Source organism: Gorilla gorilla, chromosome 16 (assembly GCF_029281585.2).
Source record: "Gorilla gorilla gorilla isolate KB3781 chromosome 16, NHGRI_mGorGor1-v2.1_pri, whole genome shotgun sequence".
Taxonomy (NCBI): Eukaryota; Metazoa; Chordata; class Mammalia; order Primates; family Hominidae; genus Gorilla; species Gorilla gorilla.
In genome coordinates, this window is record NC_073240.2 from 56581121 (window position 1) to 56869478 (window position 288358).

A 288358-nucleotide genomic window follows, 5' to 3' on the forward strand; every position below is an offset into this window, starting at 1 on the left:
CATCAAGGTGATCTGCCAAAATCATAGAGATAGAGTCAGGACTCAAACCCAAGTCTTACTGACCTAGAACAAGACTCTTAATCACTCTATTACATTGGAAACATCTGGGCTTTAAAGAGGGCTGTGCTCAGTGCCTGCAGTCTGTAGACTGGACTTAATGCAAGGACATACCTACCTAGTTCTCTGGCAAATTAAATCAAAGAATCAACAGTATTCAGCATACTTTTTAGCCCCTTTTTTGAAATCACCCCTCATCCCTGCAACCTGAGGGATTTTCCTCTTAGCATCTTTTAGTCCTATAATGCACTGCTGGCACATAGTTATAATATTACCTAATGAATATTAATTTGAATAGGTGTTTGTTCCTTACATGTTGCTCATGATATTTCTTGCATTTTTTCTCGCATTTTTGAATTGCTGCTTCCTTTTTGCATGCACCCCTGGTTGTCCCAGTTGGACTATAAGTAAGGACTGTGCTCCCAGGGTTAGTCTCTGTTTTATCCTTCCTACTCTATCCAGGCCAGGGCTAGTCCATTGCAGGGCTTTACCAATTTTAACACAAATGAGAGAGGCTGTTCTAAAACTCTCTGTGGGCAGGAACTCCATAACTACTCAAGGTATTTTCTTCTTTCCACTATTAGTTCTTTCAGTTGGTCCATTTGTAAGGCCTTTTGCATGTGCCAGAGGCTGAGCTAGAAGGGGAGGATGAGGAAAAGCCTGCTTCCTGCCCTCAAAGGGCATACACAGGGTGGGTTAGGTGTGACACAGACAGGGTTATAAATAACCATTACTTGAAGTGGGAAGAAATAGTTTCATTAGAGAAGCATAGACAAAGCTTAGTAAAGCATGTCAGAGGAGGGAGAGATTGTTTCCAGCTGTCTAGATCAGGGAAGGTACCTCCCAGCATGTTCACTGTCTTATGCCACTCACCCCCATCAAAGAGAGGTGACCCCGAAAGACTTCAAAGGATACTACTAACTAAGTAGATAACTAAGCAACTGGAGAATCTAACCTTGTCTATATCCCTTTGAGTACATTTGAGTTTACCAAATACTGCACATTGGAATCCTGTTTTAAAGAATTGCATTGACTACATAGAATTCTGAGAGAAGAGAATGGAGAAACAACCTCCAGCTTTGGTGATCAAGTTAGAGGTTGTGTGGGAATGCAATTTTGAAAGAGTGGTAAGAGCAGAAGCCAGACTGCAAGGACAAAAATTGGGAAAGTATGATGAGGAAATGGAGACAGTCATTTATTCAAGAAATAATTGAATGTCAACTGTGATTATGCCAAGCACTAGGCTAGGCACTGGAGATACTGAAATATACAAAACAGACATGGTCCCTACTCTTTGGAATTGGCAGCGTGTGAATCCTCTTTTGAGAGGATTGGAAGTTCCATGAGCAGAACTGGGAGGGTGGCTCCACAAATAGGTTGAGGGGAGTTTTTTGTTTGTTTGTTTTTAAGTAAGACCAGCAGGAGTTAGAGATCAGCCTGGGCTACGTGGTGAAACCTTGTCTCTACTAAAAATACAAAATTAGCCAGGTGTGGTGGCGCATGCCTATAATCCCAGCTGCTTGAGAGGCTGAGGTAAAACTACTTGAACCCAGGAGGCAGAGGTTGCAGTGAGCTAAGATCGTGCCATTGCACTCAAGCCCGGGCAACAAGAGTGAAACTCTGTCTCAAAAAAATGAAAAAATAAAAATAAAGTAAGAGAGACCAGGACATGGTTTCAGGCTGAAGGGAGGAAGTTAGAGATAGTTTGAAAATGCCAGGGGGAATGGATAACTAAGAATGTAAAATCCTAGAGGACATATGTGTATAATGTTTAAATCATGCCAGCATTGTGCTCCACACATCTTGTAAATGATCTTATTCCATCCTTACAATAACCCTATGCAGCAGTTATTGCTAGGTAAGGACACTGAGATGCAAGGTCACATAGCAAGTAGGTGGAAACTGAGATGTGAAGCCAGGTCCCACTGCCAAAGACATGCTCTTGAGAGCTCCACTGCTTGGAGAGAATGTGGCCAAGAAAACATTCACCGGGTGTAAAACTCACTCCAGCTGGTCTACATCGCAATGTTTTGCAATCTTCTCAGCCAATGTTTACCTGAACTTTTCACAAAGTTTTGAGCTGTGCAGCATGAGAGAGGGAGAATTACCTTCCCCTACTTCAGGCTGCTCTGAGTTTCATCTGCAATAATCTTCTGGCATAGATCCAACCCTAGGAACAACACTGCCTGCTCCTTTTTCACCTCAGGCCCCACATTGTGAATCATCCTTGGGTGCCATTGTTGCTTCCTTTGGCACATCCCCAGCACCTGTTTTCCCAATTCATTTCTCTAGGTGCAGGCAGTCACTCTCTCTCTACCCACCCCATTCAGCACCCCCACCCCCAACTTAACACAGTGTCTCGCACACAGCAAATGTTGTAGAAATGATTAACAACATTTTACATTTCTGCAGCACTCAACTGCAACTCACATGGAATTTAGAAACAAAAACAAAAAAAACCAGGGTTTGGATCAGACAGAGCTAGATTTCAGTTATCTTTCCATTACCTAGAAGCAGTGTGACTCAGGACAAGGTACTCTGAACCTGTATCCTCATCTAAGAAATGAGATAACATGGCTGGGCACAGTGGCTCACCCCTGTAATCCCAGCACTTTGGGAGACCGAGGCAGGCAGATCACAAGGTCAGGAGATCGAGACCATCCTGGCTAACACATTGAAACCCTGTCTCTACTAAAAATACAAAAAATTAGCTGGGTGTGGTGATGGGCGCCTGTAGTCCCAGCTACTCGGGAGGCTGAGGCAGGAGAATGGCGAATGGCGTGAACCCGGGAGGCGGAGCTTGCAGTGAGCTGAGATCCCGCCACTGCACTCCAGCCTGGGCGACAGAGGGAGACTCCATCTCAAAAAAAAAAAAAAAAAGAAATGAGATAACAAAACCTATTTCATACAGTGTAGTGAGGATTAAGTGAGGCAATTGATGTCTTTGTTAAATGTCTCCTTCATAGTATATTTCCAGTAAATGGAATCAAATATTGATTTGATTTCTGACCCCTTCAAATGCGCTTTATTTTATGTTATTTATTTATTTATTTTTTGAGATGGAGTCTCGCTCTGTCACCCAGGCTGGAATGCAGTGACGTGATCTTAGCTCACTGCAACTTCTACCTCCCAGGTTCAAACGATTCTCCTGCCTCAGCCTCCTGAGTAGCCGGGACTACAAGTGTGCACCACCACACCTGGCTAGTTTTTGTATTTTTAGTAGAGATGGGGTTTTGTCATGTTGGCCAGGCTGGTCTCAAACTCCTGACCTCAGGTGATCCACCAGCCTCGGCTTCCCAAAGTGCTGGGATTACAGGCATGCGCCACTTTGCCTCACCCAAATGCATTAATAAAACACTATACCCCTTACAAGAGTCTGTTGAATTAGTTTTCTGATCCTCATTCCACTCTGTGGGGAAAATATCAAAGAAAGAAACAGGACCTAAAGCACCTTCCAGTTTCTCGGAAATTCAACTGAGTTTGTTTCTCAAAACTGAAAAGACTCTACCTTTCACATGCTGCCACAAAAGGCATTGCACACCAGAAGGGTGAAGTTAAAATAAGCAAGAGAAAGGAACTGCCTTTTGGAAGGACTGTGCATGGTACTGATAAAATTTTTAAAAAGCTACTACAGAATTCCCTAATAGAGTTCATTTGTTGTTGGTGTCCTGAGATGCTTGGCTGACTTTAGAGTAGAACTTATTCATTAGACCAGGAGAAAGCCAAACCCTCCGCAGGGATGTCCTCTTTGCCTAAGCAACAACAGATGAAACCATGATAATATTCCTGCCCACAGTCATCTGCTCCCATTCTGCAGATGAGGTAGGGGCAAGAGGAGGAGGGAATGTTCTGGGATGTAGCAACCCCTGACCTCCCTACCCAATGAAAAGACAAGCCTCCAGTGAGACTGCACAATGAAGCTGCAGAACTAGCATTTTGACAACCCCCTGGTCCTGTTCCACCTCGTGAACCTTGAAAGACTTAAAAGACATGGGTTTTTAAATGTAAATTTCACAGCCACATACAGAGCACTTGGTTAGTTTGTAATGAAGAAAAATGATTTTACTTAATAAGATTTACACCATCATCAATGGGACTTGACGGTGTGTGACTTAATTTCTCCGGCAATTTAAAATAATCAGGTTAGCTCTAATAGAATGGACCAGAGAGGAAACTGTGTTCTGCCTGCTGTGCCTCCTTCACCATCAGCAAGGAATCACCGTGGCTTTTTTGGACAATTAAAAAAAAAATTTGCATGGTGTCTCACAGTAATATTTTTCCTCTTCAGAAGGGGATGCATTTTAACTATTCTGCTAAGGCTAGCATTAGAGAAGAAAGTTTTCACAACCTAACATTGGAAAGGTCAGAATCAGTCCACAGGATGATTTGATTTAGCCCCTTAATTATCCAGGCTGACAACTAATAAATGTTTAGTGCTTACATGTGTAAAGGAGATAGAGCAAGCTAGAAGCAAACACCAAATAATACATTTATGTTTTATATTTAAATCTTAAAGTATTTTACTTCTTATAAGAGAAAAGGCAAAATAATTGATTTGACTCTTAACTATTTCCAACAAGTAATCTACCTCTCTCTCCTTTCCTCTCCCTCTCCTCTTCCTTTTTTTCTCCTTCCTCTCTCCCTCCCCTTTTCCCTTCCTTTATCTTCCTTCTCTCTCTTTCTTCCTCTCTTCCTCCCTACGTCTTCTGTTTCCTAAACTCTCGAAAAAAGTCGAAGGGTGGGATACAGTTAGGGAATTTTCATCTTAAATTCACTTTTCATCTCCAGGACTGGCTTTGAGCAAAATGAAGAATTTGGCCCTCTTGGCCTTAAGTCCTTTCCCTGCCCTGCACACAGTAACCCGAGAAGACTAGAAAACCACATTTTCTGGGCCTCTCCAGCCTAGCTGCTGCCAGAGATCTGAGGCTGCAAAATTGTATCTGTGACCCTCTGTGTGGCAATTAGGCAATTGCCAGCCTAAGTGGCCATTTGTGCCTTCTGAATAGCATGCAAATGGCTGATTGTAGGTGCAATTCAGCAGCACATGCTCTTGGATATCTGCAGTTTTGCTTCTGAGCAAAGGGAAAGACCACAGTGGTGAAGTGCCCCTCACCACCCGCCGTTTCTCTCTTTACCCCTTCCCTAAATACTGAGCACTAAATATTGAGAACTGAGGAAGACAATTTTGATATTCTTGGAGGAAGCAAAAGAGTGGAAAATTCAGTCACATTCAAGAAACATCAACCCCAGGATTTAAAAAGTTAGTTTAGAGGCAGCTGCTAAGCAGGTGAGTTTTGAGGCTCCTTTTCAAAGCTAAGGGGAAATTAACAAATGGTCAGCCCACCTCCCTGCTGGAAACATGAATCAGTGGTGCCACCTCCTGGCAGAAACGACCTTCGGCCCAAGGCTGGGAAAAACATGGCAGCCATTTTGTTTTGGGTGCCAGAAAGTTCAGCGCTGGGAGAAATCACAGGACTGGTTCCAGTACAACCTCTTCATTTTAGAGGAAATGAGGCCTGGAAAAGGGACATGAAAAAATCTGTGAACTGAGACTGAGGAGCGAAATGATCCAATATCTGTTGAATCTTTACTAAAGGCTGAACACTGTGCAAAGCATAACTACATCCTCACAACAACCCTACGAGGAAGATATATTTTGTACCATTTTCCAGGTAAGAAAAGTAAGGATCAGAGAGTCAAGTGATAGCTAATAAATAACAGAGCTATCTCTACCTTTAAGACACATGATATCACATGCAACAGATATTAAACTCGGGCTGGAATGTGTCTGGAAAAAATGCTGCCATATTGTCCCGCTCTGGAGTCCTTCAAGCCTGAATGAAAACAGGCCCTGTTCTGTGGAATGGGGGTTCCCCAGGGAGCAATGGAATGGCATCCTGAGAAGGCAGGTGGTTCCTGAGAAGTGGATCAGTAAATATCATTTATCCCACACCCTGTTCTCTCCATTAGTTTTTTCATAAATTTCAGACCAGCTTCTTATTTGGAAAATATGGTCCTTATGTGGAACACAGCAGAAACTCAACAGATAGTTTTAGTTAAATGAACTGTTGCAGAAGGGAATTTGGAAATAATTTCTTTGTTCAATGCTGTAACCTTCTCTAACATGCATGCACACGTACACACACACACACTTCCAATTCTTTTTTTTTTTTTTTTTTTGAGACGGAGTCTTGCTCTGTCGCCCAGGCTAGAGTGCAGTGGCCCAATCTTGGCTCGGTGCAAGCTCTGCCTCCTGGGTTCATGCCATTCTCCTGCCTCAGCCTCCCGAGTAGCTGGGACTACAGGCGCCCACCACCACCCCGGCTAATTTTTTTGTATTTTTAGTAGAGACAGGGTTTCACTGTGTTAGCCAGGATGGTCTCGATCTCCTGACCTCGTGATCCACCTGCCTCAGCCTCCCAAAGTGCTGGGATTCCAGACGTGAGCCACTTTGCCCGGCCATACACTTCCAATTCTTGATCAGAAGTCCAACACTCTACCTCTGAGCTATACCCCCTCCTTATACTTCTTTTTTTTTTTTTTTTTAAGATGGAGTCTCGCTCTGTCACCCAGGCTAGAGAGCAGTGGTGCGATCTCTGCTCACTGCAACCTCTGCCTCCCGGGTTCACACCATTCTCCTGCCTCAGCCTCCCGAGTAGCTGGGAATACAGGCACCCGCCACCACACCTGGCTAATTTTTTGTGTTTTTAGTAGAGATGGGGTTTCAATGTGTTAGCCAAGATGGTCTCGATCTCTTGACCTCATGATCTGCCTGTCTCGGCCTCCCAAAGTGCTGGGATTACAGGCGTGAGCCACCGCGCCCGGCCCCACTTCCAGTTCTTTACCCAGCTTGAATACCTCCAGGAAACTAACTAGTTTTAGAGGTGACCTATTTTCAGTAAGTGCCTATTATTAAAATTATTCCTGTTGTTGAGTCAGTTTGTCATGCAACAAATGCGCTCCCTTGTCCTAACTATGACCAATTAGGCAACACAGGACCTATATTGTCTTTTACATCATAGTGGTCAAGTTTTTACTGCGCTTCTCTTCTTTAAGCTGAATCTCCTTGGTTTCTTTCATAGGTCCTCAGCAAGTTTTCCCTTCTCACTGTACAGCCTCTATTTCTGGTGACACTGTGTCCCCAGAACCCTACCCTGCCTTCTGAGAAGCTTGACTGGTGAGGAGCAGGGCTGACTTCTGCTTAGGCCCAGGAACATCCAGACCCAGCACTGCCTACTTCTGGATTATTGGGTAAGACACATGAACCTGTAGAGCCAGCTTTCTGTTACTTACAGCTGAACACTTTCCTAACGGATACAGGTATGTGCTTTGTACCTAGCTCTGTGAAGACTGTTTACTAATGCCATCTTAATCCTGAGGAAAATGGATTAACCGTCCCCCTCTCAGGCTGTCATCTGTAAAACGAAGGATCTGGGCCTGATTACCTCTGTGGTCCTTTCACGTCTCTGATGTAAGCCCCATTGGCATCACCACAATTGTGCTGAGTGCCTACACTGGACTCTATTAACAGTAGTGGCATTTTTCTTCAGTGATTTACAGTCACAACTGTACTTCATTTGCATTTTAATATTTTTCTTCCTGAAAATAGTTTTTATAATTGCTCCAGGTTATTTTGGAGAAGAGAGAAGGGTTTTCGCAGAATCTGTTCCAGCTGACTTGGAGAATCCTTAATATTCCAGGTCATCTCTCTTTTCCTTGCCCTCCTCCCACTTGTCAGCCAGCTCAGGCAAGTCACTGCAAGCAAGTGCCCCCAGATACCAGTTTGCATTGCTTGGTTGCCCAGAGAGAGGAGTGGGAGGTGGGCAAGGGTTGTGGTGTGGGCTCTTGCCCACCGTCCACCAAGCTCAGGCGGAGGGACAACACTGAGAGTACTGTCTGATGAGCCCAATATAGCATAGGCTACTGACTAGTGTCAGGACATCTTAGGCCTGTATGTCTTCACCTGTGTGACGGGTTGGTCATGATATCCCCTGCCCTGCCTAGCCTGCCCTGTGAGGTTGCAATAAGGTTTAACGCTGTGAGGAGGCTATACAAATCAGGATTAATTTTAAGATTATGATAGCCACTGTTTCCATATAATTATAATTTTTATGATCAAGGTTATCATTATTTATTACAATTCCATAAATGTAGAATGTTGTCTTTATCTCCATATCTCCATGTGGTTAGAACATAATTTGTGCAATTACTGCATTTATCGTGATGGAGAATACAGAGAATTTAGAGCATATAATTATTCTGGCAAAAGAAGCATTTACGATTATATCTTCCTAAAGGGGAAATGCACTCCTTTAAAGTAAATTACAGTTGCCTGGTTATGGCCATTCAAAGACCCCATTATTTCTGACTTTTTCTTGTAAATCTCTGAAAAGCAAGGCAAGGATTAAGGCTGAAACTCTTATTCAAGCCCAGCTTCAGGGCTGGAGGCTGCCACTGAGTGTTCTCGGGTTTCCCTGTGGGTAATGGAAGGCAGCAACTCCTCTAGTGGCCACCACTGCATGGGAATAATCATCAAAAGAGAGAAGAGACAAAAATATTTTAATTGTCTTGTAACCTCTCCTTAGCTGTGAAACAAGGTGGCCTTTACAGCTGCCCCCCAGAGAGACTAAACACTGGGCTGGGACTGTTTTGAATGGAAAGCTATAAAGTGCAAGCATCTAAAAGGAGTACTACTCTGTAATCACCGCTGCTATTTATAGAGCTTGCCCAGCTCCTCAGGCTTATGGCTGCACAGGGAACACCTCTCAGCAGCTGCCTTTACCAGCTGACCTTGCTCAGATTGGGGGTGGAGGTCCCCATGGAACCTGCAGTTGGAGGAAACCTGGGCCCTGTGATGCTGCAGTCACTCACACAAGGTGTCCTAGGAAGGGACCAGGGCTTGAGTCCAGGCCAGAGCCTTCCACCATGCCAGGCTGTGTGGGAGGAAGGTGAACAGACTGGTTGATCCCTCATCTCTTCTCTCTCTCTCGTACACTAAACTTGGAAGCCAGGATTTATTCCCTCGGAATAATAAAATACCTAGAAGTTCTCTGCTAACGAAATTGAGCAGCTCTAGAGTTGTCTGGATTCTAGCATTTAGGGTCTGTTCAGTGTACAGCTGGCTTCCTGCTCAATCACCTGCTGGCTGACAGGCTTTTCTCCTACTCACACTCCTTAACTCCTCATTCTTTTTTTTTTTTTTGAGATAGGGTCTCACTATGTTGCCCAGACTGGAATGCAGTGCAATCTTGGCTCACTGCATCCTCGACCTCCCAGGCTCAGGTGATCCTCCCACTTCAGCCTCCCAAGTAGCTGGGACTACAGGCATGCACCACCAGGCTCAGCTAATTTTTGTATTTCTTTTTCTAGAGGTGAGGTTTTGCCATGTTGACCAGATTGGTCTCAAACTCCTGGCCTCAAGTGATCTACCTGCCTCGACCTCCCAAAGTGCTGGGATTACAGGTGTGAGCCAGTGCACTGGCAACTCCTCATTCTTTTTTTTTTTTTTCAGATGGAGTCTCGCTCTGTCACCCCAGCTGGGGTTGAGTGGCGTGATCTCAGCTCATTGCAACCTCGGCCTCCTGGGTTCAAGTGATTCTCCTGCCTCAGCCACCCAAGTAGCTGGGATTACAGGCCTGTGCCATCACACCCAGTCACCATACCTGGCTGCAACTCCTCGTTCTTAAACATGAGCAGAAGTGCAAGGATTACCAGACAGTTGGTTAAAATAAATGAAAAAGTTAAACAAAAACAAAAATTGACCTCTAGAAAACAAAGGTAATTCAGAGAACAGAACAGAACTTAAAACAAAAACACCAATCTGTATATAGTACGCTCAGAAGGTATCATGTCCATAAAACAAGAACAGGATGTTATAAAATAGGAAAAAAAGAATTAGAAATTAAAATATGATTGCTGAAATGGAAACTAAATGGAGATATGAGAAAATAAAGACAAGGAAATCTCTCAGAAAAACGTAAAAAATAAAAAAAAAGACAAAGACATGAAAAAGTAAAGATACAGAAGATATGGGCCAGGTGCAGTGACTCATGCCTGTAATCCCGGCACTTTGGGAGGCTGAGGTGGGCAGATCACTTGAGGTCAGGAGTTCAAGACCAGCCTGGCTAATATGGTGAAACCCTGTCCCTACCAAAAATACAAAAGTTAGCCAGGTGTGGCGGTGCACGCCTGTAATCCCAGCAACTTGGGAGGCTGAGACAGGAGAATGGAAGTTTAGACTCAGCCTTCAGTCTCCTAAGTTTCAGAAACAAAGAACCATGAACATGGAAGAAAGGAAATAATGAAGGAAATAATATAAGAAAAATTTCTAAAGCTGAATGACATTACAATGGCAATGAATGACATTGTAATTAAAATGAGCCACTGAGTGCTTAGCACAATAAATCAAGAAAATAGATGTATACCTATGTATAGCATGAAAGTTCACAATACTGAAATGAGGAAGATCCTAAATATTTCAAAGGAGAATAAAACAGGACATCTACAAAGAGGCAAGAATCAGAATAACAGTAGCAACCGTAAATGCTAGAAGTTAGTGAGAAAGACCTCAAAATTCTGAGGGAGAATGATTATCAACAAGAGATCAATATCCAACAAAACTATCATTTGAACATGAGAGTAAAGCCAAGATATTTTCAGGACTCAAAATGATTTCATGCAAACCCTTTCTTAGGAATTTGCTTTCAGATATGCTGTAGAAACATGAAGAGCAAAATCAGGAAAAAAATAAGATCTAAGCAATAGTGGATCCAGTGTAGGGGAGTAGTCAAGGTGTTCCAGAGATCCCTTCAGCAATTAGTCCAAACTGGAGCAGGAAGACAGGAATCCCAAGAAAGAGATATCCAGGGAAAACAGACACGTAATACTTAAGTTATGAAGAATTTGGAAATAATTGGGAATTAAAAAAGGCAGTTGGTGGAATAAACATAAAGGAAAACAAATGAGAAATTCCAGAAAAAAAACCAGAAAGCTAAACAAAAGGTAAAACTTCAATTAAAGGCCAGGCGTGATGGCTCATGACTGTAATCCCAGCACTTTGGGAGGCTGAGGCGGGTGGATCACCTGAGGTCAGGAGTTCAAGACCAACCTGACCAACATGGTGAATCCCTGTCTCTACTAAAAATACAAAATTAGCCAGGCATGGTAGCTCATACCTGTAATCCCAGCTACTTGGGAGGCTGAGGCAGGAGAATTGCTTGAACCTGGAAGGTGGAGGTTGGAGTGAGCCAAGATCATGCCATTGCACTGCAGCCTGGGCAATAAGAGCGAAACTCCGTCTCAGAAAAAAAAAAAAAAAAAAAAAAAAAAACCCCGAAAACCAGAGAAGAATCAAATAGACGCAATAAAAAATCATAAAGGGGATATCACCACCGATCCCACAAAAATACAAACTACCATCAGAGAATACTATAAACACCTCTACGCAAATAAACTAGAAAATCTAGAAGAAATGGATAAATTCCTCAACACATACACCCTCCCAAGACTAAACCAGGAAGAAGTTGAATCCCTGAATAGACCAATAACAGGTTCTGAAATTCAGGCAATAATTAATAGTCTACCAACCAAAAAAAGTCCAGGACCAGATGGATTCACAGCCGAATTCTACCAGAGGTACAAAGAGGAGCTGGTACCATTCCTTCTGAAACTACTCCAATCAATAGAAAAAGAGGGAATCCTCCCTAATTCATTTTATAAGGCCAACGTCATCCTGATACCGAAGCCTGGCAGAGACACAACAAAAAAAGAGAATTTTAAACCAATATCCCTGATGAACATTGATGCAAAAATCCTCAATAAAATACTGGCAAACCGAATCCAGCAGCACATCAAAAAGCTTATCCACCACGATCAAGTAGGCTTCATCCCTGGGATGCAAAGCTGGTTCAACATACGCAAATCAATAAACGTAATCCAGCATATAAACAGAACCAAAGACAAAAAACACATGATTATATCAATAGATGAAGAAAAGACCTTCACAAAATTCAACAGCCCTTCATGCTGAAATCTCTCAATAAACTAAGTATTGATGGGACGTATGTCAAAATAATAAGAGCTATTTATGACAAACCCACAGCCAATATCATACTGAATGGGCAAAAACTGGAAGCATTCCCTTTGAAAACTGGCACAAGACAGGGATGCCCTCTCTCACCACTCCTATTCAACATAGTGTTGGAAGTTCTGGCCAGGACAACCAGTCAGGAGAAAGAAGTAAAGGGTATTCAATTAGGAAAACAGGAAGTCAAATTGTCCCTGTTTGCAGATGACATGATTGTATATTTAGAAAACCCCACCGTCTCAGCCCAAAATCTCCTTAAGCTGATAAGCAACTTCAGCAAAGTCTCAGGATACAAAATCAACGTGCAAAAATCACAAACATTCCTATACACCAATAACAGACAAACAGAGAACCAAATCATGAGTGAACTCCCATTCACAATTGCTTCAAAGAGAATAAATACCTAGGAATCCAACTTACAAGGGATGTGAAGGACCTCTTCAAGGAAAACTACAAACCATTGCTCAACGAAATAAAAGAGGACACAAACAAATGGAAGACCATTCCATGCTCATGGATAGGAAGAATCAATATCGTGAAAATGGCCATACTGCCCAAGGTAATTTATAGATTTAATGCCATCCTCATCAAGCTACCAATGACTTTCTTCACAGAATTGGAAAAAACTACTTTAAAGTTCATATGGAACCAAAAAAGAGCCCACATAGCCAAGACAATCCTAAGCCAAAAGAACAAAGCTGGAGGCATCACACTACCAGACTTCAAACTGTACTACAAGACTACAGTAACCAAAACAGCATGGTGCTGGTACCAAAACAGAGATATGGACCAATGGAACAGAACAGAGCCCTCGGAAATAACAGCACACATCTACAGCCATCTGACCTTTGACAAACCTGATGAAAACAAGAAATGGGAAAAGGATTCCCTATTTCATAAATGGTGCTGGGAAAACTGGCTAGCCATATGTAGAAAGCTGAAACTGAATCCCTTCCTTACACCTAATACAAAAATTAATTCAAGATGGATTAAAGGCTTAAATGTTAGACCTAAAACCATAAAAACCCTAAAACCTAGGCAATACCATTCAGGACATAGGCATGGGCAAGGACTTCATGACTAAAACACCAAAAGCAATGGCAACAAAAGCCAAAATTGACAAATGGGAGCTAATTAAACTAAAGAGCTTCTGCACAGCAAAAGAAACTACCATCAGAGTGAACAGGCAACCTACAGAATGGGAGAAAATTTTTACAATCTACTCATCTGACAAAGGGCTAATATCCAGAACCTACAAAGAAATTAAACAAATTTACAAGAAGAAAATCAAACAACCCCATCAAAAAGTGGGCAAAGGACATGAACAGACACTTCTCAAAAGAAGACATTTATGCAGCCAAAAAACACATGAAAAAATGCTCATCATCACTGGCCATCAGAGAAATGCAAATCAAAACCACAATGAGATACCATCTCACACCAGTTAGAATGGCGATCATTAAAAAGTCAGGAAACAACAGGTGCTGGAGAGGATGTGGAGAAATAGGAACACTTTTACACTGTTGGTGGGACTGTAAGCTGGTTCAACCATTGTGGAAGACAGTGTGGCGATTCCTCAAGGATCTAGAACTAGAAATACCATTTGACTCAGCCATCCCATTGCTAGGCATATACCCAAAGGATTATAAATCATGCTGCTATAGAGACACATGCACACGTATGTTTATTGCGGCACTATTCACAGTAGCAAAGACTTGAAACCAACCCAAATGTCCATCAATGATAGACTGGATTAAGAAAATGTGGTACATATGCACCATGGAATACTATGCAGCCATAAAAAAGGATGAGTTCATGTCCTTTGTAGGGATATGGATGAAGCTAGAAACCATCATTCTCAGCAAACTATTCCAAGGACAGAAAACCAAACACCCTATGTTCTCACTCACAGGTGGGAATTGAACAATGAAAACACTTGGACACAGGGTGGGGAACATCACATACCGGGGCCTGTCGTGGGGTGGGGGGAGGGGGGAGGGATAGCATTAGGAGATATACCTAATGTAAATGATGAGTTGATGGGTGCAGCACACCAACATGGCACATGTATACATATGTAACAAACCTGCACATTGTGCACATGTACCCTAGAACTTAAAGTAAAATAATTTAAACAACAACAACAACAACAAACTTCAATATAGTGCATACACTGTTTGAATCAGTAGGGAACAATATTTGCCTGGTCATAATAATGATTGTGGCTTACTGATACTCAGCTGTTGGGCTTAACCAATAAGCAACACAAAGAAGACTAAGTTATGTTTTCAGAAGAAAATGTAACCATTATAAATCCTCAAAATACATAAGTAAATTTAGACGAACAGGATTAGGGGAGGAAAGGAGAGGAGACCCGCTGGAGGAGAAAAAAATGGGGGTTCTGATAGGAAACCAAGAAGTATTATCTATAGGAGATGGAAGAAGAGATAAAGGTATTGTCTTTAAAGTGATAAAAATGGTCAACAGAGGCCAGGTACGGTGGCTCATACCTGTAATCCCAGCAGTTTGGGAGGCTGAGGTGAGAGGATCACTTGAGATCAGGAATTCAAGACCAGTTTGGCCAACATGGTGAAACCCCATCTTTACTGAAAATAGAAAAATTTGTTGGGCGTGGTGGTGGGTGCCTGTAGTCCCAGCTACTCAGGAGGCTGAGGCAGGAGAATTGCTTGAACTCAGGTAGCAGAGGCTGCAGTGAGCCAAGATTGTGCCACTGCACTCCAGCCTGGGCAAAAGAGTGTGACTCTGTCTCAAAAACAAACAAACAAACAAACAAACAAACAAACAAACAAAAATAACCCCAAAAATCAGGTCAACTGAGAAATTGAGACTTGAGGGCTTACTCAGGTAAGAAAATGACTGAGCTAAATCATCTATTACAGTAGGAAGTAAATAGTAATGTATAAAATTTATAAATCAAGAAATAGAAGCAGGGTCAGGTGTGGTGGCTCATGCCTGTAACCCCAGTACTTTGGGAGGCCTGGGCAGGCGGATCACCTGAAGTCAGGAGTTCAAGACCAGCCTGGTCAACATGATGAAACCCCGTCTTTACTAAAAATACAAAAATTAGCCAGGTGTGGTGGTGCAGGCTTGTAATCCCAGCTACTCAGGAGGCTGAGGCAGGAGAGTTGCTTGAACCCAGGAGGCAGAGGTTGCAGTGAGTCAAGACTTTGCTGCTGCACTCTAGCCTGGGCGACAGAGTGAGACTCATCTGAAAAGAAAAAAAAAACAAAGAAACAGAGGCAAAAATATTGTTTATAGTTGTGGATCAGGAAAATAAAACTTCGAGGGTAGAATAGCTGTACTGATAAAAATTTCAAACTACATTATTTTCTTTATATTTTGCAATAATCTTAGATTGAAAGAAAAGTTGCAAAAAACAGTACAAAGATTTCCTATATGCCTTTCATCTAGATTTCCTTTATGTTACCATTTTACATAACCATACCTCAATATCGGAAACCAGGACATTAACATCGATACACTACTATTAACAAAACTTTAAGACCCTCTCTGAATTTCGCCAGTTTTTTTTTTTTTTTCCCTGTCATGCTTTTTCTGTTCTAGGATTCAACCCAGGAACCCATAATTCATTTAGCAGTCATATATCTTTATGTCAGCTCCAATCTGGGACAGTTACTCAGGCTTTTCTGGTCTTCCATGATTTTGACACTTTTGAAGAGTAAGTTATTTTGTAGACTGTGTCTCAATTTGGGTTTTTCTGATGTTTTCTCATTATTAGTTTTTGGCAAGAAGGCCACAAATGATGCCGTGGCCTTCTCAGTGCCTCATATTAGGGTCGGGAGGTATATGATGTCAAAATGGCTTATTATTGCTCAAGTTAACCTTGACACTTGGTTAAGATGGTGTCTACAGTGTTTCTCCACTATAAAGTTACTGTTTTTCCTTGGCAATTAATATATTTTGAGAGATGCATAGAGAATATGCTCATGTCCTATTTTCTTCCCACCTTTGGCCACTTTAGCATCCATCAGTGAGTCTTGTTTGCCTAATCATGCTTTTCAATTTCTTGTTCCTCTCACATTAATTGGAATTCTTCTGTAAGGAAGAGTAGTCTACCCTATATATAGTATTTTTAATTGTTAATTTTTTCAGGAACAGAGTCTTGCTCTGTTCCCCAGGCTAGAGTGCAGTGGCACTTTCTTACCTCACTGAAGCATTGAATTCCTGGGCTCAAGGGATCCTCTTGCCTTAGCCTCTCAAAGTGCTGGGATTTCATGTATTTATTTATTCAATTATTTGTTTATATCAATATGGACTCATGCATATTTATTTTATTCTATGGGTCATATCTTAATACTGTCATTTATTTTCTTGCTCAATTTGCTCCAGCTTTCTCTATCAGGAGCTGCTTCAGGTTGGCACCTGTGTCCTTTTGATGTTCCTTTATTAGTTTTTGAGCACTTCCTTGCTTTCTGTAACCACAAGAGGTTCCAGCCTCATCTTTAATTTTTCCTGCCCCAGCCCTGGATTGAACTATTTTTTCCAAAGAGACCTGGTTCCTTTTATTGGAGAATAATAGATGTATGTATATATGTATGTATGTATGTATGTATCTTTATATATATTACAAACCACAGGTTCATCGTTATTCCTGCAAATCTAATCCAACACCATAGAGCTCCTTCCAGGCTTTCCCCTTTTTCTTATTGGTAACTTCCTTCTGGAACCTTGAGAAATGTGGCTTTCAATATCTGTAGTATATTTACTTATTTATTCTATACTGGTATATACCTATAGTCATTTCAGAATTACTTATTAACTAGAGTACAGTATTTATATAGTTTGTCTTTGGCCTTATATTATCCAATCAAAATACTGTTTTGCAAAGTTATTTAAGTTATTTCTTTTCTTCCTTACTCCTTTCAGTGAAGTTATTTGCAATTCAATTAATTTTTTTACTATTTTATGCTACTTTGGATTCCCCCCAATCCTGGTTGATTTTTTTTTTTTTTTTGAGACAGGGTCTTGCTCTGTTGCCCAGGCTGGAGTGGAGCAGCATGGCATGATCATAGCCCATTGCCACTGTAGCCTTGACTTCCCAGGCTTAAGCCATCTTCCTGACTCATCCCCTCAAGGAGCTGGGACTACTACAGGTTTTCACATCACGCCCAGTGAATTTTTTTTTTTTTTTTTTTTTTTTTTTGTAGAGAAGGGGTTTTGCCATGCTGCCCAGGCTGGTCTCAAACTCCTGGGCTTAAGCGATGCACCCACCTTGGCCTCCCAAAGTGCTGTGATATGGCTGTCTTCTTATATGAACCCCAGTCATACTGGATTCAGGGCCTACCCTACTCTAGTATGACCTCATTTTAACTGATTACATTGGCAATCACTCCATTTCCAAATAAGGTCACATTCTGAGGTACTGGGAGTTAGGACTTCAACATATCATTTTGGGAGGGATGCAGTTCAACCCATAACAGTAAGCTTTGTCTTTAGTTTCTGGCTTATCCTCCCTGTATTTCTTCTGAACAAACACAGTAAGTTCTCACTTAAGGTCATTGATAGGCTCTTGGAAACTTCAACTTTAAGTGCAATGAAGTATAACAAAACCAGTTTTACTATAGGCTAATTGATATAAATAAGCAAAATTCTACACAAAATTTCAAATCACAAAAACATCACCAAACTTCTAAATGAAGATCCCAAACACAAGCTGGGTGTGGGGGCTCACACCTGTAATCCCAGCACTTTGGGAGGCCAAGGTGGGTGGATCACCTGAGGTCGAGAGTTCAAGACCAGCCTGACCAACATGGAGAAATCCTGTCTCTACTAAATATACAAAAGCTGGGCGTGGTGGCGCATGCCTGTAATCCCAGCTACTTGGGAAGCTGAGGCAGAAGAATCGCTTTAACCTGAGAGGCGGAGGTTGCGGTGAGCCGAGATTGTGACATTGTACTCCAGCCTGGGCAACAAAAGTGAAACTCTGTCTCAAAACAACAACAACAACAACAAAAACCCAAACACTTCTTTTTTTTTTTTTTTTTTGAGACAGAGTCACACTCTGTCCACCCAGGCTGGAGTGCAGTGGCGTGATCTCGGCTCACTGCAACCTCCGCCTCCCAGGTTCAAGCGATTCTCCTGCCTCAGCCTCCCAAGTAGCTGGGACTAAAGGCGCATGCCACCACTCCTGGCTAATTTATTTTTTTTTTTTTTTGAGACGGAGTCTCGCTGTCGCCCAGGTTGGAGTGCAGTGGCACGATCTCGGCTCACTGCAGGCTCCGCCCCCCCAGGGTTCATGCCATTCTCCTGCCTCAGCCTCCCGAGTAGTAGCTGGGCTACAGGCACCCGCCACCTCGCTCAGCTAATTTTTTGTATTTTTAGTAGAGACGGGGTTTTACCATGTTGGCCAGGCTGGTCTCGAACTCCTGACCTCAGGTGATCGGCCCGCCTCAGCCTCCCAAAGTGCTGGGATTACAGGCATGAGCCACCATGCCTGGCCTCTCAAACACTTCTAATATTAAACATTGAAATAAATGTGAGTTACACTTATATTTAAGAAAGATGAAAACAAGATAATTTTTGGGTACAGTGGCTTATATCTGTAATCCCAGCACTTTGAGAGCGTGAGGCAGGAGGATCGTTTGAGCTCAGGAGTTCGAGACCAGCCTGGGTGACACAAGGAGACCCCATCTCTACAAAAAAGAAAAAGAAAAATATTAGCCAGGCGTGGTGGCACATGCCTGTGGTCCCAGCTACTTGGGAAGCTGAGGTAGGAGGATTGCTTGGGCCCAGGAGGTCAAGGCTGCAGTAAGCTGTGATTGCATCACTGCACTGCAGCCTGAGAAAGACACGGTCTTAAAAAAAAAAGATACAATTTTCCAACTTTTGGTGAATCAGTAAGTGATGGCAGTCATAGTGATGGTGGGTTAAATCAAAGAATAAATGTTTGCAAAGGGAAATTGTAAGGAGCACCCCCTCCCACCACACAATGCAAAAACAATCATAAATATGGTGGGCTCCCTGAGTCCTTTCACACCGCACTGTTTGTCAAGCATGTGTATAATTATCATCTACTTCATGAATTTTTATTTTACAATAACTTGTGTCCATTCATTCACTCATTTTCCAACCTGCTCTTGCCAGCTCAGGATCGGAGGTGGCCCAAGTCTATCCCAACAGCTCAGGGAGCAAGGTGGGAACCAATCCTGGACAGGACACCATCCCAACACAGAGCGCACACACACGCTCACTCATCCTGGCCAACTGAGACATGCCTATTCACCTAAAGGGTACACCTTTGGGATGTGGGAGGAAAGCAGAGTATCCAAAGAAAACCCACACTTACCTGGGAGGGTGTGCAAACTCTGGCACGGTGGCCCCAGCTGGGAATCGACTTATTTTCATCATGAATCTTATAATGAAACAATGTTGAAGAAAAGATGTTATTGGAGGAACTGCTGTACATGTATTTTTTCTTATATTCCTTTTTTATTACATGTAGGATAGCATACTATCAATGCTCTTTTGCATGTTATTTTTTCACTTCACAGTATATCCTAGATTCTACTGATACCAGGTTTATAGACTCTTCTTTTTTTGTTTTTTTTTTTTTTTTTGAGACGGAGTTTCGCTGTTTGTTGCCTAGGCTGGAGTGCAATGGCGTGATCTGGGCTCACTGCAATTTCCGCCTCCCAGGTTCAAGCAATTCTCCTGCCTCAGCCTCCCAAGTAGCTGGGATTACAGGCGTGCACCGTCACGCCCAGCTAATTTTTATTATTTTTAATAGAGACAGGATTTCTCCATGTTGGTCAGACTGGTCTCGAACTCCTGACCTCAGGCGATCCACTTGCCTTGGCCTCCCAAAGTGCTGGGATTATAGGTGTGAGCCATTGCTACCGGCCTCCTCATTGTTTTATAGAGCCACTTAATACTTTACTTTATGGATGAGCCTTAGTTTATTCAATCAATCTCCTATGATTGAGCATTTAAATTTGTAATGACCAGAAATGATACAATGAATAACTTTGTGCATATATATTTTTTCACATTGCTAGAACTATATCTTCAAGATGATTCCTAGAAGTGCTATTGCTGAATTAAATTGCATATGTAGTTTTGTTAGGTATTGCCAAATTCTCTTTGCAGTTTGCATTTCTACCAGCAATGTATGAGAATGCCTGTTTCCTCACAACTCACAGAATGTATCACCATACTTCTTTTTTGCCAATATGACAGGTATCTCACTGTCTAATTTGCATTTTTCTAATTATGAGTGAATCTGAACAGTTTTTCATATATTTGAAAAAGATCTTGCCCATTTTCTGTTGGGTTTTGGTCATTTGTCCCTTCATTATTTTTAAAACATCTTTATCAACTTCATAATATACTTTCACCCCTTTCAAGCGTACAGGTTTTAGTGTATTCACAGAATTCTGCATCCAAACACAATCTGAGTTTAGAACATCTTCGTTACCCAAAAAGAAACCCTAAACTCACTCCCTGTTATCCCTCATCCCTCAGCTTTATGCATTTACTAACCTACTTTCTGTCTCTATGGATTTGTCTATTTTAGACATGTCATATAAATGAGTCACATAACATATGCTCTTTTGTGACTGACTTCTTTCACTTAGCGTAACATTTTCAAGGTTCATCCACGCTGCAGAATGTACCAGTATTTCATTCTTTTTATTGCTGAATATTCCATTGTATGAATGTACCACATTTTGTTTATCCATTCATTAGGCAACAGACATGCAGGCTATTTCCACTTTTTGCCTATTGCTAAAAGCACCATTTAGAAAAATGTCAAGTTTTGCTTTCAGATTTGAGATGCCACCTTTAAAATCTACTAAATTTTTGATATGTACTCTGGTGTATTTTGGGGCTTTCTATCCTGTTTTACTGGTCTATTTGTCTATTTATGTGGTACTACCACACTTTTAATCATAGAGGATTTATAGTACAATACGTTTCAATGTCCTATAGAGCTACTCAGCTCTCATAGCTTTTCTTTGGTGCTTTCCCACCTATTCTTGGATGTGTTTTTCCATGTAAACTTTGATATCAACTCATCTAAAAAAACTTATTAGTAGGCCGGGCGCCGTGGCTCACGCCTGTAATTCCAGCACTTTAGGAGGCCGAGGCGGGTGGATCACCTGAGGTCAGGAGTTTGAGACCAGCCTATTAAGAAGAAACCCCGTCTCTACTAAAAATACAAAATTAGCTGGACATGGTGGCAGATGCCTGTAATTCCAGCTACTTGGGAGGCTGAGGCAGGAGAATTGCTTGAATCCTGGAGGTGGAGGTTGTGGTGAGCCGAAATCACGCCATTGCACTCCAGCCTGGGCAACAAGCGTGAATCTCCGTCTGGGAGAAAAAAAAAAAAAAAAAAAAAGCTTGTTAGTATCACATTAGCTTTTAAATTAAGTTAGGGAAAATGACATCTTTATAATGTTGAGTCATCCTATGCAAGAATAGGACCTATCCTTCAATTTATTCAAGAAAGCTTTTGTGTGTTTCAGAAATGTCAAATTACATTTTAAACTGTACTTGTTTTTTAACTACTTTAGGGACTGTATTGAGTTTTTTGGAATGTGATACCATACAGAATGGAAAAAATATATGTCACATTGTCTGCAGAGAAAAGACCAGGATCTTAAATGCTAATCTGACTCACACAGTAAGTAATGTTTTAAAAGCCTGTAGTCTGATTGACCAGTGCCTCTGATGAAGTTTTTATCAATCTCAGCTGTAGAAGGCTGCTTTGGGCAGTCAGGAAATGCCAGAGATACAGGATTATTTTCTTTTTTGGATCTTCCTCTCAGTGCTCTGCAGGAAGCCAGATCGTTCCCACCTAAACCATAAAACTTCTTAAGATAAACAGTTTCTCTCTTCTTGAAGAGAGGGAAAAGGAGGCTGATATAACCAGTGGTGTCAGTGATCTGAGATAAAAACTGTCAGAATAAAGTAAAGGAGAAAAACTAAGCATGTAAGTGTTTGTAGCCAGGTCAGAAAGCCCTTGTAATAGATCAGGCGTTGGTTATATTGCAGATAATTGACACATACACACCCACCCTTTCTACTCTCATACACAGAGGGGAGAGGATGACAGAAAAAAAACTTATCAAGACACAGAGAACAAAGAACTCAGAGGTATAGAACAAAGGCCCTCATTAAGCCACCCTAGCTGGAGAATCTTTGCCACGGCCTCCTCTGTAAGTCACGTCTGGTGTTCTGAGCCAAAAGCATCTCAATATATTAGATTTCTAATTAGTTGTAATATTTAACTATTTAGGAGATTTTATTTATTGCTGGTATTCAAGTTATTTTGAGAATACCGTTCACTGCGAGTCCTGGTTTAAGAATCTAAGAAGTCTATATGAAAAAATGCAAATCTGGCTAGGTCCTACTGCCCATTAGTCCCTGGATCAGGGATGGACGGTTTGCATTTCGTTTATCAACACCCATTGTGTCTGGAAGAGAGAAAGAAACACTAACTATATGACTGATACTCCAAATAGACAGTTTGCCTCCAGACCTCACCTGCAGGTCAGGCAGAGTGAGATTTAGGTGAGCTCATTCGTCCTAGACACAAGCTATGAAGTTGTAGGGCCAAGATACCACCCAAAGAGGCTGACTGCAACTTCTAGATCGGCTCCTAATTTGCAGTGCACCCAAAGGCAAACCCTTGCTGTGTCTTGTTTTCCCTTTCTGAGCTATCAAATGAGAATGATAAAGTGTGCCCTATCTCCTTTACTGGCATTGAATAAGAGGAGACAATAAATGCGAAAATGCATTAAAGTGAATTAAAAAGTGCGATCTAAATGTAAGAGTGATTCAGTGAATTGTGTTCCAGCATTCTTCAATGTCCTAATGAGGAAGAAATGTTCCTAATGAGGAACAATTAGATAGCTTTCCAGCATATTTATCATGGATTTAAAAAGTATCCACTCACTTAGTGGCTGAGTCACTCTTCCAACCTCTGTTGTATGCATGTTAGATCATTTTAAAAGGGCTGGGAGGCCGGGTGCGGTGGCTCACACCTGTAATCCCAGCACTTTGGGGGGCCGAGGCGGGAGGATCATGAGGTCAGGAGATCGAGACCATCCTGGCTAACACAGTGAAATCCCGTCTCTACGAAAAATACAAAAAATCAGCCGGGCATGGTGGCAGGTGCCTGTAGTCCCAGCTACTCAGGAGGCTGAGGCAGGAGAATGGCGTGAACCCGGGAAGCGGAGCTCGCAGTGAGCCAAGATTGCGCCACTGCACTCCAGCCTGGGCGAGAGTGAGACTCTGTCCCAAAATAAATAAATAAATAAATAAATAAATAAATAAATAAATAAATAAATAAAACAAAAGGGCTGGGAAACCTCTGTTCTACCAGCTGAAAAGACTTCCAAGCCCCCATAACTTGGCAAACAGGCTTCAGATTGTGGCCGTCCCACATTGCTGGCAGAGTGGGCTGAGGTTGAGTCAAAGGAAAAAAGTTATTGGCACTCTGGAAAAGATTTTGTAGACTCAGAGATGTAGTGTCTGTTCTATATAACTAGGGAACCAATATAATTAAGGAAAACCTCACATTTTTGTCTGTCCCTCTTGATGTAAGCATATTTGCCCTCTGAATTCATGCCCATGGGTAGTAAGCATCTTTTGGGTAATTTAATACTTGGAAGTATTTCATGACATAGAGATTTGTGAAATACTTCTCCTACACAAAACCCCAAGTGAAATCTTATGCAGATGAAATAATTCAATGACCTATGCTGTGACAAAGACCATCACTGCCCACACTGGAAACTGTTCCAGCTGTTTCTCTTGGTCTGAATTGGCTTCAGGTAGACAGAGCCTAAGATAAAATGGCAATGCTGAGAATATTGGTCTTTCAGGCTCTTGATCTTCTATTTCAGGGCTCTTTTCCAACCTAGGAGAAGTGTCCCTTTTTCTAACCTCTATCAATACTGGAACAGCTCTTATCTTTTACTATGAATACATTTGGGGTCAGAAGTCTTTTCCTTTGTGTTGTAATTTCAGTCTTCTAAGTATGGAAATGAAAGGCCTTATTTGCTATTAAGTTCAGTCATCAGAAAACAGGCGAGAGCATATTTGGTTTCTCTTGAACCTCACCATTCCTGCTATGGGGGCCAGCCCCGAGAGGGAGCTACGTTTAGTCATTTAAGAGACTTTAGGGTCACTTGTTATTTGGGATAGAAAGGTAGAGAGGAGGGGCTCTCTCTCGCTCCCCTCCAGGGTCTGCTACCTTACCTGGTCGTCCATCCTGGGGCTGCCAGGAGCTTATTCCAGGTAGTGCTTGAGACCACACAGACTCCCTGCCAAGCAACCTGCATCCCATGTCCTTCGTGCTCTTTTAGGCCTTCCTAGCTCATCTCTAATCTCTATTTCTTTTTCTCCAGCACTCTTCCAAGGGCCTCAGAGTCCATTTTCATTGTGCTTCTCCCTACCCAGGGCCACCTGGCCAGTTGCAGCCTCCCCACTCCCCACCCACGCAAACTTCTTTATGGCAGTCATAGGGCTGTTACCCAGCAGTGACGTTATCCACAGGTGCAGGGGCCAGAGCTCCTACAGCTTTTGGCCTTCTAGCACCTAGATGCCAAAGTGAAGAGCAACAAGAGGACCACTTTACAGTGCAAGGCACAGGCAGGGTCTCAGGTGAGAGCAACTGCAGAGAAATTGGGCCTCGCACCAGGGAGATTGGGAATGGGAGCCAGGTCATCAGCAGCCATCAGGCTACGGTTGTGCACACACATGTGCGGGTGTGGGGAGGAATTCCACCCTGAGTGGAACAGGACACCAGAGAAAACTGTTGGCAATAATTCTAGAACTTGGAATACCTAACAGAGACAAAAGAAAAACCTAAAAGCCTCCTTTTGGCTAGGAAAAACTACCAGTTACACTGTTTATAGTCTTCCCCCACTCACCACTTATTCTATTAAGTATAAAATATATTAGAATTTGCTTATCAGAAGTGATGTTTGATAATTCAATCAGCTTTCTTAGTGTGCTGCACGTGTAACAGGGTCTCCTCACGGGCTAATGATTATTTGCTGATAACCTCCATATCTCTACCCACCTTTAGATCCACAGCCGCCTGCCAGCAGCCTCCCTTCTGATGTCTCCATGATCCTATTTCTGTTTCAGTGGCGGCAGCAGCTTTCATCCAGCTGGCCCAGTTAGAGACTTAGGTGTGGGCCTACACTCCTGTCTGTGCCCTTCCTGCCCTTCCCTCTCCAAAAACAAGGGCAGTTCAGCCTCCCCACATCTCTGCATCCCAGCTTCTCCAGGCTGACTTCAGACCGCCACCATCTCTCCCCTGTGTCACTGGAATGCTCTCCAAACTAAGGCCGGCTCCCGGTCTTACTGCCCCTGGAGAGAAAGAATGAGCTTTCTGAAGTGCACATCCCATCATCCCACCCTTTGGCATGTAACTTTTGAATAGTTCCCCTATTGTTGACAGGATACAGATCAGATTCCTTTCACTGTCAAATCCCTACTATTTCTCTCAATACAATCTGCTATTTCACCCATTGAGAGTAACTCATAATGGCCTCTGATGATCCTTTGTTTAATTTCACTCTTTCTTTTTCATGGGCCACACGCACTGCTGAAAATTAGAGGGCTGGTTCCAGTTCAAAGCCTTCAGCTGGGCTGAGCTCCATCTGCAGTCTATTAGCCCTTCTGATCGCATTTTGTTATTCTCCTTGCACCAGAAAAAACAAACAGATGCCTCTCCCACAATCTATGCCTTCCCCTCAGTGTCAGAGGTTGGCTCCCAGGTGACCCCCTGCGACCTCCTCAGCAGTGGCCTTACCCTCCTAGTTGTCCTGTCTCAACACTGCTCGTGATTTCTAGCCGTTTTTTTTTTTCTTTTCTTTTCCTTTTTTAAATTTTTGAGACAAGGTCCCACTACGTTTCCCAGACTGACCTCGAACCTCTGGGCTCAAGCGATCCTCACAGCTTAGCCTCCCAAGTAGCTGAGACTGCTTGACGTGCTCCACCATGCCCAGCTACCGGCTGTTTCTTTCTGATAAACCACCCAGGTGCCAATGTGCCTCCTTTGTTCTGGTGATGATCTTTCAAGGTGCTAGATCCAGCACTTCATACTGGATGCTGCTTCCCAGCTCTTCCCACATGTTTGCTTCTGCCCACAGCTTCCATGATCTTCAGTAGGGAACACCTTCAGTATTGTGGGGACCACCTCAGTACTGGGAGGGCGACTTTCAGCAAAATTCCTGCCTCTATAGGAGCTACAGTGGCACACTCAGGTATGACTTGGGGGCTTAGCCCACCTCTACATAATCCGCATCAGCCTCTCACCCGAGCCCCCCCTAGTAAACATATAACCTAAGTGAAACTCATGTGCTTACAGTGGAAACACAGCTCCTCCTCAAACCAGACCACCATCCTTAAGCTCCTGAGTGGAAATTATAGTTTTTTATTTTTTGTGTAGGCATTTTAATCTGGCGGTGCATATGTATTTTCTAAACATTCTACAATTTGTACTTGTTCTATTTAAAATAAAACAGAATAAGTGATTTTAAAATTTAAAGAGGTGAAAGAAACTGTAAGAAAACAGACGCTTTAAATGAGGTGGTTTCAGCTGGGCGCAGTGGCTCACGGCTGTAATCCCAACACTTTGGGAGATTGAGTTGGGCGGATAACTTGAGGTCAGGAGTCTGAGACCTGCTTGGCAAACATGGTGAAACCCTGTCTCTACTAAAAATAAAAAATTAGCGGGCGTGGTGGCGGGCACCTGTAATCCCAGCTACTCGGGAGGCTGAGACACAAGAATCACTTGAACCCGGTGGGGCAGGGGGCAGAGGTTGCAGTCAGCTAAGATAGCACCACTGCACTCCAGCCTGGGTGACAGAGTGAGACTCCATCTCAAAAAAAAAAAAAAAAAAGGTGGTTTCAAAAGAAGGCATAGTTTTTTTAAAAAAGTTAACAATTAAATACATGCCAGAGTACTGCACAAACTTTTAGAGAACAGAAGACATGCAAAAGTACTTGCAGTCTTCAACATAAAATAAGTCCGAGCATTGCTTTGTATGTTTGTTGGCTATTTGTATATTTTCTTGTTTTTTTGCTTCAGCTTTTAAGTTCCATGGTACATGTGCAGGAAGTGCAGGTTTGTTACATAGGTAAACGTGTGCCATGGTGGTTTGTTACACACATCAACCCATCATCTAGGTATTAAGCCCAGCATCCATTAGCTGTTCTTGATGCTCTCCCTACCCCCCGCCCCCACTGACAGGACCCATATGTGTTTTCCCCTCCACGTGTTCGTGGGTTCTCATCATTTAGCTTCCACTTATAAGTGAGAACATGTGGTGTTTGGTTTTCTGTTCCTCATTAGTTTGCTGAGGATAATGGCTTCCAGCTCCATCCATTGCAAAGGACATGATCTAGTTCCTTTTTATGGCTGCATAGTATTCCATGGTGTATACATACCACATTTTTCTTATCCAGTCTATCACTGATGGGCATTTGGGTTGATTCCATGTCTTTGTTATTGTGAATAGTGCTGCAATGAACATACGCTGGAATGTATCTTTATAACAATGATTTATATTCCTTTTGGTATATATCCAATAATGGGATTGCTGGGTCAAATGGTATTTCTGCTTCTAGGTCTCTGAGGAATCACCACACTGTCTTCCACAATGGATGAAATAATTTCTAAGTGTAAATTTTAAATTTCAAAACGTGACTGTCTAGATTAGAATGTTGTTTGAATTTCAACATTTGGCTTTCCTGGAAGAACTTCTTCCTAGTCTCTGGGGTTCCCTGGAGGAAGCAAAATGATTTAGCAACACTGCTAGGTGAGCCACTTGTAGCTGCCTCCCAATTCCTTTATGTTGTGTGGAAGTTTGTCGTTAGGTCCATGGATTCCAGCACTGTCCAGTATGGCAGCACCAGCCACGTGTGGCTATTTGAAATGTGGCCAGTCTGAATTAAGATGTGCTGTAAGCATAAGGTACATACTGGGTTTCAAAGACTTAGTACCAAAAATGGAAAATATCTCATTAATAATTTTATGTTTATCACATGTTGAAATGATTTTTTTTTAGACGGAGTTTTGCTCTTGTTGCCCAGGCTGGAGTGCAATGGGGCAATCTCGGCTCACTGCAACCTCGGCCTCCTGGGTTCAAGTGATTCTCCTGCCTCAGCCTCCTGAGTAGCTGGGATTACAGGTGCCTGCCACCACACTTGGCTAATTTTTTATATTTTTAGTAGAGATGGGATTTCATCATTTGGCCAGGCTGGTCTTGAACTCCTGACCTCAGGTGATCCACCCACCTCAGCCTCCCACACTGTTGGGATTACAGGTGTGAGCCACTGTGCCTGTTCTGAAATGATGTTTTGGATATACTGAGTGAAATAAAATAGATTATTACAATTAATTTTCTTTTTATATTTTAAAACATGGCTACTAGAAAATTTAAAACTACACATGTTGCCTGCTTTATATGACTATTAAATAGTGCTGGACTAGTCCTAAGATATTGTAGGCTCAACTGTGTCTTAATATACCTTCCAAAGGCTTGCAGTATGTGCTGAGTGTAACTCCCTTCCCCTACCTTGTCAATGCCTATATTAGTAATTAGAGGTCTTGACAATAAATCCCAAATTCCATTTCACAATGTCCCCAGATGGAGATAGGGCAAGTATATAAATTGAGCCCCTGGGGGAACCACAGATATTCCAGAGTCCTAGTAGTGGCTGAGTTAATAGAGCTTTCTTTTTTCTCTTCGTACACTTCTTTTGAAGGGGCAGACAGGGATAAACATTGCACAATTCCTCATAAAACCACACACCATCACCATCTATTCACAAGCATGATCCCATTCCAACAAACAGCAATACTAAAAAAGCGAACCTATTTGGCTGCCATCCATCAATCACTGAGAACTTGGTTATCCCTTCGGAGGGCTAAACATAGAATATTTCACTGTCATCAAGTCTGGAAGAATATTTATGCTACACTTGGACTTATGCCCAGTGACTGGGTATTAACAAAGTCATTAATCTGGATAGTGTTTTCAAGTCCAACATCAGTGAAAATCCTGTTTGTTTAAACTGAGATTATCTTAGTTCACTGTGCTCATTACCTATTAGTTTGAGAAAATACGCTTGAATTTCTCATTTATAAAATATTCTTGTTATGGAAAAACGACTTTTAAGAAGGCATGATGTTTGCCTTTATAATAATTGATTATTTTTCAGAAGAGAACTTAAGTCAGGACCTCAATAATGAATAGAGTATAATTCATGAGCCTATAGTTATGGCTTTAATCTTTGGTTAATTTCACCAGGAGAAAAAACTTTGTTCCAGGGTCATGTGATTGCACAGGAACTTTCATTTACTTGGGCGTTTGGAGGCCCTCCCTTGCACATCTCTCCAGAGATTTAAAGCAGTTCTAAACACATCTGCAGAGAATGTTCAGCAGCTCTGGGCTGTGAACTGCTTTCTATCCATCATGGCTGTAGTCTGATTTGGACCCACCTTATAATCCTGACCATGATTTCACTGGAAAGACACCAACCTTCCCAATAAAAGGAGCAATTATGGCTTTTCATTTCTGCTTGTATAAGAAGCAAGATTGTAAGGATGAGTTGAATATAATTTCAGGCCAATGCAACCTTCTGGTATTGAGAAAAATACGAATTGATGGCTCATCTGAGAGTAGTGACTTGTGAATTTACAGCTGCTGAAGTGGAATCTTACTGGCTGTTGTTAGCATTAGTTTATTTAGCTGGCCTTTCATTGACAAAGAGTGGAAAAATGAACTGCACATTATAAAATTAGATATATATAAGCGTTTTTCAAGGTGAATCTCCATAATCCTTAACTTTTCTATCCTTAGCCTTTACCTTGTGTGGAAGGCAGGATTTTCTAGTAATGATCTAGGAAATATCTCATCCTCCTAATCTATGCTGTTTATGAACGTGATAAGATCTTGGTCCCATGACTGTGTTCTGCGCCTATGGTACAATTTTCTTTTTTTCTCTGAGATGGTTTTTTTTTTTTGAGATGGAGTCTTGTCCTGTCACCCAGGCTGGAGTGCAGTGGCACCATCTTGGCTCATTGCAACTTCCGCCTCCCGGGTTCAAGTGATTCTCCTGCCTCAGCCTCCCAAGTAGCTGGGATTACAGGCACGCGCCACCACGCCCAGCTAATTTTTGTATTTTTATTAGAGACAGGGTTTCGCCATGTTGGTCAGGCTGGTCTCAAACTCCTGACCTCAGGTGATCTGCCTGCCTTGGCCTCCCAAAGTGTTGGGATTACAGGCGTGAGTCACTGCACCTGGCCAGTACAGTCAATTTCCAAAAAGGAAGACTATTCAGGTGGGCCTGATCTATTCAAATAAATCTTGGAACACAGAGAACTTTCTCCGTCTGGTGGCAGAAAAGGGCAGCCGAATGGGAAATCAGAGATTAGAAGCATGAGAAGCATTGTTGGCTTGAAGAGGGAGAGAGGGCCAATCCATGAGGAATGTGGGTGACATCTGAAAGTTAAGAGTGCCCCCCAGCTGCCATCCAGCAAGAAAACAAGGACTTCAGACCTGCAGCTACTAGGAACTGGATTCTGCCAATAATTGGAAAGATCTTGGATGCAGGCAAGAGCCCAAACACCATGATTTTGGCTTTGTGAGACCCTGAGCTGAGAACCCTAAGCTAAGACCATGTGCACATGGGACCTACAGAAATCTGAGATAATAAATGGGTATTGTTTTTAGCTGGTAAGTTTATGGCAATTTGTTGTGCAGCCCAAGAAAACGGATACATCTTGGTAATTTGTTGGATTCCATAGCTTTTCTTTGTTGTGGTTCATAAATCCACTGAGTTTACAAGCTGTGTGGCCTTAGGTGTATTACTTGTCCTTGAGCCTATAAAACCTGTCTCACTGAGTTTTTATGAAGATTAAATGAGATCCACATAAAGTGTTTACTGCAGAATCCAGCACTCAGCAGGATCTCAATCAAGCTCCCTCTCTGCTTGAATATTTACGTAGTCCCCAATGTCCACCTAAATACAGAGCTCCTGCACATTATTGCAGTTCCAGGCACACCATGCTCCTAAATGGATTCTATACACAAACAGTACTTTTAAGCTCAAATTCATCAAATATTTGCATTGGGAAATGAACATATGAAAAAGATGGATACATAATTGTCTTTGTCCTCAAACTGCCCAGAAGTCTGTAGGACAGAATTATGTAAATAAATAATTGTAATACAGTGTCATCCGCACTAGTATATACCAACTGCTGAGGCCACAGCACCGTTCCACTGTGTCCAGAAAGTGGAGTGACTTATCAAGTAGACATGAGAAGCGAAAGCATTCAGGTGGCACTGGAGTCTGCAGTGATTAGGGGCTGGAAGGACTCTGATTTGGAGGGGAACCAAGGGCACCTGAGTGAGGTATGATGGAAGGTGGAATTGAGACCTTAGGCTGAGGATGGACTGCATTCCATGCGAACCTCCATGCTAACGGGTTTGTGCTTCATGCTTTTGGCTCTGGGGAGCTCTCAGGTTTTTTGGCGGTATGGTAACCTGATCAAATCTGTGTGGTAAAAAGGAAACACTGATTGTGATGGAGGGACTGCATAGGATGCATTGCAGGGTAAGAGATGAGTGGAACAGAAAGAGGAGGCTAGTGTGGTGATAGGCTTTAACTTTCAAGGAAAAAGACAAAAATCTACTAAGTTTCTCTTTTCATAGTGAGGTCCTGACATTCTAATACCTTAGTTTAATATCATTTATAAAATAAATGTCTGCCGTGATGGACAGCAAAGCAAGGACTTCTTGTACAGGTGGGGCATGGTGTGGGCTAGCTGCTGCCCGAGTTGGCTAGAACAGGAAAGGTGGAAGCAGAGGGCCATGGCCTAGGTCCCCAAAATTAAAAGCTATGGCCTGGATTATGGCAGAAACGGGGCTGGAACAGCACCTTCCCAGGCTGGCTTGAGTGGGTGGGAGTGGATTCCCTTCTAACTGGGAAACTAATTCACATGCCTGAGAGGAAGGAGGAAAAGACACTTCGTTCTGAATTAACACTCCGAACTCTTTTTCTCATAGAAATGATGTTGTAAATAGTGGTTGGCTACAAGAATGGCTTCTTTGATGAGCAGCAAGGTGCCTGAAATCCAGTCCATTTTTAGCTATTATTTTTATCTTCTGGCTGCTATTTCACTAACAACCAGACTTATGCAATACGACCTTTTTGTAAAGTGGAAATTAATTATCTGTGGTTGAGTGTTTATAATCATGTTAGTTCATCAGGTAATAAGTTTAGGATTGCATTGAAAATTTAACGTGTTGCTGTGAGGAACTAGACCAGAAGACATCACCCAGCATACTGACTTGGAAACACTCCTATTTTATAATGAACCACAGTTTTGTTTTGTTTTTTAAAATCAGAATAGAACTTTATTTGTGGATTCAAGACTTTAAAAAATGATTTTACACTTTAAAGTGTGCAATAAATTTTGATACATCAATCTTGATATATATATTTACTGTGTCAGAAGATTTAAAAAAGTCAAATAGTTTATAATCAAAATGAATTGTGTTTAACTTGATACTTATATGGAATAACTTCAGCATTATAAATAAAAACCCAAAACAAACACCATTTAAATTTGAGTTCTGATGAAATGCATTTGTAATACAATTTTGTTAAAAATTTTTAATAAGAGATTGTAGGCTAAAGTTATATGCTTGTAATTTCTAGAAACATATGATGTCCTTGCTTTATGAAAATGATCCTACTGACTGTCCCGCAGTAGAATGCATTTGAGACACTTTTCTATCTGGGATAAGGGGCTGTGTTGCTTGATACATGTTTCTTCCAGACCACGAGCCCCTAGTGGGAGATGAAGGGGATGAAGGTCTGCAGCTGGGGACTGGTGGCAGTGAGTCTGGTCTCATTTAACATCATGTTCTATGAGTCACAGAATCATCCAAATGAGTATCAGCCAGATACAAAGAAAGCTTTGTATTTTCTCATGCTTAGATAGTTCACAAACATAATATTGAAATAATTGTGGCAAAATCCTGTTTTAACAAAAATAATTTTCACATTCCATTCTACATAATGAGGACATTTCCAAAATGCACTGGCCCACATTACTATTACTTTGCTGATATGAAGAAAATGAATTATGATGGTAAGATCCATATACAGATATACACACGTGTATCCATATTATTTATATATTTAATATCAGTAGGAAATGTTCCTACTTCCTTGTCTCTTAGAAGTCACTTTACTTTTAAATGATTCTTTGGGAGTGTGGTCAATTTGCACACCTGACTTGACACAATCTGACGGTCAGCACAAAGCATCTTCTGATTGTATAACACTTTACAAAGTACTTTTTGCTTTCTCATCTGTCTGGAACTTCTGACAATCTGGCATGACAATGAGGGTGGGCATGATTATTCTCATTTGACAGATGAAGAAATATGAATCCAGAGAGGTTAAGTAAGCTGCTTCAGTTCACATGGCTGGTGAGATATCAAACCAGGACTATACGTGGTGCTCATCCTTGACTGCTGGTTGACAATGGTGAAGACAAAACGCAGGGTACATTAATCTGTGAATTGCTTCCCCTAAACCATGCTGATGCTGTGGTGTTTGGAAAGTAGAAAGTGGTTTTGCTACTGTCACATTTCAGATTTCTATCAGGTGCTAATGAGTACTCATCATGTTATACCCCAACAAACTTAAACCAAGAACCAGAGGTACTTTTTACAGTTCTCACAGGGTGTGTATATATATATATATATATATATATATATTTAAGAAGATTCATAACATATATTTACAATTATTCCTAAATCACCAAGATACCATACTGAGAAATAGGTTTAATCTTTTTAAGAGCATTTTCTATATAATCATTCCAATATAAGGATGAAACAATATAAGTATGAAATATAAATACAGTCTTGGCACACTTTATCTTTGCAGGTGTGCTGGAACCTAGAACACTTTCCCTTTTGCCTTATTCTGCTTACGCCTACTTTTGATTGTTTTACAAATTCATCGACACATTTGCAAGTTCCTTGAGGATCAGGACTCAGCTTCTCTGAAGCTGACAACTCTTACCCCAGAGCATAGCACAGCGCTAGGCACGCAGCATTCAATAAACGTTTGATGAATACATGTACATGGTCTTTATGTACTTCAGTTTGGTTAAAGGAAGATTTGAACTGTAGCATTTTGCCTACAGAATTCTGGATTTGTAATTAAAAACACTGTCTTCATAGTAAACAGTATTTTAAAAGGCATAAGAAATAGTAATAAATTTAATACAAATTATGCATTATAACAACTCTTTGGTTATTTTAAACAAATTATTTGGTTTTTTTTACTAGAGTGATACTAAAAATATAAAAATGCGACTACAGAAATTAGCTTAATCTGTAAACATGATAAACCCTGTAAACATACATTTACTACATAATTGTACAAGTGTAAAGAATATCTAGTAAAGGCAAGTGCTATACACTTCATTTAGTTCTTCAAGGCATATTTAGAAATACTGCTTTGTGGATCTTTAATGTTTGAAGAAGGAATTCTTCTAACTACACTAAAATATGAAAAAGTGATGACTATACCACTGGTCAATAGGATATGCAGGCAAGAGAAAGGCTTTAATACTTTTTACCCATTGCAAATATGAATTTGCTTCACATGTCTTATGAACCATCTGTTTAGTAAAAACTGCATATTAACAAAAGCCAAATACTTCGAAAGTGAAGAAGTAAACAGTTTTTCTGTGAGTTAGTTGGCTAGAAATATAGGTAACACACTTTCCAAAGTTTTTTTCCAAAAATCTAGGCAGTAAGGTGCATAAGGCAGGTCTACAAAATAATAAATAGCTGCGAGTAGCACTAAATATATTGTAGTTTACTCAATAGTAAAGTATTTCTTTTTCCAAATTTCAGTTTTCCATCTCAAAATGCATCAAACTTTTCACACATGACACGTATCACAAATATTTCACAGTTATCATCTCAGTAGTTTAAGAAAAAACTGCCTGGCAGATACTTTATAAGAGGTAAATGTTAAGGACAAAATTCACTATTTAAGTCATACAGGACTTATATCCTATTGTGTGAACTCTAAAGCCAGGTGTGGTGGTGCCTGGCTTTAGGCAGGCACCTAACTCTAAAGACAGAATGAAACAACTGTGTAAATGCAACACATTATTTAAAAGTGATTGAAAATAAGTTGTCATACTATTTCTTCAAATGCTTTTTATATGATTTTCTTCAAGATCTGGGAAGACTCAGTGGCCACATTTTAGTAGTTCCCTGGAAAATTTTAAGTCAAGATTTTGGTTATAAAACTATGGCAGTAAAAACACTATAGACTGTTATTTGTAATCTAATCAACTCCATCAAAGCCCTGAGTGTTTTCAATTGCCATCTGAAGTTTATCCCATAATTCTTCAAATGATTCATAAGGTGGCAAGTCCAGGCGATTAAAACTGAAAGAACAGAGAGGAAGTGGTTATGAAAGACACTGACAAAGCAAGTACCACCACAGCAAATAGAGCAATGCTGCTATTCATGATGAGTATGTTCCAACAACACCAAAATATGTCTTTTCACCAGGGGTAGAAGTAAGACGTAGGACTGGGTTCTGGGCATGGATACTCTGCACAACTCCTTGTGGAGTGCTGCCCCCACCACATCTTCCAAATGTCTGAATTCTCTGCCACTTCAACCTCCAAAATGGAATGTTCTAGCCCGTCTTGGGACAGCCCATCACTCATCACTCAGTTTAGATGGGTCTCTCTGATCTTCAGCTACCTGGACTTCAAGCTTGGGCCAACTTGGTAACAAAACACCTGTTCGTTGGGTGTCACCAACTCCTTCTTACCCATAATCCATACCTGCCACCGACATAACACAGAGGAGACTAGCTCTCCTGTGGCTAGACTAACAGAGGAACCTCACTCTCTGAGGCTTTGTTCTATCAAGGTCCAAACAACTGCTTACCAGGTATGAGCTCTTGGCAGCTTTTCAGGAGTACCCCACTGTTCAACTGTAAATGACTGTGGTCCGTTTGAACCTATAAGGAAGAATTTATTTGGTTTCATTTACTCTCTACAAGGATCTCCAGGCATATCAAAACTTTTTCTAGTGTAGAACCTACACACACACAGGGAACTAATCTGGTTTATTTATTTATATTTTAGAGATGGGGTATCCCTCTGTCACCCAGACTGGAGTGCAGTGGTACGATTCAAGCTCACTGTAGCCTCAAGCTCCTGGGCTCAAGTGATCCTCTTGCTTTAGTCTCCTGAGTAGCCAGGACTACAGGTGTGCACCACCACGCCTGGCTAACTGTTAAAAAAACTCATTTTGTAGAGATGGGGGGTCTCACTATGTTGCCCAGGCTGGTCTTGAACTCCTGGCCACAAGCCATTCACTCTGTCACCCAGGCTGAAGTACAATGGCATGATCTCGGCTTAATGCAACCTCTGCCTCCTGGGTTCAAATGATTCTCATGCCTCAGCCCTCCCAAGAAGCTGAGATTCCAGGAGTGTGCCACCACACCCAGCTATTTTTTGTATTTTTACTAGACATGGGGTTTCACCATGTTGGCCACGCTGGTCTCAAACCCCTGACCTCAGGTGATCTGCCTGCCTCAGTCTCCCAAAGTGTTGAGATTACAGGCGTGAGCTACCGCACCCAGCCGACTTAACATACTTTTTATTGGCTATCTAATATTGTAATTTTAACATTTTGAAATAACTTCTTCCTATAAATACATAAGAATTTGACTTTGTATTCTAACACAAACAACTCTGGCTCTATGTGTGGGATATTTGCCCCAAATTTCAAACAGTGCATGAAATCAGTGGATGGCTATAGGGCTGGGTTACATAGAAGAGAGAAGAGAGGCCAGAGATGGAAAGGGGCATTTGTTTGCCCTGCCTTCATTTTTTGCTACTAACTTGTTAAGGTACAGAAGATGGAGGAAGGGGAGTCAGGTGAAACCATGAAAAAGAAAGAGGCTACGAAGTCCAATTAGGCAAAGAATGACTGAATTGGTTACTGGCAAAGCTAACCACTTTGAGTGGTTACTCTAGGTAGAGAAGTAGCAGCTGCTTGATCAGTTCTGCAAACTCATATTAATGAGGCTTGGCAAGCTGACCAGATTTGCCATGGAGAAGAAAGGTTTAGCTATCCCATCAGATGGTCAGCTTCTATTTGCACAAAAAATTCAGCTTAGCAATTTCCTAGGCAGCAGTGCCGACTTGTAGTCCCCAGGACAATCCTAATCTTACTCATTGTTCTGACTAGGCCTCCCACTTTAGGTACATCCTTTCTAAAAGATTTATTCTTGGATTCTTGGTTTCCTTAAAAGCAAGTAAATATCATTCCAATAAACAGAATATGAATCAATATGAGAAAACTTGCTGTAATCTACATCAGAAATGGCATTTTTAAACAAAACACACTTCCAGTTTTATACATCAACTGGAAAATAATTTGATAGAATACATAGAATCTTACTTTACCGAAAACTGCATTAACTATTCTGAAAATCAAGAGATACGTGCAGTCTTCTTCCCAGTCCTGCTGCCTCCCCCAAGAAATGAAAAATAGTAGCCTAATGAGATTCTCCACCCCTATCTTGAAAGGAAAAAAAAAAAGATTTCATGATCAAATAAGTTTGGGAAACAATGCTTTTGTTTTCTTCTAACAGTAAAGGTTCTACAGAAGTCCTGAAGAAATCCACTTAACTTTGTTTAGTCCAGCATTTCCTCAAAGGTATTCAACCATGACTCTGTTTTTATTTTTTTAAAAATACACTTAGTAACATTCTGTGAAACTTCAAATGCTATCCTGAACTATCACATTAGAAGTAATGCTTTTTCTTTTTTTTGAGACAGGGTCTCAGTCTGTCACCCAGGCTGAACTACAGTGGTGCGATCTTGGCTCACTGCAACGTCCACCTCCCGGGTTCAAGCAGTTCTCCTGCCTCAGCCTCCCAAGTAGCTGGGACTACAGGTGTGCACCACCAAGCCCAGCTAATATTTGTATTTTTGGGTAGAGATGGGGTTTCACTGTGTTGGCTAGGCTCGTCTTGAACTCCTGACCTCAAGTGATCTGCCTGCCTTGGCCTCCTGAAGTGCAGGATTACAGGTGTGAGCCACCCCTCCCGGCCAAGGTAATGCTTTTTCTGTAACTGATGCATACTGGGCATAGAATCTGAAGTTAAAGAACGGTAAGTGACTCAAGTCATTTGATGTTTCCAGTTTTCCCCTTTATTATCTGATTAGAAGGTGTAAATATATTTAGCCTACTCCAGTGTCCCTAATGGTATCACTTTCAAAATCTTAATTCTTTTTAAAATTAAGCTAAGTGTTAGTAAATGATGGAAGCTTGAGGATTTGTCAGCCATGAAAAAGACAATAGGCATTATTCCATTTTTTTAATGATCTATGGAAAATCCTTACCATATAGTTCAGCAAATCCATTCATAGGCACCCGAGATGTGCCAGTGACAAACTGAAGTAATCTTATTCTTTTTTCTGAATCCATCATTAAAACAGCCTGAATAAGATAAAAACATCATTTAGGGAACAGCACTGGGAAAGAGGTAAACAAATTATCCTGAAACATAAGCTATCGGAATTTAGAATATTAATAATCCCTTACTAGATGTGGATGTTTCTTTCAGTTAAATTTTTGTTTATAGATGGTTTATAAAGTTCTTGAAAACTTTATTTCTAAGGCTACATGGCAACTTTTTAGAATGGGATTATAACCTAGTGAAGTAACAAAATTTCTCTTGAGATGTGACTCATGACTTTTAAAAATTATATGCTGGGTGCAGTGGCTCATGCCTATAATCCCGGTACTTTGGGAGGCTGAGGTGGGTGGATCACTTGAGGTCAGGAGTTTGAGACCAGCCTGGCCAACAAGGTGAAACCCCGTCTCTACTAAAAATACAAAAAAAATAACCAGGCATGGTGGTGCATGCTTGTAATCCCAGCTACTCGGGAAGCTGAGGCAAGAGAATTGCTTGAACATGGGAGGTGGAGGTGGCAGTGAGCCGAGATTGCACCATCGCACTCCAGCCTGGGAGACAGAGCGAGACTCCATCTCAAAAAACACATTATATTAATATGATTGAATGGCATACATATTTCTCTATAAGAAATTTTAAAAGAGCCACCCCGGAGTCCCTAGGAATACCTTGCAGGTTATTACAAGTTCTTTCAGTCCCTACTTTAGTAGAAAACTAAGTGCCTGTCTCAGCCTGTCATTCCACTTACTACCTTCTGAACATTTTACTTACCTAGTAATAGTTACAGACCCAGAAGGTGCATGTATACAGTATAAAATCAAAGATAATTTTTGCTGGTCTGTATATTTTTCTGTATCAGTTAAATGTAATCCACCAGTATAGTTAATCAAGAGTTGACTTAAATATGATTCAATCTATCAAAAAGTAAGTTACGAAAATAGAAGTTTCAAATTACCTTCCAAAACCACTGTATAACCTGATGATTTGCACTGTAGCCATTTTTATACTTTGTATGTTCCCTCCAGTCATTCACATCAACATCTCCCAGTCCACACATAAGAAGCTACATAAGAAATGTCAAATTATAAACAAGGAAAATAATGGGTTCAAAATTTCTGTTTCAACATAAAATGTTATGTCTTACCTCTAGTTCATTTTCATCAAAAATTTTGATGAGATCCTGTGGTATTAGTTCAAAGAATCCCTAGAAAAAAGATGTATTTAAAAACTTGATGGGCAGGGCCAAGGGCCTTTCCTATGTCTCAGCTTCTGGATGCTACTGGAGGAATCCCACATTCACACAAGTTTCTACCACTACACACTCATGGGCTCTTCACTGAGATCTCAATATTGGCCAGAAAATGTACATGTGCACAGTCTGTTCTCTCTCATTTATTCCTCAAAGTGGCTATTTTTAAAACTTCCTGTGGCCAGACACAGTGGCTCACGCCTGTAATCCCAGCACTTTGGGAGGCCGGGTGGGCAGACTGCTTGAGCCAAGGAATTTGAGACTAGCCTGGGAAACATGGTGAAACACCGTCTCTACAAAAAAATACAAAAATTAGCCAGGCATGGTGGTGTGAACCTGTGGTCCCAGCTACTGGGGAGGCTGAGGTATTCCAGCCTCGGCAAGAAGTGAGATCCTGTCTCAAAACAACAAGAACAACAACAAAAAACAAATTTCCCATCCTTCTCAAGCCTCCACATCACCCCTTCTTTACAGTAGGTAAGTGTAAGTTCTATTTGAGGGAAAAGAGGCAATTATGCACAATGGAACTCCCTCAAGCTTCTGCATCCCTGCGTCCCAACCATCACCAACACCCATCATGGCCTCCTTCCCACCGCAGTGCCGCCGCCTCTTTCAGGCTAGGCCTGCACCGGTGCTTCACCTGCTCCTCAGGGAGGTCATCTCACTAGATCTCTTTCTCTTTATTGGCTCACTCTGTATGCATTTAAATTTGCTCAACCCATACCTACCTTTAAAACAAAGCAAAACAAACAAACAAACAAACAAAAACGAATGACTCTCTTTTTCCCTTCACAGCCAAGTTCTTGATAGTGTTATGCACTTACCAAATCCATTCACTCACCTCCCATCTAACCCCTCAACCCACTGCAATCGGACTTCTACACTACAGCTTCCTTGAAATTGTTCTGGAAAAAGTCAAAGATGGCTTTGCAGCTATATCTAATAAACATATTTAATTCCTTATCATATTTGACTTCTTTGCAGTATGATATGATTAAAACCATCTTTGCTATTGAAACTCTGTCTACTCTTGATACCTTTTTGTCTGCCTCTGTTAATTTCCTTATTTCCTTTGCAGTCTCCTGTTCTGTTTTTTTTTCCCCATGCCCTAAACTGTCCATTCATAAACCATCCATTCAAAACAACAGTTAAGATGCTGGTGTTCCCAGGTCTCTCTCCACATGTGAGGCCATCCACGTTCACAGCCCTTTCACATTTTCCATTGTACCGAGTTCACAGCTTCACTACACTTAGGCAGATGATCCCCAAATCCATACATCTCTATCCTTTAAGTCTCCCTTTCTGAATGCCATTCAAATGCACATGCAGCTCTGAACACCACCACTATCTTCATTCCCTTACCAATCCTATCTCAACTCCCTCACCATTCCCTTAATTCCTTACCATTTCTCACCAAGATTACTGTAGCACTTTCCCAACTCTGCTGGGAAGTCTCTGCTGCTAGTCTGGCTCTCCTCTAACTTGCTCTACATAGCACTTCCAGAATGATCTAAAACATAAATTGAATCTTGGTGTCTTATTGGTTAATAGCCTTTAATGCTACCTTCCTTCTCCCTCACTGAAATTCAGAGAAAACTCCGAACTCTACCACTTCACACACAGGCCCTGTATAAGCTGGTCTGTTAGCTCCGCAGGCTGATTGTTTCCCTCTTGCATTCTCTCACCCAGCATACTCAACTGCCTGTGGGTACAGCCTACCTTATTGCCAGACTTCACACACGCTGCTCCTGCTGCTTAGAACTGCATTTCCCTCTTCTCCATGGTTGGCCAATCCCTCTAGTCCTTCTTTGTCCCTTCCTTTGCCCCTCCCTGGTTTGTACTTCTCTTCTGTGCTCACCTAGCACTTTATGCTTGCCTCTGTCATTTCACTCTTTACATCATACATCCCTTAATAACAGGACCTATGTCTTTTGGCCTGGTACAGCACCATACACATAGTACTCAATACTGAATTTATGAAAAAGTATGTGACACACACACACACACACACACACTCTTTAGAGACAAGGTTTCACTCTGTAGCCCAGACTGGAGTGCAGTAGTGCCATCATAGCTCATAGCTGACTGTAGCCTCGACTTCCCAGGCTCAAGTGATCCTCCAGCCTCAGCCTCCCAAGTAGCTGTGACCATATGCACATGCCATGACACCAGGCTAATTTTTTTTTTGAGACGGAGTCTCGCTCTGTTGCCCAGGATGGAGTGCAGTGGCGTGATCTTGGCTCACTGCAACCTCTGCCTCTCAGGTTCAAGCAATTCCCCTGCCTCAGCCTCCCGAGTAGCTGGGACTGCACGTGCACGCCACCACGTCCGGCTAATTTTTTTGTATTTTTAGTAGAGACGGGGTTTCACCACATTAGCCAGACTAGTCTCAAACTCCTGACCTCAGGCAATCTGCCCACCTCGGACTCCCAAAGTGCTGGGATCACAGGCATGAGCCACCGTGCCCAAATTTTTAATTTTTTATAGAGATAAGGTCTCCCTATGTTGTCCACGTTGGTCTCGAACTCCTGGGCTCAAGCAATCCTCCCGCCTCAGCCTCCTCAAGTGTTGGGATTTTAGGCGTCAGCCACCATGCCCAGCCAGATACATATTTAACAGAAGATTGTAAGTTAGCTTAAGAAATGAATGCTCTGACAATCTGTCTACCAACTGGAAAAATTTAAGTAACTTTTTAATTTATATTCTGAATAAAATATAGCCACAAAGAAAGGCAGCTATATGTCTTCACATGTAAATATCCCCAATAAATATCTGATAAAAGAAGAAAGTAGGCCGAGCACGGTGGCTCACACTGGTAACCCCAGCACTTTGGGAGGCCAAGGTGGATGGATCACTTGAGGTCTGGAGTTTGAGACCAGCCCGACCAACATGGTGAAACCCTGTCTCTACTAAAAATACAAAAATTAGCCAGGCGTGGTGGCGGGCACCTGTAATCCCAGCTACTCGGGAGGCTGAGGCAGGAGAATTGCTTGAACCCGGGAGGTGCAGGTTGCAGTGAGCCGAGATCACGCCACTGCATTCCAGCCTGGGCGACAAAGTGACTCACTCCGCGCTCAAAAAAAAAAAAAAAGAAGAAAGTCAGTCACAAAACAAAATGGATAAGGTGATCCTATTTAGAAAAACAAACAATATGTTATACTATCCCTAAAGCACTCTTGTTCTTTTGCTGTCCTAAAGTGAAGAGAATGGAATAGGGAAAACGCTTGGGGGAAAGGGGACCTGTCCATGTTTATTGTCTAGACTTCTTGAATGACTGAATGGAATATTTAGTTAATATAAAAATATAATTTAGAATGATTTCACAAAACAAGCCATATACTTATTTTTCTCAGATGTGATGAGGCCTAATATTTGAAACTTATAGGTTATACTGTGACATTATGGAAGAGCAAATAAAAGAAAATGAATACCTCTTTAAAAGCAGCCATTTGCTTCTGGATTCGGTTTACAAATCGCCATTGTATTACAAGACTAAAAAGAAACAACATTTCATTTTCATGTGAACCAAGACAAAATTCTGAGGCACAATTATTCTAGTTAGAAACAAAAACTAAAGGCTAGCTGAGCCCAAGGTAAAAGCTGAATATGAGTGCTTGCTACTGCATTGTGATAGAGAAAAAGAACACTGAGATTCTGGACAAGGGGACAGAGAAAGATGGTAAGAAGAGTCTTTTTGGAATAAAGTACAAAATTATATCCAATAAAATACTAATAAAATACTTACTAAATATATTCCTTTTTGTTCTTATTGGTGACAACTATTTCTGATCCACCATTTTTCAGCTCATGTTGGTGTGTCTAAAATTAAACACAATAACTTGATATGTTATTTTAGCGAGAAAAATTTTAAAAGTATACATATTGTAGTTATACGAGAAACTTGGTGTTTTAAATTAAGTCCAGTCAAAAGTTAAAAGCTAAGAAAACTTAAAATACTAGTTTTACTAAAATAAATATGGAACGAGTCAAATGTTAAAGAAAGTACAAATTCTTGCTCAGAGACAGCTTTTGTTACTGGAAAATGAATGTAAAAACAGAGCCTAGGAATGTATTAAGTGTACGTATTAACATCTAAACATGTGTTTCACAATTTATGTGCCATTTTAACTGATCAAAATTCACAAACCTGTCCAAAAAGTTCTTCATCTATGATAAACCTGAGGTCCAATTCTGTTGGGTCATTTTCAAGAATCCATCTTAGGGAATTGTAATATTCACTATCCTAGATGGGAAAAATTACATATTTAAAATTTGTATCTATAACACACCTGAAATTGCAAAAAACAGTATGTAGAGGGTCTGAATAATTGGGTAAAAGATGAGAGGTCAGATGGGCATCCTTTACTTACTTACACACATATATAAACAAAAATGTATGTGTGTATGTGTGTGTATTACAAAAAGAGATGGATGACAGGTAAGGGCAAGAGTAAAAACGCATCGATCAATCAATCAATCAATCAATTGGTGCCTACTTAAAAGTTCAGAATCTATGTTTATGTGGAAGCAGTGGAGGTACAGATTTTATCATCCAGTTAAAGGAATGAATACAGAAGTTTTCAGATAAAACCTAACTTCTTTGGATATCCAGGAGCACTTAGCACATTCTTCATATGCCTATGTGACTTAGTGTTAAATGTTTTATTTTTATTTTTTAATTTAATTTTTTTTTTTTTTGAGACAGGGTCTCGCTCTGTCCCTTAGGTTGGAGTGCAGTGGGGCGATTGTGGCTCACTGCAGCCTTGACCTCCTTGGCTCAAGTGATCCTCCTACCTCAGCCTCCCAAGTAGCTGGGACTACAGGCACGCACCACCACGCCCGGCTAATTTTTGTATTTTTTGTAGAGACAGAGTATCACCATGTTGGCCAGGCTGGTCTCAAACTCCTGACCTTAAGTGATCCACCTGCCTCAGCTTCCCAAAGTGCTGGGATTACAGTTGCGCACCCCTGTGTCCGGCACTAAGTGTGAAATGTTTAAGTAGCTATGAGGAGGCCACTGTTTATACCCAGCCCGAGTTAAAGAAAAATCTCTAAATAAATATAGAGGCTCAATGAACCAACTCAAATAACTGTGCAATCTTATGATTTATAAAGAATCACACTGTTTGTGCTGTTAATATGTAATAAGAAAAGAATAAAAAATGAACTTGGTACTAAGGAAGATGTCCTCGAATTCATGTGTACACACATTGTGTGAGGCTGTTCAGCAGCACAGGAAACAACACGGCTACAGTCCGGGGTTTAATCCTTGGGCTTCTGTTTTTTTCTAGGAGCCTAACCGTAATGCTTTGCCTTTCGACTGCCATTTAAGAAATATACACCATTTGGCCAGGTGCGGTGGCTCATGCCTGTAATCCCAGCACTTTGGGACGCTGAGGCAGGCGGATAACGAGGTCAAAAGACTGAGACCATCCTGGTGAACACGGTGAAACCCCGTCTCTACTAAAAATACAAAAATTAGCTGAGTGTGGTGGCGCGCGTCTGTAGTCCCAGCTACACAGGAGGCTGAGGCAGAGAATTGCTTGAACCTGGAAAGCGGAGGATGCAGTGAGCCGAGATCATGCCACTGCACTCCAGCTTGGCAACAGAGTGACACTCTGTCTCAAAAAAAAAAAAAAAAAAAAAATATATATATATATATAACATTCATCATAAAAGATCATAATGCAAATACTGATTCAAAAGACACATAACTTGGTATAACCTATTGAAGTATTTAGTGGGATGTTTAATGTTATCTATAACTTACTCTGAAATGCATGAAGAAACTAAGATAGACTGATGGATAGACAGATAGGTATGTGATAAAGTAAATCTAGAAAAAAGCAATTGTGAGTAGTAGATATACAACTGTCCAATGTAAAATTCTTCCAACTTTATTATATGTTAGAAAATTTTCATAATAAAACGTTGAGGAAAAAGTTCATTTGTATTTTGAAACATGATAATATATTAACTTCCATGTCATTAAAAGCAAATTCTTCAAAATGTTCAAATTGCTTGTTAAATTATACTTCATCTATACTATAAGTGAAAAAGACATACCACAGATTCCATATCATGAAGGGTTATTGGTTTGTGAAGCATCATCTTGTAAAATGGGCGGATGAAAAAACCTTGCAAAAAAACCACATACATTTAGGATGATTACCAAGTGAAAGAAAACAGGTAATTACATTGTAAAAAGTTTATACTTAATACTAACCATCCAACAGTTTGCCATGATAAACTGCCATTCCAGCTACCCGACCAATAAACTTGAAGTAAGAGAGGTGATCTTCGTTACACAATCCAGAGTTTGGATTTATCTGTAGGGTATAATTGTCCCTGTAAAGACAACCCCATTTAAATACTTCATTTGAAAAACTTTAATATGACAAATAATTACAAATAATCTTCCTCCTTTAAGAGTTGTTTACCACTGTTAGAACCACATTCCTCCACTGGATTTAATGGTTTTAAAAATAGTAATTTCTGTCAAAAAGTGGAAATAACCCAAATGTCCTCTGGCAGATGAATGTATAAACAAAGTTTTGTTTGTTCGTTTGTTTTTGAGATGCAGTCTTGCTCTCGCCCAGGCTGGAGTGCAATGGCATGGTCTCAGCTCACTGCAACCTCTGCCTCCCAGGTTCAAGTGATTCTCCTGTCTCAGCCTCCCAAGTAGCTGGGATTACAGGCGCCCGCCACCATGCCTGGTTAATTTTTGTATTTTTAGTAGAGACAGGGTTTCACTATGTTGGTCAGGCTGGTCTTGAACTCCCGGCATTGTGATCCACCTGCCTCGGGCTCCCAAAGTGATGGGATTACAGGCATGAGCCACCACGCCCAGCCTAAACAAAGCATTATATGCAAAAATAATGGAATATTATTCTGCCTTAAAAAGGAAGGACATTCTGATACATACTACAACATGGATGAACCCTGAAGACATCATGTTAAGTGAAATGAGCTGGTCACAAAAAGACAAATATTGAATGATTCCACTTATGTGAGGTACCCAGAGGAGTCAAATTCATAGGGACAGAAAGCAGAATGGTGGCTGCCAGGGAATGGGGAGCGAGTGCTTACTGGGTATAGGGTTTCATTTTGGGAAGATGAAAAAGTTCTAGAGTTGGATAGTGGTGATGGCAGCACAACAATGTGAATGTACGTAATGACTCTAAATTGTATATCTAAAATGGCTAAAATGGTAATTTTTTTTTTTAGAGGAGTCTCACTCTGTTGCCCAGGCTGGAGTGCAGTGGCGTGATCTCGGCTCCGCCTCCCGGGTTCACGCCATTCTCCTGCCTCAGCCTCCCGAGTAGCTGGGACTACAGGTGCCTGCCACCACGCCTGGGTAAGTTTTTGTATTTTTAGTAGAGATGGGGTTTCACCATGTTAGCTAGGATGGTCTCGATCTCCTGACCTTGCGATCCGCCCGCCTCGGCCTCCCAAAGTGCTGGGATTACAGGCATGAGCCACTGCGCCCGGCCGACTCTTACTTTTAAAACAGTGATTTTTCTTTTTCTGCCGATAATCATTGTAAAGGTACTTACGTAGCAGAATATTCAAACAACCCATAATAAGGGTTAAACATTTCCTTTGAGATCAGGAAGAACCATTCTCTGGCAACTCCTCCATAATCCAATCCCTTTTCACCATCAAACTCGATCCACAGTCGAGCCTTCAGGAAGTCTGCTCTCTTGACACCCATAATTCTCCGGTAAGAGTCTTCAAGAACAGTTGCTCGGCGAAGTTTCATTTCAAATTTGTTTGGAATGTCATTCTGAAAATCCAGAGGAGAGACGTACTGTTTAAATCAGTTCAACATAATAACAAACCTATCTCTCATAAAGTTATAACATTCCCTCTACACCCTGTGTCCAAGTCTCTTTTTCCTTACGTAATATACTCAGGGAAAACACAACTAGGTATATTGTCTTGGTTTCCTCTATGGTATGAGACAGTTCCTGCATTTTCTTTAATCACTTAGTAATACAGACTTCTTTACATCTGAAGAAGCTTTTGTTTTTGGAGACAGCTCTGTAGTCCAGGCTGGAGTGCAGTGGCATGAACATGGCTTACTGCAGCCTCGACCTCATGGGCTCAAGTGATCCTCTTGCTTCCGATTCCTAAGTAACTGGACCACAGGTGCATGCCATCATGTCTGACTAATTTTTTAAGTTTTTGAGGTCTTGCCATCTTGCCCAGGCTGGTCTCAAAATCCTAAGCTCTAGCAATCCTCCCGCCTTGGCCTCCCAAAGTGCTGAGATTACAGGCATAAGCCATGGCACCGGCCTAAAGAAGCAATTGATGGTGATGGTAATGCCCCCATGAAGGCATTTCGTTAACAGTCCTTTTCATATTAAGTTCCAATGAACACCGTTCTGTGACCTGTAGGATAGCCACTGCCTGCTAGCTGTTGTGCCTGTCTGTTCAGGCTTTTCCCTACCTCTCCTTTCCTCCCTGGAGTCTATCTTGCTTCACTCATTAACAGATGGTGACATTTACAGACTGTGCCAGTGATATATTTTGGCTGTGTCCCTACCCAAATCTAATCTTGAATTGTAACTCCCACAATCTCCATGTGTCATGGGAAGAACCTGGTGGGAGGTGATTGAATTATGGGGGCAGATCTTTCCCGCATTGTTCTCATGATAGTGAATGGGTCTCACGAAATCTAATGGTTTCTATGCACAAGCTCTCTCTTTGCCTGCTGCCATCCATGTAAGATGTGACTTGCTCCTCCTTGCCTTCTGCCATAATTGTGAGGCCTCCCTAGCCATGTGGAACTGTAGGTCCAATAAACCTCTTCCTTTTGTAAATTGCCCGGTCTCAGGTATGTCTTTATCAGCAGCGTGAAAACGGACTAATACAGCCAGGCATGGGTCCCCTGGAATGGCAGGTTAACGTGTTTAACCTTATAACAACACTATGCGAAAGCTACTATTATTGTCTTCATTTTACACATAAAACTGAAGAAGACGACTTAAGAAAGTCTTAGCTCCTGAGTCTGTGCTCTTAATTAATGGAGCTACATTGCCTCACTAATCTTTTGTACATTCTTTGCTTATGTGACAAATGTACACAACTATGCTTTAGGCAGAACTTATTGTAAATTTTACAAAAGATATATCTAAATATTTTATTCCTCAGTACTTCATGGGCAAATTTCCAGGGGAAACCGGTAAGAGAAAACATGCCATCAATATTCTGTCACCCCCAAAAAAGAAGGTTAGCTCTAAGGAAAAAAAATCAATTTCATTCTCAATTTATTTAGGGAAAATGGAAAGCCCTATAGAAACATAATAATGTAAGCAGTTGATATAAGCAATATAAGCATGATATGAGCAGCTTCCTATACTGCTTATGTCATTAAAAAAATGGTAAGCTTGCAGAAAAGCAACTTTAGACTGGATACTAGGCAGCTGGTGCAGGTAAGCATTTATCAAAGGCCTACTCTGGGCCAGGTGGTATTGTAGTAGGGCCAACGTTGGGGAAAAAAGGGAATAAAGGGAATAAAAACATAGGGTAAGATGTCCTTGCTTCCTCAAGGAGTTTCTCTTCTGGAGTATATGTGAAAAACAAGTGTAAATGCTGCTAATTCTGAGACTTAAAATAGGAGGACAATTGCTGATGATAGAGATGGAAGCAATGTTCTGCAGGGCATAAAAGACTGAGCCATTGACTTCAAATGAGGCAATCAAGAAGGCTTTGAGAGGAAGTCTTTAGAGAAAGGAAGGGAAGGACGGAGGAACAGCATACATGAGAGGTCTGATATATTTAATACCTAGAGGGCACAGAAGGAGAAGAAGGGAGAGGAAGGGAAAGAAAGCAGGGATTATAGGGGAAAAATGCAAAAAAGTAGTCTGGGGCCAGAGGGTGGACAGTGTGAATGCAGTTATGAAGAGAGTTTCTGGGTTGGGGAGCCACACGGTCAGATTGCTGGGTTCTCAGAAGCTGACGGGACAGGGTGTAAAGGGTGGTTTTAAAGAGGAGAAACAAGAGGCACACTGGTCAGTTAAAGACCCCTGGAATAGCTGAGTGAGAGAAGACAGAGGGACCTGTGAAGGAGCAATGGTAGTGGAAGAAGAGAGGGGTACAAGAGAACTTCAGTGTTTGAACTGAGTAGTAGACAAGTGCATGCATTCTGGAATCTGGTCCTGGGTTCAAATCTTGACTCCACCATTCACTAGGAGTGACACTTTGGGCAGGTTACATGTCTTTTCTAAGGATTAGTTTCCTCATCTATAAAATAGGGATAATAATAATGATAGCGACCCACATGGAGTTGTTTCAACTCCATGCATTAAAAATGCTTACACAGTATCTGGCATATGGTAATTATTAGCCATCATTATTCCTAACTACAAGATGTTGAGGATAAGGAAGAGGAAAAGGTTAAAGACAGTGCACGGCTTTCAAGCACCGGTTTTCAATTTTTTTTTTTTTTTTTTTTTTTTTTTTTGAGACAGAGTACTGCTCTGTCATCCAGGCTGGAGTGCAGTGGCATGATTATAGCTCAGTGCAGCTTTGAACTCCTGAGCTCAAGTAATCCTCCTGCCTCAGCCTCCCAAAGTGCTGGGATTACAGGCATGAGCCACTGCACCTGGTGTTTTTAATATTCTTTATTTCTGTTTTGGTGTTACACGTTCTTACATTCTAAGTACTCTGCTCTTTTGCTATGATGTGTCTAGATACGGATTTTATTTTTAAAGTCCTGCTTGGGCCTTTTTATTAATGTGAGAATTCATATTCTTAGCCTTCTCCTCTTCATGATCTTGGTCCCCTCCTTCTGGGGTGACTTCATGTCTTTTAACCTTTCTTTTATATGTTTATCCCCTTACATACCTTTGTTGCACTCTGGGTAATTTCCATACAAATTAATTAATTTCTCTCTTAATTCTCTTAGTCACCAATATGATATGTTGCTTAGGAACATGGGATCTGGAGCTAGACCACTTAGCTTTTCTACTTAATAACCATAGGACTTGATCACATTACCTATTCTCTCTGTGCCTCAGTTTCCTCATCTGTGAAAGGTAATAGTAGTCCCTTCCTTACAGAGTTATTGTAGACATTAAATGAATAACATATGTAAACTTCTAAGAAGAATGCCTGGTATGCAATGAGAGATCAACAAATATAATTGCTTTTATCATGTTTTTTTTTTTTTGTATTTTGAGGCCTGTAATGGCATTGTCTCCCATCTCCTGCTGCCTGGAAGACATTAATAATTAGATACTACAACATGTTTCAGCCACTCAGAGTGGCAAATGGAGAAGCTAGTGCTTCTATTCCTCCAGCGTATTCTCATTAACAATGAAAATATTTAGCAGAACAATAAATCAGCAAACATTTAAAATCCCAAAGTCTAGAAGTAGAAAACAAATTTCCAGGGAAATTTTGACACAAAGTTATTCTTTTTTTCTTTTTTCTTTTTTTTTTTTTTGAGACAGGGTCTCACTCTGTTGCCCAGGCTGGAGTGCAGTGGCGCGATCTTGGCTCACTGCAACCTCTGCCTCCTGGGTTCAAGCGGTTCTCCTGCCTCAGCCTCCCGAGTAGCCGGGATTACAGGTGTGCGCCATCACACCTAACTAATTTTTGTATTTTTAGTAGAGACGGGGGTTTCACCACGTTGGCCAGGCTGGTCTTGAACTCCTGACCTCAAGTGATCCACCCACCTCGACCTCCCAAAGTGCTGGTATTACAGGCATGAGCTACTGCACCTGGCCCACAAAATTATCCTTAAAAATGAGTTTAGAAAGTTTATGATATTTAAGGATTTTATTAGGGCATAAAATGTTTACACTAAAAAAACTATCATGTTTTATTTTTGCTAAAAATTTGGGTGAAACTCCGAGGTAGCCCACCCACCATCTTGAATCTTTGTGAAAGCCAGCTTCTGGCTTAGAATGCAAGAAAGTATAACCCAATATGGCCACCTAGTGGTAGTATTCCTAAACTGCAGGCAAAGGAGGACAGGATGAGCAAGTAAGAGAGGCGTTAAAACTAGCAGACACCAACAGGAATGAAATAGATGGCCAGATGATGAGTTTAGTTCCAAACATATTGCATTTGTGGCGATGGGAAAAAGTGTAGTGAACATAACTGATAAGCATAAGGAGACAAGTCACAAGAGCACAGTTCCACTCATGATTGTATTTTTAAATTATGTAGAGACATTACATTTGAAGCCGTAGAGAATGAATGACTTTCGCTGGAAAACAACAAAGTCATAAAAAAATCCAGACAGTCCTCCAACACAGTCAAAGACTAGGCCAGAAGATAATTTCCTGACCCACTCTTGCTCAGATTCTACAAAGATCAAGCCCCATAAACCCCACAAGGATACACCAGGTTAGAGCTCTGGGAAGCAAACTTTAAATGCCATTTTTCTATATTATAAAATATACTGAAAAATAAAGACATAAACTAATTATGTCTGTAGTGATATATCACAGCTACTCAAAAAATGAGCATCCTTTCTCTAGGAAAAACTGTTCACTCAAAGTTGTTACAAATATAGAACAAATTATTACTGTAAAAAAACATTTCCCATTACTTTCCATCTATATATTGATGACTCTTAAGTATTTATTACAAACATCACTAACCTGCTTCTTCAACTTTCTTCGGAAGAACTCATACTTTCTTTTGTAATCCCTGGAGTAGGGCACTGCCTTTAGTTGGAAATTTTGGAAAAATAAAGAAGTTTAGGTTGTTTTTATTCTGGAACAATTTTTATTTGTTGTATTTTATGAACATAAGGGCGTTAAAAGAAAAATATTTGGAAAGAAAAGTTTAATTAGAAGAAAAACAAATATAAAACTTTAAACTTTAAAATATTTAATTTCTCTGTTTAAGATAAAATTGTATTCAGCAATTCCTATGGCTGTAATTTTCATTATGCAATATTCTTAAAATGCAGCATGCCAGAAATAGGAAATTTCTTCCAGGTAGAGAAATATTAGAAACAAAAATTTCCATTTCTAAAGAGACTTTCAAAGTGATTTCTCCATTAAAGGGACAATGTGAAAAGCGTACTTTTTCCTTGAACTCCAAGGAGTTGCCTTTTTGAGCCATTAAAGGACTACATGTTGAGACAGTAAATAGTAATAAAAAATGGTATCTTCAGTTTTATTTATTTTTATGAATTAGAAAACAAAATCTGAATAAAATGGAAAAAGCAGCTATAAAAAAGGATAATTTTCCTATCAATCTGACTCAAGAGTAGTACAATTATCATACGTGGTAATATTTATACTTAAGTGTGGATGTGTCTTACATACTGGGCATTTACAATGATTTCTTTTTCTTTTTCTTTTTTTTTTTTTTTTTTGAGATGGAGTCTTGCTCTGTTGTCCAGGCTGGAGTGTGGTGGTACAACCTCAGCTCACCACAACCTCCACCTCCTGGGTTCAAGTGATTCTCCTGCCTCAGCCTCCCAAGTAGCTGGGACTACAGGTACCTGCCACCATGCCCAACTAATTTTTTTTGCATTTTTAGTAGAGACAGGGTTTCACCACGTTGGCCGGGCCGGTCTCGAACTCCTGACCTCAGGTGATCCACCTGCCTTGGCCTCCCAAAGTGCTGGGATTACAGGTGTGAGCCTGGCTTGATTTCTATAAAAAAATTTAAGAATGACCCTGGAGTGGATAGGGTGCTGCTGCTTCCTCATCCGCATACACTCTTTGCTCCTCTCTGATTTGTGGAGGACTGTCATCATTCTTGTTCAGACAGTGGGAGGCACCAGCCTGAGCTCAGCAGCCCACACTGCCTTAGCATTCTGACTGTCTGGCTCACTTGTCCCCCCACTGCTATTGCGTAGGGTAAGGATAATGACATTATAGAATCTTTTCAAATAACTGAGACTTGGAGAATGGGAAATGGGGGAGAAGAGAGAATGGCCAATGTGCTTTCCTCTCAATGCCTGTAGGGTTATGCCCGTGACTATCTGCTCTTGAAGAGACAGGTGAGTGGACAGTCCCATCAGAGCACACTGGCACAGAGAGACTTACTGGTCCAGTTATTGCTACATTCTCCAACCGAGGATCTTCCCATTGTGTTCTTTTTATATCTGAAGGGAAGAAAAAGAAAAAAGATGTACTTTCTCACACATAAAATTTATTACAAAAAATAACATAATGAAAAATCGCACTGCACATACTGTGATTTATGTAGAAGATTCTTCCATCTGTGTGAGTTCTCTCTTCCCATCCTGGCTATAATTAAAAATGTATTTCAATTATTTTAGAATAGGGTCGTAGATGAATGGGTAGAAAAATAGCACTGGTTGTATGGTTAATTTAACTTGCATATTCCATTCCATTCTTAGAAGGTATCAACATTTTAATAATAATATTAATTATAGATGATAAAGAAATACTATACCCAAAAATGCAAAATATTTGAGATAGCCAAGTTAGATGGGTTAGCATTTCTATACACTTACAGGTAAAGGCCCTAGATCATTGGAAGTATCAAGTGATGTCTTTCCTCTCAGATGGGCTGGAATTTTCAATCTTGGATCTTCCTTTTTTGGTAGAGTAAATAAAGAACAATACACACAAATTTTAAAATAATCAAAGTCAGTCTGTTACCATGTTTTCTAACATCAATGGATATTTAAAATATTCTCTTGTAAAAGTCAATTTATACTTTATTTCCTAAATATGTGACACAATATTTTCTCCTTCTAAAATCTATCACTGTCAGGCTATAATATCAAAAGGAATAATGATCAGTTCTCAGGGATCACCACTAACTGGTCATTTCTTTTGCCCCGCTCTTTAGGAAATGTGTCACTATATAGGGCTTTTCTCTATGTAAAAACTGGTGAAAGAGTAGGACATTAAATTGGACCACATGATATTTCTTTCTTTTTTTCTGAGACGGAGTGTCGCTCTTGTCGCCCAGGCTGGAGTACAATGGCACCATCTCAGCTCAATGCAACCTCTTTCTCCTAGGTTCAAGGGATTCTCCTGCCGCAGCCTCCTGAGTAGCTGGGATTACAGGCATGCACCACCATGCCTAGCTAATTTTTGTATATTTAATAGAGACGGGGTTTCTCCATGTTGGCCAGGCTAGTCTCGAACTCCTGACCTCAGGTGATCCACCCGCCTTGGCCTCCCAAAGTGCTGGGATTACAGGTGGGAGCCACTGTGCCTGGCCCTGGACCACATGATATTTCTAAGCCCCAGAACATGCATTTTGCCAGCTCTCTGTTCAAGGGTCGATTAATATTTTTGAATAAGAGGAAGGTAAGCCCAAAAAGGTTATCAAAGGCCAATTCAGAATGTTAAAAAAGAGAACAAAATTAAATTTATTTGGTTTAATTTATATATATTATTTTAATATTATTAATTTATTAAATAATTTTAGTATTATTTAAGCTATGTTGGTCTTTTAATAATTAATTAAAATCTATTCATCTGCTGCTAATTTTAAGTAATTTTTCTTTTTTTTTTTTTTTGAGACGGAGTCTCGCTCTGTTGCCCAGGCTGGAGTGCAGTGGTGCGATCTTGGCTCACTGCAAGCTCCGCCTCGTGGGTTCATGCCATTCCCTAGCCTCAGCCTCCTGAACAGCTGGGACTACAGGCACCCACCACGATGCCTGACTAATTATTTTGTATTTTTAGTAGAAACGGGGTTTCACCGTGTTAGCCAAGATGGTCTCGATCTCCATCTCCTGACCTCGTGATCTCCCCCCTCGGCCTCCCAAAGTGCTGGGATTACAGGCATGAGCCACTGCACCCGGCCTTTAGGTAATTTTTCTATTAGTAGTAAGCCGAGCACTAAACAATTTTAAGCCTTATCTTAAAATAAAAATACTTGTTCTACCTAGCCTCACAAGGTTTTTTTGATATTAAATGAGATATGGATTCAAAAGTGCTTTGGAGCTATAAAGCCTCATATAAAAGCAAAGGATTATTCCTATGTATCTTCTTAAGCATTTATGGCTAGTGAGCTAAAAACTGGAAATAGGAAGTAAACATGAATATCTCCATCATAATCCAAAACAATATTAAAAAGATGCATAAGCATTCTCCTGAATACAAATAATATTATTAAGAATTCAATATATCTTTCAATGAATATTAGGAAACATAGGTTATACTAATATATACTTAAAGATTTTAAGGAACTATACATAAGAGATGATTACTGTTGTTATAAATTTAAATGGAAAAGTATCAAAGTTACCCAGGTGGTGGTTTTAGTGTTGTGGTCAATAAAGAAAGGCCTCCCATTTGGTGCATGCCGGACTTCCCAGCCTTTAGGAAGGAATCCTTGCTCAATTTCAGATGGCTGGGTCACCTGCTGGCCTGAATCACTGGTGGAGGCTTGTGATTGAGGGCCTGCAGAACTCTGGCTTGAGGTCAGCTGACTGGTCTCCACTGTGGCCTAGCACATTAATGAAATCATATTGTAATATTTTATAGAGAGAACTCACAAATAGATGCAGTTAAAAAGGTAACTTAACCTGCAAATAGAATACACACCCTCCATTAAAGAGACTCTAAATATTTGAGGCTCATTTTCAAATGTAGTTATGGCATGTTAATATTTTCCCAACATTTCAATAATGCATTACATTTAATAACATTTTTCCAATAAATTATTTTGTAAAACTTTATTTTTACAGTAATTTATAATTTTTCAACTAATTCTCAAGCAGTAAGATGTTAGTTAACAGTATGCTGTGGGTGCATCTGACTGAAGGAGCGAGGTCTGCAAGCTCAAGCCCTAGCTGCAAGGGGAGCTCTGGTGCCTATAGGAGGAGGTCATCTTTGTTTTCCCAAAACTCGCAGGATGGGGAATTCCTCATACACAGAAGTAGATTCAAATGTTGGGCAGACAAAATGAATGGCAAATATCTACCACAGAAATGGATAATTGAAATGCAATATATTCATGATGGAATATTAGTAGTTAAGAGAAATACACTGGATCTATAACAACATGGACAGAGCTTTAAAACAATGTTAAGCAAAAAGGTGTAGACTTACAGGGCCACAACATCAATGCAAAGTTTTTTTTTATCAAGCAGCACCTCATTCTATAAAATAAAATGAGTGTTCTCTCGTTGCAAAATTAGAAACACAGGCATATAAACAATATTTTACATTTTCTTTTCCTTTTTTTTTTTTTTTCAGATGGAGTTTTGATCTGTTGCCCAGGCTGGAGTACAGGAGCGCAATCTCTGCTCACTGTAACCTCTGCCTGCCGGGTTCCAGCAATTCTCCTGCCTCAGCCTCCCAAGTAGCTGGGATTACAGGCATGCACCACCACGCCCAGCTAATTTTATTTTACATTTTTAAGCTCTTTATCTAAGTATATAAAAAAGGCTAGAAAACACAACAAATTCAAGATGGTGGTTCCCCCTGGGGAATGGGACCAAGAGCTTGGCTAAAAGGAATTTAATCTATAAGACTTTATTTTTAAAAATAAAATGTCTAGAAATATGGTAACTTGTTAATGATGGTAATTCTGAGTGTAAACAATATGTGCACTTGCTATATTATTCTCTGCGCTTTTCAATGTTAAAACATTTCTCAACAAGAGACATGGTGATAAGAGAAAATAAATATTTTGCTAAACACTTACAAGGAAATATTATAGATGACACTGTTGCCAAGGGTGAGGTGTCATCAGCATAAACTTCTTTTTTTTTTTTTTTTTGAGATGGAGTTTCGCTCTTGTTGCCCAGGCTGGAGCGCAATGGCATAATCTCGGCTCACCGCAACCTCCGCCTCCCGGGTTCAAGCGATTCTCCTGCCTCAGCCTCCTGAGTAGATGGGATTACAGGCATGCGCCACCACGCCTGGCTAATTTTTGTATTTTTGGTAGAGATGGGGTTTCTCCATGTTGGTCAGGCTGATCTTGAACTCCCGACCTCAGGTGATCCTCCCACCTTAGCCTCCCAAAGTGCTGGGATTACAGGCGTGAGCCACCTTGCCCGGCCCAGCATAAACTTCTTTAATAGATCCCAATCGCCAAGATTATCTTTTAGTTAAAATAATGATCCTAACTATTCAAATTACAAAAATACCCAAAGACGAGATCATTTGCTTTTTCCTCTTATTCTCATTTGTACTTGTTTTATATAATAACTAGTGGTAATTCGTGTATATTAGAGATTCATAGGAAAAGGTAGACACTTAACATCAGTGTCAGAATATAAATAATTAGAAGATGCTATGGCCAGGCACGGTGGCTCATGCCTGTAATCCCAGCACTTTAGGAGACCGAGGTGGGTGGATCACCTGAGGTCAGGAGTTTCAGATCAGCCTGGCCAACATGGTGAAACCCTGTCTCTACTAAAAATACAAAAATTAGCCAGGTGTGGTGGTGGGCACCTGTAATCCCACCTACTCAGGAGGGTGAGGCAGGAGAATCGCTTGAACCCAGGAGGCAGAGGTGCAGTGAGCTACGATCGCGCCATTGCACTCCAGCCTGGGCGACAAGACTGAGACTCCATCTCAAAAAAAAAAAAAAAAAAAAAAAAAGAAGGTGCTAGAAGTATCCAGTGTATCCTACAAAGTGATGTAATAGTTTACATAGGGATGTGACAGTTTAAATCCTGTAAGAAAGCAAGTTAATAGATTACAGGATACCTGTACAGTGGGCTTTGTCCAAGTAGTCGTTCTGGAATTGTGATCTACATAATATGATCTTCCTCTTTCATCTTGTTTTTCTTCCCAACCTGGTGGCAATCCAGATGAAGTAGGCAAAAGCTAAAGTGAAGAATAACAGAAGAATTAAATACATCAAGTTTAAGAATCCTTCTATCACCCCCAAAAGTTCCCTCTGTCCCTATGTCTACTCTCAGCCCCAAGCAACCACTCATCTGCTCTGTTACTACAGTTTTGCCTTTTCTAGAAATATATATATATATATTTGCCTTTTCTGAGAGAGTGAGAGAGAGAGAGAGAGAGAGAGAGAGAGAGAGAGAGACAGACAGACAGAGAGAGACAGGGTCTTGCTCTGTTGCCCAGGCTGGAGTGCAGTGGTATGATCTCGGCTCACTGCAACCTCTGCCTCCCGGGTTCAAGCTATTCTTGTGCCTCAGCCTCCCGAGTAGCTGGGATTACAGGCATGTGCTAACACACCCAGCTAATTTTTTTATTTTTAGCATCAACAGGGTTTCACCGTATTAGCCAGGCTGATCTCGAACTCCTGATCTCAAGTGATCCACCTGCCTTGGCCTCCCCAAAGTGCTGGGATTACAGGCATGAGCCACTGTGCCTGGCCAGAAGAATTAAATATTAATAAGAAAGAATCCTTTAAAAAACACCACATCCCTTCTTCACTACTTGTTTGCTTTAAAACAAATTATATTTTATTTTGAACTAAAACCATGTATTATAATAAAATGGGTAAATTATACATTTTAGTGAAATAAACCACATTTTAAATATCTTAAAATGTGCAAAATAAAGTGTACAGTACTTCACTTGGGAAAAAAAAACACTAGAACAATAATAATGAGAGTGATAACAACCCTAATAAAACATACCAACAATAACAAGCACATGTCCTGTTTAACACAGATAACGTCATTTACTTCCCACCTGAATTTCAATGAGATAATTACTAATACTGGCTCATTTTACTGGTGAGTAAACAGAAGCTTAAAATATGGAAGTAACTTGTTACTATACTTGATCTTAGCCAAAAGGCCAAGAGTAATGGAAGTAACTTGTTAAGCGACATGGCTTCTAAGGAATGGAGCTGAGATTTGAACCCAGGTAATCTAACAACAGAAATCATGCTTATCTGCTGAATCAACAGTTACTCCTCCCTTGTTTCTCTAAAAGCTAGGAGATGCTATTTATCATAGTTTGTTACAAATGAATAAAGAGAGGTCTGGTTATTTCCAGGCTTACTTAAAATAGTCCTAAATCCAGGCTGGGCATGATGGCTTACCCCCGTAATCCCAGCACTTTTGGGGGCTGAGGTGGGCGGATCACCTGAGTTCAGGAAGTCGAGGCCAGCCTGGCCAACATGGTGAAAACTCGTCTCTACTAAAAATACAAAAAAATTAGCTAGGCATGGTGGTGGGCACCTGTAATCCCAGCTACTCAGGAGGCTGAGACAGAAGAACTGCTTGAACTGGGAGGCAGAGGTTACAGTGAGCTGAGATTGCACCATTGCACTCTAGCCTGGGCAACTGAGCAAAACTCCGACTCAAAAAAAACAAAAATTAGCTGGGCATGGTGGTGCACGTCTGTAGTCCAGCTACTCGGGAAGCTGAAGCAGGAGAATCACTTGAACCCAGGAGGCAGAGATTGCAGTGAGCCGAGATAGCCTGGGCACTCCAGCCTGGGCAACAGAGCGAGACTCCATCCCCCCCGCCCCAAAAAAAAAGTCCTAAATCTGGCCTTCCTGTTGTCATTTTGAACCAGATAAGCCCTGGTTTGGTGTGGCTCCCTAAGGTGGCTTACAACATAAAAACCATCACCACCAGTCTCTACAGTGAAGACACCACTTACTAAATAGATGGGAGTCCTACATACTTTGGGGACAGTTGTGATGAGCTGTTAGATTACAAAATGATGGATTTAAATGCTGCCCAGTTCTACAAGTGTCCATCAGCTGGTGAACAGATAAATGTAGTGGATATATCTCTATAGTGGAATACTGTGCACTAATAGAGGCATGCAGTAACATGGGTCTATGTGAAAAACAGCATGCTAAGTGAAAAAGGTCAGACACGTAAGCCTACACCCTATGACTCCCTTTACATGAGATTTCTAGAAAAGGCAAAAACTGTAGCAATAGAGAGCAGATGAGCGGTTGCTTGCAACTGAGAGTAGGCATAGGGATTGAGGGAACTTTTGGGGGTGACAGAAGTTTCTTAAACTTGATTGTGGTGATGTCTCCATAACTGTATAAATTTACAAAAACTCTTTAATTGTATGATCAAACATGGGTGGATTTTATGGTATGTAAATTATACTCCAAGAAAGCTCTTAAAAAAAAAACCCCAATCAATGTATTGAGGGAAAAAAAAGGCATGGAAACAACTTTTCTGGTACTAAAATATAAATCATCTCGAGATTCTGCTGCTCATCCGGTCCACCTAAAATTGTGTCTTGGGTGAATGTCTGTCAGTCAATGAGAACTTCCACATATTCATTGTATAGAGGACATTATAATGTGCAGAGGGAAAAATACCATGGAACTCAGCTTGAGTGGGCTCTGATCTAATGGAGGAGGCTGGACAGATGACAGTGAGTGAGAGTAAGGCTGGCGATGATAGTCTTTCAATGGCATCTGTCCTCTTGTTGATGGTCAATACTGACCAGAGCAATGATGCATAGGTGGGCGACCTCTCATTCCTCAGCACAGGATCTGTGTCCCTTTCTTAGTGCAGGGTGTTATTTAGACAGATAACCCACTCATGGGATGAGGATTTTGGAGACTCTGCATTCCTGTGCTAGAACATACCCTACTTTTCAAGGCTGATATCTAGACTGCCATTCAAAGTTCCAGATGGTTGGGGAAGAAAATGAGAAAGCCATTCCAAGTGGGGAAATGGAATGCACACAGACTCAGAAGTGGGAGAGAATCAGGACATGGGAACAGTCTGCTTGGAAGAAAAAGCATAGACAGGAATGAAGGCAGCAAGAGGCTTCTGTTGGGGGATAAGAAGGGTAGGCTGAAGAGGCTGAGAGCCTGGGAGTTTTACTTTGGTTTCAAAAACAAGTAGGGCTTCTGGAAAACAGAGACAAACTCAGTAGTGAGGCTTGTGTTAGGAAGAGGATGGAGGCAGGGTTAAGGTCCAAGCTGCCATCCAGGCTGTGGCTGGGACAGCACTGAGCAGGAAGCAGAAGGCCTTAGTAGACTGGTGGATGTGATACTGCAGGGAAGAAACAGACCAAGGACTGATAAACTCCAGCCTGGCTGCCGGGCATGTGAATGCCAGTGCACGCCTGAGTGATGAAACCCTGGCTATGCTTCATGTACAGGGCAGACATGGCTGCTGGATGCCATGTGCATGTGCAGAACATCAGCAAATGGACACAGTGATCCTGAATTGTACGCCGTATGCAGCGGATCACCTCTAGCCAGCACAGCACTTCAACTGACAAGCCCAGATACCACCCACAGTCACCAGCATGCAGAGACTTTGCTTTTAACATGGGAGAGACGGTTCTCCATGTTTTGTCTTTAAGCCCCTTCCCTGAACATCACCACCTGGAGCCTACATGCTGTGCTGTAATGGCTCCCTGTAAGGCAAATGTTCACACTCATTCTTCCAAAAAATAAAAAGAGATGCTGAGTTTTATATTTTTATTGATTGATGGGAGAGGGTAAAACTCACCACAGGAAGTGTAGGTTGTTCCTCAAAAGTATAGGCTTGTAAGCTGTCTCTTCTGCTGGAATGATTCTTGTAAAAAAACAAGACAACAGAAGAATACCTTGATATTTGTGATTTGCCTTTGAGTGACAGCTAAGGTACTGAGGGTAAATATGACAGGGCAGAAGAGAGAAGGCTGGCTAGGATGCAAATGTTGAGAGTGCAGGCTGAGTCACGTGGTCGCTCTCAGCCCCCTACGTGGACACCTTCACACATCCAGCTCCCATGCCCCCGGTGCTGGACTGCCTCCTGGACACCTCTTGAATGTTTCACAGAAACCATTCTCAAATACACTCCCTCTCCACTTTAGTTACTAGTTTTATTGTTGTTTTAACTTCAAGTTTCATCTTTTGTCACTTTGATTACAATGGCAGCAATATCCTAATAGGTTTCCCCGTTGCAAGTCTTACTTCCTTAAGTCCATTCTCCATGCTGCACGCTGCAGGCTCAGAGCATCCTGCAATGCACGGCCAGTCCTGTCCTTCTGGAGCTGAAGCCAATGACGACACAGAAAACAATGCTTCCTGAACACCACGACCTGCCTCTTGCTGACTTCTTCAGCCACTTCCCACTTCGCAATCTACCCCCTGGACATTCCAGACTACTTGTTTCCTGGAAATCTCATGTTCTTTCTTTCCTTAAGTTTTTCTATACATGCTATTATCACTATCTGAAATATCTTAGTTTTGTTATTTAATGACATCAAAATTTACAATGCACATACAAATTAAATCAGAATATCCACTGTAGTACTGTTTATAATAGTACTGTAAACAATCTAAAGTCTTTCAATAGGAGACTGGTGAAATGCCTTAAAGGTTACTTGTACAATGGAATATGTCAGAGTTTAATGATTGTTTTAGTTGGTTTTTAAAGTAGTACATCTATATGTACTGAAATGGTTCAATGTCTAAGAGACAGCAAGTGAAAAAAGCAAGTTACCAAAAAGTATGTTTAAGATGATCTCAGGTTAAAAAATCATCTACAAATATACGTGTATGCATGCATGTTTATGAATATACAGAAAAAGTTTCTATATATGTATGCATGTGATTTATCACCAGCAAATCAGTATCATTTATTCTTTAGGTCTTTGACCACTAATAGTAACTGAGGGAGCATATATTAGTGGTAAGATGGAAGGTTTAATTTTTATTTATTATTTATTTATTTTTTTGAAACAGAGTCTTGCTCTGATGCCCAGGCTGGAGTATGGTGGTGCGATCTTGTCTCACTGCAACCTCCACCTCCCAGGTTCAAGCAATTCTCTTGCCTCAGCCTACCGAGTAGCTGGGATTACAGACACGCGCCACTGCACCCGGCTAATTTTTGTATTAGAGACGGGGTTTCGCCATGTTGGCCAGCCTAGTCTCGAACTCCTAACCTCATGTGATCTGCCTGCCTTGACCTCTCAAAGTGCTGGGATTACAGGTGTGAGCCAAGATGCCCAGTCTTAAGTTTTATTTTATATACCTAAATACAATCTCAATTTGTAACCATAACCGTACAGTGCTTTAAAAATATTTTTTAAAATAGGTAACACTCATACATGTTATAAAATTCAAAAGGAGCCTGGGAAACAATACTATACCAAGTCTTTACAAAAAATTTTTAAAAAAATTAGCAGGGGTACAATGGCATGTGCCTGTAGTACCAGCTACTCCAGAGGCTGAGGTGGGAGAATCCCTTGAGCCCAGAAGTTTGAGGTTGCAGTGAGCTATGATCATGCTACTGCACTCCAGCCTGGGTGACAGAGTGAGACCCTATCTCAAAAAAACAAAAGGTACAAACAATATATATCCTGCTCATTCTTTGCCTCTCTTCAGAGGCAAGCAAAGTTATTAGTTTCCTGTTTAGTCCTCGAGTAAATTATACACATATTTATGCTCTGCATTTAAATAATTTACATAAATTCTGGTGTAACAAACACACTGTTCTGTACCTTGCTGTTTTTCATTTACCAGCATCTCTTAGGGATTGCTCCATCCAACATATACACTCGAGCCCACCTTGTTCTCTTCAGTGGCTGCATAGTATTACACTATATGGTTGCCATGTATTACTTTAAGTAAAAAAAATACCAGGAAGAAGGGGAATGGGATCGTATGTGATTTATCATCAGCAAATCAATATGGTTTATTCTTTTTTTTTCTTGAGACGGAGTTTCACTCTGTCACCCAAGCTGAAGTGCAATGGTGCCATCTCAGCTCACTGCAACCTCTGCCTCCTGGGTTCAAGCAATTCTTCCAGTCTCAGCCTCCCAAGTAGCTGGGATTACAGGTGTGCACCACCACACCGAGCTAATTTTTGTATTTTTAGTAGTGACAAGGTTTCGCCATGTTGCCCAGGCTGGTCTTGAACTCCTGACTTCAACCCATCTGTAATCCCAGCCTCCCAAAGTGCTGGGATTATAGGCGTGAGCCACCACGCCCGGCCTAATGTAGTTTAGGTCTTTGACTGACCTGTCCCACTCCCCTGTGAAAAAATGAAATGAATGGAAGACAGAACAGACAAATGGAAGAAAGGAAGGGCAGGAGGCAGGCAGGCGGATTTACTGGCAGATATTCATATTCACGTACAACTATCTACTGTGAAGCTTCTTGAAGAAGATGCTAGAGCAGAGGTTAGCACACATTTCCTGTTAAGATCCAGACAGTAAATACTGGCTGTGGGCCATATGGTTGCTGCTGTAACTACTTTATTCAGATGATGTCGTGTGAAAGCAGAGATGGGCAATACCAAAACAAATGATGTGGCTGTATTCCAATGGTAATTATTCATAACAGGCAGCTGCCGATTTGGCCCACTGGTTGTAGTTTGCTTTCCTCTGCACTAGAATATAAGTCCCATGAAGGCAGGAGATATTGTTAATTTTATTGACTAATGTATCCTCAGTAACTAGCATATAGTACTTTGCATATATGTGATCAGCTCTCAATAAATATTTACTAACTAAATGAAAGGCAGGGAAACCTCAACTGGAAATGACAAATAGCATCCTCAGAGAATAATCTTTGTCTTCTACTCAATCTCCCTTGATGATACATATTAGACAGCTAGCTATGAAGTTCTCATCATGGAAGCATATGCTGGGATACTTTATTCTGAACCCTATGGACACAGTTTTACAGTGGTGGCTGAAGTGAAAATGTCATCTATCTCCTTGTTTAGTCAAAGTATATCAGTTCTTATTCATATATACCTGTTGGTGACATCTGTGATATAATGTTAAAACTTCAGGCCAGAAGCAGTGGCTCATGCTTGTAATCCCAGCACTTTGGGAGTCTGAGGCAGGTGGATCACTTGAGGCCAGGAGTTCAAGACTAGCCTGGCCAACAGGGTGAAACTCCTCCATCTCTACTAAAAATACAAAAATTAGTTGGGCATGGTGGTGTGTGCCTGTAATCTCAGCTATTCAGGAGGCTGAGGCATGAGAATCGCCTGAAGCTGGGAGGCGGAGTTTGCAGTAAGCCGAGATAGCACCACTGCACTCCAGTCTAGGTGATGGAGTGAGATGTCTCAAAACAAACAAACAAAGAAACAAAAAAAACAACTTCAGCATAACTGGGAGAGAGAAAAGCAGTCCCTAACATCCAAGAGCTGGCCTGGCACTCATAGGTAAGATCAAGACAAAATCAAGACCACTCTGTAATCATGGCTGAATATAGACAAAACATGAACATTGTCCAAGCCACAAAATACCAAACATTTCCCCATCCTGGCAAATGTGACTGTTTTACTTTGCTAATCATAGCTTTAGCCTCACTACAGATAAGATTTGAGATACAAAATCATAGAATTATCCCTGCTTCCCAACAGCATCTCATGTAGAGCAAAGTCCTGCTTCCTAAAACCCTCTTCAAAATCACCTAACAGGAGCCCAAATCCTTGAAGTCTTTTCTAACATTCTGCTACCAAAACACCAATGGTGCGTGTTCTCCCTTGCTGAAATGAATAATAAACCCAACTTGTTCAATGACAAATGTGTCCCTAGTGATTTTTGACTGGAGGGCACTGACATAATGGAAATTTGGATGCCATGACTCTGGTCCATACTACTAATGAGGATATTTGAAAAATGACCATGTTGTAAAGTCCCAAGGTCCCTAACGTATTATTACATATTATTGCATTTAAGACAAAATTTTACATAAAAGTTGTTGAATAGTATAATATGCATAATATAAACTACTGAAGCTGTAACAAAATCTAAGAGTGTCTTACTGAGCTGGATGCTGGCTGGCTCATGCCTGAATTTCCAAAAATGGTGAGTCTGGCATTCAATTCTTCTGCAAGATGAGTTGGAACATCCAAGTTACTTGATGGTGGAGGTGATGGGAAGGCCTGGCTGCTATACATGGTGGCTTCATCTTCTCTTATAATTTCCCAGTTCTAAAATGAACAGAATAAGCTTGAGCCACACATACTTTATTGCTATAGCATGTGTCTTTCAAGGAGAACTAGGAAACTACTTATACCTCGGAAGACTCTCGGTTGTCAACACTTTCTGTTTCCTCGGATATCTGCCGCCTGGTGGTAAATGCACGTTGTGCTTGCAGTTGAACGTTGCCATTCTCAGCATCTGTTAGGTTGTCCCTATATTGGAAGTATAAAAAGCCATCATCCATGTCTTAAGTAGTTAAAATGATTGTCAAAGATTCTGTGATCATTGGGAAAAAAAATCTACATTACATCAATAAAAAAAATTATTGTCTTTGACCAAAGGCTATTTCAACATGCAAAGATTCAATCATGGGTAGGTAGACTGGTATATTTAGAGTACCTTACGGAGTTTAAGGTTTTGTGAAAAGGTATAACATGTCTGATTTGATATTTTAGTTTGTCACTATGTCTAGGATAATGTCCAACACATATAGGTACTCAAAAATATTTGTTGAATGAATAAATATCAGAGCGCTTCATAGATTATTTCATTGTATTATTTTGCCATGTTATTATAAGAGCAATAGAGTTACACATACATACATCTTTGTGAATCAGATAGTACATTCTCTAGAATTGGTCTTAAGCCAGGAGTAGAGTACTCCATGCATGAATGTGAAGGGCAGAATGAAAGATGGTGTAAGAACTTTATAATGAAAAGCTTAATGGTTTAGGAATTACGTATCTATTAGGAATGGTATCTGTTTTTCGTAATATACAGTCATGAGCCTGTCCTGAAAAAGGTAATAGTAAAGATTTGTCTGAGCTTAGGAGAGGTACAATAAATCAGATTGGATGGTTAATGAGTATTAAGAAAAATACAAAGAATGAATAAGACCTAGTATTTAATAGCTTAACATGTGACTACAGTCAATAATAATTGTACATTTGAAAATAACCAGAAGACTATAATTGGATTGTTTGTAATAAAAAGGATAAAGGCTTGTGAGGATGGATACTGCATTTTACATGATGTGATTATTATGCCTTGCATGCCTGTATCAAAACCTCTCATGTACCCCACAAACATATATACCTACTAGGGACCCACAGAAATTAAAATTAAGAAAAATCAGATTGAACACCCTTACCCCAGTCATTTATATTATTCTAATTATTTGCATTTAATATAACCATTCTATCAGATCAAGAATTTTGTTCAAATATTTAATAATAAAATTATTGTTAATTTATTTAATGTGACATGAGCTCAGGCTAGTCAGAAGACCAGTTCTTACTGTACCGTAGCTAAAGAAAACATAATTTTGATACATGGATCTAAGGGAATGCTTCAGTTTTTGTCCCCCTAAATATTTGATTTTGGCTACCTGAAAATGACATCAGCCACAGTGAAAGAAATGTGATTTTGCTCATGTAAGGCTTGCCATAATACTGAGGTATGCAACAGCGCAATTCTGCAGAATTTTATAGTGTCTTCAGCTTTGCAGTCTGTACGTCACTCTATGAAGACTGAAGCTTCTGTGCCATGAAGTACTTGAATTGCTGATTTGTTTTGGAAGGATTTGAGAACAGAAAATATCTATGAAAGTGCTTGGCATATATCAGCCACAAAATATCAAAGCCAAAAATTCGGAGGCTAATGAACACATTAAAAAATTACGAGTATGTTTCAAACAGAAGACTAAAGGAAGACTTTATAAGACTATATGGAAGGAAAAATGGAAGGGGATTTGAGAATAAATATGAATAATGGGAGATTTTATAAATGTATATACAGTCTAATAATAAAAAAAATCACTGAGGAGACATAAGTTAGAATATGTTGAAAGTCATTCCGTCCTTGATCTGTGCATGCTGGAAGTTATGTGGACATTGACCAGACTGTCAAATGCGCGTTTAACCTAATACCCTTATTACTGAGTCCTTTATATTTTACAAATAATTTATATTTTAAAAATAGAGTACTATAGAAATTAACATTTATTATATTTTAATAACAAACTACAAAAATTCTCCAAGACTTCTAATTCAGCCTAAAAATAAAAATGTACCATTTGTGGCTACATAAAATTAAAAACCTATTAAAATTAAGACGCAATTAAAAGGGTAGTATCTAGAGTCAAGTAATTTTGAATATTATCAAGTCATTTAAAAAATGAAACAGCAGAGTTAGGATTTTTAAAGTCCTGGGCAATAAAAATCCTAGTATTCTTATAGTTTATGGATCACTATACTGTTATGAATCCATCTGAGACATGACTTCAAAATGAAAATTCGTAGTTAAAAGTGTTTCCAGATTAAAATTGTGAAAGCCATCAGCACATACTGAGGGGTTGGTCTTTTCCACTGTGTTCTTCTAGATTCATGGTTTACATAATAGGTCCTTCCAAGGATATCCTGCCTCTCTTCCCACCCTGGAGGTAGAGGAGAAGGTTCTTGTTGTTGCTGCAAATGGCAAGCAGCATCTGGTTGGTCCAAAACAACCCAGCCAGGCTGAAAAACAGGATGGCAGCAATTAAGTTTACGCATGATTTTTTTAACTTTCTAAATTATATGCTAAAGGAAATTTAAAAAGAGATTTATTACATCAAGTTTTAGAAATTATGCATAGACAGAATAAACAATCCTCAACTTTTAAGACCATAATGTAAATACTTTATGATAATGAAGACTCTTTTTGCAAAAATGATAACCATTTAAATTTTGTTTAAAATTGTCCAAAAATTTTTCAAAAAAAACTTTAAAGGCACAAGCCTGTAAAGTTTCCACCAGGTTCTTCCTGGGTGACAGAACCAGATCCCATCTCAAAACAACAATAAAACAGAACTTTAAAACAAATCTATTTAAAATTTTCATAACAAAGAAGTAATAAAAGTATGTGAGGTGACAGATTTAATTAGCCTGATTTAATCATTTTGCATTATAAGTATATGTCAAAACATCACATTGTCCTCCATAAATATATACAATTATTGTCAATCAAAAATAAAATTTTAAAAAATCTAATAGAAAAAAAGGACAAAAAATCTTTTAAATAAACAACCACGGAAAGTTGGAAAGTACTGAGAAATTGAGAAGTATAGTTTAAACTACTAGTGTAATCTTAGGCTGTTCTCTAAATTATCAGCTGAATGAAGGGCAAGGATTATTTCTTATTGGTCATTGTCTTTCCTACAGAGAAAGAGCACCTTGCTTACGGTAGAAGTCAATAACTATCTGACACATGGAAAAAATCATTTGATAAAGGTCAAATATACAGAGGGGCAAGATGGGGAAGGCAAATGATTTAGAAATAACTGCTACAGTGAACTCTCTAGTGATGGAAAAGTCATTCTGATTCCCTTGTCTGATTTCTCTCTTTCTCCCCTGGACCAAGGCAAGGCATTTTATCAAGTCATAAAACAGCCAAAGAAAGATTTTTTAAAAATGCACTGAGAAGTTTGGTTTCTCAGAGATTAACAAGGGGCAAAATTCACATAAAGCCTTAGTTAGGGCAGTTAAAGTAAGGAATTGATAGAAAAGAGTAGCAAGAGTTAATGCTTTTATATGAGAAACCTCACAAAAGAAGAGGCAGTAGGTCAAAGATTCTATTAAATACTGATTGGTTAGGAAAGCATTAGAAACTGAAATAAACTGGTGAAGAAAACTTTAAAATGCTCTCAAAAGGACACAAAAGAAGACCTAAATAAGGGAAAGACATAGTCTGTTCTTGGCTGGGAAGACTCCGTCTCACAAAGGTGTCAATTCTTCCCAAGTTAATCTATAAATTTGCCAAGATTCCAACAAAACTGTATTATGATTAAAAAAAAAATAGGCCAGGTGCGGTGGCTCAGGCCTATAATTCCAGCACTTTGGGAGGCCGAGGCGGGCAGATCACTTGAAGTAGGGAGTTTGAGACCAGCCTGACCAACATGGAGAAACCCCATCTCTACTAAAAATACAAAATTAGCCAGGTGTGGTGGCGCATGCCTGTAAATCCCAGTTACTCGGGAGGCTGAGGCAGGAGAATCACTTGAACCCGAGAGGCGGAGGTGATGGTGAGCCAAAATCACGCCATTGCACTCCAGCCTGGACAACAAGAGTGAAACTCTGTCTCATAAGAAAAAAAAAAAAAAGATACGAGGCAACTCTCAAGTTCAACAGAAACATAAACAAGCAGGAATAAGCAGCACAATTTTTAAAAAGAAAAGCAAGAAGTGAAGATCAACCCTACCAGATAAAAACACATTATAAATGACAACAATTAAAGCTGTGTGGTTCTGGTGCATGCATCGACAGGCAGCTCAATAGATTTGCCCAGAAAGAAACTCAACTTTATAGGAATTCCGGCCAGGCACAGTGGTTCACGCCTGCAATCTCAGCACTTTGGGAAGCTGAGGTGAGGGGGTCACTTGAGGTCAGGAGTTTGAGACCAGCCTGGCCAACATGGTGAAACCCCATCTCTAAAAATACAAAAACCCCATCTCTAAAAATACAAAAATTAGCCGGGCATGGTGGCGGGCGCCTGTAATCCCAGCTACTCGAGAGGCTGGGGCAGAAGAATTGCTTGAGCCCAGGAGGCAGAGGTTGCAGTGAGCTGAGATCACACCACTGCATACCAGCCTGGGCGATAGAGCAAGACTCTGTCTCAAAAAAAAAAAAAAAACTTTATAGGAATTTAGAATATGATAAAGACATTTGAAATCTGTGGCAAAATAGGCAGATTACTTAGAAAATGGGCACCCATTTGGAAAAAACTTCACTTGAATCCCTACCTCATGCCTTATATCAGGATAAGTTACAGACTGAATAATATCTAAATGTTTAAAAGTGAAACCAAGAAGTAGTAGTAACAAACTTTTGAAAATTTTAGAAATATATTTTAAAAGTGGGACACTGTTAAGTATGACACCAAACCTTGAAGGCATGAAAGAGAAGATCCATAAATTTGATAACAAAACACCCACATTTGTATATGGCCAAAACTACTAAATAACATTAAAAAAAAAAAAAAAGAGCAAATGACAAAGTGGCAAACATTTTTGGTGCTTTGATAACTGACACAGAATAATTTCCTTAGATACACAGAGCTTCTGTTCTAGGCCTGGAGATCAGCAGTAAATGACTGCTGTGTGACAGGCAGTGGACTGCTTCCAAGATGGAAGAGAATTCTTCCACGTTGGAAGGCTAGACCTGAAAACGAGGCCTCAGGGAAAAGAGCTGGGAAGGAAAGGAATGTTTTTTGGTAGCAGGGAGAAATGGATAGGGGTTTCTGCAGCAAGGTTGATCTAGCTTGGCTAGCTCTGTATAGAAGGTGACGAGTAGTGGGGGAGGAAGAAGACAGAATAAATTATTTTGGGAGAAAAGGTCTGGAGGGGAATTTCTCTCTTTCTTCTCTCTCTCGACAGGGTCTCATTCTGACACCCAGGTTGGAGTGCAGTGGTGCCATCACAGCTCACTGCAGCCTTGACCTCTTGAGCTCAAGCAATCTTCCACCTCAGGCTTTAGGTGTGTACTACCATCCCAAGCTAATTTTTAATTTTTTTTAGAGATGGGGTCTCGTTATGTTGCCCAGGCTGGTCTCAAACTCCTGGGCTCAAGCAGTCCTCCTGCCTTGGTCTCCCAAAGTGCTGGGATTACCAGCGTGAGCCACTGTGCCCAACCTTTCTTCTTTTTTTTTTTTAATTTTTACCTTTTATAAGAATTGTTATCTCTATTTTTTCTTTTTATTGCCCAAATTTCATTCTCTTCTTTCCTTATATCCTCCTACTTTGTCTGCCCATCCATGTTTATCTTCCTTCTTTCTTTCTTTTCCTTTCTCTTAAATTATGATAATACAGGATCTAGCATACCCAAAATTTAGTCTTGCATATATTGAATCAGATTGTATTTTTCTGGTTTCAATCCCAAAACATGTAAGTTTTTATATTTTACTCTTTTGAGAAAATATAAATTTAACATTTTTTGGTTGAATATAACCATTGATTACTTTTCCTTTAAGATTAATACAATTTATTAATAAAACAGTTCTCACTACTGCTGTAAAGGATTATAAAAATACTCAGTGCTAGAAAAATGGTACCAAAAGAATATTTCTTTTAAAGCTTCTTAGAGATTTCTCTCTTAAATGTCTGCTTAATGTATTTATATTATCTGAGTAAATTCAGGAAGAGAAAGAACAAAAATTAATTTAATTAAGGGCTTAAAAAAGACCTGTCCCAAATTTGTGGAAGTAGAGTTGTACAATCAAACACGGCTTAGAAAGACTGGATACAATGCCTCTATACAGTCAATTTTTTGGATAGAAGGCCTTCCTATTAAATATGTATCAGCTGCTATTCTTTATAAAATAACTTTCTAAGTATCAATGAACCTTATTTAATTTCTAACCGCAAAGCCAATATGTAATTGCTCACAATTTAATCAAGTCAAAGAGGGTCAGAAAGAAAGCATTCAGAGGTACAACCAATATTTTATGTTAATTTTGTAAAATACATACAACTAACCCTAAAGTTGCAAATGGTACAAAAATCAAACATTACATAATTATCTATTATAGCCATACTTTACTACAGAATACAAACTACCTAAGAGTGAGCTTCATTTCAAAATTACAATTGTTTTCCTTAAACAGTAGAATTTTATATATACAGTCACAAACTAGCTGTCAAAGGACTAGGCAAGACTCCTCTAGTCATTACCTACACAGAAGGTAAATAAGCACAGATTCATGTGTTTGAATTCCTAGCGCCTTTCATAAATAAACTCCTACAAGCTTACATCTCCTGAAATTATAAGGTGCATTCTGAGGGAATTCAAACACTGAGACATGAGACCGCAAAATGAAGTGAAGCAGTTCTCTCCACAGAAACTCAACTGTGAATAGGGTCCTATGATGCGTGCATGTGGGCAAAACTTGGAGCAGGTTACTAAATAATGAAATGCTGTTAAATTTTTTCAAGTTACTAAATAAATAATTTTCTTTCTTTACACAGCAGATATCCTTCATTTCAAACAGAATTCCATTATTCAAGATACTCTGGTACACCAAAAAGCCAGGTAGAGAGACTTCTACTGAATGAATACTTGAAAACTTTAAAAACGATTATTATACGAAAATCAGAGAAAAATACCTAACAAAAAGTTAATCAAATAAGTGAAGAGAGTTCTTTGATCACCAAACCAGGGGTTATCTATACTCTGTGATTTGAAGAAAAAAGGTTCTTTCCTGGCTGGGTGCCGTGGCTCACGCCTGTAGTCCCAGCACTTTGGGAAGCTGAGGCAGATGGACGGCTTGAGGCCAGGAGTTCAAGACCAGCCTGGCCAACATAGTAAAACTCTGTCTCTACTAAAAATACAAAAATTAGCCAGGCATGGTAGCACATGCCTGTAATCTCAGCTACTTGGGAGGCTGAGGCATGAGAATTACTTGAACCCAGGAGGCAGAGGCTGCAGCGAGCTGAGATTGCACCACTGCACTCCAGCATGGGCCACAGAGCAAGACTCTGACTCCAGAAAAAAAAAAAAGGTCTTTCCTTCTATTATTATAGATTCTCCTGCAAAGCAAAATCTCATTAGTGCATTTAAAATTTTCCCAGAAAGCTCTGCTGCAAATTCACTACCTGTTCTAGAGCTTTTCTTTCTCAAGGTACATGGGCATGTGAGGTAGAGCCTAGCCCCTGGGGAAGGCCCTCAGCTTCACTGTTCTTATGGAGACCTAAGCAGGCCCTCAGTCAGAGGAGAAAGTGTTAAGCAAGGCAACAAATAAGAACCCTCCAGAGCAATTTGGTGCCATACGCTGTGTGCTTTGCTTTCAGTAACTGCTGTTAATATGGTTTGGCTGTGTCCCCACTCAAATCTCATCTTGAACTGTAGCTTCTATAATCCCCTTGTGTCGTGGTAGGCACTCAGTGAGAGGTAACTGAATCATGAGAGTGAGTTTTTCCGGTGCTGTTCTCATGATAGTGAATAAGTCTCATGAGATCTGATAGTTTTATAAAGGGCAGTTCCCTGGCACACACTCTCTTGCCTGCCACCATATAAGCTGTGCCTTTGCTCCTCTTTCACCTTCCACCATGATTGTGAGACCTCCCTAGCCATGTGGAACTATGAGTCCATTAAACCTGTTTTTAAAGCTTTATAAATTACCCAGTCTCTGGTATTTCTTCACAGCAGTATGAAAATGGACTAACACAGCTACTGAATAAATGATACTTCTTTTTGATGATAATGTGCTTTCAAAGGGAACCTCAAGGAGCAGGTGTTTTTTTGACCCCTTTCCAAATCATAAATTTTTTTGCTGGAAGAAACCCTCGAGGTCATCTGATGCCATCCTGTCACTCTGCAAACAAGATCCTGAGGTTCAGAAAAGTTCAATGACTCACACAGGTCTGGCTAGACAGAGTGTGCAACTAGGATTCCAGTCTCCAAACCCTATCCAATTCTATTCCAAATACATACTTTCTGCCTCCTACTTGCTTACTCCAGATGCATGTAACTCTACACAAATCTTGACTTGGACTTTCCTCTCATCCTGTCATCCATGAAAATTGTTAAATTCTACTTGCCCCACATACAGAAAGCTCTTTATTAGATCACTTAAATTTTCCTTGCTCCCTAATTCCCCTCCTTTCCTATGAGCCCTCCCACCATAATAAGAATATTAACAGGACTTAAATTTCATAAAAGAGTTCCTAATCAGTGGAGTCTCCTCAAAATGTCCATATATTTAACTTCAAAATACTAAATTGTGTTCTTACTTTAATGGAGAATATACAGTTTTAGAAAACTTTGAAAAACTAGATTTATATTCTATTCTCTACTCCTTAACCTTTAAGAAGGCCATCAATAATGGCCATTCCTTCTACAGAAATATCCTTAGAGGAAAAGCTATTAATGCTTGGGTGAAATAAACATCCAAGTAAATAATCTTCATTGCACATGTTAACTTCATTCAATAGTTATTGTTCTTCAGAGTACAGTAAAATAAGAAATTAAATTTTTTTTAGTTTAACCAAATATTTATAAAATCTCACCTCTAATTCCTCAGCCTGTTCTGCATTATCATCTTCTGAGCCACTGGTTTTAGGTAAATAAGTCATTTTTAGTCTCAGATAACCTTTAACTCTTGATTTGTGACTGTAGAAAAGAAAATAAATATTCATAAAACTTTAACACCAGGGAGAAAAGTATTCAATTAATAAGAGTTTAATGAACACCCACTAGGTACCAGGGGGTCTACAAAGGGAGGTTCAAAGACAAGTTCCAGGGCAGAAGATATCTAGGGAAAGGAATAGAAGGTAGAGAAAAGGCAAACATATATAAATAAATAAATAAATAATTGTTATGACACAAAGAAGATGCTAAGGAAGTTTAAGTGAACGATCAGAGACAATGTCAAAGAGAAGCTGACCTTTGAGTTGGGGTTAGAAGATTGGGGAGGATTCTTACCTGTGACAGTAGAGGAAAAGGCATATGAGTGGAGAAGAAGGCAAGATCCAGGAAATTTGGGGTGCAATTAAGGAAACTGCAGTAGTTGAGTTTGGCTAGATTATGGGACATGTAAAGGGGACTACAGGAGATTGGGATGGTCCAGAGGTCATGCAAAATCAGACAACTTCAGACTTTATTTTGCATATTTTGGTAAATCACTGAGAATTTGGGGGATAGAGAAAGGTATCCTCAGAGATGTGCTTTAGGGATACTAATCTGGCCATATTTTTTTGGATGACAGAGGAGTAGAGGGCAAGGCCTGATCAGTGTCTGAAACCTGCTACATCTCTTTGGCAGCTGTTTGAATCTGTCACACATTAATTTACCTAATCTATTTTTATATTGTATCACCTCTTTGAATAATTAGTTGTCTAAGCTAAAGGCTGCTGCCTGCTGTAGTAATATTTTAAATCTTTTGAAAACCTGTCTTTCATAAGCTGCTGCTGCTTTTTTTTTCTTCTTCTTCTTCTTTTTTTTTTTTTTTTTGAGACAGCATCTCCCTCTGTCGCCCAGGCTGGAGCACAGTGGCTCAATTACGGTTCACTGCAGCCTTGACCTCCCAGGCTCAGGTGATCTTCGCACCTTAGTCTCCTAAATAACTGGGACTACAGGCACACACTGCCATGCCCGGTTAATTTTTGTATTTTTTTGTAGAGACAGGGTTTTGCCATGTTGCCCAGGCTTGTCTGGAATTCCTGGGCTCAAGCAATCCACCCACCTAAGCCTCCCAAAGTGCTACGATTACAATGCTTTCATAAGGTTCTAATTTAAGGCTTAATTCTATTGTCCTCATCAATTCTAGTATCCTATGATTTACTTAAGAAATCCTTACTTGTCTCAGCTCTCTATATAGATTTTTTGGGGATGATTTTTTACAGATATCAGATATGTAGCAATTACCCTTTGTCTTTCTAGACAAGAGTCCTAATCCTTTTATTCTGTCTTCAAGAGATTACCTACCCCCACTCCCAAGCCTCCCCTAATCTTTTTAGCTCTTCTCTGTATGGTTCTCATGGATTTGGCAAATTTAGTGTATCCCTTCACGAGTAGTCAGTGAAATCCTGATGCTTATTTCCAAGGCCGCTAATGTGGCTTGTGTCTCCATAGTGAAGGAGATGTGAACATTCTGACTTGTGGCTATAAAAGATGGATATAGAAAATGTGCTCAGACAATGTTTTGTTGAAAAGTTTCTCTACAATTGTATGTTTCATGTCTTTTCAACTGGAAAAGAAGCCTCAAGGTTTTGGCTTAATGGGGCTCAAACAAATTTAGGAATGTAGTACATTTTGTATCTGAATAAAGTTCTTTCTACACTTGCAATAATATTCATTGCAGACAGAAGAAGCAAATTGTATTTTTTAAAGATAAAGACGCTAGAAAGCATGTGACAAATTGAAAAGCAGGCTGCTAGGACAATCAAATAAGAAAAAACAATTTAGTTATTCTTGATATGCAGATGTCACAATCAGTCTAAAATTAAAAGACTAAAAGAGATTTACATTCCAGACATCTACAGAAATTAAATGTGACTTCCTTTATAGAGAGTAAATATTAACAGTCAGTGAGCACTCCTTTTCATTTTTTTAATATTTATATTACAAACAGTAATTTAAAAAATCATTTTTAAGTGAAAAATTTTACTAAGTTCCAATAGTATATTTTCAAATGCATTTTATAGTTTAAGAAACAAGACAAATACTGTTGCTTTCACAGATGTCCTTTCTCTGCTTTAGTTTGACCTTTTTGACAGTAAATCCACACATATGTTTTCACTAGATTTTACTTGTCAATGAGGTATAGAAGATCAAAAGGAGTTTTAGTTACAGCTTAAATTTAAATTTTTTTGATAAACATCAAGTAACTTTGGGAAAATGGAATTATAAGCATGCTATTTGGGTTTTAAATTCCAGTCTTATGTTATTTTCTCTAAATATTTGAGTCTTCTGAAATACTAAGTATGCAAAATATAGTTAGGTTTTTCTGAAATTGGCTTTGTGCACGTCGAGTTAGGTAATGATTTTAGATGAATTCATGTTTGTGATTTTTTAAGCACAGTATGACAATATGACATAAATAGCCTTCTAGTCTGATAAGTATTAGGAGAACGAATCTTTCCCAAAGGGCTGTGATCACTTTCTGTATTTTCAGAATGTTTTGCAATGTGCATACAGTACTTTTAATCAGAAATAGCAATGAAGCTTTTAAAATAATAATAATAATAATATTTAGAAGTAGCTTATTTACAGAGGTTTAAACCCTGAATTTCTAATAAGGCTACTGTAAGGTGTAATGAAGAGATAAAAAATTTAATATGCTATTATTTTATATTTACTGACCTTCTTGGATGAAGAACAAAATCCTTAAATGTATATGGTCTCTCCAATCTTGGATTTTCTGTCTAGAATAAAATAGTGGGTTTTCAAAATATATCTATAACACCAAAAGCATGTACTTTTCAAGAATACTCATGAACTATCACCTAAGGCATAATTTAAGTTGGAAGTGAGAAAAAAAAGTAGCTTTAGTTTATCAAATGCTAACTTGACAGTGCTTTCACTTTCCTGCCCAAGAGGAATTGCAGCCGACATCACAACTCAAATGAAAACTAGCTGAGCAGGTGGGTTGTGGAGCCAAAGGGAGGGCAGAAGAGAATAAGCAGAAAAACAGTACAGAGTGGTTAGTATGTTGACATCCCAAAAGAACATGGACTATGCACATGTCTGCAGGCTGGCTTGGTTAGAGCATAGAGATAATTCTAGGAGATCAAAAAAGTCAACAGCCTGGAAAGTAAGACTGAATTAAATATATTACTGAAAGCTTATGGTCCTGCACCCTGTTTAAAAAAAAAAAAATTATGCTCTGGAAAGACTGTGGAAAGCCAATTAATATAACTCACAAGACTGAAAAAGAAGTATTTTTTCTCTTACTTTAAAATTCAGCAGTTGTTAGTTTTTATTATCCTTCTCTGATGTTTTGCATTGTTAACTACCCAGTCTGCCTTGAAACTCTTTTCTTAAATTCTCATGACATTATTTTACTTGGTTCTTTTCCTGTTTCCCCTTGTCTGTCTTCTCTTTCTTTTCTGATCCACTCACGTTGACTGAGGGTCAATGGCTGGCCCTCCGTTCTTATCTCTTTCATCAGGAGAGCCCATTATTCTCAGAGATTCTGCTGTTATCTGGACAGTGATAACACTCAATCCTTCCAGTCCCTTTTCCCTGCCTAGCTGATTTTTATCTCTCTGTCAGCAGTCTACTTTAAACTTTCATTTTCTTTGTTTCCTATCAAAACTCTGTTTGTCCAAAAATAAATTTTTTGCTTTTCAAAACAAAATGGCTTTTCTTCCTCACTTTTCTACGTGAGATGCCACTCTTATCTTCCAAGTTCAACTTGTATTATCTTTACTTCTTGCTTATTTTCTTAAGCCTCCATGTCAGACATGTGATTCAATAATGTTCTATTTTGCAATGTTTCCTGAATCTGTTTTTCTCCTTGCTATATTCTTAGTCCTGATTCTCGGTGTTTTATGTTTCCATTGTTGTAAACTATCTTAGTTTTCTTCTGTGAGCTTAGGCACTCCTCATTCTAGTTATTCAGCAGAATATTTTCAAACTAATCTTTTTTACACAATGTTTTCACAATGCCAACAAACATCAGAAATTCTCTATTTCTCACTGGGGTTCATGTATGGAAATCTTAAAGAGAAAATGGAAACGGAAAATTGAAATGAGTTTTTAGAAAACAGTATGCTCAATAAATAAAAGTAGTATACATTTGATAAATCAATTATTTACATTAGCTATATTATATATGTAAGTATTTATTAAATTAAAAAAATAAGCACAAAAGGAAAATCATGGACACCTATACCAACCGGTAATGGATAAAGTGGAACATCCACTTGACCTAGGAAATCATCTCTTGTCTATAAGAGAAAGAAGAAAAAACATAATTAGTAATACGCTCAATTCCTTTAGAAGAGTTTGATGAGATAGTGCCACCATTCACAGAAAATGTAGAATTTTTTTTTATTCAGTCATATACAGCATCAATGGAAAATAAAAAGTAATGTGGTACAACGTCTGGTAATGGCAGAGTAGCATATATTAGATTAATCCTTCTGCAGATAACAATTATATTCTGTGACAAAATACTAAAAGAGCTATTTGAAAGTACAACAGAATGACCCCAAACAAGCAGAAACTGGAGGGACGTCAATCCTTCAAAGAAGGAACTACACTAGGTAAGATTCAGTATTTATATGGCTTTTCCTCTAGTAGTATTCTACAGTCCACATAATGCAGAGAGCCTAGAACTTAAGCTGAAATCTGCACTATTACTGGCTTGAGGAGTCAGAAGGCCTAGTTTGGGGTTGACAGCATATCTAGAAAAAGAGGAGAAAAATCCCAGAAAAAAAGAAGCCACCAGAGTTCTTCCAAATCTATATATAAACTCTTACCTAAATCCCTAGTTTTACTCTGAACTGAACAAGTGAAAGTCAACAGATGTAAGACTGAGAGGGCTCAGCACTGATTTCAGCTGATGTTCACCAAAAGGGAAGCAGAATTTGGAGTTCAGCTATGTTAACTTGCTAGAACAAAAATCAACACTGGGCATGGAGGCTTACACCTGTAATCCCAGCACTTTGGGAGGCCGAGGTGGGCAGATCACCTGAGGTCAGGAGTTAGAGACCAGCCTGACCAACATGGTGAAACCTCATCTCTATGAAAAATACAAAAATTAGCCAGGTGTGGTGGCACATGCCTGTAATCCCAGCTACTTGGGAGGCTGAGGCAGGAGAGTGGCTTAAATCCAGGAGGCAGAGGTTGCAGTGAGCCAGGACCATGCCACTGCACTCCAGCTTGGGTGACAGAGTAAGACTCCATCTCAAAAAGAAAAAAAAAAAGAAAATCAACACTCCTCAGGGAAATATAATAAAATTCACTGTCTCTATTAGTTACTATATTCATTGTCCAGCCCACAATAAAAAAATTACTAGACATGCAAAGAAATAAAAAAAAACCCCAGTATGAAGAGAAAAAGTAATTAACAAAAACCAGCCACAAGATGACGCAGATCATGGAATAAGCAGACAAGGAAAATAAAGCAGCTATTATAAAGATGTTCAAAGGACTTAAAAGAAAAATAAGGTCATAATGAATGAAAAGATGGGGAACCTCAGCAGCGAAGGGGAAACTAAAAATGAATCAAATGCACATTTTATTTTATTTAATTTTATTTTTGAGACAGAGTCTTGCTCTGTCACCCTAGCTGGAGTGCAGTGGTGCAATCACAGCTAACTGCAACCTCTACCTCCTGGGTTCAAGTGATTCTCTTGTCTTAGCCACACAGGTAGCTGGGATTACAGGCATGCACCATGCACCGCCATGCCTGGCTGATTTTTGTATTTTTAGTAGAGACAGGGTTTCACCATGTTGACCAGTCTGGTCTCAAACTCCTGACCTCAGGTGATCCGCCTGCCTCAGCCTCCCAAAGTGCTGGGATTACAGGTGTTAGCCACCACGCCCGGCCAGATGTACATTTTAGAACTGAAAAATATAATACGTGAAATAAAAAAATTCAATAGATGGGTTTAAAAGACAATTGAAGATGACTGGAGAAAAGTATCATGAACTTGAAGATATAGAGACAGAATTTATCTAATATGAAAAATAAAGGGAACTTGTGGAAAAATTTCAAGCAGTCTGACATATGTGTAACTGGAGTTCCATAAAAGGGGATAGGTAATAGGGCAGAAAAATATTTGGGGAAAAAAACAGCCAAAATATTCACACATTTAGAAAAACACAAGCTGAGACAGTCAATAAAGTCAGTGAACTGAAGCAGGATAAATATAAAGAAAACATGGGTAGGCACACCATTATTAAACGCTGAAAACAAAAGATAAACAGAAAATCTTGAAAGCAGCCTAATAAAAATAATACATTACACACAGGAGAATAAGAATACAAATAATGGTTGACTTCTCGTCAAAAACAATGGAAGCCAGAAGACAACTGAATGATATCTATAAGTGCTGAAATGGAAAATGTACCAAGAATTCTGTATCTAGCAAAAACTATCCATAAAAAAGGGAAGGAAAATAAAGATACTTTCGGATAAAGTAGAGATAACTTGTCATCAGCAGACAAACTGTTGGCACTACAGAATATGCTATAGGAAGTTCTTCAGGCTGAGGATAAGTGGCACCAGATAGAAATTCAGATCTAAAGAGAGTAATAAAGAGCACCAGAAAATGGTAAATATGTGGGTAAAGTTTTTTTTTTTTTAGGTACCTTCTCAATCTTTTAAAGAACAAATTGTTGTATACAAAAAAAAAAATTGTATCGCTATGCTATGGGTTTAAAATATATGTAGATGTAATAAAAATGACAACATTCCCCTTCCTGTGTCCATGGTATACATATGTAACTAACCTGCACAATGTGCACATGTACCCTAAAACTTAAAGTATAATAAAAAAATAAATTAAAAAAAAAATGACAACATTGTGCACAAGATAGGTGGAATAATCAAATCTATATTGTTGCAAGACTTATATTTTATATAAAGTGGTATGATTGATATAAGTTAATCATTAATTGCCTGCAGACCTAAAAAGCACAGAGAAGAGTTAAAATGGAATATTGGAAATATCTGACTAACCCAAAATAAGGCAGGAAAAGAGAAACAAAGAAACAGATGAGAGGAACAGAAATAAACTGCACATTCTGAGAGCAAAATCCAGCCATATAAATTATGACAAACTAGTCCAATTAAAGACAGAGATTGTCAAGCTGAATAAAAATGCAAAATCTAACCATATGTTGCCTATAAAAGACATCTATCATTATTGTTTAAAAATATTTTATTAAATGTTTTTCTTTTTTTTCACTTTTTTTTTTCTTTTTTTTTAAAGAGATGGAGTCTTGCCATCTTATGCAGGATGGTCTCAAACTCCTGGGCTCGAGCGAGTCTCCTGCCTTGGTGTTTCAAAGTGCTGGGATTACAGGTGTGAGCCACTGTGCCCAGTCAACTTCTCATTTTAAAAGAATTTCAGATTTTAAAAAATTGCAAAAATACTGCGAGAGAATCCTCATATACTTTTCACCCAGATCCACCAAATGTTAACATCTTAAATAACCATATTATGATGATCAAAACCAGAAATATTATTAACTACTCTACAGACTTGACTCAAAATTCACCAACTGTCTGTCTAATTTTAGTCCAGGGTCCAATTCAGACTCATATATTGCATTTAGCAGTCCTGTCTATTTAATTTCTTTAAATTTGAAAAGTACCTTAGTCTTTCTTTGTCTTTCATAATCTTGACATTTTTGAGCAGTACTGACTAGTTATAGAACATCCTTCTAATATTTCTTCATGGTTGAATTTAGATTATGCATTTTTTGCAAGAATACCATAAAGGTGATGCTTGTGCCCTTCTCAGTGCATCATATCAGGAGGCACATGATACTGATTTGTTGCATTACTAATGGTATTAACTTCAATCATTTGGTTAAGGTGCTGTCTTCCATGTTTCTCAATATTTTCCCCTTTGTAATTAACAGTATCTTGTGGGAAAAGCCTTTGAGGTTATGTAAATAGCCCATTTCTCATCAAACTTTTTCTCACGAACTTTAGCATCCATTGATGATTCTTGCCTGCAACAATTATTACTGTGGTGCTTGCCAAATGTTGACTTTCTATTTCTACCATTTCCATTATTCTTTTTATGTTAATTAATTATTATTCTGCTTAAGTAAAGAATTTTCCCCTTCCTCCCATTTATACATTCTGATTTATATCATCATAGACTCATTGATATTTATTTTATATTATCTTATAAGATATAATCCATTATTGTTACTTATTTTTTTACTCAAATTGTCCCAGATATGGTCATTGAGAGTCACTTCAGGTTAGTTTTTGTGCATTTCTGATATCTTCTCAATTTTTTTGTGTACTTCCTTACTTTTTGGCACCAAAAAATGCTTCAGGTTCAGCATATACTCTTCTTATCCCTGCTCTACAATCAATCAGCCACTTCTCCAGAGAACCCTGATAAATTTTACTGGAGAATCATATTTAGATATAAAGATCTGGGTTCAAGGTGCTTATTACTTTCAGACTCAAGAGATGAACTTTGAATTCAAATATACAGATAAACTGAAGATAAAGGTATGGAAAAAATAATCAGGTATACAGTAAGTATAAGTGGCTATAATAATATCAGACAAATTAGATTTCATGATGATGAGTATTGCCACAAATAAAAAGAAACATTTCAGAATAATAAAGAGATCAATTCATAAAATATTACTATAAGTCAATAATATGAATCAATAATAAACAGAAAAACTATCCAATTAAAATGGGCATAAGACTTGAACAGATATTTCAAACAAGAAGATAAATAAATGGTAAATATTATATGAAAATATGCTTATCACTATTAATCATCAGGGAAATGCAAATTAAAATCACAATGCAGTACCACTTCAAATCCCCTGGAATAGCTAAAATAAAAAAAGTCTGACAAAAACAAATATTGGTCAGGGTGTGGTGCAATCAAAACTCTCTTATAAAGTTAAACATATACCAGTATATGACCAAGAAATTCTGCTCTTTGTATTTTCTTAAGAGAATAAAAACAAATATCCTCTAAAATACTTCTTCAAGAATGTTCACAGAATTTCATTCATAATAGCCTAAACTGGAAATAAATGTCCTTTGAAAAATCAAACTGTGGGATATACAATTAGTAGAATTACTCAGCAATGAAATGAAATGAACGGATATACAAAATAACGTATATAAATCTCAAAGAAAAGTGGTTATTTTGTTTGTTTGTTTTGTTTTTTTGAGACGGAGTTTCGCTCTTGTCGCCCAGGCTGGAGTGCAATGGCGCGATCTCGGCTCACTGCAACCTCCGCCTCCCTGGTTCAAGCGATTCTTCTGCCTCAGCCTCGCAAGTAGCTGAGATTACAGGCATGTGCCACCACAACCAGCTAATTTTTTTTGTATTATTAGTAAAGACAAGTTTTACCATGTTGGCCAGGCTAGTCTTGAACTACTGACCCCAGGTGATCCACCTGCCTTGGCCTCCCAAAGTGCTGGGATTATAGGCATGAGCCACAGCGCCTGGCCAGAAAAGTTTAATTATAAAAAGAAGATACAAAAGAGTACATGCTGTCCGATTTAATTTACATGAACAGTAAAAGAAAGAAAAAAGGGAAACTGGAAGAGTAGATGACAGCAGAGAGAGAAGTGAGAGAATGAGTGAAAGCCCTAATACCAAACAGTAAGGACCTCTCCAACTCCTTTGTTTCACTTGGCTTCTAGAATACTGGCAGACAAATATATACTTCCCAGGAAAGAAAATTCCTCTCTGGAACAACTAAGCAGCCCAATGAGACAGACTTATAGATATTAAATCCAGCAAGTCTTCCAATAAAATGACTAATTCTCTCTGCTCACCCCAAAGTGAAGTCCACTAGTCAGTAGATGCCCATGAACAAAACCCTTCCAATAAATATTGGAATATTATACATTATGGGCAGTTAAGGACTACTAAATATTTGGGGAAAGTTTATAACATGAAACACACAGACCTAAATGAAAGACGGGAGTCTGATGAATAAGAATCAAGTCAAATTGCAAGAAAAATACCTCAGAAAAACCGTAATATTCCCAGAGATAAGAGGAGATGAACCACCTGTCAAACAAGATAGGAGGCTGCAAAAAAGAAGCAATTAGAGGACAAGAAATATCTCTCAGAAATAAAAAATATAACTCAAAAACTTCAAGATAGAGTTAGAAGATAAGAGTTAAAAAAATTCTCAGAAAGTAGAACTAAAAGACAATAGACTATAGGATTCTTCAAATAAGGAAATTACAGGAGAAATTCAAAAGTCAACATCGAAATAATAGGCATTCCAGTAAGAAAAGAGGAAAGGGAGGACATTATCAAAAAAGCATTTTAAGTAACTTTGCTTGAACTCAAGGAAGAGAATATTAAAAATAAAAGGGCTGGCTGGGCACGGTGGCTCATGCCTATAATCAATCCCAGCACTTTGGGAGGCCGAGGATGGCGGATCATGAGGTCAGGAGTTCGAGACCAGCCTGACCTACATGGTGAAACCCCATCTCTACTAAAAATACAAAAATCAGCAGGGCATGGTGGTACATGCCTTTAATCCCAGCTACTCAGGAGGCTGAGGCAGGAGAATTGCTTGAACCCAGGAAGTGGAGGTTGCAGTGAGCCAAGATCGCACCATTGCACGCTAGTCTGGGTGACGGAGTAAGACCCCGTCTCCAAAAAAAAAAAAAGAATAAAAAGGCCCACTGAATATTAGGCAAAGTGCATGAAAGGGGAAAAAGACTTGCTGCAAGGCACATCACCGTGACATTTCAGAGCACCAGAGATAAAGAAATTCTAAAAGCTTGGAGAGTAACAAAGTAGCTAATACACAAACCTGAAAGATAAGAGAGTACTTCCTGCAAAATAGAGAAAGATATTTCTTATGTAGAATTCTACATTCAGAAAAACTATCTTTTTCAATTATGATGGTAGAATAAAGACATTTTCAGATACTGATATTTTCAGGGAGGTAATGGAGGATATACTTCAACAAAATGAGGGAGTGTGCCGTGATATGGAAGATGCAGGGGATTCAAGATAGGAGAGCATAGAGGAATCTCAGAAAGACAGGGAAAGGAAGTCTCAGAGTAACAGTTATGTAACACCTAGAGAGCAACCAGTGCATACTGGAGCAGGAAGACAGCTATGAGAGAGATGTTTCCTAGAAGAGTAGGGATAATCGTATCGACTAGTAGGGTTTGGTGAAAATTAAATAAGAGAATACAAAGTGCCCTGCATAATACCCAGCACACAGTAAGTATTCAAAACATGTTAGCTAATATATATTTAAAATACTGGCGTATATAATGAAACCCCTGCTCCCCTTTCCCTGGACCAGTGTGTGGACATTTCAAACAGGTATATCCAAGAAAAGGAGTACAGTTGGAGTCTAGGCCTAACAAATTAGCTTAGTTTAACGCCATATTCCTATTCTAGAACATGAGTTGATGATAATTTTTGAAATGGGTAAGTTAGCTTTTAATGATGTTTTCAAGGCTATATTGTAGTAAGTTTCTTTTCTTTTCTTTTCCTTTTGAGATGGAGTTTTACTCTTTTTGCCCAGGCTGGAGTGCAATGGCATGATCTCGGCTCACTGCAACCTCCACCTCCCGGGTTCCAGCGATTCTCCTGCCTCAGCCTCCTGAGTAGCTGGGATTACAGGCACACGCCACCACTCCCGCCTAATTTTGTATTTTTAGTAGAGACAGCGTTTCACCATGTTAGCCAGGCTGGTCTTGAACTCCTGACCTCCAGTAATCTACCCACCTCGGCCTTCCAAAGTGCTGGGATTACAGGCATGAGCCACAGTGCCCAGCCAGTATGTTTCTTTATTCCTGTTTTTATCACAAGTAGATATTATGCTTCATTAAGTCTGATCTTTAAGAAGCTCTACGTGAATAAGTAAAATATAACAAAAAATAGTAAAATCTCAACCAGGATGACTGAGGAATAAAATATTTTGGGTAACTGAATTATCTAGTTAACTTAGGTTTAGGCTTAACCAGATTAAAAAAAACACCTTTTTTTTTTGGTTTAGTCTTATTAAATAGCCTTGTCCTGAGTAAACAGAATACACTGAACATCTGTATGTTTGATGATTTGTGACCCTGCAGTGCTTAAAAAACATAGCTGTGATCAACTGTCACTAGAGTAATACAGGCACAGAACAGGGTTTCTCAGCTTGGGCACTACTGACAATTCGAGCCAGATAATTTTTTGTTGTTGTTGTGGGGGCTGTCTTGTGCATTGAAGGATATTTACCAACATTCCTGGCCTCTACCCACTTGTGTCAGTAGTACCCGCCCTCCAGTTATAACAACCAAAAACATTTTCTGGCTTTGTCAAATATCCCCTGGGTGGCAAGATCATTCCTTATTAAGAACCACTGCTACAGAAGGTATAAGACCAAATGTTCCAACAAACGTGCAGAAGTCTCTTCCTAATTTTGGTTTTTAAAAGTAACAGCTTTTAGGCAGGAAGTGGAGCAAGAAAACCAAATAGAAGCCTCCAGTGATCATCCTACCTGCAGAAACACAAAATTTAAAAATCACACAAAAAGCACCTTGATAAGAACCAAAAATCAGGTGAGCAATCACAGTATCTAGTTTTAACTTCACATCACTGAAAGAGGCACTGAAGAGGGTAGGAAAGACAGTCTTCAGTTGCTGACACCCACCCCCTCCATCCCCTGGCAGTGGCTGTATGGCATGGAGAATCCGTGCACTTAGGGTTGGGAGAGCTCAGTGACAGTGGGACTTTGCATTGGAACTCAGTGCTGCATTGTCACAGTGGAAAGCAACACCAGGCAGAACTCAGCCATGGTCCATGAAGGTGGCATTTAGATCAGCCAGAGCCGGCGGAGAATTGTCCATCCTAGTGGTTGGAGCTTGAGTTCTGGCAAGCCTCACCACTGTGGGCTAAAGCACTCTGGGGTTCTAAATAAACTTGAAAGGCAGTTTAGGCCACAAAGACTGCAATTCCTAGTTAAGTCCTACTTTGTGCTGGGCTTGGATTGGAACCAGTGGACTTGGGGGGCAGGTGATCTAGTGAGACACCAGTTTGAGTGGCCAAGGCAGTGCGTGTGCCAGCCCTACACCAACCCCAGGCAGTGCAGCATGCAGCTCTGAAAGAAACTCCTTCCTTTTGCTTGAGAAGAGTAAAGAGGACTTCGTCTTACAACCTGGATACCAGCTCAGCCATAGTAGGCTAGGACACTTGCTGACTAAAGAGCCTTAGGTCCTGAATAATCAGCAGCAGTAACCAGATAGTATACATCATGGGCCTTAGGTGAGACTCAGACATACAGGTTTCAGGTGAAATCCAGCACATTCTCAGCTGTGTTGGCTATAGAGACTCCTGCGTGGGAAGAGTAGAAGGAAGAGTAAAGAGGACTTTGTATTACAGTTTAGGTACCAGCTTGGCCACAGTGGGGTAGAGCACCAAGCCTCTTGGGGTCCTTGATGCCAAGGCTCAGTTCTTGGATGGCATTTCTGGACCTTCCCTGGGACACAGGGGAGCCCACTTCCCAGTAGAGTGAATTCCAGGCCTGGCAGCATTCACCACCAGCAGACTGAAGAGCCCTGGGGCCTTGAGTGAACACTGGTGGTAGTCTGGCAGTACTCCCCACAGCCCTGTGGCAGGAGTGGCCACGGGGAGACTCTGCCTGTGGAAAGAGAAGGGAAGAGTGGGAAGAACTTTGTCTTATGGTTTGTGTGTCCACTCAGCTGCAGCAAAATAGTGTACAAGGTAGATTCCTAAGCTTTCTGACTCCAGGCCCTGACTTCTAGACGGCATCTCTGAATGCACTCTGGGCCCAGGGTAACTTGCTGCCCTGAAGAGAAGGTCAGAAGCCTGGCTGACTTTATCTGCTGATTGTAGAGCCCTAGGGCCTTGGAGCAAACAGAGGCGGCAGCTAGCGAGTGGTTACAGCAGGCCTTGGGCGAGACTCAGTGCTGTGCTGGCTTTAGGTTTGACCCAGTGCATTCCCAGTGGTGGTGGCCACAGGGATGCTTGTGTCATCCCTCCCCTAGTTCCAGGCAGCTCAATACACACACACACACACAAACACACACACAGAGAGAGAGAGAGAGAGAGAAAGAGAGAGAGAGAGAGAAAGAGAGAGAGAGAGAGACTCTATTTGTGTGTGAGAGAGAGAGACACTCTATTTGTCTGGGAGAAAGTAAGGGAGAAGAACAAGAGTCTCTGCCTGGTAATCCAAAGAATTCTTCCAGATGTTATCCAAGACCACCAAAGTGGTACTTTTTCCTTTTTTTTTTGAGACGGAGTCTCACCCTGTTGCCCAGGCTGGAGTACAGTGGCATGATCTTGGCTCACTGCAATCTCCACCTCCCAGGTTCAAGCAATTCTCCTGCCTCAGCCTCCCAAGTAGCTGGGATTGCAGGCACCTGCCACCATGTCTGGCTAATGTTTGTATTTTCAGCAGATATTGGGTTTCACCATGTTGGCCAGGCTGGTCTTGAACTCCTGACCTCAAGTGATCCACCAACCTTGGCCTCCCAAAGTGCTGGGATTACAGGCATGAGCCACCATGCCTGGTCCCAAGGTGGTACTTCTACAAGTGCAAGAGCCACAGCATTACTGGGCTTGGAATGTCCCCTAACACACATATGGCTGCAGCAACCAAAACTCAGGTCACAACACCCAGGTCCCTTTGAATACCTGGAAAGCCTCCCCAAGAAGGATGGGTAAAAATAAGCATAGACTGTGAAGACTATAATAAATACCTAACTTTTCAATGTCCAGACATTGGCAAACATCCACAAGCATCTAGACCATCCAGGAAAATATGACCTCACAGAATGTGCTAAATAAAGCACCAGGGACCTATCCCAGAAACAGAGATATATGTGACCTTTCAGACAGAGAATTCAAAAGAGCTGTTTTGAGGAAACTCAATGAAATTCAAGATACACAGAAAAAGAATTCAGAATCCTGTCAGATAAATTTAACAAAAGAGATTAAAATAATTAAAAAGAATCAAGCAGAAATTCTGGAGCTGAAAAAAGCAACTGATATATTGAGTAATGCATCAGAGTCTGTTAATATCAGAATTTATCAAGCAGAAGAAAGAATAGTGAATTTTAAGACAGGCTATTTTAAAATACACAGTAAGAGGAGACAAAATAAAAAGAATAAAAAACAATGAAGCACACCTACAAGATCTAGAAAATAGCCTCAAATGGGCAAATCGAAGAGGTATTGTCCTTAAAGAAGTAGAGACAGAGATTGAAGTAGAAAGTTTACTCAAAGGGATAATAACAGAGAACTGTCCAAACCTAGAGAAAGAGATCAATATTCAAGTACAAGAAGGTTATAGAACACCAAGCACATATTACCTAAATAAGACTCCTCAAGATATTTATTAACAAAACTCCCACAGGTCAGGGGTAAAGAACGGATCCTAAAAGCAGCAAAAGAAACAAATAACACACAATGGAGTTCCAATACATCAGGAAGCAGACTTTTCAGTGGAAACCTTATTACCTTGGAGATAGTGGCATGACGTTTTACAAGTGCTGAAGGAAAAAAAGTTTTACCCTACAATAGTATATCTGGCGAAAATGTCCTTCAAACATGAAGGAGAAATAAAGACTTTCACAGACAAACAAAAGCTGAGGGATTTCATCAATACCAGACCTGTCCTACAAGAAATGCTAAAGGGAGTTCTTCAATCTGAAAGAAAAGGATATTAATGAGCAATAGGAAATCATCTGAAGGTACAAATTTCACTGGTAACAGTAAGAACACAGAAAAGCACAGAATATGATAATACTGTAATTGTGGTGTGTTAACTACTCATATGTTAAGTAGAAAGACTAAAAGATGAACTGATCAAAAATAGTACCTATAACAACTTTTTAAGACATAGTACAAGAAGATATAAATAGAAATAAAAAAAAAGCAAGAGGACAAAGTTAGAGTTTTTATTGGTTTTCTCTTGGCTTGTTACTTTGTTTATGCAATCAGTGTTAAGTTGTCATCAGTTTAAAACAATAACTTATAAAATATTTGCAAGCCTCTTGGTAACCTTAGATAAAAAGACATACAAAGGATACACAAAAAAGTAAAAGACAGAAATTAAAACATACCACCAGATAAAATCACCTTCACTAAAAGGAAGACAGGAAGGAAGAAAAGACTATAAAACAACCAGAAAACAAATAACAAAATGGCAGGAGTAAGTCTTTACTGAACAATAATAACACTGAATATAAACAGACTAAACTCTCCAATCAAAAGACATACAGTGGCTGAATAGATTTAAAAAAAAAAACAAGACCCAACAATCTGTTGTCTACAAGAAACACATTTCACCTATAAAGACATAAAGACTAAAAACAAAGGGATGAAAAAAGGTACTTCATTAAAACGGAAATCAAAAAAGGGCATGAGTAGCTGTATCAGATAAAATAGACTTCAAGACAAAAACTATAAAAAAAGACAAAGAAGGTCATTATATAATAACAAATGGGTCAATTCAATAACAGGATATAACAATTATAAGTCTATATGCACCCAACACTGGAGCACTCAGATATAAAAAGAAAATATTATTAGTGATAAAGAGAGAGACAGACCCCAATACAATAATAGCTTGAGAATTCAACATCACACTTTCAGCATTGGACAGATATCCAGACAGAAAATCAACAAAGAAACATCAGACTTAATCTGCACTACAGACCAAATGGACCTAATAAATATTTAGAGAACACTTCATTCAACTGCTTCAGATTACACATTATTCTCAGTGCATGGATCCTTCTCAAGGATAGACCATTTATTAGGCCACAAAATAAGCCTTAAAACATTTTAAAAAATTGAAATGGGCCAGGCGTGGTTGCTCACGCCTCTAATCCCAACACTTTGGGAGGCCGAGGTGGGTGGATCACGAGGTCAGAGATCGAGACCATCCTGCCAACATGGTGAAACCCCATCTCTACTAAAAATACAAAAAATTAGCAGAGTGTGCTGGTCTGTAGTCCCAGCTACTCGGGAGGCTGAGGCAGGAGAACTGCTTGAACCCAGGAGGCAGAGGTTGCAGTGTGCCAAGGTCACACCACTGCACTCCAGCCTGGGCAACAGAGCAAGACTCCGTCTCAAAAAAAAAAAAAAAAAAATTGAAATAATATCAAGTATCTTCTCTGACCACAAAGGAATAAAACTAGAAATAAATAACAAAAGGAATTTTGGAAATGATACAAAAACATCGAAATTAAATAGTATGCTCCTGAATGAATGAACAGTGGGTTAATGAAGAAATTAAGAAGGATATTGAAAATTTTCTTGAAACAAATAATGGAAGCATAACATACCAAAACCTCTGGGATACAGCAAAAGCAGTACTCAGGGGGAAGTTTATAGCTAACAGTGCCTACATCAAAAAAGAAAAAAAAAAACTTCAAATAAACAGCGTAAAAAGTGCATCTTAAAGAACTAGAAAAGCAAGAGCAAACCAAACCCAAAATTAGTAGAATAAAAGAGATAATAATGATCAGAGCAAAAATAAATGAAATTGAAATGAAGAAAATGACACAAAAGACCAACAAAAAGAAGTTGGTTTTTAAAAAAAGATAAACAAAATTAACAAACCTTTAGCCAGACTAAGAAAAAAAGAGAGAAAACCCAAATAAATAAAATCAGAGATGAAAATGGAGACATTACAACTGATAGCACAGAAATCAAAGGATCATTAGAGATTATGACCAAGTATATGCAATAAATTGGAAAATCTAGAAGTGGATAAATTCCTAGACACATACAACCTATTAAGATTGAGCCATGAAGAAATCCAAAACAGGAACAGACCAATAACAAGTAATGAGATTGAAGCTGTAATAAAATGTCTATCACCAAGGAAAAGCCCAGCATCCAATGGCTTCACTGATGAATTTTACCAAATATTTAAAGAACTAATACCAATCCTACTCAAACAATTCTGAAAAACAGAGGAGGAGGGAATACTTCCAAACTTATCATATGAAGCCAGTATTACTCTGAGACCAAAACCAAACAGATGCAACCAAAAAAGAAAACTACAGGGCCAAATTTCTGACAAGCATTGATACAAAAATCCTTAACAAAATACTAGCAAACCGAATTCAACAACCTATTAAAAAGATCATTCATCATGACCAAGGGGGATTCATTACAGGGATGCAAGGATGGTTCAAGATATGCAAATTAACGAATGTGATACAACACATCAACAGAATGAAGTATTGATTATAAACAGAATGATCATTTCAATTGTTCCTGAAAAAGTATTTGATAAATTTCAACATCATTTCATGATAAAACCCTACAAAAAATGGTATTGAAGAAATATAGCTCAACATAACAAAAGTCATACATGACAGACCCATAGTGAATATCATACTGAATGGGGAAAAACTAAAAGCCTTTTCTCTAACATCTGGAACATGACAGGAACGCCACTTTCACCACTGTTATTCAATGTAGTAAGGGAAGTCCTAGCTAGAGCAATCAGGCAAGAAAAAGAAATAAGGGGCATCCAAATTGGAAAGGAAGAAGTCACATTATCCTTGTTTGTAGATGATATGATCTTATATTTGAAAAAACCTAAAGACTGCACCAAAAAACCATTAGAACTGATACATTCAGTAAAGTTGCATGATACATAATTAACATACAAATATCAGTAGCATTTCTCAATGCCAAGAGTAAACAATTTGTAAAAGAAATCAAGAAGGCAATCCTATTTACAATAACTACAAATAAATTACCTAGGAATTAACCAAACATGTGAAATATCTCTATCAAACACTGATGAAAGAAATCAAAGAGGACACAAAAAATGGAAAGGTATGTTCATGGATCAGAAGAATCAATATTGTTAAAATGCCCATACTACCCAAAGCAATCTACAGATTTGATGCAATCCCTATAAAAATGCCAATGACATTCTTCACAGAAATAGAAAACAGAATCCTGAAATTTATGTGGAACCACAAAATACCCAGAATAGCCAGAGGCATCCTAAGCAAAAGGAACAAAACTGGAGAAATCACATTACCTGACATCAAATTACATTACAAAGCTATTGTAACCAAAATGGCATGGTACTGGCATAAAAACAGACAGACCAACGGAACAGAATAGAGAACCCAGAAACAAATCCATACATCTACAGTGAATTCACATTGGGTAAAGGTGCCGAGAACATACGCTGGGGAAAGGACAGTTTCTTTAATAACTGGTGCTGAGAAAACTGGATATCCACATGCAAAAGAAACAAACTAGACTCCTATTTCTCACCTTATACAAAAATCAAATAAAAATGGATTAAACACTTACATCTAAGACCTTGAACTATGAAAGTAATAAAAGAAAACTGAAGAAACTCTGCAGACATTGGAGAAGGCAAAGATTTCTTCAGTAATACTCCATAAGCACAGACAACCAAATCAAAATGGACAAATGGGATCACATCAAGGTAGAAAGCTTTTGCACAGCCCACAATAAACAATCAACAAAGTGGGGAGACAGCCCATAGATTGGAAGAAAATAGAACGACCATATAATCCAGCAATCTCACTACTAGGTATATGCCCAAAAGAAAGGAAATAAGTGTATTGAAGGGATATGTGCACTTCAGTGCTGAAGAGATATTTCAGCACTGTTCACAATAGCCAAGATTTGAAAACAACCAAAGTATCCATCAACAGACATATAAAGAAAATATGGTACATATACACAATGGAGTACTATCCAGCCATAAAAGGAATGAGATCCGGTCATTTGCAACAACTGGATAAAACTGAAGGTCATTATGTTAAGTGAAATAAGCCAGGCACAGAAAGACAAACTTCACATGTTCTCACTTATTTGTGGGAGCTAAAAATTAAAACAATTGAACTGAGATAGAGAGTACAATGACGGTTACCAGAGGCTAACAAGGGTAGTGGGGTAGGGGGAAGTAGAGATAAGTAATGGCTACACAAAAAAGAATAAATAAGATCTAGTATTTGATAGCAGAATAGGGTAACTTTAGTCAAAAATAATTTAATTTAGTGTTTGTTTGTTTGTTTTTTTTTTTTTTTGGAGACAGAGTCTTGCTTTGTCACCCAGGCTGGAGTACAGTGGTGTGATCTTGGCTCACCGAAACCTCCACCTTCCAGGTTCAAGCAATTCTTGTGCCTCAGCCTCTTGAGTAGCTAGAATTACAGGCATGTGCCACCATGCCCAGCTAATTTCTTGTATTTTTTAGTAGAGATGGGGTTTCACTGTGTTGCCCAGGCTGGTCTCAAACTCCTGAGCTCAGGCAATCTGCCGACATCGGCCTCCCAAAGCGCTAGGATTACAGGCATGAGCCACCACACCAAGACTAACTGTACATTTAAAAATAACTAAAAGAGCATAATTCTACTGTTTGTAACAGAAAGGATAAAGCTTGAGGGGATGGATACCCCATTTACTCTGATGCAATTATTATGCACTGTATGCCTGTTTCAAAATATCTCATGTACCTCATAAATATATATACCTACTATGTACCCACAAAAATTAAAAATAAAAAAAGCTTTATTAAGATATAATTCACATACCATACAATTAACCCACTTAGAGTGTACAATTCAATGTTTTTTAGTATTTTCACAGAGTTGTTCAACCATTAGACAATCAATTTTAGAACATTTTCATCACCCAAAAAGAACACCCTTACCAATCAGCATTCACTCCCCATTTCCCCACCCCTCCTTCAGTCCTAGGCAACCACCAACCACTTTCTGTCTGTATGGATTTGCCTATTCTGGATATTTCATATAAGTGGAATTATATAATACGAGGTCCTTTATGACTGACTTATTTTACTTAGTATGTTTCCAAGATTCATCCATACTGTAGCATTCCATTTTTATTGTTATTACATTATATGGATATACCACATTTATCCATTTTTTAGTTGATTGACATTTGGGTTGTTTCAACTGTTTGGCTATTATAAATAATGCCACTATGAATATTTGAGTAAAAGCTTTTGTACGAACATATGTTTTCATTTCTCTTGGGTATATACTCAGGAACACAATTTGCTAAAAATCTGCCAGACTATTTTCCAAAGTTGCTGCATCATTTTACATTTCTATCAGCACTGTAAGAAGATTTCAATTCCTCCCCTTTCTTACCAACAATGACCTGTCTTTATGACAATACCCTTCTTAGTGGGTGTGAAGTAGTATACCATCGTGGCTTTTTGCATTTCCCTGGCAGCCAATGAGGTTGAGCATCTTTTCATGTGCTTATTGTGCTTATTTCCTAAAATCTCTTACAATCTTCCCTACAGCTTTCATCTCCATTGGAGAGGCAGTGCCTGGTCACTGAGGGACAGAAAGAAAACTCATCCCATCCCATCGCCCTAAAAAAATCACCTGTTTTTATTGCTCTATATTTGTTGTTCATTGGTTGTCTTTGGGAACAAAAGAACAAAAATCCCACATGGTGAGAATTTTCTTGTCTCAAGTAGCTACGTTTTAAATATTTCTTGCAACAGTGTCTTATTTAAAGCCAATGATCTGAAATGAGTTTCACTTCTACATAAAACGAAATGATCCCAAATAGCTGTATTTCCAGTATTTGAAAAATGAAAAAATTTTCCAAACTAAAAGTCAATATGCATAGTCTCCGAAGAAGATGGAGAATATGAAATTGGGAACTATCCTGGAAAGTCTGGGAAAACATATGGTTGCTATAAATACAGGACAATTAGAGGTTCTTTTTCCATTTACAAAGGAAAAGTAATCGTTTTAAATTCATTCCTATGAAGGCAAGTCAGTCTGTGATGTTCATTAATATTTCCCTAGCCAACCAATTGTTCCAAATTCTGAGTATCAAGCATTTCTTTGCAAGAGTTATTTCCTATATATGAACTGCATGCAGCCTACTTCATAAAACAAATTTGCATTTGGTATAATATAAGTAATTTAAGAATGACTGAAAGTCTGAAAAAGAATTTAGAACACCAGGTGATTTTAAACAGGACTATCTGCAATGGGCACAGTTTAGTCAGTAAATAATACCTTTTCTAGTATTATAATGACATGAATTTCAGTTTCTTAAAACAATTTTTAGAACATAAAAAGAAAATCCAAATTGCTGTTTTTGTAAAAACTTTAATTAGAACTAAAGATGCTCTAATTTTAGGAGGTCAAATGTTGTTAACTTTAATAAGAATGAATAGTAGCTAAATGTTATGCTTTAAGAGAATCCAAAGTAATAAAAAATCAGAATTTAAAAAACAGTTAAGTTAAAGTGTCACAACTTTGAAGAATACTTTGCCTTAAAAAGAGTTTATATTAAATATGAATTATAGGCTGGGCACGGTGGCTCATGCCTGTAATCCTAACACTCTGGGAGGCCGAGGCAGGTGGATCACCTGAGGTCAGGAGTTTGAGACCAGCCTGGTCAAAACGGCCAAACCCCGTCTCTACTAAAAATACAAAAATTAGCCAGGCGTGGTGGTGGCCACCTAGAATCCCAGCTACTCGTGAGGCAGAGGCAGGAGAATCACTTGAACCTGGAGGGGCAGAGGCTGCAGTGAGCTGAGATCGCACCACTTCACTCCAGCCTAGGCAAAAGAGCAAAACTCCAACTCAATAAATAAATAAATAAATACATAAGTAAATAAGAATTATAAATAATTTTCCAGGGCAAATCTACTGTAAAAGGCAAAGGATTATAGAAAGCATAATTTCTTCACAGCCAGAGGCCAACAAGATAGCCAAGGTTTTCTGCTGTAATATCAAACTTTTTGTTTCAATCATGCTTTTTAAAGAGTAAAAATAAATTTTATACCTGAATATTAGATGTAGTATAATTTGTTTTTTCAGTTTTCAGATTTGGCTATCAGCACTTTTCTTTCAAGAACATTTTTTAAAAAGTAATTTAAAAATATAAGTAACACATACACCGAGTACAAAATCAAAAAGAAAATGAAACAGTTTCTACCCTCCAGCTATCCATTTTTACCCTCTGTCCTTGGAAAAGGTGATAGCTGTTTTATTTTTGTGCCTATCCATCCCTTTAGAGTTTTCTCTGACATAGTGTTATGCAGCTTGCTTTCCCCCCTTCAACATTATCTTTCATACTTTGTTCACATATCAATATATATAGAGATGCTTTACCTTTTTGGTGGTTGTATGGTATGCTATTATATGGTACAGCAAAATTTCCTTAACTAGTTCCCTATTGACAGACAATTAGATTGTCAATCTAAATTCAGACTGACAATCTAAATGGTTTCAAATCTTCTGCTATCACAAACAATGCCTCAACCAAGCTGGTATTTATCATTTTGCATATATATCTAAAATAAGTTTTATTTTGTGTAACAATAAAGATTACAGTAAACTAACCTGAAATAGAAACAGATCTTAGTGATTAATTGGATGCTACAGAAGGAAATACTTTTCTGAGTGAGCCAAGAAGCGCAGATAAGTTTAAATACCTTTCTTCAAAGGTAAGATCAAGATCAAAGATTCAAGATCAAGAGGCTTACATTTGTATTAATATCTTAATCATTGCTAATAACAACTGTCTTCACAGAGCTGTATTAAAATCCTCCATGTGCAAATGTCATGATTCCTCTGTATAGATCATATAATTCTAAAAACAAGAATTGGGGCAGGCAGTAAAAAAAAGAAATTGAAAGAATTTACAGCCATAAAAATGTTCAAGCCGTTATTAATCATATTATTTAAATTAAGCTAACAGATCAAGAAATACTTCAGAGATCACAAAAGACCAGAATACAATTAAAAACTTAAAGTTTTTAATTAAAACTTTAATTGTAAGTTTTACAATTAAAAACTTGAATTGAAATTATCTAAGAACCTCTTTGCTTAAAGTGGAGTTTAAATTTCCATTCTATTTATAAGACATTTAATTTTTTTTATTTGAACACATGAAAAGTGGGTATTTGGACACAGATGATATTCGCACATGCGTGTCTCAGAAAAATAAGCAGAACTTATATGAATAGACCTTTTATAGTATTTTAAAAATAAGAAACCATATTTTTCTGCTTGCTGAATATAATAAAAACTATTATTTTAAATGAACATCCTTCCTCTCAAAATCCATACTATATGGATTCATACTACATACTAGATATAGGTAGAAAAAAGGCTCATAAAAATCACTGTAAATTTAACTTAACTGTTTTCTAAGGTAAACCAATCTTATTAATAAACAAAATTGCATTTGTATAGCTGCTTCTTTCCTACTTCCTTACTGACTGTGCTTTATACTATAATGGGCTTATTTAAAACATTTTCCTAGAAGTTCAAAATTTACTGAGTCAATCTTTTTAATATGTCAATGAGGAAATGGAGTTAAACAATTTAATCTGTGCTATAAAATCATAGTGCTTTGGAAACTGGATATCTTTGCATAAAGCAAGCATTCCATGTCTTAAGTTGGTGATTTGCTCGGCCTCTAGCCTTTCTGGTAGATCTGACTATAAGACATAAACTGTATAGTCAGCTCTCTGTATCTGTGGATTCAATCAATCTGGGATCAAAAATATTTGAAAAGAAAAAATAACACAACAATAAAAAAATACAAATTAAAAAACAATACAGCACAAGTATTTACATAGTGTTTACACTGTATTAGGTATTATAAGTAATCTAGAGATGACAAAATTTATGGGAGGATGTGTGTAGGTTACATGCAAATTTTATACCACTTTATTTAAGGAACTTGAGTATCTGCTCATTTTGGTGTCTGTGGGGTCCTGGAACCAATCCCCCTGCAAATACCAAGAGACACCTGTACTTGGTTCTTTGATAGTAGCTTCACACTACTTGAAATTCTATGGCCCTTAGAAACCCTCACATCTTTAAAGGGGCTTTTACCTCACAGATTGGGGTGAGGTGGAAATCAGGAGAAACCACTTTCTAAATCAGTTTCGGTTTGAGTTATTGTCCTTTGAATTTCAATTTCTTTGGAGTTCTTACTTTCTAATTATCACAGACTTGTGAAAACAGATGATTTACCTTGTCAAGTTTATCTTTACATGCTCTAAAGTTTCATTCATGATTTATTGTGAGGATTTAAAAATACAAACCATTTTTTAATATGCTACAGGAAAGAAGGAATCTGAAGCAGGCAAGACATAACAGGAATCAGAGGTTGTGTCCGTATCAAATATAAATAGGATTTTATAATTATTTCCAAAGTCAAAATTTAATATATCCAACATTTTTAGGAGCAATTTATATTGTATGCTCCTAAACTAGATGACTACTAAATATGAGAAAAAGGTTTTGCATTTGTTTCAACTTTCTTTCCACCTCTAAAAAAGGGAGGGGCTCATCCCATTGTTTCAAACTTATATTTCTGAACAAAGGAAAATAACAAGAGAACTAAGTGTATAAAGTTATAATTTAGCCAGGAAATACTCACAGCTACGTAACTGCTAAAATGGATAAAGCTCTTCCTTTCCAAAAGAAAAGTATTCACTCTCGACTGAAAATAGAGATTCACACTTCTGAGCACTAATTATGATATTAATTTTTTTCTTTTTAGAAATGTCTGCCAAGCTACTAGGGAAAGGAAAAGATAACTTTCGAAGAGGTCTCATTAAACTTTCTGCAGTTGAAATGAGAAATGAAATCAGCAGACGACTGCTACTGTTGCAAATATAGAGTGCCTTCAATTCTAAGAAACCAAGGAGCTGAACTGTGTAAAATCTTGGATGTTCAATTTAAAAACAAGTAAGTGTGAGAAGGTGAACTTTAAAACAGATAAACAGGAAACTACTTTAAAATGGATAAAAGGAAGCTGTGGTAGCTGAGGAAAGCTGGAGGCTCTGTGCCCAACCTAATCTAGAGTTTCAAGATTCAGGCTGAAATTCAGTGTGTGTTAAAATCACCTGATAGGCTATTTAAAGACAGATTGCTGGGCTCTACCCCCAGAATTTCTGATTCTGCTGATCTGGGATGATGTGTGAGAATTTGCAGTTCTTGGGTGATACTAATGCATCTGGCCAGCAATACACCTTGAGAAACATGTCTCTATTCAATGTTTGGAGAAACCAGGAGGAGTGAGCAATGACTGTTAACAGCTGAAGATAAATGAGCAGGCCATCTAACGCTGGTCATATAATTGGGATACATTTGGTTAAACCAAGCTCAAAAGTTTATTTCCTACAGAACTTTAGGAACTTAGATTTACTAATGTGCACTGCGGTATTCCAAGATACAGCATGTGGCATTATACAAACTTATCTGTCAATGGGGTAGGTTTTATACGAGGCATCTTACAGACTGGTGAGGACCACATTTCAAAAATACTGGTCCAGAGGAAAAACTAAATTCCTTGGCATGGGATTCTAGTTTGTTTTTTCCAATCTACCTTGCAGCCTTCTATTAACAAAAGCCCCCCAATAGCTGCAATGATCCTATATTTTGCCCTCTCAAGCTCACTCAGCACACCCTCTTGCTGGAAAGTTTCTTTTTCATCTCTACCTGTGTAAATCCTTAACTACTTATAAGACCCAGCTCAATGCCATTTTATTTACTTTTGTCTTTATTTATTTTGAGACAGAGTCTCACTCTGTTGCCCAGGCTGGAGTGCAATGGCACGATTTTGGCTCACTGCAACCTCCACCTCCTGGGTTCATGCAATTCTCCTGCCTCAGCCTCCCCAAGTACCTGGGATTAGAGACGTGCACCAGTATGCCTGGCTAATTTTTGTATTTTTTTGTAGAAATGGGGTTTTGCCACGTTGGTTAGGCTGGTCTCGAACTCCTGGCCTCAAGGGATGCACCTGCCTTGGCCTCCCAAAATGCTGGGATTACAGGGTGAGGCACCATACCTGGCCACAACGCCATTTTAATAAAAATTTACCTGATGATACTAAATTGCTAATTTCCTCCTCTGTAATTCTACTTCACTTTGTATCTGTTTTTAGTATCTGTATTATAGTTCTCTTGCACTCCAACCAGACGGTAAATTCCTTGAGGTCAACAAATACTAGTGACTAGCTTCTAGAGTCAGGCTCCAGGTTAAGTTCAGGAGGGTATTTCTGGTATCATGGAGCCTCCAGTCATGCATGGTTGACAAACATGCATATATAATTAAAATCTGTGTAAAAACTGCAAAGGAAAAGGATAAAATTCTATTCATGTATATAGAAATGTTAAGGAAAACTTTTATTCTTTGTTATAGCCCAATGTGCCTTGCCTTTATAGTTTTAACATAATTTATCTATTTAAGACCTAAAGATAAATTCTAAATTATTAAACATGATAATTTATAGATATATTTGTATATATTTATGAATATACAATTTATAAAATATTAAATATGATTATTGATATGGCTTTTTTTTTTTGAGATGGAGTCTCACTCTGTTGCCCAGACCGGAGTGCAGTGGCACAATCTTGGCTCACTGCAAGCTCCACCTCCCAGGTTCACGCCATTCTCCTGCCTCAGCCTCCCGAGTAGCTGGGACTACAGGTGCCCACCACCATGCCTGGCTAATTTTTTTGTATTTTTGTAGAGATGGGGTTTCACTGTGTTACCCAGGATGGTCTCGATCTCCTGACCTCGTGATCCGCCCGCCTCGGCCTCCCAAAGTGCTGGGATTACAGGCGTGAGCCACTGCGCCCGGCCAATATGGCATGTCTTAATGGAAAACTGTGCTGTGTCATCTTCGTCTTACTTAATCCTTCCTTTGTAAACATTAGCTATTTAGACCTGAGGAAGTACTCTAGGACGTGGAGGGAATTTTCCAAGAAAGAAATAGGAATAGTTCTAGCATTACAAAACTAAATCAGGAGTTGTGACAGGAAATGCTGCAATATCAAAAGAAGATGGTATCAGATTTCCTTTGACTTTTCAATCACTAGATTCTTAAAGTCCCACTTTGCCCATTTCAAAAGGGTATGTTCAACTTGGAGCAATAATCGTGAGGGTCGAATGACCTACTCAACTCCCTGCAATCTGACTGCCTTCTTCAACCTGGCCTTACATTTAGCTTTCTGCCAGCAGTTTGACAGCCTGGTAAGGTTTGGGCTCCAGACTGGTTTATTAATTCCCTGCCCAGTTTATTAATTCCCTGCCCATGTGTCCTCCTGGCTTTGACTGTGGCTTATGTTCCTGCATCGTTTACTGTCTTTCCTGCCTCAGGGACTGAATTGTGTTTGCTTCAAGTTGTGGGAAGTTGTCTTCCTTACGAAGGGGTGATCCAAGCTTTCCCCTATACTTTTCCCCAGGCTTCCACATCTGGTTCCTGACCTTTCCTGCCCTCTAGTGGCCCTGAGCCACACTCCCATCCTTGGCTGTGGAATCTACACACAGTTGGTAAAGTTTGACAGATTAGAATATTTTACGTGAATTTCTATTATTCAAATGCCATGATATTATAACCCTGATCTTCCATTGACATTACCCCACAATTAAAACACACATCCATGAGAGGTGAAATCCACAACTCAAGTGGACTTAGATTCAGATAAAACTACCCCACTTAATAGTTTAAGTATAATCTAAGAATGTTTACACAATGTTCCAAAAGGAAGGTTAAAAATAATTCCTAAGTTTTTCCATATAGTGTAAGGCCTACCAACACACTGCACATAGTTGGAAGTCACTATTTAGCTCATCATTTGGTTGTTAGATTTATTGCTCCAGATTCCAGTTTTAATCATTTTCAAAGGTAAATGAATCTAAAAGTTATAAACTACTGAACTTCATATTCAATTTTTTCTATGTATTAAACAACACTAGCATTAGTGGGCCTGAAAACACTGTTAACAACTCAGGATTTATGAAAGTTTTCAGTCTATAGACTTTACTGAGATTATCCTCCTGCAAACTTCCTTAATTCACGGGCAAGCAGCCTTGATGCTTACAATAATTTCAACACTCTGATCCTTCTTTAATAATTTCAAAACATCTGATATATGTTCTTTGTCTTCCTTGCCTAGACTGCCCTATCAGAAGTTGGGATAATATCTTCTGCTCTTTTGTATTTCACAAAAAGAACTTTTTTTTTTTTTTTTTTTTTTTTTGAGACAAGGTCTTACTTTGTTGCCCAGGCTAAATACAGTGGCACAATCGTAGCTCAATGCAGCTCGGACTCCTGGGCTCAAGTGATTCTCCTGCTTCAGTCCCTGAGTAGCTGGGACTATAGGCAAGCGCCACCACACCTGGCTAATTAAAAACAATTTTTTTTAAAATAGAGACAGGGGTCTCACTCTGTTGCCCAGGCTGGTCTTGAACTCCCGGGCTAAAGTGATCCTCCAATCTTGGTCTCCTAAGTGCTGGGCTTACAGGCGTGAGCCACTGTACCTGGCCAAGAAAAGACCTTTAAAAAGCAAAATCTGTTTGTTAGATTTTTAGTAGTCTTTTTCCAATTCATTAACAAATAGTAGTAAGCACAAATGATGCACAGTGATCAGTGAAAACAAAGATTTCTTCTCAGTACAATAAACACACTGCAAGAAGTATGTGTAAAGATTGCACATATGGCCAGAGAATATTTCTAAACAACAAACAAAATAATTATCAAATAATTCCCAAAGTAGTTTTTCTTCTTCTTTTTAATTCTCTCTCTCTCTTTTTCAAACCTTGGCACAAGACTACATTATGTAGTGGCAGAATAAAATGTTTTCTATAAAAAGTTTTACTTTTTGAAATGAATAGTCTTTTATTAGTTTTTAAAAATGTATTTCAGAAGTAGAAACTGATTATTCTTACAATTTGATAACCTGGTTATCTGATCAAATGTAAGTTTAGCTGATCTATAAACAGTTTTTAAGATTTTTTCCAGGGTTGAAAACTCATATGATTTTTACTGAAGACTATAACATATCAATGAAAACAGGAAAAACGGGGATGTGGGTTACTGTTGCTTAAGAAAATAACTCAACGAACCCCTTTAAAACCAGTATTTTCTTGCTTAAACATTAGGGCAGGTACCAGTAGAGAAAAATAAAGCCATTGGGATGGGGCTCCACTCCTTCAGCCATAACCACCTAGTACAGCAGCTTTAGGCGTTTTCCTCAATACACTGGAACATTGTGAAAGCACAGGGGTATCAATGTCTTGCAGCTTGAGACCTAATGTTCTAGGGGAACCCTGTCCAACAGAACTTTCTGTACTGATGGAAATGTTCTGTACTACTGCTGTCCAATGCAGAAGCCAGTGATCACATGTAGCTATGGAGCACAGGAAATGTGTCTAGTGCAAATGAGGTTCTGAATTTTAAATCCAATTTAATGTAAGCTAATTTAAATCTCAATAGCCACATGTGGCTACTGGCTACTAAACTGGACAGTGGTGCTGTAGGAAATTTTTTTTAGTAAAACAGTACTTTCTGGTTTTAAGATCTTAGTTTTAGTTCTTGCTGTCTCTGAGATTCAGACATGTCCTCAAAGCTGAATGATGCCCCACACCACACTGTGTTCAGAATCATGACTCCACTTTTTTTTTTTTAAACTAGTTTGGCTCATCATACCTAAGAAAAGGTTGAGATAAGCTTTTTAAGGATGCTTCTGGACAAGAACTCATCGTAAGGAAAGGAGGAGGAACCAGAGCCCAGTGGGACACAGCATGACTCCAAGGTGACAACAGGTGTGCTGCATATGCCTGGAAATACTGCTCCACAGGACTGGATTCGTTTTAGAGCGCATGGGAGCCATGCCTGGGAATCCCAGAAATACTGACGAGCACTTTATAGCTGCTTCGGATCTTTTATGAGTAGAAGAGAAGAGCTAAGTCAGTGAAATTTGGGTTATAATTGTTATTTTGTATCTACTGGTCCCTGCAGGCTGGTGAAGCTTAGGAAACTTAGATTAAATGGAGTAAACAGATTTGACTAGCTTGCTCCAAAATTATGGTATCAGTATAATATATTTCGGCAGTTTTACCACCTGTTGCTAATATTTATAAATAACATGCCAGGGTCATACCCAAATTAACTTTAGAAGGTTAAAAAATATCCTAAGAGCCAAATACATAATTACTTTCAGTAAAGGGAGAGATAGCTATAAGAGGGCTTTACAAAAGCCCTATCAGACTGACAAAATTGAGTTGCTTATATGAATCATACAAAATTGAGCTTTTATGTATGTCTCAAAGAGTAACTATATAAATGTAAAATTATAATAGCTGAATTACTTTGCTTTTACCCTGTCAACAACTGCCAACTAAACATTTTAATATGAAGATAAATTGGCACACTAGGATATATTTCCCATTGCAAATGTATTAATAATATTTTGTTAAAAATATGAGGCAAAAACATTGATGACAGCTAGAAGATGAACTGATTCTTAAAGATCAAGAGTAAGATAAAAACCAAGTTATAATAGTGGTTGTTACAAAATAAGATGTTTATTTTAATGTTTTCACATATAATAAACTCATTTAAATAAAAAGAATGCTATTAGCGAAAACTGGTATCTAAACTTTTTTTAATTTTTAATTTTTGTGGGTACATGGTAGGTGTATGCATTTATGGGGTACATGAGATGTTTTGATACGCTATGAAATGCATAATAATCACATCATGGATGATGGAGTACCTATCCCCTCAAGCATTTATCCTTTGTGATATCTTAACTATTGAGAGCTCTGGGAATTCTTTAGTTTAAAAACTGAAGAGAAAAAAGTCTACAATTTTATGTTTTACATTTATGAAATCGTCTCCATAAGTCAAAATTTTCAATGGGGGATCAAAGAAACAAGAGTTCGCATTAGAACTACCAATTATTGGATATTCAACGTGGGGCTTGTGGCCCACATATAGGACTTTCTGGCTGCTAATTATTTACTCCTGTTAATTTGCTGTATAATTCTTATTTTTGTTCTCCTTCACTACATCCAGCGTTGACACTGTCCCTAAGAATACATCCATTCAAAATTCGTGAGTATATGTAAAAAGAATTGTGGCTTAATTGTTAATAAGGCTTTAGAAATCCTGTATTCCTTTGAAAACAGACTTTGATCTTTGCTTTGGTTTCTTATGAAGAAGTGCTTCCCCAGATTCGTGGTCTGTGTATTTTTACTTGACTTTTTAATGTGTTCTTTTCATGCATTTCCCATTACTTAACTGTTCATCTGGATTCATAATTACATACATGATTCCGTTTGTACATATAAAAAACAATTATTACGTGTTATATATCATGGCACTTTACAGTTTACAGTGCCTTCAGACACTCTCACAACAATATAAGGTAGATAATGAGAGCTACTCTTTATTGAGCATCAAGTATTTGCCAAACATATAAAATTTCCAGTACTTGAAACACCGTTGCGATGTTTCATAAATTTTATATTATATAAATATAAAAACCAGGATTTGGAAAAGCTATAATAGGAACTAATAGAGTTACTTCAACATAGAATACATTTTCACCTCTGCCTAGGAATGAGTAAGGTAGCTATCCCAGATGTTTGAACCCTAAATACAGTGCGGCAATTAAGGCTTAGATAAGATGTGGTTAGATGATAAATTCCAAATCTGAACTCTAATCTCTTGGTTTTAGGTTCCAAAGGAAGGCCTCAATTATATTGGTAACCCATGTATTATCAAAAGTTTTCTGATTAAAGAAAGAGAAAATCCTGTGGTAAATAACTGACATGCTCCATCCCAAAGAGATGTGAATATCAGAAAACAGATGAATTAGACAGACACAAGTCAAAAGAGATGTATCCATCTTGAATTTTGTCAATACTAAAATGACATAGTGACTTAGAGATTTATCTAGCCAAAACAGTTTAGAATTAATGTTGCTTTTACCATTAATTTTGTCACGACTGCATGGTGGCTTTATATATGTAAAAGGCTCCTAACCATCACAGATGCATTTCAACGTGTTCATGGGTACAATATGTATTTTTTAAAAAAGATCTAGAAAAAAGAAGCGAGGAGGAGATGGATGATATAATCAACAAAATGTTGATATATTTTAGAACTGGATGAGGCATACGTAGGGGTTCACTGCATATTCTTTCTACTTTTGTGTATGTTTGAAATTTTTCCTAACGAAAAGTTTTAAAATATTTGGGAAAAAACTATCTTATAATAATATAGGTAGTTTATAACATTTATTAAATAAAAAGAACTTAAGGATGAAATTCATAAACAATGTTATAGGAGGCAGAAAACAAAGTATGTGTTAATCAATAAAAGTAATCAGAAAAAAACAAAGTAATTATAAATCACAAGTTGGAAGACAAGGAAGGAAATATTTGAGAGAAATTAGGTCAGCATGGTGGCAGGTGCCTGTAATCCCAGCTAGTCAGGAGGCTGAGGCAGCAGAATCACTTGAACCCAGGAGGTGGAGGATGCAGTGAGCTGAGATCGTGCCATTGCATTCCAGCCTGGGTGACAGAGCGAGACTCCATCTCAAATAAAAAATAAATAAATAAATAAAAAGAAATATTTGCGAGAGAAACTGGTTCTCTGGTAATGTTTAATAATAATCCCTAAACTTTTTTTTCGCTCAACAATGGCCATAAGAAAGCACTTGATCTGGACTATACATTTTTCAGAGTGTAAACATTATTCATTAGATTGTAGTCAGCCCAAATGGAATTTTTCCTTTAGACAACTCTTTTTTTTCTTTCTGATGCTATTTTTACCAAAGTAATCTTTTCCAAGCAGCTTTATCCTGTAGGATTCTCCCAGTGCCCGATGAGAGTCCTCTTGGCTAGTGGTAGTAGAAAGGTGCTTTAAAATACATAATGGAGTTGAGTTTTGGTTGAAGTATGACATTTGCCAGATTTGTGATTTTCAGCAAGTCATTTAAAAATTTCTGGGCCTTTCTACTTATTTCTAATATGGAGATATAATCACTATCTCAGACAGTTTCCTAAAATGTGGCACATGAAGTATGCTGTTTTAAACTTTTACAAATATAAGGCTAAGGGTTTAAAAAAGAATATACTGGGGCCGGGCGAGGTGGCTCACGCCTGTAATCCCAGCACTTTGGGAGGCCGAGGCGGGCGGATCACGAGGTCAGGAGATCGAGACCATCCTAGCTAAACACGGTGAAACCTCAGCTCTACTAAAAATACAAAAAATTAGCTGGGCGTGGTGGCAGGTGCCTGTAGTCCCAGCTACTCGGGAGGCTGAGGCAGGAGAATGGCGTGAACCCGGGAGGCGGAGGTTGCAATGAGCCGAGATCGCGCCACTGCACTCCAGCCTGGGCGACAGAGTGAGACTCCATCTCAAAAAAAAGAAAAAAATACATATATATATATATACATATATATATATATACACACATATATATATATATACACACACATATACATATATATACATATATATATATACATACACATTGGCTGGGCACAGTGGCTCATGCCTGTGAATCCCAGCACTTTGGGAGGGCGAGGTGGGAGGATCACCTGAGGTCAGGAGTTTGAGACCAGCCTGGCCAACATGGTGAAACCCCATCTCTACTAAAAACACAAAAAAATTAGTCAGATGTGGTGGCGGGCACCAGTAATCCCAGCTACTTCGGAGGCTGGGGCAGGAGAATCGTTTGAACTCTGGAGGCGGAGGTCACAGAGAGCCGAGATTGCACAACTGCACTCCAGGGACAAGAGCAAGACTGCATCTCAAAAGAAAAGAATATATCAAGGTTTTCTCCAAGTTAAAAATCATACTTGAGGCTTCAAGTCCTAGTGACAGTGAACATCCAATATTAAACTCTACTAGAAGGCTGTTAGTGTCTCTTCCTCCTTGTTCTATTTCCATACACCTTTTATTTTATTTCATTTTTTTGAGACAGAGTCTCACTCTGTCACCCAGACTGGAGTGCAGTGGCTCGATCTCGGCTCACTGCAACCTCCGCCTCCCAGGTTAAAGAGATTCTCCTGTCATAGCCTCCTGAGTAGCTGGGATTACAGGCATGCACCACCACGCCTGGCTAATTTTTCTGTTTTCAGTAGAGACGAGGTTTTACCATGCTGGCCAAGCCTGTCTCAAAGTCCTGACCTCAAGTGATCTGCCCACTTCAGGCTCCCAAAGTGCTGGGATTACAGGTGTGAGCCACCACACTCGGCGTATTTCCATACACATTTTAAACAGGTTGATTCTCTTCTTCTGAGTGACAGGTATGCATATTTGCACTTCAGTGTATTACCAAGAATGCAAAAAGTTGAGAAATACGTTAAGGAAACCACATTTTCTACTTGAGAGTGTTTACTTCAGTCTTTCTAGGAGTGTATATGCTTCTAGAATATACACAAGGTATGTCAGACCAGAGGTATGAAAATGAGGCATTTCGGCCAGGCATGTAATCCCAGCACTTTGGGAGGCCGAGGTGGGTGGATCACCTGAAGTTGGGAGTTTGAGACCAGCCTGACCAACATGGAGAAACCCCATCTCTACTAAAAATACAAAATTAGCTGGGCGTGGTGGCACATGCCTGTAATCCCAGCTACTCAGGAGGCTGAGGAAGGAGAATTGCTTGAACCCAGGAGGCAGAGGCTGCAGTGAGCCAAGATCGTGCCATTGCACTCCAGCCTGGGCAACGAGAGCGAAATTCCATCTCAAAAAAAAAAAAAAGAAAATAAAATAAAAGAAAATCAGGCATTTCATTTACTGCAAATGAATTAAATTATCATCAGCACGTTAAGAATTCTGTAAGTAAATATCACTTTTAAGACATATTTTACCTGGAATTCACTCAGTTGCAGAACTTATATAAAGGAATCACCTTCACTCCTGATTTGTCACTAACCATGGCTGTAAAACATAACTGGCAATCATTAGAAGTTTCTTCTCTGGAGAAACAAATTGACCTCAGAGATAAGACACTAACAATTGGGGGGTTTCCCAACAGTGAAACCCACCAGTTGAAAAGCCCAACATAATTATAGAACCTCCAGGCAACTTCATAGCGACTTACTCTCAAATATCAACAGCAGATATCTGGAGGAAAATGTCCAGTATTAAAGAGAAATAACAATAACAACAGTAAAGGGACCAAAGGCAACCAGAGACAACATAGGACCTGAAACAAAACTTAAGAAAGAAAATAGACCAAACCCGAAGTAAAATATTCTCAGAGAAATAAGAGATTGTATTCATAAAAACAAGTAGGACATTAGGATTAGGAAATCATCAGAAACAAGAAAGAACTTTAAAAATAAAATTTTATATCCTTCGCCCACTTGTTGATGGGGTTGTTTTTTTCTTGTAAATTTGTTTGAGTTCTTTGTAGATTCTGGATATTAGCTCTTTGTCAGATAAGTAGATTGCAAAAATTTTCTCCCATTCTGTAGGTTGCCTGTTCACTCTGATGGTAGCTTCTTTTGCTGTGCAGAAGCTCTTTAGTTTAATTAGATCCCATTTGTCAATTTTGGCTTTTGTTGCCATTGCTTTTGGTGTTTTAGACATGAAGTCCTTGCCCATGCCATCAACAAGTGAGCAAAGGATATGAACAGACACTTCTCAAAAGAAGACATTTATGCAGCCAACAGACACATGAAAAAATGCTCACCATCACTGGCCATCAGAGAAATGCAAATTAAAACCACAATGAGATACCATCTCACACCAGTTAGAATGGCGATCATTAAAAAGTCAGGAAACAACAGGTGCTGGAGAGGATGTGGAGAAATAGGAACACTTTTACACTGTTGGTGGGACTGTAAACTAGTTCAACCATTGTGGAAGACAGTGTGGCAATTCCTCAAGGATCTAGAACTAGAAATACCATTTGACCCAGCCATCCCATTACTGGGTATATACCCAAAGGATTATAAATCATGCTGCTATAAAGACACATGCACACGTATGTTTATTGCAGCACTATTCACAATAGCAAAGACTTGGAACCAACCCAAATGTCCATCAATGATAGACTGGATTAAGAAAGTGTGGCACATATACACCATGGAATACTATGCAGCCATAAAAAATGATGAGTTTATGTCCTTTGTAGGGACATGGATGAAGCTGGAAACCATCATTCTCAGCAAACTATTGCAGGGAGAAAAAACCAAACACCGCATGTTCTCACTCATAGGTGGGAACTGAACAATGAGAACACTTGGACACAGGAAGGGGAACATCACACACCGGGGCCTGTTGTGGGGTGGGGGGCTGGGGGAGGGATAGCATTAGGTGATATACTTAATGTAAATGACGAGTTAATGGGTGCAGCATACCAACATGGCACATGTATACATATGTAACAAATCTGCACATTGTGCACATGTACCCTATAACTTGAAGTATAATTAAAAAATAAATAAATAAAAAATAAAATTTTAGGCTGGGCGCAGTGGCTCACGCCCATAATCCCAATGCTTTGGGAGGCTGAGGCAGGTGGATCACTTGAGGTCAGAGGTTCAAGACCAGCCTGGCCAACATGGTGAAACCCCATCTCTACTAAAAATAAAAAAATTAGCCAGACAGGTGGCACGTACCTGTAATCCCAGCTGCTCGGGAGGCCAAGGCACCAGAATTGCTTCAACCTGGGAGGCAGAGGTTGCAGTGAGCCAAGATCACGGCACTGCACTCCAGCCTGGGCGACAGAGCCAGACTGTCTCAAAAATAAAAAAATAAAAAATAAACAAAATTTTAAAATTAAAGAAAGGGGGAAACTTGGAAGAAATCTTCCAAGAAGTAGATTAACGAGGCAAAGAAACAGAAAACAGGAGAGAAAAGAAAATTTTAAGGTCAATCCAGGAAGTGCAAACTTTGGCTAACAGGAATTCTAGGAAGAGAAAACATGGAGAAAAAGACAGAAAATCTTCAAAGAAATAATATCTGACTTTTAAAATGGGCACATGTGTTACCTTGATAAAAGTAATTAAATCATATGGGCAATCATATATCTCAATGTTTAGGTGTTTACCTGCATGAAGTAGGTATATAAACATTATTATATATTATACTATATTGTTCTCTGGTTGTTTTCTATGGATTATGCCATTGTCTCATTTCAATTATAACCTCTTCAAATCCAGGAAGAATATTTGCCACTTATGGCAGGCACATATTCTATTTCTGATAAATACTTGTTAAACTCATTTGCTTTGAAGACGACTTGAGTTTCCAGTAAGCTCTGTGACTGTTTAAGAGGGTTCAGTCTTTCAGCCTTGTTACAAAAGTAAAGGTCATTCTTAGCTGAAACAGTTACTTAAAACTCCAGGAACTAGTCTGAGAATCCCAGCTCTTACATAAAGTCTAGAGGGAAGTCATTTTATAAAACAACGATAAACTGAAAGAGAGCTAGTCAAATGGCCTTTGTCTGAATACCCTTAAAGATCTTTGTCCATTCAATCTTCTTTTCAGAAAACTTGATCTGAGCCTCTATCCAGACACCCAGTTATACGGTACCAGTTAGTGGAATATGTAGGCTATGAATCAGACTCCACTGTGGAAACTAATCCTCGAGTCACGATCATAATATTCCATTGGCATTCACCCCAGGGACAAGGTATTCATTTAAGAGTGCCACTCTTCCACGCAAAGGATGAAGCATCACGTAGCTCCCACTCATCATCACAGTCATCACTCAAATATCCTAGTTTGGTTATCTGTTTCTGCAAGGCTGTGTGTAGTCATCCTCACCTATCAGGATTCTGCAGTCATCTCTACCCCATTCCAAAGGGTCCCTGGCTTTATTCATTAATTTAATAAATATCTATTAAGTGTCTATTTTGAGCTAGTCATTGTTCTCTATAGTAGGGAACTGTATTCTAGCAAATCTGAGCCCAGAAAAGATTTGCTTAATCCATTCTCCAGAATACTTCTCTAATCAATTCTAGTGAATTTACATTTGCCTACCTATTGCCATATCTCCATCTTTAACTTTTTTTCTGCTGCATGTACACTTAGTATCTGAAGTATTATTGATATGTTTTTAATGAATTACTCGTGATAATGGCCACAATAATGGCATTGCAGGGACTCAATGGATACTTCGACTTTGAACTGTATTACTGTTCTCATCAAAGAATGGCCTTAAGACTTACTTCTCAAAGTGTGTCTGGGGAATTACCAGCATTGGTACGATCTGTTATAAATACAGAAATCTCAGGCCCCCATTCTGAGACCTACTGAACCAGAACCAGAATCTGCATTTTAATAAGATCGCCATGTTATTTACATGCACATGAGAATTTAAAAATCACTGGCCCGGCTGACATCTTAATAAGCCATTCTCTAATTCCTTAATAAAGCATTAGAGGGTAGCCTGTGAGTCGGACACAGCAGTGCACCTGTAGTCCCAGCTACACAGGAAGCTGAGGCAAGAGGATTGCTTTAGCCCAGGAGTTCAAATCCAGCTTGTGTAACATAATGAGACCTCATCATAAAAAAACAATTGAGATAAAAAGTAAATAAAAGGAAGCAATCCTGGATAATATTATTTTAGGTATATCTGTACTTAACTTCAGGTATAACTATACTTAACTAAGTTTAGTTATAACTGAATTTAAAGACATTGTCTACTATATCATCAATATCTTGCTTGGGTAATGTATTTTTCTACTAAGGTAATCAAAATGTTTCCTAGTGTTATGGTTTTATAATACCTCTAAGTCAAGAGAAGGCCTACGCTCTTTCTTCACCAACAGACATCCTCGAGCCTAACTAGAAATGCCATGAATTTACTCACTTGTTCAAGGTGTTCTTTGTTGTGACTCACCCATGAATCGAGCTACAAGGTGCACATACACACTAGCTGGTTGCTCGTCTAAGCCCTCAGGTCTGCTGCTCTTGTTCTATCCCAACAGTTCGCTTCAATCTTAGTGTGGGTAAAATTGCTTTTCAACAATTGCTCCCATGTTGAGTCCTTCCCAAAACATCTCATTGAACTGGGACAGATCTGCTCATCTCTTGTTTTGAAATTATTGTATCTCTAAGTATCTGTCTTCATCTGACCATGGTCTTCCAATTTTACACAAGGAACAGAGGATACCGAACCAGACGTGTGAGCAATACTTTGGATTATTTCCAGGGTATGCTGACAAGACAACTGGTTCCCTTTCTCAGCATTCATTTGCTCCTTCTGCTAACCACCTTCCTGACCTCAACACATCGCCTGGCCTCACCCAGAGACTCTGCCAAGCCCCTTCAGCCTACAAAGGCTCTTGTCCTGGCTTCTCCTGGTCTGTCTTGTTTCCCTGTCACCTGTGATGTAAAGGGAGAGTGGATACAAACAGGTGAGGCCTCACAAGAGCTAGCACATGGTAGGCTCCATAGCCTGTAAGAAGCTGGCAACATAGACAGAATTGCCTATTATCCAAGTAGTTTCTGGGAATAGGCCTTAAAACCTTGACTTGTTTTCTACATGGAAGCTCTATTTTGTTTCGTCTTATTTTTGGTGGTAGAGAGGGGACTGAGAAAGTTAGACTAACGCTGTCCAAAATGAGGTGTGAATATTCATAAGCGATTTCAAGTTTTCCCTTGTAATTTTCTGTTTCCTTCATTTGATATTGCTGAATTTCCATTTCAGTTTTCACTGATCATACTTGCTTATTCTATAGTTCCAAGGTGAAAGAACGTAAGACTGTAACCTTTATTTTTTTCTCCAGGAAAAACAGACTGTACTCTCCCTGTAGAGAGGGAGTTTGTCTTATACATCTTATATCCACTTCACATATGCCTTCTGTATAACAATCACTACATATATACCTTGCCTATGCTATCTCATGCTTATTTTATGACATCGAGCAAGCAACCTATGCTGGCTGTTTCTGCTTCCTTACCTGTTTGATTCTTTCTTCAGTCTGGCTTTTAACCTCGCATTCTCCTGAGCCTACTCTTGCTAACGGACCTCCTAACTGACACATCCAGTGGATACTTATGTTCTCTGTGGTACTGTCTGCTTTCCTCCTTCCGTCACCTTTCACCCATGCCTCTATGCCTCCACGCCTCCATGCTCTCCACGCCTCCATGCTCTCTTGGCCTCTGTGTGGTTCCTCCTTAGTCTCTTCTTTATCCCCTCTTCTACCACCTCACCAAAGTTGGTGGTCCCCAGAATTATAATTTATCTTCCCTTCCCATCTCACTGTATACCTTCCCTAACGTGTTCATCCTTATCTGAGGCTTTGACTATACTCCTGACTCCCAATCTACATTTCCAACTCTCACTTCTCTCCTGAGCCTTGATCCTGTATGTCCAGCTGCCCTACTTGAAAGCAGCACTACCAGGGCAGCCCCTGATGCACATAAACTTCATACATGATTTCTTCTTCACCCTCCCAATCTGGCCCCTCTCCTGAATTCTCCATCTTAGTTCATAACATCACTGTTAACCCAGTCATCCAAGTTAGGAAAACTTTAATTCATTTATAATCCATGAAACCATGAAAAATTATCTCCTAAAACCTTAAAGAGAGCACTTCACACTCTCAAATAAAGACCTCCATTGCCCAACTACTGACTATCAGCAGAAGACCCCCTTCTTTGTCTTCAGCATGAAGCACCAGGCCTAATCGGACTCTGACCCACTTCTGGCAGATCACCTCCTCCCACATCCCCAGGCTACCCTATGCTTGAGCCCCACTGGACTATTTACAGTGTGAGATTCTTTCACATTTCTAGCCTTGCATATGCTGCTGCTGCCACCTACAGCAGTGACTCTCAACAGGGGACAATTTTGCCCCTAGGGGACATCTGGCAATGTCTGGGGACACTTTTTGATTGTCACACTGGGAGAAAGGGGTGTTACTAGCATTTAGTGGGTGGAGGCCAGGGATGCTGTTAAATATCCTACAGTGCACAGGATAGCCCCCACTACAAAAGTGTCCAGCCCTATATAATAATGCTGAGATGGGGAATCCCTGCCCTAGAATCTCTTTGATTTCTCTGCCTGATGAACTCCAGTTTACCTATCAAGACTCGGTTCAAATGTCACCTCCTCTGGGAAACCTTCCTCTACCAACCAGGTCCTCTCTCCAGATAAATAATGTCACATCTTTCTACTTTTTCATACACACCTCTATTTAGCACATCACATATTAGACTGAAAATTTTTATGTTTACAAGCATACTAGAATGGGAGCTCCCCTAAATAGAGACTGTATTTTACTCATCTTTTATTCTCAGTGCTTGGGACAGTGCCTGGCACTCAAATGTGTACTGGATGAATTAAACAAGACACATCTACAGAGAATACAAAATATTTTCAAGCAAACAATTCAGCACTCTAAATCTGTCTGAAATTAACGATTCCTCAGTTCTAAGAAATATACATGTACAAATATACATTTTTCACCAACTTTCTAAAACTAGTCATTAACATTGTGGCATCACATTTTAGAATATTTATAAATTACATTGGTTTATATAAGTGCTGCTCAAAATAAATTTAACCAAATCTCTCTAAATATTCTGCTAAATTTAGTAAAATAGGGACTGGAAAATAATGGAACATTAAAGTAAGTATATATTTAAAACATCTATTTTAGGAAGAACAATAAAATAAGAAAATATTGAAATGTAAAATCTTGAGATTAGTGTTAAAGGCTTTGAAATAATTAAGACATAAGTTTATTACAGTTCTACTATACTAGGCTTAAGCAATTTACCTATTTAGGATTAAGTTACATATAATGAACAAAAACTTTTATAACAAAAAGAAAAAATGTAAAAAATAATTCTAATAAAAATATGAATATAAGTAAAGAATGGAAGACATTCAAGCTTGGGAAAAATGCTAATGCACATTAAATAATAGGGTACTGAAATCTCTAAGCATCCTAACAACATAACATAGGAGATTTAGAAAACAACAGATGGGGGAAATAAAATAACAGTAGAGAAAACTAACTACTATACAGATTTAGAAATCTGAATAGCAATCATTGTTGTAACTGTATACATAGTACCTTAGCTCCTTAACCTGCTTCTCGATTGAACTGACAAAATATTACACATACTGTTAAAATATCAAGTATTTATTTTCAGATCAAAAGTCATTATATAGCCTTTACAAAAGTAATACTGTATTTCAAAAGGCATATGTAATAAACATATGCCAGTCACTGTTATGTTGTTTGCTATGCCTGAAATCAACATTACTATGCAGACAGACTACAAAGTCTCATCTTCACTCTTAAGTTGTAAACACAGAACACAGACAGTGTCCCAGATACAGGTAAAAGTTCTCATTAGATTTAAAAAATCAGTCATGAATAAGCTGTTGATTACAGAAAGCTAGAAACTCAATTTTATACTGCTAGAGACTGGTAGCTAAACATATAAGAAAAGAAGTTGTAGACTCTCAGTGCTTTAGAAACCAGGTTCTCTGACCAAAGCAGTGATTTAATTTCATGGCTGCTCAGTACAGATAGCTGACATTACTAAATGCTACTCTAATATCAACTTGTTAAATGTGAATCCAGACTCAGCATATCAGAATACTAACCCAGACTAACTGGAGTCATGGGAAATATTTTGGGAGCTGTTTATTTATAAGTAAGTTACAATATACCACTATAATTAGATTAATATATAATTATTGATAAACACAAGATTATTTCTAAAACCCATTATTGTTGCCACTGCTATATTTAGAAAAAACAACACTAGAATCTTCCCCATAAAACAGGCCTTTGATTTATCAATTAGATCTATTTAGATATAGCATAAATTAAATTTAACTGTCACTATATGGTTTACAATGCTTTTATAAAGAGAAGTCTAATAAACATTAAAAGGGGGGACAATTTAAGTCTCCAGCAAACTGCACACTTCTGAATTATTTTATAACCCAATAATCTACCAAAAGATAGAATCTGCACAAAGTTATAAATTTGATTGTCACAAAAAATATTTAAGTTAGCTTACCTAAGCATAAATAAAACCAGTAACAATGGATATTTTTAACAATGCAAAAGGCATTTGATCCACATTTCATTAAAAAACACATTTAAAATACTCTTCTCAAAAGCATCCACAACAAACTATAATTATTACCACAAAATAAACTATTTTAAGGTGTTTCTACAAATATTTCTACATGAATTATTCCTTTCAGATTATTTCATTAAGTGTAAAATAAATTTATAAGTAACATTAATTCAATTAGCATACTATTAATGTTTCTTCTCAGTGCCACTTCATTTCTTTCTTTCAGGAAGAAAAACAGTTGATTAGATTATAATCTCCTAAAAGCTGGTTTTAGAAAAGTTTCCTAAATGGAATTTAAAATTCTAAATTATAGATCAGAATTTGAAATCTGATCTTTTTTTATCCTTAGTAAAGTAGTGGCTTATATTAACATCTGGGCATTGGTAACAATTATTATATTTACCAGATTTCAGAAGAGAGAAAATAAACTAGCAAATACTATTTTATTCACCTAAAGTTACTTATCCAGAAGTTTTTTTTTTTAAAAACAATCTTTAATAAACATATTGGATGTTACAAAAACACAGATAAGGTTTTTTCCCCCCAAAACTATGATGTACTGTCATGTAAAATTGCTTTAGTTAGAAAATTTTTTAAATTTCCTGGAATCTGGTAAAACATTCCAAATACAGAAATTTTAAAAATCTATTTCAGTTCAAACCATTTTAAATACTTTGGAACGGCCAAATTACATAAAGAACTTTTGGCTAAGATTCATAAGAGTTAAATTACTAATATAATAAAGCTGAATTGTCAAAAAAATGAAAAGGTAAATAGAAAATTGTGGGAAATGCCTAGCAATTTAAACCAAATTCAAAAATATTAAAACTTAGAATTCAATATTGTTGAAAGAGTGAGTTACATTTTAGAAGGCAGTATTAACTCGTGGCTAAAGAAAAATAGGGTGGAAACAAAATTCCTGTGGTTAAGGGTATATACAAATACAAATGCCATTTATTTTTCCTCTGCTTTAAACATGCAGCATAATAGTTTTTATGAATGATCTTATAAACACATGTATTTGAGATATAGTTTCTCTATGATAATTTATAACAAGATCTTCACACTTTGATATGGGTTTTTGTTTAATATTTTAAATAAGCATTCTAAATTTTACTCTATTTCATAATGATTAAGAAGGGGAGAAAACAAAATGATCATTTGAAAATAGGAATAAAGTACTGAGCTACACAATAGAATACTATATCATTTAAAGGAAAAATATACCAAGATAAAATGTTATGAAATAGACTGCTATTCAAAGTTTTTTTTGCTGTAGAAAGTTTTTTATGTTGCAGAAAAGTTTTATAGCTTAAATCACTTAGGAAGATTTTTAAAAATATACATTTTGTACACTGGTAAAATAACAAATAGAGTAAAAAACTATACGTAGAGTTCTTCAGAATTACAAATATAAAATTTATGACTACAAAATACTGCTAGCTAAGGACCAGGAAAATATATAAAACTGCTTGGTTATAATAAATGTTCTCCAAATATTTCATTAAGTTATTCTCATATAAATTAACATTTACCAAGACCAAAGGAAACTTACCTTGCAAGAATTAGACAGTTCATTTGTGCAATCTCTGTTGCTGTCTCTTGATAAATTATCCACTTTACCTTCATTTCCAGATGCAAACTTTATGAGTAACTGAGATGGTCCCCCTTTAGAACAATTGTGCTTAAGGCTGGATAGACAGGAAATATTTGGATAAGCTCCTCCCAATGAAATACTTCTTTGTAAAATACCATGGTTTTTGTTCATCTGTGGATGTGGTCTTTGCAATTCTCCATTGATATTTATTTGACAATCTACATTTTGGGAGGATGGCAAACATGCAGATGTCCTATGCATGAGCTTAATATACTCTGAATCAGAATTAAGCTTAATTTCTGACATTTCTGGTTTACAATCACCATTTGTTGTTTCACAATCTAATGTAGTTGCTTTTCGTTGGGTGAAATGCACTGAAACACAAGAATATCCTTCAGATGACTTTTCACAGACAGTCTGTCTGGGAGTATTATTCGAAAGAACAATTTTCTTCTGTAACGAGCCCTTCCTGTGAAGCGGCTGTATGTCTCTTACTTCTCCGGGGGTACAAATTGTTTTAGATAACCGAAGTCCATTGACAGCTGTTGAAAGAAATCCTTTAGCACTAGTGCCATCCTCATTATGTGCAATTTCACTAGGAGAAATAATAAACTGGTGTGAAGTTTGATAGGATCCTTTGCTCAGAAGAGTACATGGACTTGTTGGAGAAGTCGGTGGGGTAGCTGAAGGACTCCTAGGAAAAATGACTAAGGAGGAGCAACGTTTTAGTGGAATTTTTGTGTTCCTACTCACTGGCAATTTCATAATCTCTAATCCATGTTCTAAGTCATCCTGGACAAAAGGATCTGTACTTGTACTTCTTGAAAAAATTTCACAAGGAGTAGTATTCCTGTTTGGCACACTTCTATTGGAGGTGCTGTCAGAAGGTAAATTTCCACCCAAAAAAGTATCATCACTTGGTGGAAAAGTATAACTACTACTGTCACTGATGACACTGTTAGTATATGAACCTCCACTTGTGATACTTGCACATGACCCAAAATCACTACCGTTGCTGCTGTAAGACCCATTATCACTGGTTGAAAAGTTACTAAGGCTACCACTACAAATGGCTGGACTGCTTACAAGGTGACCATCATTCACAGCATTCAATTCATTATCGACCACAGCACTGCTGTAAATACCATCCTTCAAGATACAAGTAAATGAAGCATCATCACTATCAGCTAAGACATTGCTAGGCTGAAGATATCCACTGTACCTTGTTGGCTGTAGTGAAATCTGTAGACAGCTGCTCTTTTTATTAACATTTTCAGATGAGGGAACAGATGATCTTTCTTGAGACTGAATGTTTTCCTTTATTAACGGAGCTAGTGCAGTCTGTCTGGGAGTCAGCTTCATTTGAACAACGTTAGACGTTGAAATCCGTGTTGGTCTTTTGAAGCACATGTGAACATGGCTATCCAAGTCATCTCCGGAAGTTTCTGACAAAGGGTAAGTATTGCTTCTTCTGGCTGCAAAGTGCAATCGTAAGCTTTGTGCCATTTGTTCTCATTTCCAAACATGTTAAGGGCTGAAAGTCATAACAAAGATCTCTGTCCGTAGACAGGCTAGAAGCAGCTGCACTGCATCAAAAGAAAAAATCATTTGTGGTGCCTAAAAGAGCTATTAAGTAGTAGTCTTTATCCTAAGTAAAACATTAGATACCAGATATCATAGAAAGAAAAAGACGACCCATTCCAGAGACTGACGTTTCCAAAATGTCTTGAATCGCTTGTAGTCAAAATGCCTTCACTTACAAAGCACTTGATTTCCAGCGACCTTTAAGCTGAGCTCAGCTGCAGCACACTGACTCAAACACAGCCAACCTTGTTTCAATTATACCTTCTCCAATTTGCATGAATGAGTAACACAAGAACAACAATCTTCTAACATTTCAAGTTGAAACAGTATTTTTTCACCCCAGCTCTACTAAATGAACATTTAACTATGTGAATCGCAGTGCCTATACTTTCTCCAGCCGACTTTGCCCACTAATATTTTTACCCATAGGTATAGAATTACAGGAAGTTGGTAGGAACAAAACCCCATGTAATTAAGCATCAAATCAAAGATTGAATTTCCAAATAGTAGCCATACTAGGAATCTAGTCAAGTTAGTTAATATAGGGACTGTTAATTTTTTTTTTAATGTGTGAATTCAAACAGTTAGGTAAATTTGGAAATACCAAAACTTTACAATGAATTAAAACTTTAGCACTGCATCAAATAGATACATATTTTAGCTTCCAAAGTGCTAGTTACATAAAAAGTGAAAGCTTAAGGACAGAACTACAAAATTAACCTAGTAATACCATTGCAAAACTGAAGCATAGGTTCAAGAAAAAAAGTTTAAGAGAAGCTGTCACTAAGCATTTTCTCCTGTAATTTTAAGGCCTTTTCCAGCCAAGTAGAACAGTCTTTAAATGATGCCATTTATATTTTGACTATTAAAACTGCCAAGAAATAGCCTAAGCAAACATTCCAATAAAAATATATGCAGATTAGAAAAAAAAACTATACCCCAAGATAATTTGAACACACAGGATATTTTATTCCACTGTCTCTGCAATTCATTCACTTAAGAGAGTGTTGTGGTAAGTAAAGAAGTCTAAAAAGGATTTAACACATCAAATAAACATATCTCAATGCCAATTCTGTTCTGAAAAACTCTAAGAGCTCTTTGCTGGCCCCTGCTGGTACTTTGAAACAATCCATTTAGCTGTTTGATATCTATAAAGAAATACAAACCAAGCTGCACATTTCTTTATATAAACAAAGTACATACTTGTTTACATTTTTGAGAGCTAGCCCTACCCTAGAGGTGGAATTACTCACCAGTGCTGATAAAGCTCCCACAGTAGAGAACAGTGGACTGTTTGTCCTTTTAGAGGTTGTGATTTTGTATATATATTTTTTCTGCGTTGTATTTATTTAACCTTTATTTTCAGTTTACTAGGCAATAAAAATTTAATATTTTAATTTCTCTCTCAAATGCCATAGACCAAGGTTGGTATTCTATTTGAAAGAAACAAATTTATTTTTAAATAATACTCTAGGGTATATTTAAATCCCTTACCTAAATTTTATAGCTGGAACTCCAGTAATAAATATATACTGGCTCATTCATAGGAAAGTAAAAGGTAAAATAGTTCCGTTGTTTATACCACATGCTACTACACCCAAGTTGTATTTTTCTAAGTAAGTTTTTTTTCCTAAGTAAAAGCAAATATGTAAAACATATACTCATACTTTGTTAAAAAAAAACTGCTTAAGATAGATCTGTTTTTGATCAGAATTTTCTAAACAGATTTTTAATCAATTAAGACACAAAACAGAATTATGGGAATTTATTGCATTTCATTTGACTAGAATGAAACAGCCCTGTTTTTGAATGCATACAATAGTTGGAAACTTAGTAATACAATTATTATGTTATTTTTGCTTTTGTATAAACTACCTCCTTTATGATTTTACAGACTTCAGTCAATATTCTCTTAACATCTTTTTCTTTTAAATAAGGAGGAGTCCTGTTTTACTCTGCCTTCAAATGACTTCAGCGTTCTTTCTGGGATTAAGTGTGGGGTCTAATAACTCAAAGAATGAATCCCTTCTAATAGGCTAATCAATGAGATCTAATTGTTCATGCCTGTGGCCTAAAACTTCCAGGAAATAAGAAAAGCTCCTCTGATTATTAACATATAAAATAATGAACTCCAAGTGTTTGGTCAGATAAATGTCTTCTCTTTGGTAAGCTTCACTATAAGCATCAGTTCCATATCCCCTAACTAGATTTTAACTTTCCAGAGAGCATGGGCCATAACTACACATTTCTTCTGATGCTCCTGAGCTCGTCCTGGGCACAAAGTAAGTACCAAAAGACACCAGACAGAAGCCTGGATGGATAGATGGATGGTGTCATCACAGTCACTCTGAATGCCTAATGCCTTCTTTCAGGATTTTTCTTGTTGTTGTTGAAGTTGATCCAGCTGCCACTTTTAAAGAAATATCAAAAAGCACTGCGGGTGGACAAGAAAGAATGACGTTCGAAAAATTTACAGAGAGGGTTTCAGCCAAGGAAAAGTAAGGTAAGAGAATCACATGCACTTCCTAGCACTCTAGTCTGAGTTTAAATTCTAGGGAGGCTGAACAATTTGCATTGCTGGCTGAGGTCTGAAATTGCATAGGATCTATACTGCTATTACAGCAGTTACATGGGAAATCGGGGAACTTGCTATAAAATGTAGTCCCTCAGTCCAGCAAATACCAAAACAGGAGTGTTAATCCTAACCTTAAGTGTAGAAGAACTGGAGGGACATGGCAGCCCTCATCTGGAAAGAATCCATGCAAGTCCTACATAGAATTTCATATTCTGGAATGAAACAGATAATGTCTTAGGATTGAAGCTAAGAACCTCACATTCAGAGCTGTTGGTTACTGATCATCTACATGGAAAATAATGCGATTATCTACATGGTATGGATAGGCTCTGGGTAATCTTAATCATTGACTGAACTTTGAAGGCCAAAGTCCGCTGTGGTGGTTAATTGTATGTATCAACTTCGATGGGTTATGGTACCCACTTGTTTGGTCAAACATCAGTATAGACATTGCTATGAAGACATTTAGACATGATTAGCATTTAAATCAGTAGTCTCTGAGTAGAGCACATTACCCTCCACAATGTGTGTGGGTCTCATCCAATCAGTTGAGGGCTTTGAAAGCAAACACAGGTTGTGTAAGAAGCAGCAATTCTGCCTCAAGACTACAATGTAGAATCCCTGCCTAAGTTCTCAGCTTCCTGGCCTGCCCTGCAGATTTCAGATTGAAGTCTTCACTATATATATATTGTATGGAAATATATATATTCATATATTATACATAATTTCATATATAAAATATATGAAAAATAAATAATACATAAAATATATACACAATCTATTGTTTCTGTTTCTCTGGAGAACCTTCACTAATACAACTGCTAAACGTGAGAAGCACAGGGTCTCCACCCAGAATATAGGTGGCTCCTAAAACTGGTGGCTGAATGCGTACAGGTGTACGTCTTAGACTGGTGACACAGTGCTAACTTTTGCATTGGTGGGTAGAGTTTTTTTAAGACACATCATTCTGAAATGTTCTGTCATTATTGCCACCACTACCACCACCATCACCATAATGAAACGACAATATTTTATAACCCTCAAGTCTTAAAATTGGCTGGAAAAAAGTGATATAAGCCTACTCTTTCTTGAAAGCAAGTATCACTTATATTACAAACGTTTTCCAGATGACTAAAGTTGTTTCTGCTTAATATTATACTTGTGTTCTTCACCCTCCATTTTCCAAGAGAATTTGCTAGGAAAATGGTACATTTTAAATTTACTTGTGAGTGCCTCAGCAGAATAAAGACGGAATGACATTTATAATGACACAGGTCACTTGTTGCTATACAATCAGGTCCGTTACTCCACCAATGGCTATAGTTTCTATAACATCTCAGGTCATCTCTATACCTCCCTTACCTGCAAAGACTAGCAACAAATCAGAGGACTAGAATGACACACACCACCATGTTCTAATTATCTTTGGCTCTTTGTTTTGCTGGTAAACCGAGTTTCTCAAGAAAAGCTGTATTTCCCACGCATAGAAGAGCATCTAACACAGTAGATATACTAAATGGTATATCTTAGCTAACACAAGATATATCATATCAGAGAGCTACAAACGCATTAAGTCTATGAATGTTAAATGACACTTTATATTTGTATCATGATAAAGAATTTTCCAAGTATTTTCATCGTCATTGTCTCATTTTATCCTCACAATATGCTTGAGACAGGCAGGGCAAATATTGTTGTCCTCATTTTTTAAATGTGAGAAGGTATTTTTAGAAGGATTGAATAATTTGTTTAGGGTTACAAGCTAATGCCCCAAAAGAAAGGCAGGATTATAATAGAATTTCTTAGTCCTTAGTGTGGGGATCTATAATAACTTTTTTTTTCCCCCGAGATGGAGTCTCACTCCCCGAGATGGAGTCTCACTCTGTTGCCTAGGCTGGAATGCAATGGTGTGATCTCAGCTCACTGCAACCTCCACCTCCTGGCTCAAGCAATTCTCATGCCTCAGTCTCTAGAGTAGCCGGGACTACAGGTGCGCACCATCAGGCCTGGCTAATTTTTGTATTTTTAGTAGAGACGCAGTTTCACCATGCTGGCCAGGCTGGTGTCGAACTCCTGACCTCAGGTGTTCATCTAACCTCAGGAACACCTCCTGATTCACCCGCCTCAGCCTCCCAAAGTGCTGGGATTACAGGCGTTACAATATCTTGATTAATGTGTTATTTGTTTTTTCATATGGTTAAAAGTTTTAAAAATTTTGTCATATTTATCCATCTATAAATATCCAACTGTTAATATCAAAGGCAATACTTTTTTCTTCCAACCTATCATAACACACTTTATAGTATTATATACACAGTAAATGCTTAAGGAATGTTAATTCACTGATTAGTGTTTGACAAACAGCCATTCTAGCCATTAAGAAAGAGTCACGCCAATACTAAAGTTGCTGGCAAAATGGACCAGACAATTAAGCATGGTGGAAAGCACAAACGTGAGCTGTCCCTCTTTGTGGACAACATGCAAATAACGCAAATAAAATAGTTCACCAATAATACACTCAATGATCAGGCAAAATTCACATCAGTATCAGTGGCAACAGGAAAAATAACAGTAATACCATGATCTAGCAATTCAACTCTAAAACATATCTCTTAGAGATAGACTCAGACACGTATATAGGTAGACACAAAAATGTTTATCAATTTGTAAGAGCAAAATACTGGAAATAACACTAATATCTATTAAGGAAGTTAAATACATAAATTATAGCATTATGATTTTTCAGAATATAGAAAATTATGCATCATTGAAATGTGTATCACAGATCTCACAAATATGTTAAGCAAAAAAGCATAACAGAGGAATGTCTATAGAGATATACTATTTTTACAAATTAAAAAATATGCAAAATAAACAATGTGGGTTTTTGTTTTTTGGAGACAGAGTTTCGCTCTTGTCACCTAGGCTGAAGTGCAATGGTGTAATCTTGGCTCACTGCAACCTCCACCTCCTGGGTTCGAGCAAGTCTCCCACCTCAGCCTCCCAAGTAGCTGGGACTACAGGTGCCCAGCATCACGCCTAACTAATTTTTGTATTTTTATTACAGACAGAGTTTCACCATGTTGGCCAGCCTGGTCTTGAACTCCTGACCTCAGGTGATCCACCTGCCTCGGCCTCCCAAAGTGCTGGGATTACAGGCATAAGCAACCATGCCTGGCCAACAATGTGTTTTTTGGGGATATATATACATGTGATAAAAGTATTTTAAAAAGCAAAGAATGATAAATACAAAATTGAGGACAGTGGCTACTACTTGTGGAGGAAGAAAAGAAGATGCTACTAAGGAGGGATCTAGGGAGGGTTTCAAAGATTTTGATAATGTTCTAGTTCTTAAGCTGAGTAACGTGTATACATATTTGTCTTATTATTTAAAATATTTATATTATGTGGGCTTTTTTGTATGTATATTTCATGAGTTAAAAACAAAACACACACAAAAACTCCACCAATACAAAGTTTAATTTGTTTCCATCTAGAAGGGACCAGCCTGGCCAACATGGTGAAACCCTGCCTCTACTAAAAATACAAAAATAAGCTGGGCAAGGAGGCGGGTGCCTGTAATCCCAGCTACTTGGAAGGCTGAGGCAGGAGAATAGCTTGAACCTGGGAGGCAGAGGTTGCAGTGAGCTGAGACTGCGCCACTGCACTCCAGCCTAGGCAACAGAGTGAGATTCTGCCAAAAAATAATAATAATAAATAAAGGAAAACAGGTCTATAGATTCAGAGGGGAAAAAAAGGAAAACACTTTATATTCTTTTAAAAAAGCAAAAACACAGACAGAAAACAAATAGCTCTGTAACTAACCATATCTGATAATCAAATCAGCAACATCTGTCACTTAGCCTTAAAAATTAGATGGCCAGGCTGGGCATGGCAGCTCATGCCTGTAATCCCAGCACTCTGGGAGTCAGAGGCAGGCAGATCACAAGATCAGGAGATCAGGACCATCCTGGCCAACATGGTGAAACCCCATCTCTACTAAAATTCACAAAAATTAGCCAGGTGTGGTGGTGAGCGCCTGTGGTCCCAGCTACTAGGGAGGCTGAGGCAGGGGAACTGCTTGAACCCTGGAGGCGGAGGTTGCAGTGAGTTGAGACTGCGCCACTGTGCTCCCACCTGGCGACAAAGTGAGACTCCATCTCAAAAAAAAAAAAAAAAAAAAAAAAATATATATATATATATATATATATATATATATATATATATATATATGTATGTATATATTGCCAGTCAGTGATAGTCTTCTTTGGCAGCAATAATGTACTTTTGCTTAGTATGATGTTTATTAAAGATTTCAGTGGCAATATCTTTAGTTGATAGTATAATTACCATTTCTTGAGGGCAAAAAAAACATGAATGTAGTTTAACACTAAAAACAGACTTTTTTTTTAAAAAAAGCTAGTTTCTCTGTTAGCTAAAAAATGAACAAAACTGTTTAATTTTTCTGGTGCTTGTAACTGATAAGCTTTGCACACATAACACTGTTTCTATACTTACCTGTTCAAATCTTACAGGTTTAAAATATAGATGTAAGATGCTAAGAAGAGGGTTTGAGATTGGATCCTCAGAGACAAAATTAGGAAAAGGATAGGACTTTAAGAGAGTCTTTAGGAATTCAGAAATCAGAACAATCATTTTATAAAAAGAACATCAGGTTTAACTTTGCTTTTTGCTTCTGTAAGAGCTGGTCATCTTTGAGAAGACTTTATTTGCTCATTCCTTATCAGTGTAAAAAGGACAGATTTCCTCTGTAGAAGAGTGGGGATGAGAGAGTGGATAGGATGTCCATTGGATACAGGTAACCCTAAGAAAGGCCACTGTAGTGAGGAGGCGCAACTGAAGGATACCCTGGGAAGATTCCCAGAGCCATGGAGTAGGAACCAGGGGTCACGGGCGAGTGAGAGGGAAGGCAGGACAAAGAGGTTGGTTTTCTGTCCTCTCCTGCCACAGGAGGTCTTGAGTAAGACCTTATAATATGTTGGCAATCAGAAGAGGTGCTTGGGAGGAGAATGGAAAGGGAGCGAGTAGGACCAGGAGGAAGAAAACAAATTCTATCTCCCTCACCATTTTGCCCAGAGTCTCCATAACCACCCCCAAGCCATCTCTCAAATCCCAGACTGCTTACCCACTTCCCCTGGCTGCTCTACTGAAACGTACCCTTACTTCATATTTCATATAAGCACAATATAACTTACCAATCGGTTTTCGTCAAACACTTCAAAAAGAAGCCGGTGCTGCTGAGGATGAACCTAAGTAAGAAAAACACAATCTTTATTTAAAAACAAGTAAACATCAACCCACAGATACTCAGAAATAAATGCTTAAAGATGCTGCCATTTGGTCAGGCGTGGTGGCTCATGCCTGTAATCCCAGCACTTTGGGAGGCCGAGGTGGGTGGATCGCCTGACGTCAGGAGTTCGAGACCAGCCTGGCCAACATGGTGAAACCTCGTCTCTACTAAAAATACAAAAATGAGCCAGGTATGGTGGCATGTGCCTGTAGTCCCAGCTACTTGGGATGCTGAGGCAGGAAAATCTCTTCAACCTGGGAGGTGGTGATTGCAGTGAGCCAAGACTGTGCCATTGCACTCCAGCCTGGGCGACATACAGAGACTCCATCTCAAGAAAAACAAAACAAAACAAACAAACAAAAAGATGTTGCCATTTGCTAATTCCGATTATTTGGAATGCATTTTAAAATTACATGAAATAAGAGCAGACTAGTCATGTGTCACTCATTTTCTAGTAGTTTCACAACAACAACAAAGTGAATCTGGTTGTTTATTTTTCAGATTTTTCTAACAGAACGAAAGGAAGTAAAAGAAAATTTCAAAAGATTACTTAAATGTTTGCAAACGCTTATAAATACAGACTAGATTTTGACATCTTATGATCAGTTTTATTTATCAGTTTAGAGCCACCCAAAGTGGACATTTATTTTTCAGAAACTAGTGTTGTGAATCCTTTTATTATTGACTTAATAAAATTACATGTTGCTTTTACTAAATAAAGTACATAGCAGTCAAAAGTATACACTGCGTTTTCACTTAAGGTTTAAGCTTTGTAGCACATGAATAAAAATTACGAGCAATATTTTGTTTTTCAAAGCCAATGCTTTCATTCTGGTGGGAATGTTTCGATATCAAAATAAAAATCGCCTACAATATATATATTATATTGAACACTGTGATATCTTAAAACATTGGTGTACATGTCAAAACTATTAATAGAAAAAAGTCCTATGCTTGTGACAAAGATATCTAGATACCTAACTCAGTGTCTACTTTTCCCTCTGAGAACATAATCCTAGTTTTACCTACAGCCACGTTCCCAGGCTCATCACACTGCACACCTCTTGAGGAAACCATTAATTTTTGAAAACTGAAGTACAACACATATTCAATGAAGTATAAAGTATACTAATGTTGGGATGAGGAAGAAAAAAGTATACTAATCTTAACTATACAGCTTGATAACTTTTAACATATACATACTGTATCATACAGTATGTATATGTAAAAATACATATACATATGTATCATATACATATACAGTATGTAAAAATACATATACAGTATGTAAAAATACATATACAGTATGTAAAAATACATATACATACTGTACATGTATATGATACATATGTATACGTATCAAACCCAGATAAAGATATTGAATACTCTGTTCTATTCTATATATTGTTTTTTTGTGAATGGTGTCCTATGGAATTGTTTAACATGGAGATCCTGAATATGTCTATCTAGAAATGTATCCCTTGTACCTACGGGCAACTAATGAAGCCAACCTAGTGCCAGTCACTCCTCAGGAGAGCTTTTCAGAGGTGGCTGACTCAGCTGGGAGAGATGTCCCTTTTGCCCCTTGCATTTATCTTTCCTTTCTGAAATGTGCTTAGGATAGCTGGCACTCCTGCAGCCATATTGTGACCATGGAGTAACTGAGGATAGACATGCCAAACATAAGGCTAGACAACATGGGGATGGAAAAATAGTGTTAAGACAGCCGGATGTGCTGGTTCACACCTGTCATCCCAGCACTCCTAGGCTGAGGCGGTAGGATCACTTGAGCCCAGGAGTTGGAGACCAGCCTGGGCATCATAGGGAGACCATCTCTACAAAAATAACAAAAATTAGCTGGGCGTCATGGCACATGCCTATAGTCCCAGCTACTCAGGAGACTGAGGCACGAGAATCGTTTGAACCTGGGAGGCGGAGGTTGCAGTGAGCCGAGATCGTGCCACTGCACTCCAGCCTAGATAACAGAGTGCAAACCTGTCCCCTCCCCTCCACCACACCCCCCAAAAAAAGGGTGGGCATGGTGGCTCACGCCTGTAATCCCAGCACTTAAGGAGGTCAAGGCAGGCAGATCACTTGAGTTCAGGAGTCTGAAACCAGCCTGGCCAACAGGGTGAAACCCTGTCTCTACTAAAAATACAAAAGTTAGCTGGGTGTGGCAGCAGGCACCTGTAATCCCAGCTAGTTGGGAGGCTGAGGCAGGAGAATCGCTTGAACCCGGGGGACAGAGGTTGCAGTGAACCAAGATCGTGCCGCCGCACTGTCCAGCCTGGGCAACAGAGTGAGACTACGTCTCAAAAAAAAAAAAAAAAAAAAAGAAAGAAAAAGAAAAAGAAAAACAGTGTAAGACGATTTTTTTTCAAAGAAGATGTAGAAGAACTTTTGAGGAGATGTAACTGAGCTAAGACTTGAAAGTTGGGAAGAATTTAAATGAGAAGGTATAGAGAACATGCACAGCAAGGTCACATGAGAAAAGAAGGCATGGGGGCAGAATGAGCGTGCTCTAAGGAAATGAGACAGACAAAGAAGACAAGATCCTTTTTTTTTTGAGATAGAGTCTCACTCTGTCACCCAGGCTGGAATGCAGTGGTGTGATCACAGCTCAGTGCAACCAGGCTCAAGCAATCCTCCTACCTCAGCCTCCTGAGGGTCTACAGGCATGCATTACCATGCTCGGCTAATTTTTAAAAAATTTTTGCAGAGACAAGGTCTCACTGTGTTGCCTAGGCTGATCTTGAACTCCTGGGCTCAAGTGTTCCTCCCGTCATGGCCTCACAAGAATATTTTTGCATTAGACACTGGCAAGAAAAGTTTGGTTAGTTAGGGTAGAGCCAGGATGGGGACACTGACATCCAGAAGAAGAGTTAAGACTTGATTGGTAGGGGGACCAAAGCAGTTTTAAAAGCAGAAATGACATAATTTAGGTGACATCTGAAGATTATTTTGTCAGTGGTGCACAAAATGAATTGGACTGGAGACAGACCCTGGTGTCTACAGGAGCTGGAGCCCTAGTAACTCAGGCAGGGCGTCAGCAGAGCTTTGCTTAGGATGGCCCCAGTGGGCGTAGGGAGGGAGACAGGGCTATAGAAACCATTTTGAGGAAAAACCTCCAAAGTAGCAATGTCTATCAAAATATCTAGCAGACACTGCAGATGTTTAATGAATATTGCTAAGAAACTAATCTGCTGTCCTGGTTCGGACTGTAATTAATAGCTTGTAACAGGATTCACTACCTCAACTATCTTTTTTTTTTCCCTTCTCACTCTGTCACCCTGGCTGGAGTACAGTGGTTCAATCCCAACTCACTGCAACCTCCGTCTCCTGGGTTCAAGCAATTCTCCTGCCTCGACCTCCCAAGTAGCTGGGACTACAGGGGCGTGCCACCAGGCCTGGCTAATTTTTGCATTTTTTTAGTAGAGACAGGGTTTCACCATGTTGGCCAGGCTGGTCTCGAACCCCTGACCTCAGGTGATCCACCCACCTCGGCCTCCCAAAGTGCTGGAATTACAGGCGTGAGCCATCACGCCTGGCCTATCTTATCTTTTTAATCTATCTTTCCTACTGTAATCGGAGTGACTTACCTAGAAGACACTTAAGCCATCTTTACACCCTACTTAAAAGTTGTCCCCAGTGGTCTAAATAACAAAATGCAAAAGCCTGAGTATGGAATGATCCTTCATGATCTGAGTCCAATTTCACTTTCTGGCCTTGTGTCCTACAAATGTCCCCCTGCCCAACCAAATATGCATCTACCCTATACTGTAATCACACTGGAAACTCACTACTAACTGCTTCTTGCATTTTCTGATTTGTACTTCTGAGCATGTTAAGGTCTATCCACTTGCAACACCTTCTCCACTCTACATGTCTACACTGTGCTCATCATTCAAGCCCAGCTCAAATGCCAACCTCTCCCTAGAGCCTGACCTCCCCATTCACTACTACTCCTCTATTTTCAAAGTAGTTGATCAGATTTACTACATTTTTTCCTTTTATTAAAGTTAATTTGGCATATGTGTGATATCTCCCTACTGAGTTATAAACATCACAAATGACTTATTCATGTTGCTTTTTGTATTTCAGAAGCATATAATAAATGCAAAAATATATTTTAAAATGTGTAGTGAGAATACTAATTAAAAATTAAAAATACTAATTAAAACATGAACATAAACAGCTATCTTCTCTCTTGGGAGATTCTATTTAAATCATAGGTAATAGTTTGTAAAAGATATAAAACCATTACAGCAAAGAAGATGAGAGGGCCATCAGCAGCTGAGCAATTTCAACAGTTACCTAGCAGACAGATGAAGCAGGGATGGAAGTGATGATGGAGGGCAGAGGAAGCTGAAAACCACCGAAAGAACAGAGTGTCAAAGCAACAGGGGCAACTGCCCTAATGACAGAATGTCTCAAATACCACCTTAGCCTCCAGATGGTACATGTACACACACGCACAAGCACGCACGCACACACACCCTCTTATTAGAGATTCTCTCTTTATGTCTGATTTCAGGAGGAGATTTAATGAAAATATAAGCATCAGATTTTTTTCCTTTTTTAAAAAAATTTATTTTAGTTTTGGGAGTACATGTACAAGTTGGTTCTATAGATAAACTGTGTGTTATGGGGTTTTTTTTGTACATATTATTTCATCCCAGGTAATAAGCATAGTACCCAACAGGCAGCTTTTCTATCCTCACCCTCCTCCTCTCCTCTACCCTCAAGCAGGCCACGGTGTCTATTGTTCCCGTCTTTGTATCCATGTGTACTCACGTTTAACTTCCACTTATAAGTGAGAACATGTGGTGGTTGGTTTTCTGTTCCTGTAAGCATCAGTTTTAATATATAAAATATAAATGGTAATTAAAAATGTAACATATAATTGTTAAATGTTTATGCATTTTACCTAGAGAAACAACAGATGATTTTTCATTTTATCACTGTTAAGTATGATAGATTACCAGAGATCACGAACGTACAAATTAGAAAAACTGTCCTCAAAGGAAAAAGATAATTTAGGAAACAAAAGAAAAGAGTTTTAAAAACCATAAGGAGTATCCTTAGAAACATTTAGGAATGTCTTGCATCCATAAAACAAAAACAAGATACTAAAAAAGGGAACTGGAAAACAAAAAAGAAGTGCTGGAATGAAAAATGACTGTTGAATTAAAATAGAAGTACTTTAAGAAAAAATTGTGGAAATCTCCCCAAAGGTAAAATAAAAAACTAAGTTGAAGAGAAATGAGTGAAAATAAAAAGGGGGATTTTCTGAACAGATTCAGTGAAAGAATTAACCCCTAATGCCCTAAAAAAAGAGGCTGGGCAAATTATGCCTTGTGTGCTAAATCCAGCCAGCCATCTACTTTTTAATTTAATGGCTCACAAGATAAGAATACTTTTTATATTTTTAAATGGTTACATTTCAGATAGGTATATAAATACCTACACCATAGCCTTGATTTTGCCTCCCAACCTACAACACCGAAAATATTTACTATCTGTCCCTTTAAGAAAAAGTTCACTGACCCTCGTCCTAGACAATCACTGTATGTTATCTATTAATTTCTCTCATGTATCTAGAATGGTACTGGTTAAGACTAGCCTTGGAAGATGTGAGAAAAGTTACTCAAACCATTTTCTGAGTCTGTGGTTCACATGAGGAATTCTGATTGAGAAGAACAGAAAATCACTCTAGGTGACCTTCCATTCAACTAGTTGGAATCCCCAAATGATAATACAAACAGAGGCAAGAAAATTATTAAAGAAATTATTCACACAATTTCCAGAGTTGAAGAGAAACAGTATTCATTAGACTGAAATGCTTACTGATATGGTTTGACTGTGTCCCTACCCAAATTTCACCTGCATTGTAATAATCCGAATGTATCAACGGCAGGGCCAGGTGGAGATAATTGAATCATGGGGGTAGTTTCCCCCATACTGTTCTCCTGGTAATGAATAAGTCTCAGGAGATCTGATGGTTTTAAAAATGGGAGTTTCCCTGCACACACTCTCTTGCCTGCTACCATGTATGATATGCCTTTGCTTCTCCTTTGCCTTCCGCCATGATTGTTAGGCCTCCCCAGCCATGTGGAACTGTGAGTCCATTAAACCTCTTTCCTTTATAAATTATCCAGTCTTGGGTACATCTTTACTAGCAGCATCAGAATGGACTAATTCACTTACCAAAGGCCAAACACAATGGATTTTAAAAACTGTACATACAAGGCATATCACTGTGAAATTTTAAAACACTGGCATAAAGATAATTATTAAAATTTTTCAGAGAAAGAGAAGGAAAGAGGGAGAAAAAAGGAACAAGTATATCTTTCAACAGGAATACAAAATACAATTGTAAAAGATGATAAAGCAATGTCTTCAAATTTATGTTCACCCAAGAATCCTATGAACAGCCAAACATAAGTTGGCTATTTATTCATCTATCACAGTTGGAAATCAACTTGGAACATGCATGCATGAGCTTTTTAATAATATGGGAAATATGATCAGAGTAACAAACAGAAACAGTTAAAAAGTGGGTAGCAGGAATAGGAGGGAGGACAGAACACCAAAATTTGTTGTTTTTCATTATAAGCCCTTTTATACTATCTCATTTTAAAACTATGTGCAAATTCTTTCACAAGATTTTTTAAATTTATTGAAGACAGAAGTAAAACTATGCTCACAAAAAATAGAGTTTATAAGATGATATTTTAAGGAAAGGCAAAAGCAGAAAAAAATAAAAATATCAGTGACAGACTTATTGAAAAAAGACTATATTAGTCTATAAATGCATAAAACAACAGAGGAAAAACGTTGCCAAAAAAAATCCAGTTTTCCAAAAAGAACAAAGGTGTTGGTAAGTATATGATTCTATTGTGTTCATAAAGAAACTGAAGCAATATTCTTGAAAATTCTGCCAGTGGTTGTGGGAACAAACAATACAGATACATCTTTAAAATAGCTTTACTAGCTATAATTCACATAGCATACATTCATCCCTTTGAAGTATACAATTCAACGGTTTTTAATATATTCAGAGAATGTGCAACCATCACCACAATTTTAGAACATTTTTACCATTACAAAATGAAACCTTATGTCTTTTAACAGATACTCCCCATTTTCCCTCAACCTTCCCAGGAAACCACTAATCTACTTTCTGTCTCCATAGATTTGCCTATTCTGGACATTTCATGTAAGTGGAATCATAAAATATATGGTCTTTTGTAATTGGCTTCTGATATGGTTTGACTGTGTCCCCACCCAAATCTCACCTTGAATTGTAGTTCGCATAATCCCTATGTGTAGTGGGAGGGACCTAGTGGGAGGTAATTGAATCATGGGGGCGGTTACCTGCATGATGTTTTCGTGATAGTGAGTGAGTTGTAATCAGATCTGATGGCTTTACCTGCATTGCCAAGACAATCCTAAGCCAAAAGAACAAAGCTGGAGGCATCATGCTACCTGACTTCAAACTATACTACAAGTATACAGTAACCAAAACAGCATGGTACTGGTACCAAAACAGAGATGTAGACCAATGGAACAGAATAGAGCCCTCGGAAATATTACCACACATCTGCAACCATGTGATCTTTGACAAACCTGACAAAAACAAGAAACGGGGAAAGGATTCCCTATTTAATAAATGGTGCTGGGAAAACTGGCTAGCCATAGGCAGAAAGCTGAAACTGGATCCCTTCCTTACACCTTATACGAAAATTAATTCAAGATGGATTAAAGACTTAAATGTTAGACCTAAAACCATAAAAACCCTAGAAGAAAACCTAGGCAATACCATTCAGGCCATAGGCATGGGCAAGGACTTCATGACTAAAACACCAAAAGCAGTGGCAACAAAAGCCAAAATTGACAAATGGGAGCTAATTAAACTAAAGAGCTTCTGTATAGCAAAAGAAAATACCATCAGAGTGAACAGGCAACCTACAGAATGGGAGAAAATTTTAACAATCTACCCATCTGACAAAGGGCTAATATCCAAAATCTACAAAGAACTTAAACAAATTTACAAGAAAAAAAAATCAAACAACTCCATCAAAAAGTGGGCAAAGGATATGCACAGACACTTCTCAAAAGAAGACATATGCAGCCAAAAGACACATGAAAAAATGCTCATCATCACTGGCCATCAGAGAATTTGCATAAATGCAAATCAAAACCACAATGAGATACCATCTCACACCAGTTAGAATGGCGATCATTAAAAAGTCAGGAAACAACAGGTGCTGGAGAGGATATGGAGAAATAGGAACACTTTTACACTATTGGTGGGACTGTAAACTAGTTCAACCATTGTGGAAGACAGTGTGGCGATTCCTCAAGGATCTAGAACTAGAAATACCATTTGACCCAGCCATCCCATTACTGGCTATATACCCAAAGGATTATAAATCATGCTGCTATAAAGACACATGCACACGTATGTTTATTGCAGCACTATTCACGATAGTAAAGACTTGGAACGAACCCAAATGTCCATCAGTGATAGACTGGATTAAGAAAATGTGGCAGATATACACCATGGAATACTACACATCCATAAAAAAGGATGAGTTAATGTCCTTGTAGGGACATGGATGAAGCTAGAAACCATCATTCTGAGCAAACTATCGCAGGGACAGAAAACCAAACACCGCATGTTCTCACTCACAGGTGGGAATTGAATAATGAGAACACTTGGACACGGGAAGGGGAACATCACACACTGGGGCCTGTCATGGGGTGGGGGGAGGGGGAGGGGGGACGGATAGCATTAGATGTACCTAATGTAAATGACGAGTTAATGGGTGCAGCACACCAACATGGCACATGTATACATATGTAACAAACCTGCACGTTGTGTACATGTACCCTAGAACTTAAAAGTATATAAAAAAAAAATCTGATGGCTTTATAAGGGGTTTTCCACCTTTTTCTTGACACTTCTACTTGCTGCTGCCATGTGAAGAGAGATGTGTTTGCTTCCCCTTCTACCATGATTGTAAGTTTTCTGAGGCCTTCTCAGCCATGCTAAACTGTGAGTCAATTAAAACTTTTTCCTTTATAAATTACACAGTCTTGGCTGGAGGCAGTGGGTCACACCTGTAATCCCAGCACTTTGGGAGGCCGAGGCAGGCAGATCACCTGAGGTCAGGAGTTCGAGACCATTCTGGCCAACAGGGTGAAACCCCGTCTCTACTAAAAATACAAAATTAGCTGGGTGTGGTGGCACACGCCTGTAATCCCAGCTACTTGGGAGGCTGAGACAGGAGAACAGCTTGAACCCAGGAGGCGGAGGTTGCAGTGAGCCGAAATTGCGCCACTGCACTCCAGCCTGGGCAACAAGAGTGAAACTCTGTCTCAAAATAATAATAATGATAATTTAAAAAAATTACCCAGTCTCAGGCATATCTTATGAGCAGTGTGAGAATGGACTAACACAGCTTCTTTCACTTAGTATAATGATTTCAAGGTTCATCCAAGTTGTAACTTGTATCAATACTTCATTCCTTCTTATTGATGAATGATATTTCATTATATGTGTATATCTCATTTTGTTATCAGTTGATGGACATTTGTGCTGTTTCTAATTTTTGACTATTATGAATAATGCTGCTACGAACATTGGTGCGCAAGTTTTCTGTGCATATATTTTAAGAACACTGTAAAAAGTGTAAAAAGTTAAGTGAATTAGATGAGTATTTTCATAAGCATAAAACAATATATGAATATAAAGTATTCTGGCATTTTAATTTAAATGTTTTATGTCTTTCCACTTTATTTCTTTATGCAAATAGTTTAATCAATAAATATAAAAATAAACTGTAGATATATGGCCATGGAGAAAAAACCCAAACAGTAAAAAAGGATATATAGTAAATTATAAATCTCTGTCTTACCTTTGTCCCACCCCCAGAGCAAATACAGTAAACAGTTTCTTAGGTCCTTCCAGAATTATTTTCTAAAAATACCAGCATATAAGAAATTTTATTTTATTAAAAATTTTTCTGGTTTTACACAAATAATATATTCTTATATACAATGTTCTGCTTTTTTGCTTTTTTTTTATTACACTTTAAGTTTTAGGGTACATGTGCACATTGTGCAGGTTAGTTACATATGTATACATGTGCCATGCTGGTGCGCTGCACCCACTAACTCGTCATCTAGCATTAGGTATATCTCCCAATGCTATCCCTCCCCCCTCCCCCCACCCCACCACAGTCCCCAGAGTGTGATATTCCCCTTCCTGTGTCCATGTGATCTCATTGTTCAATTCCCACCTATGAGTGAGAATATGCGGTGTTTGGTTTTTTGTTCTTGCGATAGTTTACTGAGAATGATGATTTCCAATTTCATCCATGTCCCTACAAAGGACATGAACTCATCATTTTTTATGGCTGCATAGTATTCCATGGTGTATATGTGCCACATTTTCTTAATCCAGTCTATCATTGTTGGACATTTGGGTTGGTTCCAAGTCTTTGCTATAGTGAATAATGCCGCAATAAACATACGTGTGCATGTGTCTTTATAGCAGCATGATTTATAGTCCTTTGGGTATATACCCAGTAATGGGATGGCTGGGTCAAATGGTATTTCTAGGTCTAGATCCTTGAGGAATCGCCACACTGACTTCCACAATGGTTGAACTAGTTTACAGTCCCACCAACAGTGTAAAAGTGTTCCTATTTCTCCACATCCTCTCCAGCACCTGTTATTTCCTGACTTTTTAATGATTGCCATTCTAACTGGTGTGAGATGGTATCTCATAGTGGTTTTGATTTGCATTTCTCTGATGGCTAGTCATGATGAGCATTTTTTCATGTGTTTTTTGGCTGCATAAATGTCTTCTTTTGAGAAGTGTCTGTTCATGTCCTTCGCCCACTTTTTGATGGGGTTGTTTGTTTTTTTCTTGTAAATTTGTTTGAGTTCATTGTAGATTCTGGATATTAGCCCTTTGTCAGATGAGTAGGTTGCAAAAATTTTCTCCCATTTTGTAGGTTGCCTGTTCACTCTGATGGTAGTTTCTTTTGCTGTGCAGAAGCTCTTTAATTAGATCCCATTTGTCAATTTTGTCTTTTGTTGCCATTGCTTTTGGTGTTTTAGACATGAAGTCCTTGCCCATGCCTATGTCCTGAATGGTAATGCTTAGGTTTTCTTCTAGGGTTTTTATGGTTTTAGGTCTAACGTTTAAATCTTTAATCCATCTTGAATTGATTTTTGTATAAGGTGTAAGGAAGGGATCCAGTTTCAGCTTTCTACATATGGCTAGCCAGTTTTCCCAGCACCATTTATGAAATAGGGAATCCTTTCCCCATTGCTTGTTTTTCTCAGGCTTGTCAAAGATCAGATACTTGTAGGTATGCGGCATTATTTCTGAGGGCTCTGTTCTGTTCCATTGATCTATATCTCTGTTTTGATACCAGTACCATGCTGTTTTGGTTACTGTAGCCTTGTAGTATAGTTTGAAGTCAGGTAGTGTGATGCCTCCAGCTTTGTTCTTTTGGCTTAGGATTGACTTGGCGATGCGGGCTCTTTTTTGGTTCCATATGAACTTTAAAGTAGTTTTTTCCAATTCTGTGAAGAAAGATATTGGTAGCTTGATGGGGATGGCATTGAATCTGTAAATTACCTTGGGCAGTATGGCCATTTTCATGATATTGATTCTTCCTACCCATGAGCATGGAATGTTCTTCCATTTGTTTGTATCCTCTTTTATTTCCTTGAGCAGTGGTTTGTAGTTCTCCTTGAAGAGGTCCTTCACATCCCTTGTAAGTTGGATTCCTAGGTATTTTATTCTCTTTGAAGCAATTGTGAATGGGAGTTCACTCATGATTTGGCTCTCTGTTTGTCTGTTGTTGGTGTATAAGAATGCTTGTGATTTTTGTACATTGATTTTGTATCCTGAGACTTTGCTGAAGTTGCTTATCAGCTTAAGGAGATTTTGGGCTGAGACAATGGGGTTTTCTAGATATACAATCATGTCATCTGCAAACAGGGAGAATTTGACTTCCTCTTTTCCTAATTGAATACCCTTTATTTCCTTCTCCTGCCTAATTGCCCTGGCCAGAACTTCCAACACTATGTTGAATAGGAGCGGTGAGAGAGGGCATCCCTGTCTTGTGCCAGTTTTCAAAGGGAATGCTTCCAGTTTTTGCCCATTCAGTATGATATTGGCTGTGGGTTTGTCATAGATAGCTCTTATTATTTTGAAATACGTCTCATCAATACCTAATTTATTGAGAGTTTTTAGCATGAAGGGTTGTTGAATTTTGTCAAAGGCTTTTTCTGCATCTATTGAGATAATCATGTGGTTTTTGTCTTTGGCTCTGTTTATATGCTGGATTACATTTATTGATTTGCGTATATTGAACCAGCCTTGCATCCCAGGGATGAAGCCCACTTGATCATGGTGGATAAGCTTTTTGATGTGCTGCTGGATTCGGTTTGCCAGTATTTTATTGAGGATTTTTGCATCAATGTTCATCAAGGATATTGGTCTAAAATTCTCTTTTTTGGTTGTGTCTCTGCCTGGCTTTGGTATCAGAATGATGCTGGCCTCATAAAATGAGTTAGGGAGGATTCCCTCTTTTTCTATTGATTGGAATAGTTTCAGAAGGAATGGTACCAGTTCCTCCTTGTACCTCTGGTAGAATTCGGCTGTGAATCCACCTGGTCCTGGACTCTTTTTGGTTGGTAAACTATTGATTATTGCCACAATTTCAGCTCCTGTTATTGGTCTATTCAGAGATTCAACTTCTTCCTGGTTTAGTCTTGGGAGAGTGTATGTGTCGAGGAATGTATCCATTTCTTCTAGATTTTCTAGTTTATTTGCGTAGAGGTGTTTGTAGTATTCTCTGATGGTAGTTTGTATTTCTATGGGATCAGTGGTGATATCCCCTTTATCATTTTTTATTGCGTCTATTTGATTCTTCTCTCTTTCTTTATTAGTCTTGCTAGCGGTCTATCAATTTTGTTGATCCTTTCAAAAAACCAGCTCCTGGATTCACTGATTTTTTGAAGGGTTTTTTGTGTCTCTATTTCCTTCAGTTCTGCTCTGATTTTAGTTATTTCTTGCCTTCTGCTAGCTTTTAAATGTGTTTGCTCTTGCTTTTCTAGTTCTTTTAATTGTGATGTTAGGGTGTCAATTTTGGATCTTTCCTGCTTTCTCTTGTGGGCATTTAGTGCTATAAATTTCCCTCTACACACTGCTTTGAATGCGTCCCAGAGATTCTGGTATGTTGTGTCTTTGTTCTCGTTGGTTTCAAAGAACATCTTTATTTCTGCCTTCATTTCGTTATGTACCCAGTAGTCATTCACGAGCAGGTTGTTCAGTTTCCATGTAGTTGAGCGGCTTTGAGTGAGATTCTTAATCCTGAGTTCTAGTTTGATTGCACTGTGGTCTGAGAGATAGTTTGTTATAATTTCTGTTCTTTTACATTTGCTGAGGAGAGCTTTACTTCCAACTATGTGGTCAATTTTGGAATAGGTGTGGTGTGGTGCTGAAAAAAATGTATATTCTGTTGATTTGGGGTGGAGAGTTCTGTAGATGTCTATTAGGTCCGCTTGGTGCAGAGCTGAGTTCAATTCCTGAGTATCCTTGTTGACTTTCTGTCTCGTTGATCTGTCCAATGTTGACAGTGGGGTGTTAAAGTCTCCCATTATTAATGTGTGGGAGTCTAAGTCTCTTTATAGGTCACTCAGGACTTGCTTTATGAATCTGGGTGCTCCTGTATTGGGTGCATATATATTTAGGATAGTTAGCTCTTCTTGTTGAATTGATCCCTTTACCATTATGTAATGGCCTTCTTTGTCTCTTTTGATCTTTGTTGGTTTAAAGTCTGTTTTATCAGAGACTAGGATTGCAACCCCTGCCTTTTTTTGTTTTCCATTTGCTTGGTAGATCTTCCTCCATCCTTTTATTTTGAGCCTATGTGTGTCTCTGCATGTGAGATGGGTTTCCTGAATACAGCACACTGATGGGTCTTGACTCTTTATCCAATTTGCCAGTCTGTGTCTTTTAATTGGAGCATTTTGTCCATTTACATTTAAAGTTAATATTGTTATGTGTGAATTTGATCCTGTCATTATGATGTTAGCTGGTGATTTTGCTCGTTAGTTGATGCAGTTTCTTCCTAGTCTCGATGGTCTTTACATTTTGGCATGATTTTGCAGCGGCTGGTACCGGTTGTTCCTTTCCATGTTTAGCGCTTCCTTCAGGAGCTCTTTTAGGGCAGGCCTGGTGGTGACAAAATCTCTCAGCATTTGCTTGTCTGTAAAGTATTTTATTTCTCCTTCACTTATGAAGCTTAGTTTGGCTGGATATGAAATTCTGGGCTGAAAATTCTTTTCCTTAAGAATGTTGAATATTGGCCCCCACTCTCTTCTGGCTTGTAGGGTTTCTGCCGAGAGATCCGCTGTTAGTCTGATGGGCTTCCCTTTGAGGGTAACCCGACCTTTCTCTCTGGCTGCCCTTAACATTTTTTCCTTCATTTCAACTTTGGTGAATCTGACAATTATGTGTCTTGGAGTTGCTCTTCTCGAGGAGTATCTTTGTGGCGTTCTCTGTATTTCCTGAATCTGAACGTTGGCCTGCCTTGCTAGATTGGGGAAGTTCTCCTGGATAATATCCTGCAGAGTGTTTTCCAACTTGGTTCCATTCTCCCCATCACTTTCAGGTACACCAATCAGACGTAGATTTGGTCTTTTCACATAGTCCCATATTTCTTGGAGGCTTTGCTCATTTCTTTTTATTCTTTTTTCTCTAAACTTCCCTTCTCGCTTCATTTCATTCATTTCATCTTCCATTGCTGATACCCTTTCTTCCAGTTGATCGCATCGGCTCCTGAGGCTTCTGCATTCTTCACGTAGTTCTCGAGCCTTGGTTTTCAGCTCCATCAGCTCCTTTAAGCACTTCTCTGTATTGGTTATTCTAGTTATACATTCTTCTAAATTTTTTTCAAAGTTTTCAACTTCTTTGCCTTTGGTTTGAATGTCCTCCCGTAGCTCTGAGTAATTTGATCGTCTGAAGCCTTCTTCTCTCAGCTTGTCAAAGTCATTCTCCATCCAGCTTTGTTCCGTTGCTGGTGAGGAACTGCGTTCCTTTGGAGGAGGAGAGGTGCTCTGCGTTTTAGGGTTTCCAGTTTTTCTGTTCTGTTTTTTTCCCCATCTTTGTGGTTTTGGTCTTTGATGATGGTGATGTACAGATGGGTTTTCGGTGTGGATGTCCTTTCTGTTTGTTAGTTTTCCTTCTAACAGACAGGACCCTCAGCTGCAGGTCTGTTGGAATACCCTGCCGTGTGAGGTGTCAGTGTGCCCCTGCTGGGGGGGTGCCTCCCAGTTAGGCTGCTCGGGGGTCACGGGTCAGGGACCCACTTGAGGAGGCAGTCTGCCGGTTCTCAGATCTCCAGCTGCGTGCTGGGAGAACCACTGCTCTCTTCAAAGCTGTCAGACAGGGACATTTAAGTCTGCAGAGGTTACTGCTGTCTTTTTGTTTGTCTGTGCCCTGCCCCCAGAGGTGGAGCCTACAGAGGCAGGCAGGCCTCCTTGAGCTGTGGTGGGCTCCACCCAGTTCGAGCTTCCCGGCTGCTCTGTTTACCTAAGCAAGCCTGGGCAATGGCGGGTGCCCCTCCCCCAGCCTCGCTGCCGCCTTGCAGTTTGATCTCAGACTGCCGTGCTAGCAATCAGCGAGATTCCGTGGGCGTAGGGCCCTCCGAGCCAGATGTGGGATATAGTCTCGTGGTGCGCCGTTTTTTAAGCAGGTCTGAAACGTGCAATATTCGGGTGGGAGTGACCCGATTTTCCAGGTGCGTCCGTCACCCCTTTCTTTGACTCGGAAAGGGAACTCCCTGACCCCTTGCGCTTCCCAGGTGAGGCAATGCCTCGCCCTGCTTTGGCTCGTGCACGGTGCGCGCACCCACTGGCCTGCGCCCACTGTCTGGCACTCCCTAGTGAGATGAACCCGGTACCTCAGATGGAAATGCAGAAATCACCCGTCTTCTGCGTCGCTCACGCTGGGAGCTGTAGACCGGAGCTGTTCCTATTCGGCCATCTTGGCTCCTCCCCCACACCTTTTTTTTTTTTTTTGAAATGGAGTCTCACTCTATTGCCCAGGCTGGAGTGCAGTAGCACAATATCGGCTCACTGCAACCTCTGCCTCCCAGACTCAAGTGATTCTCCTGCCCCAGCCTCCCAAGTAGCTGTAATTAGAGGCACCCACCACCATGCCTGGCTAATTTTGCATTTTTAGTAGACATGGGGTTTCACCATGTTGGCCAGACTGGTTTTGAACTCCTGGCCTCAGGTGATCCACCCGCCTCGGCCTCCCAAAGTAGTGGGATTACAAGCATGAGCCACCATGCCTGGCCTTGTTCTGCATTTTTCTTGCTTCATTTAATATAATCTGAAATGAATTATCTATAACAACATATAAACCTGCCTCTTTTTAAACAGCAGATTAGGATTTCGTTGTATGAATGTATCATAATTTACTTACTGCTCCACTGATGGGGTGTCCTGCCTTCTTCCTAGCTAAAAGAATTATAATTTTATTCAAATATTGGGTGACTATGTATGTCAGGGATAGACAGCAACTCCTCTCTCCCAGGGGCTGAATTTTGATTCCTTTAAGCCTTAGGGTAACACCATTTTCCTCACCAACAATGGGGTAGGAAATATGCACATTACACAATTCTGGCCCAAGAGAAAAAGATCCAAAGTCTTCTGGAGGGTCTTCTGGAAAAAGGTTTTTTACTTTTTTAAAGGGATACTCAGCAAAGGCTGGGCGCGGTGGCTCACGCCTGTAATCCTAGCACTTTGGGAGGCCGAGGCAGACGGATCATGAGGTCAGGAGATCGAGACCATCCTGGCTAACACAGTGAAACCCTGTCTCTACTAAAACTACAAAAAATTAGCCAAGTGTGGTGGCATGCACCTGTAGTCCCAGCTACTCGGGACGCTGAGGCAGGGGAATCGTTTGAATCCAGGAGGCAGAGGTTGCAGTGAGTTGAGATCGTGCCACTACACTCCAGCCTGGCGACAGAGTGAGACTCTGTTTCAAAAAAAAAAAAAAAAAGATACTCAGCAAAAAGCTCTCCCTTTTCAGCCTCTGGACATCATCATGTCTTTGGAACTGCTATAAGTATCTGTGACCACAGAGAGAAAGCCAAGAGAATCCCAGAGAAGCTGGGTCAAGCATGACTTCTTTCACCTGCTGCAATGACCAACCTTCTTCTATGCTTCTTATGATTAAAGCTAACCAGTGTGCTTACTGTGAAGGCAGTTTTCACTGCTACTTCAAGTCTATAACTTGAAGCTGAAAGCATCCTAAATGATACACTTTGTCAGAGGGGTCCCTCCTAAACCTCCTAGACTAAGTGATCCCCCAACCCTGTATTTACTCTCCGGTACCATTGTTTTCCCTTCCATAAAGCTCAGCACACTGGTAATAATTTTGAGTTACCTGTTCACACTGGTCCATACTAGACAGTAAGTTTCATTGAGGGTAGGGACTGTGGCCATCTCATTAACAATCATAGCAAAGTGCCTGAGAAATAGGTATAGAAAAATATCACGCCAAATTTGTGTGCGTATGTAGGTAAGTTTCTTCCCCCATCCATAAAAATACAAAAGAAAAAAAAACCACATAGGAAATCCCAGAAAAGCATATTATCAGTGGTGGTTTATCGAGATGAAATTATGGCTGATTTTCATTTCTCTTTATTAAAAAAACTATCTTGCATAAGTTACATTACTTCTATAACATAATATAAACATACACTTGCATATATATACATTACATAAATCTAATATATTGAGTATGAATGCTAAAAATATACACAGAGCACCTGCAGAATGTAGGAAATGGGATGAGGCTTTTTCAGATGCCCATGCACAATTCTTATGCACAGAGTAAATAACATGTGCATTGCACCTAATGTGTTGCACTTTTTTCCCTCTAAGCATGTGAAGTGTAGATTTTAATTATAATTTGCTATTTCTTTTCTTTTTTTTTTTTGAGACAGAGTTTCACTCTTGTCGCCCAGGCTGGAGCACAATGGTGTGAACTCGGCTCACTGCAACCTCTGCCTCCCAGGTTCAAGTGATTCTCCTGCCTCACCCTCTTGAGTAGTTGGGATTACAGGCATGCGCCATGATGCCCAGCTAATTTTTGTATTTTTAGCAGAGATGAGGTTTCACCATATTGGCCAGGCTGGTCTTGAACTCCTGACCTCAGGCAATCCACCCTCCTCGGCCTCCCAAAGCACTGGGAAAACAGGCATGAGCCACCATGCCTGGCCATAATTTGCTATTGAGCACTAACTTCAACTTGGAGTTTCCCGTTTGTGTTGTCAATAACAGTTTTTCACAAAAACTTTTTTTGAACTTCATGTTTTCTCAAAGATATAAAGCTGCCTTCAACTTCTGACCACAATTTCCATTTGGCCGAATGCCCAAGAACCAAGTTTTTGCTGTAATATGTTATCTCAACAGACATTTTTATGGCAAATACATTCAGCTGAAAACATTCTGGGCTATATAAAAATGATGATAATAAATGACAAAGAGGAAAATAGAGGACCACACATAATAATGTCCTTTGCACAGAAGATATTTCACCGTATGTTTTCAGTTTTTTTCTAAGCATAATGAATTAGCATTGATCCACACAAATTTATTTAGTTATCCTTATAATAAAATAGCAGAATTTCTAATTGAAACAAATGTGTAGCCTGTGATCCCAAAAATGAAGTAAATATTTGGTAAATGTTACTAGCTAAAACATTTGGTAATAGGGAAGTTATAGAAAATAAAATAAAAAATAAGGAAATGGCAGTAGAGTCCTAATCCTGATTTGTCAATTACAAATAGCCTTCTTTCAAGACAAAAATAAATGGAAAGACATCCTGTGTTCATGGATTGGAAGAACTTAATATTGTTAAAATGTCCATACTATCCGAAGTAATCTACAAATTCAATGCTACACCCACCAAAATCCCAATGGTACTTTTTAAAGAAATAGAACACATAATCCTAAAATTCATACAGAACTACAAAAGACCCTGCATTTTGAGAAAGAAGAACAAAGCTAGAGGTATAATAGTTCCTGATTTCCAAATATATCACAAAGCTACAGTAATTAAAACAGTATGACACAGGAATTAAGACAGACAGAGACCGCTGAAATAGATAGCTCAAAAATAAACCCAAGAAATATAGTCCACTGATCTTTGACTCAGGTGCCAAGCATACACGAAGGGGAAAGGACAGTCTCTTCAACAAATGGTGGCCAGGCACAGTGGCTCACACCTGTAATCCTAGCACTTTGGGAGGCCGAGGTGGGCAGATCATGAAGTCAAGAGATGGAGATCATCCTGGCCAACGTAGCGAAACCCTGTCTCTACTAAAAATACAAAAATTAGCTGGGCATGGTGGCGTGTGCCTGTAGTCCCAGCTACTCAGGAAGGTGAGGCAGGAGAATCATTTGAACCTGGGAGGTGGTGGTTGCGGTGAGCCGAGATCGTGCCACTGCATTCCAGCGAGACTCTGTCTGAAAACAAAACAAAACAAAAAACAAAACAAAAAAACAACAAATGGCTTGGGAAAACTTGATATCCATACGCAAAAGAAAGAAATTGACCCTTATCTTAAAACAAACACAAAAATCAACTCAAAATGAATTAAAGACATAAACAAGACCCGACACTGTAAAACCCATAGAAGAAAACAGAGAAGAAGCTTCTTGACTTTGGTCTTGACAATGACAATGATTTTTTGGGTGACACCAAAAACAAAGGCAATAAAAGCAAAAATTGACAAGTGTGGCTACATTTAACTAAAAAGCTATATGACAAAAGAAACAATCAACAAAGTGAAAAGGCACCCTACAAAATGGGAAAAATATTTGCAGACCATGTATAAGATAAAGAGTTGATCTCCAAACTTCAAAATTACATACAAAAGGAACTCCCATAACCCAATAGTAAAAAAAAAAAAAGCATCAACAACAACAACAATAACAAAATAAAATAAACTCCCAGGCACAGTGGCTCATGCCTGTGATTTCAGCACTTTGGGAGGGCAAGGCAGGAGGATCACTTGAATCCAGGAGTCTGAGACCAGCCTGTGCAAAACAGTGTGTCATTACAAAAAATAAAATAAAATAAAAATGGTGGTGCGTGATGGTGTGCACCTGTGTTTGCAGCTACTAGGGAGGCTGAGGTGGGGGGTCATTTCAGCCTAGAAGGTTGAGGCTGCAATAAGCCATGATTGTGCCACTGCACTCCAACCTGGGTAATAGAGTGAGACCCCGTCTCAAAAACAACAACAACAACAAACAAACAAACAAACAAACCCACCACCAACAATAATATGGTTTGGCTCTGTTCCCCACTCAAATCTCATCTCGATCCGTAATCCCCACGTGTCAAGGGAGGGAACTGGTGGGAGGTGATTGGATCACGGGGGCAGTTGCCCCCATGCTGTTCTCATGACAGTGAGTTTGTTCTCTGGAGATCTGACAGTTTTATCAAGGGTTCCTCCCCCTTCACTTTCTCTTCTGTCTCCTACCATCTTGTGGAGAAGGTGCCTGCTTCCTGTTCATCTTCTGCCATGACTGAGGCCTCCCCAGCCATGTGGAACTGTGAGTCAGTTAAACCTCCTTTGTTTATAAATTACCCAGTCTCAGGTAGTATCTTCATCATAGTGTGAAAATGGACTAATACAAACAACAAAGAACCTAATTTAAAAAATGAACCAAGGACTTCAACAGACATTTCTCCAAAGAAGACAAACAAATGGCCCACTCTTTATGTAAAAAGGTGCTCAAAAATCACTAATCATCAGGGAAATGCAAATCAAAACCACACCTGTTAGGATGATTATTACAAAAATTTTTAGATTTTTTTAGGTAACAAGTTTTGGTAAAGATGTGGAGAAATTGGAATCCCTGCACATGTTGGTAGCAATGTAAAATGCTCCAGCCTCTACAGAAAACAGTACAGCCTCTATAGAAAACAGTATAAAGGTTCCCCAAAAAATTAAAAAGTAGAACTACTGGGTCATCCAGCAATCCCACTTCTAGGTATGTAGCCAGAGGAAATAAAATCACTGCAATTAAAGTTATCTGCCCTCCCACGTTCATTACAGCATTATTCACAGTAGCCAAGATATGGAAATAATCTAAATACCCATTGAAGGATACATTAAGAAAATGTGACATATACATACAATAGAATATTATTCAGCCTTCAAAAAGGAAACCCTGCCATTTCCAACAAAATGGATGAACCTTGAGGACACTACCCTAGGTGAAACAAGCTAGTCCCAGAAGAACAAATACTGACTATCTTACTCACAAAAAGTATCTAAAACAGTCAAATTCATAGAAGCAGAGAATAGAATGGTGGTTTAATACTATATTATACACCAAAACCTTTGTGAAGAGGGTACATATCAAGTGTTCTTACCACAAAAAAGGGGGTGATAGGAGGAAACTTTTCGAGGTGATGGATATGTTTATGACTTTGATTGTGGTGATGGTTTCACAGCTGTATGCATATGTTTAAACCTATCAAACTGTATGAATTAAATATGTGCAGGCTTTTTCTATATGAACTATACCCCCAGTAAATCAGTTAAAATTTTGTTTAAATGGCCTATTTTTCTCATTAACATCTCTAATTCCAAAGTAGTCCTTCCTCCCTCTCTCCCTCCTTCCTCCTTCCCTCCTCCCCCTTCTCTCTCTCTCTCTCTCTGTCTCTCTGCCTCTCTCTGTCTCTTTCTTTTGGGACTGTCTCACTATGTTGCCCACGGTATCCTCGAATCCCTTGGCTCAAAGTATTGTCTCCCATGTCAGCCTCCCAAGTAGCTGGGTCTATAGGTGTGTGCCACCATGCCTTGTGAAGAGGGTCGTTTTTTTGGTAGAGATGGGGTCCCACTATGTTGCTCAGGATGACCTTAAACTTTTAGGGGGCCCACCCTGGCCTCTCAAAGTGCTGGTGTTATAGGCATGAGCCACCATGCCAGGCCAAACATTCTTTCTAATAAAAGAATAAGATCATCAAAAAGAATGGCAATATTTTTAAATTATAAACACCTTAAATTTTTTAAAATAAAAAATAAATTATAACATTAATTCCTCTAACAGATATCCATATTTTCTGTTTCTACTTATATTGGTTTTAGTATATTTTGGCTTATAAGAATTTATCCATTTAAACTAAGTTGTTAAAATTACAGGCATAAAATTAGTTACAATATTACCTTTTAAAAAGTATCTGTAGGTTCCCTCCTCTAATTCCTAATATTGGTCATCTAAGTACTCTCTCTGTCTCTCTCATATAAGGCCAGCTGTTGTATATCAATTTCATTAATTTTTTTGAAGATCCATCCTTGGTTTTATTTATTTTCTCTACTTTTTGTCCATTTTCTTGTCCATTGATTTCCACTCTTATTTCCTTCCTTCTTTTTCTTTAAAGAACTTAAGGTGGAAGCTTAGATCATTGATTTTGAATATTTCTTCATTTATATACAAGTATTTAAAGGTATAAATTAATCTCTAAGCACTGAATTAGCTTCATCCCACATTTGGTATGTTATGCTTTAACAATCAATCAGTAAAAATGCTTGTTAATTTCCCTTTTATTTTCTTTTTTGATCCATGGATTATTCAAAAGAAACTTGTTTAATTTCTAAACATTTGTGATATACATACGTGTGTTACTGAATTGTAACTTAAATCTGTTGTGATCAGAGAACATACCCTGTTAAATTTCTTTTTTTTTTTTTTTTTTTGAGACAGAGTCTCACTCTGTCACCCAGGCTGGAGTCCAGCAGCACAATTTCAGCTCACTGCAACCTCCGCCTCCCAGGTTCAAGCAATTCTCGTGCCCAGTCTCCCAAGTAGCTGGTATTACAGGTGCGCACCATCACACCCAGCTAATTTTTGTATACTTTTTTTCTTTAGTAGAGGCGGGGTTTCATCATGTTGGTCAGGCTTGTCTCAAATTCCTGACCTCAAGTGATCTGCCTGCATCGGCTTCCCAAAGTGCGAGGATTATAGGCGTGAGCCATTGCGCCCAGCCAATCCTGTTGAATTTCAATCCTTTTAACTGTACTGAAACTCGGTTTGTGGCCCAATATGTGGTCTAACTCGGTAAATGTTCCATGAGCATATAAAAAGAATATACACTTGGGTATTAGCTGTAGTGTACTACACATGTCAAACAGGTTAACATGACTGGTAGTGTTGTTCAAATCATCTATATATTTACTAATTTTTTTTTTGTCTAGTTGTTATATCAATTACTAGAAATGGTAAAATCAACTATTGTGGATTTGTTTATTTATTTAGTTCTGTCAATTTTGACTTCGTAATTTTAAAGATTTATTACTAGGTCCATACACATTTCAGATTGTATGTCTTCTTGTTGAATTCACTCTTTATAATCATGAAATGCCCTCTTTATCTCTGGCAATACTGTCCTGAAGTCTAATTTGGCTAATGTTAATACAACCATTAGCATATTTTTTCTGGTATTTGTATGGTATCTCATATGGTTTGGAATTATGTCTCTGCCAAAATCTCATGTCAAATTGTAATCCCTAATGTTGGAGGAGGGGCCAGATGGGAGGTGACCGGATCACGGAGGCAGACTTCCCCCTTGCTGCTCTGGTGATAGTAAGCAACTTCTCATGAGATTTGGTTGCTTAAAAGTGTGTAGTACTTCCCCCTTCATTCTCCTCCTCCTTCTCTGGCCATGTTAGATGAGCCTGCTTCCCCTTCACCTTCTGTCATAATTGTTAAGTTTCCTGAGGCCCCCTCAGCCAGGCTTCCTGTACAGCCTGTGGAACTGTGAGTCAATTACACCCGTTTTCTTTATAAACTGCTCAGTCTCAGGGAGTTCTTTATAAAAATGCAAGAACAAACTAATACAGAAAATTGGTAATGGGAAGTCAGGCATTGCTATACAGATACCTGAAAATGTGGAATCAAGTTTAGAAGTGGGAAATGGACAGAGGTTGAAACAGTTTGGAGAGATCAGAAGAAGAAAGGAGGATGATGGAAAGATAGAATTTCCTAGAGACTTGTTGAATGGTTGTGACCAAAATGCTGATAGTGATATGAACAGGAAAGTCCAGGCTGAGGTGGTCTCGAAGACAAGGAATCTTTTGGGAACTGAAATAAAGGTCCCTCTTGCTATGCTTCTGCTAAGAGACTGGCAGCATTGTGCCCCTGCTCTAGAAATCTGTGGAACTTTGAACTTGAAAGAGATGATTTACGGTATCTGGCAGAAGAAATTTCTAAGCAGCAAAGTGTTCAAGAAGTGGCCTGGCTGCTTCTAACCATATGCTTATATGCATTCACAGAAATGATCTGAAACTGGAACTTATATTTAAAAGGAAAGCAGAGCATAAAAGTTTGGAATATATGCAGCCTGATCATGTGGTAGAAAAGAAAGCCCCATTTTGTGGGGAGGAATTCAAGCCAGCTGCTGGAGCTGAATGTTCATAGGCAAGACAATGGGGAAGATGCCTTGAATGCATTTTAGAGCTCTTTGTGGCAGCTCCTCCTATCACAGCCCCAGAGGACTAGAAGGGAAGAATGATTTCATAGACCAGGCCCAGGGCCCTGCTGCCCTACACAACCTTGGGACACTGCTCTCTGAGTCCCAGCCACTCCAGCTCCAGCTGTGGGTAAAAGGGCCCAGATATGTCTCAGGGCACTGCTCTAGAAGGTTCAAACCGTAAGTCTTGGTGGCTTTCACATGGTTTTAAGCCTGCAGGTGTGCAGAGGGCAAGAGCTGAGGCTTAGGAGCTCTTCCTAGATTTCAGAGGATGTATGGAAATGTGTCGATATCCACACAGAAGTCTGGATATCGCAGGGGCAGAGCCCTCATGAAGAACTTCTACTAGGGCAATGTGGATGGGAAACGTGGGACTGGAGTCCCCACACAGGGTGCCCACTGGGACACTGCCTAGTGGAGCTGTGAGAAGTGGGCCACTATCGTCCAGACCCCAGAATGGGAGATTGACTAACCGCTTGCACTGTTTGCCTGCAAAACCCTCAGGCACTCAACAGTAGCCTGTGAAAGCAGCTGAAGGGATTGTACCTTGCAGAGACACAGGGGTGGAGACACCCAAGGCCTTTCGGAACCCACCCCTTGCATCAATGTGGCCTGGATGTGAGACACAGAGTCAAAGGAGATTATTTTGGAGCTTTAAGATGTAATGATTGGAAGATGGCCGAATACGAACAGCTCCTGTCTGCAGCTCCCAGTGTGATTGACGCAGAAGACGGGTGATTTCTACATTTCCACCGGAGGTGCCTGGCTCATCTCATTTGGACTGGCTGGACAGTGGGTGCAGCCCACAGAGGGCAAGCCAAAGCAGGATGGGGCATTGCCTCACCTCGGAAGTGCAAGGGGTCAGGGGATTTCCCTTTCCTAGCCAAAAGAAGCTGTGACAAACTGTACCTGGAAAAACAGGACACTTCTGGCCAAATACTGTGCTTTTCCCATGGTCTTATCAACTGGCAGACCAGGAGATTCTCTCCCATGCCTGGATCGGCGGGTACCACGCCCACAGAGCCTTGCTCACTGCTAGCACAGCAGTCTGAGATCGACCTGCCAGTCTGCAGACTGGTGGGGTAAGGGGCGTCCACCATTGCTGAGGCGTGAGTAGGTAAACAAAGCAGCCGGGAAGCTCAAACTAGGCAGAGCCCACCTCAGCTCATCAAGGCCTACTGCCTATATAGACTCAACCTCTGTGAGCAGGGCATAGCTGAACAAAATGCAGCAGAAACTTCTGCAGACTTAAATGTCTCTATCTGACAGCTCTGAAGAGAGCAGTGGTTCTCCCAGCATGGCATTTGAGCTCTGATAACAAGAGACTGCCTCCTCAAGTGGGTCCCTGACCCCCGTGTAGCCTAACTGGGAGACACTTCCCAGTAGGGGCCAACAGACACCTCATACAGGCAGGTGCCCCTCTGGGACAAAGCTTCCAGAGGAAGGATGAGTTAGCAATATTTGCTGTTCTGCAATATTTGCTGTTCTGCAGCCTCCACTGGTGATACCCAAGCAAACAGGGTCTGGAGTGGACCTCCAGCAAAATCCAACAGATGTGCAGCTGAGGGAACTGAGTGTTAGACGGAAAACTAACAAACACAAAGGAATAGCATCAACATCAACAAAAAGGACATACACACCAAAACCCCATCTGTATGTCACGAACATCAAAGATGAAAGGTAGATAAAACCACCAAGATGGGGAGAAACCAGAGCAGAAAAGCTGAAAATTCTAAAAACCAGAGCGCATCTTCTCCTCCAAAGGATCGCAGCTCCTCGCCAGCAACAGAACAAAGCTGGAAGGAGAATGACTTTGATGAGTTGACAGAAGTAGGCTTCGGAAGGTCGGTAAAAACAAACTTCTCCAAGCTAAAGAAGCATGTTCTAACCCATTGCGAGGAACCTAAAAACCTTGAAAAAAGGTTAGCCCAATGACTAACTAGAATAAATAGTGTAGAGAAGACCTTAAATGACCTGATGGAGCTGAAAACCATGGCACGAGAACTTTGTGATGCATGCACGAGCTTCAGTAGCTGATTCAATCAAGTGGAAGAAAGGCTATCACTGATTGAAGATGAAATTAATGAAATAAAGTGAGAAGACAAGTTTAGAGAAAAAAGAACAAAAAGAAGCAAAGAAAGCCTCCAAGAAATATGGGACTATGTGAAAAGACCAACTCTATGTTTGGTGTAGCTGAAAGTGACAGGGAGAATGGAACCAAGGTGGAAAACACTCTTCAGGATAACATCAAGGAGAACTTCCCCAACCTAGCAAGGCATGACAACATTCAAATTCAGGAAATACAGATAACACCACAAAGATATTCCTCGAGAAGAGCAACCCCAAGACACATAATTGTCAGATTCACCAACATTGAAATGAAGGAAAAAATGTTAAGGGCGGCCAGAGAGAAAGGTCAGGTTACCTACAAAGAGAAACCCATCAGACTAACAGCAAATCTCTCAGCAGAAACCTTACAAGCCAGTAGACAGTGGGGGCCAATATTCAACATTCTTAAAGAAAATAATTTTGAATGCAGAATTTCATATCCAGCCAAACTAAGCTTCATAAGAAAAGGAGAAATAAAATCCTTTATAGACAAGCTGAGAGACTTTGTCACCACCAGGCCTGCCTTACAAGAGCTCATGAAGGAAGCACTAAACATGGAAGGGAACAACCAGTACCAGCCACTGCAAAACCATGACAAATCATGAAGATCATCGATGCTATGAAGAAACTGCATCAATTAACGAGCAAAATAACCAGTGAACATCATAATTACAGGATCAAATTCACACATAACAATATTAACCTTAAATGTAAATGGGCTAAATGCCCCAATTAAAAGACACAGACTGGCGAATAAGATAAAGAGTCAAGACCCATCAGTGTGCTGTATTCAGGAGACCCACCTCATGTGCAGAGACACACATAGGCTCATGAGAATAAAGGGATGGAGGAAGATCTATCAAGCAAATGGAAAACAAAAAAAGCAGGGGTTGCAATCCTAGTGTCTGATAAAACAGACTTTCAACCAACAAAGATCAAAAGAGACAAAGAAAGCCATTACATAATGGTAAAGGGATCAATTCAACAAGAAGAGCTAACTATCCTAAATACATATGCACCCAATACAGGAGCACCCAGATTCATAAAGCAAGTCCTTAGAGACCTACAAAGAGACTTAGACTCCCACACAATAATAACGGGAGACTTTAACACCCCACTGTCAACATTAGACAGATCAACGAGACAGAAAGTTAACAAGGATATCCAGGAATTGAACTCAGCTCTGCACCAAGTGGACCAAACAGACATCTACAGAACTCTCCACCCCAAATCAACAGAATATACATCCTTCTCAGCACCACACCACACTTATTCCAAAATTGACCACATAATTGGAAGTAAAGCACTCCTCAGCAAATGTAAAAGAACAGAAACTATAACAAACTGTCTCTCAGACCACAGTGCAATCAAACTAGAACTCAGGATTAAGAAACTCACTCAAAATTGCTCAACTACATGGAAACTGAACAACCTGCTCCTGAATGACTACTGGGTACATAACGAAATTAAGGCAGAAACAAAGATGTTCTTTGAAACCAATGAGAACAAAGACACAACATACCAGAATCTCTGGGACACATTCAAAGCAGTGTGTAGAGGGAAATTTATAGCACTAAATGCCCACAAGAGATAGCAGGAAAGATCTAAAATTGACACCCTAACATCACAATTAAAAGAACTAGAGAAGCAAGAGCAAACACATTCAAAAGCTAGCAGAAGACAAGAAATAACTAAGGTAAGAGCAGAACTCAAGGAGAGAGAGACATAAAAAACCCTTCAAAAAATCAATGAATCCAGGAGGTAGTTTTTTGAAAAGATCAACAAAACTGATAGACCGCTACCAAGACTAGTAAAGAAGAAAAGAGAGAAGAATCAAATAGACGCAATAAAAAATGATAAAGGGGATATCACCACCAATCCCACAGAAATACAAACTACCATCAAAGAATACTATAAACACCTCTATGCAAATAAACTAGAAAAGCTAGAAGAAATGGATAAATTCCTCGACACATACACCCTCCCAAGACTAAACCAGGAAGAAGGTGAATCTCTGAATAGACCAATAACAGGCTCTGAAATTGAGACAATAATTAATAGCCTACCAACCAAAAAAAGTCCAGGACCAGACGTATTCACAGCTGAATTCTACCAAAGGTACAAGGAGCTTATCCACCATGATCAAGTGGGCTTCATCCCTGGGAGGCAAGGCTGGTTCAACATACGCAATCAATAAACGTAATCCAGCATATAAACAGAACCAAAGACAAAAACCATATGATTATCTCAATAGATGCAGAAAAGGCCTTTGACAAAATTCAACAGCCCTTCATGCTAAAAACTCTCAATAAATTAGGTATTGATGGGACGTATCTCAAAATAAAAAGAGCTATTTATGACAAACCCACAGCCAATATCATACTGAATGGGCAAAAACTGGAAGCATTCCCTTTGAAAACTGGCACAAGACAGGGATGCCCTCTCTCACCACTCCTATTCAACATAGTGTTAGAAGTTCTGGCCAGGGCAATCAGGCAGGAAAAAGAAATAAAGGGTATTCAATTAGGAAAAGAGGAAGTCAAATTGTCCCTGTTTGCAGATGACATGATTGTATACTTAGAAAACCCCACCAACTCAGCCCAAAATCTCCTTAAGCTGATAAGCAACTTCAGCAAAGTCTCAGGATACAAAATCAATGTGCAAAAATCACAAGCATTCTTATACACCAATTACAGACAAACAGAGAGCCAAATCATGAGTGAACTCCCATTCACAATTGCTTCAAAGAGAATAAAATACCTAGGAATCCAACTTACAAGGGACGTGAAGGACCTCTTCAAGGAGAACTACAAACTACTGCTCAATGAAATAAAAGAGGACACAAACAAATGGAAGAACATTCCATACTCATGGATAGGAAGAATCAATATCGTGAAAATGGCCATACTGCCCAAGATAATTTATAGATTTAATGCCATCCCCATCAAGCTACCAATGACTTTCTTCACAGAATTGGAAAAAACTACTTTAAAGTTCATATGGAACCAAAAAAGAGCCCACATAGCCAAGACAATCCTAAGCAAAAAGAACAAAGCTGGAGGCATCATGCTACCTGACTTCAAACTATACTACAAGGCTACAGTAACCAAAACAGCATGGTACTGGTACCAAAACAGAGATATAGATCAATGGAACAGAACAGAGCCCTCAGAAATAACACCACACATCTACAACCATCTGATCTTTGACAAACCTGACAAAAACAAGAAATGGGGAAAGGATTCCCTATTTAATAAATGGTGCTGGGAAAACTGGCCAGCCATATGTAGAAAGCTGAAACTAGATCCCTTCCTTACACCTTATACAAAAATTAATTCAAGATGGATTAAAGGCTTAAACGTTAGACCTAAAACTGTAAGAACCGTAGAAGAAAACCCAGGCAGTACCATTCAGGACATAGGCATGGGCAAGGACTTCATGTCTAAAACGCTAAAAGCAATGGCAACAAAAGCCAGAATTGACAAATGGGATCTAATTAAACTAAAGAGCTTCTGCACAACAAAAGAAACTACCATCAGCATGAACAGGCAACCTACAGAATGGGAGAAAATTTTTGCAGTCTACTCATCTGACAAAGGGCTAATATCCACAATCTACAAAGAACTCAAACAAATTTACAAGAAAAAAACAACCCCATCAAGAAGTGGGCAAAGGATATGAACAGACACTTCTCAAAAGAAGACATTTATGCAGCCAAAAAACACATGAAAAAATGCTCATCATCACTGGCCATCAGAGAAATGCAAATCAAAACCACAATGAGATACCATCTCACACCAGTTAGAATGGCGATCATTAAAGTCAGGAAACAACAGGTGCTAGAGGGGATATGGAGAAATAGGAACACTTTTACACTGTTGGTGGGACTGTAAACTGGTTCAACCATTGTGGAAGACAGTGTGGCGATTCCTCAAGGATCTAGAACTAGAAATACCATTCGACCCAGCCATCCCATTACTGGGTATATACCCAAAGGATTATAAATCATGCTGCTATAAAGACACATGCACACGTTATGTTTATTGCAGCACTATTCACAATAGCAAAGACTTGGAACCAACCCAAATGTCCATCAATAATAGACTGGATTAAGAAAATGTGGCACATATACACCATGGAATACTATGCAGCCATGAAAAAGGATGAGTTCATGTCTTTTGTAGGGACATGGATGAAGCTGGAAACCATCATTCTCAGCAAACTATCGCAGGGACAAAAAACCAAACACCGCATGTTCTCACTCATAGGTGGGAATTGAACAATGAGAACACTTGGACACAGGAAGGGGAACGTCACACACTGGGGCCTGTCATGGGGTGGGGGAAGCGGGGAGGGATAGTATTAGGAGATATATCTAATGTAAATGACAAGTTAATGGGTGCAGCACACCAGTATGGCACGTGTATACATATGTAACAAACCTGCACGTTGTGCACAGGTACCCTAGAACTTAAAGTATAATTAAAAAAAAAAAAAGAAAATACATATGTTTCTAAGAAAAATGTAACAAAATAAGTAAAATACAACAAAAGTATAAATAAATAAATAACTCAACAACTTGGGAATTTAAAAACACTCTCCTAACCAACACTTGTGCCAAAAAAGCAATCAAAACCAGACATTATCAAGTCTGGAATTTACTCTGGTTAAATAGTAAAAACAGAAATTTAGCTTCATTTTTCTTCATTTGACGATCCAATTGATTCAATACCATTTCCTCAAGAACCCAAAATTTCCAAACCGATTTAAAAGGTTGTTTTTATGTCATACTACATAGAGTGGGGAAAATCTTACTCCAAACCAAAAAAACAGAAGCAACTTAATTGATGCCGTTGGCTGCATCTTCAGCAACAAGCTTCCTTGCCCTTAGTGTCAGCAATTTCTTCCCTTCAAATTCACTTTATTAAAATTGAACAAAAGAAAACAAACAAAAAATCTTTAAACATGAAGTACAGAAGAACGGCTTCTGTTTTCCTTACTGAAATCAAGTATGGTACCACAGAAGCCTCCAGAGAGGCTGGTGTTTCAGGAATGATCTGCCATGTCAAATGCTGCAAAGAGCATGAGTAAGATGAGATAAGATGAACTTGGCAGCAGGGAAGTCACTGGTGACCTGAATAACAGCAGTTTCATTTGAGTGATGGGGATTTAGAGTACAGTGGGTTAACGAGCATCCCGGAGAAGCAGAAATGATGAGGGCAGACAACTCTCCCATGAATGTTCCTTATTCAGGTGAACAGAGAAACGACTCAACAGCTAAAGGGGAATATGGGGTCAAGGAAGAACATTTTAAGGATGATACAAGTGGGAATAATCCAGAGAGGGGAAATTCCTAAAACGCATCTCTACCACTGCTCTGGTAGGGTTTCGATTCTGGCAACAGTAAGTACTCTGATAGTAAATAGGTACAAGGAGACACTGTCAGTTTGAGGGCCTTGCTGAGGAACTGGAAATAACTGCTGATTGGAATTTGCTTTTATGGTAAACGAGGCAGATGGGGTGGAAAGGCAGCATTGTGAATGACGTGTGGATAAAAAGAAATGTATTCACTTGATAGGCCCTAATCTGTTTAATAATAAATGACTGGGGAGACATAAATATAATTTGCATCATCTTTATGAGAAAACACTGAATCTGCTCAACTGGAGTAAGACTACTGTACAGTCTCTAAATCAGTTTTACTAGAATGAGATAATTCTAGTCTTTTACCTCTCCACTATCTTACATTTATGTTTTTCATAAGACAAAATTTCAATTCCTTTTGTATTTTCACAACTTTAGGCAAATTCTGAGATACATCTTCAAATATTAAAAATGAGAATTTATCATTCTAACCTCCTGAGAAAAAAACTTACTTTTTCCACTTTGGTAAAATAAAATATATACTTACTCTGAATAATATTTCTTCATTCCACTTTGGATTCAAACTCTAAAAAATAATAAACATAGTATAACTAAATAAGGTTTTGTCTTATAAAAATAAAACAAAGTACATTAAAAACTTTTGAATATTGCTAAGTCTAACCTTTTTAATGGTTTTTGTTTGCACACTTGTAAGAACTCCATTCATTGGGTCATATAACGTCACTCTCACGTAAGGATCACTGTTAAAAAAAAAAAAAAAAAAGAAAAATTTTAATTATTGCTTACCCCAAGCTCAGATTACCCAGACTATAAAATTCACAGTTTTCCTTGTTAGTTATATCTACAATTATTTCCTGAATTTAAAAGTCAGGATTCTTAGGCAGGTAAGCAATTAAAGTAATTTTTGCATCTCGTAAAAACCTGAAGTACCATGTTAGTGAAAGACACAAAGAATTAGAAAGAAAACCTTTTAATCACAGGCCTAATAATTATAACCTTCCTAGATTTTTAAAATTTTGTTTGATTTTTATTACATTCTTTCTTCTTTTGAGTTAAGATGGTTAATTCAATGATTCTAAGACTGGTTTTGTAAGACCTCAGGTTGTCTCAAGTTATCTCATGGGTGTAAACTCTTCTTATAAAGTAAAGGCAAACTGCTTTCACTTAAAAAAAAAACAACAAAAACTAGGTGTGGCCGGGCACGGTGGCTCATGCCTGTAATCCCAGTACTTTGGGAGGCCGAGGCGGGCGGATCATGAGGTCAGGAGATCAAGACCGTCCTGGCTAACATGGTGAAACCCCGTCTCTACTAAAAATACAAAAAAAAAAAATTAGCCAGGCATGGTGGCAGGCACTTTTAGTCACAACTACTCGGGAGGCTGAGGCAGGAGAATGGCGTGAACCTGGAAGGTGGAGCTTGCAGTGAGCCAAGATCACGCCACTGCACTCGAGCCTGGGCAACAGAGCAAGACTCCGTCTCAAAAAATAAAATAAAATAAAATAACTAGGTGTTATGTAACCACTTCTACAAGGAGACATGGAGAAGGAAATTCTTGTGATATATAGGGTTGTAAACCACAAGACTTTGGACACTTTACTTGTCCATGGTTAAATTTCTCCTGTTTTCCTCGGGTATCCAAAGTACTCACCATTCTCCACGAAGTACCCTCCAAACTAATCCAAACTATCCTTCCCCCAACTCCATTTCCTCATACCACGTTACCTCTTAATTGGCCAAAATCGAAGGCACCAGAACACTCGCAACATACTGGTATTTATCAGAATCCATCCTTACCCCTAACCTAGTGAGTCAGGAGTCCTCTTGTTTTGAGTCTCATCCCTCTTGTTCAGTTCTCTGAACTTTGGAGCCTTGCATCACCTGTTCTCACTGCTCTCTTTTAGACCTTTGGCTTTTTCTTTGATCTAGGTTTCTCCAGGCATATAAATGTTTTTAAACTCCTCCTCCCCTTGACTTTCCCTCCCTTCTCCAGCAAAGCAAAATACATCTTTTTCTTCCATTCCCAGTCAAACCTTTTCAGAGGCAGTTTTTAATAATAAAAACAAGAACACTTATATAGCAATTACTCAGTGCCAGACACCACTGTAATCACGTTTCCTGTATTAATTCTTTTTTTTTTTTCTATTTTTTTTGAGACAGAGTCTTGGTCTGTTGTCCAGGCTGGAGTGCAGTGGTACAGTCTTGGCTCACTGCAACCTCTGCCTCCTAGGTTCATGCCATTCTCCTGCCTCAGCCTCCCAAGTAGCTGGGACTGCAGGCGCACACCACCACGCCTGGCTAATTTTTGTATTTTTAGTACAGACAGGGCTTCACCATGTTGGCCAGGATGGTCTTGAACTCCTGACCTCAGGTGATCCACCCACCTTGGCTCCCAAAGTGCTGGGATTACCCACGTGAGCCATAGCGCTGATCCCGTATATTAATTCTTTGAATCTCTATAACCACCTGTGAGGTAGGTACTATTCCTTTCTTTATTTCATACAGATCACACAGCTAGAAAGCGGACAGCCAGGATTGAAACTCCAGCACCTGGCTCCAGAGGCCATACTCTTCTTTTTTTTATCTTTTTTTTGTTTTTTTTTGAGATGAAGTCTCACTCTGTAACCCAGGCTGGAGTGCAGTGGCGCGATCTTGGCTCACTGCAGCTTCTGCCTCCTGGGTTCAAGCTATTCTCCTGCCACAGCCTCTCAAGTAGCTGGGATTATAGGCACACGCCACCGCACCCAGCTAATTTTTGTATTTTTAGTAGAGACGGGGTTTTGCCATCTTGGCCAGGTTGGTCTCAAACTCTTGACCTCAGGTGATCTGCCCGCCTTGGCCTCACAAAGTGCTGGGATTACAGGCATGAGCCAACATGCCCGGCTTAAACTCTCTTGCTGTGTCGCCAGGCTGGACTGCAATGGCACGATCTCCGCTCACTGCAACCTCCTCCTCCTAGGTTCAAGCAATTCTCCTGCCTCAGCCTCCTGAGTAGTAGCTGGGACTACAGGCGCCTGCCACCACGCTCAGCTAATGTTTTGTATTTTAAGTAGAGACGGGATTTCACCAAGTTGGCCAGGATGGTCTCAATCTCTTGACCTCGTGACCCCCCTGCCTCGGCCTCCCAGCCTATACTCTTAACCACTATAGCATACCACCTCCTTTTCTTCATTTCCTTAATTCCTGTTACACTTCAAAACCCTACAGTCTGGTTTCTGTCTCTTCCCTTTAGATCCACTCCTATGAAAAGGCTGTTGTAAAGTCATCAATCTTGTTAAAGTAATCAACATTTTCCAGATACTTCTTTTTTTGGCCCTCTTTATGTTTTTAGATACTACTGACCATTTTCTCTTTGAAACACTCATCTCATTTTGCTTCTACAACACATCTCTTCCAGTGCTCCTCACACCACTCGAACTGTTCCTTTGGTAGCTTACTTAGGCACCTCTTCTACTATCTGCCAGTTAAATACTGATATTCCCTAAGTATTGCGCCAGCCCTCTGTTCTCTCTACATTTTCCCTTTCCAATCTTATCCATGGTTTTTTACAACTAGCTATATACTATTAAATATAAATAAAAAATGTAAATGTAATTATGTATCTGTCCCTAATCTCACCATCCAGCTAGACAAATACGCTTGAACAATACACAGACACTGTGTTCAAGAGTTTTGCCTTTTTTTTTGAGATGGAGTTTCACTCTTATTGCCTAGGCTGGAATGCAATGGCGCGATCTCGGCTTACCGCAACCTCCGCCTCCCGGGTTCAAGCGATTCTTTTGCCTCAGCCTCCCAAGTAGCTGGGATTACAGGCATGCATCACCACACCTGGCTAATTTTGTATTTTTAGTAGAGATGGCATTTCTCTGTGTTGGTCAGGCTGGTCTTAAACTCCCAGTCTCAGGTGATCCACCTGCCTTGGCCTCCCAAAGTGCTGGGAATACAGGCGTGAGCCACCGTGCCTAGCCGAGTTTTGCCATTTTTAATTGGCTTTTTAATTATATTATTACTGAGTTGTAAGAGGTTTCATATATATAGGGGGTTAATGGCCTTCTTCAGATGTCTTTGTTTAATTGTTTCTCTTGTGTTAAGAATATTTAACATGACCTCTGTCCTATTTTGCACTGCATTGCATTGTATTGCATTGCACTGCACTGCACTGCACTGCATTCCAGCATTTTCTGAGACAGAGTCTTGCAATGTTGCCCAGGCTGGAGTGCAGTGCTGCAATCTCAGCTCACTCGAAACCTCTGCCTCCCGGGCTCAAGCAATCCTCCCACCTCAGCCTCCCAAGTAGCAGGGACTACAGGCGCACACCACCATGCATGACTAATTGTTCTGTTTTTTTGTAGAAACAGGGTTTCACCATGCTGCCCGAGATGGTCTCAAATTTGCGGGCTCAAGTGATCCACCTGCCTCAGCCTCCCAAAGTGGTGGGATTATAGGTTATAGGCGTCAGCCACCATGCCTGGCAGCTCTACCCTCTTAAATTTTTAATTGCGCATACATTAATGTTAACTTTAGGCACAACATTGTACAGCAGATCTCTAGAGCTTATTCTTCATGCTTGACTCAAGTTTAATGCCTGTTAATTATTAACTTCCATTTCTACTTACCCCTCACCCCTCACCCCAACACAGCAACCAGCATTCCACTCTGATTCTATGAATTTGACTATTTTAGATATATAAATGTAAACATGCAGTATCTGTCTTTCTGTGACTGTCTTATTTCAGTTAGCGTAATATCCTAATGATTAATCCATATTGTCACATGAATTTCCTTCTTTTTAAAGGCTGAATAAATACTGTATGTATATACATTTCTTTTTTTTTTTCTTTTCATGTGAGATTGGTAATCTGCCCACGTTGTAACAAGCTTCAAGAGTGGCACATCTTACACACGTGCATGGACGCCCCATCATGACACTTAAAAACTGCAAAAGGATCTATACTACATTTTTTTTTTTTTTTTTGAGGCAGGGTCTCGCTCTGTCATCCAGGCTGGAGTGAGGTAGCACAAACACAGCTCACTGTAGCCTCAACTTCCTGGGCTCAAGTGATCTTCCCACCTCAGCCTCCTGAGTAGCTGGGACCACAGGTGTGCATCACCACACCTGGCTAATTTTTAAAAAATTTTTTTGTAGAGACGGGGTCTTATCACCAGGCTGGTCTCGAACTCCAGGGCTCAAGTGATCCTCCCACCTTGGCCTCCCAAAGTGCTGAGATTACAGGTGTGAGCCACCATGCCCAGCCCCCATTTCTTTTTTTTATGTTTTTAATTTTTGTGGGTACATAGTAGGTGTATGTATTTATGGGGTACATGAGATTACCCATTCATTTGACAATGGACATTTACGTTGTTTCCAGATATATGTCTAAAGATACTTTTTCCCAATCTATGGCTTGCATTTTCCATAACCTTGTTTCTTAAAGAAGAAAAGTTTTAATTGTGTTGAAGTTCCTTTCAACATTTTTCTTTTATGGCTCATCCTTTTTGGTACTGTTCATGAAAACTTTGTGTAACCCAATAGAGCAAAGATTTTTTTCCTATGTGTTCCTATAGAAGTTTTATCATTTTAGCTCATACTAATTTTCTGTATGATGTGTGGTAAGGACCAAAATTCATTTCATTCTATACAGACCAGTTGTTCTAGTACTGTGTACTGAAAGACTACCCTTTCCCTTGAATTACCTCAGCATTTTTTGTTAAACAGTAGCTGATCACATATATGTGTATATATTCTCTCTCTCACTCTCTCACACACACATGCGCACGTATTTTTACACTCTCCATTCCATTGAACAATATATCTATTCTCATGCCATTGCCACTCTGTCTTATTATAACTGTGTAGCAAGTCTTGAAATGGGGTAATGTAAGTCTTCCAATTTTGTTCTTTTTTGAAATTGTTTTGGCTACTCTATGTGCCTTGACTTTCATACAAATATTGAAATCAGCTTATCAATTTCTCTGAAAAAACTTGCTGAGATTTTTATTGGGATTGTGCCAAATCTAATCAATTTGGAGAAAAATGCCACCCTAACACTATTGAGTCTTCTAATGAAAACAGCATATGTATCCATTGATTTATGTGGTCTTTGACTTCTCTCAGCACTGTTTTATAGTTTTCAGTGTCCATTTCTTGCAAATCTTTTGTTGTATTTATTTCTAAATATTTAACTTTTATACAATTGTAAACATGTTTTTAAATTGTATTTTCCAATGGCTCAATGATAGAATACAGAAATATAACTGATTTTGGGTTATATAAACACTGACTTTGCATTTTGTGGTGGTGTTAAATTCATTTATTAGTTCTTCCAGTAGTTTTTTTTGTAGATTCCTTGGGGCTTTCTACATACAAACCATGTTGTCTGCAAATAAAGACAGTTTTACTTCTTCCTTTTTGACTGCATGATTTTTTTTTCTTTGCCATACTACATGGCTAAAATATATAGTACAATGTTGGATAGAACATGAAAGCAGACAACTTTGCCTTATTCCTGAGTTAAGTAGAGGGCCTTCAAACTGCCACCATTAAGTAGGTGGTTAGCTACTGGGTTTTTTCATAGATTCCCCTGATGAGGTTTAGGACATTTCCATCTATTCCTAGTTTGCAGAGAGTGTCTATTATGAATGGGTATTGAATTGTGTCAGTTGTGTTTTCTGCTTTTATTAAGATGACTGTCTTCTCAGTGTGGCGATTCCTCAAGGATCTAGAACTAGAAATACCATTTGATCCAGCCATCCCATTACTGGGTATATACCCAAAGGATTATAAATCATGCTGCTATAAAGACACATGCACATGTATGTTTATTACGGCACTATTCACAATAGCAAAGACTTGGAACCAACCCAAATGTCCATCAATGATAGACTGGATTAAGAAAATGTGGCACGTATACACCATGGAATACTATGCAGCCATAAAAAAGGGTGAGTTCATGTCCTTTGCAGGGACATGGGTGAAGCTGGAAACCATCATTCTAAGCAAACTATCACAAGGACAGAAAACCAAACACCGCATGTTCTCACTCATAGGTGGGAACTGAACAACAACACCTGGACACAGGGTGGGGAACATCACACACCAGGGCCTGTCGTGGAGTGGGGGAAGGGGTGAGGGATAGCATTACGAGATATACCTAATGTAAATGACGAGTTGATGGGTGCAGCACACCAACATGGCATATGTATACATATGTAACAAACCTGCACATTATGCACATGTACCCTAGAACTTAAAGTATAATAAAAAAAAGATGACTGTCTTCTTTTATTCTATTAATACAGTGTATTACATCAGTTAATTTTCAGATGTTAAGCCACCTTTGTATTTTATGTTAGTTTGCTGAGAGATTTTATCATGACTGGGTGTTAAATTTTGTCAAAGGCACATTCCATGCCAAGTGAAATGACCATGTGTTTTTTCTACTTTACTGTATTAATACGATGAATTGCATTGATTAATTTTTTTGATGCTGAACAAACAAACCTTGCATTCCTAGGAAAAATCCTACCTGGTGATATATTGCTACATAATGTTCAATTTCATTTTTGCATCTATGTTGAGGGATATTGGTTTTAAGTTTTCTTGTGATGTCTGTGTCTGGTTTGGGGATCAAGATAATATTAGCCTAATAAAATGAGTTGGGAAATGCCCTCCATTTTCTGAACGTGTTTGTGTAGAATTTGTATTTTTTTTTCCTTAAATGTCTGATAGCTGTATCCAGTGATACCATGTGGGCCTGGAGTTTTCTTTGTGGGAAGGACAAATTCAATTTAATTAACAACAAATTCAATTTCTTTTAACAACAAATTCAATTTCTTTCAATAATAAACATCTATTAAAGTTTTGTATTTGTTCTGTGGCTAGTTCTGTAATCTGTGTCTTTCAAGAATATTATCTACTTCACCTAAATTGTGTGTACTTCTTTATTGATACAAAATTGTACAAAATGTTTTCTTTTTATCTTTTTCATTTCCACAGGGTCTATAGCAATGCCCCAGTTTTCATTCTCATTACCAGTAATTAGTGCCTTCTCTCTAACTCTTGATCATTCTAGCTAGAGGTTTAAAACTTTAATTGATGTCTTCAAATAACAAGCTTTTGATTACAATAATTTTTTTCCTACCATTGTCCACTTCCTCTTTTACTGATTTTGGCCCTTGTCTTTATTATTTCTTCCCTCTACTTATTTTAGAATTCATTCGCTCTTCTTTTTCTAATTTATTAAGGTCAGAACTCAAAACATTCATTTATATCTTGCTCCTTTTCTAAGTTAAGCATTTTAAAGACATAAACTTCCCTCTGAATATAACTTTAGCTGCATTCCACAATTGTGATATTACTGTATTTTCATTTTCATTCAGTTCAAAATGTTTTCTTCTTTGACATATAGATTATTTAGAAGTATACTAATTAAATTCCAAATATCTGCAGTTTTTCTAGATCTTAATATTATTGGTTTCCAATTGAATTCCACTGTTTTCAAAGAACATCCTCTATATGATTTCAATCTTTTGAAAATCTCTGAAACTTGTCCTATGGACCCCAACATGGTCTATGTTGATTAATGTACCATGTGCATTTCAAAAGAATGTGGTTTATTGTTTTAAGGCCCAGAATATTGTGGCATCCAGACACTAGGGCAGCTCCTATTATCCCCACCTCCTAATATTCATGCTCTTTGTGTTCCTCTCCTCTTAAGCATGAGACAGATCTATATATTCTAACCAACAGATTATGGCAAATGTGACAAAAAGTATGTGATTACATTACATAAGATTGTAATCCATCTTGCTAGGAGACTCTTGCTAGCTTTGAAGAAGCAAAATGCCATCTTGTGAGCTGCTGAATAGCAAGAAGCTGAGACGGCCTCCAGCTGACAGCTAGTAAGAAATGGAAACGCTCAGACTGGCAGCATGCAAGGAACTGAATGCCACCAGCAACCACATTAGCTTGGAAATGAATCCTTCCCTAAGCAAGCCTCAGCTAAGACCACAGCCCTACCAATACCTTAACGACAGCTGAAGTGAATTCCTATAATTTTATGTTGCCTCAGCATCCATATTGAATGTTGAGTTGGACATTTTTATACCAGAAGCAGGTCTTAGTCACCCTTAGCACAGTTTCCAGTTCTCTACCTCCTCTCAGCTCCTCAATGTGGTCAATCCAGATAACTACCTTACACAACTGCCTCCTGGTAACCACCTCCCTAAGGAACAACTAGATTCAACCTACTTGACTTGCTCCACTGACCCCATACCCCCAAAGGACTGCAGAAATAAGCCACAGTAACCACCTCTCTGTGATGGTTAATATTGAGTGCCAACTTCATTAGACTGAAGGATGCAAAGTATTGTTCCTAGGTGTGTCTGTGAGGGTGTTGCCAAAGGAGATTAACATTTGAATCAGTGGACTGGGAGAGGCAGACACACCCTCAATCTGGGTGGGCACCATCTAATCAGCTGCCAGGGCAGCTAGAATAAAGCAGGCAGAACGTGGAAGGACTTGACTTGCTGAGTCTTCTGGCCTTCATCTTTCTCTCGTGCTGGATGCTTCCTGCCCTCGAACATCAGACTCCAAGTTCTTCAGCTTTTGGACTCTTGGACTTACACCAGTGATATGCTAGGGGCTCTTGTACCTTCGGCCACAGACTGAAGGCTGCATTGTTGGCTTTCCTATTTTTGAGGTTTTGGGACTCGGACTGGCTTCCTTGCTCCGCAGCTTGCAGATGGCCTATAGTGGGACTTCACTTTGTGATCATGTGAGTCAATTCTCCTACTAAATTCCCCTTCATATATACATCTATCCTATTAGTTCTGTCCCCCTAGAGAACCCTAATACTGATTTCTCAGACACAGCATGACTCCATGAAATTTATGCCTACTTGCTCTAAACCCACCAATTACAACTCCCTGAGGGAAACCTGCTTGGAAAATGCCCTGGACCCCAATAAAAGCCTCAGCCCACAGGTCACTTGTACTCTTTGCCCTGTTCCCCACCCACCAGTTGACTGTGCATGTCCTAGATGGCTCCCCACTTCCTGTTGGCCCTGGGAGGCATTCTGCCCTCCTCTCTCTGGCATCTGTAAGTAATAAACTGCTGTTATTTCATGTGTTTTGTTGAGTTGCCTCCCGTGTCTCACCTGACTGATACACTCGACCCTAACTTCTTTGTCAGGATTCTCCTAGAGAGTGGCTATCTGCTATTTTGGTAGGAATAAACTGGACACAGACAAGAGCTATAAGAGCATCTGCCAGGATATGCAAGTTTGCTGTGAGAGGGACATCTGGTCATAGGTCAGACACTTAGGCATGAGGGCACTTGCCTAAGAATACCCATGAAAGGCACACTGTAAACATCTATGTCCAAATTCCTAGAGTCTCATCAGGGCAGGGCTAGAGTTTACAGCCACTTTCATGTGAGAGACTTCAAGACTGCAAAATTAGAAAAAATTAGAAAAAAAGTAGAAAAAAAATACAACAACAGCTTTGCAAGACCCTGTAGCAGAGGACCCAGCTAAACAATGCAGGAACTTCTGAACCACAGAAACTGTGAGACAATAAATGTACGTTCTTTTAAGCAACTAAGTTTGTGGTATTATTATTATTATTATTATTATTTGAGACGGAGTCTCACTCTGTCACCCAGGCTGGAGTGCAGTGGCCCCATCTTGGCTCACTGCAACCTCCGCCTCCCAGGTTCATATAGTTCTCCTGCCTCAGCCTCCCGAGCAGCTGGGACTACAGGTGCCCACCACCACACCCGGATAATTTTTTGTATTTTTAGTAGAGACAGGTTTCAGAGTGTTAGCCAGGATGGTCTCGATCTCCTGACCTTGTGATCCGCCCGCCTCAGCCTCCCAAAGTGCTGGGATTACAGGTGTGAGCCACCGCGCCTGGCCAGTTTGTGGTAATATTATTATGAAGCAATAAACTAATACAGCCCATGTGTGGTCTGTGCTGGTGAATGTACCATGTACACTTGAAAAGAATGTACATTTGAAAAGAAAGTTGTTAGAAATAGTGTTCTTTAGGTCAAAGTTGTTCATAATATTGTTTAAATTTATGTTTTTGATTTTTTTATTTAGTTGTTTTATCAACTGCTGAAAGTGTTAATGCCTCCAACTATGATGGTGGGAGTTTTAAAAATTTCCCCTTTAATTCCATCAAATTTTGATTCATATTTTTCTAAGTTCTTTTAGCAGGCACACACACATTTATGATTGTTATATATTCCTGATTGACTTTATTCTTTATCATCATGAAATATTTGAAAATTTTTGTGTTGAAATCTATTTTACCAGATACGAATATATCCACTTCAGTCTTTTTATGCTTACTGTTTGCATGGCATATCTTTTTGCGTCTGCTTTCTTTCAACTTAGCTATGTCTTTATACTTTAAGTGCATCAGGTAAGACAGTATATAGTTGGGTCTTGTTTTTTAATTTATCCTAACAACGTCTGTCTCATATTTGTTTTAATCCATTAATGTTCCTTGTAATTATTGATATGATTGGATTTAGTCTACCAGGTTTATTGTTTGTTTTCCATTGTCACTGCCCTTTACGTTGTTTTTTTGTTTGTTTTTGAGATGGAGTTTCACTCTTGTCATCCAGGCTGAAGTGCAGTGGCATAATCTTGGCTCACTGCAACCTCCATCTCCCAGGTTCAAGCAATTCTCCTGCCTCAGCCTCCTGAGTAGCTGGGATTACAGATGCCTACCACCACACCCAGCTAATATTTGTATTTTTAGTAGAGACAGGGTTTCACCATGTTGCCAGGCTACTCTCGAACTCCTGACCTCAGGTGATCCACCCGCCTTAGCCTCCCAAAGTGTTGGGATTATAAGGGTGAGCCACCGCAACCAGCCTCTTTTACTTTTTTTGTTCATTTGTTCCTCCTTTTCTGGCTTTTATTTATTTTATTTTATTTTTTTGATGTTTAGCTCTTTTGCCCAGGCTGGAGTGCAATGGTGTGATCACAGCTCACTGTGAACCTCTGCCTCTTGGGTTCAACTGATTCTCCTGCCTCAGCCTCCTGAGTAGCTGGGATTACAGACACGCGCCACCATACCCAGCTAATTTTGTATCTTAGTAGAGATGGGATTTCACCATGTTGGCCAGGCTGGTCTCAAATTCCTGTCCTCAGGTGATCCACCGGCCTCAGCCTCCCTAAGTGCTAGGATTACAGGCATGAGCTACCACAACTGGCCTCCGTTACTTTTTTTAATCATTTGTTTCTCCTTTTCTGGCACTCTTTTTTTTTTTTTTTTTGAGACAGGATCTCACTCTGTCGCCTAGGCTGGAGTGCAGTGGCATAATCATGGCTCATTGGAGCCTTGACCTCCTGGGCTCCAGCGATCCTCCAACCTCAGCCTCCTTTGTAGCTGGGACCACAGATGCATACAACCACACCTGGCTAATTTTTTGACTTTTTGTAGTGACAGGGTCCCACTTTGTTGCCCAGGCTGGTCTTGAACCTCTGGGCTCAAGTTCCTGGTTTTTTTATTTAGTTTTTCAACAACTTCATTTTAAAATTTCTACTGTTTTTTATCTATAATTCTTTGCATTATTTTTTATTGGTTTCTCTGGATATTACAATATACATCATTAATCTTTTATTCAACTTATACTTAGTATTGTACCATTCTACCAAATAGGTCTATAACTTATACCTGCTCCATCCTTTATGTTATAGTTGTTTTATGTATTCCATTCACAAACAATATAAATCCTACAAAACAATGTTTTAAGTTGTGATTTCAACAGGCATATGTTTTATTTTAAAAAGGTATGATGATAAAAGCAAAACATGTTTTGTATATTCCCAGATATTTACTATTTTTGATACTCTTTATTCCTTTCTAAGGACCTGAGTGTCTATCTGGTTTCAATTTTCTTCAGCTGAAAGGACTTTCTTTAAGATATCTTACAGCACAAGTCTGCCAATGATGAATTCTCTAGGTGTCTTTTTTTGGAAAATGTTATTTTGTCATCTTCCTTAAAGGATATTTTCACTGAATATAAAATTATGGATTGATGGTTGTTATTTTATTGTTCCATTTTCTCCTGGTCTCTGTAGTTTTGGGTAGGAAGTCAGTAATTAATTGAACTGTAGTTCCCCCATATATAAAGTGTCATATTTTTCTCTTTTTGTCAAGATTTTTCTTGACTTGGCTTTCAACAGTTTGACTATTATGCACTTCACTGTGTTCTTAATGTTTATTATCCTGCTTGGTGTTTTTTAATGCTACATAAATTTAATCAAATTGGAAAAAAACTTGGCCAATATTTATTCAAAAAATATTGTGCCTTCTTCTTTTCCCTCCCCTTTCTGTGTTAGACTGTAAGATATTATATAATGATATCCATGTTAGACTTTTATATATTAGCTAACAAATCCTCAAGGCTCTGTTGTGGTTGTTGTTGTTTTTCTCCAATCTTTGTCTCTCTCATCTCTCTCATCTTCCAACTGGGTAACAATTTCTACTGATCTATCTTTAAGTTCAGTTAATCTTTCCTCTTCTCCATTTGGCTGACAAATCTACCCAACAATTTTAATTTCAAATGCTGTATTTTTCACTCCTGGAATTTTCATTTTTTTATGGTTTCCATTTCATTTCATATTTTTAAAATTTATTGTGGCCATATTTTCTTTTCTCTACTAAAAATGCCTTCCATTTTCCTGGTTCTTTTTAGATAAGTAATTTTGCATTATATCCTGGACATATATTATAAATGTTAAGTTTTGGAGACTGAATTTTGCTGCTGGTGTGTGTGTGTGTGTGTGTCTGTGTGTGTGTGTGTGTATGTGTCTGCTTATCATTCTATGGTTTGGATATTTGTATCCTCCAAACCGCATGTTGAAATTTGATTTCCAATGTGGGAATATTGAAAGATGGGTCTCGGTTGCAGGTATTAGGGTCATGGGAGCAAATCCCTCCTGAATAGATTAATGCCCTCCCTCGGAAGTGAGTGAGTTCTCATTCTATTTGTTCCTCTCGATTTGTCAAAAAGAGGCTGGCACACCTCCCCCTTGCTTCCACTCTTGCTATGTGATTTCTTTGTGTACGCTAGGTCCCCTTCCCGTTTCTGTCATGACTTGAAGCAGCCTGAGGCCCTCACTAGATGCAAAGGCCCGGTCTTGTACTTTCCACTCACCAAATCAACCTCTTTTCTTTACAAAATACACAGTCTTAGGTATTCTGTTATAGCAACACTAAACATAATAAGACTATCATGCAACTAATCATCCTGTTTGGACAAGAGCCACAAATCCTGTTTTTGTTTGTTTGTTTTTTGAGACACGGTCTCACTTTGTCACCCAGGCTGGAGTGCATTGGCACAATCTTGGCTCACTGCAGCCTCAACCACCCAGACTCAAGCAATCCTCCTGACTCAGTCACCCATGTAGCCGGGAGTACAGGCATGAGCCACCATGCCCAGCTGATTTTTTGTACTTTTTGTAGAGACAGGTTTCACCACATTGCCCAGGCTGGTCTCAAACTCCTGAGCTCAAGCAATCTGTCTGCCTCAGTCTCCCAAACCCCGTTTCTTAGGCAGTGACTGTGATCTCTGTTCAGATCTTTTGTCTTCAGATGAGTTGCTGAGCTCTTCAGCTCTCTCTCTTCCAGAATCCTTACCACTGCCATGTTTTCTTCAGATTCAGAGATTCAGTAAATCAACAATTGGAAATATTATTCTACTTTCCACAACAACTTACTAATACTATTTGGTATGTATGTATGTATGTATGTATGCATGTTTGTATGTATTTTTGTTTTTGAGACAGAGGCTCACTCTGTTGCCCAGGCTGGAGTGCAGTGGCACAATCTTGGCTCGCTGCAACCTCCACCTCACGGGTTCAAGCGATTTCTGGATAATTTTTGTATTTTTAGTAGAGACAGGGTTTCACCATGTTGGTCAGGCTGGTCTCAAACTCCTGACCCTCCACTGATCCGCCTGCCTCGGCCTCCCAAAGTACTAAGATTACAGGCATGAGCCACCATGCCTGGCCTTATCTGATTTTTAATTGAACCAAAGTTTGGATTCTGCTATTTTCCCAGGCCATGAAGACTACAATTTTTCCAGGTTCTGATTCTACCTGCCCTCAGACCAATTCATAATATCAGGAACTCACTCAGTACAATTCCCTTCTTCCAAACATGAACTCCCCACCAGAATCTGCCTGCTCTGTTCACTCTCCACTGCCTTCAGGTTGCTGCTTTTTGTATTAAGTCCAGAGTTTATGGTTGTTATCTGCTAAAGGATTAGTCTGTTAGAATTTTGCAAATTTCCAGAAGCAGAGCTCAATAATGTATCTTGTGACTATTGCTATCATTTGTACTTCTGCCTAATTTCACAAATTTAGTAATTCAGATACCAAGAGATTTAGTAAACCACCAACTGGTAATATTATTATTATACTTTCCACAACAATTTGCTAATACTATTTGATTTTTAATTTAACCAAAGTTTGGAAAAAACTAATTAACAAATGCAAAGTTTTAAAATTATAATCCAAATTGATATACTTACCTAGCTCCCAATATATCCTTCTTGGCAAGGCCTATTCCGGCTATAACTCTTACTCTCACAATTCGTGAATTTTCCTAAAATACAAAAATTTAGATTTCATTTTCATATACTTATAAGTTAACTAAGACACAATCTTTTAAAAAATATATCAAATAAAGTAATTAGGATATTAAAATTAATTGAAGAATCTTTTTCAATAATTAATTTTATTAAAAGTTACACAGGAAAAAAAGAAAATTATTTGTAGATGACCTGATTATTTACAAAGATAAGCAAAAACCTGAGTCAACTTATTACACTGAATAAGAATTTATCGCTGCGCTCAAGAAAATCTAAAGCCAAAGTATTGCAACTAATAGGAATTTCCAATTATTGCTATATATGTACACAAAATCGAAAGTTCATAACCATTTGGCTTTTGGTTTTTTTTTGAGACAGAGTCTCACTCTGTTGCCCAGGCTGGAGTGCCGTGTTGTGATCCTGGCTCACTGTAACCTCTGCCTCCCGGGTTCAAGTGATTCTCATGCCTCAACCTCCTGAGTAGCTGAGATTACAGGCATGCGCCACCATGCCCAGATGATTTTTCTATTTTTAGTAGAGACAGGGTTTCACCGTTGGCTGGGCTGTCTCGAACTCCTGAGCTCAGGTGATCTGCCTGCCTCAGCCTCCTAAAATGTTGAGATTACAGGTGTGAGACACTGCACCCAGCCCATAATAATTTGTAGTAACTACTTAGAAAAGGTTATTTTTTAAATCCCATTCAACAGACAACAGAGTATATAATAATGTGTGGATATTGTAATGTATCAAATATTAAATATCTTTGATATGATGGCATGGAGGTTTTATAAAGAGTGTCTTAGATTTAAGAGACACATATTGAAATGCTTAGGGATAAAGTATCATAAAGCTTGCAACTTATTTTCAAATAACTTAGCAAATAAAAAATTGAACATAACTATGCTGTGTGTGTGTGTGTGTGTGTGTGTGTATGTGTGTGTATACAAATAAAGGGGAATAAGCAAAATGTTACCAATTTGTGGATCTAGTTCTTGGGTATACAGGTGTATACTGTACTACTTATATTACTCTTTTAACGGTTCTGTAGGTTTGAAATTATTCAAAATAAAAAGGTAAGAAAATATTATAAAACATTATGCATATTTTTTTAAAAATTCACAAGTTACAAAACTATTAGAACAGAAATAAAATTAATAAGAAATATAAAAAACCTTCATAGATAACATTATAAAATACTGCTAGTTATGCCGGCACACACCTATAGTCATAGCACTTTGGGTGGCCAACGTGAGAAAACTGCTTGAGCCCAGGAGTTCAAGACCAGCTTAGGCAATATAACAAGACCCCATCCCTCCAAAAAATAAGCCAGGCATGATAACTTGTGTCTGTAATCCCAGCTACTAGAGAGGTTGAGGCAGGAGGATTGCCTGAATTTGAGGTAACAGTGAGCTATGAACACCACTGCACTCCAGCCTGGGTGACAGAGCAAGACCTTATTTTAAAAAATGTATAAAATATTGAAGAATGTAAAGAAGCCTTCAATAAATGGAGAAATCCACTATGTTTATGTGTGAAAATATTTAATATTATCTTTTTTCTCCAAAGTAATCTATAAATTTAATACTATTCCCACTCTCCCTTCAAATTTTTTCATGGATCTTTACAAATAATTCCAAAATTCATAGAGAGGAGTAAAAATGAGTAAAGAAGTAAACAATAACATTCAATCACTATCTTATACTACAATATAAAACCAAATTCCAGATAAAGTATAAAAGTGAAAAGAAAGTTTTAAAAGTTCATTTACAATTTTAGAATAGTTCTGTAGCATTTGGAAAGATTTAAAAAATAAAATCTTAATGGCAAAAATTATTAAATTCCACAATAATAAAATTATATACCTTTAGTATGAGAAAAAATATCATGTGCAAAATGAAAAAAACAAGGGGATATTTTAGATACTTCTTCCTGTAGACATATCTAAAATATCTACAGAAGTATCTAAAATATACATCATTGAGACAAATGATAATTATCCAGAATATGTGAATAACTCCTAAAAATCAATATGTAAGATATAATTAACCTAGTACAAGATACCATATAGAATGGCTAAGAAATACATGAAAAGATAATCTCACCAGTCAGCAGAAAGAGCTCTAATGCACTGTTGGTGGGAGTGTAAATTGATGGATCATTCTAAAGAGATGTTTGACATACTTACTAAAGTTCTAAAACAAAAACCCAGGAACTGTATTTTTAGATGTTTCCCTAGATAAATGTACATCTATGTACACAAGGACTTAAGTACAACAGTATTTACAGGAGCATTTTTTAAGATCAACAAATATGGAGGAGGAAGCGGAGCAAGATGGCTCATTAGAACCCTCCAGTGAGAGTCCCCACCAAGGAACATCAAATTAAACAATTATTCTAATAAGAAAGCACCTACGTAAGAACCAAAAATCAGGTGACTGATCACAGTACCTAGTTTCAACATCATATCAAGGAAAGAGGCACTGAAGAGGGTAGGAAAGACAGTCTTGAATTGCCCACACCACCCCTCCCACATGCCCTGGCAGTGCAGTGTGGTGGCTGAGAGAGAATCTATGCCTTTGCGGGACGAAGGGCAAAGTGATTGTGGGACTTTGCATTGGAACTCAGTGCTGCCCTGTCGCAGTGGAAGGCAACAGAGGGCAGAAGTCAGCTGGCACCCATGGAGGGAGTATTTAGACCAGCCTCAGCCAGAGGGGAATCATCCATCCCAGCAGTTTAAGGCTAAGTTTGGGCAAGCCTTGCCCCTGTAGGCTAAAGCACTCCGAGATCCTAAATAAACTTAAAAGGCAGTCTAGACCATAAGGACTGCAGTCCCTGAGCAAGTCCTGGTACTGTGCTGGGCTTGGAGCCAGTAGATTTGGGATGCACATGAACCAGTGAGACATCAGATGGGGCGGCCAAGGGTGTGCTTGTGTCACCCCTCCTCCAACTTCAGACAGCACAGTTCATAGCTCCAGGAGGAGAGGTAAGAGTAGAGGAGACTATGTTCTCCAACTTGGATACCAGCACACCCACAATAAAATAAAGCAGAAACCAGAGTCCTGAAGCCCCCATTCTAGGTCATAACTCCCAGACATTTCTAGACCCATCCTGGGCCAGAGGGGAACCCGCCACCCTGAAGGAAAAGACCCAGTCCTGCCAGATTTCACTACCTGCTGACTAAAGATCTCTTGGGCCTTGAATACACATCAGGGGTAGCCAGGCAGCAGTTGCCACAGGCCTTGGGCAAGACTCAGTATTATGCTGACTTCGGGTGTGATCCAACACATTCCCAGCTGTGGCGGCCACAGGGAGACTCCTGCTTAAGGAAAGGAGAGGGAAAAGTAAAAAAAAAAAATTGTCTGCAACTTGGGTACCAGCTCAGTCACAGTAAAATAAAGCACCAATCAGACTCCTAAAGTCACTGATTCCTGGCCTTAGCTCCGAGAGGGCATTTCTAGACCCACTCTGGGCCAGAAGGAAACCCACTGCCCTAAAGGGAGAGACCCAGGCCTGGCAGGACTCACCATCTACTGATTAAAGAGACCTTGGGCCCTTAATAAATATCAGCAGTAGCCAGACTATAGTAGCCACAGGTCTGGGGCAGTGGTGGCCATGGGCAGAGACTCTGTCTGCTTGAGAAAATCAAAGGGAAGAATAAAAAGGACTTTGTCTTATAACCTGGATACCATGACAGCCCCAATGAAATAAAGCACCAAGCAGATTCCTAAAGTCCCTAATCCCAGGCCCCAACTCCTGGACAGCATTTCTAGACCCACCGTGGGCCAGAAGGGAACCTACTGCACTGAAGAGAAAGACCCAGTCCTGGCAAATTCATCTCCTGCTGACTGAAGAGCCATTGGGTCTTAAATAAACACAAGCGGTAGCCAGGAAATAGTCACCACAAGCCTTAGGCAAAATCCAGTACTGTGTTGGCTTCAGGTGTGACCCAACACAGTCCCAGTGATGGTGGCCACAGGACTGTGTCACCCTTCTGCCAACTCCAGGCAGCTCAGAACAGAGAGAGAGACAGAGAGAGGGAGAGACTCCAATTGGTTGGGGGAAAACAAGAGAAGAGAACAAGAGTCTCTGCCTGGTAATCCAGGGAATTCTCCCAGATCTTACCCAAGACCAGCAAGTTGGTGCCTCTATGAGACTACAAGAGTCACATCATTACTGGCCTTGGGGTATCTCCTAATATGCTCACATATGGCTTCAGTGACCAAAGACTTAAGATTCCCTCTGAATACTTGGAAAGCCTTCTCAAGAAGGATGGGTACAAACCAGCCCAGACTGTGAAGATTAGAATAAATACCTAACTCTTTAATGTTCAGACATTAGTGAACATCCACAAGCATCAACATCATCCAGGACAACATGATCTCACCAAACAAACTAAATAGGGCACCAGTGACCAATTCCAGAGGGACAGAGATACGTGAACTCTCAGATAAATCAAAAGAGCTGTTTTGAGGAAGCTCAATGAAATACAAGAAAACTCAAAGAAGGATCTCAGGATCCTATCAAATAAATTTAACAAAGAGATTAAAAACCTCTTTGATTCTTATAAAGAATCAAGCAGAATTCTGGAGTTGAAAAAATTAATTGGCAAACTAAAGAATGCCTCAGAATCTCTCAATGGCAGAATTGATCACGCAGAAGAAAGAATTAGCGAGCTTGAAGACAGGTTATTTGAAAATATACCGTCAGAGGTGTAAAAATAAAAAAAGAATAAAAGTAACAAAGCATGCCTACAGGATCTAGAAAATAGCCTCAAAAGGGCAAAGTTAAGAGTTATTGGGCTGGGCATGGTGGCTCATGCCTGTAATCCCAGCACTTTGGGAGGCCGAGGCGAGTGGATCTCTTGAGGTCAGGAGTTCGAGACTAGTCTGTCCAACATGGTTAAACCCCATCTCCACCAAAAATACAAAAATTAGCCAAGCGTGGCAGCATGCATCTGTAATCCCAGCTACTCAGGAGGCTGAGGCAGGAGAAATGCTTGAATCTGGGAGGCAGAGGCTGCAGTCAGCAGAGACTGCGCCACTGCACTCCAGCCTGGGCAACACGGTGAGACTCCGTCTCAAAAAAAAAAGACTTATTAGCTTTAAAGAGGAGGTAGCAAGACAGATTGGGGTAGAAAGTTTATTCAGAGAAATAATAACAAAGAACTTTCTAAGCCTAGAGAAAGATATCAATATTCAGGCACAGGAAGGTTATAGAATATCAAGCAGATTTAACCCAAAGAAGACTACCTTAAGACATTTAGTAACCAAACTCCCAAAGGCCAGAGATAAAGAATGGATCTTAGAAGCAGCAAGAGAAAATTAAAAACAAAACAAAACAAAACAAAAAACAAAGCAGCTCCAATACATCTGGCAGCAGGTTTCTGAGTGGACACCTAATAGGCAGGAGACAGTGGCATGATTTATTTAAAGTGCTGAAGGAAAACATTTTTATTGTAGAATAGTATATCCGGTGAAAATACCCTTCAAGCATAAAGGAGAAATAAAGACTTTCCTGGACAAACAAAAGCTGAGGGATTTAATCAACATCAGACCTAGCCTTCAAGAAATGCTAAAGGGTGTCCCACAGTCTAAAAGAAAAGAATATTAATAAGCGATAAGAAATCATCTGAAGGTACAAAATTCACAGGTAACAGTAAATACACAGACAAATACAGAATATTATATCACTGTAATTGTGGTGTGTAAACTCATATCTTGAGCAGAAAGACTAAAAGATGAACCTATCAAAAATAATAACTACAACAATTTCTAAAGACATAGACAATATAATAAGACAAAAATAGAAACAATAAAAAGTTAAAAAGCAAGGAGGATAAAGTGTAGAGTTTTTATTAGTTTTCTCCTTTCCTGTTTGTTTTTGCAATCAGAGTTAAACTGTCATCAGTTTAAAATAATGCATTGTAAGATGTTAATTACAACCCTCATGTAACATCAAGTTAAAAAATCTACAACAGACATACAATAGATCAACCAAGAAATTAAAGCATACCACTAAAGAAAACACTTTCACAAAAAGGACCACAAAACAACCAGAAAACAAATTAAAAATGGCAGAAGTCCTTACTTATCAATAATAACAATGAATGTAAGTGAACTAAACTCTCCAATCAAAAGACATAGAGTGGTTGATGGATTAACAAAACAGTACCCAACAATCTGTTGCATACAAGAAACACACTTCACCTATAAAGACACACACAGACTGAAAATAAAGGGACACAGAAAATATTCCATGCCAATGAAAACCAAAAAGAGCAGGAATAGCTATATCAGATCAAATAGATTTCAATACAAAAACTAAAAAAAGAGACAAAAAAGGTTATTACACAATGATAAAGGGATCATTTCAACAAGATACAACAATTGTAAATACATATGCATCCAACACTGAAATACCCAGTTATATAAAGCAAATATTGTTAAAGTCAAAGAGTCAGCTAGACTTCAATATAGTAATAGTTGGAAATTTCAACATCCCACTTTCAGCATTGGATAGATCATTCAGACAGAAAACCAACAAAGAAATGTTGGACTTAATCTGCACTGTAAACCAAATGGACCTAATAGATAGTTACAGAACATTTCATCCAATGGCTGCATAATACATATTCTTCTCCTTGGCATATGGATCACTCTCAAGGATAAACCATATGTCAGCCACAAAAGAAGTCTTTAAAAATTCAGCTAGGCACAATCGTTCATGCCTGTAATTCCAACACTTTGGGACGCCAAGATGGGAGGACTTCTTGGGCCCAGGAGTTTGAAACCAACCTGGGCAACACAGTCAGACCCTATCTCTTAAAAACAAACAAAAAAACAACAACAACAAAACAGGCAGAGTGGTACTCCCAGCTCATCAGGAGGCTGAGGTGGGAGGATCACTTGAGCCCAAGAGTTGAGGCTGCAGGGAGCCATGACTGTGCCACTGCAATCCAGCCTGGTGAACAGAGTAGCCCTGTCTTGAAAAAGAAAAAAATTTAAAAAATTAAAATCTTAAAAGTATCTTCTCTGACTACAATGGAATAACACTAGAAATCAATAACAAGAGGAACTTGGAAATAATACAAACAAATGGAAATTAAACAGTATGCTCCTGAATGATCGGCAGATCAATGAAAAAACTAAGAAGGATATTAAATAATTTCTTGAAACAAATAATAATGGAAACACAACATAGCAAACCTATGGAATAGAGCAAAAGCAGTATAAAAGAGAAGCTTATAGCTATAAGTACCTACATGAAAAAGTAGAAAAACTTCAAAAAAAAAAAAACCTAGCTATGCATCTTAAAGAATTAGAAAAGCAAGAGCAAACCAACTCCAAAATTAGTAGAAGAAAAGAAATAATAAAGATCAGAGCAGAAATAAATGAAATTGAAACAAAGAATATAATACAAAGAATCAACAAAATGAAATGTTGGTGTTTTGAAAAGATAAACAAAATAGACAAAACTTTAACTAGACTAAGGAGAGAAGGCCCAAATAAATAAAATCACAGATGAAAAAGGAGACATTACAAGTGACACCACAGAAACTCAAAGGATCATTAGAGACTACTGGGAACAACTATATGCCAATAAATTATAAAACCTAAAGGAAATGGATAAATTCCTATACACATACAACCTTCCAAGATTGAACCATGAAGAAATCCAAAACATAAAAAGACCAGTAACAAATAATGAGGTTGAAGCTGTAGCAAAGTCTCCCAGCAAAGAGAAGCCTAGGACCTGATGGCTTCACTGCCAAATTCTACCAAATATTTAAAGAAGAATTAATACCAATCCTACTCAAACTATTTCAAAAAATAGAGGAGGAGGAATACTTTCCATACTGATTCTATAAGGCCAGTATTACTCTGATATCAAAACCAGACAAAGATCCATTGAAAAAAGAAAACTAAAGGCCAATATCTCTGATAAACATTGATGCAAAAATCCGTAATAAAATACTAGCAAACCAAATTTGACAACACATTGAAAAAAAATCATTCATCGTGACCAAGTGGGATTCATATCAGGGATGAAAGGATGGTTCAACATACACAAATGAAAGTCAAACGTCATATCAACAGAATGGAGGACAAAACCCATATGATCATTTCAACTGATACTGAAAAAGTATTTGATAAATTTCAACATCTCTTCCTGATAAAAAAAAAACCCCTCAAAAACCTGACTATAGATGGAACATAGCTCAACACAATAAAAGCCATATATGACAGACCCACAGCTAGTGCCATGGTAAATGGGGAGAAACTGAAAGCCTTTCCTCTATGATCTGGAACAAGATAAGGATGTCCATTTCTTTTTCTTTTTCTTTTTTTTTTTTTTTTTTTTTTGAGATGGAGTCTTGCTGTCACCCAGGCTGGAGTGCAGTGGCACGATCTCAGCTCACTGCAACCTCTGCCTCCCAGGTTCAAACAATTCTCCTGCCTCAGCCTCCCGACTAGCTGGGACTACAGGTGTGCGCTACCACACCCGGGTAATTTTTGTATTTTTAGTAGAGACAGGGTTTCACCACGTTAGCCAGGCTGGTCTCGAACTCCTGACCTCAGGCAATCCACCCACCTCGGCCTCTCAAAGTGCTGGGATTACAGGCGTGTGCCACTGTGCCCGGCCGCCCACTTTTACCACTATTATTGAATATAGTACTGGAAGTCCTAGCTAGAGAAATCAGATAAGAAAAAGAAAGGGAAGCTAAATTAGAAAGGAAGACATCAAATTGTTCTTATTTGAGAATGATATGAACTTATATTTGGAAAACCTAAAGACTCCACCCAAAAGCTATTAGAACTGATAAGCACATTCAGTAAAGTTGCAGGATACAAAATCAATACACAAAAAATCAGTAGCATTTATTTTAATTTAAGAAACAAGGTATTAAATCAGTAGCATTTCTATATGCCAACAGTGAACAATCTGAAAAAGAAATCAAGAATGTAACTCCCAGTTACAATCCCTACAAATAAAATTAAACAACTAGGATTAAACTTAACCAAAGAAGTGAGAGCGCTCTACAATGAAAACTATAGATGAAAGAGATAGAAGACGACACCAAAAAAAAAACAAAAGGGAAAAATATTCCATGTTCATGGATTGGAACAATCAATATTGTTAAAATGTCCATACTACCCAAAGCAAGCTACAGATTCAATGCAACTCCTATCACAATACCAATGACATACTTCACAGAAACAGAAAAAACAATCCTAAAATATATGGAATCACAAAAGACCCAGACTAGCCAAAGTCATCTTGAGCAAAAAGAACAAAATGGAGTCAAATTAATTACTGGACTTCAAATTATACTACAGAGTTATAGTATCCAACACAACATGGTATTGGCATAAAAACAGATATACAAACCAATGGAACAGAGTAGAGAACCCAGAAGTAAATCTATATATCTATAGTGAACTCCTTTTTGACAAAGGTGCCATGAACACACAATGGGGAAAGGACAGTCTATTCAATAAATGGTGCTGGGAAAACTGGATATCCATATGTAGAAGAATCAAACTAGACCCCTATCTCTTGTCATATACAAAAATCAAAACATTGAGGAAACTCTCCAAAACACTGGTCTAGGCAAAACTTTCTTGCGTAATACCCAAAAGCACAGGCAACCAAAGCATAACTGGACAAACTGGATCACATCAACTTAAAAAGCTCCTGTATAGCAAAGGAAACAATCAACAAAGTTAGGAGACAGAACACAGAATGGGAGAAAATATTTGCAAACTATCCAACAAGAGACTAATCACTAGAAAATATATGAAGCTCAAACAACTCAATAGGAAAAACTCCAATAATCTGATATTAAAATGGGCAAAAGATCTGAATAGGTATTTCTCAAAAGAAGACATACAAATGGAAAACAAGTATTTGAAAAGGTGCTCAAATCACTGATCATCAGGGAAGTGCAAATCAAAACTACAATGAGATATCATCTCACCCCAGTTAAAATGGCTCTTATCCAAAAGATGGGCAATAACAAATGCTGGCAAGAATGTGGCAAAAGGGGTACCCTTATCCAATCTGGGCGAAATTTTTTTTTTTTTTTTTTGAGACGGAGGCTCGCTCTGTAGCCCAGGCTGGAGTGCAGTGGTGCAATCTCACTTCACTGCAAGCTCTGCCTCCCAGGCTCATGCCGTTCTCCTGCCTCGCCTCCCCAAGAGCTGGGACTACAGGCGCCCGCCACCACGCCCGGCTAATTTTTTTTTTGTATTTTTAGTACAGACGGGGTTTCACCGTGTTAGCAAGGATGGTCTCGATCTCCTGACCTCCTGATCCACCCGCCTCGGCCTCCCGAAGTGCTGGGATTACAGGTGTGAGCCACCGCGCCTAGTCAACATTTTTAAAATTTTAAAAGATAAACAAATATGAAATATTATAGCACAAGAGATAGCAAATTAACTGATTCTATTCTAAAATGATTCCACTGGCAAGCAGTAGCTTGTATGCCTTTCTCAGAAGAAGTCTGAGTGGGAGAAAATATGCATATCATAGATTATTTATTTTAACCTTCTTTCTTCTAAAGACTTACAAACATCCCTGTTCCAGGAGGCCTTGCTAAATAAGATAGTCATGGCTGCAGAATGATATTTTGGCCAATGATGGACAGCATATATGATGGTGGTCCCATAAAATACCACATTTTTACTTTACCTTTTCTATGTTTTGGTACACAATATTTACATTGTATTACTAATGCATACAGTATTCAGTACAGTATCATGCTGTAAAGGTTTGTAGACTAGGAAGAATAGGCTATATCACACAGCCTAGGTGTGTAGTAGGCTATACTTTCTAGGTTTGTGTAACTACACTCTATGACATTTGCACAATGATGAAATTGCCTAATGACAACATTTCTCAGAATGTATCCGTTGTTAAGCAATGCATGACTGTAAATATTCTACTAATTCTAAAATCCATATGGTAAATTAACACAACAAAAAAAACTCTGACTGGAGATGCTAGATAAAAACAACTTTCTCCCATCACCAAATAAAATTAAATATATAGCTGATCTTTCAAGAAAGAAGGGAAATCCTCAGGTATCAGAAATAAAGATGGAATTGAAAACCAGAGAGGAAATTTCAGTTTTCTGACGGGAGGGATTCACAAAAATGGGAGATTTTATTTAATCTTGTTTTTTTTTAATTTAAAAAGATTATCCTTTTTTTCTGGAAGGTCACTGAATAAATAGGCCAACTGAAATATTCCATGGGCCCTGATGGTCAAATTCTCACTATACCAGTTTACTGGAAAGTAGCCATACTACGTTACATAGGTAGGAATCTCCAAAACTGAATTCTGCCAATTAAAAATCTCTTCTGTGATGACTTAATTAACAAGTACAATTTCTCTCAAGTGGTAAAGTATAATTGAAAGTGACAACAGCAAATAATGTTACTTATCTTATTTTTTCTAAGTTCAGGTAGCAGTTGTAATTTATATGATCTTAACTGAGAAAAGAGATTACCATATATCTCTAAAAAGTTAATCCATATTTGTAGAGCTCCTGATATTAAAAACCATCCATGTTAGCCTTGACTGAAACACTCCCCAGCCTCATGGGGAAAATGTAACAAGCATTAATCAAAAACAATTCCAGGGGAATTATAAATAACACAGCTACCCCAGATACATTTAACTTTTAACCTTTCTCCTTGCATTTCCCAACACAAAAATCAGAACTAGTTATTTTAAATGCTAAGATTAATTGATAAGCTATACTGATTAAAAACTTCTTTCAAAATTAGGTGCCATTTATTTTAATATTTGCATTGGTTTTAACTTCATTTTATGATTTTATTCTAGAGAATTGTCAAATTAGTCTTTTCCATCACTTTCATGTGTTGAGATTGTAATCTCTCACATTTGAAAAGGAGGGAAAGCAGCATAAATGCTACAACTATAGAAAAATCTCTTCAATAATTTTAGAATTCTGATCCTGAGTACTATTAACAGAAATCTGGATAGTGCTTAAATAAGTAAAAAAGTAACAAAAGTTAAACACCTTTTCCGTAATCAAAACAGGGACAAAATTATACCAGACCAGGGCTCTTCACTAAAGCTTGAAACTTCCCTCTTCCAAACTCATGAGTAAAGAGAGCTTTATTGTTTTTTGAAAATAAAATAGAAACTTGCAAATTACAGGCAAAGAGATGTGGCTTTTTTGAATGACAAGGAGAAACAAATTGGTAATGTGATGTAATGTGTTATCTATGCGGGCAGCGTCAATAATTAAAAGGTAGCTTCTTAAGGCTGAGATTTTCTCCACAATTCATGAAGACATCTACTAACTGCTCTTCAATTTCTTGACAATGCAAAAAAAAAAAAAAAAAACAAGAACAGAAAACGCAGGGCTGTATGTCTTTCCATTTCTCACAAGTCTTGAGAGATTTTATCTTTTGTTATTCTTCATCCTTCTCCCATTCCTCTGTTGTCCCCCACCCTCATAAGTCTATTTAAAAATATATATATATACCCCATTTTTATTTATCTCTGAGTTTTTATACAAGCTGGATTCCCTTACTAGTTCACTATTAAAATCCTATATCATCTGGGCAGAATCCTTTGAAGCCATTCAAAAAGTAATTATTATTATAACAGAATATTTATATTAATTGAAAAAATAAGAATGCTGAAATCTACGACAACTGTAAAAACACACACAGAAAGATTAGAAGGAAATATGCAAAAATAAAAATAGTTATTAAAGTAATAAGATCATGAAAGTTTTTACTTCTTAAACATTTTGTAAATTTTACATTCTATTTTTTCTTTAAAGAAAGTTCTGTCCTTTCTTCAAAGCCCAAATGCCATCTTTTCTAAAAGCCTTAGATGAAATTAATCTTCTCATTGTCAGAGGCTCATTTATGTAGCATTTATCACATACTATCTTGTATCTGAGGCAATAAGCTTTATGCCTTTCTCCACTTTTAAAACTGAGATTTTGGAAACTTTCTTTTCATTAACTTTTATAATTATAATTATTACTTTTTTTTTTTTGAGATGGAGTCTCGCTTTGTTGCCCAGATTGGAGTGCAGTGGCGCAATCTCGGCTCACTGCAACCTCTGCCTCCTAGGCTCAAGCGATTCTCCTACCTCAGCCTCCCGAGTAGCTGGGATTACAGGCGCGTGCCATTATGCCCAGCTAATTTTTGTATTTTTAGCTTTGCCACGTTGGCCAGGCTGATCTTGAACGCCTGACCTCAGGTGATCTGCCTGCCTTTGGCCTCCCACAGTGCTGGGATTACAGGCGTGAGCCACTGCACCTGGCCATCTTTTCATTAACTTTATACCCCTCTGTAGAAACAAACAGAATACCTGGCGCACAGTAGGGGCTGATAAATTCTGAATTAACAAGAAACCTTTCTAAAGTAGCTGAAAATAGGAGCCTCATCCCCCAACTTGGGTCTGAGAACAGCGGCTGCTGTACCCACCAAACAGAAGATTGAGCGAACTGGGTGATCCAAGGGAAAAAAAATGCTATAAATCCTGACATGTGAGAATCCCACAGTGAAATGGTAGGTTCAGATCATTCTACTGTGAGAGGCTCCAGTCAACAGTACCCGCCCCTCGTACAGAGGATGTAAGCCACCAAACAAAGGAATAAATTTGGAAAGAAGAAAACAAGAAATTAAAGAAACAGTAGATTCAACACAGAAAAGAGATCAAGTGAATTCTCACAATGATGGCAAATGGAAGCCCACAGATGATGGCTACACAACAGGTGTAGAGAACAAACAGTCCAGATGGAATGCAACATAGCAAGAGGCTGTCTTCAACAAGAACAAGGAAAAGGAAATGGCTAGCATTCATTTTTAGTGTGTGTGTAGGGGTGTGTGTGTGTGTGTGTGTGTGTGTTACATTTTTACCGCACTGAATGGTTTTAAAGCTCTGTCCAACAGCTTGCAATTAAATTTGTGACAGACATACAGAAAACTAAACCAAACAAAAAATGTGAAATAATTATAAACATAATACAGTGATTCAGATGTGAATAATACTGTATTTATATAGGGTAATAAGGTAAAAACAAAATATTCAACAAAAAAAATTGCTAGGGAGGGACGCATATTTTTTCCTTTTTTTTTTTTTTTTTGAGACGGAGTCTCACTCTGTCCCCCAGGCTGGAGTGCAGTGGTATGATCTCGGCTCACTGCTTGCAATGTCTGCCTCCCAGGTTCAAGCGATTCTCCTGCCTCAGCCTCCTGAGTAGCTGAGACTACAGGTGTCCACCACCACACACAGCTAATTCTTGTATTTTTAGTAGAGATTCTCATATATCACCACCATGTTGGCCAGGCTGGTCTGGAACTCCTGACCTCAGGTGATCCACCCGCATCAGCCTCCCAAAGTGCTGGGATTACAGGTGTGAGCCACCATGCCCGGCCTCCTTTTTTATTCTTTTGAGCAACATGCTACATCACTTACGGCGACCGTATTTTCCAAACTAAAAACTGGAACCTATGGATCGACAGCAGTTTTCTTCCTCTGGTATGTAAATTTATTTGAAACGGTCTATAAAAATATAAGTGGAAGATCACCCATAACTGAGAAATAAAATCAATTAGAAGTGTCCTCGCATGCATGAGTCAGAATTCTTCAAGAGTTTTTGACAGTAATAACCATAATAAAGAAGAAATATCCAGAATCCTTGGATTTAGGAGCAAGCAGTAGTTCTCAAAGTGGATTCCATGGACTAGCAGTATGAACATCACATGGAAATTTGTTACATATGCAAATGTTGAGGCCCGCACCTACTGAATCACACACTGTCGGGTAGTCTGTATTTTAACAAACTCTTCAGATGATTCAGATGGACACTAACGTTGACAACCACAGGTACAGAACATGGGGGTAGGAAAGGAAACTGCTGCAGTTAATGTGGTTATAGAAATATTTCTCATTTAAAATACTAGACTTTATTCAATCAATACTATATAATTTCTAAGAAAGAACAACTCATCATTACTTTACATCTTATCACTACTTTTAAGTGTGATAACACCATATCCATTTTTTATACACAAAGTATCACTGGAAGGATACAGATGGAGCTGATAACCTAGGTTACTAGAGAAGGCTGGGAGACAGGAGTAGGAGGAGGGCTTTGGCTGAAACTTCAGATGTTGCTGAAAGAATGTGCAGCAACTAGAACTTTCACATATTACCAACGGGAGATTAAAATGGTACAATCGCGTTGGGAGACTGTTGGGCAGTCTCTTATAAAGTTAAACACATATAACCCTATGACCCAGAAATTCCATTCCTAGGTATTTACACAAGAGAAATAAAAATATACTTTTATGAAAAGATTTATAGATGAATGTTCACCGTAGGTTTATTCATAATAGCCCAAAGTTGGAAACAATCAATGTGTCCATCAAAGGAGAATGGATATATTCATACAATGAAATACTATTCACCAAGAAAAAGAATGAGCTATTGATACAAACAACCCCATGGATGACTCTCAAAAAAAGAATCAAGACACAAAAGAGTACATAATGTACATTCCATTTACATGAAGCTCTAGAACAGACAAAAGTAATCCATGGTGACAAAAGGTTGCCTATAGAGAGTAGACGGGCAGAATTGACTGGAAGAGGGCCCAAGGGAGCATTCTGGAATGATGGGAATATTCTGTATCATAATTGGGTCATTGGCTTTACATGTTGAAAATCATCAAATTACACATTTATAATCTGTGCATTTCACTCTTTGTAAATTTCACTCTTCCCCACCCCCATTCCATAAAAGAAGGCAAAATCAATACATTTTCAGACAAAAACAAAAACTGAGAAAGTTCAATTCCAACAAACAGTCAGTAAAATAAATTCTAGGGCTGGGGGCGGTGGCTCACACCTGTAATCCCAGCACTTTGGGAGGCCAAGGTAGGTGGATCACCTGAGGTCAGGAGTTCGAGACCAGCCTGGCCAACATGGTGAAACCCCGTCTCTACTAAAAATACAAAAATTAGCAAGGCATGGTGACTGGCGCCTGTAATCCCAGCTACTCGGGAGGCTGAGGGAGGAGAATCACTTGAACCCAGAAGGCAGAGGTTGCAGTGAACCGAGATTGCGCCATTGCACTTCAGCCTGGGCAACAAGAGTGAAATTCCATCTCTTAAAAAAAAAAAAAAAAAAAAAAAATTCTAGATGATATACTTTAGGCAGAAAAAGTGATCCCAGATGGAAAGGTGAAGAAGCAAGAAGAAATAAAGAAATAACTAGCAAACAAATGTTAAGCATATGAGGAACAAATATTAACTATGAAAAATAATGTTGATGATGATGACAATGGTGTGTGTGTGTGTGTGTGTGTGCGCGCGCGCGAGTGCATTTGATTTCCATGCTACTTGGTATCCAATTCCAAATCCTTAACATGGCATGCCAGCCTTGCCTGATCAGGCTGTCCTCTCCAGCCTCATCTGCTGAAGTTGTGCCTCTTGTTTTAGCACTCCAACCTTCCTGTTCGTCTCCATCCCATCTTTTGCACATGTGGTTCTATTTACTCGGAAGGCTTTTTGCCCCACTCTTCACCTGCTAACTCCTATTCATCCTTAGTTTCAATTTCCTTGATATTTTCTCCCTTCTCCACACCATATAAAATTAATTGATTTTTAGATATACTTTTTTTTTTTTTGAGACAGAGTCTTCTTCTGTTGCCCAGACTGGAGTGCAGTGGCGCAGTCTCGGTTCACTGCAACCCCCACCTCCCGATTCAAACAATTTTCCTGCCTCAGCCTCTCAAGTACCTTAGACTACAGGTATAGGCTACCATGCCTGGCTAATTTTTGTATTTTTGGTAGAGACAGGGTTTCACCATGTTGGCCAGGCTGGTCTCGAACTCCTGACCTCAAGTGATCCACCCATCTCAGCCTCCGAAAGTGCTGGGATTACAGGCGTGAGCCACTGCGCCCAGCCTGTTATAAATACTTTCATCTTACACTGTTTTCCTTAATAACACTTATAAAATATTGATGTGTGATAATTTATTTAATGTTTCTCTCTCCCTCTTGGGTATAAAGTCGGTAAAGTATATTCTGTATCATTATACCTCATGCCCTGACCCACGTGTCTGATACATAGTGTTCATCAAATATTTGTTAAGCAAATACAGAAATCAAGTACTTCAGAGGTCCACCTAAAAGCTTTATCAAGAAAAGACAGAAGATGTGGAAATAAGAGCATAACAATTACAAGTTAATTTTGAACACATTCCATTCACATTCATCATATTCCTGAGAAAAAGTCTCTTCTGTTAAATTATTTTATTTGTGTATTAGTAGCAGGAAAGTGGAAGGACCAAGTGTTTGTTATGAATATAACACTTCTCCCTACTGGGAGAATGTTCTTGAAAAAATCAGAATCTCATATTCCTTATCTCTAAAATGGGGGTAATACTTCCTACTTCTGCAATAATGTTGTGATGATTACAGCTAAGGTATGAAAAAATCTAACCTGGTGCCTGGCACATAGTGGGTATTCAGTTAAAGGCAGTTGTTATTTATTTAGGTTGACTCTTTTTCCCAAAGGAGAATACTTTCACTAAAGCATCTTTATTGACGGCCATGATTGTTTGTTCATATTACTCTCTTCATTGCCCCAACATGTCTCGCATCAGTTGAAGCCAGACATTTGAGTCCAGCCATGAGTTATAATAATGGGCTACAGACATATCTACTCAACTTTCAGAAAAGCCTTATCAAAATGCTTTTTGTTTGTGCTGTGCCTTTCTCCCTGCATTTATCTCCAGACTTCTCCTATCCCCTCCCCATTCATTTATCCTCTTAAACTTTGATACTATTGGCAAGGAGGCCAGAAGAAATAGAAGTCGTAAAGAAGAAGTAACATCAACTGCCACAGAATTCAGCAGAACAATGAGTTTAGCAATTCAAATCAGCTATCTGACTTAAAGATTCAGCTCTGGAGTAGATAACCATGATAGATTGAGAAGCAATTGTGTTCAATTGGTTCCTGCATGTCTCCAAATGCTATAGAATATTTCTGAGACAGCAAGGGGATGGGAGAATCAGCAGACTTAAATATCCTGCTCTGACTGATGTTTAATTATGCAAGATTCACCAAGTAAGTGACAGGGCCAGAATTCCAACACAAAAGAATCCCATTTTCTATACCCCTGCTCACCCTAAATGATTTATTTACAAGGTCTCTTCCAGCTCAAAGATTCTACTCCTATGTGATACATGAATTCCTAATTACCTGTAAAAGAAATTATAGTTCCTTCTCCTTTTCTGTTCCTGGCGCAGAGCAGTCAATCACAGGCCACTACAGAAAATGTCTGTGGAGTGAGGGAGAATTTCACAGAGGTGCATGGTTGGCATGCTCGCCAGCATGGGGCACTGAGGGGAGGAGGGAGGTACCATACAGAGATGCATCAGAAGGGTGCCCACCGGCAAGGGTACCGAGGAGGGGAGGACGGCGTTGCATAGGGATGCTGCATAGAGAATAGCAATATTCCCACTGGCATCCAAGGATGTGAAGAGCTGAAGTGGCAGAGGAGACGTCTGCATCGTTAGGAAGTTAGTTACACTGAACACATAAGTAAATGAACAAATATATTAAGGATAACAAATGTCAAATTTTTTCACTGTTAGAAAAGGTACTTATGGCTATAAAGGAACTCAGGTATTAGGTTTGAATTGGAAAAAATCAGTATGAATTCATGATTTTTAAATTTATGTATTTACAGATTGATATAGAAATAGCTATAGATCTTTGTGTATACTTATATGTGTGTGTATAGTACACATACACACACACACACACACACATACGCTTCTTAACTGTTCAGAGATGGTCCAAGAGTATATCCCAGTAACAATGAGCACACCAAGTACCCAAATTGTAGCATGTAAAAAACCACTTTATACTAAATAGGACCAGTGCTCCTAGGGAAAATGGCTGATTGTAGATAGCTGAGCCAAGCAAAATACAAGAGAAGCCTGGAACAACTTCTGCCAGAAAGTGTTCAAAGAATGATGGGGACTTGTTACGAAGACCTAGGAACCTCCTTGAAAGGGCTCCCACTGGATAAACTGGGACAGTATGAGCAATAAAATATTTAATGACAGTAACTGATTACAACCTGCTGAATAAAGTGGGATTTTACAAGTCTATGCTGATATAAATAAATGACAGGAAAAGGAAAGCTCTTCTTACATAGAATGCCAACTAACAGAGATGGAAATAAAACAAAATAGTGGTGTTTGGTTCAGACAGAATTCATCAATGGATGCTAAAACTGAGGATGAAGACTTGATGAGAAATAGGATATTGGCATAATCTTACAATATGTCCCCTGAAAATACTATCAATTATAAAGAGAAAAAAGGTGACATTACAGAGAAGAAACCTGGCAGACACCAAGGTGACCAAGTGATTAAGGTCACTGACAGTGTTGGGACAAGTCAGCATCATGTGTCCCCTGGTGTGATGCATGTGAAGAACACAGCATCATTTCTGTGATTCCTGCCAAGAGAGCGTGACCTGAACATGGTCATCAAGAAACACTAAACAGACCCAAAATGAGAAACATCGTAGGATGTAAGGCCTGTCCTTGTTTTTTGTTTTTTTTTTTTGTGAGACGGAGTCTCGCTCCATCGCCAAGGCTGGAGTGCAGTGGCATGATCTTGACTCATTGCAAGCTCTGCCTCCCGGGTTCACACCATTCTCCGGCCTCAGCCTCCTGAGTAGCTGGGACTACAGGCACCCACCACCACGCCCGGCTAATTTTTTTTTTTTTTTGTATTTTTAGTGGAGATGGGGTTTCACCATGTTAGCCAGGATAGTCTCAATCTCCTCACCTCGTGATCCACCCGTCTCGGCCTCCCAAAGTGCTGGGATTACAGGCATGAGTCACCGCGCCCGGCCAAGGCCTTCTTAAAACTGTCTAGGATAAGAAAAACTGAGGAAATGTTACAGATTAGAAGAGACTGCAAAGACATGCCACGTAAAAGCAATATATGTTCCCAGATAGGTTCTTAGACCAGAAAAGGAAAAAGAGAAATTATTAGTAACATTTATCAAAATTTGGATGGTATCTGTGGATTGAATGGCATTGTTGTATCAGTGTCCATTTCCTAGCTTGGAAGGGTGTATGGTTGTTATGCAGGAAAGTATTCTTGTTTTAGAAAAATACACACTAGAGTATTTAAAGATGATGGGGCATTGTGTCTGCAGCTTGCTCTCAAGTGGTTCAGAAAAAGATTAATGAAAATGGCAAAAAAAGGTGATGGAACAATTGCAGCGAAAAGGTTAACAGTTGCAGAATCTGTATGAGAAGAATACTGGAGCTCTTTGTGTTGTACTTTCAACTTTTCTGATGGTTTAAAATAATTTTAAAATAGGACGGGCGCGGTGCCTCACGCCTATAATCCCAGCACTTTGGAAGGCTGAGGCAGGCGGATCATCTGAGGTCAGGAGTTCGAGACCAGCCTGGCCAACATGGTAAAACCCCATCTCTACTAAAAATACAAAAATTAGCCGGGCGTGGTGGTGCGTGCCTATAATCCCAGCTACCCTGGAGGGTGATGCAGGAAAATCGCTGGAACCTGGTAGGCAGAGGGTGCAGTGAGCTGAGATCGCGCCATTGCACTCCAGCCTGTGTGACACAGCAAGACTCCGTTTCAAAAGTAAATACATAATTTAAAAATAAATTATTTTAAAAATACACTATATTTATTCACTTCTTTAGTCCCTGCGTCCATGAAAAATACTTTATAATGATCCTGGAATTAAAGAGTTGCAAAAAAGCACTAATGGCAAAAACAATACATGAAAGATTGGGAGAAATTACTAATACAGCTGCTACTTAACCTATGCTTCTCCTCCTTTGTGTGTAGTACATAAAGGTTTGGGAAGTTTGTTCCCAGACTGAGTAAGGGTCAGTTTCTGCTCAGCCTTAGTGGGTCCAGAAGTATCAGAATATGCCCTTCTTACCCTGTTACTTATGCATTGTTGTGGCTGCTGCCACCAGGGGCATCTATTATTCTGTATGTGCAAACTGCACTCTCCATACCGATAGCGGAGACTCTAAACTCTTTCCTCTTTATTTCCTTCCTTCTTTTCCTTGCTTCAGTCAGCCTTTCTTATAGGAAACAGAAATCATTCTCGATGCTTTAAGAAGAAAGAAGCTAATACAGGGGATTAGGTGCTTACAAAATTTTTGGAAGAGCTGGAAGAGTAGGTGCTAGGCTGGACTTCTAGAGCAGGGGTCCCCAACCTTAGGAACCAGCCACACAGCAGGAGGTGAGTGGCAGGCCACTGAGCAAAGCTTCATCTGTATTTACAGCCACTCCTCACTGATCACATTACCTCCTGAGCTCCGCTGCCTGTCAGATCAGCAGCGGCATTAGATTCTCATAAGAGCATGAACCCTATTGTGAACTGTCCATGCAAGGGATCCAGGTTGTGTACCCCTTATAAGAATCTAATGCCTGATGATTTGTCACTGTCTCCCTGTCTCCCATTACCGTCACCCACACTTGGGATCATCTAGTTGCAGGAAAACAAGCTCAGGGCTCCCACTAATTCTACATTACGGTGAGCTGTATAATTATTTCATTACATATCACAATGTAATAATAATAGAAGTAGAGTGCACCATACATGTAATGGGCTTGAATCACCCTGAAACCACTAGACCGCATCCCCGGTCCATGGAAAAACTATCTTCCATGAAACCGGTCCCTGGTGCCAAAACAGTTGGGGACCGCAGTTCTAGAAGATCAGAAACATGGCAGAACTGACCCATCCAAGAAGCTACTACCTCTCCCAGTCAGAAAGGTAGATGATCAGGAGTCATCACCAGAACTGATGACTTCAAGAATATAATCAATCTTGACGTCTGGAAGCCACCACCACCACTACTTCCGTGACTTCTATCAATATGTACAAAGCAAGTTACCAGATACTGGAAGACTTTCGCAGAAAAATTAGATGTTTACATGACTGTGCTTATCAGCAGAAAAAGCCAAAGAAACAAAACAATATGCTCCACCTCATTTCCACTCCGCAAATCTCAAGTAAGTGCACTTAACTGGGGAGCCTATTTTGGATCCAGTCCATTAATTTCAATGGAGTGTGGGAAACAGCGTTTAGTTTTCCCACCTCCATATCACAGGGAGGTGCATGGGAAGGAGGTGGGAAGTGATGCTGAATTCCAGTCCCCGCATCCACCACACTGCTCCCCAATAAAGATCAGTGCGTGTTATTCTCTACTGTTAATCTCAAGTGACCAGAGCAAATCTGGTATAAATTATACTACACTTCCTCCTTTGTTTGTTAACACTTTAATGGTAAAATCCTGCACATGCAGCCAGGGTGATCTCTTACTGTAAGTCACTTATATGTGGAAGAAGAGCCAAAACTCACTGAAAAGTGAGAGAAAGGTATTATGATCTACATTTTAGCATACTTCAGTGCTAATATGCTCAGACACTGACTCAGCGACTATTCACTATATACTGATTAAATTACAATTCTTTCACTATCTTCTATCCCATTTCAAATTATTTTTCTCCCTGTTTTAGTTTCAAATTTAAAATAAGAATCCTCTCCTTTTGTTGTAATGAAAAAGCACTGTACTTTTAATCAACAGCAGAGGGCTGCCTATTTCCAGACTAGTCTGTGAGTTTTAGAAGTGACATAGCTGCAATGCTTTCTTCCTTTAACAAAAGGGGTGTTTGGGGGTGGGGAGGAGGGGGGAGTGTGGTTCCAATCCTTCTTTTACTTTTGTGATAGACCAGAAAATAAATGGCAAATGATAGTGGAGAGGGCAACCTCCACAAGAAAAAAAGTGACTTTTATCTTTGCCTCAGTCCGAGGCTGAGACTGTCTTTTTTCCCTCTCTATCCCTGGTGCCTAGCACAATGCATGGTACAGAGCAAACAGTAAATGAATGTCTGTTGAATGAATAATCCAATCACAATGGAAGAAGTGGAAGACTCTTCATCATCACGTCTCTTATCTTCCTATCTCACTCCCTTCCTCAATGTGGACAAAATAGAGGGGGGATAGAAGCAAATTAGAGTCATGCAACTGACAGCCAGAACTCCCAGAATGTGAATGGGATAGGACACATTCCATGAAACTTCCTAGAAGTACAAATCCTTCAGCAAGTTCAGGAAATCCACATTTCAAAGGTTGGAGTTTCTGGCCTTTGGCCCCAGTTCCTTACCGACCACCCATTAACTGCCACAATTAGTTTTATTTCAGCTGGGCAGAGGGGTGATGATTGAAAACAGAGAAATTACTAAAGTAGATAATTAAAAACAGTGATCATGTACCAAGAGGGAGAAAACAGATGGTGAATGATACCTTTGGCACTATTTTCTTTAAGATCAACTGGCTCTGCTGGAAGGCGGTGAGATGAGAAATCTGCAATTAGCAGGGCCTACCTGTGAATACAGCAGGGAAATAAAGTCCAAGGCCAGCCTGATTGGGTTGGACACCAGCTTGAAGTTAACTGCACTGGGCAGTCTACGTAGCAAGCAGGGAAATCTGACTGATAAGAAAGCGACCACAGGTGAAGTGCTGTATTATCTTCTGATCTCGTCTACAGAATAAAGGTGCCATTAGCTAGAATGATATCTTTAGCTGTAACACATTGACTATTGTTTCTGAGGGACTATGAGCCGCCACCATTTGTCCATCATCACTTTGTTTCTCTTCTGGCAGCAATAACTAGGAAATTAAATTCTAATCGCATCACGTAAGCATTCTCAAAATATCCTGAAATAACTTAACTGCATTAACAAATTGCCCACCCTTTATAAACAAAGAACTCTCAAGAGAAGTGTAAAATGTTTGACGACACCAAGGTACTAAGAGAAGGAACTATACAACTTAAATATTACAATACTTAAGCAAGCAGTATAAATTAGGTTGATGGATTTTCAGTTAACTGGGTTTAATCTTGATAAAACGTACATGTGGCAGCTTAGTCAGCCAACAAGAAGGCAAAAAATTTGATTTTTTTCACTCGGAACCAGTCACTGTTAGACTATATGCAGCCTTTTCATCTCCCACCCATTTGCATTTTTGAGACAATCTCCAAGAATACACAGAAGCCACATATCATTTACGACGGAACAACTTTTCCAAATGGTCTTACAATATTTTTAATAAGCATAGGCATAATCAGCATTAGTTATTTAGCTGAAAAGAAACAGCTTTGCCTTCTTCAAATCCCAGAGCTTAATCTAGTTTTCAAAGGGAACAGATGTGGTAACTTCTTTATAAAGTATTTATACTTTTTTGGCTTTACTTTTTAACATCAACGACGACCGGTGAAATAAAGCATGAACTTCTCACACTAGACACTTGTTGCTAAAGAGGAGGAGGAAAATTTATGTTCCTGCTCTCCCATCCCTGTCTCTAGTTAGGGGATTAAAAAGGATTTCAGATAAAGAAGAAAAAAACAAACCAGCGAATGACAATTCACTTGGAACTCTCCAGACCGAAGTCCGTAAAGTTAAGTCGGCCCGGCCTCCGCCAGAGCAAGCAAATCAACAGCGGGGATGCTGCGACCGTCTCCCAAAGCCTGGGAGCTCCGCACACGCGGCGGGGGTGGCAGGAAGGGGCTGGCGCGGTGATGTGGGTCCCCCGCCGGCCGCCTAGCCCCCTCCTCAACACTTCCTGAAGGAAACTGACAAGTGAGGCGGCGGCCTCTCCGGGAAGGGGCGGGTGTGGACCCAACAAGCTTGCTCCCTCCAGCGAGCCCCCAGCGCCCGCGCGCCGAGCCGCCCCCACAGTCCCCGCGGCGCCTCGCGCACTCCCCGGGCTCGCGCCGAGGGAGGAGGGGCTGACAGCAGAGCCTCCGGTCGTGGCCGCCGCCGCTACCTCCCCGGGTCCGGCTGCTGAATAACCCGAAGGGAAGCCCGTCCCGCAGCCCCGCGGTCCCCGCACCTCGTCCTCCAGGAGCCCGAACACCTCCACCGCGCAAGTTGCCATTTCCGAACGCTTCCAGCAAACCGGACGCGCTCGCCCCCGCCCAGGGCAGGCAACTGTGGAGGAGGAGGAGGAGAAGCGGGAGGAGGCGGAGAAGAGTTGGAGGAAGAGGAGGAGGCGCTCCCTCAGCGACAGCAGCGCCTCCCCCGGCGAGCGGGCACTAACGGCACCCGGCAGCGCGGCGGGAAAAGGCCGGCGGCGCGCGCTCCTGGGGCTGGGCGGGGGCGCGCGTGGCGGGGCTCGGGGAGTGGGGAGGGCGCGCGCGGCGGGGACCGTGGCGTGGGGAGCGCGCGCGGCGGGGACCGTGGCGTGGGGAGCGCGCGTGGCGGGGCGCGCCCTCGGTCCCTTCCCCGGGAGGTAGGTGGTTGACGGGCCCGCCGGGGAGCCAGGGAGCGCCGGGAAGCGCCGGGAAGCCAAGCTGCAGTGCTCCTCAGCAACAAGTCTCGCTGAGATCCGACCCAGAGTTCGGCCTCTGACTAGATGCCTGGGAATCCGTGAGCTTAATCCCCACTTAAATCCCAAACTGAAAATCATAGCGCTTTCTTGTCGGTTAAGGGTGTCATTCCAATAAGAAGCTGGACCTGGGGACCGCCAGGGAAAACCTGAGCGTGGCAGCAAATGGGGAGGCCTGGAGGGATCGCAGCAGTCTTGGACTCGGGATCTGAAATTCTCTCCCTAGGATTTGTAAACAGTGTCAGTTCCTAAGCTATTTGCTGTCCTATGGTCTGTTCATCTTTAAATCCCACCAGTAACAATCCAATCTCCAGGCTGACCCTCTAAACCTGCTTTAGCTGGGCGTTGATCCGCAGCACCACCAGAAGGCAGTGACGAAGAGGGAAAAATAAAGTGAACTAGGACCTCCTGTAGAATAACTCCTCCTGTGGAATAACTCCTCCTGTGGAATAAGGTTATGGAATAATCATGCTTTTTAATATTCCTGTCTGATGGGCTTTATAATTCCATAATTACAGGAAGACCTCCACCAAATAAGGCATCCTTAAAAGAGTCTGGGGAGAATTATGAACACCCAGGCCACAATTTATATCATGTTGTTTTTATACATTTGCAGAAATTTGCACAATTCTGCAATCTCAAAATCTAATTTTTATTTTCCTCAATGATTTCAGAATAACTCTGATTTATTTTTAACAGTTTAAGATGCTACGTGGGAACAAGGCTATAGCCCATATTACTGGTTTGTTACATAAGATTTTTCTCGTACTTGGCCGGGCGCGGTGGCTCACGCCTGTAATCCCAGCACTTTGGGAAACCTAAGGCGGTGAATCACCTTAGGTCAGGAGTTCGAGCCCAACCTGGCCAACATAGTAAAACCCTGTCTCTACTAAAAACACAAAAATTAGCTGGGCGTGGTGGCGGGCGCCTGGAGTCCCAGCTGCTTGGGTGGCTGAGGCAAGGGAATCGCTTGAGCTTGGGAGGAGGAGGTTACAGTGAGCCAAGATTGCGCCGTTGCATTCCAGCCTGGGCGACAGAACAAGAGTCCACCTCAATTGTCGTACTTTATGATTGGTAGGATCCATTTCATTCATATAATATGTATCAAAATTCTGTTAATACACAATTCAGATTTCATCCGTATTAGGGGGAAAGAGATGGCACTTAATCAAACATGACTGCAAAATTACAGAATGGTCAGGAATTGTTGGCTTACCTAAATCGAAAAAGCCATGAGAGCATTAATTTGTTTTTTAAGTTGTCACATATCTGTGGGATTTGTGGGTTAAGAATAAAATAATCTGAAAATATTGTATGCCCTTCTGTTTTGCGAATATTTCCCTCATCTCTCATGATACACATTTTTATGTTTAATTTTAAGTTAGCTAAGTCATTTGAATTTAAATTAATTCAGTGTCATTTCAGGGCACAATTACAAACGTGTAAAAACAGCTTCCGTTACTGCTACTAAAATTTAATGAATATATGAGAAGTATACACAGCCTAAAACTGGTAATTAAAAAAAAAAAAAAAAATCAATAAATCCCCAAGGGATTATAAAGTAAAGCAAATTGGCCATTTGATGTACCCAATAGGTATTAGTGATGATACTTCTAAAGACCACTGATTTGACTCATGATTTCTTATTCTGTCTTTCTGAATATGAAATCATGAAGAATTAAACAGCTACCAATACAAGATGAACTAGAGTAATTATTGTATCCCGGTCAACAGCTAGGAGGGGCACCTGAAATTAAAGGAAGCTCAAATCGAGATGGTGATATCAGCTGGTGGTCCAATAACCAACCACCACTGAGAAACCTGTTTAGAATGAAGAACTCCTCTACATATCACTCAACTGCGTAGAACTCTCATGAAGGCGTTTTGTCCACCTAGGCTGCCTTCAATTAGGTTCATGTTGATTTGGTTTGAGTGTGTGTATAACCATGTGAGGCACGTGTGAAGAATGTGACATGGTGCATAACAGTTTATTCTGTGCCTCATACCTGTGCTAGGGATCATCCCAAGCCAAAACCCAGGCAATTCTAGCAACCTCCAATAGCATCACCCCTTCTATCTCTTGTTCTTGAGTCTTTTCTCCCTTCAAATCGGCCTTTACATGAGCCTCCAAACTGATTAAGAAGCAAGAAATGAATGAAAACCAGTAAACCTGGTCTAGACTTTCTAGTAGTCTGTGTACCTAAACCTCTTTAACTCTGTAGATTTAAATCTATAGATTTCACTGTGATGCAGAAATTGTTTCTAGTTTTTAAAATATCACCCCCTGGGATCAAAATTGGATGTGGAATGTAACAATGTGAAAGGTAATGATACGAAATGCACTTTAATGTTGGTAATTAATTCCCTAAGGGATATAAAAAAGTCTTGTTCAGAAGTTCTCCTTTAATTCTCTCTTACTCTTAATATCTGCTGGCTGCTTCCTTTCTAATAGTTAATGTTTGAGATTTTTAAGGTTCATTTTTTCTTCCACTGGAAACTCCCTGGACCTCATCCATTGCCATTGCCATTACCATAGTTTCAGCTACTCTCTTCATAGAGCCCATCTCAGATCCAGAGCTCAGTAGTGCAAGAAATGTTTATTTGATTTTCTGAAATGAACTAAGTTTCTACCTCCAGTGGTAGAATACATAGTCCCAATCAATTCATTGGTCTTCCCTGAGCCTCTTTTTGCTAAGCTGGATTCTGACTTCTAACAGGCTGTTGTGCTCCCTCATCTTGGTGATAAAGGTTCTCATCACTCCCTCCTGGAATTAGTAGATGTATCTGTGTTCCCGCTGGCCTCTAGCTGTGGACATCTTTATCAAGTAGAATTACATTTGGCTGTTACCTAAACTAATAAGATTTAAAGATTCATGTTATATGGCTGTCATGTAAAAGTCTAGACAGTGGGCAGGGCAGGGTTAATATGGCTAGTTTGCTCTGCCAAAGGGTCAGAAATTCAGGCACTTCACAGCTCACTGCTCTGATGTTTGTAAGTGTGACCCTTATCCTCATAGTCTGGAGAGTGGCTCAAGCTTCAATCATTACCTCTATGTTCCAGGTTACAAGGCAGAGGAAGGAGTAAAGAAGAGAGTTCAGGTATCATGGTCATCTTTTAAAATGCCCTTCTCACCCCACAAGGGGTGGGAGGTAGTGAGAATGATGGCCAGGTGCAAGGCAGTGGGACCCAGGTGTGTTCAAGGAAGGGTTTGCTTGGTGGACTGGTGATGGCAGAAATGGGAAATTAGTTACTTGTAGAGACAAGTGATCCAATAAGTGAATATATGAATGATAATGAGAACCACATTCGTCACTGTTGAAGAAGTTACAAGAATGGAAAGAGAAAACTTGAATGAGTCTTGTGTTGTTATAATGAAATTGGTGGTGTTGATATGAACTCAAAAGTTTTTAACATATATATATATAGTATGTAAATAAATGTAGATGTAAACCTCTGCTGCATACACACACACACACACACACACAAATATTTTCTACATTTGTACTCTAAGAGGGCCTGGGAACAATGACACCCCAAAAGCAATGAGCATATCTTGCATCCATATTTTAACTTTTTACTAAAAGAAACCAGGGCTCCTTGGAAAAATGGCTGATTCCAGGACTAGGACAAGGCAAATAGAAGTTGAGCCTGAAACATCTTGTTATCTCAGAAAATAATGAAAGTAATGATGGAGACAGAATAAAAGGACACAGGAACCAACCTGGAAAAAGCTCCCACTAGCCAAAGATGGCCTAACTTGAGCACTAAAATAAATTATGATAGCAACAGATTATAATCCAATGAATAATTCTGGTACCATGAGTTCATTACAGATATAAATTATAATAAATGAGTACATTCAAAGTTCAATGACAAATGAGATTTTTACAGGGTTCAACGTATATTTCCACAAAGTACTTAGTTACATAGATTAAAAGGCTGAAATATACCACCTTAATCAAATGATCAAAGTGAACATTTGACAAATCAAAATCTTGCAACCCATTGCTTTTCCTCCATAACTTGGATCTAATCATGAGAAAACAAATCCAATTTAAGGAACGTACTACAAAATATCTGCCCTGTAATCTTCAAAAGTGTCAAGGACATAGAAGTCAAGAAAGTTGGAGGAACTGTTCCAGACTGACAGATTAAAGACCCTGTATTATGGTTCCCTAGAGAAACAGAACCAATAGGATGCAGATATATAAAGAGATTTGTTATGGCCGGGCACGGTGGCTTACGCCTATGATCCCAGGGTTGGAGTGCAGTGGTGCTATCTTGGCTCACTGTAACCTCTGCCTCCTGGGTTCAGGTGATTCTCTTGCCTCAGTCTCCTGAGTAGCTGGGATTACTGGTATGCACCACCATGCCTGGCTAATTTTTCTATTTTTAGTAGAGATAGCGTTTCACCATGTTGGCTAGGCTGGTTTTGAACACCTGGCCTCAAGTAATCTGCCTGCCTTGGCCTCCTAAAGTTCTGGGATTACAGGCATGTGCCATCATACCCAGTGTCAACATATTTTTTTCTACCAGGAGTTTCAAAGCTCTATTTTAAAACTTATAAGCTGAGCATTGACTCATCTTTCTCTTTTCATTTCTGTAGTAACAGTTCTAGCCTGAGGGCAGTAATCAGAAAACCTCACTGCTGTCTGACTGGAGCCAGAGGAAGGGCAGCAGGATATTCCAGGAATATAAGTAGTTATCAACAATAAAATTTCACAATACCTTGCTATAGCTTCCACACCCTTATCTCTTACCTAAGCTTCAGACCTGTATTTCCCACTAACTGTCTCTGTCTTGGTATCATGAAAAAAGTCTCAAACTAAATAGATCCCAAAATGAACTTATTATAATCCTGTATTCTGTGTCTCTGGAAATAGCATTATTGTCTATCTAGTTGCAAAGGCTAGAGACTTCTGAGTATTCTAAAATTCATACCCCCTGCCCATTCCTACAACTTCTTCCTATCACCAATTTGTTATACAATTGAAATTCTTTCCTCTTCTACCTAAGATGTTTTTTCTCTTCTTATTGGTATCCATGGCTAATGTCAGTACACCCATCATTGTCTGGTAATTGGCCCATACTGGTAGCTTTTTGTCTTTTTTTGTTTTGCTGTATATCTTCTGAGACAAATGTTTGCATGCAGTAATTTTTTTTGAGACACACTCCCAAGCAGTAGTGTGCTGGACTCAACTCATACTGGCATCCAAGGTACATTTGTGTACACCTCTATCCAACTGCAGATTTGGTGATGTCATGTTGGTAGCTTGAAATTATGGTGTATTTATATCACAGAAATAGGCAAATGCTACAAACCAAGATAACTTTTTTTTCCTGGAGAGGCAGTTATTAAACATTTATCGGAACACGACTGAGCCTAGGAAACATGAGTGAGGGACTGAAAAGAGTAAAACAAGGAATGGCATAAGACTCATGCAGTGATTTTGTAAATTTTTTAGTTTCCTTTACATGATTAACCTGATTTGGGCTCGATATCACTAAGGACCCCTCAGGAGTCATATAGAATGTACCTCAGAATTGTTCTACCAAGAAGGGAGTATTTATTCATTAGTTTCCATTCCCTATTGGACAGGGGTTATTTCATAGGATGTTAATATTTGTAGATTTCCTTGTGTATAGAATGGCTGAATTGGCTCCTACAGGTATGTCCAACAGCAGTGGCAGTGAGGCACAGGGGCAGAAAGTGAAATATACATTAAACAACTAAAATGAGTTGCTGTCTGGTTACATCTCTACATCTTTGGTTGCTGCAGCAAGGACTGGAGTAAAGGTTAGTTGAGAGGGTATGAGTCAGAGTGCAAGAGGAATCTAATACATGTGCAGATCTGCCCCACACTTAGTCCATTCTGCCATAGAGTCTTTAAGGTGTGTCCAGTATTTACCTCTCCAAAAGACTTGATAGACAAGGGTTTCTAGGATAAGCTGCAGCATCTACTGTGTAACTGGTCTCAGGGTCATAAATGATATGCATTATCTCTGTCCTATACCACCCGCTCTCAATTTTCCCATTCTTGGACAGTACTTCAGCAAATCTAGGTTATTGCCTGGTGGGGACTCAGATTTTCCTCCCCAAGAGGTATGATTTGTCAGTTGTGTTTAACTTATTGGGTCATGGTTCTAGTAATTGCCCATTTAGAATTGTCATTGGACATGCAAGTACTAAAATATGCAGTGGATCCCCTCAGTTCCAAACATACGCTTTCTTGTCTTTCTTGTGTAACTCAACCATAGCTCCTATACCTCCCTGCCAATACGGTAATTACTGTGTTTGTCTATTGGTCCACTAACATGAGAAGCTCAAAAATGACCAAGTGGTGGTCATAGCTTCCAGTACAGTGGGACCCTTGCTGTGTCTCCTGGAAGAAGCATCCCTTCTACCCCATAGTAGGAACTAGGATTCCTAATGCAGCAGTACCTAAATTGTCTTGCAGCTCTCCCTGAATTAGTCTGGGAGTTCTTTGAATATAAGAACTGTATTTATCTTCCCATTGGACACATAGAAGCCAGTCAACAGTTATATGAATGAAAGATTATATTTGCCAGAAACGGGGAAAAACGTATATGTAACACTGATTTTTTCCCTCATAAAATCTTATTTATGGATTTTATGCTGTTTCTTATTGCATATGACTCAATTCTGCAATAGATAAACCATATCTGTACCATTAATATGCCATAGTTCAAAACCTTTAAGCAAATGCTGTTGTTTATTTTAGCTCCCAAATATAAAATAAACTTACAAAGAACATTCCATTTCAATTATTAGCAATTTTTGAGTGGTAAAATGAAAAAGAGGTTAAAATATCAATATTACAAAAGGGTTGCCTTTCTACAATAACTTGAGCTTTTAGCTAAAATGAGTAGCATTTAGAATTTCTCCGATTATATTTGCCTGAATTATTAAAAAAAGAAAGATAATAATTTGAAATGCAAAATGCTTTATATGGTTCCTAGGAGAAGAAAAGACATTATTTGTGGGTTCTTTTACCCCAGCTATTTTTTTTTTTTTTTTTTTGAGAGTCAGTCTTACTCTGTCACCCAGGCTGGAGTGCAGTGGCGCGATCTCAGCTCACTGCAACCTCTACCTCCAAGATTCAAGTGATTTTCCTGCCTCAACCTCCTGAGTATACACTAGCTATTCTTAATTCTGAATAAGAGAATTGCCTATAAAAGTGATTTTTAGTTAAACATTTAAGATATTTCTTCCATTCTATTTTAACATGTAGAGTAAAAGCATTATAAATAAGGATTCCTATTAAAGGTCTGGTGTTTCTACACTATTATTTAAAATGACTCAAATGTGTGAATGAAAATAAGATTATCTTCTTATAAGATCAAGAAGAGAAGTTGGCAAGCAATTAGAAGTGCTCAATATTATTCTATAGGTAATGTAATGTGTGTGTGTAGTTTTGTCTTCTTTATATGTAATATTTCTGAGGCAAATAAGTAGTTTTAAGTTACATACAGCTTCATATGTCTAAACCATTTGATAACATGGTCTCCAACTTTTTCTACCAAAAATAGATTAACATTCCAGTTTTGTTTTTAAGAGATGATGAGTGATAAAATGGCTTGAGGGCTTTGCAGGAAGCCGTTTATAAATTAAGCTAAAGGTCTTGTCTACCTGTACAAACTTGTTTAGCTTTTGGTTGAAGAAACTGAAGAGCAGATAAATACTTTGTAAGCAACTTTCACTATAAATTTGTAGCATGTGAATTCTTCCTTTTTCTTTTGACTCATTTCTGAGGCCAAAACTAAAGTAACTTCTGCTATGGTTTGAATATGTCTCCCAAAGTTTACGTGTTGGAAATTTAAACCCCAGTGCAACAGTGTTGAGAGGTGGGATCTTTAAGAGGTAATTATCAGCTGGGCGTAGTGACTCATGCCTGTAATCCCAGCACTTTGGGAGGTTGAAGCAGGAGGACTGCTTGAGGCCAGGAGTTTGAGACCAGCTTGGACAATATAGCAAAACCCTGTCTGTAAAAAAAAAAAAAAAAAAAAAAAAATTAATAAAATTAATTAGCCAGGCATGGTGGTGCGTGCCTATAGTCTTAGCTACTTGGGAGGCTGAGGTAGATAACTTGAGCCCAGGAGTTCAAATCTCTGTCCATTTAAAATTACCCAACAGATATTCTGTTATAGCAGCACAAAGTTTGAGGCAGATATTTTTGAGGTTAAAACACTATCTGTCACTGGGCACAGTGCTCACGCAGTGCTCACGCACTGCTCACGCCTGTAATCCCAGCACTTTGGGAAGCCAAGGTGGGTGAATCACTTGAGGTCAGGAGTTCGAGACCACCCTGTCCAACGTGGTGAAACCCCATCTCTACTAAAAATACAAAATTAGCCAGGCATGGTGGCACATGCCTGTAATCCCAGCTACTCGGGAGGGTGAGGGAGGAGAATCGCTTGAACCCAGGAGGTGGAGGTTGCAGTGAGTCAAGATCACGCCATTGCCTTCCAGCCTGGGCAACAGCTGGGACTATAGGCGCATGCCACCACACCCAGCTAATTTTTTGTATTTTTAGTTGAAATGGGGTTTCACCATGTTGGCCAGAATGGTCTTGATCTCTTGACCTTGTGATCCACCTGCCTCAGCCTCCCAAAGTGCTGGGATTACAGGCGTGAGCTACCACGCCCAGCCAACACCCTTATTCTTAAAGGGGTGTACAACCAGGGTTTCTTTGTTATTTTTTTTCTGCCCATTTCTCCCTAAGTAATCCCTAGCTTCCTGTCATCCTTTTCCTTTCTTTTCTCTACCCTCCATTCCCTCACTGAATATACCAGGAACTCCAATATCTTCTTTCCTTAAACTGCAGAACAATTCAACTCTTCAATCCCAAATTTAGCTGTAGGCTCATTTTGCATACCTAAACCTATCAAGGTATTCAGCAGAACAAAAGGGCCTTTCTTATAACAGAATGCACCCTCTTTAGAAGAGAACTGTCCTTATAAGTTAGCAATTTTAAACATTCTTCATTTTTTTAAATTTTTTTATTTTTTTACAATGTTTCCCTTTTTTTAATTTTTTCCCTCTACATTTAACTATTTAAAAAGTTTGTTATTAATAAATGGGCTCCTCTGTGGTTCATATACAATCATAAGTGAACTTTAAATTCCATTTTATACAAACATCTCCAAAAATATTGGGAGTGAAGTATGGTAGGAAATATTGCTCACATTGCTAATTAACATGCGTATATGAAAGGAGGAAAATGTTTTGTTAATGCATATACCTCCAGAGCAGAAAACCCACCCAAAACAAAAGATCTAAAATAAAACATACAGTAGCTGATTACAAAAGAAGGTAATGTCCACAAAATTAAGTTTTTCATGCTATTCTACTTTCTATTACTATGCTTCAGGTAATCAATTTGCATGGCTAGATGTTGGATACTTGAGGTATATAAGAAGGGAAACCTGCATGTTGAGGAAAATCTGTCATCTTAAGGGTTGTTTCTTTTTGTTTGTTTATTCTGGTACTTTAACATTTTTAAAAGATATTTTATTTACATCAAAATTCACTGAACTACAAGGACATTCCCATTATAATAGATGACAAACAACGCCTCTATCACTAGGCACTTTTAAAAGGGAGTTCAGGCTTTACAGAACCCTTCTGATGCAATCCCATGTATGATATGACATCATCCCACCACCCTCGTCCCACTAAAATTACCCTCTGGGGAAATATTACCTTATATAGCCTGATTAATTTACTATGGAAGAAATTAGCATAAAATGACCAAAATAAATGCATCATTTAAGACTAATAAAACAGTTTTAAGATGTCAGGTTTGAAAGAGGAGACAAATTGTATATATTTAAAACTAATTAAATAATTTAAATTTGACCTGTACTTTATATATTAGTGAGACACAAATATGGGCTATTGTCTTTTAAAATTTCATTCACATAATGGAAAATTTCTTGTTTATTAAAAATATCACATTTTGAGACTAGAAACAGTAAAGTGCATGAAAAGTTTAAAATATAAATTTCAGAAAACTCTTATAGCAGCAAAAAAGCAGAATAAAGAAAAACTGAAAAACACAGACACAACATTTTCCTGTTACTGTGCCATAATTAACATCAAGTAGCCAACAAATTTTTCCCCAGAAAACAGTATTCTGTTCACTGCCTCTTGAGTCACAGATTTTCAACTGGCCCCTCCTAGGCAAAAAAAATATTCCAACATACCTAAAGGCATCAACAATTGGGAATAAACCAGTAGCTTCTTAATTCAACCCTGACAGACAACTGAAACAAAGATTAAAAGCATATGATGGCCATTTGGCAGCTAGAGTCAGGAAAATGACCCAACGTTTTCAACTACTGCCCCAAATTTGTTCTGTCTCCCAAATCCTTTGCACTGTCATCTCAAAAAACCAACAGCCACATAATCTATGTTGGAAACACATAAAATATCTGTATGATTTTCTCCATCTGAAACTCTGATCAAGTCCTTTTTATTCAGCAGATTTTTTTCTTCTTTTAACATTTGACTATAATGGCAAAAATGATATAGGTCATATAACATCTGTTTTCCTGGCACAACCAGACAGAAGGTTGAATTGGAATAAGGAAAAATTCATTCTGTGGGCATCCTAAATGTACCGCATTCTATTTTCAAGGTATGTGGCAATACAGATTACTTACTCTTTCTCTATAAATAAACTTGAGAGACAGGCTTAGAATTAATACTTCCAATAAGGTTATATAGAGAGGACAAAAAAACCAAAGTGATTCCTCAAACTGCAAACTAGCATTTGGCCAACAAATTGTCATGTGGTGTTACATGCTTGATTATGAAAGCATACTGTGCAACCATCTTTAACTTTTCAAATTTTCTTACCATGTATAGAGGCTATATCATAGTTTATGTACTGAACAAGTAAATTTAAGTACTCTGTTAATGTGCAAATGACTTGGGAATCCAAAAGTCAGTTATAAAGGAAAAATTCAAGGTTTTCCCTGGAAGGCATATCATCATTCAGTTTAAAATACTGTATTTATAGTTTTTAAAAATTGCCTTTTATAAAATGGTTGGCTCACTGAAACCATTCAAAAGAAAGTATTTGTTTTGGAAAAACAAATACACTGTTGTTGGGCCTCAAATTGGTAATTTATCAATTTTGAATGCTGGCTGTTAATACAATATAAAGAAGGTCCAATTTAAAAACATGTTAAATTAAAATTTTGGAAAGAGAGTAATACTTTGGTTCCAGCCCTACTGCCAAATGATACCAATATGCACAAAAATGTACAAAGTCTTACAGCAAACACATAATGAAAGAAACCTGAAGAAGCAGCTTAAGGATGGCCATACTTCACTCCTACATACTTTGATTTACAACTGTACAGGTCCATAGCAACAGATCCCTGTCTTGGTGGGGCAGTACTCCACTACCTCCGATTAGGCAAGTGAACACCATTGACAAGAGGCAGGAGTGGAGGGTGGATTTCAAGTTGTGTTAACATTAAGAAGTGGTCTGAAGGGATGTGAGGGTGTGGACACCCAGTAATGTTGTTCTCAACCAGCCATTGAGGATCTAAAGGCCCCAGGACACCAAGCACGTTCATATGAGTCTTGGAATAGAAAATGTAGTCAATCACGCCTTTGAAATCAAAGGTGTAATTGGTGTAAGGCATCAAGTTATTTTCATAGGCGTTCTTAAGTTGGAAGCCATGTGTGATTCTCCCTTCTGAGCTTCCATTCTTTCCATTGCAGCTGAAGTTCATAAGACACTCATTGTACCTTAGTTCCTTGAAGTCTTTATGGTTGTCAGCTATTCCTCCATTGCTTAAGTGTTCCACAACACCTGAATCTGGCAATGAGTTAAGATCTGCACATAGCACCAGCGGGATGGAATTAGGATCTGCAGCTGGGCTGCCAGACCTACTAGAGGCTTTCTCCAGAATGGTTTTAACCTCTGAGACAAACATCATGGTCTGGATGAGCTTCACATCAGAATACTCTGGGTCCCAATGCATGTGGGCATTTGCCACTATAAGCAGCTGTTTGTCTGCAGCATGAATAGGCTTCATACCTGCTCCAAATAGTTCTTTGTGGACCTCTAATACCACAGTGACACCAATGTTATCTTTTGTCATCACTCTATTCAGCATAGCTTCGGATCCATCTGAATTAGCCATTGCCACTTGGTTAAATTCCACTGTATGCTTCTGCACCAATGTAAATTTTTCTGTTTTGAAGAATATTGCACAACCATCTACATGCTTTCTCTCCTGCTCAGACATGATTTTGGCACGTGACTTTGGAGAAAAAAATCCATCATATTCATGCTCCTTCAATGCTGGCAGAAAGAGAGTGAAGTATTGCTCTGTTTCCACTTCCTGAAGACTAATGATTTCTGCGTCACAGTTAACAATTTCTTCCATAATTCCCTTTTTCCTGTATTCCCAGTTTAATGCCCAGGATGGGCAATAACCATATAGCTGCCGGGTAGCGTATTTATCACATAACACATTGTAACACATAACCGTGAATGATGCTGATGGCAGAATTTGGTCTAGTTCTTTAAATGTAATCCATGGCCTCGGAGGAAGCTGCTCTGGATGAACTGCGAGATTGTCAAGCACGAAGTTCAGTAGCTTTCGGGTTCCATCTGGGCCCTGGTATAAGTTGAGAATATCCTGTGATAAAGGATTGCCTTTCAAACCTAGAGTTTGTAGCTGGAAGAGCCGACCAAGTTCATAAGGCAAAACCCGTAACAGATTGTTATTTAAAAGCAATTCCCCGAGATTTCTAATTCTGCCCAGTGAGATTTTTTCCCATTGGCTACCTCCTCTGCTGACATGATGGTATAAATTCTGCGAGGATCTGGAGGATCATATTTTTCCTTTGGCATCCCTATTAGTCTGCATTCAGCGCGCCGGGGTCCGGGCGGCGGCGGCGGCGGCGGCGGGGCGGCTGGTGCTGCGGCGGCGGGGGAGGCGGCGGCGGCGGTGGCGGCGGGGCTGAGGGCAGCAAAGACATCAACATTCTTCTTTAAACATTCTAGCGTTCTTGGTTGCACTAAGGATATTAAGGATCATGTTTGATCAGTGTGCCCTAGAGGAGTAATTGGCAAGAGACCCCCAGTCTGGATGCTCTTGCCACTGTGGATATGATTCTTTTAATTCTGATCTTAGACCTGGATTTTATTGCTATTAAGTCTGAAGGCATTCCCTTGTAGTACAGATGCCAGTTATATTAATTTCTTGCTTACAGTCAAACATTCCCTTGTACTCAACTAGGGTTCTATCATGTATAAGGGAAACACATTTTTTTTCTGCCACTTTACATATAAGGTATTTGTCTTTTTTATAAAAGGCAGTACTGGTGGCTCATGCCTGTAATCCCAGCACTTTGGGAGGCTGAGGAGAGCGAATCATGAGGTCAAGAGTTCAAGACCAGCCTGACCAACATGGTGAAACCCTGTCTCTACTAAAAAAACAAAAAATTAGCTGGGTGTAGTGACAGGCGCCTGTAATCCCAGCTACTCAGGAGGCTGAGGCAGGAGAATCACTTGAACCTGGGAGGCGGAGGTTGCAGTGAGCCAAGATCGCGCCACTGCACTCCAGCCTGGGCAACAGAATGAGATTCTGTCTCAAAAAAAAAAAAAAAAAGCAGTGCTGTTTACCTCAAGAATAATGTCAATTTCTTCCTGAAACTCAAGTGGATCTCAGTAAGAAACTAATTATTATTATTTTGGGGGAGATTTTTATTGTAAGGATCAAGAGAATTAAAAAAAATGAACCAGTTCTCAGGAAGGAGAGAAACTGGAAAAGCTCTCGGGGCCTCAGAAGGGGGAACTCACAGACAATCTTAGGGGCCACCCTTGGTATAACTTGGCACTAACTGCCTTGTCTCCATGTGACTCTGCTAGAGATTTTATTTTATAAACATTTTATTTTACTTTATTTATTTGAGACAGGATCTCACTCTGTAGCCCAGGCTGGAGTGCAGTGGCACGATCTTGGCTCACTGCAATCTCTGCCTCCCAGGCTCAGGCAATTCTCCTACCTCAGCCTCCCAAGTAGCTGGGATTACAGGCAGATGCCAACACACCTGTCTAATTTTTGTATTTTTAGTAGAGATGGGGTTTCACCATGTTGCCCAGGCTGGCCTCAAACTCCTCTGAGCTCAGGGGATCCTCTGTCTCAGCCTCCCAAAGTGGTGGGATTACAGGTGTGAGCCACTGCGCCCGCCATTAAAAACATTTCAAATTGAAGTACAACACACAAAAACTGAACAGGTCTTAAGTATACAGCTGAAGGAACTTTTGCCAAGTGAACGCACATACTAACTGGCACCCAGATTAGGACTCAGAACATTGTCCATGCCCCAGAGTCTTCAAGTCATCTACTAGTCATTGCTTCCCACAAGTATTCACTATTCTGACTTCTATCACAAATGCATTTTGCTTATTTTTGAACTTTATTGAAATGAAACCATACAGTATGCTTTAATGTCTGCCTTCCTTTGCTCAACATTATGCCTGTGCATTTGTCATGCCAGACTCCCATTGACCCCAATAGGGATGGCATCCTGTCTGAGAGGCTGAAGAAGAGACATGGAGACAGCAACTGAGACATAGGGTTTATTGGAAGAAATTATATACAGGGATGGTCCAGTGGCAGCGGCTGGACAGGAGAACCACTCCCGTTTGTAAAAAGCATGCAGTTTTTATAGCATTTTTGCTTAGCACCCTCCATCTAGCAACCTCTACCTAGCAGTTTTCATTTAACCCAAAACAAAGGGCCTCAATCCCATGTACAGCCTGCATTCCGAGGGATGGACTAGGGGTTCAGATGTCCTTCATAGATAAGGAGGGAAACTCTGGGTTGACCACTCCCAGGTTCTTTAGCTCAGAACTCTGAACACACATTCCTCTTAGACCATAGGTTCATTCTTAAGGGTATACTTAAATTATTGCTGTCAGGTGCATCTGTCATACAGCAATGTATCCTACTGTTGCATACAACAGTAACTTGTTCTGATTGTTATACAGTATTTCACTCTATGAATACTATACCCTTGATATACATTTGGGTTGTTGCCAATTTGGAGATATTATAAACAAAGCTACAAATGAACGTTCTTGCACATGTCTTTTGGGTCACCCATGTTTTCATTCACCAAGAGTGGAATTGCTGGGGGATAAGGTAAACACATATTCAGATTTAGTAGACTGTTGCCAAATGGCTTTCCAAAGTGGCTATGCCAATGTACATTCCCAACAGCAGATGATTACTTTCAGTTGTTCCAGATCCTTGCTAACATGTGGTATTGTCATTTTAAAATTTTGTATCCTTTCTGATACGTGAGTAGTGCTATCTCATTGTGTGCATTTCCCTGATGACTAATGATAGAGCACCTTCTCCTCATATGTTCATTGAACAATTAAATATCCTCCTTTGTGAAGTGCCTGTTTAAGTATTTTGCCTGTCTTCTTATTGGGTTGTCTGTTTGTACATTATTTAGTCCTTTATTAGAATTCACACCTAAAATTTAAATTTCCAGAAAAGCCTGGGCATGGTGGCTCATGCCTGTAATCCCAGCACTTTGTGAGGCAGAGGTGGGCAGATCACTTGAGTCGTGGAGTTTGAGACCAGCCTGGGCAACATGGCAAAACTCTGTCTCTACAAAAAATACAAAAATTAGCCAGGCGTGGTGGTGTGTACCTGTAGTCCCAGCTACCTAAGAGGCTGAGGTGGGAGGATCACCTGAGCCCAGTAGCCATGATCACACCACTGCACTCCAGCCTGAGTGACAGAATGAGAGCCTGGCTCAAAAAAAAAATGAAAAAAGAAATGTTAAGGTATCCTAAAAAGCTCTCTGGTCCTTAATAATTCTAAAATTGTTTCCCTGCAATATTATTATCAAATAAGAATCAGGAGTAATTTTGGTTAAATTACTCCTGATAAATATGTAACATAAAACATATAAATATGTTATATAACAGATAAATATGTTTGGTAGAATATATCATATTTATATTCCAACAAATATAATCTAGTATTCTATGTGTTTTATTAAAATCTTATATTAATGTAGTAACAGTATTTTTCATTAATTGATATGGTTAGGCTGCATCCCCACCCAAATCTCATCTTGAATTGTAGTTCCCATAATCCCCACATGTTGTGGGAGGGACCCGGTGGGAGGTAATTTAATCATGGGGGCAGTTACCCTCATGCTGTTCTCGTGATGGTGAGTGAGTTCTCATGAGATCTGATGGTTTTATAAGGGGATTTTCCCCCTTTTGCTTGGCATTTCTCCTTGCTGTTGCCATGTGAAGAAGGACACGTTTGCTTCCTCTTCTGCCGTGATTATGTTTCCTGAGGCCTCCCCAGTCCTGTGAAACATTGAATCAATTAAACCTCTTTCCTTTATAAATTACCCAGGCCAGGTGTGGTGGCTCATGCCTGTAATCCCAGCACTTTGGGACGCCGAGGTCAGGGAACACCTGAGGTCAGGAGTTTGAGAACAGCCTGGTCAACATGGTGAAACCCCATCTCTACTAAAAATACAAAATTAGCCGCTCGCGGTGGTGGGTGCCTGTGATCCCAGCTACTCGGGAGGCTGAGGCAGGAGAATCGCTTGAACCCGGGAGGCAGAGGTTGCAGTGAGCCGAGATCACGCCATTGCACTCCAGCCTGGGCAACAACAGCAAAACTCTGTATCAAAAAAAAAAAATTTACCCAGTCTCAATATGCATTCTCTGCCTCCCAGGTTCAAGCGATTCTCCTGCCTCAGCCTCCCAAGTAGCTGGGATTACAGGCGCCTGCCACCATGCCTGGCTAATTTTTTGTAGTTTTAGCAGAGACAGGGTTTCACCATGTTGGCCAGGATGGTCTTGATCTCTTGACCTCATGATCCACCCGCCTCAGCCTCCCAAAGTGCTGGGATTACAGGCGTGAACCACTGTGCCCGGCCAGCACTATTCTTTTAAAAATTAATATATTATAAATAAGGCTAAAGTCATTTTTTATTTGAATTCCCCAAATCCTAGTACCCTCCCCTGTGCCAGAAGTAGCCGTTGTTTTAAGTTTGATGTGCACAATTCACTACAGTAAACAGTATATACATTGTTCTACAACTTGCTTTTTCCCTTCCACACTTTGTCTTGTTATGCTGTGTTGCATACTCATCTAATTAATACATTTCAGCAGCTTTAAGGAAAAATACAATATCAATATACCACAATTTATTTAAGCTATTCCCCTATGGATGTCAATTGGGTTGTATAGAGTTTACATTGTTTCATGTGACTTTTTCACATAATAGGGAAGACATTTCTATACACAAAATTGATCAAAAAAGCTCAATGTTTAACACAGAGAAAAAAATTACTTTTGCAGTCAATACTTTTGTATCTATTCTGCAATAAAAACTTTTATATCCTTTGGCATCACCTAAAACATACGGTGAGGGAATGCCCTCTTATTCTATAATTCTGTGATTCTGTAAGTATTCCCAATAGGCTATGCCAAGTTGTTTTTTGTTTTCTTATCATACACTGGATAGGTAGTGGGTTTTGTTTATTTGTTTGAGATAGGCTGGGCGTGGTGGCTCATGCCTGTAATCCCAGCACTTTGGGAGGCCAAGGCGGGCAGATCATGAGGTCAGGAGATCGAGACCATCCTGGCTAACACGGTGAAACCCCGTCTCTACTAAAAATACAGAAAATTTGCTGGGCATGGTGGCGGGCGCCTGTAGTCCCAGCTACTCGTGAGGCTGAGGCAGGAAGGAGAATGGTGTGAACCCGGGAGGTGGAGCTTGCAGTGAGGTGAGACTGCGCCACTGCACTCCAGCCTGGGTGACAGTGAGACTCCACCTCAAAAAAAAAAAAAAAAAAAAAAAAAAAAAGAATAAGGGTGTTTAACATTAAAGTTGTTGGCATTTTTACAATATAAGTCCCTTATCTGTCCCCAAAATATTTGATCACGTTTATTAAACATAAATATCTCTTTCATGTATGCGTGGATCTTGAATAGAAGGGTATGTTTCATGTAAAGGTTGGTATGATGTTCAACAGACAGCATAGAGTTCAATATACACTAGAGAGTGAGATGACCCATAAACTGAACCAGAGCTAGTAGTAATGAACATATAAACATGAGCACATGTAGAGTTCAAAGAAATCTGAGGGATTGCATTGAATTTTTCTAGAGCCTGGAATAATCATTAAAGTCACTCTCAGTATAATCTCATGGGCAAGGAAAACTTCAATTGCTCATGGTGTACACAAGTCTTTACTGGGTTAGGTGCAGTGGTTCAAACCTGTAATCCCAGCATTTTGGGAGGCCAAGACAGGAGGATCACTTGAGCCCAGGAATTTGAGACCAGCCTGGGCAACATAGTAAGACCTCATCTCTACAAATAATTTTTTTAAGATTATCTGTAGTCCCAGCTACTCAGGTGAGGTGAGAGGAGTGGTTGAGCTTAGAGGTCGAGGCTGCAGTGAGCTGTGACGGCACCACTATACCGCAGCCTGGGCAACAGGGTAAGACCCTGTCTCCAAAAAAAAAAAAAGACTTTACTAAAGCCTAGGCAATAACGAATAACCAAAGGGAAATAAACACAACATGTAACACCAAACTAGATTGTCTGGTTATTACATGACTGTAATAGGTCCGTTGCCTGATGTGCATGGTAAGCCAATATGCCAAGACACCAGGTTGCAGCAAAGAAAGAGTTTTAATTGTAGGGCTGCCGTATGAGGAGATGGGAGGAAACTTCAAACTCCCTGAGGAGTTTGGGGCTAGAGTTTATAAGAGTTTTGGAGTAAACCAAGGAGTGACGATTGTTGCTTAGTTGAAGAGTACAAGATGAAGTCATGGTACAGAGAGATGAAGAAATGATATTCTCATGTTGATGCTGACTGAGTTACCCTATGAGGGTCTTGAACTGCTTGGCATCAGCTGTTCTGCTGGAATTCAGGATCTGCTTAAGCAATTCTTAAAGTGTTAGGACTCTAATGTCAGAAATCATATCTATCTTAAACAAAGCTGTATGATTCTAGGGCCAGGAATCCTATTTTTAGGTATAACGGGGGTGCAGATGGCCAGTATCTAGTGTGATATGACTCAGTAACAAGGAAGTGGGTCAACATGCAGACTGATTACCGCTTGATTATAATTATTTCCGTTCAGATTTCTTGTAAAGCCCCTGAGGGTGGTATATTAGTCTGTTTTCATGCTGCTGATAAAGACATGCCCGAGACTGGGAAGAAAAAGAGGTTTAATTGGACTTACACTTCCACATGGCTGGGGAGGCCTCAGAATCATGGCAGGAGGTGAAAGGCACTTCTTACATGGTGGGAGTAAGACAAAAAATGAGGAAGAAGCAAAAGCGGAAACCCTGATAAACCCATTAGATCTCATGAGACTTATTCACTATCATGAGAATAGCACTGGAAAGACCAGCCCCCATGATTCAATTACCTCCTCCCACTGGGTCCCTCCCACAATATGTGGGAATTCTGGGAAATAAAATTCAAGTTGAGATTTGGGTGGGGACACAGCCAAACCATATCATTCCACTCCTGGCCCCTCCATATCTCATGTCCTCACATTTCAAAACCAATCATGCCTTCCCAACAGTCCCCCAAACTTAACTTATTTTGGCATTAACCCAAAAGTCCACAGTCCAAAGTCTCATCTGAGACAAGGCAAGTAAGTCCCTTCCGCTTATGAGCCTGGAAAATCAAAAGCAAGCTAGTTACTTTCTGAATACAATGGGGGTACAGGTATTGGGTAAATACAGCCATTCCAAATGGAAGAAATTGGCCAAAACAAAGGGGTTACAGGGCCCATGCAAGTCTGAAATCCAGTGGGGCAGTCAAATTTTAAAGCTCCAAAATGATCTCCTTTGACTCCAGGTCTCACATTGAGGTCATGCTGATGCAAGAGGTGGGCTCCCATGGTCTTGGGCAGCTCTGCCCCTGTAGCTTTTCAGGGTACAGCCTCCCTCCTGGCTGCTTTCACAGGCTAGCATTGAGTGTCTGCAGCTTTTCCAGGTGCACGGTGCAATGTGTCAGTGGATCTACCATTCTGGGGTCTGGAGGATGGTGGCCCTCTTCTCACAGCTCCACTAGGCAGTGCCCCAGTAGGGACTCTGTGTGGGGGCTTCAACCCCACATTTTCCTTCTGCACTGCCCTAGTAGAGGTTCTCCATGAGAGCCCCACCCCTGCAGCAAACTTCTGCCTGGGCATCCAGGCATTTCCATACATCTTCTGAAATCTAGGCAGAGGTTCTCAAACCTCAATTCTTGACTTCTGTGAACCCGCACGCTCAAAACCATGTGGAAGCTGCCAAGGCTTGAGGCTTTCACCCTCTGAAGCCACAGACCAAGCTCTGTGTTGGCCCCTTTCAGCAATGTCTGGAGCAGCTGGGACACAGAGCACCAAGTCCCTAGGCTGCACACAGCACAGAGACCCTGGGTCTGGCCCACTAAACCATTTTTCCCTCCTGGGCCTCCGGGCCTGTGATGGGAGGGGCTGCTGTGAAGTCTCTGACATCAACCGAGAGACATTTTCCTCATGATCTTGGGGATTAACATGAACCTCTGTGCTACTTATGCAAATTTCTGCAGCTGGCTTGAATTTCTCCTCAAAAAAATGGATTTTTCTTTTCTGCATCCTCAGGCTGCAAATTTCCTGAACTTCTATGCTCTGTTTCTGTTTTAAAACAGAATGCTTTTAACAGCACCCAAGTCACATTTTGAATGCTTTGCTGCTTATAAATTTCTTCCATCAGGTACCCTAAATCATCTCTCTCAATTTCAAAGTTCCACAAATCTCTAGGGCAGGGGCAAAATGCCACCAGTCTCTGCTAAAACATAACAAGAGTCACCTTTGCTCCAGTTCCCAACAAGTTCCTCATCTCCATCTGAGACCACCTCAGCCTGGACCTTATTGTTCATATCAGTATCAGCGTTTTTGTCAAAGCCATTCAACAAGTCTCTAGGAGGTTCCAAACTTTCCCACATTTTCCTGTCTTCTTCTGAGCCCTCCAAACTGTTCCAACCTCTTTGTGTTACCCAGTTCCAAAGTCGCTTCCACATTTTTAGGTATCTTTTCAGCAATGCCACACACTACCTGTCCCAATTTACTGTATTAGTCCACTTTCATGCTGCTTATAAGACATACCCTAGACTGGAAAGAAAAAGATGTTTAATTGGACTTACAATTCCAAATGGCTGGGGAGGCCTCAGAATCATGGTGGGAGGTGAAAGGCACTTCTTACATGGCGGTGAAAAGAGAAAAAACGATGAAAAAGCAAAAGCGGAAGCCCCTGATAAACCCATCATATCTCATGAGACTTATTCACTATCATGAGAATAGCATGGGAAAGACCAGCCCCCATGATTAAGTTACCTTCCCCTGGGTCCCTCCCACAACATATGGGAATTCTGGGAGATACAATTCAAGTTGAGACTTGGGTGGGGACACAGCCAAGCCATATCAGGTGGCTTCAATAACTTGCTCACCAGAGCTCCCAATCCGCCATCCAGTTGCATTCATCTTAGACGTATCACTTAGGGGACTGAGCCTGGACACCTATTGTTTTAGTTAAGAGGCTTTCCACCTCAATTAACAGAAAACCAACTCCACCCCTTAAACAGTGAAGTTGGCTTATATAACCAAATGTCTTGATATATGCAGACTTCCGGTACCATATAGTCATTGCCCGACAGGTTCTTCCTCTCCACCGCACAGACAAAATCAATCCACTGAGATGGCAGCACTGCAGTAGAGAAAGAGTTTAATTGACATGAGGCAAGCCCATGAGGGAGAACTGGGCTCAAATCAGTCTCTGAAGATTTGGAGGTTAGGAGTTTTTAGGGAGTAGGTGCTGCTGATTGGTTGGGGATGAAATTGTAGGGGTGTGGAAAATAGTCCTCATGGGCTGAGTCTGCCTCTGGGTGGGGCCACAGGATTCATTGAGTCATGAGTTCAGGTGGGGTCCATCTGAAAAACATCTCAAACTAATTATAGGTTCTGTAATAGTGATGTTATATAGGAGCAATTGGGAAGGTCACAAATCTTGTGACCTCTGGTCACATGACTCCTGAGCAGTAAGGGATTAGAAACTATGCCTACATTTTAGCAGAGTTCAGCACCCTCTCATAATCAGAAGCTTGTGGCTTTTTATTCATTTTACAAATGCAGTTTAGTTTTGGGAAGGGCTGTTATCACCCCTGCTTTAAGGTTAAACTATAAACTAAATTCTCCCCATGGTTAGCTTGGCCCACACCCAGGAAAGACCGAGGATAGCTTGGAGGTCAGAAGCAAGATGGAATCAACTATGTCAGATTTCTCTTACTGTCATAATTTTGCAAAGGCAGTTTCAACATAATCAAAGTTCTAGCCTGATTTTCTTGCAGTGTTTGCAAGTCCATTCTCCACGTGTAGGTTTTGTTCTCAGGCTGGCTTCCCTCAAGGACACAAATTAAGCAACAGGTTTCTTTGCTTACATTCAATATGGAACAGTGAGATCTACTTTCCATTATTATCACTCAAATATAAAGAAATTTCCCAAAAGCTATTAGTAGCTCAAATTTTATTGGCCAACACTGAGGTACATTCCCATTCCTAAACCATTTGCTGGCCAGGGATGAGATTACATGGTTAGTTTACCTTAACCAGTCCTTACTTTGTGAGCTGAGGATTGTGTTAGCTTTCCCTAATCCCAAAGGTTGGATAAGGATGGATACCAGAACAAAATTGGGGATCTATGAGAAGGAAGGTGTGGGAAATTGATTATAGGTAGGCACCAAGAATATCCACTATATATATATTTTTTCTACCTTCTTTAAATTCTCACACTATTATTCCCTTGATTTTTGTGGTCCAACTGCACTGGCTTTCTTTTGGATCATCAAACATGCCTTGCTCCTTGTCACCCTAAGATCTTTGTTCAGACTATTTTCTTAGCCTGGAATTCTCTTCTCCCACTCTCTTTCCTGGTAAAATGCTACTCACTTAAAAGTCATTTCTTTCATAAAGCCTTCCCTCAGCCCCTTACTACATTATGTGCCTCTTCTTCCAACTCAAACTAACTTAAGCAAAAGGAGAATACAGTCAGTTCTCATTATGTGCAGTAGTTATGTTCTATCAAGTTGCCATAAACACTGCATTAGTGAATACTGAACCATTACTCCCAGAAGACTTAAAAGGTTAGGTTCCAGGGAGCCTCCAGTCACAATATTCTCATCAATGGATCAATACATAGCCTTGTTTTATGTGTGTTTTGGCTTAAAGATATCTCATTTAATACGTATTGTTGATTCATTAACACTGAACTACCAACATGCTAACTCATGCCTGAACAAAGCTTATCTAACCCATATATTTTCTCTGTAAGGCACATCTCAGCCTTGTATTCAGGAACGCTAACCAAAACAGCACTTTAGCACTAAGCTCCAGGGCCATTTTAAATAGTGAAAACAACAAAAAGCACAAAATGTGAAAAACGTGGCACTAAATAGATTGCAAAAAAGACATTTGTTTACAGTGTGAGAGGTGAAGCAAGACAGCAGACGTCTTGTTGAACCTCAGCTGGAAACATGCACATCAGGTGATTCAAATTTTTCACTACTCTGTACATACATGTCAGTGAATGATTGTGAAAGCACTGTTGGGGCTCAGAAAACAATACCCCATAGTATGGCACTGTGGCATGCTGAGTGCTTTGAACTGAAGTTGAACCAAGGTCTCACTGACTTTCTCCTGTGCTCTTGTCTCTTGCCCTTCTCTCCTGAAGAGCAAGAGGGAGCTCTCTCTGAATTTCCCTTACTTGCCTAAAAATAGATCCTCCAAAAGGGACTCATTTGTCGCCTCTCTGCAATCTCATTAGCTAGGGAATATTAATTATATCACAGGAGAGGAGACTAAAGGTTGGTACCTTGCCCAGATAGACTTTGTCAAAAGTTGCCACCTATTCTTCTTCCTGTTTTTTTTTTTTTTTTTTTTTTTTTTTTGAGATAGGGTCTCATTCCTATCGCCCAGGCTGGAGTGCAGTGGCACTATTGTGGCTTACTGCAGCCTTGAGCTCCCACGCTGAAGGGGTCCTCCTGCCTCAGCCTCTTGAGTAGCTGGGACCATGGCATGTGCCTCCACACCCAGCTATTTTTTTTTCTTTTTTTGTAGGTATGTGGGGTTTTTCCATATTGCCCAAGCTGATCTCAAACTTCTGACCTCAAGCGATCTGGCTGCCTCAGCCCCAAATGCTGGGATTACAGACATGAGCCACTGCCCCCAGCCCAACTGTTCTGAGGGTTGCTACTTGAGATATTTTCTCAGTATAACAAGACAACTTTGTTCACTATAAATTTCCTCCTCTCACCCTCTCATAACCTGTCACCACCTCCCCACAGAAGCCTCAAGCCCCTATTTCCTTCTATATATAGCTCAGGATGCTGTAAAAAGTTTGACCATCTACCCCTTCTTTGAATCTTATAATTTGTGAGGCACCCACGTGCATGCACATAATAAAACTGTATGCCTTTTCTCTTGTTAATCTGTATGCTGTCAGTTTATTCCAGAGACTCAAATTATCAAACCTTCAGAAAGTAGGGGGAAGGTTTAAAACTCCCTTATAGTTTCAAGAGTATTAATCGGGGGGTTACAAATACACTTTAGTAGGTAAGCAAATTTGCAAATACAGAATCCACGAATAATGAGTGTGGTGGTTAATATTAGGGGTCAACTTGATTGAAAGATGCCTACATAACTGGTAAAGTATTGTTTCTGGGTGTGTCTGTGAGGGTGTTGCCAGAGGAGATTAACATTTGAGTCAGTGGACTGGGAGAGGAAGACCCACCCTCCATGTGGGTGGGCACCATCCAATTGGCTGCCAGAGAGGCTAGAACAAAGCAAGCAGAGGAAGGTGGGATAAGCTGGCTTGCTGAGTTTTCTAACTTTCATCTTTTTCCCATGCTGGATGCTTCCTGCCGTTGGACATCAGACTCCAGGTTCTTCAGGGACTTTTGGACTTACACCAGCGTTTTGCCGGGGGCTCTGTCGGCTGCACTGTCAGCTTCCCTACTTTTGAGACTTTTGGACTCGGACTGAGCCACTACTGGCTTCCTTCTTTCTCAGCTTGGAGACAGCCTATCGTGGACTTCGCCTTGTGATCGTGTGAGTCAATTCTCCTTCTCCTTAAGAAACTCCCTTTCATGTATACATCTACATCCATCCTATTAGTTCTGTCCCCCTGGAGAACCCTGACTAATACAATAAGAATCAATTGTATGTTGCTGGATATGCCTGGAAAGTCCAAGGAGGTAAATCTGATTCCAGGAATGACTAGATCTGAGAGTTTCAGGTCTCTCTTTTTTCCATCCCTCTGTTGTCTCTTCATGGCTTTGTTCTTGAAGAGGTTCTCTCTACTCAGCAGCACAACAGCTAGCAGTAGTCCCAAGCCTACGTAATTCTTAGTTTACCCCCAAGCCCAGAAGATAAACCCTTTATCTCCCAAGCTCTATGTATTTAATTTAAAAGAATAGTCTGATTGGGCTTTCTTGTACCCATTCCCTCATCTAGGGCAGGTGCAAGCGTGTTAGCCCCACCTGAACTGAATGCAGTTCAGGTGGGGTTAACACGCTTGCACCTGCCCTAGATGAGGCGCTGTAATCAAAAGAAAGGAAAAGGAGTACAGTTGAATCTAATTAACAGCTGTTAATTATACCTGGCACATTTTTAGAATTCCGTGAAATGAAAAATGAACATTCTTTAAAAAATAATTTAGTTAGTTTTTCAACCATTGTCCACTCCCACCCCAAGTAGTCCTGTTTGTATTGTTGCCATCTGTATGTCCATGAGTACCCAATATTTGGCTCACACTTATAAGTGAGAGCGTGGTATTTGGCTTTCTGTTCCTGCGTTAATTCACTTAGGATAATGGCTACATCCATGCTGCTGCAAAGGACATGATTTCATTGTTTTTTTTTATGACTCCGTAATGTTTCTGTTGTGTATGTACCACATTTTCTTTATCCCGTCCACCACTGATGGGCACCTAGGTTGATCCCATGTCTTTGTTATTGTGAATAGTGCTGCGATGAACATATAGATGCATATGTCTTTTGGTAGAATGATTTAGTTTCTTTTAGATAGATACCCAGTAATGGGATTGCTGGGTCAAATGGTACTTTTGTTTTCAGTTTTTTGAGAAATCTCCAAACTGCTTTGCATACTGGCTGAACTAACTTACATTCTCATCAACAGTGTATACATGCTCCCTTTTCTCTGCAGCCTTGTCAGCATCTGTTATTTTTTGACTTTTTTAACAATAGCTATTCTGACTGGCATGATATGGTATTTTCTTGTGATTTGATTTGCCTTTCTCTAATGATTAGTGATATGGAGCATTTTTTTCATATATTTGTTGGCTGCTTGTGGGTTTTTTTTTTTTTGGAGAAGTGTCTGTTCATGTCTTTTCTCCATTTTTAATGGGGTTATTTGTTTTTGCTTGTTCAATTGTTTAAGTTACTTATAGATTCTGGATATTAGATCTTTGTCAGATGTGTAGTTTGCAAATGTTTTCTTCCATTCTGTACGTTGTCCATATAATTTGTTAATAACTTATCTTGCTGTGTGGAAGCTCTTTAGTTTAATTAGGTCCCACTTGACAATTTTTGTTTTCATTGCAATTGCTTTTGAGGACTTAGTCATAAATTATTTCCCAAGGCCAATGTCCCTAATGGTGTTTCCTAGGTTTTCTTCTAGTAGTCTTATAGTTTGAGGTCTTAAATTTAAATCTTTAATCTATCTTGTAATAAGATAGGTGAAATGTAGGGGTTGAATTTCATTCTTCTGCATATTGCTAGGCAGTTATCCCAGCACCATTTATTGAATAGGAAGTCCTTTTTCCATTGCTTATTTTTGTCACCTTTGTCAAGATCGGATGGCTGTAGGTGTGCAGCTTCACTTCTGGATTCTCTATTCTGTTCCATTTATCTATGTGTCTGTTTTTGTTGTAGCCTTGTAGTATAGCTTGAAGTCAGGTAATGTGATGCCTCTGGCTTTGTTGTTTTTGCTTGGAATTGCTTTGGCTATTCAGACTCTTTTTTGGGTCCATATGAATTTTAGAATAGTTTTTTTCTAGTTCTGTTAAAGATGACATTGGTAGTTTGATAGAAATAGTGTTGAATATGTAGATTCCTTTGGCAGCATGGCCATTTTAACAATATTGATTCTTTTTCCATGTTTTGTTTTGTTTTTTCTTTTTTTTGAGACGGAATCTCCCTCTGTTGCTCAGGCTGGAGTGCAACCTCTGCCTCCCAGGTTCTAGTGATTCTCTTGCCTCAGCCTACCGAGTAGCTGGGATTACAGTCATGTGCCACCATACCTGGCTGACTTTTGTATTTTTAGCAGAGATGGGGTTTTACCATATTGACTATGCTGGTCTCAAACTCCTGACCTCAACTGATCTACCCGCCTTGGCCTCCCAAAGTGCTGGAATTACAGGCATGAGCCACCATGCCAAGTGATATTTATTCTTCTGATCCATGAGCATGGAGTGCATTTGTGTCATCTATGATTTCTTTGAGCAGTGTTTTGTAGACTTCCTTGTAATGATCTTTCATCTCCCTGTTTAGATGTATTCCTAGGTATTTTGCGTGCGTGTGGCTATTGTAAATGGGATTGTATTCTTGGTCTGCCTCTCAGCTTGAATGTTGGTATATAGAAATGCTACTGATACTTGTACACTGATTTTGTATCCTGAAATTTTACTGAAGTCATCTATCAGTTCCCTGAGCCTTTTTGTAGTGTCTTTAGGGTTTTCTAGGTATAGAATCATATTGTCCGTGAAGACTGATATTTGGACTTATTTTCTGATTTGAATGCCTTTTATTTCTTTCCTTTGCCTGATTGCTCTGGCTAGCAATGTACTATGTTGAATAGGAGTGGTGAGAGTGGGCATCCTTGTGTTGTTCCAGTTCTTGAGGGAAATGCTTCCAGTATTTTTCCCATTCAGTATGATGTTGGCTGTGGGTTTTACATAGATGGCTCTTATTTTTGGAGGTATGCTCCTTAGATGCCTAGTTTCTTGAGGATTTTTATCAAGAAGCAATGTTGGGTTTTACTGAAAGCTTTTTCTGTGTTTATTGAGATGATCATATGGTTTTTGTTTTTAATTCTGTTTCTGTGGTCAATCATATTTCTTGAATTGTATATGTTGAACCAACCTTGCATCCTAGGAATGAAGCCTACTTGATTGTGGTGAATTAACTTTTTGATGTGCTGTTGGATTTGGTTTGCTGGTATTTTGTTGAGGATTTTTGCATCTATGTTCTTGAGGTATATTGGCCTGGAGTTTTTTTTTTTTTCTATTGTGTCTTTGGTAGGTTTTGGTATCAGGGTGATGCTGGTTTTGTAGAATTAGTTAGGGAGGAGTCCTTCCTCCTTGATTTTTTAAAAAATAGTTTCAGTAGAATTGGTATAAGCACTTTGTACATCTTGTAGAATTTGACTGAATCAATCTGGTCTAGGCATTTTTTGGTTGGTAGGTTTTTTGATACTGATTGAATTTCAGAACTTGATATTGGTCTGTTCTGAGTTTCAATTTCTACCTGATTTGATCTTGGGAGATTGTATGTTTCCAGGAATTCATCCATTTCCTCTAGATTTTATCCTTTGTGTGCATAGAGGTAGTCATAATAAGTCTCTGAGCATCTTTTGTATTTCTGTGGGATCGTTTGTAATAACCATTGTCATTTCTGATTGTGCTTATTTGGATCTTCTCCTTTTTTTCTTCACTAATCTAGCTAATGGTTTATCAATTTTGTTTATCTTTCAAAAAACCAGCTTTTCGTTTTGTTGATTCCTTTTTTTTCTTTTTTTCCCACACGGAGTCTCTCTCTGTTGCCCAGATTGAAGTGCAGTGGTGCAATCTCAGCTCACTGCAACCTCCGCCTCCCAGGTTCAAACAATTACTCTGCCTCAGCCTCCTGAGTAGCTCGGATTACAGGCATGCACTACCATGCCCAGCTAATTTTTGCATTTTTAGTAGAGATGGGGGGCGTGGCGCTTCACCACATTGACCAGGCTGATCTTGAACTCCTGACCTCAAGTGATCCATCAGCCTTGACCTCCCAAAGTGCTGGGATTACAGGCATGAGCCACTGGTCTCAATTTCACTTAGTTTTGCTCTGATTTTAGTTTTTTTTCTGCTAGCTTGGGGATTAATTTGTTTTTGTTTTTCTAGTTCCTCTAGGTGTGATATTAGGTTGTCAATTTAAGATTTTTTCAAGCTTTTTGATGTAGGCATTTATTGCTAAAAATACTACTCTTACCACTGTTTTTGCTACATCCCAGAGATTTGTTATATTGTGTCTCTAGTTTCATTTATTTCAAAGAATTTTTTGATTTCTGCTTTAATTTTATTGTTTATCCAAAAGTCATTCAGGAGCAAGTTATTTAATTTCCATGTAATTTTGTGGTTTTGAGAGATTTGGGTATTAATTTCTATTTCTATTCCACTGTGGTCTGAGAGTAAGGTTCCTATCTTTTTGAATTTACTGAGGCTCGCATAAGTATATCTTGATATTTTGCTACTGTCATTTGAAAGCACACTCTAAAAAATATTATAAATATGGCAAAGCATATTGCTGCTCTGGCCCCGTTTCGTCCTCTTCTCCTCTTCTAGAGGCAACCACAGCTTTTTTTTAAATACAAATATATAACTTTTAGTGTATATGCATGTATCCATAAAGAATATATGAATTATTGTTTGTATTTCTAAATTAAACATAAATAGCATCATAGTTTATAGGTTCGTTTTCAACTTGCCTTTTAAAAGCATTTTTTGAACTATACAATCTGATACATGGAAATCGAGTTTTTTCATTTTATCTGTTTATTATTCTATTGTATCATTGTGGGAAGTCAGGGACCCTGAATGGAGGGACCAGCTGAAGCCATGGCAGAAGAACATAAACTGTGAAGATTTCATGGACATTTATTAGTTCCCCAAATTAATACTTCTATAATTTTTTATGCCTGTGTTTACTGCAATCTCTGAACATAAATTGTGAATATTTCATGGACATTTATCACTTCCCCAATCAATACTCTTGTGATTTCCTATGCCTGTCTTTACTTTAATCTCTTAATCCTGTCATCTTCGTAAGCTGAGGATGAATGTCGCCTCAGGACCCTGTGATGATTGCATTAACTGCACAGATTGTTTAAACAATATGAAATCTGGGCACCTTGAAAAAAGAACAGGATAACAGCGATGTTCAGGGAACAAGGGAGATAACCATTAGGTCTGGCTGCCTGAGAACTGGGAGGAACAGAGCCATATTTCTCTTCTTTCAAAAGCAAATAGGAGAAATATCGCTGAATTCTTTTTCTCAGCAAGGAACATCCCTGAGAAGGAGAATGCATTCCCAAGGGGAGTTCTCTAAAATGGCCGCTTTGGGAACATCTGTCTTTTATGGTTCTAGATAAGGGATGAAATAAGCCCCAGTCTCACTTAGCGCTCCCAGGCTTATTAGGACGAGGAAATTCCCGCCTAATAAATTTTGGTCACTGCTCTCAAACCCTGTCTGCTGATAAGATATTATCAATGACAATGCGTACCCAAAACTTCATTAGCAATTTTAATTTTGCCCTGGTTCTGTGATCTCGCCCTGCCTCCATTTGCCTTGCGATATTTTATTACCTTGTGAAGTATGTGATCTCTGTGACCCACACCCTATTCATACACTCCCTCCCCTTTTGAAAATCACTAATAAAAACTTGCTGGTTTTGTGGCTTGGGGGGCATCATGGACCTGCCGACATGTGGTGTCTTCCCCGACACCCAGCTTTAAAATTTCTCTCTTTTGTATTCTTTCCCTTTATTTCTCAGACCAGACGACACTTAGGGAAAATAGAAAAGAAACTACATGAAATATCGGGGCCTGGTTTTCCCCGATATTGTATGAATAAAAGAGAATTTATCCATTCCTCTACTAAGGGAGAGTTAGAATGATTTTGATTTTTTTTAAAATTTTTACTAAACTACTTAATTGCTGTAGTTTTATAGTGCATGTTGACATCTGGATGTCTGGGTAGTGCAAGTCCCCTTCAATTCCCTTTCAAAATGTCTCTATTCTTAGGCCTTTACTATGTGAATCTTAGGATTACCTTTTCAGATTACATAAAACCCAGCCATGAGTTTGATTTTGATTGGAATTGTATTGCATATGCAGGTTAATTAGTGATGAACATGTTGATGAGGTTAAGTATTCCTACATAAGAACATGGCTGCCAAGTGTGGTGGCTCACACCTGCTATCCCAACACTTTGGAAGGTGGAGGCAGATGTATCACTTGAGGTCAAGAGTTCAAGACCAGCCTGGCCAACATAGTGAAACCCCCGTCTCTACTAAAAATACAAAAAATTAGCCAGGCGTGGTGGCATGCACCTGTAATCCCAGCTACTCGAGAGGCTGAGGCAGGAGAATCACTTGAACTCAGGAGGTGGAGGTTGCGGTGAACCAAGATCACACCACTGCACTCCAGCCTGGGCAATAGAGTGAGACTGTCTCAAAAAAAAAAAAAAAAGAAACATGACAAACCTTTCCATTTACTTAGGGTTTCTTTAAACTTCAATCAATATCAGTAATAGAGTTTTTGCATATCTTTTGTTGGATTTATTCATAGCTATCTAACCAGCTTGGTTGCTTCTATGAGTGGGATCATTTCTCTTTAATATCATTTTCAGATTGTTTGCTGCTACACTATGGAAATGTTTGCTGCTATTTTGTGGAAATGCAATGAATTTTGTATATTGTGCTTAAACCCACATTGCAGGACTCTTTTGTTAGTTATCATAGTTGTATTATCTTGGATTTTCTGTGTAGATAACCCTGTCATCCATGAATAGTTACCTTTTGCTCTTTCCTTCCAATCCTTATATTTTTTTCTTGTCTTACTATATTGAGTAGGTCTTTCATGACAATATTGAATAAGAATAGTGATGGTGGGCATCACTGTTTTCTTCTTGAGTTTGAAGGTATTATTTCTACTATTTTGCCATTAAATATGGTGTTTGCTATACATTTTTTATAACTATGTTTTACAAAGGCAAGCAATTTTCCTTCTATCCCAAGTTTGCCTAAGCTTTTTTTTAAAACTTTGTCTAACTTGCCATCTTTAAATTTAGTAATTGGATTTAAATTTTTTTTTTTTTTTTTTTTGAGATGGAGTCTTGCTCTGTCGCCCAGGCTGGAGTGCAGTGGCGTGATCTCGGCTCATTGCAAGCTCTGCCTTCCAGGTTCACACCATTCTCCTGCCTCAGCCTCCTGAGTAGCTGGTACTACAGGTGCCCGCCACCATGCCCGGCTAATTTTTTTTGTATTTTTAGTAGAGACAGGGTTTCACTGGGTTAGCCAGAATGGTCTCGATCTCCTGACCTCATGATCCACCCGCCTTGGCCTCCCAAAGTGCTGGGATTACAGCTGTGAGCCACCGCACCTGGCCTAAAAAATATATTTTAAATACCCTTGAGAAATATCCCCCCCATCATTTGCTCATTTCCTATCAACCAAATCACAGACTGTTCAGTTGGCTAATAAGCATAGTACATCATTTCACTTGAGTCAATTAGTATTTTTTTTCTGCGTCTGTAAGAGGATTATATTGTGCTTCTCCTTTAATCTGCTAATTTGGTGAACAACATTATTAGGTTCTCCTTGCATTCCTGATACAAACCCTATTTGATCTAGGGTAACTTATATTCATTTGTAATCACTCTCATAACACACATCTATTCTATTAAATCTCTTAGCAGATCCTATTGGCTCTTCCTTCCTTCAAAATATACTCTGCATCTGACAACTTCTAACCATCTCTGCTACCTGAATTTAAGTCATCATCCTCTGTTGCCTGGATTGAGTCACTGATCCCTTCCCAGTCTCTCTGCCTCCACACTTGCCTCTCTATAATTGATTCTCAAATTGCAACTGTAATGATCCTTTAAAAATGTAAGTCTGATTATGCCCCTTCTCTACCTAAAACCTTCAGAAAACTTCCCATCTTCCTCCAAGTAAACACTACAGTCCTTTCAAGGGCCCACATCTCCTATAGCTCTTCCTGCTCCTGCTCACTCCAGGCACACTCCCACCTCAGGGCCTTTGCACTTGCTCATTCCTCTGCCTCTGCCTGGGTAGTTCTTTCTCAAGGATGTGGACGTATATCCCTATGTTGACATAGTTTTGTCTACATATGTACTAATAGATCTCCACATATATACATGTCTACATGTAGATTTTACGAATATACGTATCTACATATAAACACATCTATATATGTAAACCTACACGCATATGTCTACATATATCCCTCAATTCCCAGGTCTTTGCTCAAACATCACTTTCTGCATATTTCTGATAACACTATGTAAAACTACAGTCATGTTCCTCTGTTCCTTTACCTCCTTCCCTGCCTTATTTTTCTCCATAGCAGTGATTGCCATCTGACATACTGTGTATTTTGCTTATTTGTTTGTTGTGTTGATCCCTAGTTTGAATATTATCAGTAACTTTAAGGTGGCAGAGATGTTTGCCTGTTTTCTCCATTATATCCCTGGTATTTGTAACAGTGCCTGGCACAACCCAGTTACTCAGTAAATAATGAATGAATGAAGCGATTATTGTTTGATGCTCTGTCGACCTCAAAATCTGCCTCCATCCCTCCTCATTGCTGGGTTCGGTTTATTAATATTTTATTTAGGATGTGGGGAGCTGTGTTTCTTACTGTGACTGGCTTATTGATTCAACATATTTTGTTTTGTTTTTTTTTCTTCATTTCCCCTCAACTGTTTAGGAAGTTATACATCTTATTTTTGTTTTTGTTTTTGAGACAGAGTCTCACTCTGTTGCACAAACTGGAGTGCAGTGATGTGATGTTAGCCCACTGCAGCCTCGACCTCCCAGGCCCAAGTGATCCTCCCACCTCAGCCTTCTGAGTAGCTGGGACTATAGGCACATGCCACCATGCCCAGCTAATTATAAATCTTATTTTTATTCCTTTGATAGTTACCTTTAATACATTAACATGTGTTATATACTTAAAATACAAAAGTAACCATATTTCTACTCTCATTCAGAATAACACAAGGACCCTGATATCAGGCCCTCCCACTTCACATGTTCTGGTTGCTGGTAACGTTGGTTCTACCTTGTAGATTGCTGATGTGACTCACATCCAAGGAGTGTCCTAGAAATATTATAACGTAGACACATTCCTTGACTCTTTCTCTCCTTTCTGCATTCTTGCATACTTTCTCCACCTGAGTAGAGTTTCATCTGAATCTGTACAATCTGGTTTTAATGCCTGTAAACACTTTGCTATCAATACCTACTGTCTATCACTTACTGTCTTGAAAAAATCTTACTAGCCTAGTCACAATAACCAGTATGACTTACAGTGTTACACCACCCAGGAGTATTTACATTTCACACATATCATAAATATATCATAAATGAGGAAGCTTTAATAGAATACTTATTTATCTTGTCAAGGGCTCTCTTGCCACTCCTAAAAATATGTGATATGAAGCCTGGACAACATAGACACCATATTGACAAAATAAAAAATAAAAAACAACTGGACATGGTGGCACTTGCCTGTAGTCATAACTATTTGGGAGGCTGAGGCAAGAGGATTGCTTGAGCCCAAGCATTTGAGGCTGCAGTGAGCTATGATCATGCCACTGTACTCCAGCCAAGGCAACAGAGTAAAATCCTGTAGAAAAAAAAAGACAGGTGTTGCTAACTTCTTTTACACAGTGTTTTTGTTCCATCAATAAGAATCATGAAAAACTGATTTGACCTTCTCAAATTATTTTTCCCCTTTACTATTCTTACCCTTCACTGCTTTTCTCAGTAATATTCTTTCTGACATTTGCCAGCATTCAAAATATTCTCTATTATCTCTGCATTTGTAATACAATATGAAACCAATATATCTTGCCTTCTTAATTAATGTTGATATGAATTGTGTCAAACCTGCAAATATTTAATTCCAAACAGCTGAGCAGCAGCAGATGCTTCATTTTTGTACAATAATGTTTAAATATCTAATGTCCTAATTTTTTAAAACATTGCTTAAATATTTTGAGAAAACTGACACAATCTTAAAACTGCCTAAGCTAATTAAAAATGACACAGTGCTTAAAACTAAAAATGACACAGTGCTTAAAACTACCTAAGTTAATGATTAAAATTTAGTATTATTTTACTTATACTTTTTCATGTAGCATAATCTATCTATTGATCGTGTAAAGAGCACCCTAATATATATTTATTTGTTTCTTGCTTTGTTTTTTGAGAAAGGATCTTGCTATGTTGCTCAGGCTGGATTGCAGGGGCTATTTATTCACAGGCATAATCCCACTACTGATCAGCACAGGAGTTTTGACTTGCTTCATTTCTGACTTTGACTGGTTCACCCCTCCTTAGACAACCTGGTGATTTCCCTATACCCGGGAGGTCACCATATGATACCAAACTTAGTGTAGACCTCCGGTTGGTGTAGCCTCCTATAGCCTGGAACTCCTGGGCTCAGGTGATTCACCTCAGCCTCCAAGTAGCTGTGACTATAGGTGCATGCCACTGCACCCAGCAAGCTTCCTAATATTAATCTAGAATAGTTCATTTGATATTTTTCAGATTTTTTCATCCTTGTATTGTTTCCATATTTTCTCCATTATGAATCAGTATCTCTGTGTGGTTAACTTTTTGTTCTGTATTGAATTATTCCCCTTGAACATGTTTTTGAAAGTGAGATTGTGAGAATAAAAAAGTTCTGAATGGTTTTATGACTTTTGGGGTGACCACATTGATGCCCAGTTCCAGGAGGCATGCTTCATATAGGATGCAGCATAAATGGTGCTCCCTGGAATTCTGCAACAGAGCTGCCTTGTTGCTCCTGTGTCTGCTTTTCTCAGTGCCAGAAAAGTCTCATCATTTACTGTTAATGATGCCTATCTCCCCATACACTTCAAAACAGTTCAGTTTTAGCATTTTGTTTACCTTTGCCAAATTATAAAGTGTAAAGAAGTATGCAATATTTTAATTTGCATTATTTAATTAGTAAGTATTGGAATGTCTTTTGGTTTACTTTTTATGTTTTGAGCTGTTAAGACCCTTTAACAAATGTCTGCACATGACAGCACAAACACTGTGAGTATTGATTTTGGGGTTACAAATAAATCTGCCAGATTCTCAAATACAGAATTCATAAGTAACGAGGCTCAACTGTGCCTCATTGGAGTAAAAAATATGTTTATAAGCTTAACACAAAAAATATAAAACAAAAAGATTAGTTATTCTCTAAGCTCCTGTGGCCTTCTCTGCGTATTTGTGCCTGTGCTCCTTATTTTGCTTTTTCTTCCTGTTGCTGTGGGTGAACCATCCTTGCACCTAGTCAAGGGAACCACTCCATCCAGGATCCAGATTCCATCCCTTCACCTGCAGTAGCATGTTTCAGCAAATCCTACCTTTATTTCTTGCATTATTAGATTTTCCCTGTCTACTGGGTATTTTCTTCCATCAGCACACAAAATACCATTAATGTCTCTCAAGAAACAACCACACAACAAAAAAGTGTCCTCACTTCAGTCTCCTCACTTCTCCTTTACAGTGAAACAAAAATAAAAAACAAAAACAAAAAATGAAAAAACCCAAAACAAAACAGTCTACGCTCCTCTCCAAATGCTTTCCTCTCATCTTCTTTCTTTCCAAATCTCTTTTTAAGCTAATTGTGAATTTATTTCAAATGGTAAATATTTATGGAACAAACTTTTTTTTAGAATTTTAATTTTTTTTAAATGTGGGGTAATAGTGAAATAAGATTTAACAAAAACGTGTATTGTTGCTGAAGCTGCCTGTATTCTTTTTATTTTTATATGTATTTGAAAGTTTTCCACAATACAATGTTACAGGAGTATGCTTTGAAGTCTCTCTAACACTCTTGCCCCATTCACCTCATCTCCCCTGTCTTCTACATGGAATCACTTTAGTTTCTTATGTATCCTTTCAGTGCAGATACAAGTAAAAATGAATGTGCCTTCTTTTCCTTCCTATTTGACACACGAGGCCTCACTCCACATGCAGGCTTCTGCAATTTGCTTTCATCATGTTACAATGTATGTTAATATGCTACATTGTTTGAGCTGTGTGTGTGTGTGTGTGTGTGTGTGTGTGTGTGTGTGTGTGTGTAGTACAAAGGGTCATGCACAATGTTTCTTTGCTTTTCACTGAGACAAAGTACCAGCTATAAGAAGTCATGTTTGCTCATTTATCCTTGCCAGCGTAATTTCACAGAGCCCCTGACTCTGTGACTATGTGTAGCTCTCCAAAGGGATGCTTTATTTTTATTTTCATTTTTTTTTGAGACCGAGTCTTGCTGTGTCATCCAGGTTGGAGTGGAGTGGCATGATCTCGGCTCACTGCAACCTCCGCCTCCCAGGTTCAAGTGATTCTCCTGCCTCAGCCTCCCTAGTAATTGGGATTACAGGTGCCTGCCACAACACCCAGCTAATTTTTGTGTTTTTAGTAGAGATGGAGTTTCACCATGTTGCCCAGGCTGGTCTCAAATTCCTGGGCTCAACCGATCCACCCGACTCGGCCTCCCAAAGTGCTGGGGTTACAGGCGTGAGCAACTGCCCCCAGCTAATGCTTTGAAGACTAAACGGGATATGGCACATGGCTCCGAAGTCTCTTGCCTGAGTCAACATATTCCTTAAAAGATGAATGACCCTATTCTTTGCCTTTTCCTACACATAAGATAACATCTGTAGGGTTAATGGTATGCCTTTGTCATCTATAGCCACATGTACTCTTACCCTCAGACTCGGATGTGATTTTGTCTTAATGTAACTTTGGAGCACATGCTGAATCTTACTACCTGTAGGTAAGCTGTCAACTGGAACACTGCTTCAGCTGTCCTGCAGACCCTCTCTGACTCTCTCTGGGCTGTGGTCCTCAGTAAGACTTCTGAATAAAATGAACTTTAATTCTTCAAAAGCTTGATTTTTTTTTTCTTTACTTGACAATGTTGAATCATCTTTTAGTCCGGAGTCTACCTTGGATGAACATCTAGAACTTTGCTTCTTTGCCCTCTGGCCTCCTCTTCCTCCACCAGGAACCCTGGTTTTTTCCCTCTCATGCTTCTCCCTCAGGCCCAGGCATTGTCCTGGAATGCTGGAGTTTGATCTCTGAAGTCCCTGGTGCCCCTGCAGCAGCAGTGGCCACTGTGGTAGAGTTTTTGCATCTCAGGAAGGTTTCATTTCTGCAGGTCCTGAGGAGTGAAGCTTCTGTGAGACGAAGCTTTCCTTTGCTGAGAGTGACCACTTCTCACAGCAATCTTTGGTGCAAAGTCTCACCAAGGAATTCTTTCCATTTGAAGGGCAGTGGGGGCAGGGAGGGGTGAAAAGGAAATGAGGATATAAAGAACACAGGAGGACAGAAAGTCAAATCCAGCCGCCCATTTTAACCTTTGAAATGTTTGGATCAATTTTTGCATTCTATCATTAACTTCTGTTTATAGGAAATTTTATAAATATGTAATTGTTTTGTAACTAAAAGGCTACTTTTTCACTAAAACCAGAGTCTGGAATTACTTTTTTCTTTTCTTTTTTTTTTGAGACAGGGTCTCACTCTGTCGCCCAGGCTGGAGTGCAGTGGTGTGATCACGCTTCATTCAGCCTCAACTTCTTAGGCACAGGTCACCCTCCCACCTCAGTCTCCCAGGTAGCTGGGACTACAGGCATGCACCACCACACCTGGCTAATTTTTGTATTTTTTGTAGAGATGGGGTTTCGCCATGTTGCCCAGGATGGTCTTCAATTCCTGGGTTCAAGCAATCCTCCTGCCTTGGCCTCCCAAATGATGGAATTACAGGCATGAACCAGTGCACCTGAACACTTTTTTTTTTGTAAATGGTTTGCTATTTTCTGTAGGAATTTCTATTGGTATTTTAATTGCACTACCTTAAATCTATGACTAAATTTGAAAAGATGCCATCTTTCTCACTATGTTAATTGTTTTCAACCCGAATGTGATACGTTACTGCTTCTGCTCAACTCTGTCTTTACTGTAATATTGTTTTATTATATCTAGTTGGCACTTTGTTAGGTTAATTGTATAAATGCCTTAGCATCTTAGCATGGCTAACATATACTGGATTGTTTAAAATAAATTTGATAAGCAAAGGAAAAAAATGAGAATCAGAATAATGTATGGATAGAAAGCTTGGAAAGCATCAAGAGAGTTTGAATAATGATGCTAACAATCCTGACCAGCTTTACTGGGTTGAAGATTCCCATGTCCTCAGAGAACACCATTCTGTTAATAGATGACTGGCATGCACAGGCTCCATTAGGACCCCTTATCTTGTGGTCAGGTATCTTGGTGCACATGTAACTTGTTTCACTGGCCTAAGACTATCTCTCCTCTAGGCTCAATTATTTTGTGTTTCAAACCTACTTAGGTTAGGGCTTGGCTGGGCACGGTGGCTCACGCCTGTAATCCCAGCACTTTGGGAGGCTGAGGCAGGCAGATCACCTTAGGTCGGGAGTTCAAGACCAGCCTGGCCAACATGGTGAAACCCCATCTCTACTAAAAATACAAAAATTAGCTGGGCATGGTGGTGGGCACCTGTAATCCAGCTACTCGGGAGGCTGAGGCAGGAGAATCACTTGAACGTGGGAGGCGGAGGTTGCAGTGGGCCGAGATCCCACCACTGCCTGGGTAACAGAGTGAGACCTTGTCTCAAAAAAATAAATAAATAAATAAATACATCCATAGAAATTTAAAAATACCTACTTATATTAGGGCTGCCACATAAAATATAGAACAGTTAAATTTGAATTTCAGATAAATAGTTTATTTTAATAATAAGTATTCTCAAGTATTACATATTTGAAGTTTATCTGAAATTCAGAGTAAACTAGAGATCTCCAATAATTTTCCTAAATTTGCCAACCCTACCCTAGGTACTACCATTCAGTTTTATTTTCTGGTCTGAGGGTTACACCTACTTGAGAATTAATGTGCTGGTCAGTGAAGAACATTTTGTGGCTGGTCAAGTAATAAAAATTGTATCTTTGAAGCATTCAGTGGCTTTCAGTCTTCACCTTCTTGGATGTGACAGATCAGGAAAGAGACACGAGTCCCATCTTCACATCAATGGTACAAACATATTGAACTGATTGCCTCCATTCTGCTATACTAAGCAGCCTGGTTTCTAGTAGTATCTCTGCCTAAGAACTCATCCTTTCCTGTTTCCACCTGATTTTCTCAGTAGCTGTCCCTCACCAGTGCTCTCCTGGTTTGTGTGAGACCTCAGAGCTCTGGTTTGTGTGAGACCTCAGACCAGCTTACTGTCTGTGGCTTTCTGCCATCCTCCCCCACTGCTGGGCTCTCTTACACTCCTTCCAGCCAAAGTCTTGTTCTCATTTGCCCCTTGTGATCTTTAAGAGCTCTGTTCCTCACCCAAATTTGACTATGAGAAAGAGATAAGAAGTCCCTGACACTCAGGAGCTGCCCTGGCACCCACAGTCAGGCCTAGGCATTTTCCTGCTGAACATAAATCATTTCACAGAACGCCAGCAAGGCCATCCGAGAACCAGGATGAATCAAGAGAGAAACGAGACCACTTTGTGATCAGGTTTGAACATGGACAAAACATGAATGTTTTCCTAGCCACAAAAATGACCAAACAAGCCCCTAACCTGGCTAATATGAGTGCCTACTGCTGCTTTACCAATGATCAGTTTAGATTTACTCTAGTCTTCCCTCCTTCTAGATGAGATTCATTAAGATGCCCAATCATAGAATTACCTCTGTCTCCTGACAGCCTCCAGTCCAGAGCAAACTCCTACTCCCCTAAACTCTACAATTGCCTAGCAAGAGCCCAAATCCTATAGAAAGTCTTTTAAACACCCCACGGTGACAGAGGCGTACCCCAGGGTGTGTGGTCTCCCCTGTTGCTTGGAGCACTAAACCCAACTGTTCAGCTGCAGGGGTGTTCCTGGGGGTCCTTGGCTGCAGAGCGTTGACAACACCCAGCAACCCATGATTCAGCCTCCATAGTTGTTGTGCCAAACCCCTATTAACCTCAGTAGGGAAGGCACCAGGTTCCAGAGACCAAAGAAGAGACCCAGAACCAGCATGGGGTTTCTATTAGGGGCTTCCATAGAGGGGAAAGAGCCCGGTGGTGGCGGGATAGTCCAGATAACTGCACAGCCCAGTGGCAGCAGGCTGAGCAGGAAAACCACAACTGCCTGCAAACACCATGCAGTTTATATAGCATTTTCATTTAATACCCTCCCCTTAACAATCTCCACCTGGCAATCTTCATTTAACCCAAAACTTGGGTTCTTAATCCACTGCATGGCCTGTGCTCCTTGGGATGGGATGGAGGCCTAGATGTTCCTCCTAGACAATGAATGAATCTCCGGGTTGGCCACTCCTGGATTCCCTAGCTGGGAGCACACAGGCAGGTGTATGTGCCATGCAGGGTCGGTCTCAGGGTATGCTCAAGTTATTGCTGTCAGGTGTGTTTACCCTAAAATAGTATTCAAAGCCACTCCCAGGATTGAGCAAATGCTGAAGGCATTTTGTGAAGATGTAGGCTGTGTGGTGGTCCCCGCAGTTACCTTAGCTCCTGCTCCTGCCTCACCAGTAGGGGTTTGTAGCTGGCTTAGAGGTGAGCTTCATGTCTGCCCACCTATCAGAGGTCAGCATGGAAGATGGCATCACCATCCCTCTCACCCAGCACCACCTGGCTACTGGGGGCTGCTCCCCACTCTCAACACTGCTGGTTTCACTATGATTGGGTGGGGCAAATAATTCTAGAAGAACTAAGTGCACTGTGGGCATTAACCATGTCGTTTAAGAACAGTGGTTTTATACCTCTGTCCTCATACTCTAGAGTAACAGACTTTTCCTTGGTGGAAGCATCCACTTCTCTATCAGTGATCAAATAAGAGTAAGAAGATGATTAGGCTCAGTATACAATCAACTCAAAGTGGGCACAGGAGCATCTATATTATTAAAGTTCAGGAGGGAGGAGTCCATGTCTAGGTTATAAAACTGAAATGGACAGCTTCAAATACCCACCAAAGTCCAGAATTTCACCATGGAGATATGATAGTCCTTAAAAAAGAGGAGATGCCAGACTGTCCTGAGAATCAGTTCTGATTAATATATCTATGAGGCGACTCCTCTCTCTGGCTCCAAACATACACCTACCAGAAATCGTCACCCTACACCTAGCAGTACTGGTTGGATTTCATTTTTAAAAAATTACTGTTGGCTGCTGTCTTGTGCCTCCCCTATCTGAGAACTTGAGCCCTCAGCCTGTGTTGGGGGATGTGCTCGCATGGCTTCTCCTCAGTACACCAACATGGGTCTGTCTGTCTGGAAACAGCTTCCAGATGGTTTGTTGCTGGCAGCAGTATCCAGCTGCCCTGATCTAGAGAAGCCGCTCTCCTATCCATGGTTTTGTCCCCGTGGCCCTTGCCCTTGTCTACACGGACCTGGCTCACCTGCTTTCTTGGCAGGACCTACCCAATAGTCACCCACAGGATAGTACTCACCTTTTCTCTCTATTTTCTGTGTACCAGCCTCTCCTTTGCTCTCATCTTCTTTCCTACCCAGTTTAGGTTTTCTCCCCCCTTGCCATATCTTTTCCTCACCTCACTATTGTTTCATCTGAATTTTCTAGTGTTAGTAACATTCACCTTTGGATGGGAAAATAATCAAGTCACGACATTACTCAGAATTAAACTAGATATCTCTAAGTTTTCTTTCAACACTATAATTTCATGATTCTTTGGAGCTACTGTTCTCCCCAACTTCTACCTGCTAAATAAATAATCCAGTTAGAACTTTCACTTTAGTCTGTACTTGACTCTATTTAGAGTTAATTTAGGAGACAGAATAATGGCTCATAAGTTTCTCAACCTCACTAATAAGCAAAGAAATTCAAATGAAAGAGGATAGTTTTCAATCCACCAAACTGACAAAAATGAAAAATATCAGTTCCCAGGGTAGGAAAGTTGGTTGGCTGGTACTTTGGAATATATCATTCTGGAAAAGAATCTGGTAACATGTATTGATATTTTAAATATGCATATTCCACATTTGGGAATTTATCCTATGGCCAAATAAGCAAAGATGTATATAAAATAATGTTAATTGCAGCACTACATGTAGTAGAAAAATTCAAAACCACTTAAGTGTCCATCAGTAGGAGAGGGTTAATATGATATATGCATAATACTATGCAAATTAAAAAATAATCAGATCGATAAGTGATTCTCAACCCTGACTGCACTTGTGAATCCAGAAGCACTTAAAAAACTCATAATTCCAGGATCCACCCTCAGAGGTTCTGATTATCTGTTTGAGAATGAGGCCCAGTATTTGCACTGTTTTAAAGTGCACCAGGTAATTCTAATGTGCAGTCAAGTTTGAGAACCACTCAACCCTTAACATGCGAGATGTTTCTATCAACTCTAACAAGAAAGATGCCCATGATACACTGCAAGTGAAAAAATTAGGTTACTTAATTTGTTGATTATGATTTGTTAAATTGAACTAAAAATGGCCTGAGAAGGACTCTGTACTTCTATATTTGGGTCCTTGTGGACAAACTGTAATCTAACTTAATAGGTAGACAAGATTGAAAACCTAACTTAGGAGTATATGCCTGTAACAAGAGCTGAGTCTTGGCCAATCCCAACAGCCATACTTCAACCACTCATACACTGCTGAGTGTTCAAACTGTGTTCACGTAAGGCAAATGTCGAGCTGTAACCAATCCAGCTGTTTCTGTACCTCACTTCCAATTTCTGTACATTACTTCCTGTTTTTTAATCTATAAATCTTCCACCACGTGGCTGTACTGGAAACTCTATGAATCTGCTGTGATTCTGGGGGCTGCCTGATTCATGAATCATTTATTGCTCAAACTCCTTTAAATTTAATTTGCCTGAAGTTTTTATTTTATCAGATTACATTTATTAACAAATTATACATGTGCATTAAAATATAAAAGTTTACACAGTTATTTCTGAAGAGTGAATTACATATTTTCAGTCTGTTTTCAACCATTATCATATATTTCTCTTTTTTGAAAAAATAAAAAGGCAGTACAGGCTGAAAATGCAGAGAAAAAATGAAAACTGGCCTTCAGATGGCTTCTGAGTGCCAATAGGGACTTCCATCCTAAACCTGGTTTTATTTCTGTGGCTGACAACAGCAAAATGTGTACTTAGAGACAATATGGTCATTGTATTAGTTTGTTCTCACACTGCTAAAAAGAACTAGTTGAGGCTGGGTAATTTACGAAGAAAAGAGAGTGACTTGACTCACCATTCCACAGGCTATACAGGAAGCATGGCTAGGGAGGCCTCAGGAAACTTACAGTCATGGCGGAAGCAGGCACATCTTCACGTGGTGGAACAGAGAGAGAAAGTGCTAAGGTGGAAGTGCTACACACTTTTAAACATCCAGATCTTGTGAGAACTCACTGACTGTCATGAGAACAGTAAGGGGGAAATCCACCTCCATGATCCAGTCACCTCCCACCTTCCCCCAACACTGGGGATTACAATTCATCATGAGATTTTGGTGGTGACATAGAGCCAAACCATATCAGTCATCTTAGCTCAAGTCAAAAATACTGGCTTGGCTAAATAATTCATTATGGTTCCCTTCACCATGAATTTATGTTCTGCAGAAAGAAATAATGAAATGGAATATGTGCATTCATAAAGCACGTATCATCTTGTATTTTAGAAACAAAATGTTTAGGCAATCATTTCTAAATTCATACATTAAAAAAGTGTGTGCATACTTGAAGAGTTAAACTTTGTAGAAAGTATCTCGTAGGTGAACTGGCTTCAGTGGGCTTTACTGAAAATCATGATTTAGAGTTTTACCACATAGTAGAGTTCACTAAAAAATATTACAGCTCTCCAGGCATGGTGGCTCATGCCTATAAATCCAGCACTTTGCAGGCTGAGGCAGGAGGATTGCTTAAGAACAGGAGTTCAAGGCTGCAGTGAGCTGTAATCATGCCACTGCACTCCAGCCCTGTCTCAAAAAGTAATTACAACTCAGTAAAACTGGTGTGTGTGTGTATGTGTGTGTATCATTGATTGTAAGTCTGATATTTCTCTCTCCCTTCCTTCCTTGCTGTCGCCACCCTTGTAAACAAAACAAAACAAAAAAACTCCAACCAGTTTTCCCAGGGTCAGTCTACTGAAGAGCTGATTTCTACATATTGCATAAACTATACTATTCATGAATTTAAAAAAATAAACTCTCAGGTGATATCATCATTTTCTTTGTTATTTCTTTCTATTGCATACCACCTTCAGAATGATAAAGAGACTGAGGCTCTAGTCACAATTATATTCAGCTGTCAGGAATGATTAACTGTCTTCCTTCTCCCCATGAAGTGCATGAGAATGCAACCATGCAAGTTAGGCTGACAATGTCCTCCATCAGATGCTATGGCTCCTCCTGCCTCAGAAGAGAAAAACAGCATGGTTTTGTACTAGGTTATGGAATGAAGTCTGGGATGAATTTTCTGGTTTGTCTGGGGTCAGTCTTCTAGCAAAACTTACTTTAATTTTAAATTTTTTTAATTTAATTTTTTTTTGAGACAGTCTCAGTCTGTTGGCCAGGCTGGAGTGCAGTGGCACTATCATGGCTCACTGCAGTCCTGACCTCCCAAGCTCAAGTGATCCTCCCACCTCAGCCTCCTGAATAGCCGAGACCACGGGCATGTGCCACCACACCTAGCTAATTTTTTAAAAAATCTCTTTTGTAGAGATGGGGTTTCACCATGTTGCCCAGTATGGTCTCGAACTCCTGGGCTCAGGCCATCCACCTGCCTCATCATCCCAAAGTGCTGGGATTACAGGCATGAGTCACCGTGCCTGGCGAGCAAGACTTACTTTGCTTCAAGTTTTGTTTCCAGAACATTTAGGTACCAATTCTCAATATAGAATTCTAACTACAAAAGTCACAAGTTACAAGGCATTTTTGAAGCAGTCATTGTTCATGTCCATCTGTGTCTTTCCCTCCACTAGCATGGATAATTTGGAGTTAACTGTAGAGCAAATATTTAGGAAATTAATCCCACATGATTTTCAGGATCAAGGTGAGAAAAAAAGGAGAAAGTACAGTTCTTGTACCTTGACACACTTTATTCCATCTGCAGAAGTGGCTGCAGCTCACATGTGTGACTCACGTTGGAACAGCGGGCTCACATAATAGCATCACGTGCTGGCAAAGTGTTCAGATGACAAGCCAGTTACCTCATTCGGCTGATGCAATCCTGGAATTTCCTGAATTGAGATACAATTTAGGACCAGAAGGGAGAGATCCTGGGCTGTTTGATTAGGGCATCACCTTTAGCTAATTCTAACCACCCCCACCTTTTTTTTTCCATTTGTCTATTTCCTTCTTTCCTTAGGTGTGAGGTAATAATACTAATTGGTAACAGTTAAACTGTGCCGTGCACTCATTTAAGAGTTTTACTCTTAATTGTCACAACAGTCCTAGGAGGCAGGCATCCCATTTTTTTCAGATAAGGCAACTGAGGTGCAAAAATCCCATGTCATTGCTTTAGGTCACACAGGAGAAAATGTAAGGCTCTTCTCTTTGAGATGTATACCTGAGGATCTTTGCTTTTAGTGATCAGATTGTGTGTAAGTTTTCCAGGGAGTCCCACTCGTGGAAAGCCCATGACTGCTGTGAGCTGTGACTGAAGATGTTGCCACCTCAGTGTGGTCAATGGCTCTGTCATCCAGTTTTAACCTCCATATCAGAACTTTCTTTAAATTATATGTAGAATTTTTTATTTTTCTACTATTGTTTCAGATTTTTCTTAGTATTTTAAGATGGTTTTTAGTGTTTTACCAGAAAAGGGTCACCACTTAAGATTCCCCTACCCCTGCTTTTTAGGATTTAAGGAGTGGGATATAGTTATTTATTATTTAGTGTGTTAAGATTATTTTCAGATAATAGCAAATGGTCAAGTCTTAATCATTTTTATACCCCATTATTTTGTTCTGGATATAATACCAATATTTATATAAATAGACCAAGGTAGAAGGATTGCTTGAGGCCAGGAGTTCAAGATCAGCTTAGGCAACAACATAGCAAGACCCCATCTCTACAAAAAATTAAAAAAAATTAGCTGGGTGTGGTGATGCATGCCTATAGTCCCAGCTACTCGAGAGGCTGAGGTGGCAGGATCTCTTGAGCCAGGAGTTTGAGGCTGCAGTGAGCTATGATTGTACTACTGCACTCCATCCTGGGCAGCAGATCGAGACCCTTTCTTTAAAGAAAAAAGAAACAGGCAAGGAATATATTAGCTTGATAATTATCTTTAGCTGTGACACAAAAAGTGAATACATCCTTCACATTCTGTCATCATATAGGAATGGAGAAAACTATAAATATGTAAAAATCTTTGAGACCATATTAATGATGGATTCCATTAAGCCCTGGACATTTTGGTGTAACAGTTCCACCTGACAGCTACACCAATCCCAACCACACCATGAAGGGAAGAAACACAGATCCAGTACAGATTGATGGTTCAAACTTACTGCCTGGATGCAAGGTGCCCAGAACAGGCATTTCTAACTCCTTCTGGCCAGGGATGAAATGTGAGACCTTTTGTTACTTTTGAGACACAGAGTTCAACTCTTGCTCTCACATGTTCCTGCAATTGTAGAATATTTTAAAGATTAAAGTCATGGTTCTTTAACATCACCTGTAGTTCAGGGGCCCAGACCTGTCCTGTTAAATCCCCTGACACAAGGTAAGTGCTGCTTCAAGATTCCTTTCTTATCTGTCAAGGTAAACAAAACAAAACAAAACCAGACTTGTCACGCCAAGCTCATGGAGGATAGACAGAACTCTATAGACAAATTAAAAGTCTATTTATAATCACAGATATGCAATGAACCCAACACAATTGATGCTTTATTGCTTATTTGAAGATAAATTCCTATTTCTCCCACCTCTCCCTCTACCCAGTATATTTTAAATGTAATCAGTAGACTTAACAATTTAAGAGTACCCATAAATGAGGATACTAATAGGAATTAGCTGATTCATCCCACAGAATCCTGAAAATGCTCATGAATTGGAAGTGCCAAGTATCTCAGAAGGTAGGGTTGTGTGTGTCAATGTGAGTGTGTGTGTGTGTCTCTGTGTTTGTGTGTATGTGTGTTAAATGCACCTGATAGCAATAATTTACGCATACCCTGAGAATGACCCTGTATAGCAGGTGCACCTGAATGCGGTTCAGAGTTCCAAGCTAAGGAATGTGGGAGAGGACAACACAGAGATTCATTCCTTATCTATAAGGAACACCTAGGCCCCATCCTGTCCTGTGGAATGTGGGCTGTACAGAGGATTGAGGCCATTTGTTTTGGGTTAAATGCAAGTTTCCAGGTGGAGCTTATTAGGGGGCAGGGGCTAAGTGAAAATGCTGTAAAAACTGCATGCTTTTTGCAAGTGGTTGTGATTCTTCTGCTCAGCCTACTGCCCCTGGGTCGTGGGGTTCTCCTGTTCTGCCCACCACCACTGGGCTCTCCCCTGTGTTTAGCCCCCAGTACAACCCCATGTCTTGTTTGCTGGCTCTGGGTCTCTTCTTTGGCCTCTTGAACCTGGTGTCATCCCCATTGGAGTCTATAAAGGTTTGGCGCAACAGTGTGTAAAAAGCAAAGTTGAGGGACAGTTTGAAAGCCTGCATAAGCAACAGTTAGATTCCCAGGTTACCATCCACACTGTAAGTAGTCAGGTCCTACCTCTTCCCAGTACTGGTAGTGGAGGAGATACTTTGAAACTGAACTAAGAATAGAGAAGAGTGAAGATGAGATGACCCATTTGAAACAAAGTCAGTGATCTGCATTTGAAATTGTAAAGCCTTTTTCAAGTTCCCCTACTGAATTTCAGAATAACAATAACCAATCATACAACCACAAGCAGGATGTGGGGAGATGAACCACCTCAGAAAAAATACAGCGTCTCTCTAGAGACATTTGACGCAAGAAAATAGGGTCTGGAGGTAGGGAACCTAAGGCCAATTCCCACTGACTTCCTAGAACTGTATCAAAAGGAAAACCCCGACTTTCCACATCTAAGTAACAAAGAGACCACAGGCTACTCCCTTTGCAAACCACCCCCTCTTTCCTGCATGGCAGATGGAAAATTGAAAATACCTCTGATTGGTTGCTTTCCACAATCAGACTGATTGCTAGCCAAGTCTTCATTTGCATAGAAGTATAACTTTGTAACTTCACTTTAGCCTGTGATTGGTTGTTTTCCACAACCAATCAGATGTTTGCATAGAGTGTAACCATTTAACTTCACTTCAGCCTTTGATTGATTGCTTTCTGCAACCAATCAGACTGATGTGGGCCACTACTTCATTTGCATGAGGTATACACCAAGTGGCCAATGGAAAACCTCTAGAGAATATTTAAACCCAGAAAATTATGTAACTAGGCTCTTCAGCTCCTGTGCTTGGGACGCTCCATCTCTGTGGAGTGTACTTTCGTTTTCAGTAAATCTCTGGTTTTGCTGCTTCATTCTTTTCTTGCTTTGTTTGTGCATTGTGTCCAATTCTTTGTGGAAGATGCCAAGAACCTGGACACCCTCGACCAGTAACACATTGACCTTTGGGGCTACATGAAGAAAAAGCCAGCTGGCCACCTGATTTCCCTGGAGTGTACTATTCATTCACACTTCTTGCTTTAGATGTAAATATATATACAGTCATAGCAATGAAAAACACTGAAAATGAATTTACCAAAATTTATGAAAAAACTGCATTGGAAGGATGGATTGGGGAAGCTAAGGGAGTGTAACTCCTCCTCTACCATGATAATAGATAACTTGGATAATTTCTAAAATTGGTGAATAAATAGCAAAGTTGCATATTTAGAAATATGAGGGTAAATGCTAGAACATGACAAAATTGAAAATAGTTACCTCTAAGGAGCAGAACAAGAAGATGAAGAAAGCAGAGGAATACTGTGTTTTATTACATACTTTTGATGGTTATATGAGTTTTTAAAACATTATGGACGAGTTATTACTTTGAAAGTGACGTGATAGTAGTACGTTAGATTATTGACTTTTCAATTAATACTTTAGAGGTTGCATACTTTAAACATGTCATAAATAACTCTGTTCCCTTCCAAAAGGAACCATATTGTTTTCTTTCAGGATGCTTCCTGAAAGTTAACTCTTTCAGGGAAAACAAAGAGATTTCCAGGGAGGAAATTCTAGGAAGACATTAGAACCTCAGAAGGGAAGTGGGAAGGCTGTCTTTCTGTAGACGCATCAGTCTCTGTATATGAGCTGGGATACCTTTGCAGTAAATGGCTATTACCTTTCTAGAAATTGAAAAGCAAGTGCTTCGTTATTTAAGAATGTTGTTGAGATGTATTCTGAGGAGATAAACTGTGGAATACCCCACAAACAAAAAATAACTTCCTCATTAATTATGCACGGTGAAAAGACTCTTTAAACCTATTTTTAAAACAAATTATCTGTTCATCAATATTAGTTAATGCCCCTGGCAGAAATCAAGACCAGTTACAGATATTAAATAGAGAAAATCTGCCTGGTCAGGAGATATAGGTCAGGCTTAATTATCTGATTATTCAGTAGAAAGAGTAATATGGATTATTTAAAGACTCCTTTGAGGCAACACGGAGTTCTCTCTAGAGTCTTCTTCTAAAGAAGTAACTAAATATTATGACCAAAGTGGAGATCTGAAGAAACAAGCTGCTAAGCAAAGAAAGTCTTAAAGGTATTCCACTTCCTCATAAATTTACCAAAACAAGTTTTAGTTCAATGACTAATACATTCTTGTCTTTCCCTATAAAAGTGATCTCCCAGTTCAAGTAGTGATTCTCTTTAATGAGATCCAGACTATAAATGATCTTAAACCAGAAGAAATAACTAAATGTCATGAGGAATTCTCCAAGTCTAGCAATTTTGATAAAGTCTTGAAACCGTGACTTTGTCTAACATCCATCTTTCCACATTGGCTCTGTAAGACCTAACAGTAGGGAAGTGGCTCATCAAATATGTTGAAAGTCATGACAGTATTCCTGAAGAAATATAACAGGTAAAAAAAAAACTGTATCATCAGCAATAATTTCAAAGCAAAACAATGCGTCAGCTTGTCTCTAAAAGTGTTCTGGGATAGTATTTAGAGATTTTGACCTTACATTTTTTATCTCTTAAAATTATACTCTAGTTGTTTATGTATTGGATAATGGCATTTGCTATTGAGGGCAGACACTGTCTACAAAGAAATAATTTAATGGAAAGGCTTGTTTTAGTCCATTTTCTACTGCTATAATAGAAAACCACAAACTGAGTAGCTTATAATAAACATAAATTTACAGGCATGACCTTGAAGATATTCCAGGTATCTGGAATATCCAGATATTTGTATATATCCAGACTGCTACAATAAAGTGACTATCACAATAAAGTGAGTCACACATATTTTTTGATTCCCTAGTGTATGTAAAAGTTATGTTTACACTATACTATATTCTATTAAACATGCAATAGCATTTTGTCCTAGAAAAGTACATACCTTAATTTTAAAATATTGCTAAAAAATGCTGATGATCACCTAAACCTTCAACAAGTTGTAATCTTCTTGTGGGTGGAGGGTCTTGCCTTGACATTGATGGCCGCTGATGGGTCATGGTTACCAAAGCATGGGGTGTCTGGGCAATTTTTTAAAATAAGACAACAGTGAACTTTGCCACATCAATTGACTCTTTTTATGAATATTTCTCTGTAGCATGTGATGCGGTTTGAAAGCATTTTCCCCACAGTAGAACATTTTTCAAAACTGGAGTCAATCCTCTCAAATCCTGCCCTGCTTGATCAACTAAATTTATGGAATAATCTAAATCCTTTATTGTCAGTTCAGCAATGTTCATAGCATCTTCACCAGGAGTAGCTTTCATCTCAAGAAACCACTTTTTTTGTCCTTCTGTAAGAAGCAACTCATCTGTTTTAGTTTTATTATGTAATTGGAATAATTAAGTTACATCTTCAGGCTCCACTTCTAATTCTAGTTCTCTTGCTATTTCTATCACATCTGCAATTATTTTCTTTACTGCAGACTTGAACCTTTCAAAGTCATCCATGATGGTTGAGATCCACTTCCTCCAAGCTCCTGTTAATGTTGAAATTTTAATGTCCTCTCTATGAATCACAAATGTTCTTAATGGCATCTAGAATGGCAAATCTTTCTCAGCGGGTTTTCAATTTACATACATTTCCCAGATCCATCAGAGGAATCACTATCTATGGCAGCTATAGCCTTGTGAGATGTATTTCTTAAATAATAAGACTTGAAAATTAAAATTACTCCTTGATCCATGGGCTGCAAGATGGATCTTGTCTCAGCAGGCATGAAAACAACATGAATCTCCTTGTATGTCTCTATCAGACCACTTGGATGACCAGGTACATTGTCAGTGAGCAGTAATATTTTGAATTTAATCTTTTTTTTTTCTGAGCAGTAGATCACAACAGTGGGCTTAAAATATTCAGTAAACTATGCTGTAAACAGATATGCTGTCATCCAGTCTTTGTTGTTTTATTTATAGGGTGCAGGCAGAGTAGATTTAGCATAATTCTTAAGGGCTCTAGGGTTTTCAGAATGGTAAATGAGCATGGGCTTCAACTTAAAGTCAACAACTGCATTAGTCCCTAGCAAGAGGGTCACCCTGTCCTTTGAAGTTTTGAAGCCAGGCATTGACTTCTCCTCTCTAGCTATGAAAGTCCAAATGGCATCTTCTTCCAAGAGAAGGCTGTTTTGTATACATTGAAAATCTGTGGTTTAGTGTGGCTACTTTCATCAATGATCTTAGCTAGATACTCAGGGTAATTTGCTGCAGCCTTTACATCAGCACCTGCCACTTCACCTTGCACTTTTATGCTATGGAGATGGCTTCTTTACTTAAACCTCATAAACCAACCTCTGCTGGCTTAAACTTTTCTTCTACAGCTTCCTCACTGCTCTGAGGCTTCGTAGAATTGAAGAGAGTTAGGGCCTTGCTCTGGATTAGGCTATGGCTTAAGAGAATGGTGTGGCTGGTTTGATGTTCTATCCAGACCACTAAAACTTTCTCCATATCAGCAGTAATTTCTGTTTCACTTTCTTATTCATTTCTCCACTGGAGTAGCACTTTCAATTTCCTTCAAGAACTTTTCCTTTGCATTCACAACTTGACTACTTATTTGATACAAGAGGCTTAGCTTTTGACCTATTTTAGCCTTGGACATGCGTTTCTCAATAAGCTTAATCATTTCTAGCTTTTGATTTCAAGTGAGAGACATGCCACTCTTCCTTTCACTTGAACACGTAGAGGCTATTGTAGTGTTGTTAATTGGTCCAATTTCAATATCGTGTTTCAGGGAATAGGGAGGCCCAATGACAGGGTGAGAGATGGGGAAATGACCAGTCAGTGGTACAGTCAGAACGCTGATCACATATCACCATAACAAATGTAATAGTAATGAGAAAGTTTGAAATATTGCAAAAATTAGCAAAATGTGACATGGAGACATAAAATGAGCATGTGCTGTTGGAAAAATGGAGCTGATAGACTTGCTTAATGTTGGGTTGCCACAAACCTTCAATTTGTAAAAAAAAAAAAAATGCAATATCTGTGAAGTGCAATAAAGTGAAGCACGATAAAATAAGTGTGGTTGCATTTAGCTAATGATTCTAGAGGCGGGAGTTCAAGATCAATGGGCTGCATCTGGGAGGGCCTTTTTGCCATGTCATTGCATGACAGAAGTCATCACATGGTAAGAGGGGGCACAAGACAGAGAGGAAATCAGGCCAAATTTATCCTTTTATCAGGAACCCTCTCCTGGGATAACTAACCCATTCTCAAGATAATGGCATTAATCCATTCACGAGGGCAGAGCCCTTGTGGCCTAATCACCTCTTTAAAGTTCTACCTCTTAATATTGTCACAATAACAGTTAAATTTCCCCATGAGTTTTGGAGGGGACATTCAAACCACAGCAGGGTTGAATGGATTTTTAAATTCACACCTGGCAAAGAGTCTGAAATCATAGCATTTTGTATTTGTTTGAGCCAAGCCTTTGAGAGAGAAATGATTTAGTTTTTAATTCAAAGAGAGCTTGGTTCCAAAGTTTAAACCAAATCAGAGGATCAGAATTTAGCTTTATAAAAGGTAATCATAGAGAAAGGAACAATACAGACTATGACTCATGGGCAGTTCCCCCATCTCCCTTCCAGGCAGGAAAACCAAAGAAACTTTTACCGAGCTGGGAGAGAGGAATGAGAGAAAGAGTAAGAGGAGAGCAAGAGCTAATGTGCAGCCTGGTCCCAGGCTCCTGTAGTCAAACCCCTGGTAGGGGAACAGGTTGATGGAGCTTGGTTCAGTCATCAGAGCAGAAGGAGTCTATGCCCCACTTTCCACGCTGAACTGTAGGAGGGAACCCTGTGCACAGTGTCCCATGCCATGATGGGTAGCCTCAATAGAGTAGAAGTGGTGCCATAATATATTTGGTAGATGAAGAGAGCTTGAGTTAGTGCCCCACTGGTCTTCCATAACCTGAAAGAGACCTATGAGTTCCTGAGTCAGCCTCAAGTTGGGAGAAAAAACAGGGTGCACAGACCTGTTGTGCTACCTGGAGGCAGATGAAGAATAGCTGGTGGAAGAAGAAATAAAGGAATGTGGAATACTATGTTGAAGCCTTCGTTCTTGGACCCTGAATAGTTCAAAGAACTAAACCTCTTTTGAGAGAGATACAGACACAAAGCATCAAGCAAAGTCATAAAGTAACTCAGGCCATAAGTGTGGAGGCTTAAGGGACATTTGGAAAGACTGAGTTTTGGAGAAAGACAAGATTTTATAGCTAGGCTTGAAAGAGAACACGTTGTTAGTGATGCGGAAGCTGAAGCTGACTTGGGAGATATGGGCAGAGAGGAAACGAGGAGAGGACCACACCAGCCTGAGAGGGCCTCAGTGCAGGATGCGTCCATAGCCAGCCAAGGAGGGTTCTGTCTCTAGCAGAGAGGAGAAGAGATTTCAGTTTAGGAATCAGCCTACACTTTTTGTTGCTCTTAAAGATAGCTGCTTACCCCTGTTGATGTAAATCAAGGGCCACCACGCACACTGCACACCATGTACAACCCTGTGAGGGAGTGATGCATGCACAGGCTAGGATAAAAATGATGCCCCTAGGGCTGTAAGATGCACTCTTCCTGAACAGCTCTGCCTGAGGGCCTTGCCTAATGCATGCCTTGAACTCATCCCCCATCAAGGGAAGCTCTGTCTGCATCACGACTGAAGCTTCCTGAGGGTAGGGTCAGCAGGAGAATGAAGGAAAGCCACCAATGAAGGGATGTGAGAATTTTACTGAAGGCCAAGGCCCCATAGGTAACCCTAAAGGGATTGCAAAGAGATATATTCTACACGGAGGCCTTCTTGGAAGTGGGGACATCTAGATCAGAATAAACATCTTTGTGGGGATCACAGGTCCCCATAAAGGAAAATAAATGAATTTGGAATTTTGGATAACTTGGAAAATTTAAACCAAGTTATCAAGTTATCTTTCCCAAAATGATATTTGTTGCCCAATGATTGTTCACCCATTAGAATGGCATTCTTTGGCTGGGTGCAGTGGCTCACGCCTATAATCCCAGCACTTTGGGAGGCTGAGGCTGGTGGATCATGAGATCAAGAGATCAAGGCCATCCTGGCCAACATGGCGAAAACTCCATCTCTACTAAAAATACAAAAATTAGATGGGCGTGGTGGCATGTGCCTGTAGTCCCAGCTACTCGAGAGGCTGAGGCAGGAGAATTGCTTGAACCCGGGAGGTGGAGGTTGCAGTGAGCCGAGATCGCACTACTGCACTCTAGCCTGGCGGCAGACAAGACTCAGTCTCAAAAAAAACAAAACAAAACAAAACAAAAAAAACAATGGCATTCTTTGCTTCAGGGAAAGGCTGATTCAGCCTGTAACAAAGAAGGCAATTGAAGGGCTGAAAAACTGTGCATGCATGCGTGTGTGTGTGAGTGATCTCTGTGTGCATGTTTGTGTGTGTGTGGTCTGTGTGTTTAAACTCAGAGCAGGCATACTTGCCCGAAACCCTGCACATGCAATAGGTTTGAAGTCAGATGCAAAGAAATGTAAGTTTATCTGTCGATAAAAATAGCCCCTAATTTCTACAAATGGTAGAAACATTTCATTCTGCCCCATGAAGATAAAAAACATCCAGTTTAAAACCTCATTTCTTCTGGAAAAATAACCAATTCAGAATTCAAATTTAATTAATTCGAAGTCAAACTCGATGCTTAGGCTTTAAAAAATCTCCTTTTCCCTTTGCCCCAGAGGTATGCTGTGAGTGCAGGTGGCAGGTGGCATGTATCCAGCACTGCACTGTGGAGAGGAGGGCCTGAGCCTCTGTGACCTCCACTCCTTGCTGGCCTCAGCTAAGGTGTCTGTCTCTCCTGTGTGCACCACTGGCTACTGCTCCTGCCAGCCTGTGCTGTAGAGGCCTGTGGTGCTTGTGCTGAACTCCTGCTCAAGGTGTCTGCCCTCCTTAACTGGAATCCAGTCCTCGGGGCCATGGCCCTCTCAGAGGCTGTGCCTCCTGCACAGAGGCATGTGGCGTCTGGAGCTCACCCATGATACACACAACACCAGAATCCCCATGGAAAACCACTCTCCTAGAGTGCTGCTCTACTTCATTCCCACGTCAGTGTGGGGCATTGTTTAAGGCACCGTCCTTCAAAATTTCCAGATGGAAATGGTACATCACCCCCCAGAACCGTCCCCAGCCCTAACCTCTAGAGGAATAGCCAAAGTCAGATTCTCCCTCCCTACCCAGCCCCATTCACAGAGTTGGAGAGCCCTGTCCTCCTCAGACTCTCTCCAAACGAGAAAGGGTTTTTATTGCCTTTTTTTCTGTGACAGCAAGTGGCCATGACCTCATGTTCTCTACTCTATGGTTTACATTAAAAATTCTTAACTTAGCCCTCTATGCTTTGGATCTAGATATTTAAAAGCAATGTTTTGTAAGTGAAAAACAGAACAAAACCCTGTTCCATCTCAGATGGCTGGCCTTTGTCATCGGTGTGCAGGTCATCAGCCTGTTCTCCAGTCCATCCCTAGCCTGCCCCTGCCCAGCATTCTTGTCTGGGGACCCTGATGCTTGCAAACCCCATGGCAACTGGCTCTGGCTGGGATGGCCACTGGGAGATGCTAGCAGGAGATAAAGATGGGGGTGGCAAAGGAGAAGGCTGGGTATTTCCCTCTACCTCAGTGATAACTCTGCAGGAACTGGCCCTGTGGATGCAGCTTCCTTGTAGTTACACCATCTGCTCCCTTGTCTCTCCAGTCTTGGTGGTGGTGGTAATCTCTGGGTGACTTTGCCATCCACTCTTTGGTTTCTCACCTCCTCCATTTCCTTTTTATCCAGTTACCTATGTAATTTTTCTCTAAGTTCTTAGAGTGGTTTCTATTTTCCTGGTTAGACTCTGATGATGTATCTAGCTTCCAAGGCTCTTGATGCTTTTTTTTTTTTTTTGAGATGGAGTCTCACTCTGTCACCCAGGCTGGAGTGCGATGTCATGATCTCGGCTCATTGCAACCTCTGCCTCCTGGGTCCAAGCGATTCTCTGGCCTCAGCCTGAGTAGCTGGGACTTCAGGTGCACACCACCATGCCTGGCTAATTTTTGTATTTTTAGTAGAGACGGGATTCGCCGTGTTGGCCAGGCTTGTCTTGAACTCCTGACCTCAGGTGATCCACCTGCCTCAGCCTCCCAAAGTGCTGGGATAACAGGCATGAGCCACCGTGCAGGGCCACCAATACTCTTGCTTCTGAAATGGGCTTCAGGAGTTCAACAGTGACCCTTTGTATTCCTGCTGTAAAAATCCTAACTCTTCTTAAGACAAGGGATGCTAAATTAGGGGAAAAGTCATGACCAAAGAAGTACAAAAATAAAAAAGCATATTAATATATTTCAAACAATTTCACCACCAGAGCATCCATAGCACTGTATTGTTACGTGAATAGACATTTTTGCTGCCCAGAATATACGCCCTATATGCTCACATGGCAGAGTTCTCAGATGTTCCTGTACTCATGTGATCTTTCTTTGATCCTACACCATGTCTCTTACCTCTTACTTTTAGCAGATTATATCCCATTCAATAGCATCCAAAAATCTCCTGCTAACTTTTTGGAGAACTCAGATTAATGAAGTAATGGCGTGCATGTTCAGTTGTAACAGACCAGATTTTACACACTAACCAAAATGTGGATTCAGTAAAGAGTTTTAGAATATCAGTGTGTAATGACTGGTAATGGCTGGTTCAACAAATATACTAAAGTTTGAAGATCCAAATGAGTCCACACAGAGGTCACACAAATCAATTGTCTGTTAGGCCAGACAGGTAATGTACATGGTGAAGGTAGGTCCTATGTGTTACAAAGGGAGCAGAGGGACTGTGAAATCCAGAGAGGATGTGTGTGATCTCATAGGGAGATTCTCCACCCAGTGTCAGGTGATTCTAGCATCTGAGAATGGGGACCCATTATGATGCAATTTTTGAATTTTTAAAGAGAAGCCAGAAATCTAGACTGTATGTGAAAATCTCATGACTTGTAAAGTAATATCAATTAACTAAAATTTTTTTGAAAACATTGTGCAAATTTAACAAAATCTGTCTTGAGCTACATAGGACCCCAAGTCACCAGCTTGCAGTCTCTATCCTAATTTGACATTTTACATTGCAGCAGTATACATGATATGCTCAAATAAGGCTGCCTTAACATTATAAAACTTGCTGACTGATGTTTTAGACTTACCTTCATAATATGGCATAGTTTTTGGAAGATTCTCATTAGTATGAAATCTATATCCTCTTTTCATGGTGGGCCAAATTTGTAAAAATAGCCAAAAATAACAATAACATGTATACCTTTTATAATAAGAAAAAATTTAGCCCACCATTAAAGGAGGATATGAAAGCTAAATTTGGTAGGCCAAATTTTTTATCCAGAAAAGTATTCCAGTAACTTCCCATTTCTCTTGGCTCCCAAGCTACACGTATCTAGCACAATGCTAGAGATTCAAAAACATACTCAAAAAATCCCTGACTTCAAGAAATTCCCATTCTACTCCTTCCAATAGGTAGAAGGCCTATGACTGTGGCAGCAGGGCATTCCAACTGCCTGAGGGAGGGAATGTGGAGGAGCCTGGTTCATTTATTTAAAGCAATATAGCCCCGTACTACATCTCAGATCTTATCTCTGCCAAGAAAGCTGCACTGTCATGCTGTTCTGCCTGTGTGTTTGTGCATTACTCTCCACTTCAGCCTATTGAAACATCACTTTAACTTCAAAACTCAAATACACCATATCCAAAACTCTGCTAACTTTTTGGAGTTATTCTTTAAATTTCCATAGAACATTTTGTTTGTATTTTGACATTTATATTCTGCTTCGAAATACAGATTCTTCCATTCTTGTCTTATCCTTCATAGACCATAAAGCCACTTCAGGTATCGTCTACATATGGTATTTCAGCACTGGCGGGGCCTAGCAGACAAAGTGGGCACTCTTAAGATTTGTTTTGAGTTGCTTAGAAGATGCATTCTCCATCTAGTGGTAAAACTGAAAAACTGCATGTAACTTTTGCCTTCTCTAACACAATTATGATATAAAACTGGAAATAATACCAAATAATTTTTTAAAAATAGTACCTCATTGATACTACAGATTGTTCAGGTCTTAATCTGTTTTGATAAAACTGAAAAAGTAACTATGTTACTTTTCAAGCTGACATAAATCTTTCTTACAGCATATTTGATTAAAACACTTTATCTAAGCTGGGACTGGTGGTGCCTGCCTGTAGTCCCAGCTCCTCAAGAGACTGAAGTGGGAGGATCACTTGAGCCCAGGAGTTCAAGGCTGCAATGTGTAGTCATCATGTCTGTGAATAGTCACTGTGCTCCAGCCTGGGTAACAAAGTGAGATCCTTTCTCTAAAACAAACAAACAAAACTTTGTCCAGGAAATTTCTCTAGATCAGGGGTCCCCAAACTCTGGGCCGTGGACCAGTTCTGGTTCATGGCCTGTTAAGAACTGGGTGGCACAGCAGGAGGTGAGCTGCGAGTGAGCATTACCACCTGAGCTCTGTCTCCTGTCAGATCAGCAGCAGCATTAGATTCTCATGGGAGCACAAACCCTATTGTGAACTGCACATGTGAGGGATCTAGGTTGCATGCTCCTTATGAGAACCTAATTAATGACTGATGATCTGAGGTGGAACAGTTTCATTTTGAAACTCCATCACCACCCGCAAACGGTGGAAAAATTATCTTCTAAAAAACCAGTCTCTAGTGCCAAAAAGATTGGGGACTGCAGCTCTAGATGATAAAAGGTGATAAACACAATCACAAGATTCCTTTAAATAGGTAAGTTTATTTTTTATATCAAGTATAGACATGGATTTGTCACTACTGATTTCCTTTTTTTTTTTTTTTGAGACAGAGGTTCATTCTTGCTGCCCAGGTTGGAGTGCAGTGGCGCAATCTCGGCTCACTGCAACCTCTGCCTCCCAGGTTTAAGTGATTCTCCTGCCTCAGCCTCCCAAGTAGCTGGGATTACAGGTGTGCACCACCACACATGGCTAATTTTGTATTTTTAGTAGAGATGGGGTTTCACCATGTTGGTCAGGCTGGTCTCAAACTCCTGACCTCAAGTGATCCACCCTCCTCAGCCTCCCAAAGTGCTGGGATTACAGATGCGAGCCACTGCGCCTGGCCTGTCACCACTTATTTCTGACTCATGCCTAAAGGTAGATATTCTCAGACTCTTCTAGTTCAGCAAACCTGTATTTGTGGAATTCATGAACTAAAGGATTCTCTACAATATCTGGTTCTTAGTAGAATTCGAGCTATTAATCACTCAAGGTTAATTCCAGAGAAGTTAAGTCTAATTCTAAAAAATGTACATTTTTACAGCAGTGTTTACAGTAGGATTGGCAGTAGCTTGGGGCCTGCCCAGGAATCTAGGGGTCTTACCTGACTGATCTTCATGCATTTGCAGTTTTCGTATTCCAATTCCTCCTTACTCTCCATTTCCCAGGTTTAACAGGATTTCAGGGGAAAACACTTCTTACCAGCAATGGTATCTACCCTGGTTAGTTGGAGACCTAGCTTTAGCAATGGTATTTTTTTTTTTTTTTTTTTTTTTGAAATGGAGTCTCACTCTGTTCCCCAGGTTGGAGTGCAGTGGCGTGATCTCGGCTCACTGCAAGCTCTGCGTCATGGGTTCACGCCATTCTCCTGCCTCAGCCTCCCGAGTAGCTGGGACTACAGGCGCCCGCCACCATGCCTGGCTAATTTTTTTTGTATTTTTAGTAGAGACGGGGTTTCACCGTGTTAGCCAGGATGGTCTCGATCCCCTGACCTTGTGATCCGTCCGCCTCGGCCTCCCAAAGTGCTGGGATTACAGGCGTGAGCCACCGTGCCCAGCCAAGCATTGGTATTTTTTTAAAACTGGCTTCCTAAAAAAAGAAAAAGAAAAATTAAGGTAGTTTTGACATTCAGGCTGAAATAAAATGATGATATAGTGCTGTCATGAGCTGAATTTTTAAATGTCATGTATTATGTAGACCAGCTATCCCCAACCTTTTTGGCATCAGGGACCAGTTTTGTGGAAGACAATTTTTCCATGAACAGGGATGGGGGTAAGGGGTGGGAGGGGTGGAGGTTGGAGGAGGGGTGGTAGTGGTGAATGATTTGGGATAAAACTGTTCTACCTCAGATCATCAGGCATTACTTAGATTTTCATGAGGAGCGCGCAACCTAGATCCCTCGCATGTGCAGTTCACAATAGGGTTCACGGTCCTATGAAAATCTGATGCCTCGGCTGATCCTCACAGGAGGCGGAGCTCGGGCAGGTAATACTCGGTTGCCCGCTGTTCACCTCCTGCTGTGTGGCCAGGTCCCTAACAGGCCACTGACTAGTACTGGTCCACAACCCAGGAGTTGGGGACCCCTGATGCAGACAATCATTCTAGTTTTGTTCTGTTTAGCTCTTATATTCTTAAGCAAAAAATGTCTGGCATTAACTACAATTATTGTGGTACAGTTTGCCCATGGGTGATAGATTGAAAAATATGGCCACCATATTTTGCAGTTCTTCTCATCAACAGGTAGAGAAACTACTCAGTTTTCTACTAGTTCTCCATCTCTTGAACCTGGGTTGACCATTTGACTTGCTTTGACCAATAGAATGTGGTAGAAGTGACAATGTACAAGTTCTAGACACTCAGCTTCATGGTGCCCCTAAGGTCACTATGTAAGGAAACTGGTCTAGTCTACTGAAGACAAGACAACATGAGGGGAGAGAACCAAGATGCTACAGCTGATAGCTGGTGCCAACTCCCAGCCCTGTGAGTGAAGCTGTTTGGATCTTCCAGCCCAGCTTAATGCAGCCAATTAAGTGAGCCCAGGCAAACCCAGCAGAGGAACTGTCCAGCTAACCTGTAGAGCATGGGAAGTAAGATATTAGTCAAAGCTAAGCCACGGGGCCAGACCAAATTCAAGGGAAAGGGAGATGGCCTGTATCCTTTGATATGTGGAACTCAACAGAATTTGCAGTAATTTCCATCCATCATAGTATCTATGTTTATTTATCTATTGCTTTGTAACTAGTTATCCCGAAGGTTAGTGATTTAAAACAACCACTACCTATCTATCCACAATTCTGCAATTTGTGTTTGCTGGACTTGGGACAGTTCACTGCCTGCAGCTGGGAATTCAAGATAGTTTTACACATTTGTCTGGTGTCTCACTGTGATGCCTGGGACATCTGGGGCTTGGCATCTTTCTCTCTGCACGTGCTCTATCCATCTGGGTAGCTGAACCTGTTTCCATGGTGGCTTGGGGTCTCCAAGAGGGCAAACATGGAAGCTGCCTGGTCTTTTAAGGCCTAGACCCAGAATCTGCACAGTGTCACTTCTGCTGCATTCTGTTTGTCAAAACAAGTCACAAAGCCAGCCCAGATTCAAGAGGAGAGGAAATCAATTTCATGTCACAATGAGGGAGATAGAAAAGATTTTATGCTCATCTTTAATCTACCATAGTTTATTCTTTGGCCATTGATTGTTTGCATTTCTTCTGCATGTGAAATACATTCATATCCTCCCCAAGAAGCCCCAGTTAGATCTCTCATTCAATATGGAAGCAGTTCAGTGTTCAGAATCTCACTATCTGTCTCAGGTCTAGATGTGAATTAGACTGCTTGAATGCAGCTTTTTCTCAATCTGGAAGTTTGTGAACTAATAATTCAAGTTATCTGCCACCATCACTGCCCTCCCCCAACCCCAGATAGCATAGTGTGAAAGCGATGAGATAACTGTAAGAGATACTCCCATTCCCAAGGGGAGGAGATTGAAGGCACAGATCCTTAGCAATTCTGAAATCCAGCCAGGCACACGTTGCCAGTCCCCACGACTCCAGAGGCAGGACTGTTTCTCGATGAAGGCCTGTTTCTGCTCCCTGCAAATGGTTACTTAATTCGCTGTTATTTGGCTGTTGGCTCCATCCTGAGACCATTTCCCTTTTCCATGACAAATGTTTCATTTTTGCAGCTGAGTAATTCCTCAGTTGGCGTCTCACTCATGGTAAGTTGGGGATCCAGAGGTCTCTCTTCATTTTGAATTGCCTTTGTTCCTTTAGTCTGTGTACAACTTCTTTAAAGAAGTGGGTTTTCTATATATTAAATTATAGCCTATTCCATTAGACAAGTCACACACACATCTACACATCTCTTGGAGCAAGATCTCTATGCTTTGTGAGGTCTTATAACAGGTCTTACAGCCGCACCCTCAATTTAATTTTGTAGACTAAGGTCACATTTTGCCAGCAGGTTCCTGACACCATTTCTTACACTGAGAACCCCTGGGGAGAGAGTTTTATTTTCCGTCCCAGCAATCCATAGTCCAGAACTATTAACTCCAAATTCTCCTTGGAAATGGAAGTGCTCTTCCTGTGGTTCATCTCTCCTTCCCATATTTTATCATAGGCAGCTAAAATAAACAAATTAGCCCCTTCGGCATTCAACTTGGAAATTTCCTTTAGCCAGATCAAGTTTTCTATCTTCCGTGTAACTGTAGCCATCAGCTTCACTAATTGTTCCACTATCTTGAAACACAGATGACCATCTTTGCGGCCTCTAATAACAGTTTCCGTGCTGGCTTGCCATGCTTCCATCCTTCCCCATGGCTCAGTCTCAAAATCACCTGTGTTAGGCCGGGCGCGGTGGCTCACGCCTGTAATCCCAGCACTTTGGGAGGCCGAGGCGGGCAGATCACGATGTCAGGAGATGGAGACCATCTTGGCTAACAAGGTGAAACCCCGTCTCTACTAAAAATACAAAAAATTAGCCGGGCGCGGTGGCGGGCGCCTGTAGTCCCACCTACTCGGGAGGCTGAGGCAGGAGAATGGCGTGAACCCGGGAGGCAGAGCTTGTAGTGAGCCGAGATAGCGTCACTGCAGTCTGGCCTGGGCGAAAGAGCGAGACTCCGTCTCTAAAAAAAAAAAAAGAAAATCACCTGTGTTAGGCTTCTGTTACAGCAGCACCCCACTTCCAAAGACTAATTTCTGTTTTAGTTTCTGTTTTTAGAAAAAAATCACCCCAAAATGTAATAGCTAAAAATAACTTTTTTTTTTTTCCTGAGACAGAGTCTCACTCAGTTGCCCCCCAGGCTGGAGTGCAGTGGCGTGATCTCGGCTCACTGCAACCTTGGGCTCCCAGGTTCAAGTGTTTCTCATGCCTCAGCCTCCTGAGTAGCTGGGATTACAGGCGTGTGCCACTTCGCCTGGCTAATTTTTGTGTTTTTTGTAGAGACGGGGTTTTGCCATGTTGGATAGGCTGGTCTCGAACTCCTGAGCTCAAAGTAGTCTGCCTGCCTCGGCCTCCCAAAGTGTTGGGATTAGAGGCATGAGCCACCGTGCCCAGCCCATGTTTTTAATGTATCATGAATGAGCAAATAAATAAATGAATGAATGAAGTAACTAAATATTACTGTAAAGGAATTTATAAATAAAAACATTTACATTTACAGAAGCTATGTTTAAGTTTTAAGCAACTCTTGACTATTAATAACCAGGAAGAATTAAAATTTGGAGGGGGAACTGGTCTTAACATTGGATATAGCTTGCTGAAACATTTAAAAATATGATATATTTAGGATTTGCTTCCAAATAATTTGGAGAAGTGGGAAAAATGGGTTGAGGTATAGATGAAATGAGATTGACTTACTATGAGTTGACAATTATTTAAATTGGGCTAAAGCTACATGAAGGCTCATACTCTTCTGTTCATTTTCATACATTTGAAATTTTTATAATAAAAAGTTTAAAAATTACATGTAGAATATTAAGGGACTGAAGAGCATTAGAAGGATTGTGAATATTTTTTGCAATTATTAATTTATTAACATTCCCACTTTTCCTACTTTTAAAACGAGATTTCTATCTTCACACGATGGAAGGGAGGTATTTTAAAAGATCATCTGGAAACTTCTTTTGTATTATCTTCATTGACTAGACAACCTGAGCATTATTTCAATGTTTCATTTAACGTGCAGTCCACCCCATTTTAAGATATTCCTGGAACTCTGGATGCATATCAAATTTCTGTAGCGCAAATCATTTCCCAATTGATTTTCATTCCATTTTGAAGACATGCTCTCATACCTCCTGTTGACTTCCCAGTCTGCTAATTATAGCTCCAGGCAGGAGACGGGAAGTGCAGAAGCTCATATAAGCCCTGGCATTTTGCCTTAATCTGAGGCTCAAGGCAGGTATCTGATGCAATGAGTTTTATGTTCTCTGCCTAGATCAAGAAGAAGCCAGGAAGGGCAGGAGGGAGTTTGCTCCAGCAGATGCCTTCCTCAAGCTGACAGCCGCTTCACTGGCTCTGATAATCAGTCTGAGGAGTTGCTCAACTGCTGGTAGAATTCAATGAATAAGGGGCTTTTAATTATTACACAATTTCCACACACATCTTAATGCTGGGGAACATAAAAGAAATATAACTTGGTGCCTGGTATCAAAGAACCTAAAGACTTAAAGGACCCAGGAACAAGTACAGCATTACAGCATAATCTAATATTTTCTACCCAAGGCAACACTGGATCTAGAAGAAAACCAATATAAAGCTGAGTGTATATCCTGGGCATTTGTTTAAAGAATCAGGACTATGGGCCAAAATCATTTAGTGATAAAGTCCTGCTCCTGAGTGAGCAATGGAATAGATGATGGAGTTGTTTGTGCAGAAGACCAGGCAGCTAGTTTTTGGCAGGCCAGAATGCTGCTCTTACCCTCCTAAATACCCCTAGAGTTATAACTAGGGAAATCCATTCAGGAAGCAATATTTTTTGGCATTTCTGCTCCTGGAGTAGAGACAAGGAGCCAACTGTGAATTTGTTTCAGTGGAATTCTCTTTGTTAGGGGATTTGTCCTCATCCACAGTTCATACACACACCGCATAAAATGCTGTCTGATTACAAAAGGTGGTTGGAAAAAGGTCAAGAAACAAGAATGCAGGAGATCTGGTTTCTAGTTCCAAACGTAAAGAGCTTGGAAGTTGCAACTTCGTCCTATAACAAGTAAATAGCTAAACACATTGAAAAATTAGCTACTATTCTTGGATCCATAGGAGAGATGAAGACACAGGACACACTGCTGCTCCTAAGATTGGAGAGACAAACGGGTGGGTACAGGGAGTCATGGCTTACCAGGTGGAGACTCATGAGTGGAAACCACCACTGGAGCCAGTGCCAAATTAGGAACACCTGAACTGTAATTGATGAATTGCTGGAGAGTCAGTGTGAACAAAACCTGAGAGTTAAAAATAACTCCAGGGGAACCCAGTCATAGGGGGACCTTCATGCTTTTATGAGTTTTATCTCTAGGAGCTCACCAGGTTATTACAGTAAATACTAGAGAAAAATCTCTCTGTGCTTCTGGGAAGGGATGGGAGGGAAGGAAGCATTTTGAAATATTCCAGAGCACTCTGTTCTTCTTAACATATTCTGCTCTCAGGAGAAACCATTTAACTAGAGCCTAATCTGCTGGGGCTGCTGCGGTTTTATCAGAACATAACTGAGAAAAGGGACATATCTAACTCCAGTCTACTCCAGACATCGTGTTTCACCTAAGGGCAGGGGTAAAAGGGGACCTGAGAAGCACCTGTGAGGTTCACAGTCCAGAGGCATAGGCTCACCAAAAGACTGAGACCTAATCACAGGACTACACAATGCTTTCCTTTCCCCTACACCACATCACCACATTATTATTTTATTTATTTATTTTTTTGAGACAAGGTCTCAGTCGCCCAGGCTCGAGTGCAGTGGCACGATCTCGGATCACTGCAAGCTCCGCCTCCTAGATTCATGCCATTCTCCTGACTAAGCCTCCCTGGTAGCTGGCGCTGCAGGCACCTGCCACCACACCCAGCTAATTTGTGTGTGTGTGTGTGTGTGTATTTTTAGTGGAGACAGGGTTTCACCATGTTAACCAGGATGGTCTCGATTTCCTGACCTCGTGATCCTCCCACCTCAGCCTCTCAAAGTGCTGGGATTACAGGCATGAGCCACCATGCTCGGCGCACATCACCACATTAGTAAGGCCTATTTACAGCTGTTCATTTTGCCATTTACATCATATACAGTTATGAAGAAAATAATTATACCAGCCTGGGTAACATGATGAAACCTTGTCTCTACAAAAATTACATAAAATTAGCCAAGCATGGTGGTATGCATCAGTACCTAGCTACTCAGGAGGGTCGCTTGAGCCTGGGTTGTTGAGGCTGCAGTGAACCCTCTGGCCTGGGTGACAGAGCAAGACACTGTCTTAAAAAAAGGAAAAGAAGGCTGGGCACAGTGGCTCATGCCTATAATCCCAGCACTTTGGGAGGCCAAGGCAGGAGGATCACCTGAGGTCAGGAGTTCAAGACCAGCCTAACTAACATGGTGAAACCCTGTCTCTACCAAAAATACAAAAATTAGCCAGGCATAGTGGCGGGCACCTGTAATTCCAGCTACTCTGGAGGCTGAGGCAGAATAATTGCTTGAACCCAGGAGGCAGAGGTTGCATTGAGCTGAAATCATGCCGTTGGACTCCAGCCTGGGCGACAGAGCAAGACTCTGTCTTAAGAAAAAAAAATTATGAGGCATTCTAAAAAGCAAGCAGTACAATTTGAAGAGACAGAGTAAGCATCAGAACCAGACATAACACGTTACAGGGATGTTGGAATTAACTTAAAACAACTGTGATTAACAGGATAAGACCTCTAATGGATAAAGTAGGACAACATGCAAGAACAGATGAACAATGTAAGTAGAGAAATGAAAATCCTGAAAAAAAAAAAGAAATGCTAAAGATAAAAAACATTGCAACAGAAATAAAGAATGTCTTTGATGTGCTTATTAGTAGACTGAACATGACAGAAAAGAATCTCTGGGCTTGAGGATATCTCAACAGAAATCTCCAAACCTGAAAATGAAATGGAACAGTGAATAATAATAAAAAAGAACAGAATATCTAAGGACTAAAGGACAGCTACAAAGTTGTAGCATATATACAATGGGAATACTAAAAGGAGAAGAAAGAGAAAAAGGAATGGAAGAAATATTTGAAACAATAATGACTGAGAATTTTCCCAAATTAACGTTAGACACTAACCCACAAATCAAGGAAGCTCAGAGGACACCAAGCAGAATAAATGCCAAAAAAAAAAAAAAAAATCCAAGTCCCCAAGCAAACACAAATGACAAGTAGGCATATTATTTTCAAACTACAAAAAATCAAAGAAACAAATCCTGGAAAAGCCAGATGGAAAATAAGGTACATATAAAGGAAGAAAAACAAGAATTACGTTTGACTTCTTAGAACCATGCAAGCAAAAAGTGAGCGGAATGAAATATTTAAGGTGTTTAAAGGGAAAAAACCGGCCCATCTAGAATTGTGTACACTGCAAAACTATTCAAAAGTGAAGGAGAGGCTGGGCGCGGTGGCTCACGCCTGTAATCCCAGCACTTTGGGAGGCCTAGGCAGGTGGATCACAAGATCAGGAGTTTGAGACCAGCCTGGCTAACACAGTGAAACCCCATCTCTACTAAAAATACAAAAATTAGCCGGGTGTGGTGGTGCGTGCCTGTAATCCCAGCTACTCTGGAGGCTGAGGCAGGAGAATTGCTTAAAACCTGGGGGAGGAGGTTGCAGTGAGCCGAGATCGTGCCACTGCACTCCAGCCTGGGCGACACAGCAAGACTCCTTCTCAAAAAAAAAAAAAAAAAAAAAAAAAAAATGAAGGAAATGTAAATACTTTCTCAGACAAACAAAAATGGAAAGAATTTGTTGCCAGTAGACCACCTTGAAAGAAATGTTAAAAGAGGTTCTTTAAAGAGGAGAAAAATAATATAGGTCAGACACTTGGATCTACATAAAGAGCCCTGAAGAGGAATTTGTGAAGATAAAATAAAAGCTTTTATTTTTCTTATTCTTAATTGATCTAACAGATAAACAGGGTCTACATAAAGAAAGGAAGTGCATTGAAGAGGAATTTGTGAAGATAAAATAAAAACCTTTATTTTTCTTATTCTTTACTGACCTAAAATATAAGTTCAAAGTAACAACAATGTATTCAGTTATATATACTTATGCATATATCTATATGTATGTGTAGCTATATATCTTGAGGAAAAAACAAATATAGGCTAGGCATGGTGGCTCACACCTGTAATCCCAGCACTTTGGGAGGCTGAGGAGGGTAGATCTTAAGCCTAGGGGTGTGAGACAAGCCTGGGCAACACAGTGAGATTTCATCTCTAGTGGTGTGTGCCTATGGTCCCAGCTACTTGGGAGGCTGAGGTGGAATATTCAGCTGAGCCTGGGAGGTTGGGACTGCAGCGAGCCATGATTATGCCACTGTACTGCAGCCTGGGAGACAGAACGAGACTTTGTTTAAAAAACAAAAAACCCAAATATATATATAAATATGTACATATGTATGTATATACATACATATACACACATGTACATATACATGTATACGTATGTGTATACATATACGTATACATGTATACGTATATACATATACATGTGTATGTATACGCATGCGTATACATGTATGTATATACATACATATACATATGTATGTATATACATACAAGCACTTATATATAAGTGAAATACTGGTACAAGAAATAGGAGGGAGAAATTAAGAATATTTTGTTATTATCAGATACTCCTAATATCTGTGAAGTCATATAGTGTTATTTGAATGCAGCCTTGAATTAGTTGTAAATGTGTATTGCAGACTTGAGGGCAACCACTGAAAAAGCTTAAAAAGAAGTATAACTAATATGCTAAGAAAGAAGAGAAAAAGGAATCATATAAAATGCTCAATTAAAGCCATAAGAGACAGAAAAAGAGTGAAGACAAAAATAGGAACAAATTACAGGGGCAAAAAATAGAGAATGAAATAAATATGGCAAGTATTAATCCAACTATATCATTGATCGCTTTGAATGTCTGTGGTCTAAATGCACCAATTAAAAGACAGACATTGTTAGAGTGGATCAAAAAATGAGACCCAACTATATGTTTTCTGCAAGAAAACAACATTGAATATAAAGACACATATAGATTAATAGTAAATGGATGAAGTAAACTATGCCATGCCAACATAAATCAAAAGAAATCAGGAGTTACTATATTAATTTTAAAGCAGATTTCAAAGCAAGGAAAATGATCAGGAATAAAGAAAGACATTGCTTAATGATAGAGGAGTCAGTTGTGCAAGGAGCCATAATAATCCTTAATATGTATGTGCCTAACAACAATTAAACTATGTGAGGCAAAAACTAATAGAACTGCAAGGAGAAATAGATGAATACATTATTGTAGTTGGAGACTTCAGCACTCCTCTATCAGAAGTGAACAGATCCAGCAGGCACCAAATCAGTAAGGACAGAGTAGAACACCATCAATCAACTGGATATAATGAAAATCTGTAGAGCACTTCATCCAACAACAGCAGAATACAGATTCTTCTCAAGCTTACATAGAACGTTTACCAAGCTAGACCACATTCTGAGTCATAAAACACACCTTAACAAATTTAGAATAATAGAAATAATACAATGTTTGCTCTCAGACCACAATAGAATTAAACTAGAAATTAAAAAAAAAAAAGAAAGAGGCTAGATGAAGTGGTTCACATCTATAAACCCAGCACTTTGGGAGGCTGAGGCAGGCAGCTTGCTTGAAGCCAGGAGTTTAAGACCAGCCTGGGAAATGCAGTGAGACTGCTACAAAAATATTTAAAAATTAGCCAGGCTCCTATAGTCCCAGCTACTTGGGAGGCTGAGGCAGGAGGATCACTTGATCATCCAGAAGTTTGAGGCTGCAGTGAGCTGTGATCACATCACCGCACTCCAGCCAGGGTGACAGAGCAAGACCCTGTCTAAAAAAAATAGCTGGAAAACCCCAATATATGTATGTGGAGATTAAACAGCATATTTCTAAATAACACATGAGTCAAAAAAGAAACGTGAAGAAATTAAAAAATGCTTTGAACTAAATGAAAATAAAAAACACAGCTTATCAAAATTTGTGGGATGCAGCAAAAGCAGTGCTCAGAGGAAATTTATAGTACTGAATGCCTATCTTAGAAAAGAAGAAAGATCTAAATTCAATGATCAAAATTTCCATTTAGAAAACTAGAAGAAAAAGGCAAATTAAATCCAAATTGAGCATAAAAAATAATAATTGAGAGAAGAAATCAATGAGTTTTTTTTTTTTTAATAGAGATGAGGTCTCACTTTATTGCCCAGGCTGGTCTCAAACTCCTGGGCTCAAGCAGTCAACCCACTTTGTGTTTCAAAGTGCTGGGACTACAGGCATGAGCCACTTTTCCTGGCCCAATGACATTGAAAATAGGAAATCAATAGAGAAATCAGTGAAACCAAAATCTGGTTCTTTGAAAATATGAGTAAAATTAATAAGCCTCTAGTCAGGCTAAGGAAAAAAAAAGAGTACACAAATGACCAAATATCAGAAATGAAAACGGGAACATCACTACAGATCACATGGCCATTAAAAGAATATAAATATGAACAACTCTATGTTCACAGATTTGATAAGCTACATGAAATGAACCAATTCATTTAATGACACAATCTGCAAAATTCATACAAGAATAGTCCATCTGAATAGGTCTATCTTTATTAAAGATACTAAATTAATAGTTGATATCAAAGCAACAGGCCCAGATGGGTTCACTGGTAAATGCTACTGCACATTTAAGTAAGAAATGATATCAATTATCTACAATCTCTTTCAGAAGATAGAAGCAGAAGGAATACTTCCTAACTTATTTTATGAGGCCAACATTACCCTAATACCACCAGACAAAAACATTGCAAGAAAACTACAGACCAATATCTCTCATTCAAAAATCTTTAACAAAGTATTGGCAAAATCAATCCAACAATGTATAAAAAGAATTATACATGATGACCAAGTGAGATTTATTCCAGGTATGCCAGGTTGGTTCAACATTTGAAAATCAATTAATGTTATCTATCACATCAACAGGCTAAAGAAGAAAAGTCTCATGATTGTATCAATAAATGCAGAAAAAACATTTGATGAATTATAACACCTATTCATGATTAAAAAAAAACTGAGTAAACTGGGAATAGAGAGAAGTTCCCCAGCTTGGTAGAGAATCTCTACCAAAATCCTACAGCTAACATCATATTTTATGGTGAGAAACTCAAATGTTTCCCACTAAGATTAGGAACAAGGCAAACAGGGCAAGGATGTCTCCTCTCACCGCTCATTTTTTTTTTATTTATTATACTTTAAGTTCTAGGGTACATGTGCACAACTTGCAGGTTTGTTACATATGTATACATGCGCCATGTTGGTGTGCTGCACCCATTAACTCGTCATTTACATTAGGTATATCTCCTAATGCTATCCCTCCCCCCTCTCCCCCACCCCATAACAGGCCCTGGTGTGTGATGTTCCCCTTCCTGTGTCGAAGTGTTCTCATTGTTCAAGTCCCACCTATGAGTGAGAACATGCAGTGTTTGGTATTTTGTCCTTGCGATAGTTTGCTGAGAATGATGGTTTCCAGCTTCATCCATGTCCCTACAAAGGACATGAACTCATCATTTTTTATGGCTGCATAGTATTCCATGGTGTATATGTGCCACATTTTCTTAATCCATTCTATCATTGTTGGACATTTGGGTTGGTTCCAAGTCTTTGCTATAGTGAATAGTGCCGCAATAAACATACGTGTGCATGTGTCTTTATAGCAACATGATTTATAATCCTTTGGGTATATGCCCAGTAATGGCATGGCTGGGTCAAATGATATTTCTAGTTCTAGATCCCTGAGGAATCGCCACACTGACTTCCACAATGGTTGAACTAGTTTACAGTCCCACCAACAGTGTAAAAGTGTTCCTATTTCTCCACATCCTCTCCAGCACCTGTTGTTTCCTGACTTTTTAATGATCGCCATTCTAACTGGCGTGAGATGGTATCTCATTGTGGTTTTGATTTGCATTTCTCTGATGGCCAGTGATGATGAGCATTTTTTCATGTGTTCTTTGGCTGCATAAATGTCTTCTTTTGAGAAGTGTCTGTTCATGTCCTTTGCCCACTTGTTGATGGGGTTGTTTGTTTTTTTCTTGTAAATTTGTTTGAGTTCATTGTAGATTCTGGATATTAGCCCTTTGTCAGATGAGTAGGTTGCGAAAATTTTCTCCTATTTTGTAGGTTGCCTGTTCACTCTGATGGTAGTTTCTTTTGCTGTGCAGAAGCTCTTTAGTTTAATTAGATCCCATTTGTCAATTTTGGCTTTTGTTGCCATTGCTTTTGGTGTTTTAGACATGAAGTCCTTGCCCATGCCTATGTACTGAATGGTATTGCCTGGGTTTTCTTCTAGGGTTTTTATGGTTTTAGGTCTAACATTTAAGGCTTTAATCCATCTTGAATTAATTTTTGTATAAGGTGTAAGGAAGGGATCCAGTTTCAGCTTTCTACCTATGGCTAGCCAGTTTTCCCAGCACCATTTATTAAATAGGGAATCGTTTCCCCATTTCTTGTTTTTGTCAGGTTTGTCAAAGATCAGATGGTTGTAGATACGCAGCATTATTTCTGAGGGCTTTGTTCTGTTCCATTGATCTATATCTCTGTTTTGGTACCAGTACCATGCTGTTTTGATTACTGTAGCCTTGTAGTATAGTTTGAAGTCAGGTAGCATGATGTCTCAGGCTTTGTTCTTTTGGTTAGGATTGACTTGGCGATGCAGGCTCTTTTTTGGTTCCATATGAACTTTGAAGTAGTTTTTTCCAATTCTGTGAAGAAAGTCATTGGTAGCTTGATGGGGATGGCATTGAATCTATAAATTACTTTGGGCAGTATGGTCATTTTCACAATATTGATTCTTCCTACCCATGAGCATGGAATGTTCTTCCATTTGTTTGTATCCTCTTTTATTTCATTGAGCAGTGGTTTGTAGTTCTCCTTGAAGAGGTCCTTCACATCCCTTGTAAGTTGGATTCCTAAGTATTTTATTCTCTTTGAAGCAATTGTGAATGGGAGTTCACTCATGATTTGGCTCTCTGTTTGTCTGTTGTTGGTGTATAAGAATGCTTGTGATTTTTGTACATTGATTTTGTATCCTGAGACTTTGCTGAAATTGCTTATCAGCTTAAGGAGATTTTGGGCTGAGACAATGGGGTTTTCTAGATATACAATCATGTCATCTGCAAACAGGGACAATTTGACTTCCTCTTTTCCTAATTGAATACCTTTTATTTCCTTCTCCTGCCTAGTTGCCCTGGCCAGAACTTCCAACACTACGTTGAACAGAAGTGGTGAGAGAGGGCATCCCTGTCTTGTGCCAGTTTTCAAAGGGAATGCTTCTAGTTTTTGCCCATTCAGTATGATATTGGCTGTGGGTTTGTCATAGATAGCTCTTATTATTTTGAGATACGTCCCATCAATACCTAATTTATTGAGAGTTTTTAGCATGAAGGGTTGTTGAATTTTGTCAAAGGCCTTTTCTGCATCTATTGAGATAATCATGTGGTTTTTGTCTTTGGTTCTGTTTATATGCTGGATTACATTTATTGATTTGTGTATGTTGAACCAGCCTTGCATCCCAGGGATGAAGCCCACTTGATCATGGTGGATAAGCTTTTTGATGTGCTGCTGGATTTGGTTTGCCAATATTGTACTGAGGATTTTACATCAATGTTCATCAAGGATATTGGTCTAAAATTCTCTTTTTTGGTTGTGTCTCTGCCAGGCTTTGGTATCAGGATGATGCTGGCCTCATAAAATGAGTTAGGGAGGGTTCCCTCTTTTTCTATTGATTGGAATAGTTTCAGAAGGAATGGTACCAGTTCCTCCTTGTCTCTGGTAGAATATGTGCCACATTTTCTTAATCCAGTCTATCACTGATGGACATTTGGGTTGGTTCCAAGTGTTTACTATTGTGAATAGTGCCGCCATAAATGTACATGTGCCTGTGTCTTTATAACAGCATTATTTATAATCCTTTGGGTATATACCCAGTAATGGGATGGCTGGGTCAAATGGTATTTCTAGTTCTAGATCCTTGAGGAATCGCCACACTGTCTTCCACAATGGTTGAACTAGTTTGCAATCCCACCAACAGTGTAAAAGTGTTCCTATTTCTCCACATCCTCTCCAGCACCTGTTGTTTCCTGACTTTTTAATGATCGCCATTCTAACTGGTGTGAGATGGTATCTCATTGTGGTTTTGATTTGCATTTCTCTGATGACCAGTGACATTAAGCATTTTTTCATGTGTCTGTTGGCTGCACGTGTCTTCTTTTGAGAAGTGTCTGTTCATATCCTTTGCCCACTTTTTGGTGGGGTTGTTTTTTCTTGTAAATTTGTTTGAGTTCATTGTAGATTCTGGATATTAGCCCTTTGTCGGATGAGTAGATTGCAAAAATTTTCTCCCATTCTGTAGGTTGCCTGTTCACTCTGATGGTAGTTTCTTTTGCTGTGCAGAAGCTCTTTTATTAGATCCCATTTGTCAATTTTGGCTTTTCTTGCCATTGCTTTTACTGTTTTAGACACGAAGTCCTTGCCCATGCCTACGTCCTGAATGGCATAGCCTAGGTTTTCTTCTAGGGTTTTTATGGTTTTAGGTCTAATATGTAAGTCTTTAATCCATCTTGAATTAATTTTTGTATAAGGTGTAAGGAAGGGATCCAGTTTCAGCTTTCTACATATGGCTAGCCAGTTTTCCCAGCACCACTTATTAAATAGGGAATCCTTTCCCCATTTCTTGTTTTTGTCAGGTTGGTCAAAGAGCAGATGGTTGTAGATGTGTGGTATTATTTCTGAGGGCTCTGTTCTGTTCCATTGGTCTATATCTCTGTTTTGGTACCAGCACCATGGTGTTCTGGTTACTGTAGCCTTGCAGTATAGTTTGAAGTCAGGTAGTGTGATGCCTCCAGCTTTGTTCTTTTGGCTTAGGATTGTCTTGGCAATGCGGGCCCTTTTTTGGTTCCACATGAACTTTAAAGTAGTTTTTTCCAATTCTGTGAAGAAAGTCATTGTTAGCTTGATGGGGATAGCATTGAATCTGTAAATTACTTGGGCAGTATGGCCATTTTCACAATATTGATTCTTTCTATGCATGAGCATGGAATATTCTTCCATTTGTTTGTGTCCTCTTTTATTTCGTTTAGCAGTGGTTTGTAGTTCTCCTTGAAGAGGTCCTTCACATCCCTTGTAAGTTTCTCACCACTCGTTGTTAACATTGTGTTGGAAGTCCTAGCTAATGCAGTAAGACAAAAAAGGGAAATAAAAAGAATACAAGTTGAGAAGGAAGAAGTAAAACTTTCTTCACAAATGATATGATCATCCATGAAGAAAATCTGAGAAAATCAACAAACAAAATGTCTGGAATTAATAAGCAACTCTAGCAAGGTTGCAAGATAAGAGATAAATATGCAAAGGTCAACTGATTTCATATATATCAGCAATGAACAAGTGGAATTCGAAATTAAAAACACATCATTATTTACATAAGTACCCTTCAAAATGAAATGCTTAGGTATAAATCTAACAAAATATGGGCAAGCCTCTATATGAGGAAAACTACAAAACTGGTGAAAGAAGTCAAAGAACTACATAAATGGAGATATATTCCATGTTCATAGATAGGATGACTCAATGTTGTCAGGATGTCAGTTTTTCCCAACTGATCTATAGATTCACTGCAATCCCATCACATTCTCAGCAAGTTATTATTTTGATACTGACAAACTGATAAAATTTATATGCAGAGACAAAAGTCCCAGAATATCCAAGACAGTATTGAAGGAGAAGAACAAAGATGGAGGCCTGACACTACAAGGCTTTAAGACTTACTCTAAAGCTGTAGTGATCAAGACAATGTGAATTGGTGAAACAATAGGCAAATAAATCAGTGGAACAGAATAGAGAGCCCAGAAATACACAGAAATATAGTCAACTGGTCTTTGGCAAAGGAACAAAGGCAATACAATGGAGAAAAGATAGTCTGTTTAACAAATGAAGGTGGAACAACTGAATATCCACTGAATTGAGTGGAATATCCACTGAAATGGAGGTGGAATAACTGAATGCAAAAATATGTAGCTAGACATAGACCTTATGCTCTTCAAAAAATTAACTCAAAGTAGATGACACACCCACATGTAAAATGCTAAACTACAAAACCCCTAGAAGGTAACATAAGAGAAAAACTCTAGATACCTTGGGTTTGGTGATGACTTTTTAGATGTAATACCAAAAGCGCAATCCATGAAAGAAAGAACGGATAAGTCTGACCTTATTTAAATAAAAAAAATTCTGTTATCTGAAAAAGATTGTCAAGAGAACGAAAAGGTAAGCCACAAAATGGGAGAAAATATTTGCAAAAGAAAATCTGATAAAGAGTTGTTATTGACTTTGCCTGAGCCCTCCTGGAGCGAGCAGTTCTCCAAGCACCCAGCATCCAGCCAGACACGCCGCACACCGACAGAGGGGACGTGGGCAGAGCAATGGTGGCCAGGCTTGGGCTGGGGCTGCTGCTGCTGGCACTGCTCCTACCCACGCAGATTTATTCCAATCAAACAACTGTTGTAACAATTTCAAGTAACTCCTCCCAGAGTACTTCAACTGCCCCAAATCCAGCTAATGCCACCACCAAGGCGGCTGTTGGTGCCCTGCAGTCAACAGCCAGTCTCTTCAAGGTCTCACTCTTTCTTCTACATCTCTACTCTTAAGAGACTCAGGCCAAGAAACATGTTCTAAACTTCCCCATCTTCTAAACCCAATCCAAATGGCGTCTGGAAGTCCAGTGTGGCAAGGAAAAACAGTTATTCATCGAATCTACTAATTCCATTCCTTTTATTGACACAGAAAATGTTGAGAATCCCAAATGTGATTGATTTGAAGAATATGTGAAAGGTTTGACTAGATGATGCATGCCAATATTAAATCTGCTGGAGTTTCATGTACAAGTTGAAGGAGAGGCAACATCCAAAATAGTTAAGACATGATTTCCTTGAATGTGGCTTGAGAAATATGGACACTTAATACTACCTTGAAAATAAGAATAGAAATAAAGGATGTGATTATGGAATGGAGATTCAGTTTTCATTTGGTTCATTAATTCTATAATGCCATAAAACAGGTAATATAAAAAGCTTCCATGATTCTATTTATATGTACATTAGAAGGAACTTTCAGGTGTTACTGTAATTCCTCAACGTATTGTTTCGACAGCACTAATTTAATGCCGATATATTCTAGATGAAGTTTTACATTGTTGAGCTATCACTGTTCTCTTGGGAACTGAACTCACTTTCCTCTTGAGACTTTGGATTTGACATTGCATTTGACCTTTTATGTAGTAATTGACATGTGCCAGGGCAATGATGAATGAGAATCTACCCCCAGATCCAAGCATTCTGAGCAACTCTTGATTATCCATATAGAGTCAAATGGTAGGCATTTCCTATCACCTATTTCCATTCAACAAGATCACTACATTCATTTAGTTAAACGGATTCCAGAGAGTAGAATTGCATTGACCACGACTAATTTCAAAATGCTTTTTATTATTATTATTATTTTTTAGACAGAGTCTCACTTTGTCGCCCAGGCTTCAGTGCAGTGGTGCAATCTCAGCTCAGTACACCCTCTGCCTCCCAGGCTCAAGCAATTCTCCTGCCTCAGCCTCCCAAGTAGCTGGGATTTTACAGACACCCGACACCATGCCCAGCTAATTTTTGTAATTTTACTAGAGACAGGGTTTCACCATGTTGCTCAGGCTGGTTTCAAACTCCTGACCTCAGGTGATCCGCCTGCCTCGGCCTCCCAAAGTGCTGGGATTACAGGCTTGAGCCCCCGCACCCGGCCACCAAAATGCTTTTTATTTCTGCATATGTTGAATACTTTTTACAATTTAAAAAAAGATCTGTTTTGAAGGCAAAATTACAAATCTTGAAATTAAAAAGGCAAAAATGTAAAGGAGTCAAAACTGTAAATCAAGTATTTGGGAAGTGAAGACTGGAAGCTAATTTGCATTAAATTCACAAAAACTTTTATAGTCTTTCGTATATACTTTTTTTTTCCTTAAAAAACAACTATGAATCAGAATAGCCATATTTGGAACACTTTTTGTTATCAGTGAATATTTTTAGATAGTTAGAACCTGGTCCTAAGCCTAAAAGTGGGCTTGATTCTGCAGTAAATCTTTTACAACTGCCTCGACACACAGAAACCTTTTTAAAAACAGACACTCCCCGAACTCTTTCGTTCGCATGGTCACACACTGATGCTTAGATGTTCCGGTAATCTAATATGGCCACAGTAGTTTGATGACCAAAGTCATTTTTTTCCATCATTAGAAAACTACCTGGGAACAAACAGATTGAACAGATCTGAAGCTACTGTGTATGTGAATGAACACTCTTTTGCTTTGTTCCAGAATGCTGTACATCTGTTTTGGATTGTATATTGTGTTTGTATATTTATGCTTTGATTCATAGTAACTTCTTATGTTATGGAATTGATTTGCATTGAACACAAACTGTAAATAAAAAGAAAGAAATGGCAAAAAAAAAAGAGTTGTTATCCAAAATATACAAAGAAAAAAAACCCTCTTAAAACTCCACAATAAAAACACAAACAACCTGATTAAAAAATGTGCCAGGCCAGGTGCAGAGGCTCACACCTGTAATCCCAGCACTTTGGGAGGCTGAGATCGGCAGATATCTTGAGCCCAGGAATTCAAGACTAGCCTGGGCAACATAGGGAAACCCCGTCTCTACAGAAAATTAGCTGGGCATAGTGACACACACCTGTAATCCCAGCTACTTGGGGGACTAAGGTGGGAGGCTGGCTTGAACTCAAAGGTTGAGGCAGCAGTGAGCCAAGGTTGTGCCACTGCACTGCCCTCCAGCCTAGGCAACAGAGTGAGACCCTGTCTCAAAAATAAAAAATGTTCCAAAGACCTTTACAGATACATCACCAAAGAAGAAATACAGATGGTAAATAAGCATATGAAAAGATGCTCTACATCATATGTCATTACGAAAATGCAGATTAAAACAACAATGAGCTATCTCTACACACCTACTAAAATGGCCAAAATCTTGAACACTGACAGCACCAAATGTTGACAGGAATGTAAAATGACAGGAACTCTCATTTCTTGCTGGTGGGAATGCAAAATGGTACAGCAACTTTGGAAGACAATTTGGCTGTTTCTTAAAAAATGAAACATATTCTTACTATACAGTCTAATTGGGCTTCTTGGTATTTACCCAAAGAAGCTGAAAACTTATGTCCACACAAAACCAGCACACGAATGTTCATACCAGCTTTATACATAACTGCAAAAACGTGGAAGTAATCAAGATGTTCTTTAGTAGGTGAATGGAAAAATAAACGGTGGCACATCCAGACAATGGAATATGATTCAGTGCTAGAATAAATAAGCTGTCAAGCCATGAAAAGACATGGAGGAACCTTAAATGCATATTACTAAGTGAAAGAAGCCAATATAAAAAGGTTACATGCTGTTTGATTCCGACTGTATGACATCCTGGAACAGGCAAAACAATGAAGACAATAAGAAGATTAGTGGTTGCCTGCCAGGGGCTGGTGGGAGGATATAGGAGGAATGAATGGGCAGAACACAGAGGATTTTTAAGGCAGCGAAAATACTCTGTATGATGCTATAATGATGGATACATGTCTTTATACATTCGTCCAAACCCATAGAATGTACAACAGCAAGAGTGAACCCTAGTAAACTATGAATTTTGGGTGATCATGATGTGTCCATGTAAGTTCAACAGTTACAATAAAGTTACCACGTTAGTGGGGAATGTTGATAATGGGGGAGGCTATGCATGTGTGGGTGTAGGGGGTATATGGGAAATCTCTGTCTTCTGTAGATTTTGCTATGAACCTAAAACTGCTCTTAAAAAATAAAATATATGTATATATATATATTTTTTGAGATGGTCTTTTTTTGAGATGGTCTTTTTTTTTTTTTTTGAGAGTCTTGCTCTGTCACCCAGGCTGGAGTGCAGTGGCGCAATCCCGGCTCACTGCAACCTCTGTCTCTTGGGGTCAAGCATTTCTCCTGCCTCAGCCTCCCTAGTAGCTGGGATTACAGGTGCACGCCACCACGCCCAGCTAATTTTTTTTTTGTATTTTTAGTAGAGATGGGGTTTCACCACGTTGGCCAGACTGGTCTTGAACTCCTGATCTCAGGTGATCCGCCTGTCTCCGCCTCCCAAAGTACTGGGGATTACAGGCATGAGCCACTGTCCCTGGCCAAGAAATAAAATCTTTTGAAAAAATTCAGCGTCAGTGAAAAAATAAATGAATAAATTCTACAAAAAAAAAAAGAAAAAATAAAAGAAAGAGAAATGTGTGGAGGGGAGAAACCTAGGGTAAGGGAAGCCTATCAGTATAGGGTGCTTTCTGCTGCAAGTGGCAGTGAACTGTAAGTGTAGATTGTTTCATATAGTCTAACCTCCCCATGTTCTTAGGGATGCCCTGAAAAAGCACTGAGTGAGAGACCAAGCAGCTTGAATATTGGCCTTGACTCATTACTTTCCTCACCTTTCCAAATCCCATTTCCCCATCCCATTTCCCCATTTGAAGACAGAAGGGTATAGCCTAACTTCCGTAAGGTATAACCGGGTTCTAAAAGTCCAGAAATCAATACAGGCTGAGATGAAAATTTGTAGAATGTTGCAGAGGGACTTAGGAGAAATTTTGTATTTAGGGCCGATGGATAACCTAGGCCTCTTGTGGGTGGGTAAGGGTTCATCCAGAAGTGGGAGAAACTAATTCCTTACTTTGCAATTAAGTTCAAAGCCTCAAATTGACCTTGGCTTTTTGCAATAGGCTAAAGGAAGTTATCTCCATAGTGTTCAATGACTATTTGTCTCCTGCCCTCTTCCTGAGGCGAATCCTTCCTTCCATGTGGAAGACCACCCCACACAGAGAAAACAGTGATGCACTTCTGATTTACAAATGCAAACACAGGCCTACTTCAAGACTTCCTTTAAAAGGTTTATCTAAAAAAATGTAAAAATACATTTGCATAGCATAATTTTACAAAGACTGTAGTAGACTGCAGTCACCAAATTAAAAATAAAAATATTATTTGCTTATTGAAATTAAGTTTGATTTGAGGCTGTTTCCATTTACAGACTCACATATCAAAATAGTAGCTTAATCAAAGATTAGTTTAATGCAAATATTTGGCATCCTACCAGAAATACCATAAGGCTATTGTCAAATTAGTTAAATTTCTGTTACAAGCAGCAAGGGTGGCCATCTGCTGTGGTTGGCAAAGAAATTAACATATTTCAAGATGCAAACACATCTCAGCCTCCCCTTACAGATCTCTAAGCAGGCGTCTTGGCTATATACAATTTGGGTCTGATATCTAGTCTTTAAACTGATATCCAACGTCTTTAGGCCAGAAATATCAGATAACGAATGTTTTATTTATTTGCTATTATGAAGGACAACAATTTCTTAGCTTAATGTTATGTGCCTTCTTGAGAAAACCTATCTGAGAATCATTAACATCAATTCAATTCAGCAAACGAGGATTGTGCCCTTGCTATAAACAAGTCATTGGGCTTTGTGCTTTGATGGACACAATGAAAGGGGCCTTTAAGGAGCTTCTGGTTTAATGGGGGACGTGGATACATATGTATTTGCCCGTACAAGGCAAAATACTATCATAGAAGCCTGAATCAAGTGCCACCAGAGTCTTCTTACTCTAGGCAGAGATTGGCAAAGGCTTCCCCTCAGATGGCATTTGTGGATTTTGAAGAAAAAGTATTTTTTAAAGAGCAGGGAACAGCCTGTGTGAGTCTTAGAGGCATAGCATTATGTGCTTTATTCAGGAAACAGCAAGTCGTTCTGTTTGGCTAGGTAGAAGACATTTTCTAAGATGAGGCTCACAAAGTTGTTTGGGAACAGAGTGGGATTTATTATGTTTGGCCTGACTTTGACTCCCCTTCTTCTGGAGACAGCACCCTGATTTTCCTTTAGGGGAACTATGCCTGCCCTCTTCTCAGCTCACATGACTTGAAGGAATCGATTGTGCATTGCTGTAAATATCCTCCAAAAGGGCTTGGATTTTGAGTTACGTCTTCTAAATGGGAATCATAACAAAGCTGCTTTTTAATGAAAAAAATGTTCAAATGTATATAGACAGAAATAAAAAACAATACAAAATCCCAATTAATCCCCATAAACCCATTCCCAGATTAAACAATTAGCAAGATTTTATAAGACATTCTTCCTCTCTCCTCCCCTCTCTCTCTTATCGAAGTATTTCAGAGTAAATCCTGGACAGCCTGTGTTTTTCCCCTTCCATATATTTCAGTATGCATCTCTAAAAATTATGGACATTTTCTCACAAACAAAATACCATTATTAACCTAATGATTCCTTGGTATCAGTGAATAGCCAGTCCTTATTCAAATTTCCTGATTACCTCAAAATTGTCTTTTTAAGCTGGATTGTTTAAATCATGTTCTAAACAAGGTCCACACATATCATGTAGCTTTTATAACTCTTAAATCTATCTTAATCCAGAGCAGCCCTCCTCATCC

The 288358-nt window shown here is 39.5% G+C and overlaps 2 protein-coding genes and 1 non-coding gene across 6 annotated transcripts; all 3 read right to left on the reverse strand.

The window, feature by feature from the left end:
• Nucleotides 1–32538: 32538 nt before the first annotated feature.
• NEDD4 (NEDD4 E3 ubiquitin protein ligase) lies at nt 32539–203725 on the reverse strand. 4 transcript variants are annotated; one of them, XM_019011283.4, is made up of 29 exons: nt 203469–203725; nt 178435–178508; nt 163545–163623; nt 163410–163448; nt 130702–130755; nt 80070–80120; nt 78532–78593; nt 75738–75840; nt 69050–69216; nt 66798–66915; nt 66544–66711; nt 62284–62349; nt 58571–58690; nt 56157–56357; nt 54406–54486; nt 54121–54175; nt 53972–54030; nt 52568–52633; nt 47507–47736; nt 46177–46298; nt 46017–46087; nt 44098–44193; nt 43696–43769; nt 43382–43442; nt 39846–39905; nt 39657–39764; nt 38628–38724; nt 36157–36229; nt 32539–35642 (listed from the first exon to the last, which is right to left on the reverse strand). In XM_019011283.4, exons 1-29 carry the CDS (start codon nt 203511–203513, stop codon nt 35540–35542), a joined length of 2703 nt encoding a protein of 900 aa, XP_018866828.3. In that variant the 5' UTR covers nt 203514–203725; the 3' UTR covers nt 32539–35539. The 4 variants fall into 4 exon arrangements, with proteins under 4 accessions (XP_018866828.3, XP_055219970.1, XP_018866824.3 ...); XM_055363995.2 differs by lacking the exon at nt 62284–62349; XM_019011279.4 differs by lacking the exons at nt 130702–130755; nt 163410–163448; nt 163545–163623; nt 178435–178508; nt 203469–203725 and adding an exon at nt 121285–123137.
• LOC115930971 (small nucleolar RNA U13) lies at nt 167726–167829 on the reverse strand. Its single transcript, XR_004067551.1, has one exon. It is a non-coding gene; the product is annotated as a small nucleolar RNA U13 (small nucleolar RNA).
• Nucleotides 203726–214835: 11110 nt separating the features above from the next.
• Nucleotides 214836–216913, reverse strand: LOC101129393 (CCR4-NOT transcription complex subunit 6-like). The gene is given in 2 exon segments (XM_055363996.2): nt 214836–216749; nt 216752–216913. Coding segments are annotated over 2 exon segments (1464 nt in total). The 5' UTR covers nt 216864–216913; the 3' UTR covers nt 214836–215397.
• Between the last annotated feature and the right edge of the window lie 71445 nt (nt 216914–288358).

Excerpts from the sequence above, each read along its gene's own strand:
- NEDD4 (XM_019011279.4), bottom strand. The coding sequence starts at position 122,832 with ATGGCACAAAGCTTACGATTGCACTTTGCAGCCAGAAGAAGCAATACT. Across the intron at positions 52,634-53,971 it reads ATGTAGCAATAACTGGACCA|GCAGTGCCCTACTCCAGGGA; the intron begins GTAAGTCTCTCT and ends TTCCAACTAAAG. Across the intron at positions 36,230-38,627 it reads TGGATTTGCTGAACTATATG|GTTCAAACGGACCACAGTCA; the intron begins GTAAGGATTTTC and ends TCTTCCTTATAG.